This window comes from Peromyscus californicus, unplaced genomic scaffold (genome assembly GCF_007827085.1).
Source record: "Peromyscus californicus insignis strain IS unplaced genomic scaffold, ASM782708v3 Scaffold_14__1_contigs__length_90479793_seg_1, whole genome shotgun sequence".
Classification (NCBI taxonomy): domain Eukaryota; kingdom Metazoa; phylum Chordata; class Mammalia; order Rodentia; family Cricetidae; genus Peromyscus; species Peromyscus californicus.
In genome coordinates, this window is record NW_026294435.1 from 2,706,554 (window position 1) to 2,994,911 (window position 288,358).

The 288,358-nt window shown below is 36.6% G+C and overlaps 1 protein-coding gene across 5 annotated transcripts; it reads right to left on the reverse strand.

Annotated features, from left to right (window-relative positions):
- Window positions 1-52,218: 52,218 nt before the first annotated feature.
- On the reverse strand, window positions 52,219-206,036 carry Cdh7 (cadherin 7). 5 transcript variants are annotated; one of them, XM_052736454.1, is made up of 12 exons: window positions 205,725-206,036; window positions 194,349-194,753; window positions 151,472-151,766; window positions 147,508-147,627; window positions 136,472-136,639; window positions 133,361-133,548; window positions 113,683-113,936; window positions 82,080-82,216; window positions 81,131-81,252; window positions 80,184-80,301; window positions 77,096-77,347; window positions 52,219-54,483 (listed from the first exon to the last, which is right to left on the reverse strand). In XM_052736454.1, the coding sequence occupies exons 2-12, from the start codon at window positions 194,556-194,558 to the stop codon at window positions 53,990-53,992; spliced, it is 2,358 nt and encodes a 785-aa protein (XP_052592414.1). In that variant the 5' UTR covers window positions 194,559-194,753; window positions 205,725-206,036; the 3' UTR covers window positions 52,219-53,989. The 5 variants fall into 5 exon arrangements, with proteins under 5 accessions (XP_052592414.1, XP_052592415.1, XP_052592412.1 ...); XM_052736455.1 differs by having other exon boundaries at window positions 205,896-206,034; XM_052736452.1 differs by lacking the exon at window positions 205,725-206,036 and adding an exon at window positions 205,293-205,701.
- Window positions 206,037-288,358: the final 82,322 nt, after the last annotated feature.

A 288,358-nucleotide genomic window follows, 5' to 3' on the forward strand; every position in this document is an offset into this window, starting at 1 on the left:
TTCTAAATACAAACACATTTTGCTTTAGTGTGTGAAAATCTCCTTCCAAACAGCTGCTGATTGGTAGTATTTTTCATTCTGTCCTATTAAAGAGAAGGCTTTAATTTTATATAACCTCTGTTTCTATGGTTCCCACATCCTACACTTAACCAAGAAATTAATAAAAGTGTTTTTAAATAATATGCTGTATATGTATAGACATTTCTGACTGTACTGAACTTGTACAGACTTCTCTTGACCATATGATCTCAAAATTACTCCATAACAAATATTTACAAAGAGTACTGTCTGATTTTTATTGTCAAATTTCACAAACTATAATAACACAGGAAGAACAAACCTCAGTTGAGGATTGTCTCCACCAGATTGGCCTATGAGCACGTCCATAAGGTGTGGTGGTATTTTACTTATACTGAAATGTGATTTTAATTGTATGTTAATAAATAAAGAAAGCCAAGAGGTCAGAGCTAAGAGTCTCACCCTTCCTGATTCAGCGATCCTCTTCAGCCAAGAGAGCTCTCCAAAAAGGGACCTACTTCCTGTCTGTATGTCTTTATATAGTCTAGCTGTTCTGCATTCTCATTGGTTGTAAACCCAAACACGTGACTGCCTCGTCACTGCCTGTATGTACCGCCCTCCAGGTCCTTAATGGCGTACGCCACCGCCGCCACGCACTTGCTATGGCTCTAATAGCTCTGACCCCCAGGCAACTTTATTTATTAACATACAATTAAAATCACATTTCAGTATAAGTAAAATACCACTACATTTCCCCTTTTCTATTTTTAATGTTTGGTAACTGATGTATGGTAGCCCAGCTCAGTGGGAGTAGTGTCAGCCCTGGGCAAGTCGGCCTGAACTCAACCCTGGAAACAAGATGCTGAGCTACCTTCTTCTGCTTCAGTGCCTACTTGAATCCCTCCTGCCCTGACTTCCCTCAGTGATGGACTGCTACCATTAAATGTACACCAAATAAACTTCTTCCTGTCCATATTGGTTCTGGTTAGAGTGTTTTATCATAGAAAGAGAAAGAAAACTAAAACACAAAGAGCTATATATTATCAATCTAGAGGTGGTTTAAAATTTAAGGGTGTTGTGTATAAGTCACATGCCAATATTACATTGTTTAGTAAATAGAGTGATAGTGTCCTTGAACCAAGTCTCTCTTGTATCTTGAGGAATGTTGTGTATTCATATTTTAACTTTATGACTGGACTCCTGTTAGTTTGTTTTTGCATCCTGTTTATAGCACTCTTTTCTCACTCTACAGGTGATACTGAAAGTATAGTAATATTTTACATAATTAGGCTTTTAATCCAGATGGTGTCAAAAGTAAAGCATATGTTTCATTTTCTCCCTTAAACAAATCAGTTTTCTCTGCACACTCCATAGCTCATTCTTTACTTTTGATTTAGGAATCACTTTGTTATAAAGATTTTATAAAGTTGTATTTCCCAACTCATCAGTCTTCTGATAGAAACCGGAAATGATTTTATATACTTTAAATTGCAAATTCTTTAAAGTGAGTTTATATTTTTATTTATTCCTAAGATATCTTTTGAGTTTTTACCACATGAAAGCCTGAATCTTTGTTTCAATAACTCATTCACTGTTAGTGAACAGATGATTACAAAAGGTAGGAAGTTCAAGGAATGGATGTTGCTAACCAGGTTGCCTAAGTGCCTGCTGACATATAGGGATCAGGATGACATTTCACTTGTACAAGTGAGTAGAATGTAGCCTTATGAGCAATAAAACACTATTTTTAATTTAATGAAACACTATTTTGAAGGTATTGGAGTGTATGAAAATTACTACTTTAGATACAAAAATACTGTTTCAGTATATTGGAGCTAAGAAAATGGAAGAAAGCTTCTTGCAATGAGATGTTCAGAATAAAATCAGGAGGTCTTTGTAAGCATCCGAAGACTAAGCCCTTAGGCTCCAGCTGCAGGTGAGCTTCATTTTCCTTACTCCACATTGTTGCTACTTTTAAAACAGTGTATAATCACACCTTGCTTTTTTCTGACTGTTTTAATTCCCCTCATTTATTTCCCTATGTCCTATAAAATCCCAACAACCACATGTTATTATACTGTTAAACTGGGGATGTTCTTCATTATCTAAATGACATCATTAAACACATAGATATTAGATTTATTACTATTAGATTCCTAAATCGAGATTTCCAACTTTCTTATGATCTATCCTTACACTATATTCTACACAAATAAAATTTCACATCTTTCAGAAATTATTTAATAAAGCATGGGATGGTTTTGATAATAAAGTAACTTCTATGAATTAAAGAATTTCAAATCTTGCCACTATTACTTATTATTATTATTCAGACATTTAATCATTTGCTTAGATTTTTCAGTTTTCTTTCTTGTACTGTAAACATATCCAACAAACATAATCTTTATGCACAATTCTTTTTTTAACTAAAAGTGTTTATATTCTTACATATTTCTAACATTTCTTTTTTATGCCATGAGATACAATAACTTTTAGATGTACATTTAGTATCTCATTTAAAAAAATCTAAATCTAAGTTACATATTATAGCATGATGTAATAAATTGTTATTGCCTGTATACATATTGCTTTACATAGATAAGACAGTCAAAAACCTTCTTGATCTAACACAACTGTGCTTTTGGTTTTGAATGAGTACAAGCAGCAAATAGAGAGAAGCAGTGGATAAAGAGCAATATCTCATCAGACCAATGTTTTCAACATCTAGCAGAAATCAGATAAGGAAGCCCTGTTACAATTGTGATGGTGCACTCATTGACCAAGGGGTTTTCGACAGAACATTGTCTCCACAGACAGGTTTTCCATTAGCCATTCACCTAAAAGCATTTCACATCCTGGGATAAAGCTTATTAGCCTTTGTGGGAAATAGTGCACCTTTCAGGTGTCCTCAAAGGCACACTGCTTTCACTACAGGCATTTGTTTTGTTCTATTTTCTTTCTCTTACAACATCAGGGAACAACCTGACCTAGGACAGAGAGTTTGAAGGAAATATTGACAGTAAATTTACTTGTTGTGAAGATGGAGGGTTAAATTTCACAATCTAAGCCATTTCATCAGTGAGCTTAAACATCACATGAAAATCAACCAAGAAAATATACATAGAAAAGACATCTGTTTCCCTGTATCCCTGAAGAAAGCAAACACGTAATGTCCTAAAGAATCACAGGAGAATGAAGAAGTGATTATAGGATGGGTAGGAGACTCACTGTCAAGTCCTGTGAAGGGCTCAAAGTATTTAGCAGAGCAGATAAAAAATATAGGTCAAGAGGAAAAGATTCTGTAGGAATCAACTGTGCAGGTCTGATATCTAATTAGTCTGATAAATGAAATGTATTTACCTTATCACATGGAAGTAGAGACACTCAGAAGACATTATACTCATTAAGCATTACATAAACAAGACAGCCTAGGAAGGAATCCTTGGATAGACAAGACTGTAGTGCCCACTGGGAAGGGTGTTTTTGTTTGGTAAGTCAAGTTAGTCCAGAAAAGGGAAAGAGAGAAGACAGACATCTTTGTGAGCCTCAATTTACCTTTTGGAAATGGATTACTGAACAGAAAACAGAGGTTAAGAAGAACTCAAAAGTTTATAACAGTGAATGAATGAGGAAAAGATGTTATAGTAAGAGCACAAACAAGGAAAAGAGGGTTGGGGGAGACCCCTGTAGTAAAGAGGCAAAGAGGAAAGACATCAGAACTCTGGAAGTAAGGCAAAAGCTCATGAAGGTCAAAAGAACATGGAGAGTAGGGAATAATCTCAGAGGGTCCTTCATAACCTCAATATTGTGGCAAAGCATGGGGGGAATCACCAGGAACCCCCCACCAAAGAAAAATGAAAGGTAGGTAAGAGAAAATGGAACACATGAGGGTTGGAAGAGACAAGTGTAGATGGTCCTGACTTGAGTAGTTCTTAGTGGAGATGGTAAATAGAAGAGTTAAGGAAAGAACAAACACTAGATGAGGGAGTGTCTGTAAAGTAAAGGGTTTTTTGTTCGTTTATTTCATTTTGTTTTCAAAGGATGGTGAAGCAAAGTCAGAAGAATAAATATAAGATTTCATAGAATTGTTAAGAGATTTCTTACATTTAATACACTTAAACAATATTTGTGTTTTAGACTCCAAATTTAGTCTTAAACATAAGAAGGTAATATATTGACAAGGGTAAGCTAGTCCAAGATGATTTTAATTTTGTTCCTGTAATATTTTAACTCCCTATACTTATCATTGAAATGTTAACAATACAGAAGCTTGACTGCACAGCTATAGATTAGTATGTTTTAATAGACATATAAAAGAATATATTTAACAGTAAAGTAATAGAAATAGTATGTTTTAAAGAAACAAAGAGAGTAGATTAAGGATATGGGCAATCCAGCTAATATTAGAAGAGTTTAACAATATGAACTCTTAAAAGAGCTTAACTAAGGTCGTCCATCTTGGCAAAGAGTCACAGCAGAAGGATTTAATGTTGTCTTTACCTGTAGCCTTACCAGAATCATGAGTGGTTATTTTTATCATGGGGCAATGGGTCTGCACTAGTTCTGAAGCAAATATGTTTTGGTTGTTAGCTTGGTGTTCTTGTGCGACTCTTAACAGTGGGAGCGGGGGTGTCTCTGACTCTTCATGCATGCTTGGGACCCTTTCTTCCTGCTGGGTTGCCTTGCTTGCCTAGTCTAATAGTAACGTTTTATGCTATCTTAGCTTGTTATCCCTGAAAGGCCCACTCTTTTCTGAGGGGAAACAGTTGTAGATCTGGGTGAGAAAGAAGGTAGAGAAGGCTACTGGAAGGAGTAAAAGGGTGGGGGGAAACTGTGGTCAGGATCTTTAGAGAAGATTAAAAAATGCTAAAAATATTAAATATAGTAGGATTTAATGCATTTAAAGCAACAAGTCTTTACATTTATACTGAATAAAGTTCTAATTTATTACTGACAGCTTTTTATTTAATTATTAATATAGAAGGATCAAGATTATAGGCTCAATAAAATTTTGATTTTATCTAGTAAAATTGGCTCTATTATCACTATGTAGTTTAGTAGTAATTTCTCAATTAGTAATAGAATTACTATTAAGGCAGCATCCAGCAAGTAAAAGCTTTATCTAGTGGGAAAAATCATGAATCATATTGAAAAACTATAATGACAAGCTATAGATGTCTCATTTAGTAAAGAATTAAAAAGAAAAACCTATTGTTTCTGTAAACACTACTGTGATTTGGTAGACACTACCAAAAGCTGATCATGACATAAGAAAATGTTGTTGTAAATAGAGGATCAGGCAGCAGTTTTATCTGGATGTAAGAGAATTTTTACCTTAATAGTTACAGTAAATTTAGAGCCATATTATAACCATCATATAACTATCTACATCAACATCATGTTATAAATTTTTTTTCTTTCTTTAAACTTTTCACCCACTATACACTTTGGATTTCATCTTTTTATTTTAATGGCCTTAATTTTTACAACTGAAACACTGAGAAATGGGTATGCTCTATTCCAAATATTTAATGATTGTACATACAGGCAGAACATGTTAATCATTTAAATCTACTGAGAAATAGCACTTCACACTCAGCTTTTCAAAGTTAAATCATCTTTGATTCCTTGGGAACCTGCTGGCCATTCTTACCAGGGAAGCAGACTTTTCCACCAGAGGTGTCTTGAGTAATTAAAGATAAAGTAATGGAGAATGCTATTAGACACTATGGAAAACATCTCCATTTTTTTTCAATAAGATTAACGTGATAATCATAGAAATTAGGGGATTGGAGCAAAATTTTTTTATTTCCTTATTTTTTTCCACTTCCCAAAACCCATTTATAAACATTCTCACAATTGATTTCAGACTGCATGAATAAACAGAAGTCTTTTGAATGGGAATAAAGAGGTTGAAAGAGCGTGTAATTCGGTTATGATTTTCCAGTATCACTATAAATGCTATCTTTTTTTCCAGGGAATATTTTCCTTTTTGGTAAAATAAAGATATTCCATAAGACATTAACAAAAGTAAATCACTTTTGAATTATATAATATATATATATATATATACCCATATAGACATATATGCCTGATCATGTGCATACACACACATACAAACATGTTAAAGCCAGGAATATAAGTATAACACAATCTTAACAGTGTCCATGCATCTTATTGCACACATAAAACTATTTACATACATGTAATATTTAGCTGCAGGATCTAAACACACTGAACACATTAAAACAAAAGAATTAGATTTAACAGCTAAGAGGGTGAAGGACAGTGTAAAACTTTTGTAGCCAAGACTTCTCACATATTCAGTTAGTTTAGCTAATTTTTTTCTACAGAACACCTCATATTTTGCAAGATGGCTGAGAACTGGATTGCTGCTGGGGGGATGGTGTAGGCAGGAAGTTCAAGGGTAAGGTCAGAAAGAGAAAGGTCAGAAAGGTGATTGAAACCACCCTTCAGGCTGGAGAAGCAGTTTGCAATTCTGCATATTGAATTAGATTATCTTTTAAAATAATAGGTATCTTGGAAGTCAGCAATGAAGTGAAGCTCCTGGGCACTTGTGATGGAAGCTAAACGGGTGAAGAGGAATTTCCGGGGGAGGCCTTTGAGTTTCTCAGTGGGAGTATAAGAGGCAGGTTTCAAGCCAGAGCAAAGTGGAAGAGAAGTACTTTGCCAGTGCTGGCACCTGCTGAGGGAAAGGTATTGAAAACAGAAATGGGAGGTTTAGGCAGGGAAACTCCCAATGCAAGGAGGGCAGCAGCCAAGAGCTGCCTGTGTGTGTGTGTGTGTGTGTGTGTGTGTGTGTGTGTGTGTGTGTGTGTGTGTGTGTGTGTGTGTGAAAGAAATCAAAACACAAAAATAGAAGAAAGAAAGAAAGTCGGAAATTTTGGGTAGGACACTGGTAGAAAGGAATACACCATAAGGAAACAATTGTTGTTTAAACAACTACAGGAAGAAGGTTGTCTAGAGAAGTAGATCTTTAGCAGCAGGTTTCAGAAAGAAGCTAAAATTGGGAAAGTAAGCAGTATTCATTCATGAACAAGGCAACTTAGGAGGGGGATCAGTTTTAGGAGACTGGCAGTGGGGGAAGTCATCCCCTTTGATGCAGGAGAACCTGAAAGTCAGAAGCAGAGAGAGCAGACAGAAAGACTAAGCAGAGACAAAATCCTGAATGCAAAAATCCTCGACCACCTTCCATTGTATCAGTGTATGGCCATCAGATATAAGGTCCTTGGAATATGGAAGTTAAATACATTGCCCTCTTGCCAGGGTAGCTGTTATCAGGCAGTACTGTGGCCAGATCATGTTACCGTAGAAAAAATGTGATGAGTCTCTAGGTAGTCATGCTTGTGTGTTGGGGGAGGTGGGGGTGGTTCTTAAAGGAAAGCATGCTTACAGGAAGTTCTATCCCAACCTAATGTTCTATTCAATAAGAGGGCTCTGTCAAGATGTTAAGATGTATCTTACTCATCCAGGAAGACTGATTGGTTTGGTTTGGAGGAAACTCTTCACTCAGCACCCAGGTATTTGAAAAGTCCACCTGATTGACAGAAAGAAAGTATTTTCAGAAAAATGGAGTAGAAATAAAAAGTCTCTACTCACCCAACATTGTATTACCAATGGTGGGTGTGAGAGTTCAGTGGTGAGATGGTTTCTATCAAAGTTGCTTGAGTGAAAATGTGATTGGTGGTTTAAATGGGTAATTTAAGTCATCCATAAATTGTTTTGTTCTTGGTGTTTTATCACATCAACAGAAAAAGACAGAGTATATGAGGAATTGGAGGGGGAAAGCATCAGAAAATGGAGCAAAGAGTCATGCAGGTCACCAAGTAGAAACTTAGGCAGGTCAAAAGATAGTCAAGGGACAAGTTGTTCGTTACACTGAGGACATTATGTGAGAGGGAACCTTGTAGAGGTGGTGTCTGCAGGAAGCAAAGTCTACCATCTGCTTGGATAATTATAGATCAAAAGGTGAAGAGAAAAGGGGTTGAAATTTTCCTGTTTTGTCCACAGTGTGCCATTGCTCAGGGTGAATAACCAGGGAGCAGACTGTTTAAAATGTTAGGTTATTAGCAAACATGTTTCCTGGCTGGCCTTAGAGGGGCTTCCTTGGGTAGGGCAGCCAAGAATTTCCATAAACAAGTTACATTAGTTCTAGAAATCAAATTGTTAATATAAATGTTACAATTCAACCAAAATGAAGCTTTACAAAATAGTGTGGCCCTTGCAAGCAGTTACCTTCCAAGCCCAAAGACCTGAAGTTGTTCTTCAGAATTAACATTTAAAAAAGCCAGGTGTAATGGTGAATATAATCACAGAATTAGGAAGGAAGAGACACAGACACCTGGGGTTCCATGCACAAACTCCTGCTCACAAAACAAGATGGACGGAACCTGAAAAATGACACCGAATATTGTCCACTGGCTGCAATGTACACACGTGCACACATATCTGCCACACAAATGTGGACACAACCACAAAAGCAACCCTGAGCAAAAGGATGTCTTCTCCTAAGAACCCTTGTCTTATGGTTTTGGGTGAAATTTAGAGCTGTGGGCACCATGGTTCATGAACTGTTAAACTTTCTAGTTTTAAGCATAAGATCATCAAAACTGAGGCAAAACATTTACACTATGCTGAGTGTTAACTTAATATTCTATTAAAATGTGAAATTCATGTTTGTTTTGACATCTGATATATAGAACAGCTGAAAATGTTAATTTTAAATGCTGAATTATAGAAACCTATGAGATTATAAAAATAAATTCATGACAAACAGATTGTAATGTTGACTCATTTTAGAAATAAGCATTGCACGATTGATATTTACCCTTAATAAATTGGTGTGGCAATGATAAATACAAGTGAAGCAATATAATTCTGAGGTCATGAGTGCATGTAATGTTAGAAAATAATTTTCATCATATGTCATGAAGTACATTTGACAGATGTAAATAATCATTGTTCAGTTTGATGCATGACACTTTTATAGCTTGGTTTCAAAAGAAGTAAATCTAGGTAAGAGGAGAACATGTGCCTCATTTTAACACATTCCTTACTTTTTTCCGTCTTGATTTTCTCTGCTTAGTGATAAATGAATTGCTGAGATTCAGCTCAGACAAAGAGTTGAGCATCAGGGGACATGATCTACAGAGTGAAGAGAGAACGTCAGCATGAGTCACAACAGCTAATATATAGAGGCTACAGAAGAAAAAAAGATGAGACAACAACCAGTTTTTATATTGTGTCATAGTTAAAATTAACAAATATGGGCAAATAATAGATGTTTTACTTTCACAATTATCTTTCCAAACCTTGAAAGTTAATCCAAGCATACAACTTTATATCCCTCTTGCAGAATTCTAAGAGCATAACAAAAATGTGCTGCCAAGTCATTTACAAGAGAATTAAGAGAATTGAACATGTCTTTATTTTTTTCAAGGAATTTTTAAAAATTCATTTTACATACCAATCACAGATCCCCTCTCCTCCCTCCTTCTGCCCCTCCTGCCTCCCCCCCCCACCAACCCACCCTCTATTCCCTTCTATGAGGAGTCAATAGAGCTTGGTACATTCAGTAGAGGCAAGTCCAAGTCCTTCACCCTGCATCAAGGCTGTGTAAGGTGTCCCACCATAGGTAGTGGGCTCCAAAAATCCAGCTCATGCACCAGGGATGGATCCTGATCGTATTGCCAGGCAACCTCTTAGCAGATCAAGCTACACAACTGTCTCGCTTATGCAGAGGCCTAGTCCAGTCCAATGGAGGTTCCACAGCAGTTGGTCTAAAGTTCATGAGTTCCCACTAGTTTGGTTTGGTTCCCCATCATGATCTTGATGCCACTTGCTCATAGAATCCCTCTTCTCTTTCTTCTACTGGACTCCTGGAGCTCAGCCTGGTGCTTGGCTGTAGATCTCTGTATCTGTTTCCATCAGTTACTGGATGAAGGCTCTATGATGACAGTTAGGGTACTCATTGATCTGATTACTGGGGTAAGCCAATTCAGGCACCCTCTCCACTATTGCTAGTAGTTGAAGCTGGGCTAATCCTATGGATTCCTGGGAACCTCCCCAGCACCTGGCCTTTCCCCATCCCCATGATGTCTCCCTCCATCATGGTATCTTCCTCACTGCTCTCCCACTCTGTCCCTGATCCAGCTTGACCATCCTGTTCATTCATGTTCTCATCCTCCATCTTCCACCCTCCATTGCCTCCCCTCATCCCCAGTTTACTCATGGAGATCTCATCTATTTCCCCTTGCCAGGGTGATACATTCATCCCTCTTAGGGTCCTCCCTTTTTAACTAGCTTCCCTAGAGCTGTGTGTTGCAGTCTGCTTATCCTTTGCTTTACATTTAGTATCCACTTATGAGTGAGTACACACTATGTTTGTCCTTCCAAGTCTGGATTACCCCAATCAGGATGATATTTTCTAGTTCCATCCACTTGCCTGCAAATTTCATGATGTCATTTTTTTTTTTTTTTTTACAGCTGAGTAATATTCCATTGTTTATAAGTACCACATTTTCCTTATCCATTCTTTGGCTGAGAGGCATCTAGGTTGTTTCCAGGTTCTGGCTATTATGAATAATGCTGCTATGAACATAGTTGATCATGTGTCTTTGAGGTATGATTGAGCATTCCTTGGGTATATGCCTAAGAGTGGTATAGCTGGGTCTTAAGGAAGATTGTGAACTTGTATCTTTAAAAGAGGAGGAGGTATGACATTTAGCACTGATATGAGTTAGATGTGTTTGTGTAGAAGAATTTCTAAACAGTCTTATTAAATAAGAAACACAGAGCCAAATACAGGGGTAAAAGTCACAGAGATCAGAGAAATAGTGAGAGCCACCAGCTAACCTTAGCTCACCATGCCATTATAGCTTCCCAAGTGAACCAACCTCTTCCTGTCTAACCTGCACCTTTAGTACCTTGCTGTTCTGCCTTCTCATTGGCTCTTAGCCCAGCCAAATCACTGACTGTAGAGACCTCCAGGTCTCTATGGTTGGTACTGGGATTAAAGGCATGTGTCACCACACTTGGCTGTGTCCTTGAACAAACAGAGACTTTGCTTGCCATGTGATTGGACTAAAGGCATGTGCTACCACCGCCTGACTTTTATTTATGGCTACGTATGGCTAGCTACGTATGTCCTCTGATCCCCAGGCAAACTTTATTTATTAACATACAAATAAAATATCACCACATTTCAGTCCAAATAAAATATAACCACATTTCCCTTTTTTCTAATAAAAATAAAAAGTTATAGCTAATATAAGAAAAGCTGTATACAATAAGTACAATAACTATATACAATATATACAAGCAATAAATACATAACAATGTCTAGTTCATTTGCACTTGACAAACTCAGAGAAAATGTTCCATTATCTATCCTATTTTGGTAATTCCAAAATGTACCTGTTTCACTTTCTATCCTAACTTGTATTACCAACAGAAAACTATCTTATGTTTTTCAAACTTATGCACTTTACCCATCTTTAGTGAGTTTCTTTTTTGAAATTCTTAACAAGGAAAACTATAACTATCTAATCTTCAACTCCCTCAGTGACCCAAGTAGGAAATAAACTGTTTTGTTATATGTAACTTTATTATGTTAAAGTTAAACCTTTCCTTTTTGATTAGACAGAAAAGGGGAGGTGCTGTGGGATGTTCTGTATGCTGTGAATGTGTTGTTCTGATTGGCTGATAAATAAAAAGCTGATTGGCCAGTAGCCAGGCAGGAAGTGTGGGCAGGATAAGCAGACAAGGTGAATTCTGTGAGCAGGAAGGCTGAGTCAGGAAAAGCCAGCCGGCTGTTTAGGGAGCTGCATGTAATGGCACACAGGTAAAGCCACAGATAATGTGGCAACATATAGATTAACAGACATGGGTTAGTTTAAATGTAAGAGTTAGTCAGTGGTAGGCCTGAGCTAATGGCTGAGCAGTTTTAATTAATATAAGTTTCTGAGTGATTATTTTATAAATAGCTGTGGGGTCCATGAGGCTGGATAGGACTGGAGAAAACTTCAGCTACACGTTTGTGCAAAAAGTTTCTATGAATTACAAAAAAATGGTACTAGATGCATAAGCATTCACCAAAACTTAGGAAAGGTATTTCTCTTCTGTATTTTCATGTCTGTGATATATGAGTTGGTATGCTTAATCTGAGCTGTGTGTGAAGACAGGGTAACAATGTGCATCTTCCCAGTCAGCTCTCTATCTTATTTTAAAGCAGACTCACTAACCTGAAACTTGGTCTTCTAACTATGCTAAATGCTCAGCTATGTTTGGAACCTGTGTCTGCCACCCAGAACTGGAATTATAGGGGTGTACTGCTATGCCAGACTTTTTAGATAGATGCTAGATATCCAATTCTGATTTTTATGCTTGCAAAAAGAGGACTTTACCTACTAAGCCATCTCCTAAGCCCTAATAATATTGAGTTTTAAAGTAAGAGGAAAAAAGAAAAAATCCATTATACTGATATTATTTAGTTATTGCAATTAGAGATATAGATATTGTTTAGTAATTAAATGGATATTTGAGCCAAGGTCAAATATGAAAGCTGGACAGCATGCACCAAAAATAGGATGAGCACCCAGAGAGTATAAATACTTCTCTTTCAGAACAGGAGCAGTCACCCTGCAAAGCAAACGTCTAGGAGGAGCGATCAGCATACAGGGTTTCCAAATGTTCTTAAATAATCATATAACTTGAAAGAGTCATAAAGGCCCTGTCATTTTAAGGATCACAGAGGGGACTAACATATTTTCAGTACACTTTATGATAATTAACCAGTAATTAACAGAATAACTTTCTCACTCTAGGGAAAAACTGACAATATATTATTTGTCCTCCTTATCAAATAAAATTTCTCATGCAACTTACAGTGGATTTGATGAATTCTTTGTTTCCTTTCGTATCTGTCAGTGATCTATGTCTATGATTTACACTAGGATATTTACAGAGTGATTTAAAAACCTCCTTAAGAAGTTAGTATTCAAGCAACATTAAATATTTAATACTGAAAGGATATTTGAATTTCGATTCTGGTCTATGAGGAGAGCATTGGAGAATACAACTAAACTTACTAAAACTGATGAAATGTAGGAAAAGCAAAATAAAAACATATGAAATTAAAATCATTGTCTTAAATAAAAGTATAACTAAAGAAAATGTACCAATAATCATTGCCTTGAAACTTGTTAATCCCACCAGGTGAGAATAAGACCACTACCACAATGTTTTAAGCCAAATTGAACCTAGCTTTATTAAATACTTGCCAGTTCCATACCTGGGATTCCCAGAGAATGGCTATGAATTATATTAGTCAAGTGCCTAAAAGCAAAACCCACAGGGCTATGTACTTCCTTCTTTTCCACAATCAGGGACAAGAATACATCCTGATATACTTCCTACCTACATACCTCTCACCTTTCTGTGATCAAGCATATCCTGTGCAGTTGGGGCAACCAACTTATGAAAGTGAAAATACAGGGCTTTTTGTCTTACGTGGACAGCCCCAGCATTCCAGGAAGTTATCTGCCCTTGGGCAAGTGAGGCTTACAGGTAAGAGGCATTTTTGTTTTATAGATCTCTTAAGCACAATAATTTAAACTTAAAATATAACTTTAGTTCTCACAATGTAAACTATTTTGATTGATTAAGACATAAAATCACCAAGGGAGGTACTAAAAATTATCCAATTCAGGGGAGAGACATGGACATTAAACCCCATGGAGCCATCGAAAGAAGTTGATGAAATTACAGATGAAGAAGCTGACACTAATCCAAAAAAATAGAGCACCAAGGAACAGTCACCTCCTTAACCCCATAAATTTATTGTAGAATATTATTTCAAGGTGTGCTGCTTTCGTTTATTCTCTGGAATGTTTAACGATGCAAACATGTGTTTGTGTAAATCAAATTCACCTCTGGTCAGGAGGCTGAGTCAGCAGTTAGCTGACAGGAAGTGGTAGGGAGGAGCCAGGTGAAAAAGCGTTTATAAGGAGGGGTGAGGAGAAGCATAGGGCTTTTTGGAGGATTCCATCAAGGAGAGGAGGTGAGCTACTTGCTGCTCAGCCTCTGTGAAGAGCAGAATTCCACCTTAACCTTTGAATCTTGAGTTCTTTAGAGGGGCAGAGGTTTCGTGAGTTTCATTTGTAGCTTTGCAAGAGTTAGAACCTAAGGGAACAGATTTCCCCGGCTATGGCCCTTGCAGCCTAACTGCTGCTGGCCTAACCACTGCTGGCCTAACCACTGCTGGCCTCACCACTGCTGGCCTAACCACTGCTGGCCTAACCACTGCTGGCCTGACCACTGCTGGCCTAACCACTGCTGACCTAACCACTGCTGGTAGCAGAGGAGTTGCAGTTGCTGATTCAGACAGCTGTGGCTTAGAAGGCAGCAACAATCTAAAACAGGATAACATAAACTTGTTTCAAAAAGTCTCTTTTCCCCCTTTCTTTCCATTGTGTTGTTTCTATCACCTCAATGCATACAGGAACAGTGTTTGATCCAAGGTCTTATTATAAGAATTCCATCCACAAAGGCATTAGCATAAAGCCGAATTCTAGACTGTGAACTTCAACTCTACTGTTACCTAAAGTTTCTGGGATAATAGGACAAATAAGAAGGAGGAGTTCCATTACATTGAAAGTGTTTCTGGGGAAAATACAGAGTGATATAGAGGCACCTGGAGCTAGAAAACTGGAAAATTTTAAGATGCTTTGAAAATGACTAAGCAGATTCCATGAGTAATTCACATCCATTAATTGCTAAAGTTCCTCAAATATAATCTACATTCTTATGATCATCAACCTCTGATCATCAAGGGAGACTCTAATACATGGTTCCAAGTTCTAACACAGCCCTCACTTTTCAGTCCATTGAAAGTTTCTGAAGTTGGAAGCAGCTCTACTTATCTAACCATTTTATTTTAGTACATTGGCTAGGATACCAGCTAGACTATTTTCTGGCTTAGTTTTTAAAGTCTCATTCAAATTAGTAAACATTTTAGGAGATAAACATTTAAACTTATGATGCAAAGAGAAATATTTTACTGTCTTTAAGCACCTAGCCTAAATTTAACTTCCTGTAGTTACACATGCATAATTGTATCTTTCAAACATACCAATAAATCGGCTTGATACAAGAAATTTTGTGTCACTTGAGCAAAGTTCCAGGATTAATATAGAAAAAAAGTTGCCCTGTGGGCTTTACTCTGGGGCAACTTCAGTCAGTCTAAATAACAAAGTAAGGTCATTTATGTCTGTAGTTCTCAAACTTTGGTATGCTTGTAGTTACTTGAAAGTGACTCACAAAAAGATTGCTAGGTCACACCCACAGTTTCTGAGCAGGTTTAGGATAATGAACATAGGAGCATGATTTACAGTTGTGACAAGTTCCCATGCAGTTCTGAGTACTTTCTCTGAGATCATGGGAACCACCAACTAAAATAAAAATGAAAGCAATAAAACAAACACAAGAACAAAACCTAAATAAATAAATAAATAGATAAATAGATAAATAAATAAAACAAATCTTTGTTTTTCCATTGGGAAAAAATGACACAGCCAGGAGCAAAACAAAAAATACTATAAAGCAATGAGGAAAATTTCCCAGAGACTGAAAACAGATTAGAAGTAAACCACTGAAGACATTTTCCCTAAGATACTAGGTACACTACTGCTGTGGAATAATCATCTTGTACACTGTGAAGATGTGTCACTCTGAATGGTCTAATTAAAAACTGAATGGTCAATAGCTTTAAAGGTTTTCTAAGCACAGAGGACATCAGGAAGACGAATGGAAGAGAGGCCAGGAGACAAGGAGGAAGGTTTACTTATCAAAGCATAAGTAAGGGTTTTACTAAAAGGAACACAGGTGAATGAACCAGCCCGTATGGTCAATGGCTCACAATGCTTCTATTCAATTTTCAAGCAGCTAGTTTTATTACTGAAGCTATGTTACTGAAAAATGTTTTGTCCTTCAGCAATAGTTTGCGTTTTTGCTGCATAAGTACATTTTCAGAAAGACCTTATGAGTTTATTAGCCTCCTCATTCCCTACAGGAGAGAATGTTACAATACAGAGAAAGCTTCACACAATACTATATGAACAACTATTTCACATGTGCAAAATGCTGTAGGCCTATAGAGCTCAGGTAAATTCAAGACAAAATGATCAACAGATATCAGATATATCTATACCCATTTAAACTTCCGAAACTACAGACAAAAACAAAAACAAAAAAACCCAGGTGTATGAAGTGTGGGTGTGAGATTTGTAGTCCTGCAATGTTCTAGTGGTAGTTATGTTAATCTGTTTGTGCTACTTTAAAAAATGTCACAGATCTTTGTACAAACTTACTGAATCATGGCTCTGGAGCCTTGAAAGACCAAGTTTAAGAGACTGATATCTGACAAGGGCTTTCCTGCTGTATTAATACATGAAATAATCCCCAAAAGTGAATAAAAGAACAAGAATGAGCAAGTTCATTCTTTTAAAAGGATGTCCCTATAATGAAGGTTTCGATTAGTTCATGAATCATGAGAGACAGAGCTCTCATGATCTAGTAACCTGTTAAATCTCTCACCTTGGGAAAGAATTAGGAACAACCCAGACATTAATGAGAACAGAATCCAGTGTTTCCCCTTCAGTTGATTGGTATGGCATGTTATATAGTCCAGTGGTGTGGAAAGGAGGGAAATATATCTGGGAATTGCAATGTTCAACTGTAAAACTGACCAGCATCTGTTTTCATTGCCTATTTCAAGCTAATTTACAGTCTGTGTAACTGTTGAAATTGACAGTGGCCTTTAGTATCAATACTGAGTCACAGTGAGCTTGACTTGTTGGATCAGGTTGGGAGTCCTAGAACAAAGTTCTGTCAAAGATTTGTAAATGAATACATCCTTATTCTTAGGGACATTAGTTGAGTACTGAATTATGGGAAAAATAAAAAATTACTACTTGTTTTTTTCTTTTTAAATTACTTGAGAAGTATCTGTGAGGATCATAAGCTACAAGGCCACTTAGAACAATTCAATTATTAACAAAGAGTCACAGGTGTTTTACAGGCATTCTTCCTTTTTACTGTACAATTTAGCACATTTGAAGGATAAAAAAAATCTATTTGAAACTAAAATGATGATTAAATGTGGGACATATGATCCTGACCCCACTGCCAGGGGCCTCTCAAACAGATCAAGCTACACAACTGTCTCACATATGCAGAGGGCCTAGTCTGGTACCATGCAGGCTTTACAGCAGTTGCTCAGCCTTAATGCAGGAGGGAGGGTCTTGGTCCTGCCTCCACTGAATGTACCAAGCTTTGCTGACTCCCCATGGGAGGCCTTACCCTTTTGCAGGAGGGGATGTGGAGTGGGTGGGGGAGGGAACCTGGGGAAAGTGGGAGGAGAGAAGAGAGGGGATCTGTGGTTGGTATGTAAAATGAATAAAAGAATTTAATAAATAAAAAAGAAAAGAAAAAAATATGGGACATATGGAGTTTATAATTCAAGGTAAATTGGTTCAAATGACTGGTAAATCACACATTAAGGCTGAGACCATGGAGCTGGAAGATATACAAATCTCAGGAAAATATATTAAATTGACAATAGTTTTAGAGGTTCTTCTGAAGTGAAAACCGTCCGTTATGCTTGGTCATCATAGGCTGTGATGAGAGAAGATGTTTGTATTTCAGCAGCTCCATTCTCTTAATTCAGCCCATTGCTTAATTTGTTGCAAAGAAAAGTTTATTCAAAGATATATATAATTCATGATGGAGTGTATAGAATAAATTTGAAACAAAGACCAGAATCTTTTAACTTTCTATATTATTGCTATGATTGTCAGAGAACCATATTGTTAAAAGATGAAAAAATATGCATCTTAACAAAAAATATTATCCTTCTTGGAGAAATTATGGTGATATGTTTTTTTGTGTGTGTGATGCAGTGACATCATTGCCAATGTATCTGTGTTTATTTCTTTACTGTTTATTTTAAAAGTTCTCTAAAGAAAGTTGAGTCATTAGCAACCACTGAAACACCAGTAGCATTGTACCAGTTGTAGGACAGTGATATGATTTTAAAGTACTTGTTTTACAGTAATAAAGAAAACAACTTCAGAATACAACAAAAATGGAAGCTATAATCATCACCTTACAGAGGAGGCAGCCCAGGTGTGTAAGTCTGAATCCCTGAGGTATAGCTACAACCCAGGCCCTGTCTATTTGATTTCTCTAGAGAAAGACTCCTAAAATAAAATCATCTCTAGTGTACTTCAGTACATCTTATTCCTCTGGCTTTAGTAATGAAGAAAGCTCAATCAGTACAGCATGTGATAGGCAAGCATGAAGATCTGACTTTGATCCCCAGTACCAACTCCCATAAAAATCTGGGTATTGTGTTATTGGTGGCATGTGTTTGCAATACCAATACTGGAGAGTCAGGGATAGACAGACCCTGTGGGTTTACTGGACAGGTAGCCTAGCTTAATTTTCCAGCCCCCACTCCCAAGCAAACACTCCATGCCAAAAAGGAAAAAAAAAATGGATGGATGGCTTCTGGCTACCAAGGAATGATACCTAAGCTGTTAAATTTGGTCTGGTTCCCACACTCTTGGGCACACATGCATGGTTACCAGTATACACAGAGCTACATGAACACACACACATATACACACACAGACACACAAACAAACAATTTGTAAAAGATAATGTTAAAAGAATTCCAAGTCCTTTTTGTGCAATACAGTAATGAAGATCAAACCCTGGGCCTTACATATGGACCTTTACTAATGCTCTACATCACTATCCCTTACTTCCTGGAGTCAAGTTTTTTTTTTGTGGGTTTTGTGTGTGTGTGTGTGTGTGTGTGTGTGTGTGTGTGTGTGTGTGTGTGTGTGTTTGTGTGTGTGTGTGTGTGTGTTTTGTGGATCTTGTGTACTGGAACTATAGTATGTGCTAGAACTATTCCTCACTATACCATACTCTTTGTTATTGTCCTGGCTAGCTTTTATGTCAATTTGATAAAGGCTACAGTCATCTGAGAGAAGGGAACCTCAACTGAGAAATGCCTCCATAAGATACAGTTGTAGGCAAACCTGTAGGGCATTTTCTTCATTAGTGATTTTTGTGGGAAGACCCAGGCCATTGTGGGTGGGATCACCTCTGGGATGGTGTATAAGAAATCAGGCTGAGAAAGCCATGAGGAGCAAGCCAATAAGCAGCACTTCTCCACACCTTCTGCATCATCTCCTGCCTCCACGTTACTGGCCCATTTCAGTTCCTGTCCTGACTTCCTTTGATGATAAACAGTGAAATAGAATGTAAGAAAAATAAATCCTTCTTCAAGTTGCCTTCAGTCATGGTCATGGTGCCTCATCACAACAATAGTAACCCTAGAACATTTAATGTTTTTTTGTTTGTTTGTTTAAATTTTTTATTAAGAGCATTTTTTCATTCATTTTACACACCAACCAAAGAGCCCCCTCTTCCCTCCTAATGCTCCCTGAGCCTATCACCCCAACCCACCCTGACCCCCCTACACAAGAAGGCAAGGCCTCCCATGGAGAGACACATTCAGTAGAGGCAAGCCCAAGCCCTCCCCCTGCCTCACAGCTGCATGAGGTGTCCCATCATAGGTAGTGGGCTCCAAAAAGCCCCTTCACGCACTAGGGATGGATTCTGATTCTACTGCCAGGATTCTGATTCATGCTACACAATTGTCTTGTCATGCAGAGAGCCTAGTCCAGTCCCATGCAGGTTCCACAGCCATTGATCCAACTTTCATGAGTTCCCATTATTCCCACTAGTTTGGTTTGGTCATCTCTGCAGGTTTCCCCATCAAGATCCTGATGCACTTGCTCATAGAATCCCTCCTCTACCTCTCTGACTGGACTTCTGGAGCTCTGCCTGGTGTTTGGCTGTGGATCTCTGAGTCTGCCTCCATCAGTCACTGGAGAAAAGCTCTGTGATGACAGTTAGTGTGATGACAGTTAGGGTATTCACTGATCTGATCACTGGGGCAAGCCAGTTCAGTTCAGGCACCCACCTTTTCCACTATTTCTAGTAGCCCAGTACTTGGGGATTCCTGGCAACTTCCCTAGCACTGGGTTTCTCTCAAACCCCACGATATCTCCCTCCATTATGGTATCTCTCTCATTGCTTTCCCACTAAATCTGTGCTCCAGCTTGACCATTCCATCCCCTTATGTTCTCATCCCCCATCTCCTACCCTCCATTGCCCACCCCTCATGCCCAGTTCATTCATGGAGATCTCATCTATTTCCCTTTCCCAGGGCAATCCATGTGTCCCTCTTTGGGTCTTCCTTGTTAGCTAGCTTCTCTGGAATTGTGGGTTGTTGTCTGGTTATCCTTTGCTTTACATCTATTATCCACTTATGAGTGAATACATACCATGCTTGTCCTTCTGAGTCTAGGTTACCTCACTCAGGATGATATTTTCTAGTTCCATCCATTTGCCTACAAATTTCATAATGTCATTGTTTTTCTCTGCTGAGTAGTGCTCCATTGTGTATATGTGCCACATTTTCTTAATCCATTCTTCAGTTGAGGGGCATTTAGGTTGTTTCCAGGTTCTGGCTCTTACAAATAATGCTGCTGTGGGTGTAGTTGAGCATGTGTCCCTGTGGTATGATTGAGCATTCCTTGGGTATATGCCCAAGAATGGTATAGCTGGATCTTGTGGGAGATTGATTCCCAATTTTCTGAGAAACTGCCATACTGATTTCCAAAGTGACTGTACAATTTTGCACTCCCTCCAACTGTGTAGAAGTGTTCCCCTTGCTCCACATCCTCTCCAACATAAGCTGTCTGCATTGCTTTTGATCTTAGCCATTCTGACAGGTGTAAGATGGTATCGATTTGCATCTCCCTGATGACTAAGGATGTCTAGCAATTCCTTAAATGTCTTTTGGCCATTTGAAAGTCTTCCTTTGAGAATTCTGTTTAGCTCTGTAGCCCATTTTTAAATTAGATTGTGTAGTATTTTTGCTGTCTAGTTTCTTGAGTTCTTTATATATTTTGGAGATCAAACCTCTGTCAGATGTGGGGTTGGTGAAAATCTTTTCCCATTATGTAGACTGCTGTTTTGTCTTATTTACTGTGTCCTTTGCCTTATAGAAGCTTTTCAGTTTCAAAAGGTCCCATTTATTAATTGTTGCTCTCATTGTCTGTGCTATTGGTGTTATATTTAGGAAGTGGTCTCCTGTGCCAATGTGTTCCCACACAAGTCTTCACAGACCTGGAAAGAACAATACCCAACTTCGTTTGGAAAAATAGAAAACCCAGGATAGCTAAAAGAATCCTATACAACAAAGACTGTTCTGGAGGCATCACCCTCCCTGACTTCAAGCTCTACTATAGAACTATAGTAATAAAAACAGCTTGGTATTGGCATAAAAACTGACATGAAAATCAATGGAATTGAATTGAAGACCCTGACATTAACCCACACACCTGTGAACACCTGGTTTTTGACAAAGAAGCCAAAACTGTACCATGGGAAAAAGAAAGCATCTTCAACAAATGGTGCTGGCATAACTGGACATCAACATGTAGAAGATTGCAAATAGATCCATATCTGTCACTGTGCAGAAAACTTAAGTCCAAGTGGATCAAAGACCTCAATATAAAACCAGTTACACTGAACCTGATAAAAGAGAAAGTAGGAAGTAATCTTTTGTTTTTGTTTTTTAATATTAATTCTAAATCTTAATGTATATTTTATCAAATATTGAATCATACCCAATAAGTTACAAAAATAGAAAGCCCATATTGGTCTTGATGAACTAATCCTTTTCATATTTCTTTTCAAGTAAATATATTTTACCTCTTAAGACTAAATCTCCTATTACAAAGGACCAAAGAACAGTCAATGGCCAATGTTATTATATATTGCATTTAAAATTTCCAGTAGTTCTTTTCATTTTGGATTTTTCTAATGTAGTATTTTGAATGAGAAAGTACCCCATAGGCTCATATTATTTAAATGATTAGTTTCTGGTTGGTGAAACTGTTTAGGAAGGGTTAAGGGTTGTGACCTTGTTGAAAGAGGTGTGGAATTTGGGGTAGGCTTTGAGGTTTCAAAAGCTCATACCATTCCCAATTAGCACTGTATCTCTCTGCGGATCAGATTTAAGCTCTCAGCTACTGTTCAAACACCATACTGCCTGCTTTCTGCTGTGCTCCTAGCCACAATGGTCTTGGAATGACCTCTTGAAACTGAAAACTCAAACTCTTTCTTCTGTATGTTGTCTAGGATGTGGTGTATCTTCATAGCAATAAAGAAAAAAAATAATTAAAACATGTAGGTAGCATCATTGTTGGTTTCTAAAAATTTGTTTCAATAAACTCAGATCAACAACTATGTAGGAGCCAGAATAGCCATGGGCATTACAGGAATCTGGAAAGGAGATAGACACAGGACTCTGGATTTACTTCAAGATTGAACAATTTTTTTTTCCCACTACTGCTTATCTGTTGTTTAGCTAGCTACTAGAGATAGCAATGCAATCAGGGCTTGATCCAACAGATTCTCTGACTCTTCATCTGAATGCTTCCTTCCACGCTTCCCTGCAAACATTTCGCTCTTAACTGAGCTACTCCTATTGAACTCTCATGTGCTTATGGCCTTCTTTTGTCCCAGAGGACATTACTTCTGGGCTTTATGTTGTGCCTGCTGTTTTCTGAAGTCAGGGGCCACATCTGGGTCAGTGCTTGTGAATGAGGAAGGAATTACAGGACATCTGTTCCCCAGCACAATAATAAGAATTATCTTTTAAAAAAATGACAGTGCCCTTCCTGAACCTCCCCTATATTAATCGTAAGTATTCTTTCCAGTCTGTGTCTTGGTTCATTAAAGACAACATAAACTGACACCTAACATAAGAATTTTACAGTTTAGAACATGGGGAATCCAGGTTCTACATGAACATGGTTTCATCCAGGTGGTAAAAATAAACATCCTATTTTATTAAACTGGAGTTCTTTTGTTTTTCAGTGTGGTTTGATACAAACACAATGTGACACTCCAGTAGAACCCTTTGATAACCAATCCTGCCTAAACCCTATTACTGCAGGCTTACAAGTTTCTCAGAGGTAATATTCCTTGCTTTCATCCTGGATGCAAGGCATACCAGGTTGAATTATGTGTTTGTAATAATGTAATTTTCTAAATTTTGATTTTTGTTAATTCCATGAAGGAGAGTTTCTTAAAGTTATATTATCACTTTGCTGACTCTGGTTAATTTTCGTTTTAAATTGCATACTTCTGTGGAAAATAGAGTTCTATCAATGCAAAGACAAAAAAATGTTTGTCATTAATAGAATTTCAGACATTTTTATTTCTTTAATGATATCAATATGAAACAGCACTCTATTGAATTGCTTCTCCCAGAATATACTTTATGGGCACTATGACTTAATTGTGTTTATTAATAGCATAATTTTAAATATGAGTCATTTTGTTACTAAAATCACTGCATTTACAATACAATAAGACTTTTTCCCCACTATTCCTGTTGGTAACTTGATAATTTCATATAATAAAATAATAATTATAGAAATGTAAATTTGACACAGAAGAAAATGGCAATAGCATAAAATTTTACTTAAATCTAGGCTCTGTCTTGAATATCAGCCAAAACAAGCTCAACCTGACAGGCCACACAGCAAAAAATTATTAATGTGAACATAGTGATATTTTCATGAAAGTTATGATAGTTTTGATTTTTAGTTTTGACATGGGATGTGAAATTTAGTTTCAAACTATTTCCTCTTTAACATCATGAAGCTTGCCAAGGACCGACACGACTTGAGAAGTCTTGCCTTGGGATTTATTGCCTTAATATAAGTTTTGTTCTCTAAAGAAACAATTACAATTACTTTTAAAATTTAGTTTAGGGGAAAGATGAACTTCTGCCTGCACCACTGAGCTGAGCTGATCTTACACTCAAATGCTTTCTGCTTTTCATATTAGTAGACTATTTTTAGGAGATTCATTGTGTTTTTTTGTTATGTATTTATAAGGGTCTCTGTTTGTGTATTTGTGTATGGGCTCATATGAGAGCAGGTGCCTGTATGTATATTCCAGGTAAGTGTATAGGATACCATGGAACTAGAGCTACATATGACTGTGAGATGCCTGACATGTACGGTGGTATCTAAACCTAGGCTCCCACAAGAGTAATATGTCTTCTTAAAGACTAATTCATCTCTGCAGCACATACATGCAAGTTTTTATATTTCAATTATTGTTTCAATTATTGTTCTGAAGTAAGTTCTATCAGATAGATTATCTCTTATAGTTAGATGGAGATAGTAACAGAGTAGAATAACATAGAAGGGAAGTCATGAAACATAATGGACAGTCATAATTAATTCATCATAAATGCATATATTTATGTATAGATAAAGCTAAAATGGAACTTCTAATTATAAGTGAATAATGGTTTGTCCTCTCTGATGTTTCTAGGGCATACTTTGCCTGGTCTTTGACTTATCTTGTTTTGTTTCCTTTTCTAAAGGCCAGTTTCACATGAATAAAGTTTAAAATTTTGATGATATTAGTAGCTGGTAACTTAGTCAATTAAATTAGAGGGGTATAGATCACATTAATTAACTATTACTAGTAGAATAGAATGACTTCAATTGGACTCAAGAGTGGAAAACTAGAATAACAATACGAATAAAAATAAATGCTAACGTTGCCTACAAAGTACATCTCTGTGTATATGGAATGAAGACATGATACACGTTTGCTTACATGTGTTCATTAAGAGCAGTGTACAGAGAACCTTTGACAAAAGGAATTTAGAGTGAAGTGATTTTACACAATCTTTACATTCCTATTAGACCCAACAGAGGAGTATAATGAGAAAAGAAATGTGTGTTCATAGTTTTTAGACAAAGACAAACCTGTATTGGCAGCTGACTGAGGAGAATGAAGGCATATTTCAAAAAATGTATAAATACTGTGGGGGAAAAGAGAATGAGAATTTGCTTCAAAATTGGTTGATTTTTATTGAATCCTATCGATTGCTTTCTAAGAGATAACAGCATCCACAGTAAATTTTCTTTGGATAATGTCTAAATCATTAATTAAGCCAGAATCTTTTTAATCATATAACTTTTCAGAATAGTAATTATTAAGAGTTTCTCAATACTGATTGAAAGACGGAACGTTAAGGAAATACAGATAGACAAATGAACATCTTGCCCTAGGTAATTAAAAACTCTAGACAGCTTCAAGTCAAGAATGCCAGAACAGTTAATATTTGCTGTGAAGCATGAATACATAGAGACATTTATTTATATGCAGTCAAAATAAGAAGGTTAAAGTAGTTTTTAGAGGGTCAGGCAAATATCTTGACAGCCTGCCCTAATAACTCAGTTGAGAATTAGGCCTTGGTTCCTGCTTTTTAGAAATGAGCAAGCAGTTTCTGAGGAATAGTCATGAACAAAGAACAATGCATCTCCAATACCCCTGAGGAAGCCTGGCAGCCCAAGCCATAAACAGCTCAAGGAGATAACCAAATAAGGACAAAGCCTGGGACTTGTCCAGGCCTGCCCCAAATGGAAAACTATAGCCCTGATCTGTCCGTGACTAGCCCCAGCCAATTAGAACATACTAATATGACTGTCACTTGCTTAAGCCAGTCATATCTAAAATGACCTAACTGCTTTAGGATCTCCCCTCGGCTATGCTTAAACTCTTTCAGGGTTTTCACCATTTTGCCTTTGTGTAGGATTCCCAGCATGCTGGAATAAAAACTCCCATGTTGATTGCATATGTGAATGGTGGTCTTTTGTGGGACTTCTCCAGGACCCTAACAGTTGAATCATGACAAAGGGCAGATGTGGTCTTTCTCATTTCCTTCCACTTGATCTACATTTTTTTTAGAAAATTCACGAGGATCCCTGTGTAGAGTAAAAGACATGTTTTAGCTCCCTTGTGCAAACTTTGTGATCCATGGTGCTGTCTTATCACCAAAGCATATCTGGGACCACTCAAATCTTATTTATCAAAAAAATGAATAAAAAGATTGGCCACCCACTGAGTTGTAAGTTGAGAGCCACTATATATAAAATATGTGTGCAGCAAATATAAGCACAGCTCCGCTTTGAGACATCCACATCCACTGTTTTAGGATGTTCTAGTCTATTCTTGAACACAGGTACTCTCCCTCAACCATCCATGCTTAAAAATTCAGACCATGTTTTATTGGATAACCAATGAGGGCACTCATTCCTGAGAAAAGCTAATTCTCCATCTTTCAGCAGTTAGCAGTTACCTGTAAAGGGGAAATGGTTGGAGGAAAGGAAAAAGAGAAATAGTGTAATTATAATTGTAATCTCAAAAAGGTAAAGGAATGTTTTTTATTGTAAAGAAAAAATACATTAAAAGCAATCCCAGTTACACTTAGCATGACCCTTGCTCTGCCACCACAGTTTCTCTCTACAACAGGTTTTTCCTTTCTCACATACATCCACTTTTAAAACAGTAGTTTTAATGTATATGTCTCCATGTATATGTGTATGAGTGCACAAATGCCAAAGTGTGTGTATAGAGAGGCCAGAGGACAACAATCAGTTCTTTCCCTTCACTATATGGGTTTCTTGGGATCAAACTCCGGTCATCAGGCTTGGTTCCAAGCCTACATACTTCCATTTTTAAGTAAATCCTTTCCTTTTTGGTCTTGAGTCCATCTGTAAGTATTTTATAGATAAGAATAGAATATGGACAGTAAATGTTTGAATATCCCATTGAATAACGTTTATATCAATATTATGATCATTGCAATGCTGAAGTCTTCCTTTTGCTGCCCTCAGATAAATCCATTAGTGAAAAAAAATCCACATATTGTCCTGGCAAAAGATAATTAAAAACTTTGAGTAATATTCTGTGTCAAAAGTTATAGTACACCCCTACCCAAATCAGTATAGTAAACCATGTTTATTAAGAATTTAACTAAGGAGAATTAAGACACATAGACTGTTCCCCCCTTAGGAATTTGTAATAATTTCATCATAAAATTGCAAACATATAAAGCTAAGAAATCACATTATACTTACTATCTACAGTTAGCAATTTTTTAAAAGTAGAATCTATGATTTAAAAACAATTTTAATTAAATTATAGCTTCACAATGAAAAACAACTAAATATTTTAGGTATAATTTTTAAGAACTATAGTTTACTTTTGTTTGTAGATAAAATTCCTTACATTTTACTTTGTAGTTAATGATGGTGATATTTAGATCTGAAATTTTTTGTTAATATATAAGAGAAATTGACATATGCATAGGTTTCTAATTGATGAATTCATTTGCTGGGGGATGCCTTTCAGTAGCTGTAAATATATTTTGCTATGATTGGTTAGTATCAAAGCTGCTCTGGCCTATGGCAAGTCAGGTTATAGCCAGGAAGGAAATCCAAGAGACAGGAAGAAGAAAGGCAGAGGTGGAGGAGATGCCAGCTTGCCACTCAAGGAGCAACATGCCAGCACACTGGTAAAGCCATGGAACATGCGGCAAAACATAAATTAATAAAAATGGGTTAATTTAAGATATAAGAACTAGCTAGCAAGAGGCCTGCCTGCCGTAGGCCATACACTTTACAAATAATACAAGCTTCTGTGTGTTTCCTGTGTCCTGAGTGGCTGCGGGACCAGGCGGGACACAGGAAAACTTCGATTACATGCATTATATAAAATTTAAAAATAAAAACAAATATTTAGAATTGATAGAACTGATTTCATTTGTATAAAAATATAAATCCATATATATTATTTTAGTAAGAATTTTTTCTCTTGATACTTATAAAAAAGCTTGAAATAAAATTTCACCCCCACCCCAAAACAGTCTTCTGCCAAGGAATAGCTAACCACAGCAAGAAAATTCCATATAACCACTCAGAAACCACAGCAATTTACAAATATTCTCAGTTTAGTGAACACTACTCCCAGAGTTAGATCACAATTTAAATGCTAAAATGACATTTCCTTCCTCCCTGTAGTATACAAGTTGTCGATTTTCATGGTATTCTAAGGGTATATTTAGTAGCCAGCAAAGACAATTGAAAAAAATTCTTCAAAAATATACGATAAATTAGTAGCTGCTTATCTCTGTTTCTAAAGTACATAGTTTCATTAATTGTTTGACCAGTGTCAACCTTACTGAGTTTATTTCCACCACTATGTAGATCAAAGTTTGAACTACTGAATTTTTAACTGTAAAACTGTATTGCTTTCTTAGTATAATTATCTTTAATCTATGATCATGTTTTCTTTTTTTGGTTTTTCGAGACAACGTATCTTTGTGTAGCTTTGCGCCTTTCCTGGAACTCACTTGGTAGCCCAGGCTGGCCTCGAACTCACAGAGATCCGCCTTGCTCTGCCTCCCGAGTTCTGGGATTAAAGGCGTGCGCCACCACCGCCCAGCTTTTTTTTTTTTTTTTTTTTTGGTTAACCATGATTTTTTTAAACGAGATTTTAGTTTGAGATTAAGAAATACAGACTCTCTGTAACTCTCTGCCATGCTGATCTTTCTGCCTGAGATCCTCATAAGCACAAGGCAGGTACATATGCTGGGTCCCAAAAGCCATTTCTACTGTAATTCATTAGTTTTAAGAGCCAAAAGCAGGTACCTAAAAACAGTTTGCACACAGTGCAGATGGGGAAAGAGAAAGTTAAGAATAAAATAATCACAACATCAAAAACAACCCTAATGGCTATGCAGCACTGTTAATGTATCAATGGTGGACTATTAGCAGTACAAATGTATGAATGTATTAATTGTAATCACAATACAAGATAATTCAATATAAGCATTTGATCTTTAAGAGTATCTGGCAGCAAAGATATCTCTCATTTATGATACTATTTGAGTTTTAACACATCATCTTTTTTGACTAATTTAATTATTTATATATTATTAATTTATTTTAGTTATTATATCTCTATGTATATGATAAAAAACTATCATTTGAACAGCTTATGTATGATCAGGGAAGTTCTTTGAAATGGATTGCCACTCAAGTGTTATTTTGCTTGCCAAATAATATGAAGAAATTATGGCTGCCTGGGTCTCTTTCTTATTAATCCTGTAAACTTTAAACTTGCTGTATATTAAGTCACCCAGTTCTATATCCATTCCAGGTAGAACAGTGAGCTGCTTCTGCAGGAGAATCAGTGCTTTTATGGAGCCATTGTCTAGCTTTTGGCAGGGGGGTGAACTGTGAAGTTTTTTTTGGGAAAGCATAGACATCTTTTCACATATCTGTTGTTGGAGACCGACTCTGGACAGCTATGTCCTGGACTTTGTCAAGCCTTGACAAGAACTTCCTGACCTAACTGCAGGAGATGTGACTAGATAAGACCTTCCTGGCCTAACTGCAGGAGATGGCGATTAGGTAAACTTTCTGGAGCCTGTCAACTGCAGGGGGCCCGGGATCAAAGCGACCTCGCCCCTGACCCCTCCCTTAGGAATTTTCTCTATCCCTGCTTCCCCTGCTCCCCCTCCCTGCCTGAAGCCCTGCTTATAAGCCTCAACACCCAGTCAATAAACGAGACCTTGACGCGACTCAGACTGACTCTGTCTTCCCTTATTGCACCTGGTCTCCTTTCTCTCTCGCCCCCATTGATCTTTCAGGAGGTGCCTCCTCGGGTCTCCCCAATAACCTGGCCCGCGGGACGGGCAAGTGGCGCCCGAACGTGGGGCCCGAGGCACGGTGACCTGCCGGATGACGGACAACAGAAGGGGCCCCGGAGAGGATCAGGGTAGAGACGCCCGGACCGCATCACTCGTGCAACGCGGGAGAGTCTTGAGGTAAGTATGTCGTCCCATCGATCAAGGGCAAAAATTTGTCTAAAGAGGCTGTTTTTCTAAAGGAGATGAAAGGTAATCTTAGGGAGAGAGAAATAAGAGTTAAAAAAAAAAAAAAAAAGAGGATTTAATAAAATTCTTCCAACATGTGGAGGAGAAATGTCCCTGGTTAGTGATTAATGGCCCAGGAATTCACCCTCTGACTTGGAACAAGGTTGGAAAAGATACTAACAAATTAATCAGAGATGGGAAAATGTCCCCGACGCCTTTTTTAGTTTTTTTTTTTTTTTTTTTTTTTTTTTTTTTTTAACAAAAAATTTTTTATTGCCTCCAAAATGGACCAACCAAAATTCTTGAAGTTAAAGACCTTCCTTAGGACATAGTTCATGAAAGATTTTTTTTTTTTTTTTTTTTTGTTTTTTGTTTTTTGTTTTTTTTTTTTTTTTTTTTCCCTTTTCTATTTTAATAAAAAGGAAAAAAAAGAAAAAGGTTATAACTAACAAAAGAAAAACTATATACAAAAGTACAATGACTATATACAATATATACAAGTAATAAATGTCTAAACAATGTCTAGTCCATTTGTATTTGACAAATTCAGAGAAAATAATTTCATTATCTATCCTATTTTGTTAAGTCCAAAATGTATCTAATTCACTTTCTATCCTAATTAATCTTCAACTATAACTAACTAACCTTCAACTATAACTAACTAATCTTCAACTCCCTCAGAGACCCAAGAAGGAAATAATATTAGCTAACAAAAATAAAAACAGAAAGTGCATGCAAGCAACTTCCAAAAAATTTGTGAGTTGACAGAAACAGCCAGCTGCCTGGACAGTCACCTGAGGTTTCTCCACAGTGTTGGGGCATCATCTTCAGCCTATAGGCTTAGCATATCTGACAGACTCATTTGTGAAGTAGGATGTACACAAGGTCGACAGTTCAACCTCACATTGGGTGAGAGCAGTCCATGTACCAGAAACACCTGAATTCCACTAGTGTCATGTCATGATTCAGGATTTTAAATTCTGGAAATTGTTGTTGATTTTTTAATTCAGCTGTCCATTCTTGGCTGTGTATATATGGCTTCATCTTAACATCCCGTTCTTCTCCACATCCCTCTGTCAAATGCCAGTTTACTATTGCGAGGCGTGAGCTTAGTTACTCTTCAAGAATAACTGTTTCAGCTGCTGTTCCATTGCACATCAGAAGCCATCGGCCCACTGCCTATTCAGCTGCCTTCGAAGAAAAGGGCACTGTACCTTTTCCAAATTGCGAAGGCCACTTCAGGGATGGTGCCATATTGTCCTGGCCTCAGAAGATGCCTTTTGATAAAGCCATAACCACACTCGTTTTGGCAAGAATCAGTAGTCCTTTGTTTCATGTCCTGTCTGTCCATTTTGTCAGCAGTTGATTCAAGGATACTTTGTTGTCCAGTGGCTAACTTTTGCCACAATGAAAGTTAACTCCATATGCAGTTTCTTCAATGCCCATATTTTCTCTGAAGTAGATTGGTACTGCCAGGAGCCGACATGTCTCATAATCATAACAAAAAAGAAAAATTTTCTAAGTTATTAAAACATTTTAAATGCCATATTCTGTAGATCTCCGAAGGGTTTGAAGATGACCTGTCTAAAATATATCTGCTCAATTTTTAAAACATATCTAATATGACTACAACTTCTATTGTAATGTCTAACTACTAACTTTCATTTCTTTTTTTTTTTTTTTTTTAATTTATTTTGCAATACAATTCAGTTCTACATATCAGCCACGGATTCCCTTGTTCTCCCCCCTCCCGTCCCCCTCACCTTCCCCTCAACACCCCCCCCCCATTCCCATCTCCTCCAGGGCAAAGCCTTCCCCACAGACTGAGGTCAACCTGGTAGACTCAGTCCAGGTAGGTCTAGTCCCCTCCTCCCAGGCCGAGCCAAACAATCCTGCATAGGCCCCAGGTTTCAAACAGCCAACTCATGCAATGAGCACAAGATCTGGTCCCACTGCCTGGGTGCCTCCCAAACAGATCAAGCCAATCAACTGTCTCATCCATTCAGAGGGCCTGATCCAGTGGGGACCCCTCAGCCATTGGTTCATAGTTCATGTGTTTCCATTCATTTGGCTATTTGTCCCTGTGCTTTATCCAACCTTGGTCTCAACAATTCTCGCTCATATAAACCCTCCTCATTCTCGCTAATTGGACTCCCAGAGATCCACCCGGGGCCTAGTCATGGATCTCTGCATCCAGATCCCTCAGTAGTTGGATGGGGTTTCTAGCACAACAATTAGGGTGTTTGGCCATCCCATCACCAGAGTAGGTCAGTTCAGGCTGTCTCTCGACCTCTGCCAGCAGTCTGTTGTGTGGGTATCTTTGTGGATTTCTGTGGGCCTCTCTAGCACTTTGCTTCTTCCTATTCTCATGTGGTCTTTATTTACCATGGTCTCCTATTCCTTGTTCTCCCTCTCTGTTGTTGATCCAGCTGGGATCTCCCGCTCCCCCAAGCTCTCTTTCCCTCAACCCTCGCCTTTCATTACCCCCATTCATGTCCAGGCTGTTCATGTAGATCTCATTCCATTTCTCTGTCATTGGGTGATCCCTGTGTCTTTCTTGGGGTCCTGTTTTCCAGGTAGCCTCCCTGGTGATGTGAGTAGCAGACAAGTCATCCTTGTTTCATGTCTAGTATCCTGCTATGAGTGAGTACATACCATGTTTGTCTTTCTGAGTCTGGGTTACCTCACTCAGGATGATTTTTTCTAGATCCATCCATTTGTCTGCAAACCTCATGATGCCATTGTTTTTCTCTGCTGAGTAGTATTCCATTGTGTATATGTACCACATTTTGTTTATCCATTCTTCAGTTGAAGGGCATCTGGGTTGTTTCCATGTTCTGGCTATTACAAACAATGCTGATATGAACATAACTGAACAAGTGCTCTTATGGTGTGGTTGAGCATTTCTTGGGTATATGCCCAAGAGTGGTATAGCTGGATCTTGGGGGAGATTGATTCCCAATTTTCTAAGAAAGCGCCATATTGATTTCCAAAGTGGTTGTACAAGCTTGCGTTCCCACCAGCAGTGGAGGAGAGTTCCCCTAGCTCCACATCCTCTCCAGCATAAGGTGTCTTCAGTGTTTTGATCTTAGCCATTCTGACAGGCGTAAGGTGGTATCTCAGAGTTGTTTTGATTTGCATTTCCCTGATGATTAGGGATGTTGAGCAGTTCCTTAAATGTCTTTCGGCCATTTGAGTTTCCTCTGTTGAGAATTCTCTGTTTAGTTCTATAGCCCATTTCTTAATTGGACTGTTGGGCATTTTGATGTCTAATTTCTTGAGTTCCCTATATATTCTGGATATTAGTCCTCTGTCAGATGTGGGGTTGGTGAAGATCTTTTCCCATTCTGTAGGCTGTCGCTTTGCCTTGTTGACCGTATCCTTTGCTCTACAAAAGCTTCTCAGTTTCAAGAGGTCCCATTGATTGATTGTTTGTCTCAGAGTCTGTGCTACTGGTGTTCTATTTAGGAAGTAGTCTCCTATGCCAATGCGTTCAAGACTACTTCCTACTTTCTCTTCTAGCAGGTTCAGAGTAGCTGGATTTATGTTGAGGTCCTTGATCCACTTGGACTTAAGTTTTGTGCACGGTGATAGATATGGATCTATTTGCAGCCTTCTACATGTTGATATCCAGTTTTGCCAGCACCATTTGTTGAAGATGCTTTCTTTTTTCCATTGTGCGCTTTTGGCTTCTTTGTCAAAAATTATATGTTCATAGGTGTGCGGATTAATGTCAGGGTCTTCAATTCGATTCCATTGGTCCACATGTCGGTTTTTATGCCAGTACCAAGCTGTTTTTATTACTGTAGCTCTATAGTAGAGCTTGAAGTCAGGGATCGTGATGCCTCCAGAAGTTGTGTTATTGTACAGGATTCCTTTGGCTATCCTGGGTTTTTTGTTTTTCCATATGAAGTTGAGTATTATTCTTTCCAGGTCTGTGAAGAATTGTGTTGGTATTTTGATGGGGATTGCATTGAATCTGTAGATTGCTTTTGGTAAGATTGCCATTTTTACTATGTTAGTCCTGCCTATCCATGAGCATGGGAGATCTTTCCATTTTCTGACATCTTCTTCAATTTCTTTTTTCAGGGACTTAAAGTTCTTGTCATATAGGTCCTTCACTTGCTTGGTTAGTGTTACCCCAAGGTATTTTATGTCGTTTGTGGCTATAGTAAAGGGTGATGTATCTCTGATTTCCTTCTCCGCTTCTTTGTCCATTGTATATAGGAGGGCTACTGATTTTTTTGAGTTGATCTTGTATCCTGCTATGTTGCTGAAGGTGTTTATAAGCTGTATCAGTTCCTTGGTGGAATCTTTGGGGTCGCTCAAGTATACTATCATGTCATCTGCAAATAGGGAAAGCTTGACTTCTTCCTTTCCAATTTGTATCCCCTTAATCTCCTTATGTTGTCTTATTGCTCTGGCTAGAACTTCAAGTACTATATGGAATAAGTATGGGGAGAGTGGACAGCCTTGCCTCGTTCCTGATTTTAGTGGAATTGCTTTGAGTTTCTCTCCATTTAATTTGATGTTGGCTGTTGGCTTGCTGTAAATTGCCTTTATTATGTTTAGGTATGTTCCCTGTATTCCTGATCGCTCCAATACCTTTATCATGAAGGGGTGTTGGATTTTGTCAAATGCCTTTTCTGCATCCAGTGAGATGATCATATGGTTTTTTTCTTTGAGTTTGTTTATATGGTGTATTACATTGACGGACTTTCGTATGTTGAACCACCCTTGCATCCCTGGAATGAATCCTACTTGATCATGGTGGATAATTGCTTTGATGTGTTCCTGGAGTCTGTTTGCCAGTATTTTATTGAGTATTTTTGCATCAATGTTCATGAGGGAGATCGGTCTGTAGTTCTCTTTCTTTGTTGTATCCTTGTTTGGTTTAGGAATTAGGGTAATTGTAGCCTCGTAGAAGGAGTTTGGTAATGTTCCTTCTGTTTCTATTGTGTGGAACAATTTAGAGAGTATTGGTATTAACTCTTCTTTGAAGATCTGGTAGAATTCTGCGCTGAAACCATCTGGTCCTGGGCTTTTTTTGGTTGGGAGACTTTTAATGACTGTTTCTATTTCGTTAGGGGTTATTGGACTATTTAAATAGTTTATCTGGTCTTGATTTAACTTAGGTATGTGGTACCTATCCAGAAAGTTATCCATTTCTTTTAGGTTTTCCAGTTTTGTCGAATAGAGGTTTTTGAAGTATGACCTGATGATTCTCTGGATTTCCTCAATGTCTGTTGTTATGTCCCCCTTTTCATTTCTGATTTTGTTGATTTGGATGCTCTCTCTCTGTCTTTTGGTTAGTTTGGATAAGGGCTTGTCTATCTTGTTGATTTTCTCAAAGAACCAACTCTTTGTTTCATTAATTTTTTGTATTGTTCTCTTTGTTTCTATTTTATTGATTTCAGCTCTCACTTTGATAATTTCCTGGCGTCTATTTTTCCTGGGAGACTGTGCTTCTTCTTGTTCTAGAGCTTTCAGGTATGCTGTTAAGTCTCTAGTGTGAGATTTCTCCAACTTATTTATGTGGGCATTTAGTGCTATGAATTTCCCTCTTAGTACTGCTTTCATAGTGTCCCATAAATTTGGATATGTGGTGTCTTCATTTTCATTGATCTCTAGGAAGTCTTTAATTTCTTTCTTTATTTCTTCCTTAACCCATTGGTGATTCAGTTGGGTATTATTCAGTTTCCATGAGATTGCAGGTTTTCTGTAGTTTTTGTTGTTGTTGAAATCCAACTTTAGACCATGGTGGTCTGATAGAACACAGGAGGTTATTCCAATTGTTTTGTATCTGTTTAGATTTGTTTTGTGGCCAAGTATGTGGTCAATTTTAGAGAAGGTTCCATGGGGTGCTGAGAAGAAGGTATATTCTTTTTTGTTAGGATGGAATGTTCTGTATATATCGATTAAGTCCATTTGAGTCATGACATCAGTTAAGTCCTTTATTTCTCTGTTAAGTTTCAATTTGGGAGATCTGTCCAGTGGTGAAAGTGGGGTGTTGAGGTCTCCCACTATTAACGTGTGGGGTTTTATATGTGATTTAAGCTTTAGTAATGTTTCTTTTACATATGTGGGTGCCCTTGTGTTTGGGGCATAAATATTCAGAATTGAGACTTCATCTTGGTGGATCTTTCCTGTGATGAGTATGTAATGCCCTTCTTGATCTCTTTTGATTGATTTTAGTTTGAAGTCTATTTTGCTGGATATCAGGATGGCTACACCCGCTTGTTTCTTAAGACCGTTTGATTGGAAAGTCTTTTCCCAGCCTTTTATTTTTAGGTAGTGTCTATCTTCGAATTTGAGATGTGTTTCTTGTATGCAGCAGAAAGATGGGTCCTGCTTTCGTATCCATTCTGTAAGCCTATGTCTTTTTATAGGTGAATTAAGTCCATTGATATTGAGGGAAATTAATGACCAGTGATTGTTCATTCCTGTTATTTTTTGGTGGTGATGTGTGGGTACTTCTATACGTTGGGGTTTACTGCTGTGGCTTTATCTGTTGCCTGTGTTTTCGAGAGTGTATCTGACTTCCTTAGGTTGGAATTTTCCTTCTAGTGCTTTCTGTAGGGCTGGGTTTGTGGATAAGTATTGTTTAAATCTGGCTTTGTCATGGAATGTCTTGTTTACTCCATCTATGGTGATTGAAAGTTTTGCTGGGTATATTAGTCTAGGTTGACATCCATGGTCTCTTAGTGTCTGCATTACATCTGTCCAGGTTCTTCTGGCTTTCAAAGTCTCCATTGAGAAAATCGGGTGTTATTCTGATGGGTTTGCCTTTATATGTCACTTGGCCTTTTTCCTTTGCTGCTCTTAATATTCTTTCTTTATTCTGTACGTTTAGTTGTTTAACTATTATGTGGCGAGGGGACTTTTTTTGGGGGTCTAGTCTGTTTGGTGTTCTATAAGCTTCTTGTATCTTCATAGGCATTTCCTTCTTTAAGTTGGGAAAGTTTTCTTCTATGATCTTGTTGAATATATTTTCTGTGCCCTTGAGTTGGTATTCTTCTCCTTCTTCGACCCCTATTATTCTTAGGTTTGGTCTTTTCATGGTGTCCCAAATTTCTTGGACATTTTGGTTCATGACTTTGTTGGTTTTAGTGTTTTCTTTGACTGATGAATGTATTTCTTCTACTGTATCTTCAACGCTAGAGATCCTCTCTTCCATCTCTTGCATTCTGTTGATTATACTTGCATCTGAAGTTCCCAATCGTTTTCTCAGATTTTCTATTTCCAGCATTCCCTCTGTTTGTGTCTTCTTCATTTTTTCTATTTCCCTTTTCAGGTCTTGGACTGTTTCCTTCATTTGTTTCATTGATTTTTCTTGATTTTCTCTCAGTATTTTATTGTTTTCTTCCAGGACTTTATTGATTTCTTCTAATTTGTTTGCCCTTTCCTCTAGTTGTTTACAGCGTTCTTCACATTTTTTTGTCTTTTCCTCTACGCAAGCCTCTAGCTTCTTCATGATGTCATTCATAAGGCTGTTTTCTTCTGCTTCTTCCAATTTCTGATGTTCAGGTCTAGGTGTTGGAGGAGGGCTAGGGCCTGGTGATGCTGTATTGCTATTCATTTTGTTGTATATGTTTCTGCCTTGACGTCTGCCCATCTCCTTGTGGTTCGTTCTTGGCCTTATCCGCACACTTGGTTCAGACAGACCAGTGTTCCAAAAGGGAAGTCAGTGTTCCAAAAGGGAAGTCTGGAGCAAGATGGGAGCTGGGGGCCGGCCTCTAAGTCTCAGGAAGAGGCTTGGGGCTCAGGCGGATGGGCGTGGTGGCAGGGCGTGGAGACTGCAGGGTCTGCCAGGGGTCTTGGAGAAGGGGATCCTTCCCGGTGGGGCTAGCAGGGAACCTGCCCGGTGGCCAGAACCTGGGGCCGAGTTGGGCAGGTCTTCCCTGGAGTGGCTGGTGCCCAGGGATGGGGTCTGGGGCAAGGAAGGGTACTCACGATTGTTCCAAAAGGGACGTCCGGAGCAAGATGGGAGCTGGGGGCCGGCCTCTAAGTCTCAGGAAGAGGCTTGGGGCTCAGGCGGATGGGCGTGGGGGCAGGGCGTGGAGACTGCAGGGTCTGCCCGGGGTCTTGGAGAAGGGGATCCTTCCCGGTGCGGCTAGCAGGGAACCTGCCCGGTGGCCAGAACCTGGGGCCAAGTTGGGCAGGTCTTCCCTGGAGTGGCTGGTGCCCAGGGATGGGGTCTGGGGCAAGGAAGGGTACTCACCAGTATTCCAAAAGGGACGTCCGGAGCAAGATGGGAGCTGGGGGCCGGCCTCTGAGTCTCAGGAAAAGGCTTGGGGCTCAGGCGGATGGGCGTGGGGGCAGGGCGTGGAGACTGCAGGGTCTGCCAGGGGTCTTGGAGAAGGGGATCCTTCCCGGTGGGGCTAGCAGGGAACCTGCCCGGTGGCCAGAACCTGGGGCCGAGTTGGGCAGGTCTTCCCTGGACTGGCTGGTGCCCAGGGATGGGGTCTGGGGCAAGGAAGGGTACTCACCAGTATTCCAAAAGGGACGTCCGGAGCAAGATGGGAGCTGGGGGCCAGCCTCTAAGTCTCAGGAAGAGGCTTGGGGCTCAGGCGGATGGGCGTGGGGGCAGGGCGTGGAGACTGCAGGGTCTGCCAGGGGTCTTGGAGAAGGGGATCCTTCCCGGTGGGGCTAGCAGGGAACCTGCCCGGTGGCCAGAACCTGGGGCCGAGTTGGGCAGGTCTTTCCTGGAGTGGCTGGTGCCCAGGGATGGGGCCTGGGGCAAGGACGGGCACTCACCAGTGTTGTAAAAGGGCGCCTTTTTTAGTTTTTATGGTGTGATTAGAGATGTTTTACCGGTAAGAGCGCTCTCTGTCTTGTCTGTGTCTCTCTGTCTTGTTACTTTTGTTTTGTACTTTGCAGGCTTGATTTGTACTTTGCAGGCTCTCACTGGGACAGACGTGTCCGGACAGTGAACCTGGCGGCAAAGGAAGACGTCCCAGAGCCCTAAGGCCACCTCAGAGGTGACCATTTGGTTTAGGAGCATCTTTGGGTATCTTCCCCCACGGTGGGAGGAAGTGCCACTTTGTATTTTGTCCCGGGAATTTGTCAGAGCCATTTTGTGGGTTTCTTGTGTGTGTTTTGTTGTGATCATTGTTACTTTACTCTCTCCTTCTCTTCCAAAAAAAGAAAAGGTGCATGTCTGACAGGGATGTGGAAGCCCCTGATGTCTGTTTGATTAAGGATAGAGATCCTCCAGTCTGGATTGTTTTTGGTGTGATTGAGCCTGGAGGGTTGCCCTCCCCCCACCCAGAGCACATCAGGCTGTCATTGTTCTTGGAACTTTGTTGGTTGTTTTGTTGGGGCAAAGTTTTTTCATGTGCCCTTGGTCTTGTGTGTAATGTATTAACTGTTCTCATTGTTGACTTGACCATGACGGACGCTATGGGACAGTTCCCTTCTTCTCCACTAGACCTTTGCCTAGCCCACTGGAAGGATATGTGAGCCACAATAGAGGGAACTGGGTCCCCCACCCCCACTCCCCGATTGAACTGAGATAAACAGGTAGCTCCTGCCAGGTGTGGCTTGCATACTGTAAGAGGGACTTGCTGGCTGTGAATGAGGCCGTTGTCTCAGTGCTGATGCCCCGGTTCTTGGATTGTCTCTGTAAATGTTATTTGTTTCTGTCTACTAACCTCCCTTATTTTCCTAAAGGAAGAGGAGGAAAGAGAGGCATAACAAAGGCCACCTCCGTCCCTCCTTAGCTCTCTTGCTATCAGGACTGCAGCCAGCAGGCCGCTCTCACGAGGGTGGGGGGTGCGCGCTCTTCTTACAGGCGGGCAAAGACAGGAGCTCTGGACAGAGCAATGGGGACTGCCTGCAATTGACAAAAACTGTGTGAACACTGAACAGATAATCTGACTTTAGTCAGAGGAGTTAACAAAAACTTTTTTTCAGGAACACTGGCAGCCAAGGACATGCTCTATGCCCACTGCTCCCCTTCCCTTCCTTTACTGTGATAACTTCAAGGTCTCTTCTGCCGGCCAGCAGCTTCTCTTGTTAACCCTTCTCTGTCCTGGTATTGCTTAAAAAGAAATGTTAAATTATCAGTTCAAGATACTGGGATAATTATGCTTTTGTTTCCACAGGAAAAATAAAAATTTACATGGTGTGAAACCTCAATAACCCCCCTTCCTCTATCCCCTACAGACAAAGAGGAGCCTAAACCAAGATTCCTAAGTGTAGATAAGAAGTTAGACCCCTTTTTTCCCCAGGTGGCTTTATCAGCTACAGAAACTTAAAAAAACACAGAGTCCGAATATATGACCATCTGACAGAGGCTAAGTGGTCATAAAACATCCCAAACTTCTCGAACCCCGGAGACAGCTCGTAAAACTCCTAGACACGGTTGTTTAACAAACAAGAAATAAAGATAACATACTGATATGAACCAGAAAGAATGGAGGCAGGCTGTGAGAGATGAATTATGTGGTCTGTGCCTTTAAGAACTAGCCTCACAAAGAAAGGGCGTGCTCCTTCCAATCTCCCTGCTGTGCGTGAGAGATTTGGAACGAACCCCCTGCCGTGGCTTGTAAACTTTGACTTCATTTGAATGAACCTTGCTTTTTGCATTCTGTACCTAAGTCTCTAGGTGGCTTCTTTGGGGCGATCTGGGTATAACAATGGGTTTTGGTCATTTGAGTTCAGTGGGTTACAAATACTTGCCATCATTTAAGAGAATTGGTTTCAAATTATTGTTGGTTAAGATAAAATATAATGCTTTTATAAAAATACGAAGGCTTGAGATATGAGGATAAAAGTTTAAATAAATGATTTTTTTTGGTTTGAAAAAGCAGTTTAAGATATAAAAATTTAAAGGCTTAAGCGTGTCATGAGGTTTTAAATATATGATATTTTGGGTCTAAATAAATAGTTTGAGATATAAGAATATAGAACTTTAAAGTTTAACTTTAAAGTTTAAATTATAAGATTTAAATAAAATTTATATAGGATATAAGATATAAAGGTTTTAGATATAAAAATAAAGAAATGTTTTAAAAACTATGTAACATGCAAGTTATTAGAATACGTAAAAGCAAGGTATAAAGGTCTGAGGATGAAAAGGTTTAAATAATGATTTAAAAAAAATGACTTGAGATATAAAAAAAAAAAAGATGAAACATGTTTCAGATTTCTTTGTCTTGCTATTCTGCTGTTACATTGAGACTCCAAAGGGTCATAGTTGTAAAAATGTCTGTCTACTCTACAGGTATGAATGAAAAATATGGCCACATGTATGTTTGGTTTTGAATGTCTGAGTTTGCATGTCCTTTATGTTAAGGAATACAAGTTAATACTAGTCATCTGGCTATTCAGATACTAGTTTAAAGCATAAACTGTTCTATTTTGAAAAAAAAAAACTGAGAGGTATATTTAACTAATATATCTATAGGTGAACAAATTGACCTGGCTATTGTTACCAAACTTAGAGATATTTTCAAGATTGGGCCTAGATTTGTTTGGCTCAGATACATTTAATAGATAATGGTCCTCAAACTTGTCAAGATCTGATAAATATGGCATTTACATTATTTGGATAAAAAGCTTACTATAGCAAACAGAGACTCCAAGCTCCCCAGCTCCTAGCAATGACTCCCAAGGTCTCCAAAGAAGATATGGAGCAATGACAAAAAGATGCCACCTGAATTGCAGACAACACCGACCACTGGGCAAGATGCTCTGACTCAACACCTGCTGCCAGGGATTTGGCCTATGAGACACTGACAAGATAAGGTCAGTTTTTACCAAGTTGCTCCTCAACAGGGAAAATTTAACATTATGGGCCCAGCAGCCAAGACTGATGCTGTCCTGACACCTGTCCTGCCAACACTATGAAGACTATAGGAGCCTGGGATGATGGCAGTCTGGGTAATAGATAGTCTCTGTTGTTGTTGTTGTTGTTGTTTTTAATTAGATTTAAAAGTCTGCACTCAGGTAAAGTTTATTCTTCTCAGATCTTTGATGACATTGATGACTGGACTAGCCATAGCTTTCTCAGCTTAGTAATTGATTGATCAATGGATTAATTAATTAAAGCTAATAAGTCTCTTCAAAAAAGATAAACAGGTTCTAAATATAGACTTACAGATGCTTTTTATTGGGCCAAGGAAAATTCAGTCCAATCTATTCTTGGCTCTCTAGATAGAAAAGACACTATGGATTTCAGGGCAAATTGATAATACTACAATTGCTAAGACTATGGGTCTAAAAGTTCCAAATAAGTTCGTAAGTTTTAACTCCTGTTCCTAGTTTATATCTATCTCAACAGGTTTCCACTTGGCTGACAGATACATCCAAGCATCATTTGCTGGTGACAACCTACTGCAAATGACTGAGCCCTGAACTTGCTGAAAGCTGATATGGACCAATTCAGCCTATATGCATACCATCTCTTCAGCTGGTCAATAAAACGTTCCCTCTTGTCTTTGACTAACATTCTGGCTTTCCAGGGCCTTGACAACAACGTCCCAATGTCAGCAGGAAGTAATTATAGAAGAGAAAACATCGCCCTTGTTTCCCGCCCCCCCAGAATGTTAGATCAAAAGGGAATTTCTTGTCATAGGGAACCTGAGATAAAGTTCCAGGTTCCTTGAGGATAAGGAACTCTGTCAGCCATCATAAGGCTTTTGGTCCATGTGCTTCTGCTAATTACTGTTGGCTCTTATATCACTGATGTCTTAACTAAATGATGATTCATGTCTGGGTACCACTAAACTGAGGATGCTAGAATTCCAATATCCACCTCTGAACCCATGACACACTTGCAGATGGCAAAAACTGAATAAGGGGAAGCTCGCTTTGCCATTGATAATGGGAAAGCTCTTATGTTCTGGTCCAATTAGTCCCTGATATGGAATTCTTTGAGCAGAGAGGCAGATACACTCGAGAACCTGTGTCTATGACTATTGCCCTATTGTTAGGTATTGGGGGTATCACTGCAGGAATTGGTACAGGAACTACTGCCCTCGTGCAGAGCAACCACCTTATGCAGTTACAAATGGCTATGACTACTGACCTAGAGGCCATAGAAAGATCCATTTCTGCTCTGGAGAAATCTTTAACCTCGCTCTCTGAAGTTGTGTTACAAAACATAAGAGGTCTGGATTTACTATTTTTAAAGGAGGGGGGATTATGTGCAGCCTTAAAGAAAGAATGCTGCTTTTATGCTGACCATACTGGTATTGTCAGGGAATTGATGGAAAAATTAAGGAAAAGGCTAGCCCAAAGAAAAAGGGAGTTTGAAAACCAGCACGGGTGGTTTAAAAATTGGCTGCAAGGGTCCCCCTGGCTCTCCACCTTGCTACCTACCATTCTAGCCCCCTTAGTTGTTTTTCTCCTTCTCATTACCTTTGGTCCCTGGGCCTTTCAGCAGTTGACTCAGTTTATCAAAAATCAGATTGATTCGGCCTCACCGCAACACATCTCGATTCATTATCATAGAGTAGATTCCGAGGAGGCTGGCCAGGAGCCCCATCAAGGACTCAGATTCAGTGTCCTAAGGCCCTAGCGTCCCCACGGTCTTGCTAGAGGGTACCCAATGACGGGAATAGTACAGGGCTCACGCCGGAGACAACAGCGTACAGAGGTCGTCGAGACCGGCTCAACATGGCACGCTGCCGAGCGTGGGAAGCCCCCTGTGTAGCCTAAGACAGGGACTCTCTCGGACCCTAGCCACCCCGATCACAATGGACTTGGCCCATTTTTGAGAAAAGGGGAGGAACTGTTGGAGACTGACTCCGGACAGCTATGTCCTGGACTTTGTCAAGCCTTGACAAGAACTTCCTGACCTAACTGCAGGAGATGTGACTAGATAAGACCTTCCTGGCCTAACTGCAGGAGATGGCGATTAGGTAAACTTTCTGGAGCCTATCAACTGCAGGGGGCCCGGGATCAAAGCGACCTCGCCCCTGACCCCTCCCTTAGGAATTTTCTCTATCCCTGCTTCCCCTGCTCCCCCTCCCTGCCTGAAGCCCTGCTTATAAGCCTCAACACCCAGTCAATAAAGGAGACCTTGACGCGACTCAGACTGACTCTGTCTTCCCTTATTGCACCTGGTCTCCTTTCTCTCTCGCCCCCATTGATCTTTCAGGAGGTGCCTCCTCAGGTCTCCCCAATAACCTGGCCCGCGGGACGGGTCAATCTGTAATATTAAAGAGAACAGGTCAGTATAGTTTGGGCAGTGTTCTTTCAAGGATGGATAATATAAAATGAAAAATTACAACTGCTGCACAAATCACTCTAGAGAAAGAACATTTTAACACATCAAATTAGGAAGGATGTTATCTGAGAGGTAGGACAGTCCTCTAATTTGTTTAAATCTAAATTCATGAAAGTGACAATCTCATTTTTATAATTTCATTTACAAGCCATTCATTGAGTGTATATAGTAATATATAAACTTTAGAATGAGAATCAAAAAAAATATAGAAAAGACAAAAAAGGAAGGCATGGATAAAATGTAGAAGCATGTGTTTCAAACCTCAAGATCCAGCAACAGTGCCCTGCCATGTGACTTTTGGGACTGAAGTTGTTTCAATGCATAGGTAGTATGCTTGCCCAAGCCACTTTGAACTTTTAACTAATTATAGTAAGTGGCATCCTCTCAGAAGAGTTAACAACTATGATATAAAATCATTCTTGTATACAGAAAGTCACAAGAGTTTCATAGCAAACAAAAACTGAAAATGAATCCAATACCCCTCAAGACATGAGTGGACAAACAAACATTAATGTATCTGTATGCAGCTCATTAAGTACATACAGTAAGAACAAACCAGTGACTCATCAGCATTGAGAAATGGGCATAAAACTGTGTGGAATGCAATAAAATGGGTGATTAAAGATGATGTGTGCCATAATTTTCCTTATTAAAATTCTTTAACTATAAGTTAATTTATATTGATGGAAGACCAGGGGCTTCTTGAAGCAGTTATAGATAAGGACGTAAAATTCGACAGCCTGCACTTGGCTGGATCTAGAACTAACCAGAGACAAGCAGTCTGACACACCCTGGAGGCCGTTCTTTTTTTTTTTTTTTTTTTTTTTTTCATTTTTTGAGACAGGGTTTCTCTGTGCAGCTTTGGAGACTGTCCTGAAACTCACTCTGTAGCTCAGGCTGGCCTTGAACTCACACAGATCCGCCTGGCTCTGCCTCCCGAGTGCTGGGATTAAAGGCGTGCACCACCAATGCCTGGCAGGCTGTTCTTAATTAGGTTAAGGGAAGCTAAATTCTAGATATGGGGTTTCCCAGCAGTGACAGCCCGAATGAGACAAGGACTGAGGATAACATTTCCTCTTTGATGTTTGTTTTCACATCTCACTGGAAAGTTTATCCAGGTTGTGGCTGCTACCCCTGCTCCTGTTCCTGCTTCTAAAATCCTTCCCTGAAATCATAGCCCAACTTCTTCAGCTTTCCAATGTGCACTGAAGAAGTGGAATTGACTTGCAACAGTTTGGGACTGCTGAGACATCAACATCCTGGATTGAGCAAGTACAGAGTTCTCAGCGCATCCAACATAAAGAGAGCTATTGTTGGACTATCCATATCTTATTGGGTAAACAAATCCAATAAATTCCCCTTTTATAGATTTTCATCCTATTGGTTGCTTCCTCTAGAGAGCCCTGACTAATATAAACCGTAAGTATTAATATCTAAACAAGCATAATTTCTCTGTAGATCATTCTACCTGTACCTTATATATCTTGAAGTTTTATTTGCTGTGTTCCACCTTAGAACACTCTCTAATTTAACTTGTGATTTTATTTAAATTTTAATGTACTTGGCAGTATTTCTAATGTTTTCTATATGCCTTCTCTTTCTCTTTGTCCTAACAATCTTATTGTAATCAAACAGCACATTCTGTAAGTTTTCACAGTTTCAAAACACACTGGGCTTTATTTAATGAGTAATCATGACCTCAGTCTTACTGAACATAAAATGTGAACTTGAAAAGTAATGCTTATCTTTTATTTATCCTTTTTACTCATGGTCTTGCAGAGTATAGGACACTAAAATGACAATTTCATCCAACCTGACCTTAAGCCAAATTATCTCTCTTGCAGTAATCTAATATATTAAATATTATTTTCACTGTATTTTTAAATTTAATTAACGTAGCATACAAATAAAATGTTTTGTTAAGTTTTGGGGTTTTTGTTTGTTTGTTTTTGTTTTTAAGACACAGCTATTTCATGGTACATTCCTGGCTTCCCTAGAACTCACTTTCTTGTACAGGCTGAGTGCATAGAAAAACACTGACCTATGTCTCTAGGGAGTGTGCGGAGCCCAGCTGTGTCAGTGTCCTTATATGTATTTAGTTTGGATGATCCTCCTTTCAATCCTCCTTTCCCCTATGCCCTTCTCCACCCCCAGCTGTTACCAAATAAGTTTTTACTTTTCCACTCCCATCCACACCACTTTTAATTCTCATGGAATCTATTTCCAATATTTAGCTTCAAATGTTAATTTGTTTCAGTTATATTAATTTGTTTCCTTTAAGAAAAAAAAAACCCATGGCTAAATATGGTTATTATCTTCACACTTTAATCAACTGTTCATTTTTATAATATTGAACTTATTACATACATTTTTATGTTTCTGATAGTAATAGTTTAAGTTCTCGAGAATTTCTTCATACCATCTTCATGGTAATTTGTCTTGTGTGTTTGGCAGTTTTCTTTGTTTTTTTCAGTCAAATTGAAAAGAATGCAGGGACTGGAGACCTAACTATCTTTTCTTGAATTTGGAATCTCCTTAGGTTTTGACAGGTCCTCTGGCTATTCACAAAGTTCCATCCACAGACTGGCAGCAGACCGAGAGCACCCAGACACCTACAGGTCTTATTTATTGAAACTACAGCTTTTTAGATTCACCCCTCCTAGTTGTTTTTTTCCTGATTTTTGTTTTTGTTTTTTGCTTGTTTTAACTTTTGTATTCTTTTACAAATCTTCTGAACCAAGGTCTCAAATTAAATGAATCATCAGAAAAGCAGCTCTTCTGCTTTGATATTGTCAACTTTGTCTGCATTTAGTGTACCAACTCAAACAGATAACAGGAAAGAGAATAGCAATAATGTGATAGTTGTTTTCATTAAAATTATTCTATTTTCTCATTATTTTTAAACAAAATTTAACATCATTTTTCTGATTAAGATATTTTAGTAGAAGAATAAATAAAAATCTAATCAACTTTGAAAGAACTGAAGCTTATTTAAATTTCAAGTCATACTTTGAAAATAAATCTCAAGACTTTCTTTTCTTATCTTTCTGAACTAGAATGCCATCCCTTCAATGTTAGTGATGTTACAAATGATGATGGACAAAATAACTCTGGATTATTTTTCATTTTCCATCTCTACCATTTACCTTCTGTGTTTTCTGAGATAAATTACAAAAGTTCTGAACTTCTGAGTTTTCTCCTTTAAAAGAGGGATGCCTGCTCTGCAGAAGTGGTGCACGAACCTAACAATTCTGCTCATAAGGAAAGAATCTCACACAATTCATGAGGATTTTTCTGGAACTTAAAATTGCATTTCCATAGAAAAAATTTATTATGATAATTTCATATAAAATTAATTGCTTACAAAGAAACATCAGAGATTAATAACAATAATACCCATTGTAACAAGTTGTGAGGCAGAAAAAATTGTAGCGAGAATGATGACCGAGAAAGTAGGAATTGGGGAAAATACTTCTAGAGTTTTTTATTTTCTGTCAAATTTTCATTATTTTACTCTTTGCTTTTCTGAGATAGGATCTTGGTATAGCCCATGCTGGCTTCAAAACTGAAGTCTTCCTACCTCAATATCTCCAGTATTAGAGTTACAGGTGTAACTAACATCTCTGGATAAGTTTTCCATTGTTTTTCTTAATACAACAAAATACACATTAAAAAAAACTAAGAAAACAAATACACACACATAAAAACTTTGAAACAATCTTAGCTCCTACAGTATTCCCACATTTTCTTCTACACCTGACCCATTAGTTTACTGTACACTTTATATACATCTCTTTATCACTGAGGTTTGGGAATTGTATATTGTTTCCCTCATCTATACTAAAATGTTCTAAGCTTATTTCACTGCAAGGTAGTACTTATCCTGATTGGAAAGTGCCTTTGGAGTTTCTGCCACATATTGAAACCAAAACTTTAGCTTTTTATTAGTCTCACTTTGAAAGGCAAATGTAATTGGATTTTTGGGATTGAATCTATAGTCAGTGGAATTAGCATTTGTGTACTCTATGGTATCTTTTTAGATAAATGATTCTCAAGTAAGCAAAGGAATCTATAGAAGGGATTTCAATTATTTTTAAGAGAGCTACCCTAGAATCACATTAATCCTCAGTTATAAGTCCAGTGCAAGATATGCTGCAGTAATTACCTATATGAAATGTTCATTATCTATACATTTTGAGAATTGTGAAATTTATAGTAGTGAGAAACTTCAGCATTGTGGTCTTTTATCAAATGTGTTAACATAACATTGTAGAGATTAGATGTGGTGGGTATAATTAATTTAAAAATGTAAAGAAAATATCAAAAGCCACTTTTTAAATTAACCTTTAACCTACACTTGTATAAATGTGTGAAAATACTGAATATATATGGTGTGTGTGTATGCAATATCAATGTGTCTTTATAAATACAAAATTTTAAGTTGTATATGTTTCACAATTTTAAACTACATATGTATGCAAATTTGAAGACATTTGAATCTATATATGTACCTGTGTGTGTGTGTGTGTGTGTGTGTGTGTGTGTGTGTGTGTGTGTGTGTGTGTTTGGCAAAGTTACTGAATTTTCAAGAATCTGATTTTTTTTTTCTGTTCTGGGTGCCTACATACCAACTGACTTCTGAGTATCATTGCTTCAAGAATCTCGAACATTTGGGCATATGTTTTGCTCTGTAGTAGTACTGGAATCATCTAAAAGCCTTGATTTCCCACCCAGCCGTGATATGAGTGAGAAAAATTTTACTGTATTTGTCACTTGTTATATAAATTGATAGCTCTAACTTTTAGAAATGACTAATTAGACTGAGGTCAGATGTGTGAAAATGCTCTAGTAGGTTTTTTTAGTCTATTTTTTATTAATTACACCAATTACCTGTTTCAACATTCAAAAATTGTCTGAATTTAATATATAAAGCAAATACAATCAATCATTTAAAAGAATTTCCATCTTATTTCATTAAAAACTTGACAATTTACTCTGCATTACACCTTGCAAAATACTTTCAGTTAATCTCAAGAGTATCTTAAATAAATAATATAGTCAATGACTCTGTTTAAATAATAAAGATATAAAAGTGTAAAGAATCACCCTTGTGCCTATGGGTCAGATGTGTGTGCTTACATTTGATTCCTGGAATAGGTTTGTTGACCTTGGACAGCTAATATTATAGAAGAAAAGCCTGATAACATCACAAAAACAATTCACATTTCAGATCCTGAGTGAAAAATGAGATTACATCTACATGGCAAGGGAAACGTGACAATATCCATGGTTCATCTAGGCGTTCTTCCTTTAGCCACCAAGATCTTTATCTAAATAAAAATTGCATTTTTTACAGCATACTTAAATTTGGCACTAGACATCTTTAATTAGTTGACATTGTACTAATTTATTTTCAGTTGCTTCAGACAAGTTTCCCAGTGATGCCAATCTCACACATGTATGGATGTATGGATACTCAGATGACTGTCAGTTTCAGGTAAACTCCAAGTGTGTAGACGTCAGCACTGCAATTTAAATGTGTGGGACTTTGATGCAAATTCATTGCTGCTTGCAGTTTATACTGGGAATTTTCTCTTTCTAATTGTTTTTAAATCGTAGCATTAGTTATCTCACATGTTCTTAAGGATTTATCATATTTCTTTGTAAAATAATCCAATTAAATGCAAAATTCAGGTTGTAAATTCTTTTGTATTCTTTATTATATTCAAGGCATTGGAGTTTGAGTATCTATCTTTTTAAATTATATTTAGTTACCACACATGACTGTATTGGGCTTCCCTGACAAAGTTTTATATGCGATTGTATCTATGCACACTATTTATTATGAATAATTAAGACTGCCTCTTTAAGATCAAAATAAATATAGACTAACAGAAAGTAGATGAACTCATATATTAATTATCACATCTTTTACTTGCCTCCAGCTATCTCCGATCTGAAAGAGTTAAGATGAAGATTTAATCAACTATAATTAAATTAGATTAAGTATGAATAAACTTCTAAATGGTGATTAAATAAAGCAATTAGGGCAATTAAAACAGTGTGTAAGTCAACAGATGTCGGGTTAAAATTGAAAATGTGGTGATTAATACTTCTTGTTAGTGCTTAGAAAATTTAAACTGAATTGTTTTCCTTATACCATGTACTTACCAGCTTATTTTCAACTCCTTCCAGGTTGACACTTGAATAGTAGTGTTAACACTGTGTTGGTGTTCCCATTGCTGCTTGTGAGTCATATGATGGATGTTGCTCATTCCTGTACGGCTCTCCGGATGGTGAAGAACAGTTGTCTATTCCTGTTCATTACCAAGGCAAGTATAGATGGAATGTGTTCAGAGTTAAGGTAATTGAACATGTTTATGGATGGTAGAACCATGGGATCACTATCATAACATAATGTTTGTATACCCTGCACATTCTATACCCAGACACAACTGCACTCTGCCCCAGCAGAGGTTTATAGCAATGGAACAGAGCCAGGTCCATTGAGCAAATTAATGGTACAACAATCACATGTCAATTTTTTTTTCTTGATTTCGTTCTTGATTGTTGTTTGCCACTGGAAAAGGGTGTATTGTCTGGGGAATAGTTTATATTTTTATGATGATTTAAAATTACACAAAAATAATAATTCAGAAAAGGTACTTGGGTGTATTTCCTCAATTTACATAGTAATAAATGTTCCTATTAGACTTTAAAGAACTTAACCGTTCAAAGTAAAAATTACTTTGCACATGAAGAATCGCTGTTTTGTAGAAATGAAAACTATTTAAATGTGTGGGTTACGTCCCTGGTTTTCTGCACTAGACTTTGTTAAGACACTGATTATCACAATAAAGTATAGGGTCCCTTTTGTCCACAGTTTACTTCCATAGGTACATCTGTGTTTAGGGATATAATTCAGTAAATCTTTTAGGATCATTATTTGATATTACATTTATTGATAATATACCTATAATAATGAGTTAAGGCTTTATAAAATAGTTCAGGATTTAAAAGTCAGGTGTGGTCACTTAAAACTTTAATTCAGGTAGACCAGAGATTGAGGAGAGTGGATTGCTATGAGGCAACCATAGGCTATTGGATAGGATCCTGCCCCCAAAATAAAAAGAAAACCAACAGATCAAACTCACATCAAAATCATATCAATGTAAGTGAAGTTGAAGAATGAGACACATGTTACTTCTTGAGCAACTTCTTACTGCTTAAAGTACAATGACAAATTTAAACCACTAAGTGATAGATACATATATTTAAATAAACTTTGAAAAAAGCTCAAAATATATGTAATAATTCATCTCTTCAGCCAACTGATGCAATCTCTTAACTCTGAAGTATCATGCCAGTTATAGCATTAGATTTTAGAACATAAAAAAGCTAAAAGAATAAATAATAACAAATTTACCTCACTGCTGTTAAGTTTGAAGTGTCATAAAAATTCTACTGATAGTAAGGACTTTTGTCTATCTATCCTCATCAATGTCAAAAACTACCACAGAAACAAGTCAGTAGTGTGATAGACACAAACAATTTCAAACCAGTAGTTAAAGGAGAACCATTATTCTTTTCTCAAGCTACCACTAGCAAAAGCTGGATAGAATTTAAAGGGTAAAATCCATTCACTTTTCAAGGTGAGAAAATATGCATGACAATGATAGCTTCCTTTTGCAAAAATCAACCACACTATCATTTTGTGATATGTGTGAAAATCAGAAGTTTTGATGCCACTATTCCCTGGAGTAACTATTTCATTTTCTCCCAGACTTTAGGGGGTTTGTAATAAATTGTTTTCTTAGCACTTTTACAGATTCAGCTTCTATATAATTCTAACACCACAATCTGATTTTTTTGAACTAGGTAAGTATGAAGTCTGTTTTAATTGGAAAAACTTTCATATATGTCTAAGAGGACAACAGGACATTTTACTCTGTTGTAAAATTTTATGTGTATGTCTATGAATACAGCAAGAAGTGTAGTCTCTCTAGTCAAGGACCAGCATCTAAATAAATTATTCAACTAAAGGTCTGTTTGCAGATAATCAAATTTATTGAATTACTGATAATATGAAGCTGAAGGCCTCTTTCACATACTCCATTTCTAATGATGGACTGCAAGTTACAGCATCCTACATAACTTCTCCTCACTTAATCAACATAATATTCTAGTTCTGAATTCTGCTTCTCAGAAGGAGGATTTTTAGAACACAATTCTTACACAGTGTTCACCTGTAGGTTTACTCAGAACCCAACAATGAATTAATTTTGAAAGAAAAAAGTAAGGAAAAAAATAAATCATTCTTACTTGATTATATGCACAATAAACTAGTATTAATCTAGGAAAATAAGTAGAAATATTATTGTTTATAAAAGTCATCTTATGCTGAGACATCCATCTCAATCTTAAGCACATATAATTACTTGATATTTCTCCCTTCCCTTTGGCACATCTAAACTGTAGAGAAATTACATGTCTTTCAGTCCTTGGGGGACACAATGGGTTGAAAATGTATACCATCATACTTTTTAAAATATATTTAAAAACTCAACCTTTCAGTCAATGTTTAGAGCAAAAGAAGTTGGGAAACAGGTCCTTGAACAGTCTTTGGAGCACTTAGAGCTCATGATTTTGGAAAATAATTCCTGCATCAATGAAAAATCTCTACTCTCCCCAAAGTCTTAATGAAATACAAATATTTTATTCCCACAGTTTTGCTCTCTCTAGTGGCTCAGAGGAAAATTTTGTACATCCTTGGAGCTTGGCTCCTCTTTGAGATATGGACGGCAATGAGGCTCAGTTGTTGTGCAGTTATTTCGCTATTTCCATGTTTCATCTCCTTCCTGTAATCCAAACTGCAGAAAAGCCAGTACGTGCTGATGAGCTGAACACCATGAGGCAGTAAGATGAACCTGAACAGAGTGGAGGCTGGAGCTCCAGATAAACACACCACTATGTGTCAAATAAAATATATTCTCCTGTATAAATCGGGAGAGATTATAAAAATTAACAAATAGACAGCAACTATTGTTTTAAATCATACCTACACAAGCATTTCAAAACTACTTGAACCTTGAAGAATTATTTACCTTTTCCTTATTGAGAACACTTCCTATAATTTATTGGCAAAACAGTGATTTATGTTGCCTTAAATTCAATTTTATTGGTTTTTATTGAGAGTTTCACTTAGTAAAGTTATGAGGATTTATATATTGATAAATAAAGTAAAACATTTCTGAGCACCAGCATAAATAAAATTGTGTTGAACTCTATCATATAGCAAGCCTAAAAGCTTCAGTAGAAATCAAAATCTCCCAAGATTTGATAAGCAAGAAGTTCTGGGATTTTTCAATGGCACACCATGCTCTATTCTTCTCAGAGAGGGTACCATGAATGTTTAGGCAGGCTGTCCTTGGCTCACTGAAAACATAGGACATGACTTTATCAGGCAGCTTAGGTGCCTTTGCAAGTATACAAAAGTTGCTATCTATTCACAAACTACTAAGTATTTCTTTTTATCAAATAAATAAACAATTAAAATTTAAAAAGAAAGAAAAGAAAAAAAAACTTTAAATGCTCAGAGTCTGGTCAGTGAAATCCCTTGGATAATCTAGTGAATGTTTCATCAAGGCAGAAACCGTAATAGTTAAAAATGGACACATATTTACAACCTCTTTTGGCCCACAAGTGAAAGTTCTTGTTTACTGCATGTAATACTTCCCCCTTTTCCTTCTCTTTGCTTTCATTTTTTCTCTTTTTGCTGCTGCCTTTTTATTCAGTACATTTCAAGTGAACTGAGGCTATGAGTAAAAACTCTCTGGGCCGTTTCCATACATGTCAGCCAGCCGTTTAAAGCGGGGACCCCAGTCACTTAGGTAGTCATAATTCTGATCAGAGTTTGAGCTGATGGAATCTAAGGAACTGAGAGATTCAGCAACTGAGCCATTTCCTTCAAAAGCATAGGTCTGCAGAGAGTCATATGGAGGAGCCCCTGGATCCACGTCAGCTTCTTTCAGTCTTTCCCAAATAAATTCCCTAAAAATTACATTATCTGGGATGCTTTTAAAAGTCGGTCGACTCAAGAACTGAATTTCAGGAGTCACATCTCTGCGGGTTTTGGTGTCTCGTACGACGTTGAGGTTTCTCAGAGCGGCCATGTCAAAGGCTTCAGTATCTTCTTCTCCTCCACCTTCGTCATCGTACCTGACAATGTTTTCTCTAATATCCCTCTCCTCGTCAAAAATAAGAGGCTCTTTTTTCCGTCTTCTCATAGTGACGATGAGCAGGATCAGCACTGAAATGTGAAAGGGCAGAGAGAAAATGTCAGCAAGTGGAGGAATGCCCCTAATGTGTGGTAAGACTCACACGTTCTATCACCTAGTTAGCAAAGGGCTGGCTTCCCTGTTTCAAGGGAATTCAATCAGCAGATGTGCTAAAACTGCAAACGATGGCTGTAAAATGGAATGCTTTTGTACATCAAAAAAGTCTTTCCACACCTGTTCACAATCGATGTCTTGCTCTAACCTCCAAAATATTTGATAGAACAAATTGAAGGGCCAGTTCAGAATAAATATAATACTTTCAAAGCCACACAACACAAAGGGAACCTTTGAACTGCTTAATTGGTGGGAAGGAAAAATGTCATTTATAAGTGTTTTGTGTCTAATTTAACAAGTGCAAGGCCAAATGGAAATGGATTACAAAATTTGATCAGGTTCTTTGAAGAAACGTCTGGTCCTTGTTATGAAATTCAGCTGTTTAATGAAATCCTGCATGCCCTGTCATGTAGAAAGATTAAACGCTTCTATAATAAAGTGAGTCCCTCTTTCAAGTGTGAAATACTGAACCTGGACTGTGCATTCCACCTGAAGGCAGAAAGCAGGCTGCCAGGCTTTCACAATGGCATAGTGAGTGAGTATTGAAATGCTCAGTGCCTCTGGTAAGCAAGAGAGAGCAACAAGATAGCCTTTAGTATAACAAATTAAATGCATTCTGCACTGTTAATACAAACAACTTCATTAGCTACAGTGACCCCAAGACTGAGAACAGGTTACCTGTCAAGGCTTCCAGACTTGAACTAAAATGGGGTAAAATGGCAATTTTTGAATTTTGTGATTCAAAATGTATTTAAAACAACACAAAAGGATAAATGGCCTTTTTAATGAAAATTATTTATTTTTATTGTGTGTGTGCGGATATTTTTCCTGTAGGCATACCTGTACACCTTGTATATGTCTGTTGCCCATGAAGACTAGATGAGTCTTTCAGGCCACAAGAGTATATTGTAGAGATTCAGTTGTGTATTAAAGCTATACTTTGACTGGCCAAGGGTCTGTCAAAAAGCAAGTCATTATTATGAATATTTGGTGTTACAGAGTTTTTAATATTTCAGCTGTCTTCTGCTATGAAATTCTTGTGTGCCCAAATATTTCCAAACCATTTTGGCAAACAGCTAAGCTTCTCAGACACTGTTCCACTAGGTACTAACTCCACTGCTGAGCCTAGGAGACTAACAGGCTACCATATGCATAGCTTTGTTTACTGTGCAAATCAAGTTCAGACCTTCCACTGTCCCAGAGCAACTTCTTAGATCCAAGGGGTTTCTCTCACCAGGTGCTTCAAGCTGTGATGCAGATTGACTAGCTACCAGAACTCCTCCTACCCTGTCGGAAAACTGGTAGCAAAAAACAGTGGCAGTTTTACTTTTAGTGACATAGATTTCTTTACCCTATCACCTGTAGGTTTATAGTTTGAGCACATTTGTGATAGATCCATAATGTTTTCACCTAACCCCAGTAAGGATATATTCTTAGCACATAAATTTCCTTCTCTGATTTATTCCAGCTCCTATCTAACTTCGCCTTTAGTCTCTTCCTCTTTTTGGGTTGCAAATGAAGTTGTCAGGAAGCTTCTGGTGAGGATCTTGCAATTCTTATGTTGTATTGTAAACATGAAGGTGTTGCTGTCTTGGAAAAGATATAGACAAGTCCTGAGAGAAGAGGACAGAGAATTTTGGACAGAATGATGGTGGTGGATGAATAAGAGGAGTTGGATGAAAGAGTTCCATGTATCTAGATTCATTCCCACGCTGCTGCTGGTGGCATTACTTCTGGGCACCCTGGGGTAGTATAATATTAAGGCTGGACATAGAATATTATACAAAAGATGAGGACATTAGATTCCCATGGAATTGCAGTTACAGAGTGTGGTTAATAACTATGTGGGTGCTGGTAATCAAGCCTATGTCCTCTGGAAGTCAACCAGTGCTTTTAACCACTGAGCTGTCTCTCCAGTCAAAAAAAGGGTGAATTATATTTTATTGCCTGCTAAAAACCAAAATGCTTTTTAAAATAATTTTTATTACATTTGCTTGAATTTTTCTGGAAGTTTTAGAAGACTGAAAATACACACATCACTATATTATTGTTTGGGTTATATTATTCTTAGCCTATTTTTAAGTGTGTAAATGGGGGAGACAGAGAGAGAGAGAGACAGAGAGAGAGAGAGAGAGAGAGAGAGAGAGAGAGAGAGAGAGAGAGAGAGAGAGAGAAAGAGAGAGAGAGAGAGGACATGAGCTTTCAAAAGTGTGCATGCAGAAGTCAGAGGACTGTGCCAGGTCACTTCCTCCTTATTTGAGTTATGTTTCATTTTTTCACTCCTGTGTAATAAAGACTACCTGACCCATAGACATCTGGGGACTTTCTTGTCTCTTCCATCCACATCACTAAAAGAGTGCTGTGTTACCAGGCTCGGTTTTTATGTGCTTTCTGGGGATTCACACTCAGGTCCTCACATTGTGCAGAAGCATGTTACCTTTTGAGCTAGATCCCCAGCAGTCAGCATATTTTTTAAAAAGGTGCTTAATGGGCAAGAAGGTGTAGCACAATTATAGAGTACTTGTCCCGTATGTGCAATGCATTCTGTCTGCATTGCACTACACTACAAAACCTAAAAACAAATAAGGGGCTTGGACTAATTATAAAGTGTCATTGCTGTTAATGTCTGAAGGAAAAATAGAAGAGATTTCGTGAGTGGACTGACTGAGAGCTGGTGAGGATGGGAACAAGAGCAATTAGACTGAGGGAACAGGACTGAAGGGGTGGAGCTGGGGAATAGTTGAATGTGAAAAACATAAGCCTGAGGTCTTGAGTTAAAATCACTAGCAGCTAGGTTAAAACACAGGCATGGCAGCATGTCAACAACCCAAGTGTGAGAGACAGAGACAGGTAGAACCCAGAATCTCACCGACCAGCATTCTATACAAGATAATGAGACCCAGGTTTCAGTGACTTGAGTGTCTCAAAAAATGAATAATTGAGGAAGACATTCCAACGTCACCCTCTCGCTTCCATATGCATCTACATAAGTGAGTACACACAAAACACATTCAAATACACTATACTCACACAGATACACCATCAATTAAGGAAAGTCCCACTCATAGGAGATAACTCATGGCTGGTACTATCAATCTATCCAAGTAAATTTTCGGTGTAGAGATCTGAGATGTGAAGGGAAAACCTACTACTCCCAGTTCATAAGATTATAACATCAACTGTTTTCTAAATGACTAAACCTATAAGCACATAAAAATATTGCTCACATGCCATATGAACAAAGTTTATTTTTGCAACTGATGGAGAATACTATAAAAATGCACATCTGCTCAGAAATGCAGAGAATAAGTTAATTGTAGTGAGCTCAATCCCAAAGGGTAATCTGCATCACTGTCAGGGAAATCATGTAAGAGGCAGTGTAAAGATTGTAAGAACCAGAAGTCCAGGACACCTGCCGTTAGAGTGGGTTTCTTAGACACAGCTGATAAAATGCACCAATGAACTATCAACAATATGGCTGCCTAAATATGACAAGTATAATGACAATTACAGTTGATATGATGGGAAATTCCACACGCTCCCACCTCAGATGAAGAACTATAGAGGGCAGTGACTGTTGTGAGAGGAAGAACCAGTTGCCTTCAGGGATGAGCTTACACATACATAGTCCAATTCCAAGAGGTCATCTCTGGACATATGCACATACGAGTAAAGCCTAAGGGACTTAGTAGGTTTTATATTCATTGTACATACGTAAATAACAATAATAAAAATTATATCATAAATGTGGAGAGAAGAGAAAGAGGTTGGAGGGAAGGAAGGAAGATCTAGAGTTCTTGTAAGATATTTTAAAAAATAAAGCTATTATAAAACAAAGCTAATTATTGGAAATTTATAGATCAGGTTCATTTCAGCAGCTTTTCATGATCTCCTCAGAATGAAAGCAATGACAACCAACGGCCTAATGAGAATTCTAACAGAGAAAACAAAAGGATAGCATACTGAAGGGGTGAAGAGGAAAGTATGAGAATGAAGAGTATGATGATCAGTGGACAGGTAACAGCAGGTGGACATGGCACATGAGAGCAAATGACAAGAAGATTTCCATGAATACATGAGCTTAAGTGTGCAAAGTGAAGAAAGCATGTGCTATATGACTATTAGACTTTCTTTAAATTTAAATTAATTTTTTTTTTTTTTTTTTAAATTAATGCTTAAGTAAAAAAAGTTTCAAAATTATCAGTCTTTTATACTATTGATAGCATATTTTATACAAACCAATCATACTCTTACATTTGTCAAAATAGTTCTTATGTCACATTAAAATGCATTTCATTCTGCTATTAAACTTGCTGTTGCCACTCAAGTTTTCATAGACATGAACTCTGAGGTCAGCTAGTTTGGATCAGCCTCAGGTACAATATGAACAAGAAGTCTTTCAGTCTTGCTTGAAGATAAGAAAAATACTAGTTGTTTTGGGAGGCTGTATAATTTAACATTTCAATGACTAGGGAGAGAATTATTAGATGTGGGAAATAATTCAAACATTGTAGGCAATGTGTACTCAGTGAAGAAATCAAAATACCTTCCTTTTTATATGATCCAAAGTATAAAAAAGCTTGCAGTCCACAAGAGTGTCATTCTCACCAAATTGGAAGATGATAGGAAAAGAAGCAGTGAAATGTACAAAAGTGTCAAAGATGTACCATCCCTAAATTATTGTGTCCCTTTATTTTGTACTACTGATTTCTATTCTGACCTATTACATGTTGGTCTATGGCAGATAATCATGTAGACATTTGAAATTAAACACAACTTTTTAGTAGCTATCATCAAAGTGCTTCCGTCCTTTGGTCTTCTTCCACCTGCTCTTTGTGGAGATTATATTCCTTTAAATGTTTACACAGATACAGATAGCTCTTTCAAATGATTTTTAATATTTATGTATTAAAAATCAATTATCCAGTAGTCTGAGAGATGGCACATCAGATAAGAGCACTTAGTTTTAATTCCTAGAATCCACATGGTGACTTACAACTGTCTGCAACTCAGTTCTAGGGCATTCAACCCCCTCTGTTGATTTCCAGGGGCACTTCCCTGCATGCATGGGGTATACATACATGCATGCAGGCAAAACATTTATACACATTAAAAAATTAAACAATCTTTTGCAAAATTAAGAATCAAATAGCTATATAGGATGAGTGAGGTTATATAATAATATAAAGCATACTATGAATACTTTATGAGAAAATTGATTATTTCTTTCCAGAATATTGTTGTGATGTGAACAGAAGAGTGACCTGGGAGTTTACTTGGTGACCAGTTAGCATCCATAAGGCACTTTTCTCTCTGTCTTGTATGAACAAACACTTCCTTAGTAGATGGAAAAGACATCTAAATTTTAACTTGTATTTCAATTGTGTTTTACTTCTGAAACAAATAAGTCATTGATTTAATTGTTTTAATAATTAAATATTGGATCTGTAATATTTTGGATTGTACTAGAGGATAATTTATATATATTTTATGAAAATATAATTCATTCTTAGCATCTATTTTACTTTTTTGTATTTTATTTAAAAAAAACCCTACTTTAAATTTGTTAGTTATATATGTGGTATACATCAGTGACTCACAATAGACTTATTTTGGATGGCTTATCTAAACTTATGATTCAGAAATCCCAGGAAATCTTGATTTTATTAGTCCTAAATTATTATTTACTAAATTTTCATTTCAAAGTTAAAAATTGACAATAGAAATAGATATTATCATTATAATTATTCCTGTATCCCAAACATTTGTATTTGACAAAATGAACAACTCTAGCTTAAAAATCTATATGTGAATTGAAGAATTTCTTAGGAAAAGTTCTAGATATTGTTGTACTACTTAGGCTTTTAATATCTTTCTATATTTTACTTATGGTATCTTCTTTGTTTCTTTCATTTATGATATAACATTAAACATTTGTCACATTGTATCTGTGAGATATTAATTAAATAGTCCTAATTTGTATGACAAGAACTTCATGTCTTGAACAAAAAAAAAATGGAGAAGATATCAGAAGATAGAAAGATCTCCCACAGTCATGGATCAGTAGAATTAACATAATAAAAATGGCCATCTTATCAAATTCAATCTATGTATTTAATTTGATCCCCATCAAAATCCCAACACAATTCTTTAGAGACATTGAAAAGGCTAATACTCAACTTCATATGGAAAAACAAATATACCAGGATAGCTAAAACAATCCTGTACAATAAAATAATTTCCAGATGTATCACATCTCTAATTTCAAGCTCTACTACAGAGCTATAGTAATAAAAACTGCTTTGGATAGGCATAAAAACAGTCAAGTTGATCAATGGAATTGAATAAAAGGCCCAGAAGACCCAAAGAACCAAAGACCCAAATCCACACACCTATGAACACTTTACTTTTGACAAAAAAGACAAAATTGCACAATGGAAAAAAATAAAGCATCTTCAACAAAAGGTGTTGGTCTAACTAATGTTAGCATGTAGAAGAATGCAAACAGATCAGTATCTATACCCTGTACAAAACTCAAGTCCAAGTGGATCAAAGTCCTAAACATAAAACCAGATATACTGAACCTGATAGAAGAGAAAGTGCAGGATAGCCTTGAAAGCACTGGAATAGGAGACAACTTCTTGAACAGAATACCAATTGCACAGACACTAAGATTAACAATTATTAAATGGGACCTTATGGAAACTAAAAAAGCTTCTGTAAGGCAAAGAACACTGTCAACAGGAAAAAAAAAACCACAGTCTACAGAATGGAAAAAGATCTTCACTAACCTCATATCTGAGAGACAGCTGATCTCCAAAATATATAAAGAAATCAAAAAAATTAGATATCAACAAAACAAATAACCCAATTAAAAATGGTGTACAGATCTAAAGAGAGAATTCTCAACAGAGGAATCTCAAATGATTGAGAAACACTTAAAGAAATGTTCAACATCCTTAGTCATCAGGGAAAGGCAAATCAAAATGACAGATTCCATCATACACATAACAGATTGGCTAAGATAAGAAAACACAAGTGACAGGTCACGCTGGCATGAATGTGGGACAAGGCAATCACTCCTTCATGGCTGATGGGAGCGAAAACTTGTATGATCACTTTTGAAATCAACATGTTGGTTTATCAGAAAATTGGGAAGTAATCTACCTCAAAACCTAGCTAAACCAGGGTATATATTCAAAGATTTCTTCATCATACCACAAGGATACTTGTTCACCTATGTTCACAGTAACTTTATTTGTAATGGACAGAAACTGGAATGAATCTAGATATTCCAAAAAAATGGATAAAGAAAATGTGGTACATTTAGGCAATAGAGTATTACTTATCTGTTAACAATGAATTCGTGATGTTTGCAGGCAAATGGATAGAACTAAAAAAAAAAGAATCTTCCTAAGTGAGGTGATTCAGACCCAGAAAGAAAAACATGGTATCTATTCACTAATAAGTAGATATTTGCTGTAAAGTAAATGATAATCATGCTATAATCCACAGACCATGAAGGGCACAATTTCTGTGCCACCCTTACCCCAGCATATCTTGTCTGCAGGACAAATCGTAGGTTCAATATTTTGTGACTGGGTTGGTTTCTCAGTCCCTACACTGGGAGCCTTGCCTGGTTATAGAAGATGGCTGGCTCAGGTTCTGTATCCAATATTGCTAGAAATCTTAGCTGGGATCACCCTTGTAGATTCCTGGGAGTTTCCATTGCACTAGGGTTCTACCTACCCCAAAACACCCCCCCCTTTCCAGCTGTCTCTTCTAATACTCTCATCCTCCACCTCACCCCGATCCTTTACGTTCCCATCCCCACCTGCCCACAATCACCCATGAGATATATTCTGTTTTTTCTTCTGGGAGATCTATATGTCTCCCATTGAGCCCTATATTTAAGCACAATAGTTTTTCCTTCCAGATAAAAGATACCTGAATCCAAAGGTATTCCATCTGAAATTGTGATTGCTCTTAAATTAGAGAAACACCAGGCTTTTGTGTTATATTTCAGAGACCAAGGAGACCAATGAGTGGATTTTTTGTTTGCTGAAACTACTGTGGGACTTCTACCCTTTTTGTGCATGGTGCATCTGTTCTATGAAACTATGTGGAAACATAGTTTCAACCACTAGAAACTTAACATGAGTCAACTATCTGTACTCTTGACAGGATATGATGGGGTTCTCCATAGCAAGTTTAAAAGAGAGTAGGAGCAGGAGAGTGGAAAGGTTAAAGGCTTTGTACTTGCTTTGTCGCTGATGTTAAGAAACAATTAGGGCCGGGCGGTGGTGGCGCATGCCTTTAATCCCAGCACTCGGGAGGCAGAGCCAGGCGGATCTCTGTGAGTTTGAGGCCAGCCTGGACTACCAAGTGAGTTCCAGGAAAAGACGCAAAGCTACACAGAGAAACCCTGTCTCGAAAAAACCAAAAAAGAAACAATTAGGGGAAATAGTCCTCAAATTCTTTAATTGGTTTCTTTCCTCTTTCCCCCTCATTTTTCCTTGGTGAGTCTAATGCACTCATGCTTTTTCTAATCTTTAGAACAGAGAAACCTGGTATCCCCACATCCAAATACCCTTTCTGCTTTTCTGGATGAACAGACCCTGTTTTAGAAAGATTGCTGACAAGTTCACTGAAATGAGAACATATTAACAAAGCAGAACATAATAAAGCATCCAGAACTGTAATAGTTTTTTGTATTATTTTATCACTAACTCTCTTTCTTTTTTTTTCCCCCCTCGGAGCTGAGGACCGAACCCAGGGCCTTGCGCTTGCTAGGCAAGTGCTCTACCATTGATCTAAATCTCCAACACCCTAACTCTCTTTCTACCAACACTGTTTGTATTCATGTTACTTTAACTCACAGCATTTAAGAAATGTAGATTTAATATCACTATGTTTCATGTAATTTGTATCATATGATTTTTTTCAAATAGGAAAACACTTAGGACAGAAACTTCCAGTTCATCTTTGATTCTAACGTCAATTCCCTTCTTGTTTTTATCTAATGTATACATTTTTACTTCAATCAACCATAATTTGGGAATGTAATGGAGAGATGTGAGACTCTTAACATTTATTTACTAGATAGGTAGTTCTAAGCATAATTTACTTCCTCTATCTCCATTTCATCAAATACAAAAACAAAGATAATATTAGTGTTTTATCATATAAGCTCTAATTCATAGTAATTTTGTAAAGAATGGGTGAATTTGTATTTATAAAGAAATACATAATAAACATTTTCTGGTCCTATTAAATACTAATACATATCTAAGTAACTCACACAGTCAAGCCTTATACAAACTAGTTCCTATTTCTTCCAACATTGTAGCCAGTAGACAAAAAAGAATTATGGATTGTGTTTTGGTCCACATGATCATAATTATTATAATGATCACCAAAAATATATCTAATGAATCTGATATTAATCATTGTATCTTCTGAATGATGAACAATAAATAATCGGTACTGGGGCTTTTCTTGAGTGTGTTAAATATATAGCAAAGCTTATAAAAACTACATATAGTGAAATGATATTTATGGATTCATTAAAAACCATTTTGTTCCTGTGTGATTTATTGTATATTGTAATAATATACTAGATAAAAGAGAGGGTGTGAATGAGAGTGAGACATGAGTAACAGAGAGAAGGAGAAGAAGGAAGGGGAAGGAAGAGGGGCGATCTCATCAGTCTCACAGGGCTTTTAGGCTTCAGCAAATTGTATATACATATAATTTATACATGGTACCTGAAAGTTAAGTAAATAGATGATAGAAAGGTTTAGTGAATGCTAAAAACATAGTAAGTAGATATTGTGATATTGAGGACAATGAGTGTGAAGTTTGTTTATGATTATTCACAGTAGTGAGAACATGCTCCTAGAACGGCAAACATAAATGTAGGGTATTACGTGAACCTGAAAGGATGTAGGAAGAGTATTTCAGGAAAGTAGTAATTTTAAAAATGATGGAAACAAAGTTTCCCACAGCACTTCCTCAGGGATGATAAAGGATCACACAGGCAGATACCTTTCTAGTGGTGACCTACAAAAGAATATGTCCTGCTCTGAGGAAAACTGTTGGCTTCTTTAAACATATTCATTCCTTCTAAATTTTTTCAAGAAGATAAATATAACAACTTGTTTTACAGTTACATTCTAAGAAGAACACAGGGATACTACTGGAGATCAGAAAAATAATGTCATCTGAAGTAAGACCTAAGGTCAGGTCTAAAGGGCAACTAGAGGACAAGGCTTTCAGTTTGGATCTATGGGCTGTAGAATCAGAAATACACACATATTCCCAGAAACAAAGGGGCAACAATTTAACTTGCACTTTTAAACCAACTTGACATGTCCTTTAAAAGGAATTAATTATAGTTGATGTAGCCCAAGTGAGTCATTGAGACAAATATAAAAAAAGTACAAAATTTTCAACTGATGACAAGATATCTGGCATTTTTACTGGAATGTGTCCTTTATTTATTAGTGATTCATTTCTGCTTTTTTTCTACACACACACACACACACACACACACACACACACACACACACACACAGCTACTAATTGGACCATAAAACAGTCTTCCAAATGTTCATCCTTAGGACAAAGAGGAAAATTATATTCCAATAGATATATCATTCATGCATAATGATAAAAAAATCAAATGTTCTTTTTTGTTACTGAATGAGCACATTCAGTTCATTTGGGTTATTCATTGTAAACATATGGAATTCCTTCTCTGTCAGATAATCAATTCATGAGGTACTACATAAAATGACAAAATAATCTTTAGCCCCTGCCTTTGGAAGTAGCAGTTCATAAGAAGAGACACACAGAGAAATAAAATTATAGATTCAAGCATTTGTGGCAGGTAGATATTTCTCAGCTAGTATGTATGCAATAACACTACTATAACCACAGTGTTAAAGGGCCCTTGGTGAGAGCACGTGACTTGGATCCAGAAGTCAATAGTGTCTGGAAAACAAAGCAAAAAGGTCCTCTTATAGGCTAGCTAGAGCATGCAAGACAAGAAAAATAATCCTACAAAAAGCAATGTGTACAATTTTTTAGAGTGTATAAGACAAGAAAAATAAACCCACAAAAAGTAATGTGCACAATTTGGCCTAAGCATACTGTGAGAGAAGAAACAAATAAGATAGACCTGAGAGTTAAACTCTGGACTCTAAATCTGAGTTCAGTCTGTAGACAAAAAGGAGACATGGAAATATATTTTAAAGTAGGCATATTTCACACAAGTACGTTTGGAATTTAAAAACTTATGCTGCAATTCTTTTTTCATGGCATTCCTGAGGATGTGACTGAGAGGGTCTGTTTCTTGTGCCTTCCCTTGAGTACTTTTCCTTCTGGTTGTTGATTTGTTCAGTTTTGATATGATAGTTTTGTTTTATCTTTATATTACATTATAATTATTCCCTAGATGCCTATTTGTTTTCTAGGGAGAAACAAGAAGGAAGTGGATCTGGATGGGAAGGGAAGTGGAGAGGGACTGGGTGGAGTAGAGAAAGGGGAAACCATAATCAAGATGTATTTTGTGAGAAAAAAATCTATTTTCAATAAAAGGAAAAAAATGTAGAGCAGTTTCCAAAATTTAGGAGTAAGAAGATGGACCCTTGTCAAAATCCAGGGCAGTACCAAGGGAATAAATGAACAACCTAAGAACTGACAATGTGAAATTGGGGCTAATTCATTATGGAAGATGAAATAGAGGGAAAGCTGACTCAGAAAAACAGTAAAATGGGAATCTAGAGGAAGAAAAGAACAGGATGTAGGAATATAGTTCAAGATTTGATACTTCTATTGGGATTTCTAATTTCAGCTATTTAACAGAACATGAAATATACATAGTGAGACCTGCTTTAAAATTATACCAACTAGAGATTTGCAAATGACATGAAAAATAGATAATTATTACCATGTCTCAAGACAGAGAAATGTTTAATTACTACTGAAATTCATCCTTCTTTACTGAAAATCCCAAGGCACCTCTTATTTAAATGTGATCATAATAATGATTTCATTTGAACCTGAATTAACACAGAGCAAAACTGTTCAAAGTATAATGAATATTTGTGTGCTATATTCTGTACCAAAATATATTCTTGAAATTAAAATGTATAATTGAAAATGTGTTTTCTAAAGGTCAGAATTAACTAGAGTATACCACAAATTAAACACTCTGAATTAACTCAAGATCTAGAAACTCACACCATGAAACAGTAAACATTTCTGCTATCAGGCTTGCAATACTCAGAGATATTTAGCCACTTCCCATGGCATCTTGTTATTTCATGTTGGAAGACACATTTTGAAGAACAGATTTTCAAGAATATTTAGAGGGCACCTGTTTCCTCCCTTCTGCTGCTTCTGTTAGGGTTCTGAGTATGATCGGCATTCACCCTGTGACTCTGTGACTATTTCCCTAATGTTTTGTTTGCTCTAAGAAAAGGGACATACAATAATAGTTGCCTAGGAAACAGTTTATGAACATTAAATCACACAATGTTAAAAAATAGCAAAGTACTTGGGTCAATGCCAAGCTCATTGCATTAGCTTATGAAAGCAATATATTTATCCTTCTTTCTGTTTTATGCATCCTTTAAGTAGGAACATATTTGCTATCATGAATTAGCAACTGAGAGGCTGAACATTATCACAGATGTGAAAGACTGTCCATTGTTATAGATCATGTCTTTTCTTCTGTCATCATTATTCTAAGCGACTTGGTATATGTTTTTGTACATTAGTAAAATCCTGACTATACTTAAAAAAAAATACATGAAATCATTTTCCAGGTGAACAAAATCATAAGCAGCCTCAGTAACAGGAGGCTAAATCTAGTTTAGTTTTGTAAGGTCGCCGAAGCACAAAGAAATGATGTATGACAGTGGAATGTCAAGCTGCCCATTTTAGACATGTTGAAATTCTAGCTAGAATTCTGTGTGGTGAATGATGAGTTTCTATAAACACCCTATTGAGCCAAGGCTTATGGAGTGGTGCCACTCTGTATGACGAGTGAAGAACAGGAAGGGAGACTACATCACTTCAAACACAAGTGGGAAAATAAATAGAACCTAATATAGCAAATGTAGCATCAGAAGAAGAAATAGACATCCGTGAGCAGAATAAGGTACTCCAGCTGTAATGTCCCCAAAATACTTGTGCAACTGTTAATGAGAAATATTTTAGACCAAAGCAGGTGAAATTCTTCCTCTGAATTTCTGAAAGATTTACTTCAATAATGACTGAATATGTCAATTGTACACACTTTTCTTTAATTAGTGTTTTTATTCTGATAGAAAAACATCTGCATTTGATACAATATGAATTTGAACTTAATAACACATGGGAGCAAATCGGTATTGTTATTAGTTGTGGGGCATAGTTTTTATTCTTTTCTTAGAATACTAAAATGCTTTCCATATATCGATTAAAACCTTTCTACAAAAAAGTATTTAAGGTGGCTGTTTAACTTCCATCTGATGAAATCTGAAGCTGAAGATTCTGACTTCATTCATGATGTATTCAGTTGTAATAAAAGAAACCTCATACTCTGAGTTTTGGGTTATTGCTTTCATTTAGAGTATTGAGGTGTAAATGTGCTTCAAACAAAGGTCAGAGCAAGCAGAAGAAATAAAAATCACTCAAAAGATTAGAAAAATACAGATGGATGTGGAGATTGACGTTTCCAAATTTCCACATCATGAAATTTAAGCTTAAGGAGGAAAAGTTGTCAAGTGAATGGTAAGATCACTTTCTTTCCTGTTCAATCAAGAAGCAGTAACTGGGTTCTGGATAGATGGCTCAGAGGTTCAGCAACCTGACTGCTCTTCCAGAGCACCTATGTTTAATTCCTACCACCCAAATGGAGTCTCACAACTGTAACTTCAGGGAATCTGATGTCCTTTCCTGGCCTCTGTTTGCACACACATACTACATATATGCATGCAGACAAAACATACATAGCATAAAATAAAAATAATCATATATATTAAAATATATTGCTATAAAAAGCAACATGAAACCAGGTGTAATGAGTCTAATAGAACATAAAGTGGGGAATAACCTTGAACTCATTGGCACAGGAAATGATTTTCTGAATAGAACACCAATAGTACAAGCACTAAGATCAAAAATTGATTAATAGAACCTAATGAAACTGAAAACCTTCTGCAAGGCAAAGAACACCATCAATTGGACAAAGAAACAGCCTACAGAATGGGAAAAGAACCTTAGCAACTCCATGTATGGTAGAGGGCTAATATCTAAAATATATGATGAACTCAAAAACTCAATATCAAAAAAAAAAAAACAACTAATCCAATCAAAAATTGGTTACACAGAATTCTCAATAGAAGAATTTCAAATAAACACTTAGAGAAATGTTTAACATTCTTAGTCATCTGGGAGATGAAAATCAAAACTCATTTCAGATTCTATCTTATACCTGTCAGAATGGCTAAGAACAAGAACACAAGAGTTAACTCATGCTAGTAAGGATGTAGAGTAAGGGGAACACTCTTCCATTCCTGGTGGGAATGAAAACTTGTACAGTCACTATGGAAATCAGTATAATGATTCCTCAGAAAGTTGGGAATTGATCTACTTCAAGTCCCAGGAATACCACTCTTGTGTTTATACCCAAAGGACATTCCATCCTATTACAAGGAAACTTGCTCAACCATGTTCATTGAAGCTTTATTCATAATAGCCAGAAACTGGAAAAAAAAACAAGATGTCTCTCATCAGAAGAATGGTTAAAGAAAATATGTTTCATTTATACAATGGAGTACTATTCAGCTGTTTAAAAAATGACATCATGAAATTTGCAGGCTAATGAATGGAATTAGAAAAAAAAACTCATACTGAGTGGGGTAACCCAGACTCAGAAAGACAAATATGGTATGTACTCACTTATAAGGGGATATTAACCACTAAGTAAATGATAATCAAGCTACAATCTGTAGACCCAGACAGGTTAGGCAAAGAGTATGAGTTTAGAGGGGATGTAGCATCTCCCTGAGAGGGGAAGATAGAATAGATTTTATAGGCAGAATAGGGGCAAGTAATAATGGGGGTGGATCAGGTGAAGGATGATGGGGTCAAAGAACAGAGTACAGAGATGATAAATGGAATCGTGGGGGAAGCACTTGACAGTGTTGTGTTGAAACCTAGTGCAGTGGGAATTTAATACAAAATATGCTAGAGCAATGATAGTACAGAATTTGTTGGAGTAGCCAATCAATGTCCGGTTTGATGTAAGGTCTTCTCCATAAGAAGGAACCCATACCCAACATTGCTTGGGTAATCAAGAACCAGAGACTAGATAGTTCAGAGACCTAGATAACACCAACACTACTGGTCTAAAAATCAATAATTTATTCCTTATGATAATATACTATACTCTTAGATGAATGCCTTATATAGTCATCATTAGAGATGCATCTTCTAGCAGCAGATAGGAACAAAGCCAAAGACCCACAGCCGTACATTACAAGAAGAGTGTCTAAATGGTATACCTCCATTAAATCCCTTGCCTCAGAGCTCAGGGAATCCCATGAAAGAGAAGGCAGAAAGAGTGTAAGAGCCAGAGGGAATAGAAAACATCAGGAGAACAAGGCCCTCTGAATCAACTAAGCAAGGAACAAATTATCTCACAGAGACTGAAGCAACCCACACAGGGCTACATGAGTCTGCAGCAGTTCCTCTGCAAATATATTATAGTTACTAGCTTAGTATTTTTATGGAACTCCTGACTGTGAGAACAAGTGGCTTTCTGACTCTTTTGCCTGCTCTTGGGACTCTTCTCCTGTAGGGGTGCCATGTCCAACTTCCATATGATCATTTTTGCTTCATCTTATAATATATTATGTGGCTACATTTTGTTGTTATTTCTTAGAAGCCTGTTCTTTTCTTTTTGTTTTGTTTTTTGTTTGTTTTCTGTTCACTTATTTTTTTTTATTTTATGTTACAAGCAAAGTTTCCCCTCTCTCCCCTGTTCCAAGACCTTCCTCCCAGCCCCCACCCCATCCACCCCTTCACTGATTCTCTTCAGCTACAGACATCCCATGGATGTCAGCAAACCATGGTATATCAAGTTGCAGTGCAACTAGGATTCTCCTTTTTTCTTAAGGCTGGATGAGTTAAATTGTAGGAGGAATGGGTCTCAAAAGCAGGCAACATAGTGAGAGACAGCCCCTGCTCCACTGTTAGGAGTCCCACAAGAAGACCAAGCTACACAAATGTAACATTTATGCAGAGGGTCTAGGTCAGTCCCAGCTCCCTGGTTATTGGTTCAGTTTCTGTCAGTCCCCATGAGCCCAGGTTAGTTGGTTCTGTGGGTTTCCTTTTGGTGTCCTTTACATCACTAGGTCCTATAATCCTTCCTTCCCCTCTTCCAAATGATTCCCTGAGCTCTGCTTAATGTTTAGCTGTGGGTCTCTTCTTATGTTTCTATCAGGTGCTGGGTGATTGGTAAGAGTTTGGCTGGGCATCAGTCTGTGAGTACAACACAATATCATTAGGAATGATTACACTGAATTTTTTTGTCATTCCTCTTTGGACATTGCCTGTGGAGAGACCTGGAAAGGGGAATGGGGATAGAAATAGGAGGGATCAAGTGGAGGGAGGGAGTACTGGGAAAGTCAATTGGAATCTGGGGCATCTCTGGGATGAGCTAGAAACCCAGTGCAATGGAATCTCCCAGGAATCTATGAGGATGATTCTAGCTAAGACTCCAAGCAATAGGAGATATAGAGCCTGAGCTGACTGACCATCTCCTATAAGCAGGCAAGACTTCCAGTGGAGTGACTGGAATATCAACCTAGCCACAAACCCTTCAATGTACAATTTGTCCTGCCTATAAGATGAGCTGGGTAAAGGTGGTGTAGAAATTGTGGGAGTGACCATCTAGTGACTTGTCCAGCTGGAAACTCATACCCTGAGCGGGAGCTCACCTCTGAGGGCTGGGACCCACAAGCAGAATACCCCAGAGAAGTCGTTTTTTTTCTAATTAGAGAGAGAGGTAAGGAGTGGATCAGAGAAGAGGGGAGGTAGAGAGGAACTGGGAAGGAAACTGTAATTAGGATATATTGTATGAGAAAATAATCCATTTTCAACTTAAAAATTTTAAACAAACAAAAGCAATAATTGAGAATAAGGAAACCTTGCTTCTTAACCTAGTATAGACTCAAGGTTAGGAATGATTTATGGGATACTGTCCAGTGTTATTCTAACAACTTCAGTATATCATGTTTTGTCAAGTTACAAGTCACTTTGATCTGTCACATCACAGAAGAAGAATGTTGACACTCAGAAAAGTATTTCCCTTTATTAGAATTCCAAGCCTAGAGGCTTCTATAGTTTTCTCCTTTATGAACATCAGTCTCAAGTTCTTTGTTACCAAGGGCAATTCCTTTCCTTCATTTTAATATAAAACATTTGTTAATAAGTTTGGAAGGTGCAGAAAATCTGGGCATCTAACATCCAGATTCTGGATTCACTTCACTTTTTGATAAGATGTAAAAATGAGCCACTTATATACTTGAATCAGGCACTTTTCAAGATATGTACTCCAAGTTCATGCCCGTGAAATCTGAATTTCATTGGCTTCAAAACTGACCATGTCAAATACCAGTTAATAATAGTGAAGGCAGAAGGAAAGACTACAAAATTTCTACTAAACTGTTGCCATCAACTCAGGAAATAAAATTTGAAGATTATAGTAATAATCTGAATGGCTGATTTTGGAAGATTCTGCTATTGTATAGTTTCACTGTAGATATGAATTTTTGTAGGCAGAAGCCCCTGTTTCAAAACTTCAAGTCATTGTGAAAACATCCTACTTTCACTGAGACTTGGGTAAAGCCATAGAAACTTCAAAAAATAAATAAAATGCATGCACAGAAATTTGATACTTAGAAATAGAAGTAGCTTTTCTAATTCTCAGGTGACAAATTTGAAATTAGTAGAAAGATGCTTACACTTACAGTCTCCAAAATCAGAACACACACACACACACACACACACACACACACACACACATATATATATACACACACACAAACCACACACACACACACACACACTCACACTCACACACACACATACATGGCACACACATATATGTACATGCAAACAAACAAACAAAAAACACTCCACACATGCATACAAACACATCACACACATCTCAAACCACACATACACAGACAGACATATACCACACACACAGCCACAATACATGCACATACACAGATACACTATACACATACCATAAACACACATACACACTCATACACACAGACATACAGCACACACAAATACATATACATGAAGACAACACCACAGAGACAACACATATACAAAACACTACAGGCACCCCCACACTTCCCACACATGCACACACACACATAAACATACACCACACCCCCCACCACACACACATACTCACACACACACATATACCACACACATAGTCACTTCACACACACACACACACACACACACACACACACACATACACACACATACACACACACATATAGCAAATCCCTCACACCACATACTAATACACACACACTCACATACACACACATACAGAGAGAGAGAGAGAGAGAGAGAGAGAGAGAGAGAGAGAGAGAGAGAGAAAGAACTAAAGAATAGATACTAATAAAACTGTTTCCTCTCTCTCTGGTTTTTCGAGAAAGGAGAAAGGCTTTCTCTGTGCAGCCCAGGGTGACCTGGAACTCACTCTGTAGATGAGGCTGGTCTTGAACTCAGAGATTTACCTGCCTCTGCCTCCCTAGTGCTGAGATTTGCTGTGGATATGCTCTGTATAAATAAAATGCTGATTGGCCAGTAGCAAGGCAGGAAGTAGAGGTGGGACAAGCAGAGAAGTGAATTCTGGGAACAGGAAGGCTGAGTCAGGAGACACTACCGGCTACTGCCATGAGTACCAATATGTAAGATACTGGTAAGCCATGTGGCAAGGTATAGATTTATAGAAATGGGTTAATTTAAGATGTAAGAACTAGATAGCTAGAAGCCTGAGCCATTAGGCCAAACAATTTAAATAATGTAAGAGTCTGTGTGTTTATTTTATAAGTGGGCTGCAGGACTGCTGGGGCTTGGTGGGAGCTGAAGAGAAACTCTCCAGCTATAGAGATTAAAGGAGTGGGACACCTGTTTTACTTTCAATAATAGTTTAGTGATTATATACTGTAGAAGAATCAAGCAACCTTGATTGGAAAGAAGCTAAATGTCACATAAGACATTATATATTGGAAGTGAAACAATCTTCGTAAGACAGTCTTTTAAAATCCAGAAGTTAAATCACTATCAGAGATAATCAAATTTGAGAGAGTACAGTTATCTGTAACTTGTTCCTGGAAGCACAGTATAATGGAGTGTGTGTGTGTGTGTGTGTGTGTGTGTGTGTGTGTGTGTGTGTGTATGTGTGTGTGTGTGTGTGAGAGAGAGAGAGATAAATATTCAAAGTTTAAAGTGTCCCACACATTGTCTACCTCTCTTTTTCGATTCCCATGATTTGGTTGTTTCAAAGTGAAGGCATTATATTTTTAAATGGAACGGAGGTTTTATATCTTATGTCTGTAATTATTCTTTTATAAAGTAAAAGTAAATATTAGATTTTTGTGTTTATTATTATGCATTGGAAACCAAGTAGGTAAATAAACATTTATTCACAATGCCTCCAAATTTCTTTCATATTTACTCTTAGTCCTTATATTATAATCATGTTTTAATTGTGAATTACTGGTCATTTCTAATGAATTTCAGGAAGTTCCTGACTCCTGTTTACAGTTTTGTTTGTTTGTTTGTTTTTTTTTAGAAAGAATAGTATAATTATTTTCTTCTAGATTTATTTGAATAGCTAAAGTTATTGAAGAAAATAACTTCTATTTTATGAGACTCTTTACATTGTATTAGCAGCTAAATCTTAGCTTGGTTAATAGAGTGAGGACTGTCGTTCCACCAATTACACTGAATGTTCACTATGTAGTAGGTATGCAGTTTTGTGCATGAATCATCTCATTTAATTCTCATATCATTATGAGACTAGTTACATGAATTCACCAATGAGATTATGAAGCTATTCCATAGAGAAGCCAGCACTCCCCTCATGAAGAACTAATGAACAACCCAGGCAAAGAGTAAGACACAGGTACACACTTCCCCAAACCTATCTCAAACAGCAGGCCATGCTGACCTCCATGCCTGATGCTGCCTTTATAAACCTATACTGTAAATGCATTTACTAATTCTATAACTGCTTCCCCCACAAAAAAAAAATAAATAAATAACCCACGGTACATGGTGCAGCCAAAAGTGCAAAATTAAGTGCTTACCCTCTCTGTAGAACTTACACTGTAAATGAGAACACTGCTTTTGAATAAACCCACTCATTATCCTTGTGGCCATGTTGGATAAATTCTAATATTAAAAAGGATGTTGTAACTCTGAGATACCACCTTACGCCTGTCAGAATGGCTAAGATCAAAAACACTGAAGACATCTTATGCTGGAGAGGATGTGGAGCAAGGGGAACTCTCCTCCACTGCTGGTGGGAATGCAAGCTTGTACAACCACTTTGGAAATCAATATGGCACTTTCTTAGAAAATTGGGAATCCATCTCCCCCAAGATCCAGCTATACCACTCTTGGGCATATACCCAAGGAATGCTCAACCACACCATAAGAGCACTTGTTCAGCTATGTTCATATCAGCATTGTTTGTAATAGCCAGAACATGGAAACAACCTAGATGCCCTTCACTGAAGAATGGATAAACAAAATGTGATACATATACACAATGGAATACTACTCAGCAGAGAAAAACAAGGACATCATGAGGTTTGCAGACAAATGGATGGATCTAGAAAAAATCATCTTGAGTGAGGTAACCCAGACTCAGAAAGACAAACATGGTATGTACTCACTCATAGCAGGATACTAGATGTGGAACAAGGATGACTGGACTGCTACTCACATCATCAGGGAGGCTACCTGGAAAACAGGACCCCAAGAAAGACACGGGGATCGCCCAATGACAGAGAAATGGAATGAGATCTACATGAACAGCCTGGACATGAGTGGGGGTAGTGAAAGGCGAGGGTCGAGGGAAAGAGAGCTTGGGGGAGCAGGAGATCCCAGCTGGATGAAGAACAGAGATGGAGAACAAGGAATAAGAGACCATGGTAAATGAAGACCACATGAGAATAGGAAGAAGCAAAGTGCTAGAGAGGCCCACAGAAATCCACAAAGATACCCACACAACAGACTGCTGGCAATGGTCGAGAGACAGCCCGAACTGACCTACTCTGATGATGGGATGGCCAAACACCCTAATTGTTGTGCTAGAAACCTCATCCAACTACTGAGGGATCTGGATGCAGAGATCCATGACTAGGCCCTGGGTGGATCTCTGGGAGTCCAATTAGCGAGAATGAGGAGGGTTTATATGAGCAAGAATTGTTGAGACCAAGGTTGGATAAAGCACAGGGACAAATAGCCAAACGAATGGAAACACATGAACTATGAACCAATGGCTGAGGGGTCACCAACTGGATCAGGCCCTCTGAGTGGGTGAGACAGTTGATTGGCTTGATCTGTTTGGGAGGCATCCAGGCAGTGGGACCGGGTCCTGTGCTCATTGCATGAGTTCGTTGTTTGAAACCTGGGGCCTATGCAGGGTCGCTTGGCTCGGCCTGGGAGGAGGGGACTGGACCTACCTGGACTGAATCTACCAGGTTGATCTCAGTCTGTGGGGAAGGCTTTGCCCTGGAGGAGATGGGAATGGGGGAGGGTTGGGGGGAAGGTGAGGGGGGCGGGAGGGGAGAGAACAAGGGAATCCGTGGCTGATATGTAGAACTGAATTGTATTGCAAAATAAAAATAAAAAAAAAGAAATTAAAAAAAAGGATGTTGTATAATCTTCTATGCAAATTTAAGTAAATGTAGTTCAGCCAAATAATAAGTTAGTCTTTGAAAAGTAGAATTAAATTAGGCAATGATTCTCAAGAAATTATAATGTTTGTGTAGCCACAACTTCATTCCCTTAAAAGTCAAAATACTTTATGCCATAATTTCTCAAATAAGCATACTATTAAAGCAATATGAAAAATCCTCCTTCTAATCTAATATAGTGCTCAGGTTGATAATTCTCACACAAAGAAACAGGATGAAATATATTTAAAACTAAATGTTCGAAAAGCACTCATAATAAGTTCAGATAATTTATCCTGTGTTTTTTTTTTTTTTTGTTGAAAATGAAGTTCATGTTCTTTTATTATGTGTTGTCCTTTAAAGCATACTGCTAGATAGAAAAGATAAGTAGCAAGTGTTACCATAACTGGTAAATTATTTACATGTCCTTGAAAAGATACTCAAAGAAACAAAAATGAAGTAAGAAAATTTGTGGTGTTAGGTTGTTTTGGTAACTGCTCCTACAAAGCAAGAACAGAAAAACAGCACCTACCCAATAGCGTCAAGACGCAGGCCAGGATTGCTATCAGGGCCCCGGTGCTAAGGCCGGCAGGCAGAACATAGGCCTCAGCGTTGCAGGTCTGCGCGATGCCGTCAGCATCGCAGTCACAGACACGGATGGTAAGTGTGTTGGTACTACTCAGTGAAGGAGATCCACTGTCCACAATGAAAATTGGCAGATAGTAAACTGACTGTTCCTGTCTGCGGAAGCCATTTCTCCTGGTGAGTATTGAAGCTGTGTTGTCTAGGATGAAGAACAAAAACATATAATAAGCCTTCTAACAAACTTTGTCTTACCAAACTTAAAGTCATTCTTTTCCTTTTGCTCCTTAATTGTGAAACAGATGTGGCATATTTTTTTCAACATCCCACAAGAAATCTTTTTAGACAGAGAGGCATATCTTCTATGGAATTCATCTTAAAGTGTTTCTGTCCTCTAAAGATAGCAAAGAAACAGTCATAATGTAAAATTAAATGTTTTATTAAACAGAGTTTTTATATTTATGCATACCTAAAATTTCAAACCATATACTTGGAGAGATTGGTAAAAGTCACCAGTTAGTAGATGCTCTTTTAAGCATCATTTCAAATCCATCCCTTGTTTGGCAGGTTTCTAGATCAATAAAGAAAAAGTAAAGTAGGATACCAAAGTTTTATTTAATTGATTATGTAGTCAAGTATCTTTGAACTAGGGCATATGCTCTGTGAAACAAGCCAGGACACTTCCTATGTTCACATCATAGTTTACTGGCACAAACTAACTAAGATGTTTTGATTTCATTAGTTGATGTAATCTTATGGGACTATCATCACAGACATGGTTCATCAATAACTGAAAAAAAAATCAAAAGCAGCACATTGTCAAACATAGATATTCACAAAGGGAATTATTGAATAAGTTTTATAAATCGTATTATTATTCACACCTTCTAAAGCAACATGATTTAAAATATTTTATTAATATCACAGAATTTAATTTATATTTTATATTCTATCTGACCTAAGAAAGTTACAGTAACTATGATTTGAAAGGTGATTAATATGTTTATATAACTACAACTTATATTACCAAAATAAATTTAATTTGAGGGTATTTCTCTGTGTATTTTCTCTTAATAAGCTAATTATAATTTATAGGATTCTACAAACTGAAACTAACTAGTAGGAGAAAAGAAAAGAAAAGAAGTCAGGGTCATACTGTCATCCAGTACGTAATTCCCTAATAGTTTAAAACTTGCTTATCTAATATTGACATGAAAAATTTAATAAAACTTTAAAGAAATCAAGCTGACATCATTTCTGTCTTAAGCAGCACAAAGCAAAAAGTTTATAACCAACATTAAGCAAAGAATTTACCATGATTTTAGATTACATAAAATAAAAAATTAGTATCATTTTGTATTTTGTCTGTTTTCATATATGCAGATTTTGAAATGTTACTAAAATCTTACTGTTTGAAAATATTTAATTGTAAAATATGGATTTGCAAAATTCATTAGGTGATTAATTAATTAATCATGGAATTGTCTAGGAATATTCCTTATGTTTCTGTACACTTAATAATATGCAGGCTGATGTTTGATTCACACCAATGTTGATATTAACCATCATTGTGAATTTAGAGAATATATTCATACAGTTGTTTATTGGTAGTCTAACATGACTGATATAAAAATCTTTCACACATAGACACAGAATCATGTACACAGACACAATAAACACACACACACACACACACACACACACACACACATATTAAATTGAGAAGCACAGGCCAAATGCTCAGCATATAAAAATGAATGCTATGATCAAGAAAGAGTTGTATTGCTCCCCGAATGTGGAAGACAACATGAATGATTTTTCCCTATTCTTTTGATGCCCTTCTAGGTATAGCCTGGGGAACTTTGGGCTTGTTGTATGTGACATAGGGACATTTCCAGCTATGTGGCAGTATGGATGCTTCATAAAACCAGATATTTTCTTGTGCATTCAGTACAGAAATCTTGATGCTATTGGACTGTGGCACATGAGGGATATATTCACCGTCTTCTTGTGAAGGTCACATATTCCCTGGCCTAATCTTGCTCAATGACTCCAAGAATTGAGAATAAACCTTTCCAACAATGATTAAGTCAGAGAGTTTGGGATTACACACCCAGAGAATGCTCTTCTTTTATATTACTAATGGGACAATAGAGTGTTCTCATTAGGTCACCAATGGGATCAGGAAAAAAATTATTACTTTCAGATTGAATTTTCCTGGCCGAGATCATAGTTTTTGCACTAAAGCTATGGCCTTAGGCAAAAGACTTTGTAAATTTCATCTGAAAGCAAGTCTGTTCTGGTAAGCCATTTCAATTCTTTATTTTAAAACTAAAACTTGAATCACATAAAAACCTGTATAATATGTAAGTAAATTTTAATGCTTTCTTTAGAAGGTCTTATGATTATTAATAAGTATTAAGAAAAACAGGAATCTGCTTACAGGTACTTGTAAAGTGCCCCTACAATTAAACTTATGACTTGGTAGGAGCAGCTAACTAAAAAGCAAGGAAATGAAATTTGACATGAGAAGGAGTATTTTTTCTTATTATTTACTATTTTACTTTAGTTTATAATGATTTTTATTATTAGAGTTTTCACATAACATTTATTTTCATATAAAAATAAAATGGTGTTATTGATAATATTATGTGAATGTTGATTTAAGTTGAAACGAATATAATGATACAATCATTTTCTAAGGTCTCAAGTAGTGTTAAAATAGCACAGTTACTAAGGTCCTTAACAGGCATTTGATTTTTGAGATCACTTAGATAAAGAGCATGGTATATTAATGGGAGGCAAACATTCAGGAGACAGACAAGAGAAATACAGGTAACTTTTTGCATTTCGCTTTATGCCTAAAATGATTTAAACAGTGGCTTCTCCTCTATGACAGCAAATTCATGGATAAAATTGCTCAGAAAGCAAATGCCTTTTAATTACTGTCCTTGCTGTTTTTTCCCCATAATAAGCATCCCTAAGGGAGAAATGGGCTTATTTAGGAGTCAGTGCTTCCAAAGGCATAGCTTCCTTACCTTTGTTATCTTTCAATGAAAAGTTGTGGTTATTTGTTGCATCTGTTGTTAAGCTGAAGTAAAACTGGTGTCCATTAGATGGCTCATCTTTATCTACAGCACTGATTTTCTGGATAACCTAGAGAGAATGTAAAAGAGAAAGCCTACTGGTGCAGTCTGCTGAGATTCCTACCTACAGCAGGACACAGTGATTTTATACCTCATCATAAATGTCATTCCTGAGAATGAGTTCAGAGAATGTATCAGGTGTACAAACTTGAACTCAATCTAAAATAGGCTTTGGAAAACAAATCAGGTCCTTTTCTTGTTTTGTTTTCTGAGACAGGGTTTCTCTGTGTAGTTTTGCTGCCTGTCCTGGAGCTCGCTCTGTAGACCAGGCTGGCCTTGAACTCACAGAGATCCACCTGTCTCTGCCTCCAAGTGCTAGGATTAAAGGCGTGAGCCACGAGCGCCCGGAGTAAATCATGTTCTTTTCAAAGTGCATGTTTAAACTTTCTTTTGTGAACCTCCGAAACAAGTTGCAACAATTGATTAGACATCCCAATCATCACACAACTCTGAGCAATATAGATAGACAAGCCAAAGCCACTTTGAACAGCACTTAATTCTTAGAAGTCGAGGTATTTAAATCCTGCTATGTAATATAATGTGGGAAAACAGCCCAAACAAGCTTGATATGTTTTATTTCTTCTTTAAGGAATCCAAGCCTTTAAACATATAACAGGGATTTTTACAATGTTTATATTCTCTTCCTGAGGAATTTTCATCACCCAATTAAACTAGAATTTGAAAGTTCTTTTAATATTAGTTTGTGCTAGCTACACATCAATGTGCTAGCTTTGCTGAAACATGCAGATTGTGAGTTATCTTAAAATTGGGAGGTTTCAGGGACACCACTGCTGGATGCTTCTAAAGAAATTCCAAAGAAGTTGATTCAAGCTTCTCACCTGTCCAGGCTGAGCGTTTTCACAGACAGTGGTTTCATAGTCCATGGCAAACTCGGGTGCATTGTCATTAATGTCCAGTATAGTGATGGCCACATAGCCTCTCCCAACCTGAGATGGATTCTCTGGTAGATAAGAAAATATTTTCTAATTAACTTAGAATACTCACAACACTTTTGCTATTTTATTCAATAAACATGAAAATCAATGAAAAAATTGAAAATTCCTTTTCTAAAGTATAATCTCAAATGAAAAATATACTTATAATACTATACTATCTAAACAGAACCACAGATAATCTTACCTATATGAACTTATTAATTTAAACATGTATATATTCAAACATATATTTTATGTTTGTATATAATGCATGATTGTATCTGTATTTATTCATTCCATATAAATATATATATATACATGTATATATATATGCATGTGTTTCTTGTCCCTGATAAGAAAAGTGCTGAATGAGTGAACCATGAAATTCAACTCTATTTATATCAGTATTAGCATATTATATATACATGAATTTTCTATATATTTTTATAAAATGCTATATATTTTAGTAATATAGATATAATTATATTTTCTCTTAAATTATTTCTATTAGTTCAATATTAGAATATTCATATGTTTTATTTCTATGTTTATTGGTAGAGATCAAATAAATTCCTAGCAAGATAAAGGCAATATCTAGGATGTAAAAGAAAGCAAGCTTCAGAAGGTAATTCACAACTATCAGGTTTTGCAGTTCTATATTTTGAATTAACTATGTAAATATCAGCACAGGGAGCCAGTAAATCTATAAATATTTTACAGTTTAGTGATTTGGGACTTTCTGGGGTTTGTCCAACTTAATCAAGCAACTATTACAGCTTAAACTGACCTCATCTCATAAGAACCCATTCTCTATTTTCACCTTGCTTAATCCATTTTAAACCTTTCGACTTACGACTTTCCATTGCGAGGACTGTAATGTTATGAACAGCATTTGTCTCTCGATCCAATGATTTAGCAGTAGTGATAACTCCACTGTTGGCATCGATATTGAAATATCTCTCCAAATCTGTGTTTCTGTCAATTGAATATCTAGTTGAAAATTAAAAAAAAATATTTCACATTCGTGTTTGGTTAGAATATTCTTATTTTTTCATTGATTTCTTAGATGACCACTAAATCCTGCATACTAATACCACTAATATATGTCATGTTTAAAACTCCTTCTGTTTAGCTATATGCCCATAGGTTGTGTGTTAGTAATCTCTTTCCTTATGTGTCAAGGTTTTGAAATGATCATCATAGAACACATTACTTCAGCATGGCTTTAAACATTCCATTGCATCTCTACATGTATCGCTATTACTATTTACAATTGGTCCTAGCACCAATCCTATACATAGGTCCCTGTAAAAATCTTTTAGTTTTATGGGCCTATAACCTTTTGTTTTGATAGTATCAATCTTAATAACTTTTTTTTTTGTTGTTGTTGTTTTGGTTTTTTTACTGGAATCATTACGCAAAAGTCTTAACTGGTTTTCCAAAGACATGAAAGAAAGTTGAACACCTAAAATCAAATGTTATTTTAGGTTGTAAAATTCCAAACTAATCATCCTGAGTGAGGTAACCCAGACTCAGAAAGACAAACATGGTATGTACTCACTCATAGCAGGATACTAGACATGAAACAAGGATGACTTGTCTGCTACTCACATCACCAGGGAGGCTACCTGGAAAACAGGACCCCAAGAAAGACACAGGGATCGCCCAATGACAGAGAAATGGAATGAGATCTACATGAACAGCCTGGACATGAGTGGGGGTAGTGAAAGGCGAGGGTTGAGGGAAAGAGAGCTTGGGGGAGCAGGAGATCCCAGCTGGATCAACAACAGAGAGGGAGAACAAGGAATAGGAGACCATGGTAAATGAAGACCACATGAGAATAGGAAGAAGCAAAGTGCTAGAGAGGCCCACAGAAATCCACAAAGATACCCACACAACAGACTGCTGGCAATGGTCGAGAGACAGCCCGAACTGACCTACTCTGGTGATGGGATGGCCAAACACCCTAATTGTTGTGCTAGAAACCTCATCCAACTACTGAGGGATCTGGATGCAGAGATCCATGACTAGGCCCTGGGTGGATCTCTGGGAGTCCAATTAGCGAGAATGAGGAGGGTTTATATGAGCGAGAATTGTTGAGACCAAGGTTGGATAAAGCACAGGGACAAATAGCCAAATGAATGGAAACACATGAACTATGAACCAATGGCTGAGGGGTCCCCACTGGATCAGGCCCTCTGAATGGGTGAGACAGTTGATTGGCTTGATCTGTTTGGGAGGCATCCAGGCAGTGGGACCAGATCTTGTGCTCATTGCATGAGTTGGCTGTTTGAAACCTGGGGCCTATGCAGGATTGTTTGGCTCGGCCTGGGAGGAGGGGACTAGACCTACCTGGACTGAGTCTACCAGGTTGACCTCAGTCTGTGGGGAAGGCTTTGCCCTGGAGGAGATGGGAATGGGGGGGGGGTTGGGGGGAAGGTGAGGGGGACGGGAGGGGGGAGAACAAGGGAATCCGTGGCTGATATGTAGAACTGAATTGTATTGCAAAATAAATTAAAAAAAAAATTCCAAACTCAGAATATCTTTATTTGTGTCTCACCTAACTTTGCTCACAGTACAGCATTTTAATTATTGCACCTGTAGGTCCTGAAATTTGATAAAGATTTCCAAATCTTTAATCATACTTTTCAGAATTATTTAGACATTTGAAGTCCTCTATATTTTATACAAATTTTATATTATATAAATTAAATCTATATGAAGCATGACTCCTAGAAATTCATCAGTCCAATGAATTAACTTGTAAATAACTGACAATTTTACTTCTTAGTATGTTGAGCCATTTAAATGGTGAATACTATTTTTATAACTGGCCAGATTTCTGTGCTGTGGATTATGCTCAGTGTTAATAATAAAGTCAATTGATTGATAGCCAGGTAGGAAGTATGGGTGTGATAAACAAACTAAGGAAGGGAAGAGAAAGGTGGAGTAAGGGAGATGCCAGCCAACCACTGAGAAATAAAGATGTGTGAAAAATGAGGTAACAAGCCACAAACCACATGGCAAAGCATAGATAAGAAATATGTGCTAATTGCCCAGCTTGCGCCCCCCCAGCTCCCATCTGGACAAGAGGTGAGTGCCTGGGGTAATACTCAGAGAGGCCTGCCCCTAGGTCCCATCCCTAGACACCAGCCATTCCAGGAAGCCCTACCCAACTTGGCCCCAGGTTCTGGCCATAGGGCAGGACCACCCCCACTGGGAAGGTTCCCCTTTTCCAAGACCCCAGGCAGACCCTGCAATCTCCACACGCTGCCCCCAAACCCATCCGCCCAAGACTACAGCCACTTCCTGAGACTTAGAGACCAGCCCCCAGCTCCCATCCTGCCCAGAGTTCCCATCTGGACCAGAGGTGAGTGCCTGGCGTCATACCCAGAAAGGCCTGCCCCTAGGTCCTATCCCTGGGCACCAGCCATTCTGGGGAAGACCTGCCCAACTTGCCCCAGGTTCTGGCCATTGGGAAGTGACCCCCCCAAGGTTCCCCTTCTCCAAGACCCCCGCCCCCTGGCAGATTCTGCAATCTACACACCCTGCCCCCTCACCCATCTGCCGGAGACCCCAGCCACTGCCTAAGACTCAGAGACCAGCCCCTAGCTACCATCTGGCCAAGAGCTTCCATCTGGACCAGAGAGAGGCTTCCTGAATCTGTCAGCTCTGTCTGGACCAAGAGCATTGATAAGATCAAGAACGAATCCACAAGGAGATGGGCAGACATCAAGGCAGAAGTACATACAACAAAATGAAGAGCAATACAGCATCACCAGAACCTAGCCTTTCTCCAACAGCTAGACCTGAACATCACAAAATGGAAGAAGCAGAAGAAAGCAACCTTATGAATAACATCATGAAGTGGCTAGAGGCTTATAAAGAAGAAATCTAAAATGAAATTGAGGAACAAACAAAAAAGGGAAGAATGCTATAAAAAACTAGAGGAAAAGACAAATACAGCAGAAGAAAACAATAAATCCCTGAAAGAAAATCATGAAAAAGCAATGAAACAGATGAAGGAAACAGTCCAAGACCTGAAAAGGGAAATAGAAAAAATGAAGAAGACACAAACAGAGGAATGCTGGAAATAGAAAACCTGAGTAAATGAACAGGAACTTCAGATGTAATTATAACCAACAGGATGCAAGAGATGGAAGAGAGGATCTCTTCATTCATCAGTCAAAGAAAACACTAAAGCCAACAAAGTCATGACCCAAAATGTCCAAGAAATTTGGGACACCATGAAAAGACCAAACCTACGAATAATAGGGATAGAGGAAGGAGAAGAATACCAACTCAAAGGCACAGAAAATATATTCAACAAGATCATAGAAGAAAACTTTCCTAACTTAAAGAAGGAAATGCCTATGAAGATACAAGAAGCTTATAGAATACCAAACAAAGTAGACCCCCTAAAAAGTCCCCTCACCAAATAATAATTAAACAACTAAATGTACAGAATAAAGAAAGAATATTAAGAGAAGCAAAGGAAAAAGGCCAAGTGACTTATAAAGGCAAACCCATCAGAATAACACCCGATTTCTCAATGGAAACTTTGAAAGCCAGAGGACTTGGACAGATGTAATGCAGACACTAAGAGACCATGGATTCCAGCCTAGACTAATATACCCAGCAAAACTTTCAATCATCATAGACAGAGTGAACAAGACATTCCAAGACAAAGGCAGATTTAAACAATACATATCTACAAACCTAACCCTATAGAAGGTACTAGAAGGAAAATTGCAACCTAAGGAAATCAGATACACCCTTGAAAACACAGGCAATAGATAACACCAGAGCAGTAAACCCCAAAGAAGAGCAGTACACACACACTACCACCAAAAAAATAACAGGAATGAACAATCACTGGTCATTAATATCCCTTAATATCAATGGACTTAATTCACCTATAAAAAAACACAGGCTAACAGAATGGATACGAAAGCAGGACCCATCTGTCTGCTGCATACAAGAAACACACCTCAAATTCAAAGATAGACACTTCCTAAGAATAAAAGGCTGTGAAGAGACTTTCTAATCAAATAGTCTTAAGAAGCAAGCAGGTGTAGCCATCCTAATATCCAGCAAAATAGAATTCAAACTAAAATCAATCAAAAGAGATCAAGAAGGGCATTACATGCTCATCACAGGAAAGATCCACCAAGATGAAGTTTCAATTCTCAACATTTATGCCCCAAACACAAGGGCACCCAAATTTGTAAAAGAAACATTACTAAAGCTTAAATCACATATAAAACCCCACACATTAATAGTGGGAGACTTCAACACCCCACTTTTACCACTGGACAGATCTCCCAAATCAAAACTTAACAGAGAAATAAAGGACTTAACTGATGTTATGACTCAAATGAACTTAACCGATATCTACATAACATTCCATCCTAACAAAAAAGAATATACCTTCTTCTCAGCACCCCATGGAACCTTCTCTAAACTCGACCAAATACTTGGTCGCAAAGCAAATCTTAACAGATACAAAAGAATTGGAATAACCTCCTGCATTCTATTAGACCACCAAAGTTTAAAGTTAGATTTCAACAACAACAAAAAAATCTACAGAAAACCTGCAATCTCATGGAAACTGAAAAATGCTCAACTGAATCACCAATTGGTCAAGGAAGAAATAAAGAAAGAAATTAAAGACTTCGTAGAGATCAATGAAAATGACTCCACCACATACCCAAACTTATGGGACACTATGAAAGCAGTGCTAAGAGGGAAATTCATAGCACTAAATGCCCACATAAAGAAGTTGGAGAAATCTCACACTAGTGATGTAACAGCACACCTGAAAGATCTAGAACAAGAAGAAGCAAAGTCTCCCAGGAAGAATAGACACCAGGAAATTATCAAATTGAGAGCTGAAATCAATAAAATAGAAACAAAGAGAACAATACAAAAAATCAATGAAACAAAAAGTTGGTTCTTTGAGAAAATCAACAAGATAGACAAGCCCTTATCCAAACTAACCAAAAGACAGAGAGAGAGCATCCAAATTAGCAAAATCAGAAATGAAAAGGGGGACATAACAACAGACAATGAGGAAAACCAGAGAATCATCAGGTCATACTTCAAAAACCTCTACTCCACAAAACTGGAAAATCTAAAAGAAACAGATAATTTACTGAATAGGTACCACATACCTACGTTAAATCAAGACCAGATAAACTATTTAAATAGTCCAATAACCCCTAAGGAAATAGAATCAGTCATTAAAAGTCTCCCAACAAAAAAAGCCCAGGACCAGATGGTTTCAGGGCAGAATTCTACCAGATCTTCAAAGAAGAGTTAATACCAATACTCTTTAAATTGTTCCACACAATAGAAACAGAAGGAACATTACCAAACCCTTCTATGAAGCTACAATTACCCCGATTCCTAAACCAAATGAAGATCTAACAAAGAAAGAGAACTACAGATTGATCTCCCTCATGAACATTGATGTAAAAATACTCAATAACTTGGGAGGCAGATGCAGGCAGATCTCTGTGAGTTCGAGGCCAGCCTGGTCTCCAAAGCGAGTTCCAGGAAAGGAGCAAAGATACACAGAGAAACCCTGTCTCGAAAAAACAACAAAAAAAATACTCAATAAAATATTGGCAAACAGACTCCAAGAACACATCAAAACAATTATCCACCATGACCAAGTAGGCTTCATCCCAGGGATGCAAGGGCTGTTCAACATATGAAAGTCCGTCAATGTAATACATCATATAGCCAAACTCAAAGAAAAAAAAACACATGATCATTTCACTAGATGCAGAAAAGGCATTTGACAAAATCCAACACCCCTTCATGATAAAGGTCTTGGAGCGATTAGGAAGATAAGGAACATACCTAAACATAATAAAGGCAATTTACAGCAAGCCAACAGACAATATCAAATTAAATCGCGAGAAACTCAAAGCGATTCCACTAAAATCAGGAATGAGGCAAGGCTGTCCTCTCTCCCCATACTTATTCAATATAGTACTTGAAGTTCTAGCCAGAGCAATAAGACAACATAAGGAGATCAAGGGGATACAAACTGGAAAGGAAGAAGTCAAGCTTTCCCTATTTGCAGATGACATGATAGTATACTTGAGCGACCCCAAAGATTCCACCAAGGAACTGATACAGCTTATAAACACCTTCAGCAACATAGCAGGATACAAGTTCAACTCAAAAAATCAGTAGCCCTCCTATATACAATTGACAAACAGGCTGAGAAGGAAATCAGAGAAACATCACCCTTTACAATAGCCACAAATGATATAAAATACCTTGGGGTAACTCTAATTAAGCAAGTGAAGGACCTATATGACAAGAACTTTAAGTCCCTGAAAAAAGAAATTGAAGAACATGTCAGAAAATGGAAACATCTCCCATGCTCATGGATAGGCAGGATTAACATAGTAAAAATGGCAAACTTATCAAAAGCAATCTACAGATTCAACACAATCCCCATCAAAATACCAACACAATTCTTCACAGACCTGGAAAAACAAAAAACCCAGGATAGTCAAAAGAATCCTGTACAAAAGAATCCCTGACTTCAAGCTCTACTATAGAGCTACAGCAATAAAAACAACTTGGTACTGGCATAAAAACTGACATGTGGACCAATGGAATTGAATTGAAGACCATGACATTAATCCACACACCTATGAACATATAATTTTTGACAAAGAAGCCAAAACTGTACCATGGAAAAAAGAAAGCATCTTCAAAAAATGGTGCTGGCATAACTAGATGTCAATGTGTAGAAGGTTGCAAATAGATCCATATTTTTCACCGTGCACAAAACTTAAGTCCAAGTGGATCAAAGACCTCAACATAAATCCAGTTACTCTGAACCTGATAGAAGTGAAAGTAGGAAGTAGTCTTGAACACCTTGGCACAGATCACTTCCTAAATATAACACCAGTAGAACAGACACTGAGAGAAACAATCAATTAACGAGACCTCTTGAAACTGAGAAGCTTTTGTAGAGCAAAGGACATGGTAAACAAGACAAAGTGACAGCCTACAGAATGGGAAAAGATCTTCACCAACCCCACATCTGACAGAGAACTGATATCCAGAATATAAAAAGAACTCAAGAAATTAGACATCAAAATGCCCAACAGTCCAATTAAGAAATGGGCTATAGAACTAAACAGAGAATTCTCAACAGAGGAAGTTCAAATGGCTGAAAGACACTTAAGGAATTGCTCAACATCCCTAATCATCAAGGAAATGCAAATCAAAATGACTCTGAGATACCACCTTACACCTGTCAGAATGGTTAAGATCAAAAACACTGAAGACAGCTTATGCTGGAGAGGATGTGGAGCAAGGGGAACTCTCCTCCACTGCTGGTGGGACTGCAAGCTTGTACAACCACTTTGGAAATCAATATGGCACTTTCTTAGAAAATTGGGAATTAATCTCCCCCAAGACCCAGCTATACCACTCTTGGGAATATACCCAATGAATGCTCAATCATACCACAAGGGCACTTGCTCAGCTATGTTTGTATCAGCATTGTTTGTAATAGCCAGAACCTGGAAATAACCTAGATGCCTTTCAACTGAAGAATGGATAAATAAAATGTAGTACATATACACAATGGAGTACTACTTAGCAGAGAAAAACAATGACATCATGAGGTTTGTAGGCAAATGGATGGATCTAGATAAAATAATCCTGAGTGAGGTAACCCAGACTCAGAAAGACAAGCATGGTATGTACTCACTCATAGGAAGATACTAGATGTAAAGCAAAGGATGACTAGACTGCTACTCACAACTCCAGGGAGGCTTTCTAGAAAACAGGACCCTAAGAAAGACACAGGGATTGTCCAATGACAGAGAAATGGATGAGATCTACATGAACAACCTGAATGTGAGTGGGGGTAATGAAGGGCAAGATTCGAGGGAAAGAGAGCTTAGGGGAGTGGGAGATCCCAGCTGGATCAAGAACAGAGAGGGAGAACAAGGAATAGGAGACCATGATAAATGAAGGCCACATGAGAATAAGAAGAAGCAAAGTGCTAGGGAGGTCCCCAGAAATCCACAAAGATACCGCCACAATAGACTACTGGCAATGAGTGAGAGAAAGCCTGAGCTGACCTACTCTGGTGATAGGATGGCCAAACACCCTAACTGTCATGCGAGGAATCTCATCCAATGACTGAGGGAAGTGGATGCAGAGATCCATGGCCAGGCCCCAGGTGGAGCTCCAGGAGTCCAATTGGCGAGAAAGAGGAGGGATTGTATGAGCAAAAATTGTTGAGACCAAGATTGGAGACAAATAGCAGAGATTTGGAGACAAAGCACAGAGACAAATAGCCAAATGAATGGAAACACATGAAGTATGAACCAATAGCTGAGGAGCCCCCAACTGGATCAGGCCCTCTGGATAAGTGAGACAGTTGATTAACTTGAAGTGTTTTGGAGGCACCCAGGCAATGGGACCAGGACCTGTCCTTAGTACATGAGCTGGCTGTTTAGAACGTGGGGTTTATGCAGGGACACTTCACTCAGCCTGAGAGGATAGGACTGGACCTGCCTGGTCAGAAACTACCAGTTTGAGCTGACTCCTCAGGGGAGTCTTTGCCCTGGAGGAGATGGGAATGGGAGGTGGGAGGACAGGGGAATCCATGGCTGATATGTAAAATTAAATTAAATTATAAAATAAAAAAAAGTTCAGCCGGGCGGTGGTGGCGCACGCCTTTAATCCCAGCACTCGGGAGGCAGAGCCAGGCGGATCTCTGTGAGTTCGAGGCCAGCCTGGACTACCAAGTGAGTTCCAGGAAAGGCGCAAAGCTACACAGAGAAACCCTGTCTCGAAAAACCAAAAAAAAAAAAAAAAAAAAGTTCAAAAAAAAGTAATAATAAAAAAAAATTTTAAAAAGAAATATGTGCTAATTTCCATGTAAGACCTAGTCAGTAATAAGCCTGAGCTACCAGCAAAATATTTATAATTAATATAAGCTTCTGTATGGTAATTTGGGAAGCAACTGTTGGGTATTTGGGAGTTGCTGGCAGGACAGAAACTTCAACCTACACATGTTGCACTTCAAGGCTACTGGCTGAGATGATCCAGACTTACAGAACACAACAGTTAGGATTTGACCATTCTTCTAAATTTTCTCAGAGTTCCCCATAAGATTTCCAGCATACTCAATCAGCAGGAAGTAGTTTCGAGAACTATGCCCAAATTCCCAAAATATTTTTTGTGAATATTTGTTTTCATTTAAGGGGGGTTGGTTATAAATTATTAGTGGTCATAGTCAATCTTTTTCTAAAAAGAAAGTGGGGATAAGCATGATATGATCAAAAGGTAGATTATTAGTTTTAAATAATTTACATTGGCATGGATTCTTATATATTGATACAAATTCAAAGTTATTTTTGTTATAATGTATATATGTTTCTATTTCTAAGATATTTTTGTGTATTCATAAAGTTCAAAATTATTTTGGTTATATTATATATGGGTTCCTTCTTCATTTAAGTTGTTTTTATATGTTGATACAAATGCAAAATTATTTTTGTTATACTCTCTATATATTTCTATTTCTGTTTAGGATATTTTTGTATATTGACACAAATTGAGGCTATTTTTGTCATATTGCATTATACATTTCTACCCCAGGTAAGATATTTTTGCATATTGTCCCTATTTCAAGGTTACTGTCCTTACACTGCACATCTGTTTCTATTTTGCATAATATATTATCTCCACAGCTTGTTTATTTTTATAATGTGAAGCTTAGTCCTTAAGGTATACAGGTTAATAAGAATTACAGGTCAATAGTCAGTCATTCTATCTTGTCAAACTTAGTGTCATTTTATTTAGCATTTCTAGGAGTGCAGAGATATGTCCTAAACAGACATGCAATCTTAAAATACTTCAAATATCTACAGAGCATGGCATTTAAAATGTTTTAATAACTTAGAATTCTTTTGAAATGAGACCCTCTGCTCCTGGCATCACTGTTCTACTCCCAAGAGGATGTATTTCTTTTAGAAAAACTGGCCTACTGGGCAGGAAACTGACCTTATCTTGACTGCTGACTGTAGCATGCTGTCCAATCTGGACAGGCAGGACACAAAGAAAAGCAACTCCTGAAATTTGCCAAGACAGGGTAGGACAGTCCTTCAAATTTTTCTGCTTATGAAAAAGGTCTGTCAGATATTCTAGGTCTATAAGCCCAAGTTGGATACCCCAACGTTACAGAGAAACTTTGCATGAGTATCCAGGCAGCCAGATGTCTCTGTCACATCTAGAGATTTGGAAGTTGCTTGCAATTCACTTCCTGGTTACTAAGGTAATATTTCCTTCTTTGGTCTTTGATGAAGTTAAAGACTATATAGTTATAGTTTTCCTTAGTTATGATAAAAATTAAGTTAGATATGAAACTTTAGATTCACAAAGACAGGATAGATGATAGAGCATTTTCTTTAATTCTGCAAAATACAAATAGACTAGATATTGTAACTCTAATTCTTTTTTTTCCCCTTTGGTTTTTTGAGACAAGGTTTTTCTGTTTAGCTTTGCACCTTTCCTGGAACTCACTCTGTAGCCCAGGCTGGCCTCGAACTCACAGAGATCCGCCTGCCTCTGCCTCCTGAGTGCTGGGATTAAAGGCGTGTGCCACCATTGCCTGGCCGTAACTCTAATTCTTGCTTGATAATTGTTTTGCTATATGTAATTTTAGTATGTTAAAGTTAAAACCTTCTTTTTTGATTAAACAAAAGGGGGAGATGATGTAGATTATGCTCATTGGTAGTAATAAAGTTGATTGACTCATAGCCAGCAGAAACTATTGGCAGGACAACCAAAATAAGAAGAGAAGAGAAAGGCAGAGTGAGAGAGATGCCAGACAGCCAAGGAGAAGGCAAGAAGTGAAAAATGAGGTAACAAGTCACAAACCACATGGCAAGGCACAGATAAGTATGGTGGTATTTTATTTGTACTGAAATGTGATTTTAATTGTATGTTAATAAATAAAGTTGCCCGGGGGTCAGAGCTATTAGAGTCATGGCAAAAGCTGGGCAGTGGTGGTGGTGCACGCCTTTAATCCCAGCACTTGGTAGGCAGAGCTAGGTAGATCTCTGTGTGTTCAAGGATACAGCCAACATTGGAGACACACACCTTTAATCTCAATACCATAGAAGACCTGGAGGGCTGTACAACAGACAGTGACAAGGCAGTCACGTGGTTGGTTTTACAACCAATGAGAAGGCAGAACAGAAAGTCTATATAAAGACAAACAGACAGGAAGTAGGTCTCTTTCAGAGAGGTCTCTTGGCTTAAGAGGCTAGCTGCAGCAAGCAGGTAAGGCTCTTAGCTCTGAACTCTTGGCTTTCTTCTTTGCATTGGTTCTGTGTTTCTTATTTAATAAGACAGTTGGTTACATCTACATTTGGCACCCAATGTGACAAGAATCCATTAAAAACCACTTGACTTGGCTTGGCGTCAGGTCCTGTTTCCTGCCTGGGCGTCCGGCTCCCTAGCCCGGGCCCAGGTTGGCTTGGCCTCAGGCTGGACTGACCGTAGCCCCAAGCGGTTAGCTTAAGGCCGGTGCTACAAACAACTCAGGCCTGCCCTGCTGAACAGGGCCCCTGCCTGTAAAGCCAATGCACGTGGTTGGAGCTTCAGGAAGCCAGAGCCAAGCCTTGACTCGGCTCAAGTGGGAACACGTGGCTGGATTCAAGCTCTTAGGCAGAACTTGTGGCTACCCTTTCTCTCTCTCTCTCTCTCTCTCTCTCTCTCTCTCTCTCTCTCTCTCTCTCTCTCTCTCTTTCTCTCTCTCTCTCTGGATTCACACCTTGGACAGTAGGTGGCTGTTTTGAAATTCTCTCGGATTTCTACTGTTATACGCAGACTTGGTAAGTCACTTAACATATCAGATATTTTAAAGGAAACTATTTAAAAGAGAAATTTTCTCCACATTAAAAAAATAAATAATGGGTTTTATGTGTACATTGGAAGAAAATTGGGCTTTGTTTGAAATTGTAGGCAGTCTGACAATGGAACAACTATATGAAAAGATTAATGTTGATCAAATTACGCAGTCTATTAATATACTTATCCTCATTTTACTATTTAAAAAGATAATCAATTTAAGTGCTATGATAACAGTTTTAGAAAAACTTGTTAAACCTGTGAAAATGAATCACAGAGAAATTCAAATTCAGACAGAAGAAATTAACAGTGAAGTTGTTTCAAGATTGGATCATAAGGTTACAGAAAGAAAGCCTGTTTTCACACAGTCACCCTTAATTTATCCGGTAAGCGTACAGCAGTTGCCTAATCAAATGACTACACAAAATATTTGGGCTCCAATTGAAATGTTAGATTTATGAAGGTTTAAGGAGGCAATAATATCTTATGGCATGCATTCCCCATATGTAAAGCAAATGTTAAACTCTTGGTCAACATATAATAGGATTATACCACAGAACTGGTGGGAAGTGGCACAAACTGTTCTGGAACCCAGTCAAAGGCTCCAGTGGCTAACTTGGTTCAAGGATGAGGCTAAAAACATAGAAAAACAATGGAGGGATAAAGGAATACAAGTCTTCCCGGATCAGTTTATTGGAGAAGGCCAATATGCTTCATACAAACACAATGTTTATATGATGTCCAAACCCTAATTTTATGTCGAATGGCAGCCATGAATGCATGGGACAGAGTTGAGGAACCAGGAAAAAAAAAGCTGAGTCATTTACAAAGGTTATACAAGGTCCAAAAGAATCTTTCACAGATTTTTTTCACAAAGACTGGCTTCAGCAGTAAAGAGAATGGTCCCGGATTCAGAAGATAGTCAGATAATAATTGAATCTTTGGCCTTTGAGAATGTGAATGCAGCATGCAAAAGAATAATCAGGCCATTAAAGGCAAGATCTGCACCTTTGGAAGATTGTATTAGAGATACGGTTAATGTTGAGGCTCATGACCATGATGATATGTGGGTAGGAGAAGCAATTTCGAAAGGTTTGAGGAATGTTAGAAGTTTTGGATGTGGAAAGCAAGGACATTTGAAAAGGGGACTGTAAACAGGTCATTCCTAGAAACAATGTTTCTTCAAGGAACAATGGCAACAGAATGCCCGTCCTTCTGGAGTATGTAGAAGGTGTGGTAAGGGAAAACACTGGACCAATGAATGTAGATCAACAAGGGACAGGCAAGGTAATCCTTAGCCTCAGTCTTCAGGAGTCTCCCAGAGGGGCCTCATGCAGGCCCCCATAGCAAATCCAGTTCAAACCTTTCCTGTAGTCGTAGAGGAAACCCCTACTCAGAGCAATTAAATAACCAAATGCCTAATGGAATAAATCATGTTGGTCGGGATGATGAAACTGAGAGAAAAGAAAATTCAGGAGAAAACATAAAGAAAATTTTTTGGCAAACTTCTATTAATGAACAAAGACCAAAATTAACAATAAAAATAAATGGTGTTTTGTTGTCTGGTCTGGTAGACACAGGTGCGGACATTACCATAACTGCACCAGAATTTTGGCACCCAACTTGGCCTCTTCAGGAGGTAAACGTTCAACTGTTAGGAATTGGGACATTATTTCAAGTGAAACAGAGTGCAAGATGGCTCGAATGTATAGGTCCAGAAGGACAGAGAGGAAAATTAAAACCATATGTGGCTAACAGCTATGAACCTAAGGTGTCGAGACTTGTTGCAACAATGGAATACTCAGATTACCATCCCTCCAATCTCAGAAACAAATCATAAACTAACACATGTTTCTGAGAGAAATATTAGAAGATATTCTAATGAGTGTTCACCAGCCATCCATATTATACAAGAACAGGGCAAAACAACTGATAATCTTCCAAAGACACCAACAGCTCTACCTTTAAAATGGTTAACAGACAAGCCTGTATGGGTTCAGCAATGGCCTTTAACAACAGAGAAGCTCCAGGCTTTAGAAGAGCTGGTAGAAGAACAGTTAAATGCTCAGCATATTGAAGAATCAGCCAGCCCTTGGAATTCTCTTGTATTTGTTATTAAAAAGAAATCTGGTAAATGGAGAATGGTAACAGACCTTAGAGCAATTAACAAAGTAATTCAGCCAATGGGCTCTCTACAATCTGGAATTCCTTTGCCTACTCTGTTACCAAAAGGATGGCCTCTCATAGTTATTGATTTAAAAGACTGTTTCTTTTCAATACCCTTACAAGAAAAAGACAGAGAAAGATTTGCTTTCACAGTGCCTACTTATAATAATTCTCAACTGGTTAAAAGATTTCAATGGAGGGTCCTCCCACAGGGAATGTGGAATAGCCCAACTCTGTGCCAATATTTTGTACAACAGCCATTAGAAATGGTATGTAAAAAATTTCCTAAATCTATAATTCATCATTATATGGATGATATTTTACTAGCTGACTCAAATGCAGATACTTTAGAAAGAATGTTTGAAGAAGTAAAGAAAATTTTGCCTTGCTGGGGATTACAAATTGCTCCTGAAAAGATACAAAGAGGAGATTGTATTAATTATTTAGGATATAAAATAGAGCTACAAAAAATTAGACCCCAAAAGGTGCAAATTAGGAGAGATAGACTACAGACTCTTAATGACTTTCAAAGATTATTTGGAGATATTTCTCATCTATGAACTATTGTTGGGGTAAAAAATGATGAACTGAATAAATTGTTCAAAACCTTAGAAGGTGACAAGGACTTAAATAGAGAATTTATCACCAGAAGCTGAGAAAGAATTGGCCTTGGTAGAAAAGAAAGTACATGAAGGGCACGTGGATCGTATTGATCCAAAGCTGGATTGCATTTTGGTTATTTTACCTTCTAGACATTCTCCTACAGGAATATTAATGCAGAGGGAAGATATTATATTAGAATGGATATTTTTACCAAATAAACCAAATAAAAAATTAAAAACTTATGTGGAAAAAATCTCTGACTTGATTTGGAAAGGAAAATTGAGACTTCATCAATTAGCAGGAACAGATCCCGCAGAAATTGTCGTACCTTTAACTAAGGAGGACATTGAAAAATTATGGACAGAAAGTGAACCTTGGCAAAGAGCTTGCAGTAATTTTTTTGGGAGAAATTAACAGCAAATATCCCAAAAGCGATAGAATTGATCTTATAAAGAGAGCTGATTGGATCTTACCTCGAATTGTATGGGAAAAACCCATATCTGGAGTTCGTACATTTTATACATATGCCAACAAACAAGGAAAGGCAGGTTACAAATCAGAAAATTTAAGTAAAGTGGTTCAAAGTCCTTATAATTCAATTCAAAAGTCAGAATTGTATGCTATTCTGTTGGTACTAATGGATTTTTCAGAACCTCTCAACATAGTAGCTGACTCTCAGTATGCTGAAAGAGTAGTATTACATATTGAGACTGCAGACTTTATCCCTAATGCTTCAGATTTAACTTCACTATTTATTCAATTACAAGATACAATCAGGAAAAGGAGTCATCCTTTATATATAACTCACATTTGATCCCATACTGGTCTGCCAGGCCCTCTAGCACAAGGCAATGATGAGATTGATAAATTATTGATAGGAAATGTGCTGGAGGCCTCAGAATTTCATAAAAAAATTATGTCAAGAGTAAAGGTTTAAAAAAGTATTTTTCCATAACCTGGCAACAAGCCAAAGAAATAGTAAAGAAATGTCCTACTTGTTCCTTCTACAATCAAACTCCATTACCAGCAGGATGTAACCCAAAGGGTACTCAGAGGAATGAAATCTGTCAGATGGCCATGTTTCACTTTGCAGAATTTGGAAAATTGAAATATGTACACCATACCATCGATACTTATTCAGGATTTCAATGGGCAACTGCTTTGAGTTCTCAAAAAGCTCATTTTGTAATCACTCATTTGCTAGATGTTATGGCCATCATGGGTATACCTGCACAAATCAAAACTGACAATGCTCCATCATATGTCTCTGTTAAAATGAAACAGTTTTTTGCTTATTACAATATAAAACATATTACAGGTATACCACATAATCCCACAGGTCAAGCAGTTATAGAAAGATGAAACAGAACTCTAAAGGATATACTAAACACACAGAGAGGGGTAACAAAAACCCCCAGAAATAGACTGCATAATGCTCTATTAACTTTGAATTTTCTTAATGCCAATGAGAAAGGAACAACAGCTGCAGAGAGACATTGGATAATAGAAAAAACTACAGAATTAAATCAGCGTATATCCTTTAAGGATGTGCTGTCTTCAGAATGGAAACCAGGTTATGTGTAAGATTGGGGACGAGGTTTTGCTTTTGTTTCTACAGGAGAAGATAAATTGTGGGTACCATCAAAATTGATGAAGGTTCGATTTGAACAAGAGAGAACTCTTAATTAGAGGAGGTGATAGTTCACCAACCAGCATGAACATCCAATTTAAACTAACTTAAAACAGTAACACATGCCTTTTCATTTAATCAGATAATAATTTGCCAAAAAGGAACATCCCCAAAATTAGTCTTGGGGAAAGGTTTTTGTTTTTGTCTTTTAGGAGAATGAAGGTTAAGGAATCTGAAGAACACTGGACAAATGAGACAACTGAAGAAAAGGGACAAATCATCTATCCCAGGAAACAGAGTGAAATGGCATATGGGTATATCATCTAAAAATTTTTATGTCTTCCTAAATGTTTGTTTCTGCTTTTCTCTAAAGAAATTTAACACTATTGGTCTTCTTGTAGTCCCAGTTCAATTAAAATTTAAAGCTGACTTTGGAGTTGGAGAATGGCTCTCTCCTTCTTTAAACTCAAGCATGTTGTTAAAAGGAAAATGCAAACTCCCTGTGTCATGCCAGAATAAAAGAGCCATCTTCTGCTATGGGACAGGAGAAAAACCAAATTAATTAAGGGACTATTCTATTACTAATCTCAACTCTTTGATTCTATTTTGACTCTTTAAACTTTTCTTAAAGTCTAAATTTTATATCAAAATTACAAGATTTATATAAATTATATATATATACATTTTAAACGTTGTTAAGATATGAATGGTCATATAGAGTACTAACTAATTCTAGAAAAAAGGCTTCAATAAGCTGTATATGTATGTCTTTGTGTTCAAGTCTTATCAGTTTTCTGCAGGAAATCACGGCCAGGCCTAATATCAACTGAAGTCTCCAGGAAGAAGATGGGGCCCCACAACAACAACAATTTCACATGGACAATAATAATATCATTAAGCTGACAAACATCATCTACAGATCAGCTTTGGACTACAAAGTGCTCAGAGCAATTTTGAGATGGCTAGCTGAGATGATCCAGTTTCAAAGACTACTTGAATAAGGACTTGAGATAAACCCTGAACTTTGGCATTATACACAAACTGGATAATGAAGGATATAGTTACCCTTCCTAGAATTTGACAATTAACCTAAATTTTTTCTTTAAGGATAAAGATAACTTCTCCCATACCCAGCAGGAAGCAATTTTAAGAATACGACGCCCACATTTCCAAAGAGGTGGTGTGGGGCACGTGGTTTTTTGGTCTTTTTAATGGTTTTTGAGTCTGGGATAATTTTCATTGTTTAAGGGGGTTGGTTACAATTTGTTGTCAAGGGTTAAGAAAAAGACTAAGCAAAGGAGATTAGATTTAATGTTCTTGTTTTTTAAAAAAAAGAAGAAAAGAAAAGAAAAAGACAATTACTAGTTTTAAATACTTTACATTGGATTGGATTGTTTTATATTGTATACAAATTTGAAATTGATATTGTTAGAAAATACTATATTTATATTTCTAATTGTACTTATACCATTCATTTAACAATGTAATGCAATTTTCTGATCCTTGAATGTTATTATTATCAACTATTAGGATATACAGAAATGAAAGTTAGTAGTTAGACATTACAATAGTAGTTGTAGTCATATTAGATAGGTTTTAAAAATTGAGCAGATATATTTTAGACAGGTCATCTTCAAACCCTTCAGAGATCTACAGAATATGGCATTTAAAGTGTTTTAATAACTTAGAAAATTTTTCTTTTTTGTTATGACTATGAGACATGTCGGCTCCTGGCAGTACCAATCTACTTCAGAGAAAATATGGGCATTGAAGAAACTGCATATGGAATTAACTTTCATTGTAGCAAAAGTTAGCCACTGGACAACAAAGTATCCTTGAATCAACCATTGACAAACAGGACAGACAGGACAGGAAACAAAAGAGAACTGATTCTTGCCAAAACAAGTGTGGTTATGGCTTTATCCAAAGGCATCTTCTGAGGCCAGGACAATATGGCACCATCCGTGAAGTGGCCTTTGCAATTTGGAAAAGGTACAGTGCCTTTTTCTTCAAAGGCAGCGGAACAGGCAGTGGGCCGATGGCTTGTGATGTGCAATGGAACAGCAACTGAAACAGTTATTCTTGAAGAGTAACTAAGCTCAAGCCTCTCAATAGTAGACTGGCATGTAATAGAGGGATGTGGAGAAGAATGGGATGCTGAGATGAAGCCACATATACACAGCCAAGAAGAATGGAAAGCTGAATTAAAAAAAATCAATAATTTCCAGAATTTAAAATCCTGAATCATAACAGGACACTAGTGGAATTCAGGTGTTTCTGGTATATGGACTGCTCTCACCCAATGTGAGGTTGAACTGTTGACCTTGTGTGCATCCTACTTCACAAATGAGTCTGTCAGATACGCTAAGCCTATAGGCTGAAGATGATGCCCCAGCACTGCACACTGTGGAGAAACCTCAAGTGACTGTCCAGGCAGGTGGCTGTTTCTGTCAACTCATAAATTTTTTGGAAGGTGCTTGCATGCACTTCCTGTTTTTATTTTTGTTAGGTAATATTATTTCCTTCTTGGGTCTCTGAGGGAGTTGAAGACTAGTTAGGTATAACTAAAGTTTAGTTAGTTATAGTTGAAGATCAATTAGGATAGAAAGTGAATTAAATACATTTTGGATTTACCAAAATAGGAAAGACAATGAAATTATTTTCTCTGAATTTGTCAAATACAAATGGACCAGACATTGTTTAGGTATTTATTACTTGTATATATTGTATATAGTTATTGTACTTTTGTATATAGTTTTTCTTATGTTAGTTATAACCTTTTTCCTTTTTTCTTTTTATTAAAATAGAAAAGGGGAGATATGGTGGTATTTTATTCATACTGAAATGTGATTTTAATTGTATGTTAATAAATAAAGTTGCCCGGGGGTCAGAGCTATTAGAGCCATGGCAAAAGCTGGGCAGTGGTGGTGCATGCCTTTAATTCCACCACTTGGCAGAGCTATGTAGATCTCTGTGTGTTCAAGGATACAGCCAGCATTGGAGACACACACCTTTAATCTCAATACCATAGAAGACCTGGAGGGTTGTACAACAGACTGTGACAAGGCAGTCACTTGTTTGGTTTTACAACCAATGAGAAGGCAGAAAAGAAAGTCTATATAAAGACAAACAGACAGGAAGTAGCTCTCTTTCGGAGAGGTCTCTTGGCTTAAGAGGCTAGCTGCAGCAGGCAGGTAAGGCTCTTAGCTCTGATCTCTTGGCTTTCTTCTTTGCATTGGTTCTGTGTTTCTTATTTAATAAGACAGTTGGTTACATCTACAGATAAGAAATAGGGGTTAAGAGCTAGTCAGTAATAAGCCTGAGCTACCAGCTGAGTATTTATAATTAATATAAGCCTCTGTATGGTAATTTGGGAAGCAGCTGCTGGGTATTTGGAAGCTGCTCGAAGGACAGAAACTTCCACCTATTTTACTGTGATATTTTCTATCACTAATTTTTCTTTCTACCTATCTAGTAATTCTATACAGGTTTGACTAAACATAAATATGTATTTATATTTTATAATTATTGTAAATTTCAAGTTTCTTTATTTCTTTGGTTGTTTCAGGCTAATATATGAATGTAGAATTTGCTTATAGAGTCAATATTCTTGATCATAGTTAAAGTGTTTACAATTCTAGGAGAGTTTATTCATTGGGGATTTCCTACCATCATATAGTAGTAGTCGATTAATACCAACAGCATGTTCCTTTCTTGCTAGCATATATGGGCTTCCTTTATTTTTCATGCTTTCATGTCTCACATGTTAAAAATAACTTAACTTAATTATATACATTTTAATTAAAACATAATTGCACCCTTCCTTTTCTTTTCCTCTTTCTAACTTTTCCTTTTCCCCAAATCTCAAATTGACAGCCTCTTTGATTATTATTATTAAACACACACACACACACACACACACACACACACACACACACACACACACACACGCAAATATAAAATCCAATATGCTTAGTCAATATTGTTGTTTGTGTGTATATGGTTTCAAGTATCAGGGCTTGAACAATGATAATGTCAATAGACATGCTAGTGTGTAAGGGATAAAGTCTTATGGTATTTCACCCTAGGGAAAGAACTGTAGTCAACTGATGACTGAAGAGAAGAAGAGTTAGCCTCCCTCATGTGAGAGCACCATGATTAATTATTGGACTCTCTTTCATTTTTCCTCTTTCTTTCTTTCTTTTTTTTTGAGACACAGGTTTAGCAAGGGCTAGACCAGAACTCAGTTAGAATTCTGGTTGATCTTAAATTTTATTCAATCCTACAGCCTCTGCTGAGACTATAGGTACAAGCCACAATGCCCAGCTTTTTTTTTTATTATTTTTTTCAATTACAGGAAGAAGTGCTAATTCATTTACCATTTATAATAAGATTAGCTATAAGTTTAGATGCTTCTTATTTGGATGAAAGAATTATATTTTTAATTACCATTGGTTTATTTACAATCAGAAGTAAATGACAAATTTCCCTTAAAATTTTTCATCTATAGTTGATATGACCATGTGATTTTCTTTGTATATTGACATAGAATACTGTGTATTGAAAAAACTTTTAAATGTTTCTGAAACCTTACTTTTTTGGGGTGAATTTTATGGTAACTTGGTGAATTATTATTTTGCATATGGATGGAATTTTTCAATTATTTAGTTGAAAATAGTTTCATACTGATTTTCTTTTATTATGTTTACCTACATTTGTGAGTAAACTGCTGAACTGTATGACCTGTATTTACTACTTTAGTGTTGATAGTTGTTAGTATTCAAATAACAAGCTTCTGATTTCATTGATTTCTATATTTCATTAATATTCAAGTACATTTATTTAATGATGTCTTTTTTAAAAGTATTTTTTGAAAATTTAATGCCCACCAAATTATTGTACAGGGAAAATAATGGTAAACTAATCAAAATTTGGGAGATACTATGAAGAAGAATAATGGTCTTTATTTAAAGACACTACAGTTTGCTTTCTAGAAACTTCAATATCTGCCTCCTACCCAAAATTTACAGCTGCATTCTGTGTGATAAGGTTGGCTCTATTTCGCAGGAACAGGATTATTTATGTATGTGTATATCTATTCTTCATGTATAAACATATAGAAACATGCCAGGAGGTGGTGGTACACACTTTTAATCCCAGCACTTGAGAGGCAGAGCCAGGCAGATCTCTCTGAGTTTGAGGCCAGCCTGGTCTACAGAGTGAGATCCAGGACAGGCACCAAATATAGACAGAGAAACCCTGTCTCGAACTGACCCCTCCCCCAAAAAAATATTGAGACATTGAAATACACCAACATGTATAGACATACTACAAATAATATGCACTTTTATGGATACCTTATCCAACAGCAACAGTATAATTGATATCAATTATATTAAGATGATTATAACAACATCCATGCAATCAGGTGAAGCCAATATTATAAATATTGCTCATTCATTTTCTTAACCCTCTACCTAATCAAAAGATAATGTCAGCACATTCTTTTTTTTTTTTTTTTTCCGAGACAGGGTTTCTCTGTGTAGCTTTGCGCCTCTCCTGGAACTCACTTGGTAGCCCAGGCTGGCCTCGAACTCACAGAGATCCACCTGGCTCTGCCTCCCTAGTGCTGGGATTAAAGGCGTGCGCCACCACCGCCCGGCTGCACATTCTTAAAATTTTGCATGCTAATGAGTGTGTGATATACTTCGATGAATATGTACATGTATGTACATAAATGTGGATAACAGAATTTTACACAGAGTGTCTTCTTCAATCACATTGCACTTTATTGTTTGAGGCAGACCTCTAGCTGGGACCCACCAGTTCCTCTCATCTAGCTAAACAGTTGTTCCAGGGAATCCATAGTTTCTTTCCTAAAGTACTAATATTAAAGGTGAATAATTATTCCCACTCTGCTTTTTCTCTTTTCATGTAGATTCTGGGAATCTGGACTTCAGTCTTCATATTTCATGGCAAGCACTTTATCCACTGAGCTATTTCTTCAGCCCTATCAGGATATTTTTAATAAAATAGATTTATAGAATTTTCTGATAAATTACATTATACATAGTGAAGGGTTTTGTAAAGACATTTTCATTCAAGTATATTGTAAACTTTGGCTTGTAAATTAATAAAAGAAGAATGGGTACAGATTTGAGAAGTATTTATTTAATTCCTCACTGAGTTAAAGCTAATGACTAAATATTTGCCTCTATTCTTTATAGTCTCAATGATTCCAGAATTAGATTAAAGGGCATATAAGTCAAGAGTTCATTTATTATGATGTTTTCAGACAGTATTCATTTCAAGAATTGAAAATAATTGAGGATCTTGAAGTTAACAGGAAACCAAAGATTCAATCATTCAAAAGTTATCATTCTCAATTATGAACTCTATCGATTTAATTTAATGTGTATCTAAGCAGCTGTGATCTTTACATAGATCTGTAATGCTGATATGTATGTGTATAAGTGTGTAGGTAATGTGTTTAAATGGTTAAAATTTCCTCATTTCTTCTTGTTATTCAGTCATACATTAGGTAACTATTTTAGCACATTCAATTGACACTCCTTTTCTGGAAACCACACATAGAGAAGTAATAGCATTGATTATAAGTAGAGGAATACAATATGTTTAATTGGTAGTGTTAAACAGAGAAAATAAAGCTATGAAGAAAGAACTATGTATTATCTCAAGAAGAGATGGGAGACTAACAATGCACCTTAGTAGACAGGTACATTGTCCAGGGAATTCTGTGCTCTTTATGTTCCTTAACGACAGGATTGGGACAACCAAATACTAAAACAGTATGTTACTCTTTATCTACTCATTAGACACAAGTCCTTATGGACATACCAATGAATTGCAGATGAATTATAAATCAAATGTCCAATTACTTTGTGAAAATACAAGCTGAAATTTAACCCTTTCAATAAAAAAATCAAAGAAAGTGAGTGTTTTTTTTTTCTTTTTAGTATGCGAAGTGTAATCTTTCTTCACCTTATGATATAGAAAAGTAGACTGAACAAAATGTAAAGGAGGAGCCTCAGAGAAGCTTGGAGTCACACATTGTCTGTAACTGCACCAGTTAATTATTGTCAACCAGACACAAACTAGAGTCATCTGGATAGTGGTGATGTCAATTGAGGAAGTAACTCCATCATACAGGCTTTTGGGCATGACTGTGGGGCATTTTATTAATTGTTATATATAAGCCCAGCCCACTATGGGAGATGCTATCCCTAAACTGATGGTCCTGGGCTGTATAAAAAAGTAGCTGAGCAAGACTGTGGAAGCACAATAGGAAGTAAGCAGTTTCCCTTTCTCTGTTTTCATTTTGCCACTGGGTTCTTAACTTGAGTTCCTGTCCTACCTTCCCTCAATGATGGACTTAAACCTATAATTCAAATAAATCATTCCTTCCCCAAAATGAATTTGGCCAACTCTTTATCATAGCAACAGAGAGCCAAACTTAGTATCTCAGAACTGCCAGGTTAATTTAAGGCAAAATGAGAAGTGAGAGGAGAGTCGCTTTCTTGGTCAGGAGCCACCTATTAGTGCAGTTTCTGATGCTGCTAGTATGAGGGTTCAGAATGACTGTTCTAGCTTCTTCCAAACAGCAGCCTGATTACTAGGCTTCCATCAGTGTATGCTGGAGAGAGACTGGTTTCAGAGATGGCTCACATGTTACTAACAGCCTGGTTACTCTGCTTCCAGTAGGGTATGCTGGAGTGACTGGTTTTAGAGATGACTTACATGTTATTGTAGCAATGACACTAGAGCTGCCTTGTCCTTTTACAGATATGCATTTATCAATATATCCAAACATCTACCCCCAAATTCGTTTCGGAGACTTTGTAGAGGGCCGTATAGAGCTTCTATTATTCTTGCACAATATATTCTAAAAAACATCCATCAGCCACTCCACCACAATGAACCCCAACAAAACAAACAAAGAATATTTACCTTGTATGTTACTATTCTCATTTTCAGAATACATTGATATTTAAAACATAGGCTACCATTTTCCCTGATTTTTCATTGATACATAATGTTAGATGTAGGAGAGGCTTCTATTTGAGCATCTAAATTCTATTTACCTAAATTATTCCTAATTTCACTTTGCTTTCATTAGAGAAAATGATGTGTTCATAAAAATGTGCAATTGCTAACTTTTTTTGCAAATGTTTAGATGTTGTAGTACATAGCATTTGGGTATAATGATGCATATAATATAAATTTTTATATAGATCACACAAATCTGAGGCCTAGAACACTCTAATTCTGTGACCAAGCCACATTTATATGTTATCTAAAAATTATAGTGATAATAATAATGATTTTTATACTGATTTACTGAGAATATACTTCAAAATAAACCACTGAGTGCTGTACATAATGATAGAAGACACTCTGTTTGAGCCCTCATTCACCTCTCCTGGTATCAGCAACTCAATATTCCCTTTGGTGATTTAAACCTTCTCAAACTTACATAATTTGACAGTACAATCAAGGTACCCAGAACATTCTGGTTTGGTGACAGCATATAAATCAAGAAATGATAAAATGCTCTCCAAGATATCTGAATCTCAAGCAGGAGAGATGTAAACAGACTCATCCTTGTTGTTGTATCCAGAGACTATTCATCATTGCTAATCATTTTTTACAGGGAATCTTACTCTTTTATTTATCTCATAAACTAGAATTTCACAATTTTACTTTCTGTGAGGTTTGTTAATTTGTGCTATAGGTTCCCTTTTTCCCCCAAGTTAGTCATTTATTTTCTACTGATTACAATTAAACATGTTAGCAAAACAATAGAAGATAAATCAGATTGAGCTCTGGAAACTTTCAAACTCATGGACAATTCCACCTCACACACACACACACATACACACACAAACACAAACAAAAAATGTAGATTTTTGTGTTCTTCAACTAATCTGATGCTTTAATTGGTATTTTAGAAGTGAGAAATACTGGTGAGGGATAAGTATGGCAACATGTAATTTTCAATAAATTCGTTTTATCTCTAGCTTGAATAAAGCTAATTCAGAAGGTCTTGGCAAAGAATTTAATTCCAGGACAATATCTTGCAAAATTAAAAGACAAAAATGGCTCTAATAAATTAGTCATTTTCTGTTTTACATGCCTTTAAAATTATATCTGCATAGAAAGAACACTAGTCTAACAAAACACTTTGCTGGTTTCTAATGTATCGGGATGTACATTTTCAAAAGCATTTTCAGTAGCAATCATGTTAAAATGAACAACAGTTTGAGATGGAGCATACTCCTAATTTCCTCACTGAACTGGTTTCTGCTCTTTTCAGATTACCATCTGTACTGCTGACACGACCTCTGCATAGCACTGGTTCACTTTGTGCAGTATAAAAATGAAAAATTCATAAACTATGTAGAAGAATGTTCACAGATATATGCATGCATGGCACACACTAAATTATTCAAACACCCCAATGTGTTCACACTAGCCATACTACATGGTATTTCTGACATAATTTTGTCTTTTATCTGTGAACATGCAACACAAGGAATGTTAATGTCTGTAGTGAATACAGTGCAAGCATACTGTAACATTGACATGTAATTTTTGACAGAAATAGTAAGAAATCATGAAAACGTTGCTTAATTTTTTTTTATACAGCCATCTTCACAATGAATCTTATTTGTACTAATATCATACTTCAACACATAGCTACTTTTAGCATTCTGTCTTTTAGTCTGTTCTGGTCCTTTAGTAATCAATCTTCTCATAATTTAGCACCAGGTTCTTAGAATATAACTAAATGAAACATCACCATTCTCTGCATTGTATTTGTTATTAGCTTGTCCAAAGACGGTAATACCCAAAGCTCTATTGATGCTATCATTCCTCTGAGTGAAGCCTCTTGTCCAGTGATCTGAGTTTCTCTGATTTGTCTCACATTTTCCACATTACATCAAAGGCATTTTTTCCTTGTAATTCTTATTTTTAATGAGATTTTGGTACTTCCTCTAGATTGTGAGTTCCTAGTTGTTGGAGGAAATGTTTTATTCATCTTTATTTCTTATCAGCATTTTCCCAAGAGTTTTTCACAGAACAGGTTCTTAATAAATGTATGTTGAGCCATTGATCAGCCTGCCAATGCTGACGTGAAGAATGAGTTGAAGTTCTCTAATCCCTAGGGTCCTTTATGGTTCTTACAATCTTGGACAAGAACTACAAAATGAAATTACTACTGTTTTAAAAGACAATGAGATAGAATGGGCTGCAGCCTGTCCTTCCTTTTTTAGTAGATATACCTACATGTTAAGCATTCAGTCCTGAAATGACATAAAATACTATACAAATATTTTGAAACAAGATGGAGACATGCTTACTCTATTATCTACAATTGCTTAGAGAAGAACAAATAGTCACTATTTTTTTTCCTGAGTAATTTTAAGTATCACCTAGTTTTCACCTTTGTATTTCACTGAAGATTTGTTTGTTCACATGTGGAAAATGGAAAGCAACTTAAATGTAGTATGGTACACTTTAAATAAGCTCTCTGGATGAGAGTAAGGCCACAGAGAGACCTAATATTTCCTAATGGTGTTATACTGTAGACAATCACACAGGGGTGGGTTCCTATAACCTTTTCATTTGTACCAATTACATCTATAACAGTCAAAATGACAATGCTATGATAGTGATGCGATCACGCAATTTCTTCTCAGCAGAGGACAGATGCACACAGAAAAGTTAAATGTAGGCTGTGTTTAATGCATTAGCAAACTGAGTTTTCCTTTGAATATGAATACATATGGATGTAACATGATCCACATCACATGAGAAGAGTATCTTATCTTATTTTTGCTTTACTGGAAATTTGTACTTATATTTCTACTTAGAATCACCCCATGTAAGAGTAAATTTCCTAAACATGAATGGCATATGTCAGTCTTCCATCTGGTATCATAATTTGTTAACATTATTATGTTAACTGATGATTCAATGTCTGCACTATTTAGCACTTCCAATAAAACTGTCTTCCCTTTAAATAGCTACAGTAAATCAAATACTTCTTGTTTATGACAATAGGGTTAGCAATCAGAACCCACATGGTGAGAAGGGAGAGCAAGATTCAAAAACTAACTTCTGATCTGTACACTGTATAGCCACTTTGTGCAAGTATACATGGACTTGTATGTGCACAAATATGCACAAGTGTAAACACAAACACACGCTAAATAAATGTGAAACAAAATGAACAACATTTGTGAAGTCATAGAATCAAGATCATAATTATGAAGACTCATCACATTCTACAACCATCTGGAAGTTCTTGTTCCCTACTTCCTTAGAAGACTGTTGTTTCTCTGTAGATACAAGCTGAAGGAGTGTTTACAGTCTGAAAATTAACTGATCTCTTAATAAAAATACAATTTTTCTTCCACAAAGCCATTGTCCATGAGTTTGAAAGTTTCCAGAGCTCAATCTGATTTATCTTCTATTGTTTTGCTAACATGTTTAATTGTAATCAATAGAAAATAAATGACTAACTTCGGGAAAAAAGGGAAACTATGGCACAAATAAACAAACCTCACAGAAAGTAAAATTATAAAATTCTAGTTTATGAGATAAATAAAAGAGTAAGATTCCTTGTAAAAAATGATTAGCAATGATGAATAGTTTCTGGATACAACAACAAGGATGAGTCTGTTTATATCTCTCCTGCTTAAGACAACATAGAGGGAGAACAAGGAATAGGAGACCATGGTAAATGAAGACCACATGAGAATAGGAAGAAGCAAAGTGCTAGAGAGGCCCACAGAAATCCACAAAGATACCCACACAACAGACTGCTGGCAATGGTCGAGATTCAGCCCGAACTGACCTACTCTGGTGATGGGATGGCCAAACACCCTAATTGTCGTGCTAGAAACCCCATCCAACTACTGAGGGATCTGGATGCAGAGATCCATGGCTAGGCCCCGGGTGGAGCTCTGGGAGTCCAATTAGCGAGAAAGAGGAGGGTTTATATGAGTGAGAATTGTTGAAATCAAGGTTGGATAAAGCACAGGGACAAATAGCCAAATGAATGGAAACACATGAACTATGAACCAATGGCTGTGGGGTCCCCAACTGGATCAGGCCCTCTGGATGGGTGAGACAGTTGATTGGCTTGATCTGTTTGGGAGGCATCCAGGCAGTGGGACTGGGTCCTGTGCTCATTGCATGAGTTGTCTGTTTGAAACCTGGCTGTTTGGGGCCTATGCAGGGTCGCTTGGCTCGGCATGGGAGGAGGGGACTGGACCTACCTGGACTGAGTCTATCAGGTTGATCTCAGTCCTCGGGGGAGGCTTTGCCCTGGAGGAGGTGGGAATGGGAGGTGGGCTGGGGGGAAGGCAAGGGGGGCAGGAGGGGGGAGAACAGGGGAATCCATGGCTGATATGTAGAACTGAATTGTATTGCAAAATAATAAAAAAAAAAAGATTCAGATATCTTGAAGAGCATTTTGTCATTTCTTGCTTTATATGCTGTCACCAAACCAGAATGTTCTGGGTACCTTGATTTTACTGTCAAATTATGTTGAACCAAGTTCAGGCATGAAGCAATTTTAGTGCCAGTACTTTGCTTGCAAAACTCTAGCTAATACCATTAAATACATAACTCCCTATATAAATTCTGTCTTCATGAACTCCTAATCTTAGTTTTATGATGTAAGACTCAAGGATCAGCCAATTAACTGTTTATGTTTAGGTCCTGTGATGCTTTAAGGTCATTGTCCCTTGAGAAAGTGAGGGGCATTCAAGCACTATGTGCCTCCTACCTGTTTACTAGGGAGCATGGCTGACAGCCAAGCATTGGTTTCAGTTAATTAGCGCAACATTCCAAGTCTGAGAGAAACCCTGTGATACCATGTATGTAATCAGAATGACTCTGCTTCTTATTGTTTACTCAAGAAATGTAATGTGACCCTCAAAATGTAACTCATATATTGTCTAGAGTTTTCTGAGAGGAAAAGAGTTTTCAAGATTCAGTAATAAAGAACGTGTGTGCTCCTTTCCTACACCTCAGATAGAAAAAGTTTATTTCTCACTAATATTGTGGATTTTTTTCCTACACTGTAGCAGGCTCTCCAAAGACTCAAACAGATAAAGGTGAAGACACAGGCAATCATACCAAATTAGTCATTTTAAACTGCTTGAGACAAGCCTATCTCTCTGTGAGAAAACAACGTAAGATTGCTGTTAACTTCCAACTCATCTTCCATACATTTTAGAAAAGGAAACAGGTGAAAAACAGTGGACAGGCATGTCCTTTCACTGGTAAAAGTCATATGACCTTGACCTACATAGCCTTTGGCATGGCTATCCCTTTTGGAGATCAACCTTGGAACATATTTCGTCTATCCTAATACCCGTGACTATCCATTTAGTCATGGATAATACCAGTCATTATCCATTTTGCCTTCTCTTTCTTTTAATTATATCATTACTATTGCCTCATTTCACATAAAAATTTTTGAAAAATGCAATGGTTTCTCAGGAAAATTTCAACAATATAATCTATAAGGAATTAGTAGTGAAAATAAAATTAAGATAAAAAATACCAATCGACTCTTTAGATGTTCATAAATACCCTCGTTCATTGTGGCACCAAATAATGGTAAGTGTTAGTATGATTTCATTGCTTTTAATACTCTCAGCCACTGGAAAAGACTACGATCCCCCTCATTAAATTAAATAATTTAAGTAGAAGTACAATTATCATCAATATCTGATCTATGCTTACTGTGAGCATGAACGTGAGGGTTTGTCTTAATTAAATTGATTAATGTGGAAAGACTCAGATCTCTAGGTCTATGGAGGAACTCCTAAATTGTGTAAGAGTGGAGAAACATTTCCTATCCATATTCTACAATTTTAGGAAATTGCACAAGGTTACACCTCTAGATGAATAGTTACAAGCACTTAATGGCTACTGAAAGAGAAAATTAGTCTTCTCTAGGGACAAGCATTTTGATAGATTACCTAATCACACATCATCAACCCTAAATACATGTACATATGAGAAACACTAAATAAACACAGCAGGCTGTATTTGTAAATTTATATGTGTGTATATGATATATATCACAATTAATTGTGAATGAGAGGCATAAAAGAGTGAAGAATCCAAGCCAAGCACTGATAAGAAGCAATTGAGCATGTATACGTTTGTTCTCTTTTTTTTTTTTTTTTTTTTTTTGGTTTTTCGAGACAGGGTTTCTCTGTGTAGCTTTGCGCCTTTCCTGGAACTCACTTGGTAGCCCAGGCTGGCCTCGAACTCACAGAGATCCGCCTGGCTCTGCCTCCCGAGTGCTGGGATTAAAGGCGTGCGCCACCACCGCCCGGCCGTTTGTTCTCTTTTTATGTTTGACTATTAATATGACATGGTCAACTGTTTATGTTCCCACTGCCATGATGGACTGTAACATGGAACTGTGAGAAAAATAAACCCTTGTCTTTAAGTTGATTGTTGTAAGGATATTTTATCACAGAAAAAGAAATTAAACTAGAACAGCCATTGAATGAGGAAATATATTACATACTTAAAATTAAACACAATGTCCATAATTTCTCAAGCATATTTTGCCTACTATGTTCATCCAAAGCTACACAGATCATTCATCACATTCACACAAACACATGCATACATGCTAACACACAAGCAGATCTCAGATGGGAGGGTGTAGATAGTTTGAATTGCTTACATATCATAATTGTATTATATTTCATGAGATTATTTTATAGCAATGTGTTTATTCTAATTTTAAGAATGGTAATTTAAATTAACTGCATGCATACATAAGGTATTGTTTTATTTTTACAACTAGAAACAATAAATTTAATAAGAACAAGCTGTCCACAGAGATCAATTTGAAAGATTACTTATTTAATTAATATGCAATTAAATTAATTAATTAATTAATCCCTACACTGAATTAGTAGAGATGCTGTGTTATTCTTATCCTGTTGAGAGTTTTATACTATGGCCTTGCTTAGAAAGAAAGTAGCAGTTTACTTGTTACAAATCAGAAAAGACCATTATACAGAAGTATGAGTGTGAACACAAGAATACTGATGAGAATAGTAGGAAAGGGGGAGCAACAATCCTTTACCTTACAGGGCTGTTAGAAGAATCCGGGTCATGAGCTGCTACAGTGCCAATGATATTTCCCACCTGTGTTGCTTCTGACACCTCCATTGGGTACAAGGGTGAGGAAAACTCAGGGGGCTCATCCACATCTTCCACGATTATCTTTACGGTTGTTGTGTCACTGAAGGGACCCAAACTTAGGAAGCGGGGATCGGCATCACGATTTGCAGCTTCTATGCGCAGCGTATAACTTGTCTTGGATTCAAAATCGAGTTCCTGTAAAGGAAGTTATTGGGGAAATTAAATTGCCAATTAGATAGTCAGCAAAGCAAGCCTTTTCATTTATGAGTGTCAATAACTGTAGAGGAGACTCTGTCATGAAAATGCACCGTCAGCATTCAAACACAATAAGAGTTTATGCCAATCAGAGTCCATGTTAGTTTTCTGGCTCAGATTATGGTAGTGCTTTTGAGCTGACTTAATCCACTCTACTGCCGTGGACATCTGGGGCAGACACAAGTCTTCATAACATTATCTGAAAGAATATGGTCTGATTTAAAATATTTTCCAACAGGGCATTAGTTCAATATTCTTAACTCATACAATCCATCTACCTTACTTAGAAATATATGCTAAAATTTAAAGGAAAACCTTGTGTCCACTCAATCTCTCATTTAAAAAATAAGTGGCTTAGGAGCTGTGCTCATATTTAGAGTACTCATTAAATGTAGATTTAATGGGAGTGGAAGCATATCGATGTTTCTCAGATTCATTCTACAGCCTTTATGTAAAGCACTGCTCCTTTCTATAAAGCACTCACCAACGCTGCTTTCTTTAACAGCTCATTGCTAAACAATAAAGCTCTCTATGTAGATGTCTGATACTTATATTTCAGAATTTTAAATTTGTATGTGATTTCCTAAGAAGACTAATGATGTTAAAATGTTATTTAAAAGCATTCACTGGAAGTTTGCTTACAAAAATTGAATATTGCACTAAAAAAAGCAACATCTGTTCAAATAAAGAACTATATATGTGGTATGAAGATGATTGAAACAATAGCTCGTGAAGAGTGATCGCTTTTCATAGGTTCTGTTCTCAGTCTCTTCACTGAAAAAAATCACAAATCCTCTGCATATAATGATGCAAAACAGAAAGACTTTAATAATAAAGAACACGATAGATATATGGCCAATTCCAAGGGACATTTTACTTAGTAGAAGTATTTAACAAGAAATACATTGAAAATTTAATAGTGGTATTTGGAATGCAAATTAACCTAATATTCTTACAGGCATATGTATGCACATATGTGGGTATTAAGATAATCCAATTCATCTCAAAAAGGATATAAAATCAACTAAAATGTATTCTAAATAATTTACATAGTATAGACTACATTAGCATATATTAGATGTAAAAACATATACTATATCCTATATATCCTATATAATATATAATAACTATGTATATAGTACCTATAGTATAAACTATATTTTATGTATACTATAAATGAAATAATATATATTATTATTATAGAATATATATGGTATAATGTTATATTATTTTATTCTATGAATATAAAATACATATATATTTATATGTATATTATGTATACTCTAGTAGCTGTAGTATAAACAATATTTTACATATATGTACCAGCACTCTTATACACATATTCATATCACATATACACACTATACAACATTTATTGCCCAATGAGATTTTGCTGTTCCTCTTTTGCTAATAAAAAAGAAAAAATATATAAATTGACACACAAAATTAGTTCATTTCCTAACCTAGACAAATCTTACTGACACACTTATATATGTCTCATGTGATGGTTGCTACCCAGATTGTTTGGTCCCATACTCTTATTCTCAGTACTCATTTTGCTTTAAGTTTAGAAAAGAAGCCCAACTAATTCTCACCAAATTGGAGCAACAATAACAAATTAAAACATTGATATTGCACACAAACCACCTAAAAATCTAATTAGACCTTTGACTCAGATGATCCTTATAATCCAAATGGAACACAAGGAAAAAAACACAATGACGTATATTTTGTTCTTGATCACAAGCAAAGCAAAACAAAACTAACTGTGTTAACAGCTCCATGGAGGAGATTTAATAGTGTGAATCAAATTGGAGTTTCCATACAAATTGCAGGATAAATAGTGACACATATCTTGGTAGAAACTCTGCAGTATTTTAATGAGATAATTTCATGCTTAAGTTTTTCATTATTATTTTATTGTGGGCACTATATATGTTTCTAAACTCATACAAAGGTATACCTGTGGAAATGAGAGGACAATTCTGTGGAGTCAGTTATCTCGCTCCACCTTTACGTGGGATCCTGAGATCAACCAAATATTCCATGCTTGCTATGAAAGGACTATCAAAGAACTGAGGCATCTCCTGAGACCCTGCATATTTGTCTATAATTTACGAGCATATACAGAGACTCATGATTTTCTTGCTCCTACTATGAGGATTTGATTTACAATATTCAGGATATGTACAAGCACATGTCTTTTTAGGAAGTCCATCAGGTAATTCTGACATAAATTCTCATTTAGAAACTTCACAAAGGTACTGAAATCTTCCTGAACTTACACTTACAATCCAATGATTGTTAGTAGCGGTGCCAAGAAGAGAGCAGAGAATCTGTATTCACCTGAAAGCATTTTCACACAGACCTTGACAGACAATGAACATTTTGTATATAACCCAAACCATAAGAGAAAGGTTCTTATCCAATATTATGTTTATATGAAACAGGGAAGGTTACAATTGCATTTCTAATCTCTTTGCAAACTAGCGCAAACTTTAAACTACCTTCAAGATATTCAATCAGGCTTTCAACATTACCAAAAGTTAAAACAAGTACTTCTGTGTTCAAGAAAAAGTTTGTCTCATGTAAAAAAAATTAATTTAAAATTAATTATGAAAGTGAATGCAATTATTTTGTACTAACATATTGTAAACATATCTTGAAGGCAGCAACAAGAATTATAGATTCTGGATGTTATAAATTAATATAAAAACAGCAGTATGTATGAAGATAATCTGTCTAGAAGCATTATGAAAATAAAATCATCAAAGAATTTATGCAAAATACTATAAATCAAGACTCAAAGAATTGGTACATAAAAGATAGTTGCAGAATATGTCAAAATAAGTCATGCCATTGTTCAAAAGAGGAAGTGTATTATAAAATTCTATAGTATTATGTAACAACTTGAACATATTTTAGAAATGACATTTTAATTGATTTTTCTTCCTCATTGTTATGCTATGCAGGAAATACATTTAAAACTATTATATTTGTTTATCAGAATAATCCTTTACAAAGTGGTAATGATAACTGAAAAAGGCTCAGGAGAAAAAGGATGGACATAGAGACAGAGGGACAGAGTCTGACCTTGTTCTCTTTAATGTCTGAGACACACAAGAATGGGAATCATATAACAAACCAGTATCACATAGATGCTTCAAATACATAAGTGTACAAGTAAGATTAACGAGGCTGGGATTCCCTGAATCATGAAGATCACAATTAGTGAAGTCACAAAGCCATCATGGGAACTATAGCTGCCACTTCATCACCTGTAAACGGATTCTGACGTCAGAAGCAGAAACAAAGGCAGAAGCAGCTGGTTTGATAAAATTTGTTCACTGACTGTAAATGACATTTTTTCAACTTTACTATCAGCAAGGATGAAAAAATTAGCATTAAAATAAAGTTTTATATATACATATATATGGCCAGAGTCAGCTGGTTTCCAGACAATAAACCTCAGACTTTGCAGGCTGTGTGTTCCCGCCACATGTGAAGGGACAGGCATCATCTCACATCAGCGATTCCACAAAGATGAACACTGGTTCAAAGTCTGTGTAATTTCTATGTATCCCAATGTATCCTTGTTTCCCAATGACTTAAAATCCTAAAATATTGTGACCCATGATTTTATGAAAAACAAGTACAGTGGTTTTCAAACCACTGAATAAAAAATCCACAAATGACAAGACTAACATTCAAGGCTGTCCACAACAACCACATGTATACTCTTTTTATACTAACTGATCACTTCTCTTCCTTCCAAACATTTCACTATAATTAAAATGAACTGAGCAGGAGCAGGGGAAGGAGGGGGAACTGTGGTTGGTATATAAAATGGAAAATAAAAGAACCTTTAAATAAAATGAAAAAAGAAAAAAATGAGCTGTGCACATAGAAAGCACACATGCCAACTGCTGGTCCTTTTTCTCCTGTAACTTCATTTTTTACATTTATGGAAATTGTTTTGGAGACCATTATCTTCTGTATGGACATGCCTATAATCTCCTTGCATAAGAAATAATAGACTTTTATATCAAGAAACATTCATGGCCAAATAATTTTGTTCATATTTTTCTTCAAGATGTATTAGAATTTTTGAAATCATGTGTATGCATGTGTATCTGTGTGGGGGTATGTGCATTTGAATGCAGTCATCCAAGGAGGCTAGAAGAGAACCTCAGATTTTCTGAAGCTGGAATTACAGGCAGGTGTGAGTGACCCAGTCCTCTCCTACAGAAGTGCATGCTCTGAACCTCTGTGTCATCTCTCAAGCCTCTTTGTTCATATCTTTAAAACACATTTAAGTAAATGTGAAGCTAGCATTTGTTTTGGGTTGATTATTTATGTTCCTTCAAATTGTCATGTTGATGTCTTAACTACCTCTATGGCATTGGAAGGTTAGCATTGATGGGGTTTTGAGGGGGGCAGCCTTTCCTCAACTTGCCTGTAAGAAGGAGCTTCCACATACTCCATGCTCTATCTGCCATATGAAGGCACTCTGAGCAGAATCATCTCAGAGCTAGGAAGAAGGTCATCAACAGTAATTGATTCTGCATTGACTTTGGACTGCCTAGGTTCTAATTTCATACTAGATTTTTATTGCTTAAACAGAATCCTTTGTTATTTCATTATAGAAGCTTTAATGAGAATGTATAGTCTTTTTAAGAGTTGTGAATACTAAATAGTAAAGAGTTTTAGAGAAAGTTCCAAAAGCCCATATTTAAAAGGAAGAAATACTCTATGAACTCATGGCCACGTAGGCTCCCCATCAATTCCCTTTCTGCTGTAACAGACAGGATTTCTTCAAAATTTCAGAATAACCTTGTATTGTATATTATCATGTCTAGGACACCTGCACACTTCACTAACAATAAAGATTTTTTTAAATTTGGAAGACTACAAAAGTTATCAATAGAGGATGGGGCAGCATTTACACATTTATTAGTTCCTGTCCTTTCTGTGAAATAACAGATGCATCACAGATGAACAAGATCACCATTGCCTCAATGACATATACAATTAAATCACAGCTGAGATGAAGTTTTAGTAAATACATGTTTAAAAAGGAAAGAAAGGTAATAAATATCAGTTCCACAGCTTTTCATTTCTGCTTCTTCTCATATTTAAGTTCATGTAGGACAAAGATATGTTCTATTCATTCACAAAACAATAAAAGTAATGGAGCCAAGCATGCTTTTTGCCATTTTATCAACATATGCTTTTAAAGTATTTCATAAAGTAATTACACCACATTTTTCTGTTCGCTCCACCTTGGCTCCTTTTCTATAACCAAGCACATTCTCATTCTGCTCAGTGATCTCCTTTAGGTCTTGCACCTTTGGCCAAAGCATTTGGTGATAAATTAGGAATGTATCCAAGTTAAGTCTTTCACTCTGTTCTATTAATATAACACCATGGTGCCAATAGGGCAGACTAATATGTGTATGATGTGTGTATGTGTGTGTGTGTTATTTTATGTTTAATATTGATTTGCTATAAAATATGTCTGGTTCCTTGCCTTTAAAAACATTCCACTGAAGGGCTGGAGAGATGGCACAGTGTTTTAAAGCAATTTCTGTTCTTCCAGAAGTCCCAAGTTTAATTCTGAGCACACACAGCAGATAGCTCACAACCATCTATAACTCCAGTTCCCAGTGATCTGGCATGTCTTCTGGCAGATACATGCATATATCATACAAAGACATGCCGTAGAAATAGACACATACACATAAATATAAAATAAAATTTAAAAAGAACTCTACTCTGACTTGATCTGTTTTGTAGCAGACATAAATCTTGTCTTCCACTACCTTTCCTTCTTGATTTGATGCTTATCAAACTTATTATTTCTAAGTTAGTGTCTGTGATTAAGACAATGTCAATAGGCAAAATAGCCTGTAATAAAACTCTCCTTTAAAGATAATTTTACTCTAAATATACTGACTTCCTTGAATCTTCAAGGTGATCTACAACCATGGAGAAAGCATGCCTGCATAAAATAATTCTGTACATATCATATAATAATTAAGCTATTTCCCCAGTAGATTCTAAAAGCCAAACACAACCTATTTATTATGCACAACTGCACTCCTGCCATTTCTTGTTGTTTCCTGGGTTGTGACCAAGAAGGTCTTAATGTTGTCTTCAGCTTTAGTAAATTTAGACAGTCTGCTTTTGGCCTCTTTTTCCTAAGAACATTTTCTTTAGAAATCATTTCATGTAAATTGTTTCTCTGTTCCTTTGAGATTTAAACCTTTTTAAAAGCTTTTAGCCATTTTTTCACAACCCAGGGTTATCTCCTTCTATGACCAAAGAGCAAACACAAAGAAATGCAGCCACTGAGATAAGACAACCTCTTACATCCAGTCAAGGGAGGGGCTGGTGACTAGATTTAAGGGTCCCTTTCATAGTGTAAAGCTATCTGTTGTCATAAAGAAGCAAGAATGGCTGGCTATAAGCAAACACTAATGAGCCATGATTTCTCATTTTCAAATTCAGTTTATAAAAAAGTTTGTGTTAATAAAGTTGTATTCAGATCCCAGTTTTATATAGCAACTTTGATTTTTCTCTCTCTTATAGCAATTGTCTTGAATTAAAGCCCACCTTGTCTGATTAATTTTGTTCAGTGTTATTTTTTTGTGTGACAACTACAAGTAATTTTGGAAAAATGAGGGTTTGTCTTGATATTATTTTGAATCATGAAACCTACACTAAGCTATGAACAGAAGTAATTCATTATAGGAAGGTAGTGAGGATAATATATAGGAAATACATTCTGGTTTTATTTTGATGTACACTCTTGATGATGTCACAGAGGTTCATAAGTTGAGGATGACAAGAGGTGTCTGGTACAGTCTGCTTTGTGAGAGGATCGACTTTTTCATGCCCATCTTAGTAGTTTTAAGACAGGATAATAAAATAGTAACCATAGATATCTACAGTAGATGACCACTATCTTGGATACCATAGAGATATTTTGATTCCTAAATAAATGAAAATATCTAAGGTAAAACAACTTATGGGAAATATACCAAAATAAAGTTTAAGTATTTAAGAGTGAGTCAGAAGCAAAACATACACACACACACACACACACACACACACACACACACACACACACACACATACACACATTGACAGAGAGAGAGAGAGAGAGAGAGAGAGAGAGAGAGAGAGAGAGAGAGAGAGAGAGAGAGAGAGAGAGAGAGAGAGAATCTCAGAAGGTATAAAAAAGTTGAATAAGCACTATAAACTTAATAGAGACAAAATGATACTCCTTTTCACCAATGCCCACTGACATTATATGTCAACTTTAAGTACAGAATGCTTGGCTAAGTCTACAAAGGTTTTAATGAATGTGTCTCCTTCTCCTTTATATTTTTTTCATCTAGATTGGTTTTCATTTCCATAGAAATGCTCAACGTTGGCTACTCCATTATTTTCCTACAGATATGAAAACAAAAATAAACAAATTTCATGTTTAAAAAAATATAAATTTGTTAATTAATAGTTTTGGTACCAGGAGTTGAAATTCAAGTTCCTAACTGAGTTGTATTCCTTCATAGAGGCTGTAGTTTCCATTAAATAAAAGAGGAGTTGCAGGGGTAAACCATAATCAGAATAATTTGTATGAAAAAGTCTATTTTTTATAAAAGAAACCAAACCAAACAAATAAAAGATAAAATGAGTTTGCTTTCTGTTACTGTAAGAAAATACTTGAGAAAATAACATAAGTAAGGATTTATTTTTTCCAGGATTTCAGAAATATGAATTCATGTTTACAAGGTTCCATTGCTGTGGGCCTGTAGTGAAGCAGACAATCATATCAGAGAGAAATGCAGAGTAGTGTGTAGCTGCTCACCTCATGACAATGGAAGGGGCAGGAGATAGAGAGCCTAAGAGGAAGAAGAAAGCGGGAAAGGGAAGGAAATACTTACATCAAAAACCAATATAGTTGAAGAATCCACACTTTTACTAGTTATGACCTTAACAATGTATTGGTAATTAACCAATATTACTTGGGATGTGAGTGTGAGGAGACCTCAGTAATGTCTGTTCTTAGTGTTCCTGGCATAAGTTAAGGATAATGGCTATCTAATAAGAAGCATACACCCAGCCCCTCTTTGCTGTGAATATCTGTTGCTCTGATTGGTTGATAAATAAAGCTGTTTGGCCAATTGTGAAGCAGAATAAGGTTAGGCAGTACATTCCAACTGGAGAGAAAGGAGAAGAAAGGAGAGTGGGGTAGACACCAGCCTGCTGTCCAAGGAGCAACAAGATGCCAGCAGACCATTAAATCCACAATCATGTGGCAATATATAGATCAATAGAAGTGGATTAAGTTATAAGAGGTATCTGATAAGAGGCCTGACCCATAGGCCATATAGTTTGTAAATAATATAAGCCTATGTGTGTTTACTTGGTACTATGTGGCTGTGGGATGCAGGTGGGAGAGATTCATCCTTACTGCGGGCCTGGCAGGACAAGAGAAACTTCTGGCTACAACTCTCTTCTTCCCAGTCACAAGCCTGCTCCACAGAGGCAGAACTAACTTACTTCACCTCATGTGGCTGCTGCTGAGTCTTTGAGTTCATCTAAGACAAGCAGGAAAATCATTTAAATGTCTCCATTCTGGAAGAATAAAACAATTTGCCTTCTCTGAGTCTTTTTCTGATCTCTTAATGGTTTTCTTGTTGTTGCTGTTTTAACAAGCAATGTCTAACATCCTTGTATCCTTAGCATACATTCACAGTTTGCAAGTGTACTCAACCACACTGTAAATTTATTGCATGTACAGGGACACAGTTTGTTCCTTTAAACGTCTATCTTGCTTTATGTTCTTGAGCGTCAAACCTTGCTCATAACCCAATAATACTTACTGGTATACTACAAGCATGTCATAAAGGACATTCCTAGGTACATGGCTAGTTTGTATAACCCAATCCTAAAGGAACAACAAAAATATCCATACATTAGTCACTGTTGTTGCTTTTAAATGTTCCCTTTGACCATTGTGCATATCATATAATGATTTAATCCTTTGGAATCTATTTTAAAATGGCTTTATTGGAATTTGCCAGTAAAACTAATTTAGAAATCAACATGTCATCTTAAAAGACAGAAAGTAAGGAAACATTTGCATTTTTATGATTAATATTTTTGCCTTATAAATTTCATGACTTATTGGAAAATATTTCTCTCTCTCTCTCTCTCTCTCTCTCTCTCTCTCTCTCTCTCTCTCTCTCTCTCTCTCTACACACACACACACACACACACACACACATTCTGAAATAACTGTGGTAGTAACTGTCAAAACAAAAGGAAAAAACATCTAAGGAAAGAGTCTTAGTGTCTTTCACAAATTTACCATCTGTTGGCATCTAGAGTAATATCAACTTTCATCAAAGAATGCTGGTTCCTTATTGATGGAGTAGATGTTACATCTGCATATGTACATGTATATATTGTTTGAGATCCATCTATACAACCAATCATAGGGTTTATATTGGTTCATCATATCTTGTTGTCATAAAAACCCCGAATATATCCTTTATTCACAGCCTAAAATAAAGAACTACTTTTTACTACAACATGAGAAAACTTCTTCACAACTTAGATAATTAAATAAAATCTATGAAGAAAAATTTGAGTGAGAAAAAAAAAACCACCTGAAACTCTACTGTGTTCTCCATGCAGCCTCAGCAAGAATCTAAGAAGTAATGAAACACAAACTTGCCTTTGGGAATGAGTACCTCACTGTTTCATGTATTAGGCAACATACACATTTGCACACAGGAAAGTAAACTCTAGATATTACAGTTCTGTGCATATGAGCCAAAGGTTGAAAGAACAGCACACATTCTATCTCTTTCTTCCTCACAGAAAAGAGAAGACAGCACAATTACCAAAAATTCTACAGTTATGCTCTACAATTTTGGCTTCATTCCCTCCCTTTAAGTTGTGGATATGAGGAGACTGTGTAGATAGTGTCGTCCTGATGCAACATGAGCATATTGTCTGGACACTGTGACAAGCCATTTGTGGGGCAGAGGCTGGAAATAGTTAGCCTTCAAAGGAAATACAGTTTGAAAATGCACAGTTTTTACTTCCTTATAACTATAATAATACATTTTATAAAAGAAATTCCATATCTAATCCCAGCTGAGCTGTATATTGAAAACTGAAGCACACATCTCTAAGGAAATTTATAAAAGACTGAAGTTCCTACATTGTAAATTAAGGTATAGAAATGTACTCTAGGTAGAGTGAAAAATTCAGTTTCACTCAGATGGGATAATCTTTATCTTGATACTGTGTGAATCTCAAATCCTTATCTGACTCATTATAAATAGCATCATGAAAGTGTTCATTATTGACCACAGATTAGCCTATGCATTGCTCTAAATGTCTAACACTGTTATTTTATCACCATTTTCATCTTATTACAACATAATCATTCCATTCATTATTCACAGAAGCTGTGCTTAAATTTTGGAAATAGCATAAGTACTTAAGCACACACCAAGTCTTATGGATATTGTACTGCTGATCTCTTAAGCATTTTCTGTGAAGACATTCATGCAATAATTTCATAATTGAAAGTAGTCTTTCACAATTCTCTCTCACAGTTTGTAAAGGTTTAACTTTCCTGTTTCTCCTTGTTCCTGAGTTCACTCCATCTTAACTCTAAAATATGCAAATGTTAGAACATGTGACAACAAATTACTCAAATTGCAATAAACAATGTGAGACTATATAGATAATGAAAAGGACATGAAGTTAAGTTCAATTATGCTATGAATCAGAGAAGAATACCTTCAGATGGTCATAAAGAATACACTCCAGATAAAATTTATAATCAAACTACAATAACTAATTGGACACTGGAGCACTTATCAAAATGTGAGAGACTATTTGCAAATTTGGAATGAGTAGAAGAAATAAATAAACTTATGTCTTTATCTGAAATCTTGCCAGTGAATTGACAATCTGGTTGTAAACATTTTCTTGTATCTAGGAAGAAATGGAAAATTTACTCACAAATGGAATTTTTTTGTGAACTGCCCATAGTGTTTTATTGTTTGTCTTAGGAATTTTTTAAGTATGCACAGCAAGAATAAAGGAGAGCTCAATGCTTTTATTTCAGGATTGCTCAGTTATACTTAGAATATGAATAAGAAAAGGCCCTTCAGATTTCACAAAAAATGCCACAAGGTTTGGCACAAGAAAGCATGGAAATCAGATGTGCCATTCAGAGTCCAGAAAATTCCATAGGTTTTGCAGGGTCTCTGGAAATGTTTATATGGGCCTTGGCTCACTGAGGTCTTGGCAACATAATGAAAATGAAAATCTTTCATTTTGATTACACAATTAGATATTAGCCAGATACATGAAATCTCAAGAATAGAAATTTGAATTTTGCAGTTACTCCAGCACAACTTCAGGTACAAAATATCAGCCAAGAATCTCTTCTGAAGTAAAGAATATAGATTTCATTGGCTTCAAAAACCTGGGTTTAAAGGTCATTCCAAGATGACCACAGGTACCATGGCACTTGTTTGGAAATGTGAAAGAGAGGAACTGAGAGGCTATACCCAATTCTCATAAATTTGCCTTTCAGGTAAGCATGATGGCTAGAAGATCACACAAGCATTCTGATAATGTGAGTATAGCAATGCTATTGACTTTAGTGTAATTTTGTAGCTGTCACTAATGGAAATCTCATTACTTCTAAGTGATGCTACTAAATGAATAATTTTTTTAGAAGTATAAAGTATAAAAATGTAAGGTATCTGATTCCCACACTCCATCATAATGAGCATTCACTATTTCTATTAAATTAGTTATTAAAATGCCTTATTAAACAAGTACAAATTAAACTATTTCAAAACTAGTTGAAACCATAGAGACAACTTTTATTGATTTTGGAACAACAATTATTTTAAAAGGAATGATTTAGGATTTGAGCAGGTACAAAATGTTCTTGGTCTGATCAACCACTAAAATCATTTAGGACTAAAGCCATGATCATCAAGCTGTTCTGGATCAGCAAAGGTCAAAAACAAGAAAAGAAAAAACTTAAATGAATGCAAGTCTATAAACTTGAAAAAGTAAGAATATAAGAATAACAGACAAGAAAGCAAAGAAGTAAAAAAGAAAAAGTATATAATCCATTGACAGAAAGAGACAATATCAAAGACATAGATCTTCATTATAAGTAGTATTTGGAAAAGAATGAGTGTTTGCAATGAATTAGAATCATTACACTAATATAAGCCTCAGATGAAAGCAGCAAAGATTTACATTCTTTGTCCACAATCTATTCTGTTGAAGCTGGAAGAAAAGTAACTTATAATATTCACTATTTGAATCCCATTGTTTCTTTATGCCAATGAGCACATTTGTCTATGTTCACCAAGTGCAGACCACTGAAGGGAACATTAGCAGCCTATCTTTCATCTCTCTCAGCCTCTACCATAGTCTACACTACTTCCCACATTTTATCCAAGTAAATATCCTGATTCTTGATCCCTGAATATGACATATCATTTCCTATAGAGAAATCTTTGAATAATAACTGTTGCAAGGAGGTCCTGCTTTTACAATTCTACCTGAGGAAAAGAGCAATTCATTCACCGTCCAAGTATTGAATTTTAGTTTGTGGTAGTGGTGATCTTTTATTTTTCACATTGAGGAAAGTGTGATTGTTTGTATCAATGACCATCTAGATTGGATCCTCAATCACTTTAGAGAAAAGTCTCTGTACTGTGTGTGAGGGAATTTTCATATGCATTGATTGAATGGGGTATGTCCATCACAACTGTGGGTGACACCATTCAATGGGCTTGGAATTCCGGATTATATAAAAAAGAAAATGAGCTTAGCACCAGCTCTCTACCTCTGATATTCATCTACCTCCTGATTGAGGACAACTGTGAGAAGCAGTCCCAAGTCCTGCCTCTATGACTTTCTTTCATAGTAGACCACACTCAGACTGGGGGCAAAGTCTTCTTTCTTGAATTGTTTTTGTAGGTTGTTTTCTATCAGTAAGGAGGAAAAGAGCCAGCACAGCAGGTTCCTACCACAAAGTGGGAGGCATGAAGAAGCATTAGGAAATTTGGGCTAGAAATTTTATAAAATGTAAACAGAGCTTAATGGGCTATTTTAATGGAGTATACTGAAACCAGAATGTCAAGAGATATGTGGACTGTAGGTTCTTCAGGGGAAAGAGAACTCGAGAGAAAAATGGTTTAGAGACTATTAAGAGTTTAGCTACATTCTTTCTTTTCTCTGAGAATGTCAGTGAGTTCAAATTGTAAAGTATATTTGTCTGAGGAAATACAAAGGCAGCAAAGTGTTCATTCTGTAGCACTGCTGTTACTGACCACTCTTACCAGGTTCTACAGGGAAAAGAGCAAAAAAAGGGAAAACAAAAAAGTTTGTAACTTTTAGAGGCAGACCTCCTGTTCTACATAGGGTAGTAGGACAGGTGTCCAGAGGAAAAAAACTCTCTCATCTAAAGCTCTAATTTGTGAAAACACAAGTACATTTGAATGGGAAGAGCCTAAACTGTGAATGCCAAAAGGGTACCTACTTTATGGGGAGCAACTTTTTAGGTAAGGATACCCCAAAGAGTAGCAAGGAAGTTGCAGCCATCTAGTCTAATATCCAGGATCCATCCCTAACTGACATTGTTGACCATGTGGTACTGGTTTTTCAGGCATGGAACATTCAAGATTTAGAGGGTCATGGAGTATATGGGCCAGGGAATTTACTATAAGGTCAGTAACTTGACAAGGAAGCATTTAAAGGGCACATAGTGAATGTGGAGACACATAAGTTGCAATGGAGACCTCAGTGTATTAGGAATTCCACGAACACTACAAACACGAATTGGATTTAGATGAAGAGATAGGCAGTGTGCTGTGGGCAGCTGTGATTCAAAGATGTGGCTATCCAAACCATTTAGATCATATATTAGTCTAAATCAAGTCCTAGATACCTTACATGGAGCTTCAGGATTTAGCATTTTCCCTGATGGATTTAATTATTGCTACGATTGGTTCTTTCCTTGTTATATTTCCATTCCTTCTTTTTAATTTTTTTTTATTCTTATGCCTTTGGATAGCATAAGAATGACTGCTAGTACTTATGAGAAATGCATGGAGTCTGCTTATAGGGTAAAGGAATATACTAAGAAGGCTAACTACAGAACAGATTTATTTGTAGGGTCCTGGAAAGCTGAGTTACAGTGCCACGCTGTTCTTCCACCTGAGTCCGTCCCAGCATCCAAGCCCACGAGGGAGAGAAGAGAGAGGCATATGTGCATCTCAGGTCTTAAGGCTAGCCCTAAGGCCATGCCCAAGGGGCAGGTACTTCAATGTCATAGGTAGATAGGACAGTTACCTGCTACATCTCTAGGGATGGTGCTTCAAGGTCATAGATAGGACAGATATCCACTACAAGTACTCTTTGTCACAATCTGAGACACCAGCTGATGGAACAATGCCACCCAGAGTTAAGGTGGGTTTTCCAATTCAATGGTCCCAATCCTCATAGGCATTTCATAGGCTAATTTATCTAGCTCACCCCTCACAGGCATACTCATAATCTTATCTCATATAATTCTAGATTTTGTCGGGTTGGCAATTAACCATCCCTTATCAACTTGACACTCTAACATGTCATATTTAAGTCATAACTATCTGTTTTAATAGGCTCATGGCTATTTCATGTTACAAAATACATTCAGTTCAACATCAATACTTTCCATAGTCTTTTAGATTTCCAAGATAGTTTAAATAAAGTCCAGTTCACTTCTCAGACTAAAGGCAATTCCAAAATGTGAGCTCCTATATAATAAAACAACAATAATAATTAATTACATAGTTCCAATGCTTTCTGTATTCTATGTGACCAAATTCCTCAAGCTCCTGCTACCATGATGGACCACACCCTATGAAGAAAAATAAACTCCCTTTTTCTTAATTTGTTTTTACCAGGGTATTTTTTATTACAGAAAAGGGAAATGTAACTATTACAGAGAAATTGGGGTGGGGACTAGCTATGCAGCCCATGTTGGCCTCAAATTCATGAACATTTCATTTCAGTTTCAAGAATGTTTGAACAATGGGTTTTTTTAAAAACATATTATGGAGTCCAGCTGCTTCTTTAGACTTCGTTCAAAATTTATGTTAGCTTTGCTCAAAGTAAGCAATTGAGTACCATCTTGAGTATTCTTAGACCTTCTCCCAAGCTTTGGATAATGACCACAATCTTTTAGGTCAATACAATTTAGAACTTGGAATATTTACTAAATTGCAGCATCTGAATTTGTAAATTAATTTCCTTCATCTGGGAGACATGAGTATACACACCAATGTTCATTTCCTTGTAAAGAAATTAGATATATAAGAAAATTTGCCTCCTTTTGTTAATGTTTAAAGAAGGAAAAAAGAAATGAGGCCACTTTATGGACCACTGTATTAATCAGTTTGACCAAAAAAATGTAATTAGGTAATTTTCAGTAATTTAATGAATTTTTATTTAAATCATAAATTATTTTAAGTGAGTTAGTACGTTCAAAATTATTATTTTAAATATGGTAATTGTTCACCTTGTTTAACTAAGTTAGTCATAATTTTAGAAAGGTGTTTCAGAGTGAAGAATTTTAGAAATAATAATTAGATCGATATACAACAATAAAATCCCTCAGTGTCTCTTAGTAAACAACATGAAGGGTAGAAACTAAGTAAGTTGAAGCAGCATTTTTTTTAATGCTTGAGATACTTACCTTTCACAAAAAACCTTAGATTGTGCTTTTAATTGGTTTTGTGTAGATATTTATATAATTTATAGATACCATTGGTTCTTTAAAAATTACTATTTCAAGTGGCAAAGATTCTGGTATCCTGTCTTAGTAAGAATTTTTCTATGATTATAGGCTAATAACATCAACATTTGGCAGAGACACCCTGTGTGGGTCATGCTATTTGTTGACCTAGACTGGTGAACTTTTAGAATTTAATGGCTCTGATCACTGTGTTGACTATATCTTCTAAATTAAGATAAAATATAGAAAGCATATCAATCTGTCTTTTTAATGAAGTTAAAGTAAATTTAGGAAGCATGATTAAGACTAATTTACTATTGTTGACTCCTCAGTTAAGACTTCTGTTGAAATAAAAATTTAACTTAGTAGGTTTAGATCAGTACAGAAAATCATGTTAGGATTCCACAGCCGAGTGTTCTTGGTATATTTTTTATTTATATTTTTATTTTTAATTTTTATTTATTTTTTTTTGATTTTTCGAGATAGGGTTTCTCTATGTAGCTTTGCGCCTTCCTGGAACTCACTTTGGAGACCAGGCTGGCCTTGAACTCACAAAGATCCGCCTGCCTCTGCCTCCTGAGTGCTGGGATTAAAAGCGTGTGCCACCACTGCCCGGCCTGGTATATTTTTTAATTTAAGTATATTATATTGATATTTGATAAGCACAATTTGATTTTCCATACATAAGATGTCAAACTAAATAATTTTTTATTACACAGTAAAGTTTTCTGACTAGTTATGCTATGGCATTACAATAATGAAATGGCTTATTTTCATTGTACTTTTCTTTTTCCTTCAGTCATTATTTTTTGCCATACTAAAGACTCAATATTTGGGACATTAAAGACATTGTTTTGTATGGTAATTTTGTATACTATGTGTGTTTAGCAGTTTCAAAAATAGTTGTTGACATTATATAAGAATGATTATTATATATTATTCATACATTAGAAACTGCTAGAGAAAAAATTTGATTTTAATTATCAATAACTATAATCTCATATTTATCCAGATACAAATATAAGATATTTAGGTAGCTTTTCATACAATGTTAAATTGATATTTGCATTAATAAATTATTGAATAATAATTAGATGAAGGTGATCTTTCAGATTCATTTGCCTGAGTAGAGAATTTCTCCATCATCATAAATTAAAACATATTAGTGTAAATTTAGAAGGAACTGAAACATTTTAGAATTTTGATTAGACAGAAGAATATACCTTTTTAATACTTATTAGTGCTCTATCAACAAAATAAGATTAAACCCATTAAACATAATTTTCATGAGTTATTTCTGCACCTGTATCAGTTTTTTCTAAGCAAAAGAGTTGAATATTAAGTGCATGAATATATTTCAGAATTTTTTTACTAGAGTAAAAATGTATAGTATGCATGAATTATTTGACAATTATTTCATAAGATTTCATTCCATATAAATATAATTGTCATAAAATTACAGCAAGGCTCGGAAAAATTTAAATAATACTTTTGTTTTCAGTTGTTTTTTCTTTAAGGATTTCCAAACTGCTTAATACGATAAAGAAATGTCATAATGTCACTTTTTGAAATTTTCTAGAATATGTTACATAACCATTTCATCCATTGTGAGACATTTAATAATTTTCTCATATTTTAGCTGAAATAAATAATAGCTTCACAATGTTGATGGAAAGATCTAGGATTATGCAACTAAGTATATTTATATTGTTCTGACAGATATTGATAGCCACATACAATGGAAGTTTGTGTGCTGTTTATATATGTCTAAGTTAGAGCTCTGTTTCCCTTTGAAGTTAATTTCACTGGCCCAGTTCATTAATGGTTTCCTCTAGTTCTTCTATGAACTTTTAATATTTTTTATTATAGAAATTATTTTAATATTTAAAAATTGAGAATTGTGGTGAGTAAGATTGCTCAGAGGGTACAGGCTTCTACTACCAACCTGAGGAATTGAGTTTGATTCCACATAGTGGAAAGAGAAAACTAATCTTGAAAGTTGTTTTTTAATCTCCACATATCACCACGTAAGGCCCACACACATGCCCCCACACAATGTTACTCCACACCAGCACAAACACATACTTAGTAAAATAAATAAAAACTAAGTATAACCTTTAAGTTTTCTATTATTGATTTCAATATCTTGTACTAAATATAATTTCAATTATTTAAAGCTTGTCCATTAACAGCTATAAAAGATATTCATTGTTAATGAGTGAGGAATAAAAATATTTTCAGTATGTTTTCAAATTTTTTAATATGAAACCTCTGTGCAGATGTGTACCTTAATGCATTCCTTTTATTTTAGACAACAAAGCAAAACATTTTACTAATAGTTAGCCTACCCTACTTATTAAAACTATTGCACAAAGATTGTTACATGGAGAGCTAAAACAGCATCTGTCCACTGGAAATAATTACAGAAATGTTTTGCCCATTGGCCTGAAATCAAACATATGTCTTAATATAACAATTAAACTATAAATTTTTTATTGCTGTGTTAATTATCACTAAATATTAATTACAGAGTTATGCACCTGGATTTTTAGCCTTATAGACATCTCAATTTGGGGAAGATTGGGAGTCCATAAACTTTTAACATTTCATGAATTTGATATTTTACTATTTTCTTATTTTGCAATCAACTCTGTTAATTTTCTTTTAGCTAAAATTTTCAAGATCAACACTGAAGAGAGGATAAGGTTACAAGTACCCATACTTAATCAATGATGGATGGGGGCAATTTAAATATGCTAAAGTAAAGAAATAATATTTTTTATTATACTAGTATTTGTTTTGTGATTTTTTTGAGACAGGGTTTCTGTGTGTGGCTTTGGAGCCTTTTCTGGAACTCACTCTGGAGCCCAGGCTGGCCTCAAACTCACAGAGATCTGCCTGCCTTCTAAGTACTGAGATTAAAGGCATGTGCCACCACCGCCAGGCTATACTGCTCTTTTATCTACCTTTTTGTGTAAAAGATTACAATAGAATTTAAAGATAGCCATGCTCTTTTACTATAAATTCCTCAAGTCATAATTATTATATATTTTTAAACAGAGTAATTGCTAATGCAGCAAGACTTCCTCACTTTGCTTCTTCTAATTGTATGTATATTGTTTTCATATGTGAAGAATATAATGTTTGTCTTGCATAAAATGACTTTGGGTTGAATTTAAGGCCCCATTACTGTAATATTCAAGAAAGAAGCATTTCTCTCTTTGTGAGTATTCAAATGTACACACTAGACAGTGGTCTAATTGTTACAGGGCCTTGGATAATGGAAATGATTTTACTAGGTGGATAGAATTGAGAGGTAATATTGAAAATGTTATTCAAATTCCTACAAGAATTTGAGAAATAAATATAAATACATAGCTTATCCTGTAATAAATTTAAATAGCAATGGTTCTCTATGACATTGAGTGTGTCTGGCACATTCTTCCATCAAAGCAGACCCTGTAGTATGATAGTCTATGACATCACCCTTATAGAATAAAAATAACCATGGAAATATTACCTTTTGTATTGTAATGATTCCTTCCTGTGTGTCTTTGTCAGCAGATATTTTGAAAATACCCAATCCATCACCATCCACTATTTTGTATTTCATTTCTGCATTAACTCCTATATCTGCATCAGCAGCTTTAATTCTGGCCACGACTGATGCCACAGGCAAAGATTCTGGAACATTATACTGGTAAGATCCTGTGAAATGTCAAAATAAACAATGAACAGAAACTTCTAATCACCTACTTATAAGAACTACTGATTTTTTCATAATATATTATTGTTCTGTTTTCCAAATAAGGAAAAGCTAAGACAACATAAAATGAATGATAAGTTTCCTGAAGCCTCAAGAAATTTGAGATTGATGTTTCAGCAATGACAAGTGACAGAAACAGATTACCGAAGGAATTCAGAGTAGATGTATATCTAGTAATGATAAATATGCTTCCTAAAGCAATGAAACTAAACTAATAATTAAAGTATAATTATTAAACTTATGATGCCATTTAGATATAATTAACCACCACAATAATATTAAACAACAAAACACCTCATGCTTCAAATGTCCAAAGGCATGACTAATATTTCTATAAGTTAACGCTGGAATTTACTTACTATCTTTTACAAAGAAACTTCCACAAAACTGGACAAGCAGCTGTGGGGATGGTAATATAAGTCTGTTTGTAAAATGTTAATATTATTTTAGAAAGAAGAGGTGAATTTGTGATTTCTATAGCCACGATTTTGGATATAACTGTGCAAATGAATAAGTAATATTATATTTAAAGGGCTGAAGAAAAGAAAAAGAGAAACGACCTATACAACCTTTATTTCACTGCTTTATTAATCCCTTTCACCCTTTTCCAGATAAAAAAGTATATTGAGGAGCTGATGTGGAAGTTGGTTGAGGAATATGATCCTTGACAATTTTCTTTTAATCATTTATTTTTCTTGCCCCTTGACCTTATTTCATACTCCATTAATTGTAAAGCCATGGTGCATTTGGAGTTTGGCATGTAAAAGGGACAGACTGTCTTTAAGAGGAATGTAGAAAAGTAAGGGTGCACTGTCATTTTGGACTGTAATTTTTGAACACTAAATACTACAATTTTATAATGATTGTGACATATCTGTATCATTTTCAATGGGTTCCTCACACACACAGATGTGTCCTTAGTAAAATTAAAATATTTCAAGAATACAGTAGTTAAATAATTTGTAGAGAAATGGAAAAAAAATGAAAAGTATTTGGGTTTCTTCACTTTAGAATCCTGGAAAGGCTCTGAGACTGGAAAACCTGGACTCCATGTGAGGAAAGTGGGAAAAGCACAGATCCTGAAAGCGACAATATCATCCCTTCACCAGCTTTAGAGAAAGCAGCCTTTTCACAAGGAATCTAAGATAACAATAGCATTAGTTTCTAAAACTCTTTCCATCTTCCCATGGTAAGCCAGAAAAACCACGAAGGGAAGGATTTGTGTGTGTGTGTGTGTGTGTGTGTGTGTGTGTGTGTGTGTGTGTGTGTGTTTAACTAAAAACGTGTCTTTTTATGTTTTCTGGAAGTACCATTATGATTCTTGTAAAATAAAACAAGTATTGAAATATACAAAATATCCAAACAATTAATTGATTGAAAAAAAGAATAAGACTTTGCACAGTAGCTCACAATGGTTGTTTTATATTGTTTATTTCTCTCTCAGTACAGAATTGAGTTTCTTGCTTCTACTGGACAACCATTTTAGAGATACTGCAGACAGACCTCCTAACCTGTGAGTTTTAAGACAATGGTGGTTTATGGACTCTGGAGAAAAGGAGCCCCTTTCTTTAAAGTGGTCAAGTTCAAGATGACCTTGTATTAGTTATGATCTGCCCATTTGCCCAAGCTCATTTAGGCAATGCAAAGTAAACACAGTGGGCCACAAACAAACAAAATGTGGAGGACTCTTTGGGAAGAAGGAGGTTCTGAGGAAGAGAGAAGGGAATAAGAGTTGGTGATGATGGAGAATATCATCAAGGTGAATTATATATGGGATGCAGTTATCAAAGAAAGAAAGGAGGGAGGGAGGGAAGGAAGGGAGAAAGAAAGAAGAAAAGAAAGAAATTTTCTTTAACATTTTAACGGAATCTCACATGTTACAAAGTAAGAACATAGGGCAAAATGATTTTGTAAACAAGACACAGCTATCTTGACAACACAGGTTTTTATTTTTATTTTTCTCCTTATTTCTGGATAAGCCAAAAAAAACACTTAGGACAGAAGCTCATCTGAGGGTATATTTCTGATGTTTTAGATTGCATTATTTTTAGACATTTAATTCTGCATGAGAGGAATATGGTATAACTGTGAAAGGAATGCTCAGTGTATATGATCCGCTCAAAAAGCTTAAAACGAACATATGATTATAGTATGATGTATCTCATTAATTTGTGAACTTAAAATGTTAATAGTTATAATGAAACTTACTTTAAACATAAAGCACTACTATTTTAAAACCTTAAAAGCAAAGCAAAACTTTTGTGTTTAGAACAGAGAAGTGATGTTTGTAATTGACAGCAACTGTAGAAACATAGTATGAATTAAAAAAAAAAAACCTTGGTACGTATAAATATACAATTATAATTAACACTTATACACAATTTAAAGTATAAATTCAAGGCAGATTGTGTTGTATTTAGAGAGAAATATGAAGATGTGATACCATCTCCCTATTAGCCTTGTTATGACATAGTCTGAGCTCAAATTAGGCCTTTGATAAAATACAAATTTGGGAGAAAGTCATCTGAGTCTTTTGCCTGCTCTTGGGACTCTTTTCCTACTACTGGGTTGCCTTGCCCAGTCTTAATATGAGGGTTTGTCCCTAGTCTGATTGTAACTTCACATGCCGTGTTTGATTGATATCCCTTAGAGGGCCTCCGTTTTCTACAAGGGAAAGGAGGAGGAGTGGATCTGCCGGAGAGGGGAGGTGGCAGGGGACAGACTAGGAGGAGAGGAAGGAGGCAAAACTGGGGTTGATGCAATATATTAGTGAAGAATAAATAAGAAAGAAAAGTAATATTTGAAAGGAATTGTAAAGATTGTAAAGAAGTTTCCTACAGGCAGTAATCACATTGAATAACTTACTTCGTGGAAAGCGAGGTGGGTTATCATTGACGTCAGTTAGGGTCACGGTAACTGAAGTGGTTCCAGATAGTCCGCCATTTTGACCAACCATATCCTTTGCCTGAATGACAAGCAAATACTGGTCTTTAGCCTCTCTATCCATGTTTGGAAGGGCAGTCTTGATGACTCCTGTAAGATTTTAAATCTCAGTAAATAGCACCATGATTCACTGCATTATAGTAGCAACACACATCTATAAAGGAGCAAAATGTCACTCTTCAGTTGTGGTCTTTTGACTTTTTTGGCCTGTTTTCGTTTTTTTGATCATAGATTAGAGACATTCACCTGCACATCATACTAAAAATATATATGTTTATGCTTAAGCAGTATAGTAAACAGCAGAGAAAATACTATAATATAGTCTTATCAGTATTTATTTGAGGAAATTATTCTTAGGTTTTGTTACCCTGATTAGTGCCTGTATGACATGGCTAAACTTCTACTCAGCTCTAATGTTGCATATCTCTTATGTCTGTAGACCTGAATTTTTTCTTCTGGTTATTTAACTTGCAGTATCTAAGATAGCTGTCAGAGGGACTGGCAGAGAACCTCTAACTTCATTATAACTTCCTCTGCATGTTAAATAGTACACCTTCAAGTGTTTGAGTAGTTAGCAGTTGCCATAGTGATAACTAGTAGAAACCACACAAGTAAAAAAGAGATGGCACTTCGAATTCTCAGAAAAGGAAGATGTGAACATTCTTCCCATTTGTCAGCCTATCCTTTCTCATTTCTTCTCTTCCATATCTTTTACCTCTTCACCTCAAAACAGTTGAGAAGTTGATTGGCCAGTTTAATCTGCTACCTTGCCTATACTTAGGCAAGTCAGCTACACAGTGACTTCCATGCCAGCTTGGCTGCAGAGTGAAACCTGGTATCTAAAAATCAAAACCACATGGCCAGGTGGAGGAAGTCTGCAGTCCCAGCATTTCAGAAGTAGGGAACAAATGGTCAGGTGCTCAAGGCAATCAGTCCTCAATGGAAGTGAGCAGCAGAACAGCCTGGATTACTCTGTCTCAGAAATCATCATCATCATCAACAAGAACAACATCCAAAACTCTCTTCTGCTGCTCAGCAGATGCTCAGTCTTAGTTTTGGTCACACAATGCAAAGTGGCAAAAAGATCATCGTGGAAGCAAGAGCTACTAAAAGTTCTGAACAAAAATAGTGAAATCGATAGCACTTTAAAAATGAACAAGGTAGTCTTCTTATTTCTAAAAATGAGAACACACAAGACAAAGGATATGGCAATTAATTTATCCTTTCTTTTTCTCCCACTTCAAATACTTATAATAATTCATTATCAAGTACCAAGACTCCAAGTTGAATGGCATTCGTACCTTATATAACCATATATTTATGCTTATTTCTACCACTGTCTCTCAAACATAAGCACACCTACAAATACACACATGCACACATCACATCAGCAACACATCTACATCTATACATTTGAGTAACACATACTCACATGGGCCAAATTTTATTTCTTGACATCACTTACTTTTTCTAAGCACTCTGTATAACTGGGAGCAACAGGTACTTGCATAGCATCACAAACTAACATTTTCGGTGGCTTTTTGCTGTCTGAATACTACTTCTTTATTTTTGAAATGTTACCGTAAATGAAAAAAGTGTTATATACTCAACAGTTTTATATGTGGAGTGTCTGATACAAAAGTATCCTTTGTGAACTGCAGTGTTTTTAGGAATATTTCTTGCTTCTTCATTATTTCTAACTCTATAGCAAAACAAGCATATGGGCTTCACTCAGCATAGCTATTTACAAACAGACTTTCTTGTGCTATAGATTCTTGGACTTAGGTATTTATGTCTTTTTCTTTTTTCTTGTTTTTAATTGTCATTAATAAGTATAGTGTGTTTTTTTAATTAATGACTGAAAATCTTGAAAATTTGGGGAATAAACACATTTCATCTTCATGAAAAAAGACTTATTTTACAAAAAATGTTCTAGTCATAGTTTAAAGCTTTTATTTCAATGCGTTCTTACATCTTTCTTCCGACATCAACGTGTGTTTGTTATCACCTTTGCAAAAGCCACCGAAAATGTTAGTTTGTGATGCTATGCAAGTACCTGTTGCTCCCAGTATGTTAGACAGACATTTAAGGTGTTAAGAAAGAAATGCTGGGAGGTAAATGTGGTTGTTCGGTGAATAAAGCACTCCTTTTGCAAGAGTGAAGACCAGCTTGAATGCTCAGAGCCTATGGATAAGTCCAGCAGGTGTGGTGGCCCTCATTAATCCTAGCTTTCTGAGGCAGAGCCAGTGGATCACTGGGGCAAGCTGACCAGCTACAATAATAGAAATAGCTGGCATGCTCCAAGATCAGTGAGAGACCTTCCTTAATAAATAAAATAGGGGGAGTTTGAGGAAGACTCCATTGTCAACCTGTCACCTCCACATGTCTTTATGAATACATACATGCTCACTGTGACATAGAAATGGTTTCACACACATGAGGAAATGCATAACGCACACACACACACACACACACACACACACACACACACACACATGCACACATGCACACACACACACACACACACACACACACACACACACACACATAAAAAGGAAAGGAATCTGATGCCTCTGAATTCCTAGATTTACTTAGTGACATTATTTTTGAAGGAATTATAACATCATTAGAATATAAGTCGGGATACCAAAGTTACCTACTTACTTTTCAAACCTCTAACTGTCTCTTTTTAAAAGATCTTACAAATAACATTTCATCACCACTAAAACAATCAAAAAGCTTACAAGTGAATGCAGGTGGCAGAAGCAAATTCCAAATCCCTTAGCTACTACACAGAAATGAAATAATAGGTAACACAAGTTTAGATACAAATACTTGGCAATATTTCATTTCTAGTTATTTAAATTTTGTTTGCTTTTAGTTACAAACTAACATTTCAAAAAGAATCCTTAGATCTTATATTTTCATTTTGTCAATAATTATATAGTCACAGGCTCATGCATGTACACACTTAGCAATTTTTAAATATAATCTTCTATAAACTGGCAGAAGGTAGTTTAATATAACTTAATCCCTATAATCTGTGGTAGCATTATGAAATTGAAAATTTTTCAGTAATCAATAATTTATGTCATATATGGTGAAAAAATAAATAGGCCATTAAGTATTGAGAAAATATTTAGCCTTCTTTTCAGCTTTCTATGCCTTCTTATTTTAAACTAATACATAAAATCTGAATTTTATGCTTGGTAGAATATTTTTATAACTAAGAAACTTTTATTTAGAATTCACATTCAGAGAAAGCCTTCTAATACACACACACACACACACACACACACACACACACACACACACACACACACACATGAGGCATGAATATATTTTGCTTAATTCAACAATTGTTTGTTATGTAGTCTGAGGGAAACCACTGATGATTTTCTAACGTGCCACGAACTATGATGGCTTTTTAAGACATATTCTGTTGGGAAGATTAATTTTGTACTGTGATCATGTGTAACAGGTAAGAATTTGTTTCCTGCAATCACTCACAGTGTAGGTAACTGCTTGGTGCTTGCAATTTTTCTGCACACTCTACTTTGATTTAACTGTCTTGGAAAATACATGCTCTTGGGGAACACAGGTATATTTATGTTGTGAATGGTCAACTCATTGGCATTTAACTTATTACAACTAAATCAGCATTTAAAATCATAAAAGTATGTGAGTAGATTAGTAATAAAATTTGCATCTCAGTGTTGAGATATCTGCTTTCTCAGGTGTTTCATTATTTGAGAAGACTTTCTTCAGGAAAGACAAAGAACCCGTGCTCACTTCCTTGGGAAACCGCTAATGTCATGACAACCTTTATTTTACATAGTCATTCTGACAGCTCCAAGAACCTAAAATAAATATTAGCCATATCCAGCTTCCTTGTGAATTTTGAGGAGTTAATAATACATGTGAGAGGTGAGGGCCATAAAGATTCTGGACACAAACCTTTGAAAAATTCGAAGAGCCCATCTTGGGAAGAATGCTGCTAGCATTAGCCAGGACTGTATGTGTAAATATAGTATATCAGAAAATCATGTCATCTGCCCCCTTCCTTTGTTTTTAATTGGTTTTCAAGTCAGCAACCTTGGTAGCTACTTCAAAGATAATAGATTTATGGAAATATACACCTGTGAATAAGGACAATATATGTGACTATGAACTGAATATGTACACGTGCTCTATACTCAGTTTTTGTCAACATACCTTAAAATGTTAAAATTACTACCAGCATGAGCTTCTTTGGTTTTATATAGATGAAAGTTATGTTACATAATGTTTAGAAACAGTGCACATCTAGGAAAGATCTCCAACACAATGCTTTGCTAGTTGTCTTAGTTAGGGTTTCTAGTGCTGCTACAAAACATCATGACCAAAAAGCAAAGAATTGGTTTGTTTGGCTTACACTTCAGCATTGCTGTTCATCACTGAAGGAAGTCAGGACTGGAACTCAAACAGGGCAGGATCCCGGAGGCAGGAGCTGATACAGAGGCCATGGAGGAGTGCTGCTTAATAGATTACTTCCCCTGGTCCACTCAGCCCACCGTCCTATAGAACCCAGGACTAGCAGCCCAAGGATGGCACCACCCATCAATGATGACTAAATGAGAAAATACCTTACAGCTGGATCTCACCCAGGCATTTCCTCAACTGAGGCTCTTTCCTTTCTGATGACTCTAGCTTGTGTCGAGTTGACACACAAAGCCAGTCAGTACACTAGTCAAGATCTAACTACATGTTTTAACACAGTATAATGAGATGCTGAGTTACAGGTGAGAATTAGACAGTACTCCATAGGTATTGAGATTGGGTAGCAAGAGTGGCCTCTGTAATCTCGGTCCTAATATCACATTCCTTCTTCGTAACAGTTGTCACTTTCTAAGCAGAATAAACCCAGTAACTCATTTGTGATGAAACCTAGAAACTGGTGAAAACCAAATGAATTTCAAGTAACTGAGGCTGTAGTAAGTCAGGAAATAATTAGGAAATAAAATTAGACATCAAGCAGAATGCAGAAAAGGGACACTCTTAGGAGTGTTTACCTGTGAGGCTTACACTGCCTCGGAAAATAAATGCACAGAATTCTATAATAGAAGCTATTGGGTCTAAATGTTCTGATTTATAGTGTAATATATCCATAGATTTACAGAAATAATGCAAACTAGGGTAAACCAATAGCCTTTGTATAATTCTGAAACAGGGCCACGATGAAATAAGTCTTTGATAAAGCACCCTTCAATTTTACAGATCTTGAAAATAAGATTTCAAAGGGATTTAGAAATTAAATTACTAAAACATTTAAATCTTGCTGCTTTAATCAAATATCTCTTATTAGAGTTAATTTAATGGTAATTGTGTTAATTCCAAAAAGGAGCAATAAGCTCAAATTTGGTACATTTCTTACTGATATTCATTAGCAATCTTCCTCAGACATCCATGATTACACCAAAGTATGTCTTTTGCATGAGAATGCTACCCCTTTGCCTGAAAAAATTCTTAGGAGCAGAAATAATTTCAAAAAGAAATTTTAAATATAATTATATAGTAACTAGTATTTGGTATATAAAAATATTAATGCTTCCTAAACTCTGTATTTCTCCTTTAATTTTAACCTAATTTTCATATTTTTTAAAGTGATTATTTGAATGTAAAATGTGAATTGAAGGCTCAGATGTTCTAGCACTTTGTCCCTGCCTGGTGATATTGGTTCTGGAGGCTGTTCAATCTTTAGAAGCATGAGCCCAGCTAAAGGAAGTTAGTCCCTGGGGATTGTATCTTGAAGGTTACTACCCACTGCAGTTTTTGTTGAGTTCTCTGGTTCTTGGATGATGCCATGCTGCAAGACCTGCATTTGTGGTGAGGGTCACTCCAGCTGCTATATTGGATTATTTTGCCATACTTAAGGAGCCAAATCAGTTTCTAATTCCTAATTCATTTCAGACATAAGCTATGGAGATAATGGTGGCCCTGAAAGCATCAGCACCTGAGTTTGATTACCAGAACCCAACTGAAAGAGCTAGACATTGTAGTGTGCACTGAGGATGTGGAGACAAGCGAATCTTTGGGTTCCCTGGCCAGCCAGCCTACCTGACTTGAGGAGGTCTAGGTCAATGATGAGAGAGCTTGTCTTTAAAACACTGCATGAATCACTTCAGAAAATGCAGACTAATGGAAGGCATATGGGGGTAGATGTTTCAGATGTTATAACGAAATTACTAACAAAATTTACTTTAAAGCAAGTCTTCAGATAATATGGCAAGAATTAAGTGATCACAACTAGTGAACTCAAGAAAGAACTCCTCAATGCGAGCTGGAGAGATGGCTCAGAAGTTATTTCTAATACTTGCATGATGGATCACAAACATCTGTACTTCCTGTCCCAGGGAATCCTGTAGTCTCTGGTGGCAACATGCACTAATACAGTGCACAGACATGCATGTAGAAAAACCAATCATACACATTCAAACCAAAACAATGATCTTTATATAGTATATTATCAACATCTTTTTGTGTCAAAATTCCACTTTCTTCTACAAAATCCTTAAATTTGAAGAAATGGAAAACAATACTATTCTTCTCATAGATAAAAGTTACAGGGACACCTGTAAGGGAAATGTTAAAATTTGATTCCTGCTCTCTAGGCCCAGATGATTGAAAAATTTTCCATTTTTCCACAATTATATTTTAAAAGTATATTCTAAATAGTATAAATATTTTAATAAACCAAGATGCACAAAATTTGTCTGAGCTAATGATTGTAGGGAGAGATGCCCCAATAGTTGCCATGATTATAGTATTAAAAATAATTTATTTCAATTTCTGCCAAATAGGATGTATTATATCTTGAAATGAAAAATCAAGTTTACTTTCTTCAATACTAACAATATAATCCTATGGCACATACAACTGGCCAAGTGACTAATTAGTGCAATTTCAGACCTACATGTTGAAGGAAAATTCCACAATTTGCATCAAGACTAACAGTCACAAGGCAAGCATTGGGAGTGAAATATTTATCCTTTGGTATCACCAAGTGCCATTTGGAGTAGGTTACATAACACAAGAACATATAATTTGTAAGCAAATCCTCAGTGGTCCACAATCATTCCAGGCTGAAGACTCCCATTCATAAGGAGGGTTGCTTGAATTTAGTTTCTCTAATCTGACTTTCAGTTAAACACACACACACCTTCTACACTGACATGACTCATATAATAAGTCAAATGCTTTCATTTTTCACCTTCAACACTCACTTGCTTAATTATAACAATTTCTTTTCTATTCGATTTCCATGTATTTTCCAAAGTAATCATTGATTTGATGTACATCAGGCCACATCATATATTGCTGACTGTACTGAACTTCTAAAGACTGAGTAGGATTTTACTTACGTCTTATGCACATAACCACTATTTTTTACAAGAGCATTCAGAATATTTGCCCTTGCTTTAAGAATGAAATAATATTGCTCCCTTGGGAAATATGAACAATGCAATTGTTGCCTTTAAAATATTCAATTAGAATCATACTTGTAATCTAATATCTTTAAGAATGCATTCACTTGGCCAGGCAGTGGTGGTGCACGCCATTCATTACAGCACTTGGGAGGCAGAGCCAGGTGGATCTCTGAGTTCAAGGCCAGCCTGATCTACAGAGAGAGATCCAGGACAGGCACTAAAACTATAATGAGAAACCCTATCTTGACTCCCCCGCCCAAAAAAAAAAGAATGCATTCACTTTAGGAATTCTGCAACTTAAAAAGCTAAATTTTTAATTTTTTTTGTGATTTAATGGGAAAAAATATTCAATAAGGCATATTTAAAATAGTGAGACAAGCCAGCTCTCCATACAATGACAGAGAGTAAAGAAGCCAATATTATATAATCATTTTGTAGCAAAAATAATGCTTCAAGTATAATATCACTCAATTTAAACTTTTGTTTGTTTGTTTGTTTTTCAAGACTGGGTTTCTCTGCGTAGCCCTGACTGTTGTAGAACCCACTCTGTAGATCAGGCTGGCCTTGAAGTCACAGAGATCCACTAGCTTCTCCTACCCAGCTGCTGTAATTAAAGTGTATGCCTCTACTGCCAGACAATTCAATCTGTAGACGGATTTCTAAATGGTCTGAGTGGCTGTGGACTGGGCAGGACACAGGAAAACTTCCAGCCACATCAATCCATACTATACTTTTTACTTAAAATTATTTCTAAGCCAACTCTATAAATATTCTATTAATAGAACTTTGCATCTTATAAAAATTTAATATAAAATGAAAAAAACTTATTTTGTTTTATATTTAGTATTTAACAAACTTCATAGTTTCTTCTATTTTTCCTACAAATTGACATCTGGAAGTATGAATTAGACATACTTCATATCGTAGGCTTCACGAGAAAATATTTTGCTTGTTTTAAATTATGAATTTTCTAATTTTCCACATGGGTTGATTAAAGAAAATAAAAATGAAACATGCAAGCAGGTAAACAAAATATCCTAATAAGTTCAGGAGTCACATCTGAAATAATTGTGAATAGCATTGGATTTAGTATTTTCATGGATACAGGTAAATGGAATAAAGTAAGGTGAACTCCTTCCTAATATAGTTATTTTTGGTAATTTTGACATATTGAGAAGAGCAAAATAAAAAATACCCATTATTATTATAATAATAGAAAATAAATATTAATGTAAGCTAATATGGGCTAGATGAAAAACTAAAGTTAAGGACCTATTACTATTACTACTAAACTCATGATCCTTGGTTTTATTTTGACTCCTTGAAGCTTTTCTTTGCTTTTTCTGTTCTTTTTTTTTTTTTGAGAAGGGGTTTCTCTGAGTAGCTTTGTGCCTTTCCTGGAACTCACTCTGTAGCCCAGGCTGGCCTAGAACTCACAGAGATCCACCTGCCTCTGCCTCCCGAGTGCTGGGATTAAAGGCATGCACCTCCACCGCCCAGCTGAAGCTTTTCTTAAGGTATGAATATTATCTCAAAATTTATAAGATCACTATATATATATATATATATATATATATACTGATAAATATATGTGCAATATATATATTAAACTTTTTGTCATGATATTAATGTTCATATAGAGTACTAATTATTTCTAGAAAAAAAGACTTCATCTAGCTTCCTGTACTTGATTTTGGGTTTGAATCTTTATCAGTTTTCTGCAGTGAATCATTACCTTTGAAGTCTCTAAAAGGATAATGGGACCCCACAATGATGATTCTACAGGGACTATGATAACTCTACTAAGTTGAAAAACACTACCTAAAGATCAGCTTTGGACTACAAATTGCTCAGGACAATGTCAAGCTGTCTAGCTGAGATGATCCAGCCTCAGACTACTCTATCCAGGACTTGAGACAAGCCCTGCACTTTCCCATTACACAGAGACTAAACAGCAAATGATATAGCTACCTATCTCAGGACTTGACAATTAACCCAAATTTCTCTTTTTAGGATCCCCTAAAGATGCCATCACCCCCAGACAGCAGAAAATAAATTTAAGAACACAATGCCCACATTCCCAAGAGGTAGAGTGGTGGGTTTTGGTCATTCAGTGGGTTATGGATATTTGTTATTGTTTAGGGGGGTTGGTTACAAGTTGTTATTGGTAATGGTCAGGAAAAAAGCTGAACAAAGGAGTTGAGATTCAGGGTTCTTGTTTTGAAAAGAAAAAAAGGGGGATATACATATGATAGGACAAAAGGGTAGGTTATTGAATCTACTTTTAAACCAAAAAAGCAACTACTAATTTACAATATTTTACATTGATATTGATCTTTGTATATTGATACAAAGTTAAGATTATTTATGTTAAAACATACTGTACATACATTTCTAATCTTGTTCAAGGCATTGTACCAGTACATCTCATTTAACAATGTAATGTAAATTACTAGTCCTTGAAAGTTAATATTACCAACTATTTAGGATAATAAAGAAATGTAGGTTAGTAGTTAGTCACCTATTACAATCACAATTGTAGTCATATTAAGTACATTTTAAGGGTCAAACATGTATATTCTAGGTAGACAGGAGTCTTGAAACACTTCAGAGATCTACAGAATATGGCATTTAAAATATTTAACAACTTAGGTTCTTTTTTTTTATGACAATGAGACACGTCTGCTCCTGGCAGCACCAATCTATTTCAGAGCGGACAATGGGCATTGGAGTTTACTTTCTTTGTGGCAAAAGTTAGTCACTGGGCAAGAAAGTGCCCTTGCCCCAACTGCTGACAGTATGTTAGAATTAAACATGTGTGCCACCAATGTTTGGCCTCTATGGCCTAACTAATGCCTTAGCTCCATACTCTAATCTTCAGGCAAGCTTTATTTGTTAGATCACAAACAAAATATCACCACATTTCCCCTTTTAGTCTAAAATAAAAAAAAGGTTATAACTAATATAAAAGAAACTATATACAATAAGTACAATAACTATATACAATATATACAGGCAATAAATACATCAATAATGTCTAGTCTATTAATATTTGACAAATTCAGAAAAATACTATATTATTTTTCCTATCTTGGTGAAGATCTCTGTGAATTCAAAGCCACCATGGGCTACACAAGATTAATCCAGTCTAAAAGAGAAACAGAGCCAGACAGTGGTGGCACACACCTTTGATCCCAGCATTTGGGATCTCATGACTTTAATCTCAGCACTAGAGAGGTAGAGACAGGAAGTGATATGGCTGGGTGGACAGAGGAATACAAGGTGAGAGGAGACAGGAGCTCATTTCTTTCAGGCTGAGGAGTTGACAAGATAAGAGATGGTGGCTGTGGTTTGCTCTTTGTCTCTCTAATCTTTCAGCATTTACCATTATATCCGACTCCAGGTTTTTATTATTTAGACCAATTAGGATTTGTGCTACAATAAAGCAGGATATAAATGATAACTACAGTAAGTGCAAATTTTATTTCCTACCTGTCTTTGGTTCCACAGAAAAATATGGCTGTCCTTGCAAAATACTGTAGACCACCCGAGCACTGTTGCCATAGGTAGGATCATCAGCATCTGTGGCTGTCACTTGTACCACTGAAGTCCCTAGGTGACAACCAAAAAGTCTTTGGATTAAATTTCCCAAGTATGAGGGCACTAAAAGCTCACAAACTGTCACAAATTCTAGGCTTCATTTTTTTGTTAGTTTTAAGTTATCTTCATCAAAGCACATGAGTTATCAATCTAGTGTATTTTTTTTAAACCAAATAAAGGAAATAAATGTTAATAAAATTCTTGATAGGTGATATGAAAGTGTAGTGGGTAGCTGTTAACTTTCTTTTTTAGACAAAAGGGGGAGATGTAGTGGGTAGCTGTTCCAGTTTTGTCCTGGAAGTACTACCCCTATTGAGGCTTCCAGTAACTGTCAGGCCTACAAGGTGGGGCCGAGACAGAAACGCTTAAGACCTGAGATCCTGAAGTGCTGGCTCTCTTGGTTCCTGGATCCTGGACGCTGGAGGTAGACCCAGCAGAGTTCTCCAGAGAACACTGCTAGACTGTGCTTCACCTTTCCCAGACCCTGTAACCTTTCTCTTCACTTGTGAGTTACCCCACAAAATAAACCTCCCTTTTAACTACGTGGAGTTGCCTTAATATTTCAACCAATATGGAAGTATGTAGGCAAAGACACTACAGAATGATGAATATTAAAGCCAAATGAGGTTAGATAATAGGTGTCTCATGCATCATGCTCTGACTGATGCATAAGGAAAGGTACCAGTTTGGTACTTTGAGTATGAGTTTGGTTACAATTGCTTCTAAATATGGAACTTTAAATCTACTATCATCTTTACTTGTACTTTGCATAGATTTTTTTCTTAATGATTATTTCACTCAAACCTTTTTTTTCAGAATTCCACTCAATTTTCATATTTTAATATTCATTACTAATTCTATTTCCCTTATAGTTGAATAGAAATTACAAAGTTAAGTTATAAAAATTGTTTGTGCTTTGTACCTTTTTTGGTAAACTTCATTGACTATGTCTCACAGAACCAATATGGTGAACGATATGTATTCCTAAATCAACCTAAAAGTTACATTTTAAAGATTTGTAAATGTGAAAATTAAGTAAATTTTTAGTTTATCATCACATTTAAATTATTTAATAAGTACATATACAGGCATATTTGTAAATAAAGTTTGAGAGTGTATATCAATGGCTGTGTATGTGTGTGTAGATGGTGTACTTGTCTGGAGGCTAGAGGTCCACCATGTGCATCATACTAAAACACCATTTTTTTTCAACTTAATATATCCAGAGGCAGGATGTTTTTAATTGAATTCTGTATGTTAGAATTAGTTCCAACACTGAAAGTAAATAATCTTTTCGAATAAATTTGCAATACAAGAAAACATCTATTCTAACTCAAATTCTGGGATAACTCTCATAGTTCTTGTTAGCACTGTATATTTTTTCTATTGTAAAACTTCTTAATGATAAGAAACATAATAATGAATAGATCACAACTTTTACTCAGGCTTCTTATTCATATACAAAATAAAAATCAGTAAAATATCCTCTAATTTATCCTCTTATATGTGTGATTGAGTTTTATTTGGATACTATCGAGATATGTGTAAAACAGTCACATATGGAATAGAAAAAACATTGGAAAAGTGAATTTGAGATGAGACTTGTTCTCTGTGAACAATAAGAAATGGTATGCCTCTCATGATAAACTAAGAAACATTAATTTTGATACATCTTATGGTAACATGGGAGATTTTAGTTGAGGAGTAGCATGAACTCTTCCTACTTACCTTTGGAGTAGGTACAGGCTGTCCTTATCTGGACCTCACTGAGTAGACAAGGCTAAATAGTAAGCAAACCCAGGAATCTCCCTGTCTCAGCCTCCCAGTGTTGGGATTATAAGTGTGCACTGCCAGCTTTTAATATGGGTCATGGGATTGAGCTCAGAGCCTCATGCTTTCATGGCAAATACTTTACTGACTGAGCTTTCTTCCTAGTCTATGCTTTTCTAAGCTCTGTAGCAATTTAGAAATTATACAATAGCCTTATTATCATTTATAAAACATGTCCGACTGAAAATTTAAAAAGAACTCTAGTATTAGAAACTGAATGCTTATGAGCTATTCACCGTATCATCAATGCTATTATAACTATTTTGTGAGAATTAAACACTTTAGTAAGCTTTAATATATTGTTACTAAATTTCAGTTTTTATTGATATTCAGTGTTCAAAGTTTGAAAATTTTATTAATCAAGTGGTTTAAATAAGTGTTCAATAAATTCTAAAGGTATATAAAAACAATTTTCTTAAATGTTTTAACTCATTCAAATCAATTAATTTAATAAAATAATTTGCATGTGTGTATGATAATCATACTTCTTGATACTGGAGTAGAGTCCTCCAAATCAAATCAGTGGTTCTTTAGGTAATCTCTAAAATATAATTTGGAATACAACTAATTAGATTCAATGCTAAACTTACTAGTTAATGAAAAATACCACAAATACCATTAGACAGAAGTTTTACCAAACATTATTAATTGGGGGAGGAAATTGCCAACTTCTCACAAGCCCCCACCCAAATCTCATTGTCACTGAATTGCTACTGTTATTCTTGTCAAACAGCAGGTGCAAGAAACACTTTGAAGGGATGGCCAGAATTAAGAAAAAGGGAATACATTTGCTTTGTAACAGACATGCACATCTATGTATTATCGCTAGAACCTCCCCACTAAGGTTTAGAACATTTAATGACTACAAGTCCTGATGGTTCTCTGTTTTCAGATTGAATTTCTCCAGCAGCTAGAGCCACATGTCCCCAGCAGACTGGGTTCTGAATCGTGATGCCCTGTGTGGAGTGCATACCTGTGCAATCCCCACCCCCCGGGGTTATAGCATGAGACAAAGGACTGAATGAGTAAAACAAGACAAAGCATGGTGGTTAAAATGTCCATGTGCTATAAATTTTAGTAATATCTTAAATGAGCTTCCTCCTTCAATAATAAAACCAACAACGATTAGATTTCCTATTTTACAGTCCCATTAAAAATAATTTATATACATGAATTACATACCAGCTTAAAAAATGCTGTTGGAGAAATACTCTAAACACTGAAATTTAAAGCAGAATTTATAATATTTGACATAAAGTAAAATGAGTAATTTGCATATTTTTGTAATGGAGAATTGCTGAAAGACCTTAGAGTAAGAGGCTTTTTATTGTTTTCTCTTTCTCAACTATTTCTTTACTTTTATGAAAAACAACTCAATATTTAATTTATATGTGAAGAGATTACAAAAGGATTAGTGGTGGTGAGCATTGGATACGAAATACAGGTAGTGGAGCAGCAGCCCTGTACTGACCTGGATTGCCACCAGCAACCTTCTTGTAACAACAGAAAGGACAAGATAAGGGGATCATTGCCCGATTAGTCAGAGAAGAGTTTGTTAGTTTGCTTTCTTTTTTTTTTTTTTTGGAGTCTCTAGATCAATCTGCCACTAAAAAGGGAGAAGGATAAAGAAGAAGGAGAAAAAGGAGGAGGAGAAGGAGGAGGAAGAGGAGGAGGAGGAGGGATGAAAGAACATACAGTGAAAGATACTTTTTAAAAAATAATTTGTCAAACATGATTGTAATCATATTTCTAAACAATAATTATTTGATAGAAAGGAAAATGCACAAGCCATTTCTTAAAGACATGAGAGTTGGGCCAAAGGAACAGTGTAAAATTAATTATAAAGTGTAAAAATAAAAAACACAAGAATAAACTATCTCCTGATCTTCCAAACGGTAGATGAGGATTTGAATGAATGTGTCTTGGCTGCTAGCGTGGCACCAGTTTTCTTCCATTCTGACCGTCACTGCATGTACCAGTGTATTTTTCACATACTTATTACAAAAACAGCATGCTTTTTACTTACCCACAGGAGACATTTCAGGAACTCCTGCTGTGTATGGGCCATCCAGAAATTTGGGCTCATTGTCATTGATATCCTGGATTTTGATAACAAACTCGGATTCGGGCTCCACAGGCTTGTTGGTGAGTCTGTCCAGAGCTTGGGCTCTGAGTGTGTAATAGGCCTGCTCCTCCCGGTCCAGTCTCTTGGTGGCATGAATATCCCCAGTGTTCTCATCAATAATGAAAATGGAACTCGCCCCTTCGCCTGACAAGATGTATTTGATGGAACCATCTCCTTTATCAACATCAGAGTGAAGCTGGTGAAAAATTCATGTAAGATGAGATTAACTTACAAGACAGTCAGCAATATGGAGATATGTAAAAGTCATTCATGTCAGACAGCTGTGTGAGATTTCATTGTTCTTGGTAAGATAAGCTGATTGTGCACAGAAGCCAGGATGTTACAATTTGATATTCTGTGCTGTGAACAAGTTGATTTCTTTTCTTTCTGTAAATAGTCTCATTTCTAAACATATCTCCATCCCATTCCCAAATTTAGGAATTTGTGACATGTATAGATGGAAATATGTATGGGTTTAAATATATAAATATTTAGATATATACTTAAATCCATATCTATTTATCTATATACATATATAATATAACTATAAATATAGATAAACATTTTTTAAAATTTGTATTCCAAGGCCAGCTTTTTGCCATTTTCTAAGTGAGCAGACATCGAGTACATATGCATATATACTTGATTTGACTTTCGTTCTTTGAGATTTTCTGTACAATATTTGTAAATTTGGTTATGACATACTCATTAATTTTCATATATATATATATATATATATAATTCTATCTTAGGAACTCTATCTCCTGTCTCCCCAGCCTGTTCCCATTTACAGTTCACTTGATGATTAACCAGCATAGATTTTACAGTTCACTTGATGATTAACCAGCATAGAAGAATATCCAGTCTTCAAATCTGTCTCCAAAGCTTATTCAGTTTAATGTTGAAGCTGAGGAATTATTGCTCTGGAGAGTAGTGATTTTGAATCAATACATGCATGGGACTTCACCTCAGCAGTTCCTGAAATACCAAGAACTGTATTAGATTTGCATGATTAACCCTGGCATCAACAGCAGGGCAGCACCTTTTGATTTGAATTTCATATCTGAAACTGACCCTGCTGTATTTCATAGCATAATGTTGAACAGACCAACCTTGGGAAACATAGACATAATTACATATTTTCCTGAACTTCATAACCTTAGAAACATGGTACTCAATCCATTATTTCAACAATCGTTCATCACCTTGACTGCTGTCATCTTGGACTTTGGTTAATATGAATATAAAAACCCAATTTAACAAATAACAGAAGTTTTCATTGCCCTATAGAACTACATTTATAATTTTCAAGGGATCAGTTTCTAAAACTATGAAAATTGGGAAACCAATTAAGACATTGTGGGCACACAATTTTCATCCTTCTGTGATATGAAGGATATAGCATCTGTCTTCTGCAATTCTGCAAGTGATTTTCCCTCACTCATACAGCTGTGTTTATACTCTGCTTCAGGTTTTATGCTTTGGTTTCTTAATAAACAGCACAAAATGGCATTGTCACATGAGTTATATATTTATATATTTTTTTGTGAGTGTGTGGGTGTGTGTATACTTGAATCATGTGTGTTACCACTTGATGAAGAAAGTGAATCTCTTAATTATATCAAATAATTCTGAGAATTACATATATACTAGTAATTTATGTAATAATATATATTATAATATGCATATATGTGTGTATGTCTCCCTGTAACTTAAGAAGTTAGAAATGTAAGAATTCTATGGTTGAATAGATTAGACCCTCATAAGTATCACTTTCTTAATGTTATCAACATGGTATCTTATTTAATATTTATGAATTATTTACTAAATCCATCAACAGGTGAAGGAGTTGGTGAAGGGAAAAACTAAGTACCTGCCTGACAAGACACAAACTGCTCTCTGAAGCAACAGAATGTTGAAAACTAACTAGTTCGTGTAAGTATTGTCTACACTATTTACAAATGGATCATTTCTCTTGGGTAAGAGCTACTGTCTTCTTGGGATGCAGCTACCATCTTGTGCAGGAGGAACATACGGAAAAGGAAATTTGGGGAAAAAGAAGTACAGCTGACTTCCACCTGTGCACTGGCCACAACTGAAGTTCAAAGCTTCAAGTTTGTCTTCAGGAATCATTCCCTGACTCATAAAACAGTCATCTCTTCCTACGTTATGAGACTAATAAATACCACATTCAGCAACACAAATCAAAATACTTCATTCTGAGACAAAGGCACATAGAATAAGCTGTTGTTAAGTAGCTACTTCTTAACCCTGCCTTCATCTTGATACCTTAGGAGCAGCACCTGTGAAGTGGTCCTCATGGTTCCTATGAAAGTCCTGTGGAGCATCAGGGAACTTCTGGGGATTCATGAGACACAGTAGACACACAGATTGCGTTTCTTGAGAACTTTTGTGTAAATTACATCCCGTATTCACAGTTTCATATCCAATCCATATGACACATTTAACTAATTCCAATCAACTGATCATTATTTTAATGGCATGGTTGCAGAGTGGCCTTTCATATGATAGGTATAGGAAAGATAATATACATTCAGTCATAAAAGTGAGATTCAGCCTGAGCTTTGATGCTACATTTTGCATTATCATGTTGATTGTTCTCCATGAGCAATATCACGAGTTTAAAGACAGATAATTAATACCGTTTGTTTCCCCATTATTCCAAGAATCTCGATCCTTCTTGTCTTCCCCTCTCCTTCCTGACACACTTATACACATATAATTCCTGAAGTACCAGAACATTAACTCCTCCTTATCACTAACAACTTCCTCTCAGCTGATATGATCACTGGGTTGTGATCATTGCCACACTGAACAACGAATTTTACTTGGAATCTATTTTCTGTTCTTGCAAGCTGCTTTGATTAAAAACAGTGACCAACCTTGAATATTAAGACAAGTACAATATAAATCTGGGTGTATTATCATAATCTTAAGAGGCAGAAAAATTTGTTGTTTACTCTTCCTAGTGAAAAAGAATACTCGGCAAAGAAGAAAATGTTTCATTAAAAATATCAAACAGCATTGTTAATTTTTTATTTTTTTAGTTTTAATTATGCCTCTGTGTGTGTGTGTGTGTGTGTGTGTGTGTGTGTGTGTGTGTGTGTGTGTACATGACTGCAAATGCCTGTGGAGCCCGGGAAAATGTTTTGGGTCCCCAGGTGCTGTATATAAAGGAAGTTTTGCACCACCTAATAACTGCTCTTGAAACCAAACCTGAGTCCTCTGTAAGAGCAGCAACTGCTTTTCACTTCAATCTAATCCAGCTGAGTAAATGACATTCTGATATTCTTAATTTGACCAGTACCTATATAGTCATGCACACACATGGTAATTTTCTCTGTGTGTATGTGTTTATATGTGTGTGTTTCTTTGTGAATAGCTATTATAATTTAAAACATTTTTTTCTATTTTAAATTTCATACATTTTTTGTTCCATGTTCATATAAGAAACTTTAATTGGACTCAGAATTTATTAATAGTAAAAAAAAAAAAGGAGAGAAAAAGACAAGCAGCTGGGAGAGAGAAGGGATGGTGGTACCAGGAGGGGAGGGAAGCAGTGGTGTGTGGATATGATCAATAAACAAGTGCTAAAGTGTGTTCCTTTACAATCCACTGCTAGCTCTTAAATTTACTCCTCACTTTCTCTACAGTATCTTATTTGTATTTGTTATTTTTCTGCCCGTTTTCCCTGGAATAAACTCCCATTCTATATTTTAAACACTATTTATCTTATTTTTGAGATTATGATTTAATTAAATCATTTTCTCCTTCCCTTTACTCTCTCCTACACCTTTCCATCTATGTAACTATGTCCTCTTTCAAATTTATGACCTTTTTTCATTAATTGTCATTACATACATATATTTATATATCTATAGCTTCATAAATACAGCCTGCTCAGTCTGTGTAATGTTACATATAAGTAACAATTAAATATTTGTAAGTTCCAATATTTTCATTCAATACTTAAAATTTGTACTTAATCTACTATAAAAGTTCTCATTCATCCCTTGATTTAATACTATCACACATTTAATACTATCTTACTATCTATATTATTATAATTGTCAGATGTAATTTTCCTTAGAAAAGTACTAATTATGTTATTCCCCTTGGTAAATGCACATATTGCTGTTAAGAGTACCTGAAATGATGACCAAAATTCACTGCTGATATATTGACCCACCTCACCTTTTATCAAAAAGGTTGATTTTTATAGACTTCAGGGATGGGTAAACACAGACACCTGACAGAGGTTGCCTATGGTCCCTCAGGTGGTGGCTACCGTTTCATGGAGTTTCAGTTGAAGTATTTAGGTTCTATTAAGATCCTGTGGAAATAGTATCTTTGCTGAGAATCCAACTTTAGATGTATCAATTCAAACTGAATATAACATTGCTGTTATATTGACTTTCTTCATCACATTTTTGTTCTTTTCTACATGTTCATCAAATATGATTATTTATCATCAATGTGTTTTCACATTTTCTAAACATGGGGTCAGTCTATCTCTGTTCTATCTATCCAGCCTTACCTTTCATTCACTATCACAAAGTGTGTTCTTTCACAAAAGAAAGGTGAAATAGCCTCTGTTGCATGAACGTAACTAGTACTGTACTTCCATTCAGAACATGCCCTTCAGTGAACTGTAACCAACTCATGTCCAATTCTGATGCACAAATGCTCATTTTTACTGAACTCCCATAGTTCTGCCAATGTAAAATCTCTATATTAACTACATATACAACATACTCCACTTTCAATAAATAGGATGTTAGCACTAAACAGGTAAATTCATAATCCACTTTATAAAATGGGAGTATTTGTTTAATTTCTCAACTGGTCATTTTAAGTTTTAATGATACCAGGGAATGCAAGGAGCTTCAAATCTAAAGGAGATAAAAATATTTGAATGACTTGTATGTCTTTGAATGACAGAATCTCTATATCTTTCATCGATTTCTTTATTAATTATTTATTTTGCAATTTGTGATGGTGAAGCCAAATTAAGATTTTTGTGCATATCTTTTAACCACAGACATCCTGGTAAGCATTACCAAACCAACCATGTTTAATTGGTTTCCTTAAAATATCAACTACAAATGATAAACATTACTCAAAGAAGACTGAGGTTAAAAAGAAGATCCATATATTGGTCAACTTTTCTTGTCTACATATTATCCTTAAACTGAAAATTTGTGATTTTCCTTAAAAGCTTGTCTTTATTGATGACTTGTATCCCAGCCCTATGTAAAGATGAGATAAAGAAATCTGAAGTTCAATGAGGAGTATTATTTGAAATATTGCATGGAGCATAATTCATAAAGGTAAATTAGTTTACCACTAGCATTGTGCTTCTTAATGTATTCATACTAAAATTTTGTATCATATAAAATACAAACCTACACATAGTAAAACCATTGGAGGAATTAGTATTTATCATGACAATTTTGATACTCAAAGTAACATTAAATTATAGACTCACCTATACACACTGATTCAGTTATAAGAAGACTAGTCATTACTCTACCTCTATAAGAGTTGTTTTTCCTTGTAAGTAGCCCTGATAAGAAAAAATGCAGATGAACTATTAAATACAATCTTATAAGTCCTTTGGAGTTGTGCATAAGAAAATAGAATGATGATGTTGGGATAAAACAAGTAAATTCTTTTCATCTAAGGATGATGGTAGACACCTCTGAGACTAGGACTCAGAAAACTATGCATGATTAAGACCAACATGGGAGCTACAGTGTGACTTTCATCAAAAGTAAAGACATATTCTTTTGAACAACATGGAGTGACTTATATTAAATATTAACAAATTCATCTAAAATGAATGTTCTACCAGTGATTTATTTAATATAGATTACTGGCTTTTAATGTTTAAGATAGTGTATTTTGGATTGTTCCAAGCTGTGCAAGTTACTTTTACAATGTTAACATCCTAAAAAGAGTGTAGATTTTACAATGTTAACATCCTATACAGAGGGTAGATTTACATAATATTTGGTAGAAATGAAGTTACTGTGGTGTACACACTACCTCCAGATTTTCTTTTCTCATTCTGACTTTTAATAAATATTAACATCCTATACAGAGGGTAGATTTACACAATATTTGGTAGAAATGAAGTTACTGTGGTGTACATACTACCTCCAGATTTTCTTTTCTCGTGACTTTTAATAAATATTTTCCATGTGTCACAAGACACCTTGTAATTATTGAGCTGTTGAAGAAATATTGAAGATGGAAACAAGTGAGTGAGTCATTTCTTTCTGGTTGAAGTATTCCTAATTCATAATTATCATGTGGTCCAGGATAATGGAACACAATTTACTTGTGAAGCGTCTTTGATTAAGACATGTGGTTTAAGACATTTAGATACTAATTACCATACATAACGAAGCAAGAAACAGCGACAAGATTCAGGAAGTGCAGAGGCAGTGACAAAACTGCCAAGACAACTTCGTTTAATTTTTAGCCAACAATAAATAAAAAAGATTGGGTTTCTCGTGTTGTACACACAATCACAAAGATTTCTCAGTAATCCACTTGTGGTCTGTGTTCAAATTGGAATCTTCGTTCATTTACTGAAGGGAATGGTGCCCCCTCAGGGTCAGTGCAAGGAGCCACAGGTGTGGATAGTGACTCCTGTCTGCTCTTTGTTGTGCTATCTTCATCAACCTTAATCCTCAGTTTACTCATCTGCTATAGACCAGGTTGTAAATTATCACTTGGACTTGAATGTTTAAGAGCAGATAAAATGAAATAATGCCTATGGATGTAATACTACAAAGCAAAAATGTGTACCCATATTTATAAACGTTATCCAATGGTAGAACACAATAATCTGTGCTCCTTGGAGAAAACAGCCTTGCTTTTGTTTGAGAAGTATGTATATTGGGGCCTACACTGTACTTACTCAGAGCTGGATAGTCATAGCTATGGCTTTTTGATGAGGGGACAGGAGACAGCAACTCACAGAGAAAGCAGCCTGTCTTTCACACAGTAGTGATAAGTCCCTGACAAAAACTCCACAAACTCACTGTAGCTCCTACTGGTTACCCAGGCCAGCTGAAAAACATTTACGCCACTAAAGATATCTTTCCCGAATCATCTTTGCTTACTGCAAATGGGAACACTTCACATTCTAGGGAGGACCGCACCTTCGTCTGTCAGATATCAGCTCCAAGAATAAACCAGAAGCAGTTAAAAGCAAATTCTTGAAAGACCTGACATGTTTTATTTCAAGGAAAAATGGCTTATTTTACTATTTAAACTGGATCTAGTTTAAGAGTTGAGTTAAACAACACCATTGAAAGTATTATGTGAAGCCTGTACCACCTTACCTAAGAAGAGGTAAGGAAAGAAATGGATAATAAAATGCTTAGCAATTGTTATATTGATGTATGCCATAAAGTTGCTACACAAAAATAAGAAATAAACATTAGGGGTGGATTTTAATGTAAGTAATTCATCTTGTAGAATTTTAAAAATTACTAGAAAGTCATCCTATGTTATTAAGAAACTCTGTATTCTCTGTTATTAACAAATAAAAAGTAAGTAAAAAATTCTACCATCTATACCAAATTAGCCCTTCCTCACAGATCATAGTGAAGATCTCAGCCAGTGAGTAGGATTTTACTTGAAAAATCTTAACCTGACACCCTCTTTCTTGCCCTAACTTCAATGATGGCATTTGGCACAAAAAAGACAGAGGGCAAATAGAGATCATCCGTCAGACTTTCATTTGACATTTTGGAAAAAGCATCAACACACATTGTAGAGTACATTGCTATAATGGTCCTGCAATACACTTCCTGAAATTTTCCAAATTGTGATGTCTTGCTTTGTGGATTAGAAAATGGAAACATTACTACTTGATGGAGTGGAAATACAATGTCAGAATATGAATTGAAGGGAAAGAGATCAACACTTGTGTAATCTAAAGAGAAAATAGTTTAATAGCTTCAGTTCAAATAGAAGATTAACATGTGTCCAATGTTAACCAATATTGTCAGTGGTTGGAAAAAGACAGTGATGACTACAATGTTATAAATAACACTGAGCAACAAAGGTAAGGAGGCAGGCAGAACTGGAGAAAGCCCAATAAGAATTCAGGCAGTGAGTGCATTAACCATTCAATAATTAAGCTTCTTAATTATTTTTTAGTAAGCAAGTTTGAAAAGCCTTCGCTCTTCCACAACTACTGACAATTATCAGCCACTATAAAAATCATGTAGTTCTGGTCAGCTTGTCCAACTCTTTGCAGTGCTGAATCCCACTTACTCCTTTTCCATTCACAAACACTTATGCCATACCTCCAGAGGTAACTCCTATCTCAAAGTGCATTTCCTGAGGAACCTGACAAGCTAGTTCATACATTGACTCCCTCAGTGAATGAGGAAGAGCACCTCTCCTGTACACAAGTCAATGCTGGCACTCAAATACACCATTTCTTCTTCTGAGAACAACCGTAGAGTCATAATGACACAATTTGATGAGAGATTTATAGATCTAAGCAGCAATAGCTGAAAGAGGCATTGCAGTATAACAAACTTGATAGAAGTCATAACCTATAGTAGAGTACTCCACTGGAAACTCCTGTTTTACACATGCTCACAAATGTATTTGTTGTATCAAACTTCATTAATAGTATATCATTTAGGTGTTTTTATTTGACAAAAGCAAAATTGCCTAGGCTTGATAAACCTACCTACTTCCTTCATCAGTAATAAAGCTTCAGGCCACTAAAAACTAACAGAACCAGAATGTTTATCTGTGGGTCGGAGTTTTTCATTTGTCTGAATCAAACTATTATACATGCAAGATATTAACCAATAATCTAAAAGGAAGAAAGAATGACACAGTGCATCTGAGAAAAACACTCTATTATGTTTGAAAGACAGGGGAGAAATAGGTTAATTAACTAAATGTCAAAAGGAAAAATAAATGTATCTACAGAATTTTGACAATAATGTGGTAAAACTATAAAAAAAAATTAAAGAATTCCTCAAAAAAAATCTCTGGGGTAGCTTTAATAAACTCTAAAACTTCCTACACAACAACACCAACAAAATAAGCCAAGATTCTAGGATGGAATCTTCTATGAGACTGGAAAACGTCTCATCCAAAATACAGCAGATATGAGCATGGATAGACTCATGGTCCAACTTTGTTGACATAAGCCCCGAAGGGCATTTTATCCTGTAAACAACAGCACATAGAGCTAAATGGCAATCCCTTCTGAAAACTCTGCTCCCTTTCCACATGTCTGTAGCTGTACTGACCTTCATTTCCTGAATTTCTACACTTACCATTTTGACTACAGTGTTTAATGACCTAAGGATAAAGTTCTTCACAAACCATTGTGATGAACATGTTAAAGAAATAGAAAGAAGGCAGAAGAGTACAAAGAGTACTTAGCGGCCACCAGAGGACAGTAAGTAATTAGATGAGACATGGTGAAGCATCTTTAAGAATATATCTAGATTTTCTTGAAGAGACTGGCTATTGCTTTTCTGTCTTTTCATACGTAAGATTTTCTAATGCTAGCAGGAGAACACTACCAGGAAAACTACAAGCAAGGGGCTAGCATACATCACAGTGTAAACACAAGGAAAGGGAAGAGGATAAGTGAGGTTGAATAACACTGTTGATGAATTTCTAAACAGTCTTATTAAATAAGAGACACAGAGCCAAATACAGGGGTGAAAGCCATAGAGATCAGAAAAATAGTGAGAGTCACCAGCTAATCTTAGCTCACCATGCCACTGTAGCTTCCTAAAAGAACCAAATTCTTCCTGTCTAACCTGTGCCTTTATTGCCTTGCTGTTCTGCTTTTTCATTGGCTCTTAGCCCAGCCACCTCACTTCCTCATCACTGCCTGTCTGTACAGACCTCCAGGTCTCTATGGTTGGTACTGGGATTAAAGGAGTGTGCCACCATGCTTGGCTGTGTCCTTGAACACACAGAGACTCTGTCTGCCATGTGATCTGACTAAGGGCATGTGCTATCACTGCCTGACTTCTATATTTACTTAAAATTGGCTGGCTATGTCCTCTGATCTCCAGGCAAACTTTATTTATTAACATACAAATAAAGTATCATCACATTTCAGCACAAATAAAATATCACCACATTTCCCCTTTATTCCTAATAAAAATAAAAAAGAATAAAAAAGTTATAATTAATATAAGAAAAACAATATACAATAAGTACAATAACTATATACAATATATACAAGCTTAACAGGCTCTAGTTCCTGGTCCTCATGTCTTATATACCTTTCTGCTTCCTGCCATCACTTCCTGGGATTAAAGGCGTGTGTCACCATGCCTGTCTCCAGTGTGGCTTTGAACTCACAGAGATCCGGATGGATCACTGCCTCCAGAATACTAGGATTAAAGGCGTGTGTGCCACCATTTTCTGGTCTCTATGTTTATCTAGTGGCTGTTCTGTCCTCTGACCCCAGATAAGTTTACTAAGATGCACAATATATTTTGTCCCTGAATATATCACCACATAACACTGTAGCTTGATTAAGGCTGGGCTTCACAAAATTATATTCAGCCTTCTAACTGATGAAATGTTGTTAGACTTTGAAAATGTAGTAAGTTATCTGATGATTTTTAACAACTACATTTATTTTATCATCAGATATTTTTTACCTTCTTTTCCAATGTGAATCAAATATAAGGACTCTATTCTATTATCCATAATTTCACAGAAGTGGGATTCAAATACTTTACATCAAATACTTTAGCAACATGGTAGCAATCATCCAAGATATTCAGAATAACTTAAATCAATTTGTATTCCTATTTTATAACAAGAAATATAAAAAGACCTATAGGGCCAAGGGTCTAGTGTCCTAATGTTATCTAAAGTTGGACAACCTAAGACTCAGTACAAATCTCAGGGAAACTATCATTTGTGTAGTCAGTAAGTATATAACCAAGTATGTCACCACCCTATGAACACTTTTGATTCCAAACACTGCACAGACTGACGAAGAGTATGCCATTTTACCTAACTTTAAAATAATTTTAAAAATTAAAATGCAGGATTACCACCAGCAGGTAAAATTAGGAATTTCTAAAACATATTCAAATCTTCTATCCTTAAGTAATGCCACAGATATATTTGTGCAAGATTTCATCCTATAATTTAGCAATGTCTGCTTAACAATGATATGCATAAAAAAATTTATAGCAATGACATGCAAAAAAAAGTAAGGCCTTAATTTCTGAGTACTTGGAAATGATGGCTAATGTTCGCTTCTATATGCCAGTTTGCAGTTTGATCAAGATGGTTCAACAGAAGACACAAGCTTTTGATTTAAAACTGTATGTCAAGAACACAGACAAAATATTCTTAAGGGTATGTCAATACAATATGTGACCTGCAATACAACTCTGACAGCTTTATTAAATGTGAAAATATTAAAAATGCACATTATGAACAGAATTTGTAATTTATTTAAAATCTAATTCACAATTCTACTTAGGATCACATAAATGGCTAAGAAAAGCCATTTGCTCTTTTGTCTTCTGAGAGTTACAATATGTATTTTTTTCTGTACTCTGTAGAGTATATATTTTTAATGTAATCTGTCACATTATGGTTACAAGCTTTAGTTTTGTTTTTTTTTTTTTTTTACTGCAGCAATAAAATGCTATCACGAAGATAACTAATAAAAAAAAGGGATTTATTTGGGTTTACAGTTGTAGAAGGCTAACGGTCCATGATGTCAGAGCAGAGGAATGGTGCCTGGATCAGGAGGCTGAAAGCACATATCTTAAAAATTAATGAATGAAGCTGAGAGCTCAATCTCAAACTGGAATAAGTCTTCAAACTCTCAAAGGCTCCTTCCATTGGGTCATGTTTCCTTAGCCTCTCAAACAGTTTCTCAGCCAAGGGATCAAGTATTCAAATGCAGAGTCTATGCCAGACATCTAATTAAAACAATTTCAACTTAAGCTACCAGAACTCCTCGAAGGAGTGTGTGGATAACATCATCCTGGGATGATTTGCTGTTGGGGAAACTAATAAACAGAAATGGCTCTGGAGGGCGTGGTTTGCGACGGATGTTTACATCATTATTACAAATGCTGTTTCCATTTGTTAAAATACCATCTAAAAAACAAAAGAGAGTTCCAAATGAGTTCCCTTTATAATTGAAGATGAATCAAAAAGAAAAAAAGGGGAAATTATACCTCCATGCCTATGTGTGTATATGCCAAATATAAACTATCAGTAAACACTGAACTGGTTGACACATTACTCAGTGAAATGGAACCATTTTTGCACCAAATTATGACAGAATATTTTATAACAATTGACCAGAACTAATTTGAAGTTTCATCCCTCCCATCAAAGCAATTCTTCTCTTATTTTTGTAACTTATTTCATATTAATAACCCCAGCATCTACCCACTCTGCTTGAAGGTGGCGTTAAGTCTATTTCATTCAAGTGGCAAGGGGATAATAACTTGTGCCAAACACTCTGGAAAAGAGGCCTTTAATTTTTCCAAGAAAGTATTATGATAGGGATTATACTGTAATTTTATACATGAGAAAATTATGAGTTAGAAAGTTTAGTGTTTTTTTTTCTTATCTCATGTAATACTTGCCCATATTTGAATGTAGGTCTTTCTGAAGATAAAGTTTGCCTTCTCACTAGCTGGGTATGTCTACTGCCAATGATACTTCCTCCCTCTTTCTAAGAGATGGTCTGGATATCTTTGGATTACTTCTGTCCCATGTGAAAAATCCAACCATTCCATAGGGAAATATGAATTTATAGCTATTGAATTGTCAAGTATTTGTCTCTGTCCCCTCTTCACTCTTTGACCTTCACCCTCAACTCTATCTCCGCTTCATTCCTGACTAGCCTAGACTGGGATTTCTTTATTTCTGCCATTGACTAACACTATAGCCATGTATACTGTGTAGGGATTTCCTCTGGATTAAAATGTTTTCTCCAGGAGACAGGACAGAAATCACCAGACTCATAGCAAAGTTATCAGGATGAAAAAGGAAGTTTCTAGACTCATGAGGTTCTAGAGTCAGTAACAATTCCCTGGGTGGGAAGTTTATCCTGTTATATCTGGCTGACTTGCAATTGGCCCCTCACTGATGCATCTGTAAGTAATTCCAGAAAATCCACTGGTCCAAGAATCTATGCTAGGGTTGAGCCAATTCTTAGACCTGTCATTGTTGTCCTATGAGGAAACACTGAGAGGAGGGAATAAAGACATTTGTTCACATCTCCCAGAAAAAGTAAGACAAAAAGTAACACGAAACAGGGAAAAAAGCCTAGAACTCACCAATCTTTACTTGGCCTCCCATAACCTAATGCCTGTAGCACATAGTGCTCTGTGATTTCCCTATGATTCTGACTAAAACACAACAATATTAGTTAGCCTTCAGACAGTCCCTTAGAGTGTTGCATGCCAAAGATTAGATTGGTAGTCAATATGTTAACTCTCTGATTTCTCTGGTTGTAATATGCAAGATAGTTTACAATTATATTTAAATGGGGAAATAACACCATAAGAGAACATTTTATCATGCCATTTATTAGAACATACACCACTGTTATGGAAATTAAAGTATGGTAAAATGCTGCAGCTTATCATTGATACTATATGCTTTGCTTTTTGATTCCTGTATTTCACTTCCTAACTCTAATTTTTTCCAATTTTTTCTACATTTCCCTTCATGCCTCAGCTTCACAAAGTTACACTTTAATGCTGAGGGCCTTTGGACAAACAAATCCATCAGATTCCACGCTGCAATTACACATGTGTTGCATATACCTAAAATAAAAATCAATAAATAGCAAATAGCATGAAGTAATGATCATTATACGTTACTCAAAGTAAGAGTTTTGAAAAATGCTAGCGTTCTGTTAAGTGCTGTTACTGCCTATGTATTTTTTTCACAACAGATTTTCTAATTCTATTTTTCTTTCAAAATCAAATTTCCATTGCAGTCAGACTGAGTGACATGTTTCAGGCCATTTACTGTTACCACCATTGGCAAAATATCTTATTTAATTCTTGAAGTGATCTACAAACTATGTTGTGATAACATTGTTGCTTTAGAAGCTTTTAATGCAGCTCTGCTTAACAAAATAGAAATAAGTATGTTCACTGAAACTCCTCATATTTATAGTTCCGTAGAGAAAATGTCTCAAGACTTGCAGGATGGAGAGCAATACCCTGATACCCTGAACAGGAATGCTGAACTTATAAGGGATAGTGGATAAATTCTTAGGTATAAGTAAAGATAAGAGGAACGAACATGGAAGGAGAGGAGAAGTAAGGTGAGTTGAGAAGGGAGAAAGTGAAAGCTTCCTTTTTACAGCTGACAGTCTTATAGAGAAACATGTTGAACTCAAAAACCTTCAATGCAGCATGCTGGAAGTGGAAGAGCCAAGGACAAAAACATCAGATAATGACTTTCTAATAGAAGTGGTATGACTCATTTATATTTAATAATTATTTTTTAAATACTGAAAAATACACATTTTAATTGGATTTTTTATAGCTACTGGCCAAGAGTTTCATTCTGATGCACAAAGAAGAGAGCCAGGCTGCAGAGATGAGACAACTTTTGAAAAGGGGCAGTAATGAAGAGAATGAGGGGAGCATGGTCTGACTGATACCTAGGGAACAGAGGGTTAAGCCTCAGAATGCCACACTGAATATGTAAAGGAAAGCTATAAATCAAATACTAGGTATAGCATTATCCATACAGTAACTTTCTTAGAGAGCTGATACTCATGTCCTTCCATGTGCACCGTCTGCTTTGGCTAGTTCAATATAAGGTGAAAATTTAAAGTATATGATAGCTAAACCTTCTACAGAGATGGACAGGGCTTGCTGTTCCACCCACAGTCTTTTTTATCGTGGGTGGAACAGAGGAGGCTTTCCAAAGTTCAAGTGTGTCACACTGTACAAGTAGTACAAAGACACAGTTGACTGCTTGTTCTTTATAGTGGACTTGCCGAATCCCTGTTATATAGTATGGGAATCATAAAGTTTTTCATTTACCTTTGTTATCCTCTAAATACCCTAATATATTTTCCCTGTTTTGCACCTTTTGAGTAAACACCAGTTGCAACAGCATTTCTCAGGCACCACTGGGTGCATTAAGAAAGTCTAAAGAACATTTGAAAAGCACTGACTCTCAGTCTCAGGAGCCCTTAAAGAGGGTATCTAGCATGTCATTACAGAATAAGTAGCTAATGCTGTCTTAAAACCTAATATCCAAGCATGATGTAAACAAATAAGTATACTAGCATGAGTAAATTTACTCAGTCAAATGAAATTTAATTAAAGACAAAGGCAGCAATTTAAAACAGTGTCCAAAGAGAAGCAGAAGAAGGATTAGAAATAACAGAGAAAACGTGCAACCATTAGGGCAAAAGGAATGAAACTAATCAAGTTGTGTTGTTTTCTAACCATTCTGTAATGTTCAATGAATTATTATGAACCTAGTGGCGTATATAATCCCAAAATGGTCATTAAATGATTACAAATACTGTATGACATAATATAGCTCTAATGAATCTTTAAGATATTGTCCTTATTTCTGAAGAATGGAAAACAAGTCTCCACATACCTCTGCTAATTGTAATATCACTGGATTCATTCCCACAGTGACACTGAGATGTTTGGCAAATGAATAAATATGCATTGCCACCACAAAAGAAGTGTTTCGCAATCAGAGAGGTGAAGCCATGGTTTGGGTTTACTCCTTCTGTTAAAGTATCAAACTTTCTTTCAGCTTTATGCCTTCCCAGTTATAGAGATAACATCGAGTCACAGTGTGGGATCCAACTTCAAAAACTGTGAGACTCTAATGACATATTGCAAAGGAGACTTGATTATACAGCCCACTCCACTAGAAAAGGTCTGTTTTCACTATGCTAGTTTAAACATACTCATGTAAAGATGATACCCATATTGAAGCACTTTACTGATTTGTATACACAAATGAGCTCATAGGATTGGTTGATTATTCTTATATTTAAATTCAGTTTGCATATATGTACACAAAAATTGTTAAAATAATGATAAACAGTCTGAAATAGAAAAGTGCCATTGATAAGAATCTAGTTGGAATGTTATTTTTAACCTTAAACTTGTCTAGAAGAATTATTTATAAGAATGTTAGTCCTATTTCTTATAACAGAAGTTCAATATTATTTCCCAAATTGTTTTCCTTTGGTGATGTTCAATTTATTGTTACATGAACAGTCTCTAAAAATGTATGCTTCATACTATTTTTGGTGTATTTGAAGCTAATTCAAGGCCTTATATTTCCCAGTCCTCAACAATGAGTTTTAGACAGACTCAAAAGGCTATAAGATGGAAATATTTGATTATTTGAGTGATCAAATAAGGTGAATGAAGACAGAGAAAATGTAAAAAAATTAAAAATTAAAAGGTATATTGCAGACTGTGTATCCCACATCTTTATTACAAAGAGGTCCTTTTATGAAAATCTTAAAAAGCAAATTGTGGATTGAAAGGCACTTAATATCAGATGCTTTGCCTCCAATTGAATACAATTAACAATTTCCTAGGTACTGCCTATGGATAGAAACATGAGTATTTCATTCACCTATCCATATGGATATCCCTCAAGCAACATCATTCAACATGATTGATCAAGCCACAGCTTATATTGGTATTTCTTGTTTTGAAGCCAGAAACATTAAGTTTATTACTCTGTCTTCAGCATTAGCCTTCAGGAATCTCAAACCTATAGACACTGTTATTACAACACTGTTATTATAACACTGTTATTGTTGTATGTTGATGAGGTTCCAACCTAAGAACACAGCAACTGAGTTACAAAGCAAAAACATTGTAAAATCTCATGACCTTTTGAGAATGTTCATATTTTTGTCTTAGGCCACATTCATAGTCGTTATCCTTAGCTGCATGTGGTCCATTGGTTGTAGATTGAACATACTTTTGAAATGCAGAAACCATGGCAGATGCTGTAAACACAAGCATGAATAAGAGACAATATCCCTTCACAGACTCTAAGGTCCCTCTTCAATAATCAACTGAAGTTAATTGTTAAGCTTCTCACAACTGCTCCATTTTCTTAGTAATACTTATTCATCCAATTCCTCTACTGTATATCATTACCTTCTCTGGATTACACAGATATCTGGCAAAAGGCAGCACCAATAATGTCATCTAGTCAGAATTCGTAATTTGAGGGGGTTGTGAGACAGAAGAGAACCAGTATCTCTGTGCTAGTTAAACAAACTAACAGATGGTCCTAATCTCTACACTAGAAGTGATCATCTAGGAACATACAATATGATATTACAATTATGATATTACAATTATGATATTACATAAGATACAACAAATTATTTCCATCTTTCCTTACTGCGTTCATCCTCCCCTGCCTCTACTGCTCATTCTTCATCTATCTTCTTTCTTTCTTGGATTTCAGTGCTTTGTTTGTGATTTAAGATAAGCAGAAAAGATTGTAAAATGCCAATTCCTTTAGAAATGGGGCTACAAAGGAATTTAAGCTTTTATCTGTCCATAAATGGCATTGATCACTTCAGAAGGTAGTATAGAATTTGATTCAAAGTATAGTTGGAATTCATCTAAGAGCATTAACTGGGTTTAAAGACCTTTGAGAATATAGTACTCCTAGATTCACTCTGGACATACAGTGCAACTCATGCTCCCCGTATAACTACCCTGTGTCCAGTCAAATTTTAATAAATTATTCACACAATCAACATAGTTGTATTTATGATTTTACATGCTTGTTTTCAGAGAATGTTCTAACAAACTTCAAAGTGTAATAAATGTATTGAAAGAAGTAGAAGTTATTATGGTTAAATTCTCTTTTATTGCTTCTTTCCTTATATACTAAAGCAAGGTTTTATAGCTTTTATTTTACTAAGGTGCCTTTTGCTGAATGGCAATGCAATTACTTTTTTCTATTCCTCACAATACTGGTTCCTTGTTATGTCTTAAATTTCACCAAACTTTTTAGAAAATATATTACCTATACATCTTGTGAATGCACATCACAATTAGTCTTAGTCTGCTTTGAAACTAGTTTCATGTCTCTGTTTTGTATATTAAAAATAATTAGGTCATTTGCCAGTTACTGAGAATGTATTATTTGAGGATGGGTCTTCCAATCAGTCATGAATGCATGGGGCTCTGTGTCCCGGGGTAAAGACTAAGCAATATAATTATAATTTTGGATAATTTTAAAAATTTAATTTTTAGATTTATGAAATCATAGAATACACATATTTTATTTTGTATTAACTTCTGCCACACCATCTCATATTTATCTCTGGTTAACTTTAGGGGTTAGATATAATTCTGATTCATGTATTAAATATGACATATATTTATATGAAAACATATTTCATCATTGATCACCACAATACAACCAAGCACACTGATGTCAGAAATATGGGTTAAAATATGTGAAAAATGCCCTATTCAAAATGTAAACACTCACATTCTAGGTACATTATTGAGTAGCATTAACTTAGAGAAACTGCTATCATATGTTTTAGTACAAAGAACATGGGAATTTGGAGAAAGAAAGACTCTGAGTGCCTATGTCAATGATGCATGGGTGCAATGATGCCAAAGCAATTGTAATCTAAATCATTTAATGTATTTAGAGTAGTAGGATAATACATGCTCAGAATATTCTTTCACTCTTTATATGATTCTACATTGCATCTCCTGTGTTGAAAAGCTCAATTCTGTCAATGACTTTGTTTTATTTTAATATGCAGAAGGATAATGTTTGTAAAATAGAAAATATTGTGTCACCAAAATATTTAAGCATTTTTTCAACAATATAAAATGCAGATAACAATTATTAAAAGTGAATATTCCCTCCAGGATGATCCTATGAACCATAAACTAGTACTATGAAGGAAATGAAACATGATTTACAAACACTATTTGATGTTTCCAATGTCTTGTTCACTTTTCCTACTGAACCATGTTTAAGTTTTTCTACTCCATGGAGAAAAGTTATCTTGAAATGCTGGCTAAGAATTCACTTTCTATGTGTTATCTACTAATAACTTGTTTTTATGTACAGAATGTGGTTGATAAATGAATAGTATTCACCTTGACAAGAGCACAATGCTATGCTACCATTTTCAAAAGGTATAGTTTCACTGAAACAACATTTATATGAAATATAATGTCCAAAACATTTTAGCATTTTCCAAGGAAAGAGTATTATGTTTGTTTCCTTGATCTCAGAAATATTTTGAAAATATATTTTATAAGCCATAAACTTGTCATGTATAATTATGTTATACACAGCTATTTTATTGGCTATTTTCAGAGCTGCAAACAAATACCTGCAAAGCCAACTTAACGAAGGACAGGTTTATTTGGGTTTCCTGTTCTGAGGCATCCCACCCATAATGACTGAGAGGCATACTGGAAGGAACCACATGGACCACGACTCTGATTAGGAAAATGAAAAGGGGAAAAGCCAATACCCAGATTTTACTTAGTCTCAGACTCTAGCCTTGGGGTAGTGCTACTTACATTCATGGCAGGCGTTTCACTGAGTAAATTCTCCTTCAAAACACACACACACACAACACACACACAACACACACACACCACACACACACAACACACACACACACACACACACACACACACACACACACACACACACATACACCACACACACACATACCCAAATGCACACACACACACACACACACACACACACACACACACACACACACACACAAACACAAACACAAACACACACAAACACATCCAAAGGCATATCTCATTAATCTCAGTATTCTAGCAGAGTTGACTATATAAACTAATATAACATCAATGCAGACATTTCATAACCAATTTCATAGAAAAATTACTTTAGATGTTACATAATCTGTTTAACTATGTCATAGTTGGAACACATAACAATAAAAAGATTAAAATATGACACAAAGAACTTTTGGACTCATTCATGTCACTTGCAATGAAGTAAGTTCTACAGATTCTAATTTTTTTTAAAGGAGGGAGCTTACAGCTTTAAAGATCGAGCCTCAAGAATAAGCACACTTTTTTGACGTTATAATAACTTACTGAATTTTCCCCAGAAAATGATAAAATCACTTCTGTGGAATAGAGTTAATGGGGGTCATGAGTGATGTCTGTACATTAAGCACAAAGATGTATTACCTAGTACTTTGCTTTGTTATGGCGTATTTTAACTGCAGGCCAACCTTGAACTATCTAAGAGAACTGTAACAGGAATGATGTGATGGGACAGAAAACGTGCCTTCCTAGTGATGAGCTGGTCCCACTTCCCTTTCCTCTTGTGTGATATTCAACACAAACTAACCATGTGATTACTATTTGCTTACCTTACAATAACTAAGGACAGCTGAGAGGTTCTGTTTCTGATGCTCTGACTTCCCTTGCTTAATAGCCATTTCTGTGCCTTCATTTACACTATAAAATACTGTCTTCAAGTGTGGCTCACAACTCTGATAAAAAGAATTATTACTTCTCTCTATTTTTTTTTTTGGTTTTTCAAGACAGGATTTCTCTGTGCAGTTTTGGTTCTATCCTGGAACTTGCTCTGTAGACCAGGCTAGCCTCAAACTCACAGAGATCCACCTGGCTCTGCCTCCCGAGTGCTGAGATTAAAGGCGTGCGCCACTGCTGCCCAGCGAACTATTACTTCTCTATTGGTATATTATCCATTCTCATGTATGTTTTCTTTCTTTTTTTTTTAATTCTGGCGTATCAGGCACTGAATGACTTAGGAATTGAACCGGGATCCTCTGGAACATTAGTCAGTGCTCTTAATCACTGAGTCACCTCCCTCCTCCTCATGTCCATTTTCTGTACATGTTTATAAACATGCATGAATTTCTACATTTTACTTATTTATTTTGCTTGTAATTCTCAACTCCCATAGTATGAACTCCATTACCTTCATGGTGTCTTTCCTTGACATTAGTTTCAGTCATGACTGCATTGATGACAAAGTCAAGATCCTCATCATAAAGGCTAGACTAATAAGGAGTGATACGAGGCACTTGTAAAGACTCCACTTTCACCAAAGACTCCTTCTTCAGCCTATGTGGGGACTCAAGCTTTCCATAGAATTGTTTGTTTTGCTGCTGGATTTTCTGTAGGCAGCCTCTGTGTCACTCAGAGATTAGTCAGTATAAGATCCTGACTAAATTAGCTATTCATAACTGGCTGGGTTATGGTGATCACTTAGAAGTAACAGAGTTGCCATGAAGCCTTGCATTACTTTACCAATCTCCTGTGACATATTTGAACACAATGAAATAAAAATCTGCTTTGCATTTTAATAGAGGACCATAGTTGTTCAGTGATGTTTTTGATGTTTTCACAATTTTCATTCATGTTTTACTCCTCTTCTGCCGTCGTCATATTTAGTTACCTATGGATTTACTATTGATTTATTTGACAGAACCAACTTCCTGAGAACTGAATGTTTAAGTGTTTGTGGGCCACATGGGTTTTCTTTCTTCTATGCCAAATAGAAGCACTTCAACTTCACTATTTTGGGGCTTTGTTTTTAATAATTAATTTATGAAACAGTGAGGTGACCTGTGGTCATTTGTTAATACTAAAAAAGAAGTATAAAACTGTTGTCCTGCTTCACATAACTGCCTCAAAGCTAAAGAAAGGCAGTACTGCTCTCTTATTTAAGATTTCACACTGTAAACAGTTGTCAGCCTAGCAGCACATATTTTTGTCTACATGGGGCTTATTTATGATTTGGCAGTTTGAAATGGCCCCAGTGCTGAAGTGTTCACTGACTGTGAGTTATCATAGAGGGTCCAGCATGTATACATTGAATCAACTTGTTAAAGCATGAGTTGAGTTTTGTTTGTAAGTTAAATGTTAACAGATCCACATTCTGTATCAAATATGGTGTCTTTAAGCAGATATAGACATAAAACAGATTAAGAGTTGGATAACTGATGCAAATTACAAAAATGAGAGTTTCCTATGATACAGCATTAGTCACTCTAGTTTTCAGAGTAGCTATACTGGAGAAGCACCATAAAAAAGCAGTCAGTTACACCTTCATACTCTCCCATACAACAAAATAAGTGTTCCAAATTTCCTACCAATATTACCCCAAAATTCAATAACTATCTATAAATAGAACTCAATATTAGAAAGCAAGAATAATTCACTATTTTAAAAAATCTACTCCCCTGTTAAATGTAGTTTAGTTACTAAAATGAGAAGCAACAATAGTTAGGAAAAAAAAGATAGTGGAAGGAGAAGAAAATAGGGAAAAGAGAAAGGAAATGTTTGAAGTGGGGACTTGCAAGGTGGCTCAGCTGGTAAACACTCTTATTTCCAGGCATAAGGATCTGAGTTTGATCTCTGGGATACAGAAGATGGAAAGGAAAAACTCCTTACTGTAGGAGCTGTAGCTGTAAGTTTTCCTGTGTCCCGCCCAGTCCTGCAGCTGCTCAGACCCAGAGGCTTATATTATTTTCAAACTATATGGCCTAATGCCTCAGGCTTCTTGCTAGCTAGCTCTTACATGTTAAATTAACCCATTTATATAAATGTATACTTTGCCATGTGGCTTGTGGTTTACCGGTACTTCACATCTTGCTTCTTCTGGCAGCGTCCAGCAGTGTCTCGTCTGCTCTGTCTTTCTCCTTCATCCTCTCTAGTTGGAATGTCCCATCTAACGTTATTCTGCCTCACCATTGGCCAAACAACTTTATTTATCAACCAATCAGAGTAACACATTCACAGAATACAGAAAGACATTCCACAGCAGACCCCCCACTTCTGCTCTGTGACACATGCCTCCTCGTCCCCACAATAAATAAATTTTAAAAAGTAAGTTTGCATTTTATATATAGAGATCATCCTCAAAGGTCCAAAATTTTTATTTAATTGTCATTTCTCTTAAGTACAGTAAGTCTAGATGGACAGTATTGGATAGAATTATCTAAATTCTAAGGGAACTCATAGCTACATTACAAATGTTTGTATAAGATTTCATATATTCACATGTATTTCCTAACTTTGTTAACTCTTGAGTGCAAGTATTAGTGAGGACCAAGAGAAGATGGGAGTTCAGTGAAGATAGACATATGGCTAATACAGGAGGGTCACTGTCAAAGATCTGTGAAGGAAAATTCTCTTATTTGAATCTTGATTTAAGGGCTGGGATGTAGGAGAGACAAACATGGCAATCAGACCTGTAACATTTAAGGAAGACATCTGTCTCAATTTGGGTAACTGTAATTCTGCCCTTGTATTTTCATACAAGTTAGAACTTTCTCTTTGTTGTTGTTTTGTTTTTCAAGACAGGGTTTCTCTGTGTAGTCCTAATTGTCTTGGAATTTACTCTAGACCAGGCTGGTCTCAAACTCAGAGATTTACCTGCTTCTCTGCTTCCTGAGTGCGAGGATTAAAGGTTTGTACCACCACCTCCACCAAAGAACTTTCTAATATTGAGTCTCGTATAGCATAAAATCTAATCAAGAAGTCATTCTAAGAATTACACCAATTCTGAAAGTAGAATAGGAAAAAAAAATGAAAGATGGTGTGTGTCATAGCGTTGGCAGTCAACTTGACACAGTATAGAATTACCCGAAAAGAACCCAAATGTTATTGGTTTGTGGGCATGTCAGTGGTAGAATGTCTTGAGGGCCACCCTCCTGTAGATAGCACCATTCTCAGGAAGTTGTTACTAGGCTGTACAAAAAGATAGCTAACCAAGATGGAGAGATGGCTCAGCCACTAAAATGTAAACTTTCCTTGCAGAAGGAAGACCCAACCAAGTTTCATTCTCAGTAGCCTTGCCAGGGGACTCACAGCTATGTGTATATCTAGCTCTAGGGCATCTAACACCCTCTTGTGGCATATATGGGCAATTGTACTTAGGTGTCCCATATCCCCTACACAGACATATATGTATAAACATAATTTTAAAAAGTTAAAATAAAAAAAAACTAGCTAAATGTGATCCTTAGAGTGAGCCATCAAGCAGCCATCCTTCGTAATTTCTACTTCAGATCCCTGCTTGTGTCTCTGCTCTGCTTTCCCTTGATAATCTGAAGCTGACACAAACCTTTTTATTTGTATTTTTATTTTTTAACATTAAGTTACTTTGGGTTTGATTGTTTCATCACCGCAACATATATGAAGATAGAAGAGTATATTTACCTTAAAATAAAAATAAGAGGTTCCCTCTGAAATCCTTCACATTTTGGTTTTGATACTAGCACATTTCATAAAACACAGATGAATACATTGTAATGTGCTTGTGAAATAGTAGTGGGACACTGGTACTTGACAACAATGACAGCGATAGTCGTTTAGGCATGCTTATTATTTTACTTTGCAAACTTACTGACTCTGTGAAATATATTCACTAAAATAATTCAATGGCTGATGACTTCTCTCAATGATATATTACAAATGCTGAAACAAATCATCCAAAAATTGTCTTAGATTGTCTAAGCTGACACCATTGAAAAGTTGACAAAAGTAATGCTTTGAATTATTATATCCTACAGATGCTTGGGAAGTTATTCTTTGCTGGATATTAGGTAAACTCATGTAGTACATAGAGGAGGGTTTTGCATTCTCACTAGAACTTTTTACTTTATGAATGGCAGAGAGAATGGGAAAAGTACATCATCTCAAGTTGTCTTGTGAATAGTCTGTGGTACTGGTAAGTTCATTCTCTTCTCAGATGCTTCTATATGTTGTTCTAAAACAATTTATCCACATCCATGGATATCCTTATTATAGAGTTGCAGTGCTGCCTTCCTTCTGTTAACTAATCAATTGCAAAAGACATATACCAAGTATCACGTACGGTTTTGTATAGGGTTAATAATCATTTCCTCTGGCATTGTCCTAACACTCATGCACTTTACATCTTATGTGTGATCATCAGGGATATTGTTTCTTCAAGAAAAACATAACACCATTTTCATCTTCAACTTTGCCATCATTAGCTCAGCTGCCAACTTCACACAAACCTAGAGTCACATGGAGGAGGGAACAGTGATGAGAATTGCCTGGATCAGATGCATCTTTCGGCATGTCTCTGAGGTATGCTACTTGATTCTGTGGGGGATGCCATCAGTAGGTTGTCTTGACTATATAAGAAAGTTAAGTTGAGCAAGCCAGAGGGAGCAAGCAAGCCAGTAAGCAGCATTCCTTCGAAATGTCTGCCTTAAGGTTCTGCCTTGAGTCCTGCCGTAGCTCTCCTAAGTGTTTCAGTATAACCTGAACTATGCAAGCATCCTTTCCTCCCCAAGTTGTTTTGGTTGAGGTGTTTTATCATAGCAATAGAAAAGCAAACTAGAAGTTCCCTATATCTCCAGCAGCCCCTGCCCCTCCTCTAACAAACTTGTCCTCTGGATGATTTATTTCAGCTTCATGATTTTCACTTTATTTGAATTAAGAAAAAAGGGAAAATAACTCATTTATCATTTTTCCTGTGTTTGATTATTTATATTGTGAAACATCTGCCTATATAAATCACTGTCTTTGAGTGACACTTCTCAGTAGCCCTGTAATATTTTCCCTTATAGACAATGTGTACTACTTCTCTATGTCAGTAAGGTCATCACAGTAGAAAATCACTTAGATTCTACTCATACACCTCTTTTAAAGAATACAGGAAATGAATCTTGCTTATGTGAGTACTTAAATTACATGAAGATATTTCAAATTTTATTCTCCTTGAAATATAAGAATGTCACTGCTCTCTAGAAATGTGATGTTATATTAATTCTTAAGGTGGAAATGTTTAATGTTACCAATTGCCCAACTGATTTTTGATTTAGTCAAACACAGTTTCTGAATTCAGAACTTAATGATTTATAACATCTTTAAGCCCTAGCAATATGTCAGATTTAAATTTCAGAATAAATGAAGCTCTGACCTATGACATGGTCTTAGGAATAGAAAGATTATCAAGCCCCTTTATCTGGTTCCACAAACATTAAAGTAACATTCTAATGATTCTGGAAACTCTTGCATTCTGGCAAACTCTCAAAGATTTCATTGTCTTCCAAAATTTAAAATGTATTTGTAAATGAAACTTTCTTATGTATGCATGTATGAGGTGTTCAATCTTTTTAAAAAAATTTTGTGATCATATGTAATTATATTTTTCTTTTCCCTCCCTACAAACCTTCCCATATTCCCCTTCCAATTCTTCTTCAAATTTTTGGCATTTGTTACATTTAGTGTAAGGAATGCATGTAACATAAATATGTATATGTATGTACATGTATATATATATGTATCTATATATGTGTATGCACACAGTAACACTAATATCTTTTCATCATTTATGTTGTTTGTATTACACATTTATTGTTTGAAAAACTGTTTTAAGTAAGTCAAATCTGGTTTTACTCTGGGAGTAAATTGTTAAAACAAAAGACCAATTTAGGGTATATTTTTTATCATAATCAACAAAAGATCTTGTCCAAGTATCATTCATGCTTATTTTCTAAAAATATTGGCACTACAAACACCATTCCTATCCTAGCATTTTAACAGTGTAACCAGTTTACAATGTTTCCATTTTAAGCCTTTCATTTAATACTTGATACTTTGAACATCGAGAAGCTTCTATGACATTTGATCAAAATTTGATTTTCTTTTTTTGGGAAGGGAGAGATGACATTACTGTCCTAGTGTGATAGAGGAGAAAGAAGTAAAACTTAGTTTAGAGATCCTGTCTATCAGGAAATGTGCCAGTCTGATGAAGCATGGACCCATCCTTGTTTTCCCTAGAGATTTTGATCATCCTTAAATATGCTTAAAAAGAAAATATCTTAGTCTAGTGATGTATAGAAAGTAGCAAATGTGGAGCAAATTTTTTTTTTACTATTTAAGCAACAGCAGCACACAAAGTATAAATGTTTTTGACTTAGCAAATATGAAGTGTTTTTGCATCGAACACCTTACTTAGTTCAAATAAGAACTGCCTTATATAGTGTATACTATTAAACCCATTTGACACAGATGAAGCTGAGAGAAGTGGATCATGTGGGACATTGGTACTCAGATCTCGTTGGCTCATGAACTTGAATTCACTCTGAAATTAGTGTTTCTACAATTCCTGTACTTTCTAATAAATGAACCAAAGGATTCTCATTCACTCATTGACAACACAGAACAGTGAAAATGTATTTTAAAACCTCAAGTGGTTCTAATATTTAAAATATATGCTAATCTAAATTGTTTACAGTTTCTGGCTATTATGAATAAAGCCACAATGAACATAATTGAACAAGGGTCTTTGTGGTAAGATGGAGCATCCTTTCGGTATATACCCACTAGATGTCTCTCTATTGGAGAATGGATAAAGAAAATGTGGTACATTTGCATAATGGAGTATAACCCAGTGCTGAAAGAAAGTGACACCATGAAATTTGCAGGTAAATGAATGCAACTAGAAGAAAAAAATCATTCTGAGGTAACCCAGACCCAGAAAGACAAATATCACATGTAGGTGGGTGTTAGCTGTTAAATAAATTATAAATCAAGCTGCAGTCCATAGACACAGAGAAGTTAGGTAAATAGTAGGGTTATAGGTGGAAAGCTTGGAAGGGGTAAATAGAATAGATTCTGTAGGTGGACTGAGGACAGGTGGGATGGAGAGCTTGAGGGGTCAGGTGGAGAGGGAGAGGAAGAGAAAGAAAAAAATTAATTAAATAAAAAAATCCAACTATACTAATCATATTATTTGTCTTTTATGAATAGCTAAAGAAAGGTACAGTCCGTATCAATATTCTGGAGTAGTCTAGGAATTAATTACTATATATAGTTTCTTAGTTACATAACGCATTCAATAATGGGTATACAAAATACAGATTGTCCAATTCCACAAAGAAAACAATAAATAACAAACTCTCAAAGTTCTCCAGGTACAACTCATACTTTCTATTCTCTGCTACACTGACCAGACAACGAGCTGAAGTCTTCTTTTTATGTTCCTCAGTCAGGCAGAAGGATGGATAAAGACTGAATTATTTGTACAGCAACTGATGCATCCAAATCTCTCCGTGACTCGCATTTTCACTTTATTTCCTTCTATTTGAGTGTTAAAAATTTTAAAATAGAGTGAGGACTCTTGTGAGAATTATATAATTATATAAAAATTATATAAAATAACTTGATGATCATATATGCTTAGATGATATAGCCACAACCCAGTCTAGATCTCCCTGTATCCTGGGCTACACATTAGAAAAATACAGTCCTTATATCTGTGAGCCATAAATTGCTCAGGGTCATGGTAGTGCTTTAAATACTGCAATGCCAGAAATGAACAAATTTTTCCACTTGCATCATTTTCAGCAACATGGGAAAGACAGAATCCGACACCGACAGCATAACATATTAACAATGTAAGATAATAAAAACATTTTGTACATGGAGGATAGAGCATATGCCCCTCAACTGAAAAATAAAGAAAATGTGGTAGATTTAGACAAGGGAGTATTACTCAGATATTACAAATAATGATGTCAGGAAATTTGAAGGCAAATGGATGGAACCGAGTGAGGTAACCCAGTCTCAGAAAGACGAACATAGTATGTACTTACTCATAAGTGGATATTAGCTGTAATTAAAGGATAACCATGAAATAATCCACATCCCCAGAGAGGCAAGGTAACAAGGAGGCCCCAAAGGAGGACAGAGATACATGGATTTCCATAGGGAGGGAAAATAGAAAAGATCTCTTAGGTAGACTCAGGGATGGGAACATGAGGAATTGGGTTGGGGAAATGGATGGAGGGGGAGATAAATGAAAGAGACATTGCATTTTGGATCAGATAGAAACCTGGTACAAGGGAAGCTCCCACAAATCTACAAGAATGGCCCCATCTAAGACTTCCAGCAATAGGTCGCCTGAACTGGCCATCTGCTGTAATCAGATTGGTGACTACCCCAATGGTCATCAGAGAGCCTTCATCCAGTGATTGATGGAAATAGATTCAGAGGTCCACAACCAAGTACTGGGCTGAGATAAGGGAATCCTGTTGAAGAGAGAGAGGAAGGATTGTACTAGCCATAGGGTCAAGGTCATCATAAGGGAGCCCACAGAAACAATTAGCCTGGAGTTATAGTAGTTCACAGAATCTGGACCAATAGCTAGGGAGCCTGTATGGGACTGACCTAGCACCTCTACATATGAGTGACAGTTGTGCAGCTTATTCTACTTGTAGGGCTCCCAGTGGCAGAGCCTGTCTTTAATGTTTGGCTGACTTCCAGGAACCTATTTCTCATAATGGATTGCCTGGCTCAACCTTACTATAAGGGGAAGAGTTTAGTCCTACCTCAACTTGATATGCCATGCTTTGTCAACACTGATGGAAGGCTTACCCCTTTCTGAACAGAAATAGGGGAGGAGTGGATTGGGGGTGCAGTGGGGAGATGAAGGGAGAGAATGGGAGGAGATGAGGGAGGAGAATATAAAAATAAGCAAATAAATTTAATTGATAATAATGAAGAAAAGGTTATTTTAGATTATTACACAGAAGAAGGCAGAAAGACCCGAGAGATGTGGGGGGGATAAGCAAATAGAATCTTGGGTGTAGTTTTCAGAGTCTATAATAGATGAGGAAACACTAAAGTCTTATTAAAATGATTAATATTTCTGAGGAAAGTTTTTTGGAGAGATTCATTTTGGCTTTTACAGTTAGAATTTAATTTTTATATAGATTCCTCTTAGCATATTCCTTGGGTATGTTTCAGTATATAAAGACTCCATAATTTATCATTGCTTATGTTATTGTCCTTTTGAAAGGACCATTATAATGAAGTCAATAACAATTAAAAGACTAAGACAATCACAGCTTATGGTATTACTACAAGCAGATAATTCACACTAAGTATCAATGCCAGTAAGGGTTTTGGTGCCTGTATTTGAACCGGACATAGAATATAAAATACTGTGTGGACCTTGGTCCAGTTTGTCATATTTTTCAGTGGTCTGGAAACAAGCACAGCTAAGTTTGAAGACAGTTCTCAAAACCATATCACATAAAATGCTTGAGACTAATTATTTCCTTTGAATATTTTAATTCAAATTTCTACAACCAACAGTTTGCATAAAGCTCAGTCTTCGCTTCCAGCAGCACTCACAGAACCTTGGGCTTTTGCAAGCTACAGTGCAATTCCATGCTGCTGCAGAGGACGAACAGCTCCTAGACTTGGGTCATACACAATCTCCTCATGAAACTTGCTGATTTATAGAAATACACTTTCTCCTTTGGAGGCTTCATTGTATGATTTAACGTTCATTAATAGTCCTATGAAGTTTGCATTATTGTACTTATTTTCATAAATGACAATGAAAGGGGAACCAGGCTACTCACTTGAAATCACATTCGGAAGTGGCAGAGCAAATGCACAAACACAGACTATATACCTCTGAAATATTGCTCTCATAATTCCTATACATTCTAAAAAAAGAGGCACAGACTGCTCAGTCACTCATTAGGAATACATCATGAAGAGTTCTTGGTTGAGGAAAGAAGGGCTAATGAATTTTAATTCCCATGCAGCTCTAACATTTAATCAATGTGTGTGTATGTGTGTGTGTGTTCAGAATATAAGTTATTCACATACAGCTTTTGATCAGACACATACACTGTAAAATAATTATTTTGTCTGATGCATAGTGAACATTATCTTCTTACCAAAGCCCTGAAGCCTTACTTATATATACTTTCTATCATCTATTGTTCTCATCTTTACCACAAATGACCCAGTCAATGGGACAATAGTCTTGTTTTGGACCATTATACTGTAAAACTCATCTACAAAATTCACTGATCATAGCTGCTCCATCACAGGTAAATGTCTACTTTCAGGTGTTACAATGGTCAAGCATATTGAAAATTATCCTCTGTAATAAATTCTGAGGTTTACAGTGAAAATCAAGCCTTAAACTGTACTTTGGTACTATCCTTAGAACAATTACAATTTTAAGTTCATATATACAAGCCTCCTTTTTATTTTAGTATAAATATTTCCTTATCACCTCTATGTATGGCTTTAGTTATTTAAAGGAACCCACTTCAATGTCATAATATATAGTGCTTGATGATGTTTTTAATACTATATTTTTATGAGAATTGTAGCTCTTTGTAGAATTCATGTTCTGGTATATAATTAAATTTAATCTTAGTGCATGGAGCTTGCTAATCTCTGCTTTTCTTGAATAAGCAAGATGTAGCAACTCTGTTGTGATTCAATTCAGAATATTATGTAAACTATGTCAGAAATAAGGAAGAAGCGCAACTCAGAACTGAGATTCTTGGATGTTATGGGAAAGAAAATGCCAGTTCTTATCCTATTTATTCTTCATTCGAGAGAGCCAAATGCAGAATATATAATCTTTCCATACATATTCGGCTCCAATGTGGACCCTTAAATGACTCACAAATCAGAAAAATCTAATTTGAGCATGGTTTGACTAATTCCACTAGTGATCATCACAAATTTTTCAAACACACATCTGTTGAACATTATGTATATGTGGGCCAAATTTTGTTTGTGTGTTTCCAGCTAAGTACCTTAAAACACATCAGCATTTTAACTAAGGAAACATTCCAAGAAAAGATTTGAAAGAAAGCATTCTTATCAGATAATTGTAGAGTGTTTATATACAAAACTTGCTAGAATGATGTTAATCACTTTGTTTCTGGTACTTTAATTACAATTCATGTAAGACAACCACATCTTGAAAACTTGCCCTTCTGCATTTATCTTTTAGAAGACAGGAAACATAGTCAAACTAGAAATGAGGATTGCCTCGCCACACTGCTTCATCACACATGAATCTGAATCTGTCTTTTGTTTTTATTTGTCAGTGGGTCTGAAGATGCCTCTCTAGCTCATAGCCAGACACCAGCTCTGTCTGAAACGAGCCTGATGAATTCCAATTGCTCAATGAAACAATTTAATCTATACATTTCAAAAATGCTCGGAAAGAATGGCTAAGATAAAAAACACTGAAGACAGCTTATGTTGGAGAGGATGTGGAACAAGGGGAACATTCCTCCACTGTTGATGGGAGTGCAAACTTATACAGCTACTTTGGAAATCAGTATGGCAGTTTCTCAGAAAACTAGGAATCAATCTTCCTCAAGACCTAGCTATAACACTCTTGGGTATATACCCAAGGAATGCTCAATCATGCCACCAGGACACTTGTTCAATTATGTTCCTAGCAACATTATTCATAATAGCCAGTACCTGGAAGCAACCTAAATGCCTCTCAACCAAAGAATAGATAAAGAAAATAATATGGTACATATACACAATGGAGTATTACTCAGCTGTAGAAAAAAAAGACATCATGAAATTTTTAGGCAAATGGATGGAACTAGAAAAAATCATCCCGAGTGAGGTAACCCAGACTCAGAAATATAAACATGGTATGTACTCACTCATAAGTGGATACTAGGTGTAAAGCAAAGAATAAGCAGACTACAACACACAGCTCCAGAGAAACTAGGAAACAAGGAGGACCCTAAAAGGGAATATGGATCACCTTAGAAAGGGGAAACATAGATCTCCATGAGTAAACTGTGGATGCGGGGGCATTAGAGGATAGGGGATGGGGGATGAAAACATGAGGGAATGGGATGCTCCAACTAGGGGAGGGACAGAGTAGGAGATCAATGAAAGAGATATCTTGATAGAGACATTATGGGGTAAGGGAGAAACCTGGTGCTAGGGAAATTCCCAGGAATCCACAAGGGCAACCCCAGATTAAACTATCAGCAACAGTAGTGAGAGTGCCTGAACTGGTCTACCCTAGTTATCAGATTGGTGAATACCCTAACTGTCATTATAGTGTCTTCATCCAGTAACTGATGGAAACAGATGCAGAGATTCACAACCAAACAGCAGGCCGGGCTCCGGGAAGGCAGTCGAAGAGAGGGAAGAGGGATTACATGAGCAAGGCAAGGGTGTGTGTGTGTGTGTGTGTGTGTGTGTGTGTGTGTGTGTGTGTGTGTGTGTGTGTGAAGATTATGATGGGGAAATCTAGAGACAACTGAACCAACCTTGTAGGAACTCACAAACATTAGACCACCAACAGCTGCTGTGGAACCTGCATGAGGCCGGACTAGACCCTCTGCATACTGGAGAGAGAAGTGTGGCTGGGTCTGTTTGAGGGGCACTTGGCAGTATGATCAGGATCTATCCCCAGTGCATGAGCAGACTTTCTGGATCCTATTACCTATGGTCAGACACTTTGCTTACTCTTGATGCAGCGGGGAGGGACTGAGTTCTGCCTCACCTGAATGTACCAGCTGTCCCCCCATGGGAGATCTTACACTTTTGGAGGAGGAGATGAGGGGTTGGTCAGGAAGGGAAGGCGGGGTGGGGGGTTTGGAGCAGGAAGAGGGATGAGAGGGTTTTCTGTGGTTGGTATGTAAAAATGAATAAATAAAAAAGAGACATTAAAAAAAGAAAATTTACTATTAAAAAATGCTCTGAGTACTTCCAATTACCACAGCCAAAACCAAACTATAGAATATGTAGTTGGCCTTATAATATATAAAATAATTGTATTTTAATTAAATGATATTAAAAAAGAATTTGATAGATTTTTCCATAGATACCAAAATCCACAGATGCTTATGTCCCCCTATATTGGCATATGACTTGCAAATGTCCTCCATACAGTCTAAGAATTCTCTAGATTATTATGATTACTATCATAACTCAGTTGCTATGTAAATAGTTGTAAGATATATTGTTTATGAGATAATGACATATATATAGTGCTTGTGTTCACTGAAAAGCTAATGGGCTTTATAAAAAATATTATGTCCAATGAATGGCTCAAGCTATGAATGTTGTACTTGTAAGCATAAAGGGCCAAATTAGTGGACTATTGTTAAATATTATTAACAATTTTGTATTTTTAGTTAAAATATATTTAAAATATTTGAATTGTGACTTCTTTCAAAAATTCTTATGCTTAATGCTGCACTCTCAAAGGACTGCATTGTGCATATGCCTTATGTACAATATACTATATATAATTCCTTATCTCTAGAAATGATGGGTGAAGTAGTTAGGACTAAATGAGATCATAAGATTGAAGCCCCACCCTGTAGCCTCACAAGAATCAGTAGGTCCCTCTTTTGCCTTGTGAGATGCCGACAGAAGGTGACTGCATATCAGGACATGAATCGTCTCCAGACAACAGCTCTGTAAGTGCTTTGACCTTAAACTTTCTGCCTCCAGAATTATATGGATTATACAAACACCTTTCACTGTTGTTCAAACAATCTAGTCTAATATTTTCTTTTGGCAAATTAAAGAAACTAAAATGACATTGAAAGTTTTAAAGTACAACTTTTGTTACCTCAAACTGCTTGAAAAAAAAGTAAAAATAAGGACATTATTTAATGTAGGCATAAGGTAATTTTTCTAATTCTAAATATAGCCCCAATTTCTATTCCCATTTGTTTTAATCCCTATGTGTCTATTATCTATTTTAACTTTTCAATATAATTTTGACACAACTCAAAGCTTTTTGAAGGTGTACTTCTTATTGACAGTGAACCCAGTTATATCTCTATAAGGTTAGAAGGAACTGTTAGTAATTAGTCTTTTTAACATTGATATAATTCTATAAAAATTATATATTAAAATACGTTATGAGATTATATTTTCCAGTGTTTCTTTGTCATATAGAAATCTAAAGACTTATTATTTTCTGAAACAGTGTTTATTTACAATTATAATGGCCATATATTTGTAAATCAATCTTATTATGTGAAAGTTCTTTACATTTTTTCTATGTAACAAAATGGAAGCAGATATTTTAATTTTAGATAATCCTAAATGTTCTTGGAATTCCAGATAATAAATGATGTTATTTTACAGAATTTATTTTCCCCGGATGTCCTAAACTAAAGTACCTTTAAGAAAAACACTATTTCTACAAAGTTTGTGACTTTAGTCACAGCATTGTGGATTTAAATTAGACTCACATTTTAGATGAACACACTGTGCACCCTAAAAATGGGTGTGAAAAAACATATCAAATAACATTTTGTGTCTTCACCAAACTGACTGCATTGTTGATTCTTATCTATATATTGTTATTAAAGAACTATCTCAGTTCAGAAAATTTCATACTTTTTTAGATTTTAAAATTTCAATAAATGAATTTTTATATTCCTTTCCAATAAAGGAAACCGTCAGATAACCCCATACACAAGCAGTCAAGTCAGCTTCACTATTAATGAATCAGATAACCATGCAGTAGCTCTTGACATGGTAAATGGTATCATTGCCTAAAGTACATCCCCCTCCCCTGTATTCATTTCAAAGAGACACAAGGCAGGTTAGTACTGTGTGATATTCTAACAGGTTACTGTAAAGATTTACAACACAGGGCATGTTCAAGCCAGGCAGTGTTTCAGCCTTGATATGGCAAAGTGTATATGAGCTGTGATTCCTAACCAAGAAGCTATGTCCAATTGGCATCTACTTGCAAATGAAAAAGTACATTTCTTTATTGGATTCTCACTGGGTATAACAAGCACAAATCCAAGTGGATGGCCAACACAAAATGAACTCAATGGTCTTTTTGTAGACGTTTTGTTTCATTTGGGGCCTTTTTTTGTCTTACAGATCTTTTGCTTGTATATTGTGGTTTCTGATTTTGTGCCTTTACTATATTATGGGTTTTGGATCTCTCTCTCTCTCTCTCTCTCTCTCTCTCTCTCTCTCTCTCTCTCTCTCTCTCTCTCTCTCTCTCTTTCCCTCCCTGTGTGTGTATGAGTATGGTTTCTTGTGTGTGTTTTTTTCTTATTTGTTTGTTTTTCTGTTTTCTAAAGATGGAGAGAATGAAGGATGGATTTGATGAGTAGGGTCGAGATAATCTGGGATGAGTTGGAGGAGTGGATACTGACCAGAATATATTTTATGAAAAAAATTCAATTAAATATATATGTATATATGAATTACAACAATGACTAGCTAGATGGCTCACCCTGTCAGTGTTAGCTGTAGAAACACAAGTACCTGAGTTTGAATCCCCATAATCCCCGTAATAGGAAATCCACACATCGTGGCACAAGCCTGTAATCCCAGCACAAGAGACAGAAGCATCCTTAAAGCTCATCAAGAGCAAGTAAGCTAGACAAACTGGTGAGCTTCAGATTCGGGGACAGAAACTGTCCTAAAAACTGTGGTGGAAAACAATTGAGGATGGCACAGACACATACCTCTGGCCTCTGTGTGGACCCACATTGACACATACACACACATACAAACAACGCATACACAAAAATACAAAAACAACATGAACTCCAAATGCCTTTCAGCTATAAATTACATCAGGTTGGAAAAGTTTAAGGAGATAGGGCAAAATAAAATCATGATACTGGGTTGATTTCTACAAAGAAACTCACTATGACAAAATTTGAACAGAACTTGATTAGTAAATGTGTTATTTACAATACTTAGGCTACTAATATTTGATGGAACTTAATTTTGGAAGAGTAGTTTGCAATTCACTTCTAAGCTTAAAATAACTTAAAATTTTTTAAAATATGTATCTTCATTTGACAGATAAAGAAATTAAACTTAATTGTTTCAATGACTTACTCAAAATAATGAGAAAAATCACAGCTGTAATTTGTTTCTGCTTACTGATTTTCCTGCTTGATAATGATCACCCAGTAAAATTTAAGAAGGCTTTGCTCCACTTCCTAGTCACTTACCCCTTTTTACCTTGTTTTGAAGAGTGTAGGTAAAATATAAAACAATTTACAGAGAGGTGTGGACGCTCGTGCAAGCCTTTGCTCATGATTTCCTAAGTCAACACTTCTGTTCTTCCCTTCTCCAGAGATAAGGTTTAATCTTGAATTTCACTAAACTCCTTTGTCAGCTGATAACATGTTTTACTTATGAATCAGAGTGGACATTCTATCAAAACAAATCTTTAGTCTTAGCTCTTCCATCAAGCTCTATAGCACAGTGTCTCTTAGAGTAGTGCTGTCATATAGACTTGAGAAAGAAATGATAAAAGCAAGAAAAAAAAGAATGCAAAGGTCAGGCTTAACAACTCCTGAAAGAGACTTAATGGAACACAATATTAAACCTGTTCTAACTAAGACTTACAGTAATATGCTAATTCATGAAAACCGTTAGGACAAAAGTTATCCTTATAGGACATATCTCTATATTCTTAAATCAGAACACCTGTGTTTGCTTTATTTTTATTTAATTCCTAATTATCTTAGTGAGCCAGAGAAACTACAGTAACATCAATGGCTCTATGTCAATAGGATAACCACTTAGAACATGTCAAAAGAATGACAGTGCACTTTATGTAGAGACCTAATCAATATTTCAGTTTATGTCATGTCTTCTATACTTAAAACACAGTATAAAAACAAAGCCAGTGTAGACCATATTATATTCTTCATTTTCGCTGCTTCTGTTACAAAACGGGTGGCAAAAAGAATGTCAATAAGTACAAACAGACATCAAGGTGAGCAAGACAATTCAGTCATTCTGATCAGCATAGATTGAATAGGGAATTTTCATCCAAAACTATGTGGTTGTCTGAAATCCAATCCACATCTGCAAGTTCTCCAATCCTCCAACTTTTAGTTTTATAATTCTCCAATAGTCTTTGGGATTTGTCATTTTCATTTATAAATTAATAAAACAGTAAAGATGGAAATATACACTTAAATAATTGTGAGTTTCTGCATTTTAATATCACATTAGGATATATTCTATGTTCAATATTGTGAAAAACATACCAAACACAAATTTTGAATTATTGATTTTATGTGGAGAAAATTTATTTAATTTTTTATCTGGTACTGGATTGTTATGAGCTAAAAATAACTGCCTGGAAATATTTCTTTCAAAACATGAATTTATTTGTATCTCACAGAGCTGATCAATGTCTAAATTCTTTTGAAACCAACAGGAATTCCAGGCTTCTATTAGCAAGCTAAGAAAGTAAGGATAAGGGTCTTTACCAACTAATTGGTTATAGGGATATTTTGGAAACTATTTCCTATCTGTTCCTATTAAAACAACAAGAACAAAAACACCACCCCTTTCTCTTATATTTTGATCTGACTAAACACAACATATATGTTTAGAGGATGAACAATTTTCTGTTTGATATTTTTTTTTACGCTGCGGTATATATAATATATATTCAACCATAGAGATATGCTTTTCCTAAGTAGTTAGTACTTTGGATTTGTTATTTTCCTTTTGTGTGTTTTAGTTTTAAGACATCCCAAAGGAATATGATTTACAATTCATCTCATTAATGCTATTTACTTTGTGGTGAAATTTCCTTTCTGCGGCAGTGAGTGCAGCCACAATATTGGGAGATATTGAAGCTTGTGGAGAAAGGTGAGCTTGTGTGTACTGAAGGACATGAGTGGGGGATGTTCACCAACACTTTCAATTTAAAGGAATGTGAGTCAGGAATACTACATTTCTATGAATTTGATTTCTACTGGGTAATAGGTATAAATTCTCCCTGAATGGGTGAGGAAGAAGGGGGAGTAGAATAAAAAGCCAAGAGTGATGTTAGCAATGAGAGAAGCCGACTGTGGAAGTTGCAGGAAGAACATATTTCTGTGAATGTAATGGCCTAGGTGCAGCCATTGGTTGGCAGTCCATTACGGTTAACAAAGACAAAAAACACTTAATACCAGGGACAGAGTCTTAGTAGTCTTGTAAACAGATTTTTTTGGGGGGTAAGGTCAGGCAATTGGGGCACGTTAAGTGAGAAATACCAAGGTGAGAGGAAAATTGTACTGAAAAACTACATCAGTGTCAGTCAGGTGGTGGGTGGGAAATGTGGCCTCCTGTGTACAGCAAACAGATCCACTCTGACATGCCCACCAGAAGCAGAAAGGCTTCTTCACTCCATTTCCTCCCACAAGAAATGATAAGAAATGCTGAACAGCAGTAATTAAGCCCGAGGAAAGTACACTGTTACACTAAACAGAACTCAACCATGGTAACATAGGAGCTTTTTCTTTAATTCTGTGTGTATTTTCAATCAATAATTTATTAATTTATATTTTACAAAAGCAAAGATAATGATTATTACATTTAATACCCAATACAAATATATTTTGTATATTTTTAATATTTAAGTGATGTGTTTGTGTGTATATTTGTGGAAGGTTGTTCACATGAGTATAGAGTCATGGAAACAAGAAATCTGTGAACTGCCCTACTTGGGTACAAGGAACTGTACTTGGGCCCTCTGCAAGAGCATTACTTATTCTTAACCTTTAAGACATCTCACCTGCTCCCCAATATCTTATATCAATATTAAGTAATAAAAATAAATAATAGATGTCAGTATTTCTGTTTTAGATGTGAGGAAACAAAAATTTAACGACACTAGGTGACTTACCTTACATTATACACACCCATAAGTAGTGTCGGAAACAGCAACACAACCTGTCAATATGATATTCTCTGTACTTAAATTTTGTGACCCAATAAAGCCATGAAACTTATGACAGTCATCTGTGACTTCTTCTAATATCTGTAATTCTAGTTATTTAGCATGTGGCCAACTCCTTAGCATTAAAATGGTTTCACATTATCAGATGTCTTTGACAAGCATTTACGCTGTCACTTTGTCTCTCTTTCTGATCACCTGTTTAGGTATTTAGGTATACTCCATATCTTTGTCTACAGTATTTACTTCTCTGTCCTACATGCACATCTGATCACAGTCATTGCATACCTTAACTAAGCAAAAAAATACATTAATTTTTATTGTCCTACGAAATGTAATGGGTACAAAGCTATTTTCATTTTTCTGCTTCTTCAGATCCCTAACGCCCCCCCCCAATTCAAATTGTTAGCTTATCTTTACAAGATATATATGCTCTGTGTTAAATACAAATTGTTACTATGAGGTCTAATACTTGTTGCTCTGGAATATAAGTCCCTCTCTCCATCTCAAGTTCTTATAGCTTTTTACTTTTGTATTATAGTCATAGGTGGCTTTATTGTACTCATTTATGACTTGTGCTCTTCATTGGGAACACTTACACTAACACCTTTCAATACACATCATGCAAGAAAAAACACACTTACTTGCATGTCCAATTATATCTGTCAGCAGTTCTGATTGTGTAACACACACACAACTTTTTCTGTGATACAGACTATTACACAGCACAGTCTGGCCTTCAGTTGCTGTGTAGCCAAGAATAAGGATGACCTTGAAGTCCCTATTCTTCTGTCTCTATTTCCCAAATGGGATTGAAGACATGCACAATCATGCCTACAAATCTTGTAATACTTGCCATAGGAAGTAAACATACTATTGCTTAATAACCTAATCTACATTTGTAATTGAAGCAACTTACAGCATGATTTTTTTTTTATAATTTTAACTTGATATTTAGAGTTACATCTATTCTGAATTATTATATGATACATAAAGAGGGATATATTACGTATTTTATAATTTTGTAGATTTTAAAAATGTCAATTTGACCCTAATTATTCAGTTTTAAATACAGCGATTCAAATCAAGTGATTAGGAATATTTTGGCTGTGTCTAAAAGTATCTATACATGGTCACAAAAATATACTTTTGTGCAAAACATTCTCTTTGTGAATTATTTGAATATCATGATCTATCTAAGAAAAACTAAAGAAAGCTTAATTCATATATTACATAGCATAAAATGTTAGATTCTCGGCCAAAACCTTGGATTATAATTATTGTTTTCATTATTTTTTAACATTAATTTTTTTTATTTATCAGTTAGGGACCCATGTTAGGGATGCATGAGTGGTATTCAGAGCGCAACTTTCAGGGTTTAGTTTCTTTTTCCACTATGTGAGTCCTGGGGATAAAATTCACATCATTGCTTGGTGTCATTGCTTGGTGGCAAATGGCTTTTCCAGTATTATTTTTTTGTGCAAGGAAACAAATTAAGATGGAGTGAGAGAAATTTTGGCACATATATCTTAATAGTTGCATAAGGGAATTACTGTAATATATATTATAATTCCTTGATATTTAAGTGTGCTTTTTTTAACTTAAGGAAAATGCAATCACTGGTCCAAACTGAGTCCTGATCCACAGGCCTAAGACATATTAACAGTTTATATCTTTCTGCTTCCCATAAAAAGCCAATTGGTATCTTAAACATTACAAAGAAACAATAAATATTAAAAAATTAACTTGAACTATGTAGGTATTCATTCACTTTTTTTTCAAAATTTTAACCCATTCATGTGAAAAAAACCACCAATATAAAACATCTAATTTTTTTTGATCTTTCAAACAAAAAAATCCTGATTTCTCAGCAACTGTTTCAGTAAACTATGCTACATTTTATGAGGAATATACAGTTAAGATTAGTGAGATGGAAGAAAAATATATAGCGGTATAGTTCACTTACTGATCTATCCTATTCAGAACTCTCTTTTACCAGTACTGAGTGCCACACTGAGGAATTTGGGACATCTTAACACTTTGAAAAGCCTATCCCCTGGGAATAAGGTCTAAGCAAAGTGAGCATCAGGCCATGTTCTCTTAACACGCCCTTTAGGTCACAGAGTTTTCAAAGGAATGTTTCCAATCCAAGTATTTAGACAAAAAAATTAAAAAAGTTAAAAAAAAACTCCATCTGGCTGCCAAATGCCACCAATACATACACCATAAACTGTTCATCATTTGCCTAATAGCATCTCAAATTGAGATCTACTCATGCTCATATGTAACAGAAAGGACATTTTCCAAAAAAAAATAATAACAGTTCTATGAAGATAACCAAGAAATTGAATTTAAACTGACTGTAATTGAAGCCATGAGATCAAAGAATTTCATGTTGCAATTTGTAATGCTAAGTATGGGGAAAGATACTTAAGTATGGATGTAGACATAATTGATAAGGTATAGATATAATTGACAAGGTATCACATAACTGTCTACTGGAGAATCAACTGTAATGTTTTGAGAAAGGAGCAGATTGTTTCTTCTATGGCATAGACACTGGTAAGTTGAGGATATTCCTGTAAATAACTCTACAACTTATCACCCATAATCTTATAAATAACCCTGATGAAACTTAGTGGATCACAGAAATGAAACAAAACAAAAAAACACAGCAAAGAAAAATCATGAAAGCTGATGATGGGGGACTAGCTAGGGAGGCAAAAGATATCAGTGGAAGTAGGAGGAAGGAATTTCTTGAGAATATTAGGTATGGCTTTGAATATGGTCAAGATTAATTATATACATGTATGAAATTGTCATAATGAGACTCATCATGTCCAGTTATTATATACTGACGAAAACCTTTCAATATCAACTTGTGGAAGAACCATATCACTTCAGTTTTTAGTGGGTCATCTTGTTCTAATTGGGGTAATAAGAGCTTAGCAGCACGTTCCAATAGTGGTAAACCAGGCCTCTAAGATTTAAGACAAGAGCACCACTCCTTAACCTATGGCTTTACTATTTCACCTGACACAGTAGTTAATGACAGAAACATCATAAGCTCTTTCAAAAAGGAACAATTTCTGCTTTTATCACTAAATAAAAAGGTAGCAGCTCTTCATCCAACCACAGAAATTGACAGTAGCCATTTGAAACTTTGAAAGGCCAAATGCCTTACCTTGCCTACATAGAGGGGTTCTGAACCCATGTATTCTTCCAGCACGAAGAACTGATTCCACACCCAACTGCGCTTGGTTCGGGATCTTCCTGACTGAAAATACGGCTTGGATCTGGACCTTGGCAGCTCAGCTTGACTTGTCCCAGAGAAGCACAAGAAGAGAGCTATAAGCTGTAGAAAATGGCACAACTCTACTTTGCCCAGCTTCATCTTTTTTTTTCTTCCTTTTCCCTGTATAAGAAAAAAACCTTGACAAGAGGATAGGCACAGTTCTAGCTGGCTTGGTGGCTTGTGGCTCCGGCAGTGTGTCAGCTGGGAGTCCAGAGATAATAATTTGTAGAGTGCTGCACTGGAAGAGGTCACCAGTGCTGAGCAGCCCTTGCCAAGGAATGGTGTAATAGGTACCTAGAACAAAGACAAGAGCTGGTGTCAGAAACGAGAACATGCAATTGGGCTAAGAGTTCAGTCGTGAGCAATACTGAATTTCCAAAAATAGTGTTTGGATAATCATTAAAATATTAATATGTACACTTAGAAAATTACAATAATAGTAGACACATTTATAAATTACATAATTACTGCCATTTGCAGAATTATCTTTTTTTCTACAGCGCAATTTCCAAGTTTCTTCTAGGGCATAGCATTTAATCATATGATTTCCTCTACACAAATGTAGAACATTATTTTAAAACATTATTTTAAAGTTAGCCTCTTTATAGATCTTAATGTCAGTTGCAGTCATTGGTATTAGGATGTGAAAACTAAATATCTCAAAGCAGGGATTTAAGCAACTGGGAAGGATATATGCTGGTTTAAATCTCTTCAGTGAAACTGTAAAGAAAAATAAAGTACATAGTGATTCACAACTGACTGATTGATTCTGAGTCACAGAACACCAGCTGTTTTGAAGTGTTCTGATTTGATTGTGATCATCCAAAAAGCGGAGTGGCTTCCATTTTCTACCCTTCAAACTTATTGTCATGTTCACTGTGCAGCATGGTCGCTGTGCTAGTTCACCTAGTCATTTGTTATTCCACGAATCTTTATTAAATGCTTTATAACACGACTTCTGCGTAGTGGCCTTCCTCCATAAGCAGTTACAGAAGTGACCCATAAAGCGCCATAGGTAGGCAAGGAAACAACTGTATTTGCTGAATCTTATTGATTTTTGGCTTGCAACCAGGTGGTGCTTCAGGGACAGCATAAGAAAAAATCCTTTCTCTGGTGTCGACTTACTGCAGGCACAGAATCCTGATTATGCAAGAGATATAAAATCAGTTACAAAACAAACTTCCTTCTACACCCCCAAAACACAGAGGAATAAGAATTTACTACAAGATTCTCACTTAAATCACTATGTTACACTCTGTGAATTCATTTTACAATAGGATAAATATAGAGGCTCTCCCCACCCCCCCTCTCTCTCTATCTCTCTGGGTGTGTGGTGTGTGTGTGTATGTGTGTGTGTGTGTGTGTGTGTGTGTGTGTGTGTGTGTGTGTGTGTGTGTGTGTGTGAGTGAGTGTTTTGAGAGCAGATAAAATATCAATAACATAAAGCCAAACGTTCCCTACCTATTAAAACAGAAAAAGTATTATCCTTAGAAGTTCTTATATCTTTCATATTTTTACTATCTACTCTGAAAAAAAACGTGTACCAATCAATAGATAAGTTCTTTAGACAGTTAAAAATTTAAGAAAATAGCACGTAAATAGAAGAAAAATGAACATAGAATTATCTAAATTTCTTGAGAATGTAAACCAGTTTACAACTGGAAGAAGAAACAAATCCAACTGACCTTTAGTTCTGTAAAAACTATCATATAACTTTAAAAAACTATCTGTATAACATTTTGGTATTCCATAGAGGATTTCAGTAAGATCCAACATTCAGAAAATAATATACTCTTCTAACCACCAGAATGAGGGACTTCCATTAAACTATAGGAACTATAGCCTGCGGTGAATTCAAGGTCCCCAAATCCAGTGACCAAAGGCAAAGTGAAACAGATACCAGGAGGGGACAGAGAGGATGGGCGAATTAAGCTACAAAAATACAAAGGGATAGGAAGCTAATGTGCAACAGAGTAGATTAAAACTGCTCTGTGATCTATTATGTGTTTCAAGCACAGCAGCTTAGCAGGGAGAGTCAAGCAAGACCAAGGGTGCAGTGAGTGTGGGTAAGGAGGGGGAAAGCAGTCTGCATTTCCTGCATCTAACAACAGAGTGGAAAAAGATGCTGTGGTCAAAGTAGTCAGATAGCACACAGCAAGGAGGAGCTACAGTTTCGCAGCTCTCATTTCTTCAGAGAAAGTACTTTTTTAAAATTAAAACTGGATTTTTCCTTAGGACAAAAAATAAATAAATACAAGGCAAGCAAATTATATTACATAGGTTATGGAATGCCTGAGAGGACTTCGTGCCATTGTTTCAGCATGAAAACATATCAAATTTTTAAAATGAATAAACATTAACAGCAAATTATTTTTGGAATTCAAAACTTGGGGGGTTAGTCCAAATACATGTTGGAAAAGAATATGGGTGTTTCCATCTGATACATCAATATTAAACTTAACAATGCATAATTAAGTTTATGAATCTAAAATCCATGATGTTTGATAACAAAAAATTAGAAGAAACTAAGTAAACTTCAAGATAAGGTCTCAAGCACCTTAACCTACCTGATGAAAGTGATTGCAGTGACAGCAGCATTAGCAATAGTATCTTGGTAGAAATAGGCAAGAAATTATAAAATGCCAAGAATAGTTCTTGGAATATGTAAAGGCCATTAAAAATAGCTGTTATAGTTATTATTATCATAATAATTTTCTGTGTTTGAAACATTATAAGAAAATTGTAGGTTGTTAGTGAACTAATGTTACTTTTCATTTCAATATTACCAATAGTAAAATCATTTAGATACTTGTTACCCTAAAAGAAAACATTCTAAAAAGGGAGATTTGATGCGATGGAACTACACACTCATGAATCAAAAATAGTCACATGGATGGGAGGCTCCAAAATGCTTGTTGATGGAAATTTTTAACTATTTTCAAAAGACGTTTTGGTAAACAAAACACTGGATTAAAACAGAACTTAATTTAAGTTAATCAAGGATATCCACTTACGTTGGAGAAAGAGACCATAATACTAATGGGGTCAGATGACTAGGGTTTTGATATACAAACTTAGGTCCCTCTGTAATTTCATTTTCTGTATGTAAAAAAATTAAAAGCCTAGAGTAAATATCACTACAAAGTCCGAGGTATTTTCCCAAGTCCTACTTTTAGGATTTTAATAATTGCTTAGGAGTAATATTGCCAGCTGTAAAAATGTGATGAAGAGCCTATTGTTAATAATTAAAGATGAAGAATTTGAGAAGTTTAAAATGGAATCAGATTGTAATAGAAGCACTTGGTCTTCTGAAGCACAGTGTGCTGTGTAACAAACCTTGTTCAATTTATTTTTATTGTCTCTTGAAGATTATTTCTCATCTATACAAAAACGTCGGAGGTTGGTCAAAGCAACTAGAACACAAAGACAAGTCTAATCACTGAACACATCATGACTCTTGAGAAAATATAAAGAAAGGAAGATACCTGAGAATTGTATGCTCTCTTGTTTAATAAAGGATTTTAAAAGTAGCTGAAATGAGAGCTAACCTTGATGCACAGGTATGTACACATTGTCATTATAGCTGTGGAATCTAGAACAGGGTAGAAATTCAGAAACATCTTCAGAGAATGTCTGTATTTATTCTAATCTATTTAATCTGCAGTGTGGAAAAGTAACCACATAACAAGTCAATATATGAATTCTTTGGCAATTCTAGAATGTTAATGAATATCAATCATTTTGTAAACAATTGTAATGTATTTTGCTCTAGCATTTGAATTATTTGTTATACTCTTAACCAATCATCTTTATTTTTCTTTTAGCCTGAATTATTACACCAGAATAATTTCATTGGTTTTGTGTACAAGATAGTATAGGGGATTTCTGTTATGCGATGCAGATAGACGTCACTGTAATACTCTTTATAGAATTATTTTAAAAACCAGAAAATAGTATTTATATAACTGTGATCTGAACTTAGTGTGCTTGTGTCATATTCACCAATATGTCTTTCAAGGTCAACATTCTCTAAATCTTTGCTTCCTTTGCAGACCAATGTGATTCTCAAGATAAAATGACTATATAGCATTTCAGCAAACTCACTGTGCTCTGAGTTGGTATATTATGTAAGAAAAAAAGAACTCCAACTTTTATTTCAATAAAGATAAACAAAAATATAACAACAACCCTGGAGTTATTTCTGTATATATCAAACAAAAATAACTAAAATTTGAAATTTCATCATGCATTGTGCAACTTCTCCAGATAGTTTTCCTTTGTTCTCATGATATGTGTAATGGTGTCATAGTACTGCTTATGCATGTGAATGATTTTAAGCACTGAACAAAGCACATTTGTCAATATTTCATAATAAACTCAATATTATCTCCTAAATCTGTGTCCTAAAGCAAGAATGCTACTTCACTGTTTTTCCTGCTGCCTTCCCACATATCTGAGTTTTACACGCACATGTTAACACAGAACTTATGTCAGAAATAAGCAGAGACAGCAGTGTCCATACTCTAAGCTGGGTATCCTGTCCTCGTGGAAAAACTAAGTTAGGTGGTCAACTCTCTGGGGTTTTGAACAACTGATCTCTTTTCTACTGATGGCTCAGAAAATGTATAAACAAACGTACTGATATAAAATGGAGATAATTTCTACAAATTGTGATCACTTTTGGGATGATGACAGATTTGGAGCACTGCAACTGAGAAAAAAAGTAATTCCTTATATCTGAGAAGAGGACTAAAAGCGGGTCAGAGAAAACTGTTTACGAGGGGACTGCACTAGCTGGAAATGTGAAAGCAAAATATTGAAAGAGATTTTAAAATACTTTTGTTTGTTATTTATACTTTAAAGGAAAGATTTATATTTTATTTATAATAATTTTTTCTGAAGTTGCTTATATAAATTTCACTACAAGTATTACTATAATAAGTGTAATATACTTACTAATCAATCAGATTAAATATCAGTGCCTTGGAAAGGAAATGTTAAATGTATTGAAGCACAGAGAAAAAGGGAAACGCTGAGCATCAATCAATCTGACAGTACTTACCTAACCAACACCAGTTATTTGAACTAAAATAACTGCATTAGCAACCACTTTGTTCCATATATTAGCTTCACCAGAGTTGCAAAGAATTATTTCCGAGTAGATTGTTTATTATATATTTAGGCTTACTAGAGAATATTATTTTATCAAGATGAGTTCATTGTTATAAATTTTTGACTATTTTCATTTCTTGTAATTTCTGTCAAACCACTTTTAAAATCTAAACAAGTATCTGCTATTCTCTCAATGAAATGTTTTATTTGTAGTTAGAAGCAATGATTGAGGGTCCCTCCCTAACCAAAAAAATAGTAAAAGATTTTATGCTTCAGCATATCATCAATCAGCAGAAGTGCAAATCGCCTAGAACCTGCGCCATCTGAATTAAAGTTAGCTCATGAGGAACATGATGAGCAGTGTAAAGTAGCTCATATTCAGGCCCTGCATGTTAGCAGATAGCTGTAAGAGTTTTTAAAGCATACCTAAGAATGCATTAAGGGCTAGAAAGATGGCTCAGCCTTTAAAAGGCAGGTTTACAGCTAAAATGCACTGAGATGCTCCCTGTGACTCCAGTACCTGGGAGGCAGAGGATAGTATTCAAGGCTATCCTAGCTTATATACAGACAGCTTGGTTGAAAAACAAATATGAACAGCAACTAAAAGATTTGTCTGACAGTGTAGATGTGTACTATTGTGTTTTGAGAAAAGAACACTGTGTTAAATGCTTTATAGAAACAGATGTGATATGTAATCACGGATAATATGACAGGAAACAGATTACTGGCTTAGATTTTGTAGTAATTGGAATATATTTATTGATGTCCACTATAACTAAGCAACATTTTATTTCAGTTCAAGAACTTTTGTTTTCATAGTTTTGCTAAACTCTAGGCAAGGAACAACTGCTTATGTTGTCTGGAGTCTGTATCAAGTCTAGTTCTGAAACTGCTTTAAGATATAGTTAATGGATCTCATACTAACACATAATTTACTTTCTATTGATAATATTGATTTAAAGCAAGAGGGCCTAGCACTTTAAAATTAGTATAATTCATGATTAAATAAAACAGGACAGTGCAAAGATAAGTGAAACAGTTTGCATTTTTTTAGAAAAGTAGCAGTAGACCATTATATTTGAAGACTGTCAATGCATTTAGTAGAAGGGACCATGAGATCCAGAAACAAATTCATAGCAGTTGGCTGACAAGCAATTCCAGAATCTTAACTGCTATTCGTTTGGGTGCATTGTTGTCTTATCATTAATAATCACTAATACAAAATTATTGCTGTGATAATAACAACTGAAGAATCATTGTGCTGTTGATCTATTTCAAGGAAACTGTCATGTCCAAGATTGTTTTAAAGTTTTAGCACATTTTGAGAAACAGCACATTTTTAATGAATCCTTATGAAAGAAAAACAACACACTTGCTTAAAAGCAGAAATATAAGAACACCAGTAGTTAGAAGGTACTGTACAGAATATACATATAATGTACATATATAAATTATATATATGTAAATTATATATGTATATCCCTTTAAGATCTTCATGCACCCTTGCTTCCCCTGGATAGCAGGCACCTGTAACCAATGAGGTCCTTTCTGTTATTTAAAAAAGTTGGAGTAGTTGGTTTGGCATAACGTATATTACATCTCATAGTTGCTTTTATTTATTTATAAAGTAAAATCATTTAATACATTTTAAATAAAGAGATGCATTATAATATCTTTCAATTAATGGCTGAGCACATCAGAATTCTGCATTTGAGAGAAAAGACTCAGACAAGAAGCCTTTCAGAATATTAGCCACATTTCTTTCCTACTATGTCATTACAAGCCATGCTAGTAAAGGCAATTTCTATGAAAGAGTCAAAGAAAATGTCACTTCAATGCTAAGAATGAAATACTCTGTTTTTTTTTTTTTTTGAGAGTTCATGCTGGAGAAAAACATGAAGAACTCACGAATATTCTGCTCTTGATACTTACTGGAAGGTGTTGATAAAGCTACAGAGGAGTAACATAAGAAAAATGAATTCTACAGAATCCTCATGAAAAGTCCAAGGTCACATAGATCCTTCCTGATGGTAGTGGGGACACGCAGGTGGTGGCAGTATTTTCAGATATTTGCTAAGAATTACTTAGGTAGTCAATCCCTTTGTTATGTACAGTCCTCCAATATCCCATCTTTCTCATGAGCAAAGTATACACAATCATGTTGAAAGTTTTTACTAAACCTTAAACTTGAAATTTTTAATGTAAGAAATAATTTTGATTGTCATTCAGAAGAATGGGGGCGGGCAGGATAATGGTAAAGGGTTAAACGGACCTGTTTTCTAGCAACTTTCTTCAATGTATTAAAAAATAGACAATGCACAGTATACAAAATTAGGATTAGCATCTCACAACTAAAATACCTTGACAATCAGAAGGTAAGTTAATATACTAAAAAGTTAACCGTTTCCACGGGAAAACTGAACAATATTCCACTGGGAATTTTAGAAATAGGGCATAAATTTAGAACAGTATTTTATAATATAAAATGGATAAATGGGACCAATTCGTTTGTCAAAATTACTAATATACCAGTTGTGTCTTATGTGTTGTTACCATAAATCCTACCATTTGAAGATGTCGGCTACTATTATCATTCTAAATTTAATTTTCCATCTTCAGATTCTAGTATGGCAATTCTAACTGGACAATTAGCTGAATGTATATACTATTTAAAGTTTTTCATAACATTCTGTGAATTTAATATTGGTGAAATTCCACCCCTTTGTATTATGAATTACATATATATGTATATATAACTTTATATATATGTGTATATAACTTTATATATATATTTCATTTCAATTAGTGAGCCTTAGGACTTTCTGGGATATGACAATTCTCTGTAATGAAACCATGATGAAATCCATTAGCTCCCTAGGCCATACAACATTATAGCCACAGACCACAATCTCCTACTGATTGATATCTGGCCTCAGTATGCAGGCAGGGGCCCTGGAAATGAATCACATAGCCTGTAGTGTGCATCTGTTTATCAAATGAGGGGGAAAACTTCTCTAAGTGAACTATAGAGTTGATTTCACTGAAGCACAGACAACCACTACTTTGAGAGAAAGAAATAAAAAATGAGAAAGACACATGGTTTATATGGAAGGAGGAGAGAAGCCTGTATAAATTAAGAAGTAAACAAAGTGACAAAGCAAGGCGTTCTGAATTATTTATGTAATAACTGAATGGAGATATTGTACTCACAGGGCTATATCTTTATATTTTATTCTTATAAGAAATCATGGCTTTTCCAGTTTTAAATTTTAATTTGCCCTTGTATTTACCTTGTGCCAGGTGTGATTTCCATGAAAGGCTTCATGTTTCAGTGAACACTATACAAAATAGCAGGAAGTAAAGTCTGGAATAATAAAAAATCTGTGCTATAATAAGAAATGAATGCACGGGCAGGCGTCTGCATATTCGATTGCCCTGGAAATTTTGTCACTAAGGAGTGCTGCAGAATGACAAGGTGGGGGAGGGGCAGTGATCAGAGGGGTTTCTCTGCAGAGCCAGCAAGTTCCCATGGGAGGCACTGTTGCACTGCTGGTCACAGCTAGATCATCTCTGCTTGCTCAGGCAAGGGAGATGGTCACACAGGACTCACTCGTCACATGGTTTAGTAGCTTGTCCTCAGCTCCCCTGTGTCACCCCAGCAAGGAGCATCAGACTTCTTTATTCAAGGTAGAAACACTTGCATTGCACTCCCTTTGAGATTAGCTCATGCATGCTGGTTATTCTGGAAGTTTCTGAAACTCCCAATTTAGGCTATGCCTTTAAAACCTTCCAAGCAAATAAAAACATATTTTTTTCAACCAAGAGGAAGAGTACTAGATGTGATGAAAGCTGTTAAAGCAATAAATGTAAAACATTGTAAAATCCATGAAAATTGAAATCACTCAAAAATAAATATGTACAACAGAGAACAAACTATGGATTTAATACATTATAATACACTTTTGAAAGATCTAATAATGTATTGAACTTGAAACATAGATGTATTCACTTTTTCTTACCACATACAGTCTGAGAAATTTAGACCAGTATTGCCATTTAGAAACCAAAATACTGAATAATAAGAATGCTGGCAAGAAAATGATGCCTGAGACGAGACAGTGGTTTGATTTTTCAGACCAAAGAAGACTGAACAGTGGCCAACAAAATGTGCTCTCCTCTCTCTTCCCCATTGGACACTAAAACCTACAGTCAATTCGAGTTGCAAGAATATAGATGTCTTACAAGTAACCCTTTTTAAAACAAAGAAAGAAAGAAAGAAAAAGAAAGAGTTCTCTGCTATTAAATCAATAAAAGTAGACTTAGGAAGAGTGGTGCGTCTGTCAACCGAGAGTTAACACAATTCTAGTGACCTATCACAGTCCTTAACTACAATAATATCGCACCCTGCGAGTGCACATGCCCTTTAGTTACACCGCAAACTGTAATACCTTCAAGGAGGGGGATGGGTTTGCTGCTTTATTTTTCTTCACACACAGAATTTCAGGAAGCTTTCTCAGACAAAACAATTAAAATTGGATGTCATCTCACAGCTCCCCCCAGTCATTGACAACTAAACAACACACAAGACAGATTTTCATAAAGTTGCTGGCCTGACTAGCACCCACACTTTATCATTTTACATCATACTTTTCAAAATAGGCCCTCAAAATGAAGAAAAACATTTTTAATGCATTTCTCTTTCACATAGAGTAACAAGAAAAAGCATTAGGGTCAACATAATGTCTACCTAGTTCTTTAGAAAATAATCTGTTCTGGTGGGTTTCTAGTAGCTGCAAATATAATTGCTTTTTCCCTTAGTTCTTCCTTCCCATGAACAACTTCTCTTTATAAAGACAGAAAAACTACTTAGATGTTGCTTATATTGCATCAACACAAACTTTCCTTTGTTAAAGCTTGCTGCTCTTTAAAACATACTTTTTTTTGTATGTGTTGGCAATCTGTCTTTACCAATGTATATCGTCAATTTGCAATGTCGATATAGTGACATTAATTTTTACTCTCTGTATAGACACAGATATAAAGTTCTGTCCACCTGCCTCTGTATGTATGTATGTATATATATATATATATATATATATATATATATATATATATATATATATAAAACTTGCTGGGCACTGACATCGTGAAGGGCAAGTCTTACTTTTATAAATATTGAATTTAGTACATGACCTAAAAAGGACAAAATATTTCCTGCAAAGTAAAAAGTGTTCTACAAATAGTCATGGTTTAGTATGCAGTTCTCCAGTCTTGAGATGCTCAACCTATGATTTTTTTTCAACAGCTTATGATTACTCCAGTGGTGGCTTAACTCATTTTGATAATCTTTACTCACCTGAACTATGACATCTAAGAAATCCGAAGGGTTAAGGATATAAAACGTGAAGGCATTCAGAGCAAAGGTCCTTTTGTATTAATCCACGCTAGAAGGCTGAATACCAGCAACTAGCCTTGTGCCAAGTGAACCCAAGAAGAAGTCCAAGCACAGCATACATTCCAGAGAAGCAGGGCGCCCTTTTCCCAGCTCACACCTAAGGTTCAACGAGGAGGAGCCAGAGGCAAACCCTGCAGATGCACCCGATCAGCGGAATACTAATTACAAGGAGGGGAAAGCAACCTTAAGTGATTTCCACATCCACACAAGGCCAAAGAGGTCTAGTGTAGACAGTTCAAAGGATTCCTGCTCCCACAGGCACACACCTTCCAGCCAAGACCTCTGCAGAAGCCGGCGGTACAGGCTGCCCGGAGTTGCGCCAGCATCAGTCCAAGGTTCAGGGAAGGGTCCGCTGGGTACCTCTTTGAGGACAGCGGTGCAAACGGCGGTTGTTTACCTCTGCATCTGGAATGAGCTGAGATTCGCTCTTACCCTACTTGCCTCTCGTTGTGCCTGGTGTCTGTCAACATTGCTTTCCTGGCCAAGCGCATGAGAGCTCGGTCCTCACGCCTGTCCTGCCAGGCAGAAGCACATCTCACGACAGCACGCAGTAACTTGGGAACGCCGCGGGAAACTCCTCACAGATACCCCGCCCGCTCTCTCTGCTCACAAATTTGTCCTGCTCCCCGCGGTGCGCTGCGAAGGCGCGCGTTTGCCTGGGCGCCCTCCCTAGCCCCAAGCCCAGCACACACACTCACCTAGTGCCTCGCTACCCTGCTAGCCGCGTCAGATCCCTGAAACCACAGCGTTTGCATCCGAAAGGATGAGCGCTTGGCGTGGGGGATGGGGGTGGGGGGCCCACGGGTGCCCAGAGACGCAGTGTTCACAGCTATGCGCGCCAGGCGGACATGGAGGCAGGAGATCCGCACCTGCTCGGCCCGCGGCCGTCGCTCTTCCTCCAATCACAGCGCACTCCGCGGGGCGCGGGGACCCTGCGGGGCCTTGAAAGCCAGGGTCCCGCTCCCTGTAGTGTATGGACGGGCCATCGTCCCCCCCACCCCGGACCCCGGACCCCCGACACACACACACACACACACACACACACACACACACACACACACACACACACACACACACGCACACGCACGCACGCACGTTAGCTCCTCAGCATGGTAGTCTCGGGTACTGAGTCGGGAGCCAAGCCGAGCGCGCGTCCCCGGAGAGGTGGAGAGGGTGAAAACGGGTGACAAGGAGAGGGAGCGCTGGGGCCCGCCCGGGATTGAGCGCTAGAGGGTGGGGCGCATCCCAGCGGGTGACCACTGACAGCACCTGGAGGGAGAAGCCACCTGGACTTCAGGACCTCCTTGAGACCCGGGAAGGGCTGCTGGCTGTCCACTCCAAGAGGGAGCCAATTATCCCGCACGCGCGCGCACACACCCACACCCGCGCGCATCCTCCTCCTCCTCCTGACTGATTGATCTGCGCAGATGGATTTTTTCTCAGGGAAATAAGGACGGTTGAAAGCGGGAGGGGTGCAAGCTTCCCGGTCACTCCTCCCTGCCCCCAAAGTATTTGCATCTGAAAGCAAGAAAGTGGGAGACTTTTGAGTTTGGAGAATTCCTTTTTTTTTTCAAGCCCCCGTACCCCCTCCCTCCAATGCCTGTCTAAGAAACCTTTATCAATTAAGCTCTTGAGGCAGGAAGGCAGTCATAAAACTAGCCAGAATGTAAAGTTTTCTTGCTTGATAGTCTTGCCCTTCCATTCTTCTCGGACTGCCCTGCTTTCACTTTCTTTACTTGCAGAAAATGTTCTTCCCAGCTTTGCTCTCTAAAGCAAAACTTCTGAGGTGTGTGATTTCCAAGCTGGGTGGAAACCAAGAGTCGTGAGGTCGGCAAAGGGGCAAGGAGAGAGTAGCTGGGCTTTTATTCACAATGCTCGCAGCGCAATGGAACATGGTTTTTTTTTCCTCTGTTGGGTGCCTGATTTAACCCGGTAACTTGGTGTTTGGTAGCCACGGAAATCAGAGTTGAACAGATCAGTATCCTTGCTTTTCGTTTTACCCGTTCGTCTAATGGACTCCTCCTTCTACCTACTCAACATAAACAGCAGTTCCACAGGAGGAGCAAAGACTTGTCCCCCAGGCTCTGATTCCTTGATTTCTTGTTCACTGGCGCAAACTTCATCTTCACCCAATTCAGTCCGTCCTGATCTTTGAACTTCCACCTCCCTCCCACCCCCACCGCCAGGGTTTAAAGTGGACAGCATTCACGTGACTAAGGAAAATGGATTGGATTGTGAAATTAAAGCTATCTGGGCTACACAGAGACACCTTGTCTCAAATAAATATAAACAAAAAATACATAATATGTAAACGAGTTCTGTGCTAGTAAGCCAGTTTCTGAACTCCTCATTAATCCTGTACTTCCTTATTTGCTATTACTTCACTTCGTGTTAATTTTCCCAAGACTGTACTTCTGTGACCAGAAAAAGGTCATTGTCAGATATCGCTATCTAGACCTTAAGCCCCAGCATTATGGTTTCAGTTCTTTGAGAGGCTCAGTCCTAAGTGTTTCCTGGCTCCTGGCAAGCAGTCTGCACCGCTGTTTGTTAGTTTGTTTCTTTTTCCTGTCTAACCTTGCATACACTCGCTTCCTTCCAGAACAGTAACTTTTCCTATAAGCTGTCTGGACTGAACACTCTAGGAGGGTAAGACAAGGATTCAGTACAAACAATATATGGAGGATGTCTGGCCTTGCAATAAATGTTTTTGTAATGAAGATGTGAATGTCTGCGTATCGGTTGGCATTTAACTATGATCATCTTAGACTAACTGTAAATTGCTTTCTGCATGTCTGGGTCATTCAACTCAGAAAGACGACACTGTGACTGGCGCTCACTGCAGTCGGTCACAATACCATCTTTTCAATTTACTTTTGGGAGAGATGGTCCTTTGTAGCTGCAAACTTCAATTTTTCCATGTAGTCACTGCTAACCTCGAGTTCCAAACCTCTTTTAAAGCAAAGAACATTGTATAAAATAAAAATGTCTATAAACAGTGAAAACAAGTTATTTTAATATTTTAGTTTTTCACTTTCCCCCCCTACATTGAGCCTGTGCATAAAGATTGATTATAAATGTTGGTTGTCATCCCAATCCAGATATTGTCATTTTACCTGACTTCCTTACAAAACTTTCCTTAAAGCGGAACCTGTACAACAATAGTGAAAGTTGTGAAGTGTATTCAGTCAACCTGGTCATCCTGTCCACCAGCAGGTGGTCACCCAGCTTCTCATCCCATAGGAAGGTATAGATTTCTTTCCATAAAAAGACATATCTGAAAGAGAAAGGGTGAGGACTGGCGATGATAAGGCAGAGGCAGAAAGAAACTCATGTCTGATGATCAGGAACTATTTGCTGGTCATATGATTTTAATAATGACAAAATACCTCACAGTATGGGGGAAGACAATTATATTCAGAGCTTCAGAAGGCCCAGTCCATGGTCACTCTCTGTGTCCATGGGGAACGATGACATGATGATGACTGGAGCATAGGCCAAAGAAGCTTCCATACTTCATGGTAAAACGAAAGCACTAGGTAGCTGAAACAGTAAACATGGTAGCATTCAGTCCCAAGACAGATGCCCAGTTACTTCATTTCTCCAACCACTTCCCGTTTTAAACCATTCCCTTGACTCCCAATGGTCTGTTTAAAATTTTAATACATCAACAAAATAAACAATTAATTATATCAGAAGACTCGTGGTCATGGTTGTCTCTGAAAACACCCTCACAGATATACCCAGAAGCATACTTTAATAACATCCTAGGTGTTTCTTTATCAGGTCGACAATCAAGAATAAATATGTCAGTCCCTCTCTGAGCAGATGGCATTTAAGCTGAAGTAGGTTGATAAGAATAGTAGGGTTTGTGGAGGTCTGAGGAGAAATGAATGTGCAGAGAAAACAGGGGGAAGGCTGCAGAAAGGGTGGGTATACGTGAGAAGCATAACTTACTGCAGAAAGCTGGGCAACTGTTATGCCCCGAGTCTCTCAGGGCCTTCTCATTCTTGGAAGATATATTTACACTTTATTCCTAGGAAGAAGCCAAACATTAAGGCCAACAGTAAAAGAAGAGCTATCAGCTTTAAGCTGCAGTCATTAGGACAAAGACATGCTTTATTGGCTTATTACTGCTCTCCTTTCCTCGTGGCTCCTTGCTATTAGGAAATCTAGTTTTCTGAATAGCACAAATAAAATTGCTGTCAGTATATGAACCCAAATGTGCTATCAACAACCTTATGTACATGCATATCAAACATGATAATATACTTTCTTATAAGTTCCACATTTAATTTATAGTATTTTATATTATATACTATATATTATATACTATTCATATGCATATACATATTATATTTATAATATATATCAGACATAGTGGAATATTATTTTAAGATGTGTTAGTTTGTTTATGCTGTGGAACATTTGTTTAATGATGCAAAGTTGTGTTGCATTCTTTTGTTGCATTTGTTTAACTGTGAAGCTGTGCCAATTTGCCTGTGTAAAACACCTGATGGTGTAATAAAGAGCTGAACAGCCAATAGCAAGGCAGGAGAAAGATTGGTGGTGCTGGCAGGCAAAGATTTTGAGATCTTGCCTCATAGAGAATATTTTGACCCTGTGCAAGTCTAGTTCCTTTTGAGTCTATTACTGAGTGTGTGTAATAGTGTGTAATAGTGTGTGTGAATGTATGAGCATGTGTGCATGTCTGAGTGTGTGCATGTGCATGTGTGTGAGTGTGTTGTGTGTGTATGTGATTGTGAAGGAGAGATCTGGGAGGAAAAGAAGAGCAGGAGAACAAAGAGAGGAGGATGCTAGGGGCCAGCCACCCAGCTACCCAGCCAGTCATGGAGGAAGAATCAAAGTAAGATATACAGAAGTAAGAAAAGGAAAAAGCCCAGAGACAAAAAGTAGATGGGATAATTTAAAGTTAAGAAAAGCTGGCAAGATAAGGCTGGGCATTTATAACTAAGAATAAGCCTCCGTGTGTGATTTATTTGGGAGCTGGGTGGCAGGCCCCCTCAAAAAGCCAAAGAGCAAAAAGTGAAAACAACCAATATCATGAGAGAGAGAGAGAGAGAGAGAGAGAGAGAGAGAGAGAGAGAGAGAGAGAGAGAGAGAGAGAGAGAGAGAGATGAGAGAGGAGGGAGAGAGAGATCTGCTCAATCAAAGGCTTTATTTCTTCATGATTATATTAAGGTTATTTGATAAACTATAAATTTCTCTTTTGCATTACTTAGAAAAGCCTTCTTGTCAATTTGAGTAAATTATATATTCAGAACAGAAAAAAATGAATAAGTCTATCATGGCTTCTTTCTGTGTGGAAACTATTTTCTTCCTCTGAAGTAGATTTTATACAAGAAGTTTCTGGTGAGATTGCCACTCACATCAACTTCACATCCAGTTTATTCATATATTTCTTTAAAACCAACTGATGGATGGCTAGATGGCTCAGTATGCATAAATACCCTTGCCACCAAACCTGACACACTGAGGTAGATCCCTGGGACTCACATAGTGGAAGATAAGAACTGAAACCTACTTATTTTCTTCTGACTACCATATGCTCCCAATGTTATATTCATGTGCACATACACACACACTCACAATCACATACACACACTACAAACACACACACACATGTGCACACACTCACACATGCACACATGCTCATATATTCACACACACACTCAGTAATAAACTCACATAAACATACACAAACATGCATGCACACATACACTAAATAAGTAAATAAATAATACAATTCAAAGTGTAATTCAGATAACTAATAGCTATTAATTGCAAGGAGCTTATTTTGGGGGACCCAGTTAAAAACATTCTTGGGTGCTAGAAATCAAAATTAACTAGACATGCACGAGGTCAAAATAGTCTCTTTGAGGCAAGATCTCAAAAGGTTTATACTGTTTATACTTGTTCATTATAAACATAATGTTCATAAAATTTATTTTCATTATATTAGCATTTTTTGAATCTGTACATTTTTAATTTATCGTGCCTAGGAAAACATAATTCTTTTCTTAAAAAGGTAACACTTTAAATGAGAGATTCTGCCTCAGGTAGTCTGTTCAGTTATTTGGTAACCAATACCAGAACTACGCCTTTTTGGTCTCCTAGGCTGAGGAATAGTAACACAGTGATAGATTATATGAACTGTCTTAGATTCAGGACCTTCCAGTCTATTATGAACCAGTGTATGCAAACATTTTCACACAGCACATAGTGAGGAGGACACACAGCCTCAAGTGTGGGAATATAAAGAAGGGCCATATGATGAAAAGTCTGAAAAGAGAAGATAAAATATTTGAGATCCTCCAGGAGGATTAGGAGCATTGTGTTGAAGTGTTTTCTTTGCAGGAAAGGATTATATTTTGTTAGAAGGAATCCATTGGAAGCATTAAACCTCTCTTTGTTTGAAAGTTAGGGAAATATTTGCGAAGTTGCTGAAACACAGGCAAGGAAAGTCTTGGGTTAGACTATCATCATGACATCAGTCATATATGACTATCTTTTGTATATAGTCAACAAATATAAGTATATTTAAAGACTTCTTGAATAGAATTATCAATAGTATATTACACAATATATCTTTAATAGTATCTTATTTATAAACATTGGCTCTACTTAAAATACTAACTTAGAAGGACCTGCTTCATTGATGGGTTCAAGATCCCAAGGTTCCACAGACCAGGATGAAGGAATAGACAAGCCCCAGGGTCATTCTCTGAGGATTCCAACAAGGTGCCGCCTTAGCTCTGGGCTTGAAGTAATGTACTCCAGTGAGTTTGACAGACAAATCCCATATGAATGAAGTGGAGGCAAAATGGAAAGCAGAGGTAAAGTATACACTTAACTTTCTGTTCTGCAAACAAACTCCCCAATTTCCTATGCGTAGTCATGGATCCTCTCTCTCGGCTTGAGAATATCTGAGATACAGACGGTCAGTGGTTAACATTTCAAAGTAGAAATTTAATTTTATGCTGCAACATGTCAAGTTTTTCAATGTTTTCTTACTGAGGAACAAATTCAAATGGATAAACATTTGATTTTGATTCAGTATCAAATGCCAAGGAGAGAGTGAACACTTACTTATTTTAAGGAGCATATGATATTACTGATGTGTCATTATGTCTCTGGATTCAGTATAGTTGGGATAAAAATTACTTTTTAAAATGCAACTCAAATCAAAATTGTCAGAAATAATACAACTAGGTCTGCGCTGTCTCTTGAATTATAGTTTTTCTATAAAAGCCTTCTAAAACCTTGAGAGAAAAAGCAATAATGCAAATTTCCACTGAATACTGGTCTATCTATCACTTTGTGATAAGCTATAGATTCTTTGGGGAAAGTAGGTTTTCACACTAAAATAACTTAGTTCGGAATATATATGGAATATACTCTGTATGGCAGGTTTAATGGCACAAACTGAAGGCCCTACAAAGAAAATAAGGCCAAGCCTCCCAGAGAAGAGTTCGCATGCAAAGCTACGTAAAAGCAATAAAGCTGTATGGATAAGGGAATAACAAACAGTGAGGTATAGGATTCAAACAAAAAACAAAACAAAACATATGTATTTCATAGGATATTTTATCACAGTGTGTGAAGATGTGTTGCTGTTTTACCTTGCGTGTCTAAGGCATCTGATTGGTTTAATAAGAGCTAAATGGCCAATAGCTAGGCAGGAGAGGATAGGCAGGACTTCCAGGCAGATATCAGACTCCGATGTAAAGAGACACATATTTCACCAGTGAGATACAGAGGAAAACAAGCATACATTATGGAGGATAGATAAAGAGCCATATAGCAGGACATAGATTAATAGAAATGGGTTAATTTAAGTTGTAAGAGTTAGGTGGAAACAAGCCTAAACTAAGGCCAAGTTTTTATAATTAACAATAAGTCTCTGTGTCATTATTTGGAGGCTGGAGGTTCAGAGAAAGTCTGACAACATATGCATGCTATATGGAGAGTTCTAATAGCATGTAGTGACCTGATACTTCATGTTGGCAACAAGTGCATAAAATGGAGACAAGAATGATGGAAAAATATTTGGAAAAATTCCATCTCCAAGTAGAAAATTAAAGGGTTAATAAAATTTTAATTAAATTAAAGGAGATTCTCATGAATTTTTGTTGTTGTTGTTAAGCAGAACAGAGCCTCCTTAGGAATGCTCCCAGTTATTCTGTTTGTATTTGTGTACGGCACACAGCTCCTTCCACTCCCCATAGCTGCGGTACTTCTTTAGTAACACTAACCTCACTGCCCTCTGTGTGCGCTTGCTATGAGTTCTGCATGTTTTATAGCTGGTGCTACTCAATTCTATTTAGTGCTCTCTGAACACACATAAAATGTGCAGGCAGGAATGACCCTGCTTGCAGCAGCTGCACAGAGGCAAGAGTGCAACTCCCTTATGTGTGTGACTTTGGGGTTAAACTCATATTCAAAACGAATATCCAGTAAGGGAAAATAGGAAACTATATACCCGAGGAAGGAGGCTTTGATGAAATGAGCCACTTTCTTCAAAGGTAAAATTTTAGGAAGGTAAGAACATTTAATAAAATATTGAAATACCACTGTCCTAGAAGGTACTTACAGAGAGAGCAGCAGTCTTTTTATGTACTTGAACTAGTTCATACACAAAGGTGAGTTCTGAAGAAGTAACTATCTCTCTGTGCATTGTTTCCATTTCCTCCTTTCACATCTTAATGACTTAAAGAAATATAAAATACATCTCTGCGTATACCATACCCATCTGAACCCAAAATTAAGCAAGAGTGGTTCACGATGAAGGATACAGAATACCATGTATTAGGAACAACATAAAAAAATAGATATCAAGAAAAAAATGAAGCATGATGATCCCTAGCTCATCTTCCTGGGGCTAAGTTCTGTTGAACATGAATAAACACTATGTCATAATTATTTGCTTAGGATTTTTCACATTTGACATTGGAAACTGTGTGGTATGTAGTGAAATAGTGGCTTTGAAAGATGGTTGTAGATCTAAAGGGGGGCTTGAAAGAGGTAATTAGCCTCATTAAGCAGCAAAATTGCAAGGGAAACACAGTCACTGAAGGTAATTGGGCTCAATACCTTATGCATGAAATGACCTATATAAAATAGCTTTGAAGACACATAATCATATTCTTTTATTTTACCAGTGATTGAATCGAAATGTAGAAATGCAGAAAGATTAGCTCATAACCTCATGAGAACTTTAGGTATGCAAAACAGAATCAAAACTCAGTCCTAAGCCTGGCTGGTGTATTCTGAACTATTCTAAAAGGGATTCTACAGACCTACATATCCAGACACAATAATTTGATATTTCAAATTACAAATACCAAGAAAATTTTTACTTTATAGTTCCTAAATTATGAAAGAATTAGAACAAATATTTGATTATAACTATTCTCATTTAAAATTTTGTATTTATTTTAACTTGAACTTGATTGGATGTATAATTAGAAAAATTGAATATATCTTCTTTTTTTTATTTATTTTGCATACCAAGCATAGATAACCTTCTCATCCCTCCTCCTGCTCGCCCCCTACCCCTCATCCCCTCCTCCGAAAGTGTAAGTTCTCCCATGAGGGGACAACTAAGCCTGGTACATTCAGTTGAGGCAGGACCAAGCCCCTCCCTTGTAGTGGGCAGCCATTCCAGCTTTGATCTGAAAGTTCCAAGCCCCATTGAGGCTTCAGTAACTGTCACGCCTACAAGGCGGGGCCAAGAGAGGACCGTGGAGACCCGAGATCCGGATGCGCCGGCTCTCTTAGTTCCTGGAGCCTGGACACTGGAGGTAGACTGAACAGAGTTCTCCAGAGAACACCGCTGCCACCGGACTGCGCTACGGATTTCCCAGACCCTGCAACCTACCTATCCCTTCATTTGTAAGTTACACCACTAAATAAACCTCCCTTTTAACTACGTGGAGTGGCCTTAATAATTTCACCAATATTTGAACACTAGAGATAGTTATAATTTCCTCAGTTATGATAAAAGTTGGGTTAGATATACAACCTTAGACTCACAAATAAAAGATAGATAGGATATCTTCTTTAATATTGTAACTGTAATTCTTGCTTGAATTATTGTTTTGTTATATGTAATTTTACTGTGTTGAAGTTAAAACCTTCCTTTTTGAAAAAGAAGAAAAGTGGAAGTGCTGTGGATATTGCTCTGTATAAATAAAACACTGATTGGCCAGTAGACAGGCAGGAAGTATAGGCGGGACTAGCAGAGAGGAGAGAGGAAGAGGAGAGGAAGGCAGAGGGAAGAGACACCAGCTGCCCTTCAGGGAACATCATGTAGAGGCAACAGGTAAAGCCACGGGACACGTGGCAACATATAGATTAACAGAAATGGACTTAGTATAAGAGTAAGAGCTAGACAATGGTAGGCCTGAGGTAATGGCCGAGCAGTTTAAGTAATATAAGCGTCTGAGTGATTATTTTATACGTGGGTTGTGGGACTGCAGGGGCTTGTTGGGACCTGGAGAGAAGCTCTATAGCAACACTCTCTGATTTATCAGGGGTGAGCAAGGTGTCCAAACACAGGTAATGGGATCCAGAAAGCCAGCTCATGCACCAGGAATAGATCCTGATCACATTACCAGGGCTCCTCAAACTGACCCAGCTGCACAACTGTCTCCTGTATGCAGAGGGTCTAGTCAGGTTCCATGCAGGTTCCACAGCTGTTGGTTTAAATTTCATGAGTTCCTTTGAGCTTGGTTCAGTTGTCTCTGTAGATTTCCCCACCGTGATCTTGACCCCCCTTGCTCATGTAATCCCTCTTCCCTCTCTTCGAATGTACTCCCAGAGCTCGGCCAGATGCTTGGTTGTGGATCTCTGCATCTGTTTACATCAGTTCCTGGATGAAGGCACTATGATGACAGTTACAGTATTCACCAATCTGATTACCAGGGTAGGCCAGCTCAGGCACTCTCACTACTGTTGCTAGTAATCTAATCTGGGGTCATCCTTGTGGATCCCTGGGAATTTCCCTAGCACTAAGTTTCTCTCTTACCCCATAATGTCTCTATCAAGATCTCTTTCATTGTTCTCCTACTCTGAACCTCCCCCAGCTCTACCACCCTGTTCCCTCATGTTCTCATCCCCCATTTCCTACCCTCTATTGATCCCCATCAATCCCCAGTTTACTCATGGGGATCTCCTCTGTTTCCCCTTCCTGAGGTGATCCATACATTCCTCTTAGGATCCTCCTTGTTTTTTAACTTCTCTGGAGCTGTGGGTTGCAGTCTGGTTATCCTTTGCTTTACATCTAGTATCCACTTATGAGTGAGTAAATACTATGTTTGTATTTCTGAGTCTGAGTTACCTCGCTCAGGATGATTTTTTCTAGTTCCATCCATTTGCTTACAAATTTCATAATGTCATTATTTTTTACAGTTGAGTAATACTCCATTGTGTATATGTACCATATTTTCTTTATCCATTCTTTGGTTGAGGGGCATCTAGGTTGCTTACAGGTCCTGGCTATTACAAACAATGCTGCTATGAACATAGTTAAGCAAGTGTCATTGTGGTATGCATGAGCATCCATTGGGTATATGCCCAAGAGTGGTATCACTGGGTCTTGAAGTAGATGGATTCCCACTTTTCGAGAAGTTGCCATACTGGTTTCCAAAGTGTCTGTACAAGTTTTCACTTGCACCAACAGTGGAGGAGTGTTCCCATTGTTCCACATCCTCTCCAACATAAGCTGTCATCAGTGTTTTTTATCTTAGCCATTCTGACATGTAGGTGTAAGATGTCACAGAGCCATTTTGATTTCCATTTCCCTAATGACTAAGGGTGTTGAGCAATTCCTTAAAAGTGTCTTTTGGTCATTTTGGATTCTTCTGTTGAGCATTCTGTTTAGCTCTGTAGCCCATTCTTTTTTTAAACTGGATTGTTTGGTGTTTTGCTGTCTAGTTTCTTGAGTTCTTTATATATTTTCATTATCAGCACTCTGTCAGATGTGGGGTTGGTGAAGATCTTTTCCCATTCTGTAGGCTGTCATTTTGTCTTAGTTACCATGTTCTTTGCCTTACAGAAGCTTCTCAATTTCAGTAGGTTCCTTTTATTAATTGTTGCTCTCAGAGTCTTTGCTACTGGTGTTATATTTAGGAGGTGGTCTCCTGTGCCAATGCATTCTAGGCTGCTTCCTAATTTCTCTTCTATCAAGTTCAGTGTAACTGGATTTACGCTAAGGTCTTTGATCCACTTGGATTTGAGTTTTGTGCACGGCAACAGATATGGGTCTATTTGCAGTCTTCTACATGTTGCCATCCAGTTATGCCAGCACCATTTGTTGAAGATGTTTTCTTTTTTTTCTATTGTACAGGTGTTCATAGGTGTGTGGATTAATGTCAGAATCTTTAGTTTGATTCAATTGGTTCAAATGTCCATTTTTATGCCAATATTAAGCTGTTTGAAATCAGGGATCGTGGTGACTCCAGAAGTTGCTTTATTGTAAAGGATTGTTTTAGATATCCTAGGTTTTCTGTTTTTCCATATGAAGTTGAGTATTGTTCTTTCAAGGTCTGTGAAGAATTGTGTTGGGATTTTAATGGGGATTGCACTGATTCTGTAGATTGACATTTTTATTCTGTTTGTTCTACCTATCCACGAGCATGGGAGATCTTCCATTTTCTGATATCTTCTTCAATTTCTTTCTTCAAGGACTTAAATTTCTTATCATACAGTCTTTCACTTGTTTGGTTAGTGCTACCCCAATGTATTTTATATTATTTGTGGCTATTGTGAAGGGTGGTGTTTCTCTGATTTCTTTCTCAGGCCATTTATCATTTGTGTATAGGAGGGCTACTGATTTCTTTTCAGTTAATCTTGTATCCTGCCACATTACTGAAGGTATTTATCAGTTGTAGGAGTTCCCTGGTAGAATTTTTGGCATCACTATGTAGACTATCATCTGCATATAGGGAAATTATGACTTCTTCCTTTCCAATTTTTATCCCCTTGATATTCTTTTGTTGTCTTATTGCTCTAGCTAGAACTTCAAGTACTCTAGTGAATAGATATGGGGAGAGTGGACAGCCTTGTCTTGTTTTTGATATCAGTGGAATCACTTTGAGTTTCTCTCCATTTAATTTGATGTTGGCTGTCGGCTTGCTGTAACTTGCCTTTATTATGTTTATTATGCTTAGGTATATTTCTTGTATTCCTGATCTCTCCAGGACCTTTATCATGAGGGTGTTGGATTTTGTGAAAGGCTTTTTCAGCATTAAATGAGTTGATCATGTAGTTTTTTTTTTCAGTTTGTTTATATGATGGATTAATTGACAGATTTTTTATATGTTGAACCATCCCTGAATCTCTGGGATGAAGACTACTTGGTCATGATGGATGATTTTTTTATGTGTTCTTGGATTTGGTTTTCCAGTATTGTATTGAGTTTTTTGCACCAATGTTCATAAGAGAGATTGGTCTGTGATTCTCTTTGTTTGTTGCATCTTTGTGTGGTTTGGGTATCAGAGTAACTGGAGCTTCATAGAAAGAGTTTGGCAGGGTTCCTTCTGTTTCTATTGTGTGGAACAGTTTGAGGAGTATTGGTATTAGCTCTTCTTTGAAATTCTGGTAGAATTCTGCACTGAAGCAATCTGTCCCCACGCTTTATTTGGTTGGGAGATTTTTAATGACTGGTTCTATTTCCATAGGAGTTATAAATCTATTTAAATTGTTTATCTGTTCTTGATTTAATTTGAGTATATGGTACCTACCCAGAAAATTGTCCATTTCTTTTAGATTTTCCAATTTTGTGGAGTACAGGTTTTTTAAGTATGACCTGATGATTCTCTGGATTTCCTCATCGTCAGTTGTTGTGTCTTTTCATTTCTGATTTTGTTAATTTGTATATTCTTTCTTTGCCTTTTAGTTAGTTTAGTTAGTTAGTTTATCTTGTTGATTTTCTCAAAGAGCCAACTCTTTGTTTCATTGACTCTTTGTACTGTTCTCTGTGTTTCTATTTTATTGATTTCAGCCCTCAATTTGATTATTTTCTGCCATCTACTCCTATTAGGTGAGTTTGCTTCTTTTTATTCTAAAGCTTTCAGGTTTGCTGTTAAGTCACTAGTGTGAGATTTCTCCAACTTCTTTATGTGGACATTCAGAGCTATGAACTTTCCTCTTAGTACTGCTTTCATAGTGTCCCATAAGTTGGGTATCTTATACATTCATTTTCATTGAATTCTAGGAAGTCTTTAATTTCTTTCTTTATTTTTTCATTGACCCAGTGATGTGGTGATATTTTATTTGTGCTGAAATGTGATGATATTTATTTGTATGTTAATAAATAAAGTTTTCCTGGAGATCAGAAGAAATAGCAAGCCATTAACACAAAAGTCAGGCAGTGATAGTACAGTCCCTTAATCCAGTCACTTGGCAGGCAGGGTCTCTGTGTATTCAAGGCCATACTAGGGAACAGAGCCAAACCAAGAGATCTCTAAGGCTTTCACCACTATATTTGGCTCCGTGTTTCTTATATAATAAGACCATTTAGAAAAATGTCAGTGATCATTTAGTTGAACATTGTTGAGTTTCCATGAAAATGTAGGTTTTCTGTAATTTATGTTGTTGTTGAATTCTAACTTTAAGCCATGGTGGTTTGATAAAATACAGGAATTTATTCCAATTTTTTTTGTATCTGTTGATATTTGCTTTGTGACTGATTTTGTGGTCAATATTAGAGAAGGTTCCTTGGGGTGCTGAGAAGAAGGTATATTCTCTTTTGTTTGGGTGGAGTGTTCAGTAGATGTCTATTAAGTCCATTTGAGTCATAATGTCTATTAGTTCCCTTATTTCTCTGTTAAGTTTCTTTCTTGCAGACCCATTCACTAGTGAGAGTGGGAAGTTGATGTCTCCCACTATTAGTGTGTGTGTGGGTTTGATGTGCAATTTTGTTTTTTTGTTTTTTTTTTCGAGACAGGGTTTCTCTGTGTAGCTTTCTGCCTTTCCTGGAACTCACTTGGTAGCCCAGGCTGGCCTCAAACTCACAGAGATCCGCCGGCCTCTGCCTCCCGAGTGCTGGGATTAAAGGTGTGCGCCACCACCGCCCGGCTTTGATGTGCAATTTAAGTTTTAGTAATGTTTGTTTTACATATGTGGGTGCCTTTGTATTTGAGGCATAAATGTTCAGAATTGAGACTTCATCTTGATGGATTTTCCCTGTGATGAATATGTAATGTCCTTGATCTCTTTTGATTAATTTTAGTTTGAAGTATATTTTGTTAAATATTAAAATACTAGCTTTCTTCATAAGTCCATTTGACTGGAAAGACTTTTCCCAACCCTATGCTTTGAGGTACCATCTGTCTTTGAAGTTGAGGTGTGTTTCTTGTATGCAGCAGAAGGATAGATTCTGTTTTTGTATCCATTCTGTTGCCTGTGTCCTTTTTATATGTGAATTGAGGGATATTAACGACCAGTGATTGTTAATTCCTGTTATTTTTGGTGGTAGTGTTGTGTGTTTCCCTTCTTTGGGATTTGTTGGTGTGGGATTATCTCTTGCCTGTGTTTCATGACTGCATCTAACTTTCCTGGTTTGGATTTTTCTTCTATTGCTTTCTGTAGGGCTCGATTTGTGGGTAGGTATTGTTTAAGTCTGGTTTTATCATGCAATATTTTGTTTACTCCATCTATGGCATTTGACAGTCTTGCTGGGTATAGTAGTCTGGGTTGGCATCCATGGTCTCTTAGTGTCTGCATAACATCTGTCTAGGACCTTCATAGTCTCCATTGAGAAGTCAGGTATTATTCTGATGGGTCTGTCTTTATATGTTACTTGGCTTTTTTTCTTTTCAGCCCTTAATATTTTTCCTTTATTCTTCATGTTTAGTAGTTTGATTATTATGTGGTAAGTGGTGTAGTTGAAGTTTTCTCCAGTCTCACCTGTGCCCAGAGCCGCTCAGACCCAAGTAAACATACAGAGGCTTTTATTGATTAAAACTGCTCAGCTATTAGCTCAGGCTTCCTACTGATTAGCTCTTACACTTAAACTTGGCCCATTTCTGTTCATCTATATGTCGCCATGTGTTCTGTGGCTTTACCTGTGTACCATTACATGCTGCTCCCTGAATGGCAGTCTGATATCTCCTGACTCAGTCTTCTTCTTCCCAGAATTCTTCTCTCTGCTTATCCTGCCCATACTATACTTCCTGCCTGGCTACTGGCCATTCAGCATTTTATTTATCAACCAAATCAGAGCAACACACATTCACAGCATACATAATGACATTTCCGTCAGAGGGGACTTCTTTTTTTGGGTCCAGTCTATTTGATGTTCTGTAAGCTTCTTGTACCTTTATAGGCATTTCTTTCTTTAGGTTGGGAAAGTTTTCTTCTATGATTTTATTGAATATATTTTCTGTGCCTTTGAGTTGCTATTCTTCTTCTTCTTCTATCCCTATTATTCTTATCTTTGGCCTTTTCATAGTGTCACAGATTTCCTGGACATTTTGTGTTATGACTTTTTTGGCTTTAGTATTTTCTTTGACTGATGAATCTATTTCCACTATTGTATCCTTCACTCCAGAGATTTTCTCTTCCATTTCTTGTATTCTGTTGGTTATGCTTGCATCTTTAGTTCTTATTTGTAACATGAATTGCTAAACAGTCTTAATTAAAAACCCAGAGCTGAACAATCAGAGAAATAGAAAAAGCCAGGCACAAGTTCTTACCACTAGGAAATCCTTGGCCCAAGAGAGCTACTTTCTATATTTTCACATCTTATATACCTTTATGTGCCCTGCCATCTTCCTCTCTCTGCCCAGCTACATCACTTCCTCTTTCCTCCCAGCTCTATCACTTCCTGTCTGTACAGACCTCCAGATCTCTATGGTTAACTAGTGCTGGAATAAAAGGCATGTGCCACCATGCCTGGCGCTTTTCCCAGTGTGGCCTTGGACTCATAGAGATTGGGATGAATCTCTGTCTCCTAAATGCTAGGATTAAAGACATGTACTACCATTGCCTGACCTGTGTGTTTAATATAGTGGCAGGCTTTGTCCTCTGATCCCCAGGCAAGTTTTATTTATTAGAGCACAAATAAAATATCACCACACCTGTTTGGTTACTCAGATTTTCTATTTCCAGCATTCTTTGGTTTGTGTCTTCTTCATTGTTTCTTTTTCGGTTTTTCAGGTCTTGAACTGTTTCCTTCACCTGTTTAAGTGCTTTTTCTTGGTTTTCTTTAAGTGATTTATTGATTTCTTCCAATTTTTTGTTTGTCTTTTTCTCATATTCTTTAAGGGAATTTTTCATTTCCTTTTTAAAGATCTCTATCATCTTTCTAAAGTCATTTTAAAGATTATTTTCTTCTGCTTCTTCTACGTTGGGATATTCAGGTCTTGCTGATGTAGAACCACTAGGTCCTGTTGGTGTCATATTGTTCTTTATGTTGTTGAATGTAGTCTTGCACTGGTGTCTAACCATCTCTTCCTCCAGTTGGTGCAAATGGTGTCTGTTCACAGGGAGCCACTCTTGGTCCAATCAGAGCTCTTGGTCCAATTGGAGCTGGCAGAGTCTGTGTCTCAGGGAGGAGCAATGATCTCAGAGGATGGGGGAGGATGGGTGGGTTTAGGGGGGTGGATAGGGACTTGTAATTTACAGGGTATGGTGGGGGATGGTGGGAGTCAGGCCTGCCTGCAATCATCTGCTTGCTGGCCTGCAACTGGTTGTGCCCCTTTGCCTAAAGCTTAGAGCAAAAAATTGAATATATTTTCATAAATCTGTAGACATGATTCATCACTCCTTAAAATTATGTTTGAACACTAATTTAAATCTTCAATTCTTAGAAGACTGAAAATCAAATTAGCTATTTTTCAAGAGTAAAGTGCTGATACATTGGAAGACTATAAAAATGAAAAAAAGAATATGTCATAATTAGCCACATCAATTTATAATTCAGTCCCTTCTAGCAGGATATATCAAGGTACTTTCTTCCAGATATTAGACAGTTAAACCCTTTGTAGTAGGTTAAAACATGGTTATAGATTACTTGTTTGAAATGTATTAGATACTTGTAAATATTTAATTATTTCCTTATAGATTGAGAAATCAAGTTATATCTTTGGTAATTACTCCCAAACAGTTCATTAATTAACCATGCAAATTGTCCTAACTGAAGTTTCAGATTCAAATAGGCAATAAAAGGAATTGGTCAAAGTGTTTGCATGTTTTTCCTTTTGGATATAATCAAGGCCTGCCAATAACTCCTTCACTTATATCCAGCCTCAGGTGAGTCTAGACACATCCTGTCACATATTATTGCTGTTTTATTCTTGTTCTCATTTTTTACATATTTTCTAATGTTTTTTTTTGTTTGAGGACTTTGCATAATGTTAAACTTAGTGAAACTGCCTCCTCCTTATCTTTGTTTTCATACTGTAGGATCTGAATTTCAAGGTAGTCTGTACTTGCCTGATGAACGCTTCTCAAGCTCACCATAGTCAAGTCCTTCATCCATTTCAGGTGGAGCCCCCACAGCCAGGTAGGTTTCAGACTCTTCATGTTGATGGTGTGACACATAAGTAAAGTTACTCCAAAGGCGAAGGCTTTGTCTTCGTGGAATCTTTTCCCTCCAAGACCCTGACGGTTGTTTGTAGTGGTCAGCTTTATCCAGTTTTTTGTTTTTGTTTTTCTGCCTTGGCACTTGGAATTGAACCTAATGCATTCTACCACCGAGATGTCCCCAGCTCAACTTTACTTTTTATTTTGAGAGACAAGGCCTCTGGAATTTGACAAGAAAGCTTGTAGTCACTCTATCCAAGGATGTTCTTTGACTTGCAATCCTTCTGCCTCAGCCTGCTGAATATCTAGGTTTACAAGTCCAAGCCTACAGGTCAGGCTTTAGGAGCAGTCAAAATGAATGGAATCATTCAATTTAGTTCAAGTCTGTCTGAATGACTCCATACCTGGGAATTTTTACTTCATCCTCTACACTGAATACACATTATTACAGGACAATTTGAAAATGACACCTGCTGTGTGATTAAAGTCTTTCAGGTTTGGCCCTTTTTTTCAAATGGATATTAGCAGCTAGAGTTGTTGTTGTTTTTTTAAAACGAGGCAAAACGTGATTTATCACATGCTATAAAACCAAGAAATTGTCTGTGATAGTTTTATTTTTAAATGTAATTGGCTCCCATAATCTCATAGGGAGTGGCACTATTAGGGAGAGTGGCTTTGCTGGAGTAGGTATGACCTTTTTGGATGAAGGGTGTTACTGTGTGGGTGGGCATTGAAATTTTCTGTGCTCAGGATGCTGCCCAGTGTTTTAGTTGACCTCCTGTTGCCTTGAAGATGTATGACTGTCAGCTACTTATCTAGCACGACCTCTGCCTGCATGCTGCCATGCTTCCCAACTTATGATAATGGACTGAACCTCTGAAACTTTTTATTTATTTATTTATTTATTTATTTATTTATTTATTTATTTATTTATTTATTTTATTTATTTATTTATTTATGTATTTATGTATTTATTTAAATTTTTCTTTATTAAGAAATTTTCTACTCACTCCACCTACTATCCACAGATCCCCCTCCTCCCTCTCCTACCCCCTAGCCCTCTTTCCCAAACCACTCTGCTTCCCCACATCCCCCAAATCAAAGTCTCCCACGGGGAGTCAGCAGAGCCCAGCACACTGAGCCTAGGCAGATCCAAGCCCCTTCCCACTGCACCAAAGCTGTGCAAGGTGTCACACCACAGGCACTGGGTTCCAGAAGCCTGACCATAGACCAGGACCAGATCCCGATCCTCCTGCCTGAGTGCCCCCCAAAACAGTTTGAGCCAAACAACCGTCTTCTGTATCCAGAGGGCCTAGTCCAGTCCCATTGGGGGTTCCACAGCCATCAGTCCACAGTTCATGGGCTTCCACTAGTGTGGTCTGTCATCTCTGTACGTCCTCCCATCATGATCTCGACGTCCCCCACCTGCAGAAACCCTCCTCTCTCTCATCAATCGGATTTCTGGAACTCAGCCTGGCACCTGGCCATGGATCTCTGCAACTGCCTCCATCAGTCACTGAACAAAGGCTCTATGATGACACCTAGAACCTCTGAAACTTTAAGCGAGCCACCTCAGTTGAGTGTTTTCCTTATAAAAGTTGCTATGTTATGGTGTCTCTTCAATGTTGTTTTTCATTCAATTCTGTAGCTGCTCCTTAAGTAACTGCTGTCCTAATCAGCAACTGCAACTCCTCAGCTACCACCAGCAGATTGGTTTAACCACTAGGGCCAGAGCCAGAAGAATTCTGTTCCCTCAGGCACTGGCCCTCTCAAGGCCACTAAGGGAAAATTTATCTAGAACTCTATCCCTCTAAACAACTCAAGATTCAAAGGTTGAGGTGAAATTCTACTTGCTCAGAGAGGCTGAATAGCAAGTAGCTAACCTCTTCTCCTAGCTCCTATATCTGGAAAAAAAAATACAGCACTCTTCGGCCCCACCCTCATTTAAGAACCCTAGCTACACATGGACCTCCCTACCACTTCCTGTCAGCTAGTTGCTGACTCAGCCTTCTGACCCACAGCTTAATTTTATTTAATCAAACAAATATAACACATCTTTCCATCATTAAATAAATATTTCAGAGCATAAACAAATGTAACACAGCTTAAAATAATATTCTATATCAAGTCATAGCAATAGAAACCCCACATAAGACACTGTCTTAGAGTCTCTCTGTACCAAAAAGATACTCCACATACTAATCAATTCAAATTTCTAAGTGTATCTTTCATTAAAATAGTTACTTCATTCATGCCCAGGCTATTCTAGTACATTTATATTATTAGATTTTATATTCCTCCATTCTAATCATAACTAAATTATTTGATATATTTATTTTTATTGCTAATTAAAAGCATGAAAGCTTGATAACCACAAATAAAAATGAACACATAAATGCCAGAAAACTAATAATGCAGTTAATCTAAGAGGAGTATGTTTAAAGTTTCGAGACATTATGCTTTAGTTTTGAAATAAAAGAAATTAAAACCATTTTTAAAAATTTAATTAATTCTTAAATATATCACACTAGTAAATTATAGGGATGCCAGACCCATTATTATATATTATAAAGACTCAAGTGTAAAATCAAACATTATCAGACGTGGTTATATGTATTTATTCAATATGTTTTATAAACACTGAAATGTTATACAAAACAGTCATTGTCTTTGTAGACTTAAATACATATGTTTACTTTTTTTGCATGTATTTTCAAAAGTGCAGAAAGAATTCCATATATATGTATATATTCACCCATGTGCACATGCACAGTTAATGAAAGCATAGTGAAGTTGATTTTTATTTCCTTCTTTCTCTGTTTTCCCCCTGATTCACACACACACACACACACACACACACACACACACATCATGCTACATAATTTCTTATTTATGGAAAGAAAAAGGTGAAGATCTGAGTCAATGATACTTTTCATGAACAATTTCTTGCAAAACGAAGTGCATGATTTTCCTATACAGAGCAAGATAACATAAATTCATAGGAAAATCCAAGCCACTTATTCTTTTGATGGAAAGAAAACCTATATTGATATAGTATGAAGGAAAACTCCAAAGTGGCAAGAAGGAAATAAAGCAATGCATGTGTTTCTTCACACTGCTAATCTTCTGAGACTGAGATCAAGCTATTGAGGATAAAAGCAAAGAGGAGCGAAATGTAGCGTATCTACAGTTCTTTAAATTCATTAATCACTGATTGGGAAAACTATTTTTTTTCTGGCAGTTTCATCACAAAAAGAAAATGTTCTATTAACCCATTTTGACTAAAGTCATGAAAGTGCTTACTGTGTGCCTGGTAACATGTCCGTTTTCCCTTCCATAGAGATACTTACTTTATCTGTTTCATCAGGATGTTAACTCCTTTTTGAAACGTTATTGTGCTCAGTAAAGACCTTTGTGAAAGGCAACTGTCGTTGCTAAGAATATACCAGCCTGTGGACTATCCTGTTTCATTTTTAAAAGAAGAAGAAAAAATAAGGAGCAAGAGAAAGGGGATTAGAGACCAAGCTTTGCTTTAAATCATTGCACCATTTTACACATCAGCAGATCTGTTTGCACATGCTCTGCTGGCCTGGCTGAAAGGGCTGAGCCTTTTACATTCAGTCTGAGGTCAGTCCTAATGGGATGTGCACCCCTTTCCCACAGAACAGCTGCCTCTGATTGCCAGAACAAATTGAGGTGATTCAAACCACCAGCAGGGAATAAGTATAACTTCCATTTACTGGGAAGGAAGGAATGCTCAGAGCAGACCAACCAGGGTTGCCTACCATAAACCATAGGATTAGATTCAATTTACTCAACATGAAGACACAGTCATATGGGAAAGTAGGAAATGATGACATAAGAGAGTTGGATGAATGACAATGAGGAGAAACCATAATTGAGCATTATTAGGTTATATCTAAACATCAAATGCCCTTGGGTTTAGGTTCCCAATTTCCTGTACTAGAGGATTTCTCAAGGGTATAATTGTATACAGCTTGCTCATGAACTTCTCATGTGAAAGGGCTGGCTGGGGATTTTTATGAATGTGAAACCAACAGTACCCAGGATACAGATATAGTATACAGTACCTAGGACACACAGTGATAGACAAAGCTAGTAAGGCCATCTTCTGATACAAATGTAAAGTTGTATACATAGTTTGAAACAATTAAGTTAGACTTATACAGGAAAAAATGAAAAGGCCGCAGAAGACAGTAATATTCAAATGGTTTCTGAAATTAAACAAATGCAAATTGAGTGACGCTCATTTTTAATTGAAAACTTTGAAATGGTAACAGAAAGAAAATCAGGTGTGCATGCTTCTGTGATCTCTTATTTAGTTTTACATTAAATTTTCAGAATTTCTTAATTTGTATAAGAATATACAGAAATTTTGAATATAGGATTTAGCATCAATCTTACTTTTCTCAGGATGCAAAATTTAACATAAGGTTAAAGTTCAGAGAGTTACTGCCTGACAACCAATCTCAGCTCTCCCATCCAGAGTCAGTGATGAGCCTTCCTGATGTAGAAATATTCCTGCAGTATTTTCTTCATTTTATGCACACTGGAGGTGCTGGCCAAAATGTCCATTGTTCACAGTTAGTAAATGGGACCTCATGAAACTGAAAAGCTTCCACATGGCCAAGGACATCATCATGCAAACAAAGCAGCAGCCTGCAGAATGAGAAAAGATTTTATCAGCTACACATCCGATAGAGGGCTATTATCTAAATACATAAAGCACTCAAAAAACTGGACATCAAGAAAACAAACCAACTAAAAAAATGGATAAGATCTAAAGAGTGTTCTCAAAAGAAGAAGCATAAATGGCTGAGAAACACTTAAATGTCCAACAGCCTTAGTCCTCAGGGAAACACAAATAAAAACTTCTTCGAGATTTCATCTTACACCTGTCAGAATAGTCAAGATCAATAAAACAAAAGACAACGCATGCTGGAGAGGATATGGAGTAAGGGGGATTCTCTTTCGTTGTTGTTTGGAGTGCAAACTTGTCCAACAGCTAGGGAAATCTGTGTGGTGTTTCCTCGGGAAGCAAGAAATGGTTCTACCTCTAGTTAGTTCCAGCTATACCGTTCTTGGACACACACCCAAATGACTCTACTCTAAACCATGTTCATTGCTGTTTTATTCATAATAGCCAGAAACTGGAAACAGATTAAATGCCCCTCAACAGAAGAATAGATAAATAAAATATGATGCATTTACACAACAAACTATTACCCAGCTGTTAAACAAATGAAATCATGAATTTGGAGGTAAATGGATGGAACTAGAAAATGTCCTGAGTGAAGGAATGCAGACCCAAAAAGAAAAAAAAAAGGTATGTTTTAGCTTAGCTTATATGGGCATAACATAACACATCTTTAAAAAGCATCCAAAGAACTACAGAAGTTAGATATAGTGTAAGAAATTGTGGGGAGGTTTGGATCATCTAGGAAGAAGAAATAGAATAGATAATTATTAATGGATATGATGGGGCTGGAATGGAAAGATCGAACAGGGAGAGGGAAGAGAGAAGAGGATGAGAGAGGGATACAAGGAGGGACAGTTAAAACCAAGGGCCCTCTGAAGGACTGTTTGGAAACTTGATATAGTGAAAACTTCCTTACACACACACACACACACACACACACACACACACACACACACACACACACACACACACACGATCCAAATGGAATCTCCAAATGACAGTGAAGACCGAGGATCAGCTGGACATATCTGAAAACCAATTAGACCCCATTAAACCCCAGCTACATGAATGGGCTACATTTAATTGAGTTATTGGACAAAGGGGCCCCGTGGAGACCCCCAAACAGTGCAGGCTGTTGACAAGACTATTGCTTACTCTCCACAAACTGATGGTAAGGCCCTATTGGTGAAGACAACACCTGTACAACTCCTGAACACAGAGGAGTGGAGCTGCTCCCTGTCTGGAACCTCTGCCTATACTGATGTTCAGGGTACAGAAAGGTACTGTCATACTACCAAAGAAGAAAGGTGAACTCCAACCCAGACACAAACTCTTCAACCTATAAGAGTCAGCACCCACATGGCAACGCTGGTGCAACAGTTGCACTAACTTGTGGTGCTAATCCACTAATAGATGCCTGGATTTAAGGCCCTCCATGAGATGGAACCCATCTGTAACACTTCTCAGGTGCCCAAGAACCTAAGGAAGGTAGCAACAAAATGACTCTTAAAGAGATTCTGTGTAGTACCAGCTTAGTGACTGGCAATGGCATCATCAGAGTCACCTTTGTCTATAGTAGACAGGAACATGTGCAGAGACACACACCTGAAAAATGTGAGTGACCTTGGAAAACTCAGTCCTTAAGTGAATTTATTCATCTAATCCCTCTGCTTAGAGCTCAGGGAACTCTGCAGAAGAGAAGACAGCATTCGTGTCAGAGCCACAGGCTATAAAGAACACCAAGGTAACATCAAGGCCTTCTAAACCCACCAGTACAAGTACACATATGACTCACAGGAACTGTGGGAGCATTCAGGGCCTCTGCAGGTCTGAATCTGACAGGGTCCTAGTGCTGATAGTGGAAGTGGACACATGCCCCCCATCCCTTACCATGAAGACATCTCCAATTGATGACCACTTGCAAATGAAAAATTAGTTTTCTTCATTGGAGTCTCACTTGATATATAAATCAGTCTTAAAGTCATACAGCATACCTACCTGTAGATGGCGGGCACCAAACAAACCAAATTCAATGGTGTTTTTAGATGTTTTTTATTTTTTGTTTCATAATGCTTTGCCTGCTCTCTCTCTCTCTCTCTCTCTCTCTCTCTCTCTCTCTCTCTCTCTCTCTCTCTCTCCTTCTTCTATATTTCATACCCTATAGATTTTTACTTACATACTATGATTTTCAATTTTGTGTTTTTATTGGATTTCTGTTTGTGCCTCTGTGTGTGTGTGTGTAGGGGGAACACACATGCCAGAACATGAGTATGGAGGTCAAAGGATAACATTATGAGTTGGTCCTCACCCCCTTCTTCTGTTAAATTGGATCTCTTGTTCAGCACTACAGCATCTGCAAGGATAATCAGTCCGCAAGTTTCCGGGAATTCTACAGTCTCTGCCTCCAGTCTTGTCACATGAGCAGTCAGGTAACACAGAGCCTTAGGACTTAAGTAAGTTTTCAGGATGTGAACCAAAGTCCTCACAGTTCCTCTGAGCCGTTTCCTGAAACTACAAGTACACATGTCATTTAATTCCATAGTCATTTAAATCATACTTGGATACTATTTTTAAAAAGACATTCTAAATTTTCTATAACATTTGAAATGAAGATTTTTCACGTGTGTTCCTCCATGTATCACTCTTTTGTAATTGGGAATTTAAATATGCTGTTATTTCTCCTTCCCTAATTTATTTTAAAACTATTTGGAGGTTAGAAATCATAACTTAATTCTTAGAATTCACAATGACATTGAAAAGTGTCAATATATTTTTTTCTTTTTCTTTTTTTTTTTTTTACTTTTTTTTACTTTTTTTTTTTTTTTTGGTTTTTCAAGACAGGGTTTCTCTGTGTAGCTTTGCGCCTCTCCTGGAACTCACTTGGTAGCCCAGGCTGGCCTCGAACTCACAGAGATCCGCCTGGCTCTGCCTCCCGAGTGCTGGGATTAAAGGCGTGCGCCACCATCGCCCGGCCAATATATTTTTCTTAAGTGTATTCAATATAAATGGGAGTAGATCTTCTAGATATATTCTATTCATAGTAAAGATAGGGAATAATATCTTTGTTTGGAAGTTACTTTCTCTACTAATACCACTGCTAATAGCTCTATGCCACATATAAAGTCAGTGTATTCATTTGTTAGGATGTAATCAAGATGGTGTGTAAGAACAAAACTTCCCATGCAATTTACAGGGAAGTTAGTAGAAGGAAATTTATACATGGCCGCAAATCGGCATGAAAAATGGACACTTGACATGTAAGTGATGCCGAGGATGCAATTTCAGGAAAAAAATAGAGTTTATTAAGGTACTCCTCCAACTATGTAGGGAAACACAAAATGAAAATGGAATTGCTAATTACAAAAAAGAAGTTGGCCTATAACAAAAGAAGACAGAACAATACATTAAACATGCACATACGCTTTTATGTTGAGTAACTCTCAAGATTAACAATCCATTTAGGGGGATCCATGGATCTCCCTGGGAGGGGAACTAGACTAGATTTTGCTAATGAAATGGGGGGTGGGTGAGATCAGGAGCATGAGGGATCAGATGGCAGGGAGAGGAGGGATGAGAGAGTGCAGGAAGAGATAGCTGGAAGAAAAATAAAAGAAAAACAACAAAAATACACAACTCTTAGCCCTTTGTAACTGTGGGCAACAGGATGTGAATGAAAAAATTACCCTAAAATAATTAGACATTCATAAGAAGAAAACTTACATCTGCAGTTACAGTACACTAGCTACGATAAGATTGCAGCAGCTATCAATCTTCATGCTTCAGGGCAGAAGCTGTTCAACAGATGGGTCAGGAAAATATTCAGCCCTGTGGTACAGTATCATGAAATTAAATATATTATGGGAAGTTTATTCCTTTTAGTGAAACATCTGGCCTTGGCCACCAGACAAGACATACCCACTAACTGTTCCAGAATGTTAACGCCTGTTTCTCATAGAATGTTCCCTTACATCAGTGGAAGGCATGCATACCACCCTTACTTATACTTTACATTTCTCTTTCCAGTTCTTAAGGACTTTTCTGGTTTCACTGAACTTCCAAATAGCAAATGGGGAGTTATTTAGAAATAATTTCCATTTACTATGTGATTTTGTTTATATTTATTTAATTAACAGTAATGCATCTGAAGGGAAAATGCCTATAATGACCACTTGTCTAAAATTAGCATCTATATATAAAAATTTTCATTTAGCTTCTTTGAGGGTATAAGAATGGGATATTTTTTTTTTAATCTCTGTTGAGCAGGGAACAGTAAAAAATACACGTTTCCCTATGTAAAATATGAATTAAATGATATAATTTTCACTTCATCTGCTTATGAGGAAATTTGCAACATTGTGTTCTTTGTCCCCTTTTCCTAGTGTTTGGAAGAATTTGTTCACAACAGCCTTGGATTCCATGTGGTCTGTGTGGCAGAAGGACTGTTGTTCCAAGTCTTATGTGATTTTTGTTGTCAAGGAACAGCTTACCCCTCACCCAATATTATCTCCGTTATAAATGGGCATCTCTCAGTCTGGATCATTGCATTTTGGGTTCTCTCCATTATCAGAGTTTACCAACTTCAATTAATCAATGTTTCTCATAATCAACTATTATATTTCTTCTTGATAGCTATTCGTAATCTCTAAATAACTAAGAATACAGTAAGTATAAATATTTTAAATTATTGTACTGAAAATATATTAAATGCATAGATTCTAAATTTAAATCAGTGAAACTTCTTATACAACATTCTAGTACTTGGGCATCTTATTTAATGATGCATGCTATACTGATATTTTGTAATTAACCACCATGCTATATCTTCAGTTGTTTTCAAAATGTGAGGATTCTAGGAACAGATTTCTTTAGTTAGAATTTTGGTTGAGATAACTACTAGCAAAAGTGATGTAAGTCACTGGACCTCAGCTTTTTCATCTCTAAGACGGAAATAAACAGTTACTCCATTGCCAATCTACTAGAAGAGATAAACATATGTATAGTAACTTAAAAGCCTCTAATTCTTTTGTAAGCACTTAATAAATGTTACCAACATATAATTAATAAATCATAATTTTGCTGTCATGACTAAGAATTAATATTTCTATACACACAAAAAACTTTTCCCTTGAAGCAATGTCTTCAAGATGGCTAATTCATTATTACTAGCCTGAAGACATTTAAATGGAAATGTTGAGAAAGATATGTTATTATATTCTAATGTTATGAAAACTGTCATATAGTTTCCAACTGGCTTCACTGAGAGCAAATTCTATGTACCTGACCCCTTTTCTCCTTCAATCATGTCTGTGACAATTGGCCATTTGTCACTGCCTTCTTTTTGAGTGTATTGTGCTCCTGCCTAATTTTGATTTTACTATATAGCAAAGGTTGCTGTTTCCTCTTTGATTTGTTTTTAGTGAGTGCACTAAGAACAACATTATTAATTTATTACAGTTGTTGTTTTGTGTTTGATTGTTTGAAATTTTACTATCTACATGAAAAGACAAGGTGTTGTATGGGAAATTTTTTTTCCCCTTAGATATAATTTCTCTGATTTGCATTGTTATGACCACTTACACTGCAATGTCTCTCTTTAGAGTAAGTTATAATAATATATTTTTTATAACTGTTGGCATTGTAACAGAAAAGAACATCAAGCATGGAGCCTGATTAAATTACTTTAATTCTAGCATGTAGAAAGCAGGAGCAATAGGATCAGCAGTTCAAGGTTATCTTTAGCTAGACTGTGAACTTGAGTCCAGCCTGGCTGTGGACTCAACATGGGTCCTGTCTCACATGGGACAAGACACACACATCAGCAGTGACCTTATAGAAAGGGAACCCATTTTAACCACAGTCCTTGGTTTGATTTTTAGTTCAGAGTCATTTTATTTCTCTATTTATATTTTCTCACTTGTGAAGGTACTCCAGCCAACTCTAGTGTGCAAGCACGGCTCTGACAGGCCTTGCTCTTCTTCCTGCTTCCTCTGCCTTTCTAAACACCATTATATTACATTACTAAAGCTAGCCACCAAGGTCTATTCCCTTCTTTGGCCACTGCCTCCTCCTGAGGCAGATTACCAAGATCCAGCTATAAAGTATTGAAGTCCAGCAATCAAAACCCCCTTTTGTTCACCTAATTCACATGCCCAGGCAAAATACACCACCACATCCTAAAACAGTATAACACATACCTTTCCCTTTTCTCTTCTTAAAAAAGTACACCTGCAAGGTCATTTGCTGCTGTTTGTTTGTTTTGGCTGAGTCAGAAAGCAGTCACTTTAACTTTCTTCCCTGCTTAATAAAAGATTTCTCTGAAAACAGGTGTTTGGGTGTGGTTTGTGTCTAACCTGTGGTCCAGGAGAGAAACTTCACTATGTGAGGGTCTCCTTCAATAGTACATGTTTTAATTTTAAGAAATTGAAATATACAATTAATTTTACCAGAATTACAGCCGCAGACTCCTTCTGCAATGTGTGTTGAAGATTGTTTACAGAAAATGAAATCTGTACTAGATATTCTGCTCTGTATACCATAGAGAGTTTAGTAAGACTTCTCAGTGATTCAACTGAAGATAATTACTGAAGGAATCCGGGAAAGAGAAAACACTGCAAGAAGCAGTTGCCCTGATGATATTGATACATAAACATATAAGATTATTATATTAAATATATAAATTCCCCTTATTTGTACAAGTCCCAGTGATAATCAAAAATTTAATATTTCTTCTCTCTTCAAGTTATGTCATCAACAGGGATCTTCATTGTATGACTACCCAAATGTTTCAAAAATTTGAGAAAAGCAATATTACTTTACTAAAAAGTGTAGAATTTTTTTTAAGTTAAGTGGATGCCAAGAGGTGGTAGTATACTCCTTTAATCCCAGCACTTGGGAGGCAGAGGCAAGCAGATCTCTGTAAGTTCAAGATCAGCCTGGTCTACAGAGTGAGTTCCAAGACAGGCTCCAAAGCTACACAGAAACCCTGTCTCAAAATAAATAAATAAATAAATAAATAAATAAATAAATAAATAAATAAATAAATAAATAAATAAATACATAAATACATAAATAAATAAATAAATAAATAAATAAACAAACAAATGTAAGAAATCCCTAGAGTCTAGAAAACAATAAATAAAATATGTCCTTGGTTAATAAATAACAAACACTGCAATATTGTAGCATAGTTGTATGTACCAGTTATGGATTTCGTCTTGAAGTACACAGTCTGAGCTATAGAAGGCTGTAGAGAGCTGTGCACGGCCACGCCTCAAAGATGGCACCGGCGTCCGGCTTCTGCCTTCCTGATGGCAGGTGTTCTCTGGGATAAACAACTCCTTATTTGGCTTGGGCGTGGAATCTGGCTTGCATATGTCTGACCCTATTGGCATTGTCCATGTGGCACTACGGGGTTGGTTGCCCAGTGGCTATAAAGGGCGTGGGCTGGCTTTCCCCCAGAGTCAGAAGATGGCTTTCCCTGGGTTCAGAAGATTGTTCAAGGTTCCTGAATAAACTGCTTGGAGAAGAGCCTGGTGTTGCGTCTTCCTTGCTGGTCGAGGCGGACGCGACAGAAGGCAGAAAACCTAAAGAGGAGCATCATGTTGCTTTGAAGGATATCTGTATGTTCTCATACAAGAGGCGGGGCTTTATGTACTACTGGATAATAACAAATTCATTGAAAGAAAATAGTCATCAGTAAAATATCCACTTTAATTTCAAGGTTGATGCAACCATCTCATTTTTTAAAGGTGACTATTAGTGGAATAGTCCTTCTTTCCACTAACAGCGGAATAATACCCTCGTCCTTTAATTTCTTTGGTTGTCACATTTCACTCATAAATATGATCTGCCACTAAGCTCTGAATTATAACCTCACCTTGACTCTGTGATAGCATTGGGCCAAACATGCTACTTTATGTTTTATCTTCTCCTGACCTTCACTCTGCCAATAGTGGCAATTACCGTGATGCAATTCATAAAAGGTGCAATCAATGAGAAGTTGGAAAGCTAAAGCAAAGAAATTCTATCTGTCTCCCAAGAAGCTTCTCAGGGTGACACTCTCAAATCCATCATGGTTCAGTCTTGGCTCAAAGACTAGAAAGCTACAAAAGCTGATTTTTCAACATCCTGGAAACAGCAAGCTTCTCCAGTTAACCTAGTTCAAAAAGAATGATGCACACAAGTTTATCAATTTATAATGAGCAATCTAACTGGAGAGGCAACCAGACACTCTACCTGCAGGCATGCCACACAGGAAGCCACAGTGTAATCACACTGATACTTGGTGAGCATGAAATCACAATGAGGATTGTTAGATTTATGATTTAAAAGTATAAAGGCAAGAGGCTCAACTGCTCTTGTATGCCTAGCCAAATGATCTCTTATGCATTTCCATTTCTGATAAACCTCTCTCATTCTTATTAATGCACCTCTAGATATGTTAAAAAGAAATTTTGTTTGCTTGACTGATTGTTGCTCCACACCTTGTCTTGTCTAGGAGTTATTATCCTTACTACTTCACCACTTCATCCCTCATCGCTCCCTCAAGTGACACAGAGACCTCTGTCTATTTCTGAAGTCTTCCTTCTCTGCCAGCTCCCACTGTGCTGGCAGGTTCGTGTGTCAGCATGACACAAGCGAGAGTCATCAGAGAGGACTTGACACAAGCTAGTCATCAGTTTAGGAAATGCCTCCATGAGATCCAGCTCTAAGGCATTTTCTCAATTAGCAATCAATTGTGAATGGTGCCATGCATGGGCTCGTGGTCCTGGGTTCTATAAGAAAACAGTGTGAGCAAGGCAGGGGAAGCAAACCAGTAGGCAGCGCTCCTCTATGGCCCCTGCATCAGCTCCTGCCTCCAGGAATCTGCCCTGTTTTGAGTTCCTGTGCTGACTTCCTTCAGTGGTCAACAGCAATGTGGAAATGTAAGTCAAATAAACCCCTTCCTCCCCACTTGCTTTTTGGTCATGTTGATTTGTCACAGCAACAGAAACTCTAAGACACCCCACCAAAAGCATTGCCAGAATCCCAACAGCAACATTTCCCAGTGGTTAGGTGGTATGATAGCAGACTTATATAAAAGTAGTGTTTTATATAAGAGCCCACTAATTATAGTAGCTTTCTTTATACTATATTAGAATTAGGCTGTCACAGGGAGACAGCCTTTGTGTCTGAGTGAAAAGCACATGAAATTCTTTGGTGAAACAACAGAAAGAATAGAAAAAGAAAATAGCAGCATATAGTGAGAGACATTATGAAAGTATGTTATCCTCAGAGGAGCCAAGAGCAATAGGCTTCTTAGAATTATTTGTGGGAATATTCATGGCTCCAAATATCTGCTCCAACTTCAGCTTACTCTGCATAGCATCATATTAAGTCATGGCCTAGCATATACTAATTCATGTAAGCATCTGGCTTTGTTGGAAGGAAACATTTGTGGTGTATATTTTAAAACCACAGTGTCCATTTGGGAACATTTTGAATATGCTAATGAGATTTTCCTACCATATGAATGGATGTTTTTTGTTATTCCTTTACTTTTTAAAGGCAGGAATGGACCTCCTTTATATTTTGAATGACTTAAACTAACCAATAGTGTTCCATGAAGACAGCTGGTATTTAAAATTAGGATTTTTTAAGTGTTAGGATAGTTTAAATATCTGTATCAACATTATTGGGACAAAGTTTATGGTTAGGATACTCAATATATTCATTCTTTCTCTGCCAGAGCTATAGGATCTCCATTACAGACCCATATCTCTAGTAGAAAGAGGCCAGGACTCATGTTTTCCTCCTTAATGTCTGTAATTCCTACTTTAAGAGATCTGATATTGCTTTGTCTTCTACCTGTCCTCCTCGTTATCATCTCCCTATCAATGCTCAGCCTTAGCCTGTGCTGCCCTTACCTAGCTGGGCAATGGAGGACATTCCTAATGATTTTCAACGCTTCTGCTTTATAGCTTCTGCTTTTTTTTCTTATTTATTTATTTAATTTATTGACTGTATATGGCTGACAGTCAATTCTCTAAACTATTTAGATTATTTCAATAACTTCTGTCACAAACCTGCTGAGCCCCTATTACCTAAAAAGAAGAACTGCCAAAATTCTCCAATACACAGAATCTGCCCCCTGAGGGCCTTAGGACCATATTTGGAAGCACACCTTCATACTTGGATAACAACTTACCATTCCCTGAACACAGAAAATTTTTATGCCAATTAATTTTGCTGATACCGTTTGCTCTTCTACTATAACAAAGTCCATTCAACCTTTACCTCTCCCTTCAAGTGTTATTTCTCTCTCTTAAAGCATCCTCTGATCATGCTTGTTAGAGTGCTCTTTTTCAATTCCCCAGAATGTTGTTTCCTAAAACAAAACCTGTGCTTTCAAGCCTTATGTTCTTATGATTCTTCCTACCATGTCTGTAGTAAGTAGGGCCCCATCAGAATAGTGACAATGTCTTTGTGTGTGTGTGTGTGTGTGTGTGTGTGTGAATGTCTTTTAAGCTGTGTGCTTTGGCCGCTTGATTTTTTATAACACAGGCAGCACATGGTGTCATCTGGACAGCTTATAAGAATGGCTAGAGTGGTACCAGCACTAATGCCATCTTTCTTTCTTTCCTTCTTTCTTTCTTTTTCTCTCTCTTCCTTCCTTTTTTTTGTTTACCATTTGCTTCTAATTCATATGGGGATAAATAATGATCCCATTCTTAACAATTATAATTAATTATGAACATTAAAAAAGCATTAAAACAAAGAGAACCATTGCTTATTCAACTTAGAAAGGAGCCCCTTAATCAAAAATATGTTTAGTTTTATAGCTGTAAGAAAGATCCAATACCCAAGGATTCCGTTCATAGTAAGTATGATATAATTATTCTTTAAAATATTGAAATCGAATTAAAATATAATAAAATAAGCCTTACACTCATAATAACTAAAAGTCTACAAAAATCATGCTCAAAGCATTACTATAATCTCAGCCCTCTAAGGCAAGAAGAAAAGGCTACTAGTTGTAGGCCAGCCAAGGCTCTGTGCACAAACCTTGTATAAATAATTTCTTAAAAATACAAAGGAAAACAGAAATGTAAACTAAGATTATTTGGAGAAAATTATATGTGTGTGGGGTAGCAGTTCTCTTCCAAACACCATCTCATATTCCCACTGTGATTTACATGCCTGGTGGGAAAGACATGTAAGTTTTAGCTTAAGGAATCTAAAAAAACTTAGTACTATTTTTCTGAAATGTAGTCACATGAGACAAAATGACAGAGAATCTGATTCTTCTCCAAGCAGGGTGCACTGTCCTTGTTGTGTCAGGGAGAAAGAAGCAAAGGGAGGTGTACATCACCTGGACAAAGGGGCCGAGTCTTGGAAAATGAGAGACGGAGAGTGAGCACCGAGGCATGAAGCTCAGACACAGGAGAAAAAGCTGTTTCTGGTTATTTTATTGTAATCTAGCCCTAACGTGATCCCACAGAAAATCCTCTACATGGATGTTAGAAAGCAAAGAAGAATCCTTTGATTTTTCCTTTTGTTAGTTTATAACAGTATAACTAAGTTGCACCTGAGTTAATTGCAAAGATAGCAAGTAGAAAAATGTAAGAAATGAATACTTCTGCTGTCACTGGAGTGTGGAGGATTGGGAGGTGGTACAAGGAAAACAGGTAAGACACCTTTCTGAGATTTTCTGTTTCTGGACCTTATGAACATCAGTGTCTTACTGTCTCAGCTTCTTCTCCTGTTTCTGTGAGAAAATTCTCTGACAAAAACAACTGAAGGAAGAAAAAGTTTATTTTGCTCACAATTTTAGATTACAGTCTATCACTACAGGGATGTGAAGACTGCAGCTCTTCACATTATAGCCAAAGTTTAGAGTATAGAGCAATAAATTACTGCCCATACCCTGGTATGTTCAGTTTAAAATCTATTGCCAAAGAATGGTCTCATCTTTAGAGGGCAAGTCTTCCAACCTCTATTAGTGTAATCAAGATAATCCCTCATGATAAACTAGAGGCCTACCTAATCTAGATAATTCTTCATTGAGAGGCCCTTCTGTGATGATTCTAAATTGTGTAAAGTTGACAATTTAAATTAAACTGTTGGTCTACTATATATTTATAATCTTTTAGAGTTGGTAAATTCCAGTAGATAGCATACAAATTGGTTCATTTAATTTTATAAGAGGAGGAAATAATAACCAAGAAGTTAGATGACTCCAGCCTCTCTCAGACCATTAGTATTGAAGCCTGGCCTAGAACTCATGACAGCTGCCTTCCTTCCTGGAGCATTCTTCTCATGATTCATTGCTTCCCATAATTGATGACAGATTTAGATGTTCCTGATCTGTGACAGCACACAGAGCCTTTGTAAGTCACCTTTATTTTCTCAAATATTTGATCTCTTCCTTCTTCTCCACCCCTGGCACATACTTCTTATAATCTGTAGGTCAAGGATAAATATAAAAAGCCCCTATCTTCGTCTGAACTGGCCTTTATGTACATACTCCGCGCCCCCCCTCCCCCGCTCCTGGTTTTTTTCCTTTCAATCGTTTATCACAGCCAGCTCATGTGTTTTGATAGAGCACTGAGCTGGTTTGCTGCTGGAGCTTGTGTCCTTTATCAAATAGATGATTCTTGGTCACTATTCATTTGCAAGACAGTGTTAGTAATAATATATATTATCTCTTAGGGTCTCTGGAAAAGCAAGCCACGGCAAGGCTGTTTGTAGACTTCAGGATGCTGTATTACTTAATCTCTTGTTGCTGTGATAGAATACCATAACCAAGGCAACATATGGAAGAATGAGTTTATTTGAGCCTAAGGTTCCAGAGAGTTAGAGGCTATAATGGTGGGGAAGCACGGCAGTAAGTGGCAGGCATAGCAGCTGGAGCATTAAGCTGAGAATAGCAAGCATGACACACAGAAAGCACACTGGAAGTGACGCTGCTTTACTCTCAAAGCCCACCCCTACTGACCTACTTTCTCCAGCAAGGCTGTACCACTTAAACTTCCTCAGACAACTGTGTACAAAGTTAAACGTCTCAGACTATGGCGGGGGGTGGGGGGTGGGGAGCATGGTGGGATCTCACTCAAACTTCTACAGACCCTGAGCAGTTATAAACTGTGTTTGCCAAACTTCATTTTAACAAGTATAATCAAGATACCTTGAATCTCCCACCCATCTATCTATCAGTCACTAATGTTCTGGCTAATGTCTGGTTAGATGTGTATCTCCCCTTACTGTTTCCTCTTTTCATAATGGGAATTAACTCTGTGTTACTGAACTATGACAAAATATTGAATTTAAAATGTAGAACTTTAGAAATACATACATCTTTACACAGAACTCAGTACTTTATCCAGCATTTAAGATTTTCGTTATTACTGCTAATTATAATCATCTTCATTATTGTTGATGTTTCCCAAACGTTTTACTGTTTAGCTCTTCCTACTGATACTTTAGCATCTTAACATCACTGATTAATCACAGTATTTCTGTAATAGGTTTGAATGGACTAATTTGTACATATTTTAAATTTTCATCATCTTTATTTAGAATTTCTCCTTAAGAGCTCCCTCAGAAAAATCAATGGTCACAGATGAAGGCAGAGGAAGATTCACACTAAGATGTTCCCTTACCCATTCAGTCGCAATCAAGTAGTGGAAACATTGAATACAACAAGTTTTGTTGCTGAATGCAATTTTCAGCTTTTTTCCAACAGTTTTGTAACACACTTAAAATTGGGTTGCATGTAGCAAAGCAGACAATCTTGTGCCTTAACTGCATATATTGTTGTGGACAAATCCTCATATCATTTAAAAAGAAAAAGAGGGGATTTCTTTTTAAAACACTTAGAGCTGATGATAAACAAAGAGGATTTTTTTTTAGCTATAATAAATTTCCTGGCAATGAACAAATTAGAAGGAAATTGAAATGGAAAAGTGTTATCACTCAGCATTGAGTTTCTTTCTTTTTCCAAACTGCTGGTTTCAATATACGTGTAGTGTTTTCACATTTAAAAGCAAGATGAATATTGCCTCTTTGACAAAAAGGAAAACACCACATAAAAAAATAAAAAGCATCAGTAAATGTTTTAATTTAAATGTAATGCTGTTATAATTATGGTATCTTCTTCAGTGAGGGTTTCCATACTTATATAAGAAACATATGAAAAGAAAGAACCTTCCTTGTGTTTAAAATATTTCTTTAAATACTTAATTTTCATGGAATGTATAGATCACCAAAATATGAATGGAACAATCTTTAAACCAAACTTTAAGTGTGTGAGTCCCTTAAAAACAGGACATGATATTATATTACTTCTGAATGTAACAGCTGTATGATATACTTATTTACATTCCTCCTAGAAACACACACTTTTCCCAATCTAAAGAAAATCAGACAAGGCATAAATTCTCCAAGAAATCCGAAGGTAGAAAATGGCTCATCTGTTTTTAAACACCAAAGCTCGCTGTTTCCCTCCTTAAACATTGCAAAGAAGGGCTAATTCCTACTCATTCTCTGCAAGTGATTATAGACACTAAATGGCCACAATTATGTTGCTGCATATGAATGTGGTGTTTGATGAATGTAACTACAACAATCACAAAGCAATAGAACGAAGAAGAAAAATGTGGTAAACTGTCATTTTTAAAATTGCCACACTGAAGCAAAATTATAACATACATACTCTGAAAGACATAAATTACCCACTAGATAAAATCTTTTGGAAAGAAAATTTTATTATAAATAACAATAACTTGATATTTCCTTTCCATTGCATAAAATGATTGTGTTTATTGTGTAGAATGTGTGTATGTGATAGGGACAGAGACCATATTTCCATTAATAGACAAAAATATATGTGTAATTAATAAAATGTTATAAAGGAGATAACCTGTATAGTGAAAATTCACGTATCCATTTAGAATCTGAACTGCAACGTTCAACTTTGGTTCATAAAAATAACTTAGTAAACACATTATTTATTCTTTTTAAATAATTGTCTGTTGGGTCTGAATCCTCTTACAAAGTGCACTTTTGCCCCACCCAGTGGTTGCCTCATAAACAGTCACTGTTACCTGAGTGATAGAATCCTTTCCCTGATGGAACTGGGGTGAGAAGCACAGAAGGGCAGAGGCTGTCCCTGTTGCTCAGATTTGCACATGAGGCCATTGTCTCGATCGGTGACTCTGCCATCTGTAGTCTGCTGAGGGGCAATAGCATAAGTGTGCCAGTAGCTTCAGGGCTACCACCTGCTTCACTGCGAAGGGAGATCTCAAAGTCAACCTACACATTCATCCCAGACATGAAAAGAAAGAAAGAGGCACACAACTAAAATATTAAGATTGGATTAGTGAGAATAAGAGGGAAGGGGTAAACACATGTATCAAAAATAAATAAATCAATAATGAAATAAATGAGCAAATCCAAGAATGTTAACCACGTGTTAACCATCTGAATTTGTGGGTTAGTTTAGCCTGTTTCCTGTATCTTTAAAGCAAGAGGTATTAGATTTTGATTGCTTACACACTACTCTAAAGGTGGAAAATGTTTGTATAACACAGTAATTAAGAGAGGTAAAATCGCTGCTGAACTGCAGGGAAATGTTTACATCTTTGTTATACATATTGTGTGTATGCTTCTCTGTGTTCTCATATGTATAAACATGTTCTTACATTTGTGCTATACAGATTGTGAGTTATGATTCTCTGTGTTCTCATCATACGTAAACTAGTGAAAAAATCTCAAACTTCTGTTAAAAATCACTGAAAGACCACAGACAGGTTAAAAAAATAGACAAAATGTCTCCATAGTATCACCCTGTAAGAAATAAAGGCTATGTGTAAAATATTAGGTGGGTGATTACAAAGATTGATTTCGTTCTTATAGAAGGAGCTGTTGTTCTTATTATTTGGATAATACTATCTTATTTAAGAAGTTGCCTAAGAATAAATGATTTTATCAAAAATATTTTTGAATTTCTGCATACTGATGTACTGGAAAATAAGTGCTACCATCAAATCCATACTATCTAAGTACAAGCATATACACAGCAGAGTGTTGTAGTTTGAAGATCAGCAGTTCAAGGACATTTTCAACTACATAGCAAGTTTGAAGGACAGCATGACTGTTATGAGTACCATCTCAGAAGAGGAGGAACAAGGAGCATGAAGGGGACAGGAAAAGTTAGGGAGAAAGAGGAAGAAAGATGGGAGGGGAAGGGGAGAGAGATGTGAACTGAAGGTATGCCAGGGAGAGGAGGCAAGAGAGAGGTGGAAAAGTATGGGCTTGCTTCTTAGCCAGAAAGGACGGGACCTGAGACAACTTACAGCTAAATCAAGTTCTCTTACATTGGGATGTTTCTATTTCTGTCCAAGTCCGTAGGGATTTAAGATATGCTCTTTTAAAGAGAACTTCAGATATTTTCTCATACATTCATTCAATAATTATTCTGAAGTCTTTTCAACTGTGATTCATTGTTCTTACAACATAGTTTTAAAACTGGAAGACATTCCCATGACTGTGGAAGTCCATGCTTAAGAGGGAAACCACAGAGATTGAAGATTTGTCTAAAGGTTCCAAATTCTCTGTAACATTGACATTGTTCTTTCCTTTACAGTTGCTGCTGCTGTGATAACTGCATGCTGACATTAAATCCATCTAATTATTTCAGTTGTATTTCTGTGTCTCTAATGTTGAGGGTTGTTCCCTACACTTACTGGCTAGTCTCTGCAAAAACTTAATGCTTTCCTCTTATTGTTGAATTTTAGAGTTTCTTTGTATATTATAAACATAAAGTCTATTTGAAGAATTATTTGTGTCTGGATGTTGTGCTGCACACCTTTAATACCAACACTTGGGAGGGGAATGCAAGCAGATCTCTGTGAAGTCAAAGCCAGCTTGGTCTACAATGCCAGACTCAAGCCAACCAAGACTACACAGTGAAACCTGTTGTGGAATGTCCTTCTGTACGCTGTGAATGTGTGTTGCACTGATTGATTGATAAATAAAATGCTGATTGGCAAAATAAAATGCTGATTGGCCAATAGCCTGGCATAAAGTATAGGCGGGATAAGCAGACAAGGAGAATTCTGGGAAGAGGAAGGTTGAATCAGGAATCACATCCACACACAGAGGAAGTTAGATGACAAGGCAGAACTGAGAAAAGGTACCAAGCCACGTGGTTAAACATAGGTAAGAATTATGGATTAATTTAAGTGTAAGAGCTAGTCAGTAATAAGCCTGAGCTAATGGCCAAGCAGTTATAATTAATATAAGCCTCTCTGTGTTTATTTGGATCTGAGCAACTGTGGACCAGGTAGAACCCAGGAAAACTTCCAACTAGAGAAACCTTGTGTTAAAAGAGCAAAACAACAACAAAAAGAAAAAAAAAACATTTGCAAATTTTTTTATTATGTACATGCTCTTTTTTCATCCTTACTATTGTCTACCAATTCCAAGTGTTTTTTTTTTTTTATTCTGTTCAACTCCAATATTTTTAGTGCCATAGCTAAGATTCCATTTGCAATTTCAAGGTCACAAAAATTTCTTTCTAAGATTTTCCCTATAAGCTATGCTTTTTTCTTTGTTTGAGTAATCTATTTGCAGATAGTTTTGTATATACTGATGTACGATCCAATCAATTTTTGTATGTGTAATCCAGTTGGAACATCCTTCTTTTTAAAGACTGATATTTTTTCCCTATTAAGTGAACTTATTGAAATGTAACTAACAAATAGGCTATAACTGGAAGACCATATTTATGGTCTCTCTTTGCTATTGCATAGATATATTTGTGTATACTTATGCCAGCACTATACTATTTTTACAACTACAGTCTTCAGTGAATTTTGAAATTAGAAACTGGGGGTCTTAAACATTTGCTTTTTTCTTTTCCAATCTTGTTTTAACTACTTGAGTTCCTTTCAAATTCCACATAGCAAGGAGATTCAAATGCTCATGTTACGCAGAATTGGTGTTGGGATGTACTTGTGCCTTGATACAGTTTTATTTTCTATGGTTTCAGTTACCTATGGTAAATTATAGTCTGAAAACTTTTAATGGAAAATTCCAGAAATTATGAATGACTGATTTTAACACAATTCTGAGTAGCATGATGAAAACTCACACACCCCATTCTGTGTGCTTGGCTCATGAACCATTTTGTATGTGGAATGTGTATGTTGTATGCTGCTGCTCTCTTCCTGGTCTTACACTGAATTAACCTTTATTTTACTTAGAGAAGAGTGATAAAAATCAAATGTACCAGCTAACATCCACCAGGTGCTTCTTTATAAAATATAAATTCACATCAACACAAGGAGGGTGATCATTGTACAATTTTATATTTTATAAAGACCTTATAACATGACTCTTACTACATTTTTTTTCATTCACTGAGACTTGTTTTAGGGACTAATTTTAAACCTAACTTAGAGAATGTTCCATGTGCATTTAAAAATAATGTTTGCTACTAATGTTAGGTGAAGTGTTTCAGGTATGTCTGTAGTCCTGGCTGATTCATTGTGCTGTACAAGTCATCTATTCCCACATTGATCTTCTGCCTCAATGTTCTATCCATTGTTAAAAGGGATATATTGATATCTCCAACAATTACTATAGAAATGTCATTTCTTCTTTCATTTCTGTCAACGTCCATTTCATGTTTTGGAGAGGAAATTAGTTTTGTTTGATGTATATATTTTAATTTATATGCCTTTGTGAGGAATTAAAAGTGATCAGTATATGACACCCATAATGTCTTTTGCAATCTTTTAAATATAGAGTATATTTTGCCTAATAATCATATGTTTATATTAGCTCTTTTTTGGTTACTATTTGCATACACAATGTAGTTTTCTATTTTTCTACTTTTTATTTTTGCTTTTTAAAATAAAAATGAGACTTCTATGAGCATCATGGAGTAGATCTTTATTTTTTTTATATATCATTGTGCTGATTATTGTCTTTGGACTTGAAAGTTTCAACTATTTCATTTAAAGCTTCCCCCACCTCTCTCATTTTTCCTCATGATTAAGGCTGGCTGTACACTTGTATGACTTTTGCCTCAGCTTCCCTAGTGGATTTACAAGAGAACACTGCCATGCTCAGCACTAAAGCAGTTATTGAGAATGGAAGACTGATTATTTTACCATTAGTTTTCTCTATATATTTTCAAAAAAATTATTTTACATGTGTAGGTATTTTATCTCCAAGCATGTCTCTGTAGCATTTATGGTTGGGCTCAGAGGAGGCCAGAAGAGGGCATTTGATCTCCTGGGACTGGAGATACAGACAGTTGTGGACTGCCATGTGGATGTTGAAAATCAAGCCTGAATCCTCTAGAGTAGTAGCCAGTGTTTTTAACTGCTGAGACATCTCTCCAGTTTCCCGTTTCCTTGTAGGGGTTTTCTTTCTGTCCCTTACATTTTGGGGCAATTTCTTGGTTTGTGGATAATTCATGATTTTAGTAAACTGGAGTCTCTTTGATGTGTATGCATGCATGCGTGCGTGTGTGTGTTTCTGAAATATTTATTTTTAGTTTTCATGGCAATTACATGTCAAATCCTAAATTGATAGCAACTTACCTTTAATAGTGTACACCATTCATACACCGTTGTATGTCCAAATTTGTTTGTTTAGACAAATTATAGCTTTATAGGCTTCAGACAAATCATTTATATTTTTCTATGTTGTACCTCTGTGCTTTTGCATAATTCATTTAATTTAAAAAATACTATTTCTACTTCTGTGAGTATCATCCTGCAATTTCTTATAATCTAATTTTTATAATATTGCTCTCTAATTTGAGAAAGTTCAGTTATTCAGGATTTAACTGTAGACTGAATTTCTAGGACTAAATGCTTTATCATATCCTATATGATAAAGTTTTAAAAAGGAATTTCTCATGAAGTATTTTTCACCAGTTTATTGTCCATTAAAGTAATTTCATGGCCATTTCTAACATCACCTTATTATTTACAGAAAAGTGAACAGAATTATTGAGCATGGTAAATTATTTAAGTAATAACAAAGAAGAATTTTCAATATTTGAAGAACATACTTTCAATTTCTTTATGGACATTCTTAAGTAGAGAGAAGATTAATATGAGATGAATGTTATATTGATAATCATATTATTATCATATTATATATACTATATATACATGTAGTATTATCATATTATAAACTTTATTGATAATCATAGTTTTGACTTTAAAAATAAAAAGTACTTTATTCCTTAGTCTCTGCATATGTGATTCATCGTTATAATAGCTCTCTATTTAAAAGGAAATTTGTGCTCATGTCTAGAGTAAAATATCTTTCAATTCTATAGCTCCTGAATTTTACTTTAAGAACATTTTTAAAAGACTTCATTATCCTGTTAAAATCAGTACCAAATGTTTAACTTATAATCCCTCAAAATCTGAGTCTTTCTTATCAGGTAAGCACCTCTAGGATTTGTTCTAAATAGTAAAGGCCAAATCTAAATGATTTTAAGATTAAAATAATGTTTGAGGGCCGGGCGGTGGTGGCGCATGCCTTTAGTCCCAGCACTTGGGAGGCAGAGGCAGGCGGATCTCTGTGAGTTCAAGGCCAGCCTGGTCTCCAAAGCGAGTTCTGGGAAAGGCACAAAACTACACAGAGAACCCTGTCTCGGAAAACAACAACAAAAAAAAAAAAAAAAAAGAAAAAGAAAAAGATAATGTTTGAATCCGATGGATTCTCAAGAGTTTTATAAATATATAAAACATTTTTTCTTTATCTGTTTTCTTCTGACACATTTGCAATTTTAATGCTGTTATGACTTTATTAGTTCTGACACAACACAACCCTATCTATTTATTGAGGGTATTTTTGTCTTTGTTTATTTTGAGAAGAGTTCATTAGTAATATTTCCATTCGCTACATATGTGCTGGCTAGTTTTAAGTCTACTTGACACAAGGTATTGCCATCTGAGAGGAGGAACCTCAATTGAAAACGCCTACATCAGATTAGGTTGCAGGGCATTTTGTTAATTACTGATTGATGGCAGAGGGCCCAGGCTATTGTGTCTGGGGCACCCTGAGGAGGTGGTCTTGGTTTCTATAAGAGAGCATGACAAGCAAACCATATTGAGCAAGTCAGTAAGCAACATTCGTCCATATCCTCTGCATCAGCTCGTGCATCCAGGTACCTGCCCTGCTTGAGTTTCTGTTCTGACTTCCCTCAGTATTGGACTGTTACCTGGAGGTTAAACTGAAATAAACCTTTTCCTCCTCAAATTGCTTTGGCCATGGGGTTTTTTTTATCAGAGTAATAGTAACCCTAAATATTATATCGTAATTAAAGCAACTTATATGAACAGCCAATTTGTGGTGCTAGCAGTTAACTCCTTAGCTTTGTGTCAGGAAGCACATGAAACAACTATTAGTAATTATAATAATGTTTTGTTATCTGTAAGCATAAACACACACCATCATATCTACTTAAAAGAAGTTAGTCAGATAAAACCTTAGCGTATTTCTCAAAACAAAACTGCCTCAATTTTTGTATATACACATGTAGACTTAAAACTAGAGATCTTATCCAAAGTATCAAGTAGGGACCCATGGCAAGGATCACAGGAATTGGATTGTTTGGTAGTTTGAATTAAAATGGCCCTCATAAACTCATCAGGAGTAGTATTGTTGGAAATGTGGCCTTGTTGGAGTAGGTGTGACCTTATTGGGGGAAGTGTGTCACTGTGAGGCAGGTTTGACATTTCAGAAGCTCAAGTTGGGTTCAGTGTCACTCTCTCTTCCTGTTACCTGTCAATCCAGATGTAGAACTCTCAGCAAATTCTCCAGCACCGTGTTGGCCTGCACCCTGCCATGCTTCTTGCCATAACTAAATCTCTGACATTGTGAGCCAGCCCCAACTAAATGTTTTCCTTCATATAGTTGCCATGGTCATGATGTCTTTTCAGAGAAATGGAAAACCTAAATAAGGTAGAATATTTCATTTTATGTTAAGTAATTTCATTTTTTATTTGTGAACATGATCATTAACGTATTTATATAGCTGTTCATTGGTTTGATAGGTAACAGCTTACGGCAGGTTGCTGTGTTTCTTTTTATAAATGGCCAAGGCCTTAGCTTTAAGAATAAAAGTTCATGCTTCTAGTGTCCTGTTTAGAAAGCTGAAAACATTACCAAATAACACAAGGAATCAGATATAAATATAATCTGAAGACATCAGGGAAAGTTTTGAGGCTTTGACAACTGGCTAGTTTAGCATAGCTCTAATGTGCTCAATACTGTGTTTACCTCGTGGGATAAAGTGACGAATAATAGATGAATGTCTGGAAAGTGATTTGAAATTAATAAAATAAAAATACATCAGTATTTTAAAGTATTAATGTTATTGATAATTTCATTAGTATGTGTTATAAAGAGAAATTTTACTGTTAATATAAATCAATAATCTTGATCTGGTAGATGGTTTATTTGATGATCTGTTAACATTGATGTTCAACCCTTTCTAGAATCAGAACACGCAATAGCTGTCGGCTGCATTTACACTGAATCTTGGCAAACACAGTGAAGTCTGATGACCCAGGTGTGTGACTGGAACCTCATCTTCTCCTATTTATTGCTTCTCACTCTGATGACTGGCTTTCTCCAAATAAAGGCGGGTTAGAGAACAGACCACTAAACTACCTGGAGTAACAGTCATTTGGAAACTGTACAAATGAATATTTGTCTTGTTTTGAATTAATCAATGAATTAATTTTTACCAGCCTAATTACAGTTTGCCCTTCCTCCCTCCTCTCCTTCCAGTCCCTCCCCTCAGTCCCTCCTCTTCCTTCCTTCAGATAAATGTAGGCCTTCCATGTATATCAGCCAGCCATGGGTATCAAGTTGTAGCAAGAATAGGCATCTCCTCTCCTACTAAGGATAGATGAGGTAACTAGCAGAAGAAAAGTGTCCAAAGAGCAGGCAAAATGTCCATCAACCAAAGAATGGATAAAGAAAATGTGGCTAACTTTTCTTTTCTTTTCTTTTCTTTTCTTTTCTTTTCTTTTCTTTTTATTTTAATTAGAACTGTTTGGCCATTAGCTTAGGCCTACCACTGACTAGCTCTTGCATTTAAACTAACCCATAATTCTTACTCATGTTTAGCCACGTGGCTTTGCATCTTTTCTCAGTTTTGCCTTCACATTTTGCCTCCTCTGTGTCTGGCTGGTGACTCCTGACTCAGCCTTCCTGTTCCCAGAACTCTTTTCTCTGCTTGTCCTGTCTGTACTTCCAGTATGGCTACTGGCCAATCAGCACTTTATTTATTAAACAATCAGAGTAACAAATTCACAGCATGCAGAGTGATATCCACAGAACTTCCCCTTTTCTTTTTTCTTTTTCCAAAAGGGAAGGTTTTAACTTTAACATAGTAAAATTACATATAAAAAAACAATTATCAAGTGAGAATTACAGTTACAATATCTATTCTATAATATCTAGTCTATTTGTATTTGGCAAAATTAAAGAAGATATCCCATTTAGCCTATATTTGTGAGTCTAAGGTTTCATATCTAACTTATCTTTTATCATAGCTAAGAAAATTATAACTATCTAGTCTTCAACTACATCAAAGACCTCAGGAGGATATAATATTACCTAAGTAAATAGGAAGTACATATAAGCAACTTTCAAAAATCTAGAATGACAGAGAGTTGTCTATCTGTACAGTCATCCAAAGTTCCTCTGTAAAGTTGGGGCATCTGTCTTCAGCCCACAGGCCTAGAGTCTCTAATATTTTTATTTAAACAGGTTGATTATAAATGTGATATCTTTTTAAAGAAGAAAAGGGGATAGTATAGATATGATATGATCAAAGGGTAGATTAATGAACCTACTTTTAAAGAACAACAACTTGTTTAGAAATATTTTACATTGCTATGGATTTTAGTTTATTGATAGAAATTTGAAGTTAATTTTGTTATACTGTATGTATATTTTTACTCTTGTTTAAGGTATTATGTGTATACAACTCATTTAAAATTGTAATGAATCATTAAGAAGCACAGATTAATAGGTAATCATCTGTAGCTGAAGTTTTCTCCAGTCCTGCCTGCCCAGGTCAGGACCAATCTCGCTCACCCACCAGTCCTGCAGCTGCTCAGACCCAACCGGGTAAACACACAGAGACTTATATTGCTTATAAACTGTATGACCGTGGCAGGCTTCTTGTTATCTAGTTCTTCTATCTTAAATTAACCCATTTCTATAAATCTATACCTCGCCACGTGGCTCGTGGCTTACCAGTATCTTAAATGTTGGTACTCATGGTGGCAGTTGGCAGCGTCTCCTCACTCAGCCTTCCTGTTCCCAGAATTATCTTCTCTGCTTGTCCCGCCTATACTTCCTGCCTGGCTACTGGCCAATCAGCATTTTATTTACACAGAGCAATATCCACAGCAATCACCTATGATAATCAAACTTATAGTCATGTTACTTTAGTTTTCTAGGTATACATAGATATATTTCAGATAGATAGGTAATCTTCAAACAGTTCAAAGACCTACAGAATATGGCATTTAAAGTGTTTTAAAAATGTAGACTTTCTGGACAGTGAGACATATCTGTTCCTAGCAGCACCAATTTACTTGGGAAAGGAGGATGGGCATCGAAGACACTCCATATGGAGTTTATCTTCTTCTTGGCAAGGATAGTCATTTGGACAGAAGACTGCTCTTGCCTGGACTGCTTGACAAAATGTTGCATCAACTGGACATTCAGGACGCATAGGAACTTTGCTTGGCAAAATGGTCCTTCAGGTTACTGCTTCACAGAAGAAATTGCCAGACATTCTACAGGACACAGAAGTGACTGAGAGGCTAACTTTTCTTAAATTAAAAGCCTGCCTTTTGCCTCTGGGTTTTTTAACTTTCTCTATTTCTGGGTATCTTTTCTTTCCTTCTTATTCCATGTCTGGCTATGTGGCTGGATGACTGGCCTCTTCTTTTCTCATTCCTCCTCTTGATCCTCTATGCTTTCCTTCCAGATTTCTCCTATTTATTTTCTTTGTTTGCCAGCCTGCCTATCCTTTCTCCTGCCTTGCTGTTGTCTGTACAGCACTTTATTAGACCAATCAAGTGCTTTAGACAGGCAAAGTAACACAGCTTCACAGAGTGAAATAAATGCAACATAAAACAATGCAGCACACCTTTACAGCACTGAACAAATGTTCCACAGCATAAACAGATGGAACACATCTTAAAATAATATTCCACAACATTTCCCCTTTTTTTCTAAATAAAAATGAAAGATTTTTAACTTTATCACAGTAAAACTACATACCAAACATTTATCAAGTAAGAATTACATTTACAATATTCAGTCCATTTGTATTTAGCAAATTCAGAGAAAGCACTCAATTATATATTCTATGTTAGTGAATCCAAAGTTTATATCTAATTTACTTTCTATCATAACTAAGGAATACTATAACTCTAATTATTTAGCTTTTAAGTCTATCAAAGTCACAGAAGGATGGAATACTGCCTAACAACAGAGACATCTTACTACCTCGACAGTCACCCAAAATTCCTATGCAACATTGGAGCATTCATCTTCAGCCTACAGGCCTAGAGTATCTGGCAGACTCTTCTATGAAGCAGGAATTTTGAAGGACTGCCTTGCTTTGTTTTGGTAAAGTTCAGAAATCACTTTCCTGTGTGTTCTGCAGAATATCTGGCAGACTCTTCTGTAACATAGGGATTTTAAAAGACTGTCCTGCCTTATTTTGACAAAGTTTATCTGTCACTTTCCTGAGGGTCCTGCATGTTCAGTTTATATAGCATATTGTCAAACAGTCAAGACAAAAGCAGTTTCTTGCCCAAATGAATAACCTTGCCTCACTGAAAGCATCCTCTTAAGGTGTTTCTTCAATGCCCATCTTCCTTTTATGAAATGAATTGGTGCTGCCAGAAGCAGATGTGTGTCATTGTCATAAAAACCTTAGGTTATTAAACACCTTAAGTGCCATATTCTGTAGGTCTTTGAAGTGTTTGAAAATCATCTATATCTCTAAAATATATCTGTTTAATCTTGAAAACACACCTAACATATCTACAGATTTGACTGTTAAAGTAATTAATTACTAATCCTTGTTTCTTGATTTTTCTAAGTAGTTCATAATAATAGCTTTCAAAAACTAGAATTATACCTTGCATTTTAAAATTAAGTGCATAGGTACAGTGTCTTAAACAAGAGTAGAAGCTTACATAAAGTGTAACAAAAATAACTTTAAATTTGTGTCAATATACTATATTCCCCTAAATGATAACAAATATCCATAACTCACCAATTAACCAAAGACCATCCATAGCATCTCTTGGGAATGAGGGCATCCTTTTCTTCAGACTGCTTCCTGTTGTCTATGGGCAAAGCATCTTTATGGGTCCCTGAGAAAAACTGAGATAATGGTCAAGTCCTGGGAAGACCAGCTATATCCTTTGTTGATAGATAATACCTGTCAATTTTCAGGAACTCTCTCTTGATCAAACCTGATTCATACTAACCTGGAACAAATCCACAGCCTCTTGTTTCCTATGGAAACAAAAGAAAAACTGCTTCTTAAAAGAAATGCATCTTTTAAGTTCCATTTTAAACATACATTTTGACTTCCATTTTAAAGTTAAGCCATTATTAAAACATCTAGACTGGTTTATTTCATCAGTCCCTCTTTCAGTCCATGTCTCTTAGCAGCTGTAGTTTGTTTATCAATAATCAAAAATTCAAAATCAACACAATATTACATAGGATTCAGACTCCTTGTGTATTTCCATCTTTATGTGGCTTTTTTATATTATTTTTACTGTCTCTTTAAAGACTATTTTTTTAACTTTTTTTCTTTCTTTGACTGTCTATACCCATTGTCTCTTCTTTCTTAAACCTAAGCACATTATAAAACACCTGGAACCTGTTTAGAGGTTTTTCTTGTCTGGATCTCTTTTATCACTAGTCTTTTTTGACCATGTGAGCAAACTTTTTTTTTAAATATATTTTATTTTATTTTTATGTGCATTTGTGTTTTTGCCATGCTTGTCAGGGTCCCCTGAAACTGGAGTTACAGACAGGTGTGAACTGCCATGTGGGTGCTGGGAATTGAACTCAGGTCCTCTGGAAGAAGAGTCAGCACTCTTAACCCCTGAGCCATCTCTCCAGCCCATGAGCAAACTTTAAACTGCTAAGCTATAGCTGAGTTCTCTGGTCGGCTCTATCTTCTGGCTTTGCCCAGTTCTCAGTCCAAGAAAGCCAAGCATAAAGCTCAAGGACAGGTTGGGTGCTTTTGACTAGGAACTGCACACAGTTCCTGAACTATAGAATGCCAGTGACCTGCATTGTGCAGGCATTTTTCACTTAGTTTCTTGTTTGTATTTAACTTTAACATATTGGCTGCTCAGGGGCTCACTGTCTAGCACAAACTGTCAGGAAGAAACTCTTAAAGGAGCTGTGTCCTCTTTTTTATTTTTTTAATCTTTCTCAGGCTCTAGACGGGTATTTAAGAGCCCCAACTTGGTATGCCAAAATGTTGTTGTTATTTTTTTTCTCTTTTACTCTTTGGGGAGCCTGCCACCAAACTCTCCAATAAATACACAGATGAAGGCTTTGTCTATCTTTTGCTTCTGGACTTTTTATGTTTCTCTATTTCTGTATATCTTTTCTTTACTTCTTATTTGGTGCCTGGGCTATTGGCTGGCCACTCCTTTTCTTGCTCCGTCTTCACTTGCTCTTATATGCTTTCCTCCCATTTTTCTCCTATTTAATTTTTCTGCCTGTCACCCTCATCTATCCTCTCTCCTGCCTTGCTATTGGCCAGTCAACTCTTTATTAGACCAATCAAGTGTTTTAGACAGACAAAGAAACACAGCATCACAGATTTAAACAAATGCAACCTAAAATAATGCAACAAATCTGCATCATCAAACAAATGTTCCACAGCATAAACATATGTAACACATTTTAAAATAATATTGCACACAATCCCCATTAAATTCCAACATAATTCTTCACAGATTTCGAAAAAATAATACTCCGTTTCATATGGAAAAATAAAAAACCCAGGATAGCTAAAAGAATCGTGTACAATAATGGAACCTACAGAGGCATCACCATCCCCGATTTCAAGCTGCACTATAGAGTTACAGTAATAAAAATAGCTTGGTTTTGGCATAAAAAACAGACATGTAGGTCAATGCAATCAATTCAAAATCCCTGATATTAATCCAGACATCTATGAACATCTGATTTTTTACAAAGAAGTAAAAAATATACTATGGAATGCAAAAGCATCTTCAACAGATGGTGTTAGCATAACTGGGTGGTAGCATGTAGAAGAATGCAAATAGATCCATATCTATTGCCCAGCACAAAACTCAAGTCCAACTGGAACAAAGACCACAACATAAATCCAGTTACACTGAACCTGATAGAAGGTTGGTATATAAAATGGAAAAAAAACTTTTAAATAAAGTTTTTTATAAGTTAAAAAAATAATACTCCACAAAAGGCATTATGAAATTTTCTGGTAAATGGATGGAACTAGAAAGGATCATCCTGAGTGACCCAGAGAGACAAATATGGTATGTACTCACTTATAAGTGGATATTAGCTGTGAAGTAAAGGATAACCATGCTACAATACACTGACCCAAAGAAGCTAAGTAAGAGGAGGGCTCAAGAGGTAACACATGAGTCTGGGCTTTTAAAAAGGGTAATCAACTATGTTAACAGTCTACTACATGGCACATATTAACTTAATGCTGTTCACAATCTAAAATATTTTTTCTTCTAGTAATGTTTTGAAAAATAGTTAAAATAATTAAGTTACTCTAATCTCACTACATCTGACCAACACTTCTTACCATTTTCAAATGGATTGATAAACTGAATGTGTACATTGTAGTAGGTTATAAAGCCAAACAACTAACTTGGTAAAATTTTCCTGTCAGAATAATGCAGGAGCAAAATATGAAGTGGTTGATCTCACTCTCCTCTGTGAGTAGAGGAGAATAGTCTCGAAAAAGAGTAACTTTGGTGTATTACTTAAGGTTAAGCAATTTCAATAAAACTAAATGCAGCTTGTCAAATTTTGCATATTTTTATAATAATTTTGAAGTTATTATTTGTAATATTCATTTATAGAAATCTTTGCTCCTATGAAAGAGAAACTATGATAGAGGGAAACATCAATGGGGATAAGGAGAAACAGGGAGTTAGGGAACCCACAAGGATGACCCCACCTTAGACTACCAATAGTAGTGGAGAGGGTGCCTGAACCAGCCTACCCCAGTAGTCAGATTGGTGAATATCCTGTCATCATAGAGCCTTCATCGAGTAACTGATGGAAGTCAATGCAGAGATCCACAGCCAAGCACCAGGCCAAACTCAAGGAGTCCAGTCTAAGAGAGTGAAGAGGGATTCTATGAGCAAGGGGCAACAAGATCATGATGGGGAAATGTAAAGAGACAACCAAACTAAACTAGTGGAAACTCATGAATTGTGGACCAATAGCTATGGATCCTCCATGGGACTGGACTAGGACCTCTGCAAAGGTAAGACAGTTGTGTAGTTTTATCTGCTTAAAGGAACCCCTGACAGTGGGATCAGGATCCACCCCTGGTGCTTGAGAGGACTTTCTGTAGCGTACTCCCTATGGCGGAACAACTTATACAGCCTTGGTGCAGGGGGAAGGGCTTGGACCTGTCTCAACTGAGTGTGTGAGGCTCTGCTGACTCCTCACCTTGTCTTGGAGGAGATGGGAGTGGGGGGGTGGGTTGCGGGGGGAAAACTGGGGGTTGGGAGGAGGGAGGGGAGGGGGATCTGTGGTTGGTATGTAAAATGAACAGAAAATTTCTTAATAAAAATATTTTAAAAAATCTTTGTTCCTATTAAACAATGCTTTTCCTTTTAAGAAAGAATTTTTAGGGGAAAAGGAGATGAATTTTTTAAGTCATGGTAAAAGTGATTTCTCTATAAAGGAAATAGGACACTTTGTTCAAATTTATATATTTAGACCATTTTAAAACAAGGTAACATTTGCTTTTTCTAATAGTATGGAAAATCATTCGATACTTATGTCACTTTTCAAGCATGTCATTCTAATTTGGAACCATATTACACTCATCCAAAAGACTGTCTGATTTTATTAGTTTATACAGACATTTGTTTATTTTTGGCAAATTTTAATATAAAATATAATTTTATTTTAATATATTTGTTTATTTTATAAGTATGTTTATGAGCATGAGTGTATATACATGCACCATGTGTGTCTAAGAGGCAGTAGAAGCAAAGAGAGTGTTGCATTCCTGAAACTGTAGTTGCAAGTTATTTTGAGCCATAGTGTGGGTGCTGAGAACTTGGGTACTCCACAAGAAAAGCAAATGATCTTAACAGTGGAACCATCACTCCAGCCCTAATATTTTCAAAACTATGTTTAGTGCATCTACAATAAACTAAAATATATAGTTAAGTCATTGAAACAAATAATTTATTTATTGAGTTCTAGAAATAATTCATTTATTATATAAATATTTTTAAAATAAACATTTTCTGAGGGTACTCAGAGAAACTGTGGGTTATTAAACAAAAATTCTCATTCTACAGTAGATATATCTCCTTAAGTGGCAGATCAGGGATTCACCATAGACCCTCTACCATCAAGCAATAATATAGGCTCTTTCCATTCCCTTTGAGTGCTCACAACTAGGTAACAAAACCCTATTGTTGAACATACCAGAAATTTGAATTAATGATATAGAGAAATCAAGTATGTAATTAACCAAAATTTCCTTTCATCTGACTAGATTTCATAGTTCCAAAAGGTGCGCTGTGGAATATTGGGAGAGAAGAGGTATTAATGGTCTTACCTAGTTGAAAATCCTATGATCTATAAGCCCAGACTGCAAGGCAAGATGTGCCCACTTGTGGAATAGTGATAGTATTGTTATTGCAGTAACCAACTGTTTTTTGTTTGTTTGTTTGTTTATTTGTTTTTTGTTGTTGTTTTTAGATTTGAGACCTGTTTCTCAGGTGGAAATCTGTTCCTGTTGTAAACTTAATAAAAAAAAGAAACAAAAAAACATGGTGGGGATATCATAGTCCTTATGAAGGAAGTAAATACTTCAGTTGGCAAACTGATGTGGCGTCATACATCAAGTTGTTTCTAAATATATATGTTTACTACTATTGATAAAGGATACTTTTATCCTTAGTCAGAGAAGCTTATCCTTCCAGTGAATGGAGGTCAATCAGAGACTCATAGTTGCAAAAGGAACTGAGAATAAATAACAGAAGAGTGCTCAGCCATAACTAAGACATTTATATCAGACCCTCTAAGGTTTAACAGATACTGTAAAATTGGGGACAGAATGAACGTAAGAGCCAACAGGTAGGGGAAATGACCACAAAATATCATCTCCTAGGGAGAGACAGCCATTTCAATCCAGAACTCAAAGCAGCTGAGAATACTTGTACTAGATCTACATAAAAGTGGACCCATCATAAATCAGCCTCTCATATGGAAGGGTTTCAGGGAGCCCTACCCCTCAATGTTTAACTGCTTACCACTGATAGGAACAGGGAGAAAGAGAATCATTGTTTTAAGTTCTATATCCTCTGATTACCTAGCTGGGTCCAATCCAATAATAACACAAGTGATGCTGGTTACACAAAAAGAGCCACACATACCTCAATTAGATAGATGATAGACAGACAGACAGATAGACAGGTAGATAGATGTCATGAATCTGGGAAAGTGACTGATATTGATTAGGGGAGTGAGACTTGATAGGAGTGGGAGGGAGATGAGATATGGTTTAGGAGAGAGGGTAATCAGAATGTCTTACACAAGTACGCATTGTTGCCTGTGGCCATGTTAGAAGAGCAGTGTGTGGCAATTTACTTCAGGAGATCGGCCCACCAGAATGCAAAGCACTGATGGGTGAATCCTGTATAGGCAAGACCTCAAGGGTTTCAGTTCCAGGATGTCTCTTGATATTGCTGTGTCTTTGCATGTTTGTCTCTGTCATTTCTCTCTGGTACCTGGCATGGTGTGAATGGGTGTTGGGGGCATTCCCACTGCCATTGGCTTTGTGTGATTATCCTATGGAAATATCCCATTCTACCTGTGGATTATTATGAAGACGATTTCCTCTTAAGCTGTGCTCTTCAACTGAAGCAATAATTTTATACAATAATTGTATTAGCTTAAATAGAATTTTGATGATTGGGAATTTTAAATAAATATAGTAAGGGATTGTGATAGACGTTAGTTTAATGGGAAAATGAATATAGGTAAAGTTGGGATATTGTGTTGCCCCCCACCCCTGATAAAACAGGGGCTGCAGAGTGTAGAAAATAGAACCAAGGAAGTGTCATGCATTTAGGACTTACTAGTTATTCTTGAGGAACAATATAGACTGTGGCTTAAGATAATGACTAAGGGAAACAAATGTGTTCCAGAAGCTAAGCTAGCTCAAGTTCTTTTAACTTTAATGTTGAGAGATGTTATTGATTTCAGTGTGCATCGTAGCTGAAACAATGCTTTAAATGATAACTTAAGATTAGGTTAAGTTATTTATTTTTACTGGTTTTGAGGTAGATCTTGGGGAAAAATTTAAAGTTTAAGAAGGGAAATAGTTGAGTGAGGAACTCGTTGAGGTCAAGAAACAAAGACTACCTGGTTGTTATTAACTGATATGCCTTTCTTGCTAGGGTGGGTGGATGATCAAGGGTGATGAATAATTCTTTGTACCCATTTCTGTCCTCAGCTTCCTGATATAAAAAAACAAAAAACAAAAAACTGTTGATGAGTGGGTATGCACACTGAGTTCTTAAAATAGAGCTGACTGGGTGTTTTACATATATAAAAGTTTAGATTTGTGATTATTTTAAGATTTTTTTGTAAGATGATCTATTGAGATAAATAAAAAGAGTGACAAATCCTTTCTCTCTCTCTCTCTCTTTTTTTTTTTCAAGGAAGGGTTTCTCTGTGTAGTTTTGGTGCCTGTCCTAGATCTCACTCTGTAGACCAGGCTGGCCTCAAACTCACAGAGATCCACCTGGCTCTGACTCCCAAGTGCTGGGATTAAAGGTGTACACCACCACTACCTGGCCAATCTTTTCTTTGTTAACCACAAAATGCAGCCTTCTGCTGAAAGAACTGGCTGAGAAAAATACCTTGCTTGATTACACTCTGTTAATCTACAAAAAGTTGCTTGGACATGTGGGTTCTTGGAGATGATTTGTTTTTTAATTGTTATACATAAAATGTTTAATCATGTAAGGGATATGGAAAACATGTTGTTTTTTACTTGAATTCATTGTAATCATTCACTTAAAAATAGATTTACCACATTGTAAGTTTTATATCACTTGAAAGATTTTGCAGGAGTATATAATCTGTAAGGGAAAAATAAAGACATTATAGAAGGAAAACACCAGGAAAGATATGGAAGGAAGATATAAAGAGAGAGAGATGGATACATCTGGATAGTGGTAAGAAAGAAAGAAAAAACAAGATGATAGGGAGACCTGAATGGTGTGTGTGTTTTCCCTTTTTCACCATGCACAGAGAATTTTTACTCCCTCAGATAGATACATCAAGTCGAGTGATTAGTTCACTGACTCTGTGGATCCCCTTAATCCCTGAGCTGCTGAAGGCTGGTCATCAGAGCAGTAATACATTGTCTTGTCAAAATTTAATTTTTTTCTTAAATTGCTTTGAATGTGTCAGAAGTGATATATCTTTATGTGCCCTCAACAAATCTGAATTAATTAAATACATGCAAAACAATTAGAATTAAAGAAAAGCTTCCATTAAAATACCCTAAATATATTCTCAGCAATAACCAAAATTACATGTTTATAAAAAGTGCTACTCTTTAATTGATGTATTGTCTTGGAACCACTAATTCTACAATCGCAACTAAAGTATCTACTTAATTTGGTAAAAATAAGTGATTGATAGATCAGATAAATGCCTTGAATTAACCATTGTAATGGAGATTGACCAAAATAGACGAGGCAGTGTGAAAACACACAATTCCTTGAGTTCTTTATTGTTGACAGGGACACTGTGGATTCATTAGACTCAGTCAGGAATTCTGTCAGCTCTGAACAATACAATTTATGAGACACTGCTACCAGTATTCTCACAGAGGTTCTGTCTATTTGGAACTTACTTTTGAGATAACACAATCATATGCCATTTTTTTCTTATATTCTGAAAATGTTTTGCCTAAAGAGACATTATTGCTAGATAAAATAAGCAGTAAAGAACTAAATTAGTTTTGAAAACAGAAAACAAAAACCTTGATTAAAATTAAAGTACTGAAAATAATAAAAGAAGATATCTATATTTAGAAGGATAATAGATAAATTATTAAAACAACTTAAATGCTTAAATTACATATTTTGATTGCACTGTTAGTGCTACAAATTATACATATACATTGTGTTTCTATGTAAAATATAATAATGTGATATGCAATACTTAGGGAAACTATTAAAAGTCTGGAAAATGTTAAACCATTAACTATAAATTGAAGATAATTATATTAAGTTAATTGTTAAGTTGGAGACACTTGGGTAATGGTAAATTATTTAAGAAAATATAGAACAGTTCAGTCAATTGTGTCCATAGCATGTGTTCTCTGGATTTTGAGACACTTAGTTCTGATGCCTGATATTCTATAAATAATTATATTAGTATTATCAGTGATACTAAATAAGTGAAAGTACAGTTCAATTCAGAAAAAAAATAATTTTGGTTTAAACAAATATACTTTGTTTCAGTTCAGATACAAACACATTAACTGCATGATTATCTTAAATATATATATGTATTATACACACACACACACACCACACACACACACTTCCCACACATAGTAAGCCACTAAAATATCTCTATAAATCTCTCACATACATGTATTGTTTGTGGGGTCTATTCATCATGCAAGATGATGGTTTAATTCAGACACTGTCCTGTACATGTATCATGAAGTTTGATCTTACTCATAATCATTTTATCCTCTTCTGTCCTTTTGCATTTTCCCATTGTTTTCTTCCCAGTTTGCCTTCTGCTTTGAAATCTTATTTCTTAAAGATAAAGATTCTTCATATCATGCAAGGTTTTAATTAAAACACTTCTGTTGTAATAAATAAGGACATCATTTACAGGACTCCCCCCCTTTTGGTAGATTATATAATAGACAATTAGCTTTTTTCTATTCCTTCAACAAGGATTCACTTTGAGGAAGTTCTTGCTAAAAAAAATTATCAGTATTGTTTATACTTACATGTTCTATTTATGAATATTTTATTTGGATTTATAAATAGCATTTAATTTAAGAAGCATGGATAATTCCTGAAAAGCTTTTACACTGATTACAAACTGTAATTGATGGGGAAGAAGTAATCTTCTGCCTAGCAGATGGTACTTCTAATTCTTATTTTGAAAACTTCAGAGTGGGGCACACTCTCAATACACACTTCATTGATTAATTCAAAATTCCCATCCCAAATTCTTCCTTTACAAATGTGGGAGTTTTCTGTAGCATCAGTTTTCTCATGCAAAGAAGTATATTGACATTTAAATTATGGGTAGATGTCCATTTATGCTCTACTCAAAACTTACTACAGGGTAATCGCTAAAGCTAGTGGAGGTAACAGTAATATCATTATAAGTGCTTGTTTTCACAGCTTATCTTCAGATGTTGCATTTAATAGATTGAGTGAAATCAAGATACTTCACAATAATATCTAACAATATTAAATAAAAACCATAAAATTAATCTGGAAAATTTAATTATGCCTACAAATTTCCCTCTGTAATTTTAAATGATTTAATTTAACTGAAAATTATGTATAAGATTTGGAATTTTTTGGAAACCTGTTTGGAAGTATTTGAGTTTATGTTTTGTTTTTTCATTATGTATGTGACTGTGTGTGGGTTTGTGTACATGAGTGCAGGTACCTGCAGAATCCAGAAGCTGCTGTCAGATTCTCTAGTGCTGGAGCTACAGATGATTGTGAAACTCCCTGATAGGGGTTCTGAGAATGAATTCAGGTCCTCTGCAAAAGCAGAATATGCTCTTAATTGTGGAGCCATATTTGCAGGTCAGCGTACATCTCTTTAAATCCAGTATCTCTTCACAAAACGTTACTAAGATTTATAATTTATTATTGATTTCTTATTTATTTATAGTTCATTAAATTATTTTGGGTAAACTGTCTAATTCATAATTTTAAACATAGAATTCAATTTATCTTAAAATTTACTATTATATATTTTTCTGTAAATCTTGGATTAAATTATATAGTACTAGAGAAATCACATTGCTTCTGATGAGTGATCTAAATGTGAAGCTGATCTTTGGTTGTTGCATTTTTTTTCTTCTGAGCAATTGATATTTTCACACCATGACCATGAACGAACTGTACAGGAAACAAGTGCTATTTCAGCTATCAACTCTTACACATGAGAGATGTGCATGTGTGTGTTTCTTTCTAGAAGTTCCTCTTTCTTGTATATCTCAGTTAATAAAAAAATCTGTCACCTCCTCCAATGTTGATTCAAAAATTATGCTCCATCAGACATATCTACAGTATACATCACGCTTAAATTTCAATTGCATTTCTTTCTTTCTTTTCTTTTCTTTTTTTCTTGTTTTTGTTTTGGTTTTTTGAAACAGGGTTTCTCTGTGTAACTTTGCGCCTTTCCTGGAACTCGATTTGGAGACCAGGATGGCCTCGAGATCCACCTGCTTCTGCCTCCCGAGTGCTGGGATTAAAGGCGTGCGCCACCACCGAACGGCCTCAGTTGCATTTCTAAGACTACTTATTTTTCTCAGTTTTGTTTATTTTTTCCCTACCTCATGTTATTTTAAAAATTATACTACTTATATGAAAAGGCTATCATCAGCAAATATAAGTTAATGGAAAACTTTGGGATACATTCTGAACAAAATAAACTAAAAAGATCCTTACAGTTTTGCACTAGCTGCATTTCTACAGCTCTCCCTATGTTTAGTGCACACAACATCTCAGTGTAGAGTGCTACATTGCTGCAGTCATAAACACAGTCTGTAGGTATTTAAATGTGAGAGACAGCTAGTGGTTAGATCAAGACAGGAGACAGTCAAGAGGGGCCTCGCTGAACACTGCAGGATGCTGCTCCACTGTTTCCCTCTAACCAGTGACATTCAGGAACCTTTCTTCAGCAACCACAGGAGTTAATGCTCATCCCCCAAAAGGTTCAAGTACTTTGAAACGTGGTGAAATTATTAGTGGGTTTCACTTTTTTTCAGAGAAAGCAGATCTATTTTTTTTCTCCATCATAAGGAGAAATAAAAGCTAGCAACAGTACAGAAACTTTTTATTTCTTGTGATGGAAAAGGGATTATAATCTCATTTTTACTGTTTTTGTGAAGCATGGTCCTGTGCAGAATGAGAAAAGAAACTGAGATAGGTTTAAAGACTCTTAGGAAGATAAGACTATGATAATTAGTGTTAACTGTCCACTTGAGAGAATTTTGAACCACCTGTGAGGAAAGAAACTATCCAGCTGTGCCTGTGGGGATTATCTTGACTACACTGGTTAGTGAAGGAATCCCAAGCTTGATGGTGAGCAGGCTAGTCTCTAGGCATAGGAACCTAACTGCATGAAGTGCTTCAGGTGAGCTGAGCATTAGCAGTCACTCACTTTTCCTTGCTGATTTTAGATGCAAAGCTGCTTCTAGCTCTTTCCTGCCTTGATTTCCCTGCTGAGATGCACTTGTGCCCTTGATTTCTGGGCAAAAATAAGCCCATTCTTCCTTAGGCTGGTTTGGTCAGAGTATTTTATCAGAGCAAAAGGTAAGGAAATGAAGACAATGATCATGCCAAGTTCCTCTATGGAAGAACTGTTAGTATGTACTTCGTCTTTCGAATTATTTGCTGGATTTGTCTGAATGTTTTTTCCCTAGCATAGATAAGTAGAAATCTAATTAGTATAGAGAATACAACTAATTGTGGATTTATTTCAGTCTATAACTTATGAGGACTAGAATTAAAAGTAAACATTTATTATATTCACAAGACTATGATTAAGAAATAGATCATATAATATAAGATGGATACAAAGTGATAATGAAAAGGAGACTGAGATAAATGAAAAAGAGAAAGTTTGAGTTTAGAAGTGTCAATAAGTTAAAAAGCAATAATAAAGCAAAAAGGGTGTAGAATCTTGGCAACTTGGTCGTGGAGGGGATTGGAAATTCTAATTTCAGGGAAAAAAAATTGAAAGAGAATCTTCCTCAAAATTTTACTGTCCCATTTATTTATTTTTAATCTCATATTTTCATTTGTTCAGTTAGTATTGAGACAGGGTCTTACTCTGTGAACCAGGCTCTCAAAGTGATAGTGATTCTCTTCCTTCAGCCTTACACGTGCCCCTTAGCTCTACCACAGTTATGTGAGTAATTGATATTGTTTACTTATTTTGAATGGAGACCTGTCTATAACATTGATTTATTTAAAAAAAATCAAAACAAAAGAAAACCACCACACTCTGTTTTTCCATTGTTCCTGAAGTACACTTTTCAGATTATATCCAAAAAAAAGTTAATGTACTATGAATTGTTTTCACATTCAAGCAAGAGACTGACAGAGTTTTGTAAGGCTCAAGCCAATGTAATAAGGAAGGCCATGTTCACAAGCTCTTTTAGTTTGCTTTTGCTTCCTTGACAGAGCAATTTGAATTCTAGCTTGTTTAGTAGAAACAAAAATAAGCAAGCAAACTCTAAATTGTTGATTTATATTTAGTATATTGATGATAGTGTGTGGACCAACTTCCTAGACCTGGAAATATTTTTTATTTTATTTTTTTAATTTTGAGATTATAATTACAGTATTTCTTCCTTCCAAACCATTCCATATTTCTTTTTTTTTTTTTTTTTTTTTTTTTTTTTTTTTTTTTTAATTTATTTTAATTTATTTTGCAATACAATTCAGTTCTACATATTGGTCACGGATTCCCTTGTTCTCCCCCCTCCCGTCCCCCTCACCTTCCCCCCAACGCCCCCCCCATTTGTGTTGTTTCTTTTTTTTTTTTTTTTTTTTTTTCCCCTTTTCTATTTTAATAAAAAGGAAAAAAAAGAAAAAGGTTATAACTAACAAAAGAAAAACTATATACAAAAGTACAATGACTATATACAATATATACAAGTAATAAATGTCTAAACAATGTCTAGTCCATTTGTATTTGACAAATTCAGAGAAAATAATTTCATTATCTATCCTATTTTGTTAAGTCCAAAATGTATCTAATTCACTTTCTATCCTAATTAATCTTCAACTATAACTAACTAACCTTCAACTATAACTAACTAATCTTCAACTCCCTCAGAGACCCAAGAAGGAAATAATATTAGCTAACAAAAATAAAAACAGAAAGTGCATGCAAGCAACTTCCAAAAAATTTGTGAGTTGACAGAAACAGCCAGCTGCCTGGACAGTCACCTGAGGTTTCTCCACAGTGTTGGGGCATCATCTTCAGCCTATAGGCTTAGCATATCTGACAGACTCATTTGTGAAGTAGGATGTACACAAGGTCGACAGTTCAACCTCACATTGGGTGAGAGCAGTCCATGTACCAGAAACACCTGAATTCCACTAGTGTCATGTCATGATTCAGGATTTTAAATTCTGGAAATTGTTGTTGATTTTTTAATTCAGCTGTCCATTCTTGGCTGTGTATATATGGCTTCATCTTAACATCCCGTTCTTCTCCACATCCCTCTGTCAAATGCCAGTTTACTATTGCGAGGCGTGAGCTTAGTTACTCTTCAAGAATAACTGTTTCAGCTGCTGTTCCATTGCACATCAGAAGCCATCGGCCCACTGCCTATTCAGCTGCCTTCGAAGAAAAGGGCACTGTACCTTTTCCAAATTGCGAAGGCCACTTCAGGGATGGTGCCATATTGTCCTGGCCTCAGAAGATGCCTTTTGATAAAGCCATAACCACACTCGTTTTGGCAAGAATCAGTAGTCCTTTGTTTCATGTCCTGTCTGTCCATTTTGTCAGCAGTTGATTCAAGGATACTTTGTTGTCCAGTGGCTAACTTTTGCCACAATGAAAGTTAACTCCATATGCAGTTTCTTCAATGCCCATATTTTCTCTGAAGTAGATTGGTACTGCCAGGAGCCGACATGTCTCATAATCATAACAAAAAAGAAAAATTTTCTAAGTTATTAAAACATTTTAAATGCCATATTCTGTAGATCTCTGAAGGGTTTGAAGATGACCTGTCTAAAATATATCTGCTCAATTTTTAAAACATATCTAATATGACTACAACTTCTATTGTAATGTCTAACTACTAACTTTCATTTCTTTTTTTTTTTTTTTATTAATTTATTTTGCAATACAATTCAGTTCTACATATCAGCCACGGATTCCCTTGTTCTCCCCCCTCCCGTCCCCCTCACCTTCCCCTCAACACCCCCCCCCCCCATTCCCATCTCCTCCAGGGCAAAGCCTTCCCCACAGACTGAGGTCAACCTGGTAGACTCAGTCCAGGTAGGTCTAGTCCCCTCCTCCCAGGCCGAGCCAAACAATCCTGCATAGGCCCCAGGTTTCAAACAGCCAACTCATGCAATGAGCACAAGATCTGGTCCCACTGCCTGGGTGCCTCCCAAACAGATCAAGCCAATCAACTGTCTCATCCATTCAGAGGGCCTGATCCAGTGGGGACCCCTCAGCCATTGGTTCATAGTTCATGTGTTTCCATTCATTTGGCCATTTGTCCCTGTGCTTTATCCAACCTTGGTCTCAACAACTCTCGCTCATATAAACCCTCCTCATTCTCGCTAATTGGACTCCCAGAGATCCACCCGGGGCCTAGTCATGGATCTCTGCATCCAGATCCCTCAGTAGTTGGATGGGGTTTCTAGCACAACAATTAGGGTGTTTGGCCATCCCATCACCAGAGTAGGTCAGTTCAGGCTGTCTCTCGACCTCTGCCAGCAGTCTGTTGTGTGGGTATCTTTGTGGATTTCTGTGGGCCTCTCTAGCACTTTGCTTCTTCCTATTCTCATGTGGTCTTTATTTACCATGGTCTCCTATTCCTTGTTCTCCCTCTCTGTTGTTGATCCAGCTGGGATCTCCCACTCCCCCAAGCTCTCTTTCCCTCAACCCTCGCCTTTCATTACCCCCACTCATGTCCAGGCTGTTCATGTAGATCTCATTCCATTTCTCTGTCATTGGGTGATCCCTGTGTCTTTCTTGGGGTCCTGTTTTCCAGGTAGCCTCCCTGGTGATGTGAGTAGCAGACAAGTCATCCTTGTTTCATGTCTAGTATCCTGCTATGAGTGAGTACATACCATGTTTGTCTTTCTGAGTCTGGGTTACCTCACTCAGGATGATTTTTTCTAGATCCATCCATTTGTCTGCAAACCTCATGATGCCATTGTTTTTCTCTGCTGAGTAGTATTCCATTGTGTATATGTACCACATTTTGTTTATCCATTCTTCAGTTGAAGGGCATCTGGGTTGTTTCCATGTTCTGGCTATTACAAACAATGCTGATATGAACATAACTGAACAAGTGCTCTTATGGTGTGGTTGAGCATTTCTTGGGTATATGCCCAAGAGTGGTATAGCTGGATCTTGGGGGAGATTGATTCCCAATTTTCTAAGAAAGCGCCATATTGATTTCCAAAGTGGTTGTACAAGCTTGCATTCCCACCAGCAGTGGAGGAGAGTTCCCCTAGCTCCACATCCTCTCCAGCATAAGGTGTCTTCAGTGTTTTTGATCTTAGCCATTCTGACAGGCGTAAGGTGGTATCTCAGAGTTGTTTTGATTTGCATTTCCCTGATGATTAGGGATGTTGAGCAGTTCCTTAAATGTCTTTCGGCCATTTGAGTTTCCTCTGTTGAGAATTCTCTGTTTAGTTCTATAGCCCATTTCTTAATTGGACTGTTGGGCATTTTGATGTCTAATTTCTTGAGTTCCCTATATATTCTGGATATCAGTCCTCTGTCAGATGTGGGGTTGGTGAAGATCTTTTCCCATTCTGTAGGCTGTCGCTTTGCCTTGTTGACCGTATCCTTTGCTCTACAAAAGCTTCTCAGTTTCAAGAGGTCCCATTGATTGATTGTTTGTCTCAGAGTCTGTGCTACTGGTGTTCTATTTAGGAAGTAGTCTCCTATGCCAATGCGTTCAAGACTACTTCCTACTTTCTCTTCTAGCAGGTTCAGAGTAGCTGGATTTATGTTGAGGTCCTTGATCCACTTGGACTTAAGTTTTGTGCACGGTGATAGATATGGATCTATTTGCAGCCTTCTACATGTTGATATCCAGTTTTGCCAGCACCATTTGTTGAAGATGCTTTCTTTTTTCCATTGTGCGCTTTTGGCTTCTTTGTCAAAAATTATATGTTCATAGGTGTGCGGATTAATGTCAGGGTCTTCAATTCGATTCCATTGGTCCACATGTCGGTTTTTATGCCAGTACCAAGCTGTTTTTATTACTGTAGCTCTATAGTAGAGCTTGAAGTCAGGGATCGTGATGCCTCCAGAAGTTGTGTTATTGTACAGGATTCCTTTGGCTATCCTGGGTTTTTTGTTTTTCCATATGAAGTTGAGTATTATTTTTTCCAGGTCTGTGAAGAATTGTGTTGGTATTTTGATGGGGATTGCATTGAATCTGTAGATTGCTTTTGGTAAGATTGCCATTTTTACTATGTTAGTCCTGCCTATCCATGAGCATGGGAGATCTTTCCATTTTCTGACATCTTCTTCAATTTCTTTTTTCAGGGACTTAAAGTTCTTGTCATATAGGTCCTTCACTTGCTTGGTTAGTGTTACCCCAAGGTATTTTATGTCGTTTGTGGCTATAATAAAGGGTGATGTATCTCTGATTTCCTTCTCCGCTTCTTTGTCCATTGTATATAGGAGGGCTACTGATTTTTTTGAGTTGATCTTGTATCCTGCTATGTTGCTGAAGGTGTTTATAAGCTGTATCAGTTCCTTGGTGGAATCTTTGGGGTCGCTCAAGTATACTATCATGTCATCTGCAAATAGGGAAAGCTTGACTTCTTCCTTTCCAATTTGTATCCCCTTAATCTCCTTATGTTGTCTTATTGCTCTGGCTAGAACTTCAAGTACTATATTGAATAAGTATGGGGAGAGTGGACAGCCTTGCCTCGTTCCTGATTTTAGTGGAATTGCTTTGAGTTTCTCTCCATTTAATTTGATGTTGGCTGTTGGCTTGCTGTAAATTGCCTTTATTATGTTTAGGTATGTTCCCTGTATTCCTGATCGCTCCAATACCTTTATCATGAAGGGGTGTTGGATTTTGTCAAATGCCTTTTCTGCATCCAGTGAGATGATCATATGGTTTTTTTCTTTGAGTTTGTTTATATGGTGTATTACATTGACGGACTTTCGTATGTTGAACCACCCTTGCATCCCTGGAATGAATCCTACTTGATCATGGTGGATAATTGCTTTGATGTGTTCTTGGAGTCTGTTTGCCAGTATTTTATTGAGTATTTTTGCATCAATGTTCATGAGGGAGATCGGTCTGTAGTTCTCTTTCTTTGTTGTATCCTTGTTTGGTTTAGGAATTAGGGTAATTGTAGCCTCGTAGAAGGAGTTTGGTAATGTTCCTTCTGTTTCTATTGTGTGGAACAATTTAGAGAGTATTGGTATTAACTCTTCTTTGAAGATCTGGTAGAATTCTGCGCTGAAACCATCTGGTCCTGGGCTTTTTTTGGTTGGGAGACTTTTAATGACTGTTTCTATTTCGTTAGGGGTTATTGGACTATTTAAATAGTTTATCTGGTCTTGATTTAACTTAGGTATGTGGTACCTATCCAGAAAGTTATCCATTTCTTTTAGGTTTTCCAGTTTTGTCGAATAGAGGTTTTTGAAGTATGACCTGATGATTCTCTGGATTTCCTCAATGTCTGTTGTTATGTCCCCCTTTTCATTTCTGATTTTGTTGATTTGGATGCTCTCTCTCTGTCTTTTGGTTAGTTTGGATAAGGGCTTGTCTATCTTGTTGATTTTCTCAAAGAACCAACTCTTTGTTTCATTAATTTTTTGTATTGTTCTCTTTGTTTCTATTTTATTGATTTCAGCTCTCACTTTGATAATTTCCTGGCGTCTATTTTTCCTGGGAGACTGTGCTTCTTCTTGTTCTAGAGCTTTCAGGTATGCTGTTAAGTCTCTAGTGTGAGATTTCTCCAACTTATTTATGTGGGCATTTAGTGCTATGAATTTCCCTCTTAGTACTGCTTTCATAGTGTCCCATAAATTTGGATATGTGGTGTCTTCATTTTCATTGATCTCTAGGAAGTCTTTAATTTCTTTCTTTATTTCTTCCTTAACCCATTGGTGATTCAGTAGGGTATTATTCAGTTTCCATGAGATTGCAGGTTTTCTGTAGTTTTTGTTGTTGTTGAAATCCAACTTTAGACCATGGTGGTCTGATAGAACACAGGAGGTTATTCCAATTGTTTTGTATCTGTTTAGATTTGTTTTGTGGCCAAGTATGTGGTCAATTTTAGAGAAGGTTCCATGGGGTGCTGAGAAGAAGGTATATTCTTTTTTGTTAGGATGGAATGTTCTGTATATATCGATTAAGTCCATTTGAGTCATGACATCAGTTAAGTCCTTTATTTCTCTGTTAAGTTTCAATTTGGGAGATCTGTCCAGTGGTGAAAGTGGGGTGTTGAGGTCTCCCACTATTAACGTGTGGGGTTTTATATGTGATTTAAGCTTTAGTAATGTTTCTTTTACATATGTGGGTGCCCTTGTGTTTGGGGCATAAATATTCAGAATTGAGACTTCATCTTGGTGGATCTTTCCTGTGATGAGTATGTAATGCCCTTCTTGATCTCTTTTGATTGATTTTAGTTTGAAGTCTATTTTGCTGGATATCAGGATGGCTACACCCGCTTGTTTCTTAAGACCGTTTGATTGGAAAGTCTTTTCCCAGCCTTTTATTTTTAGGTAGTGTCTATCTTCGAATTTGAGATGTGTTTCTTGTATGCAGCAGAAAGATGGGTCCTGCTTTCGTATCCATTCTGTAAGCCTATGTCTTTTTATAGGTGAATTAAGTCCATTGATATTGAGGGAAATTAATGACCAGTGATTGTTCATTCCTGTTATTTTTTGGTGGTGATGTGTGGGTACTTCTATACGTTGGGGTTTACTGCTGTGGCTTTATCTGTTGCCTGTGTTTTCGAGGGTGTATCTGACTTCCTTAGGTTGGAATTTTCCTTCTAGTGCTTTCTGTAGGGCTGGGTTTGTGGATAAGTATTGTTTAAATCTGGCTTTGTCATGGAATGTCTTGTTTACTCCATCTATGGTGATTGAAAGTTTTGCTGGGTATATTAGTCTAGGTTGACATCCATGGTCTCTTAGTGTCTGCATTACATCTGTCCAGGTTCTTCTGGCTTTCAAAGTCTCCATTGAGAAATCGGGTGTTATTCTGATGGGTTTGCCTTTATATGTCACTTGGCCTTTTTCCTTTGCTGCTCTTAATATTCTTTCTTTATTCTGTACGTTTAGTTGTTTAACTATTATGTGGCGAGGGGACTTTTTTTGGGGGTCTAGTCTGTTTGGTGTTCTATAAGCTTCTTGTATCTTCATAGGCATTTCCTTCTTTAAGTTGGGAAAGTTTTCTTCTATGATCTTGTTGAATATATTTTCTGTGCCCTTGAGTTGGTATTCTTCTCCTTCTTCGACCCCTATTATTCTTAGGTTTGGTCTTTTCATGGTGTCCCAAATTTCTTGGACATTTTGGTTCATGACTTTGTTGGTTTTAGTGTTTTCTTTGACTGATGAATGTATTTCTTCTACTGTATCTTCAACGCTAGAGATCCTCTCTTCCATCTCTTGCATTCTGTTGATTATACTTGCATCTGAAGTTCCCAATCGTTTTCTCAGATTTTCTATTTCCAGCATTCCCTCTGTTTGTGTCTTCTTCATTTTTTCTATTTCCCTTTTCAGGTCTTGGACTGTTTCCTTCATTTGTTTCATTGATTTTTCTTGATTTTCTCTCAGTATTTTATTGTTTTCTTCCAGGACTTTATTGATTTCTTCTAATTTGTTTGCCCTTTCCTCTAGTTGTTTACAGCGTTCTTCACATTTTTTTGTCTTTTCCTCTACGCAAGCCTCTAGCTTCTTCATGATGTCATTCATAAGGCTGTTTTCTTCTGCTTCTTCCAATTTCTGATGTTCAGGTCTAGGTGTTGGAGGAGGGCTAGGGCCTGGTGATGCTGTATTGCTATTCATTTTGTTGTATATGTTTCTGCCTTGACGTCTGCCCATCTCCTTGTGGTTCGTTCTTGGCCTTATCCGCACACTTGGTTCAGACAGACCAGTGTTCCAAAAGGGAAGTCAGTGTTCCAAAAGGGAAGTCTGGAGCAAGATGGGAGCTGGGGGCCGGCCTCTAAGTCTCAGGAAGAGGCTTGGGGCTCAGGCGGATGGGCGTGGTGGCAGGGCGTGGAGACTGCAGGGTCTGCCAGGGGTCTTGGAGAAGGGGATCCTTCCCGGTGGGGCTAGCAGGGAACCTGCCCGGTGGCCAGAACCTGGGGCCGAGTTGGGCAGGTCTTTCCTGGAGTGGCTGGTGCCCAGGGATGGGGTCTGGGGCAAGGAAGGGTACTCAGGATTGTTCCAAAAGGGACGTCCGGAGCAAGATGGGAGCTGGGGGCCGGCCTCTAAGTCTCAGGAAGAGGCTTGGGGCTCAGGCGGATGGGTGTGGGGGCAGGGCGTGGAGACTGCAGGGTCTGCCAGGGGTCTTGGAGAAGGGGATCCTTCCCGGTGGGGCTAGCAGGGAACCTGCCCGGTGGCCAGAACCTGGGGCCGAGTTGGGCAGGTCTTCCCTGGAGTGGCTGGTGCCCAGGGATGGGGTCTGGGGCAAGGAAGGGTACTCACGACTGTTCCAAAAGGGACGTCCGGAGCAAGATGGGAGCTGGGGGCCAGCCTCTAAGTCTCAGGAAGAGGCTTGGGGCTCAGGCGGATGGGCGTGGGGGCAGGGCGTGGAGACTGCAGGGTCTGCCAGGGGTCTTGGAGAAGGGGATCCTTCCCGGTGGGGCTAGCAGGGAACCTGTCCGGTGGCCAGAACCTGGGGCCGAGTTGGGCAGGTCTTTCCTGGAGTGGCTGGTGCCCAGGGATGGGGCCTGGGGCAAGGACGGGCACTCACCAGTGTTGTAAAAGGGAAGTACGGAGCAAGATGGGAGCTGGGGGCCGGCCTCTAAGTCTCAGGAAGAGGCTTGGGGCTCAGGCGGATGGGCGTGGGGGCAGGGCGTGGAGACTGCAGGGTCTGCCAGGGGTCTTGGAGAAGGGGATCCTTCCCGGTGGGGCTAGCAGGGAACCTGCCCGGTGGCCAGAACCTGGGGCCGAGTTGGGCAGGTCTTCCCTGGAGTGGCTGGTGCCCAGGGATGGGGTCTGGGGCAAGGAAGGGTACTCACGATTGTTCCAAAGGGGACGTCCGGAGCAAGATGGGAGCTGGGGGCCGGCCTCTAAGTCTCAGGAAGAGGCTTGGGGCTCAGGCGGATGGGTGTGGGGGCAGGGCGTGGAGACTGCAGGGTCTGCCAGGGGTCTTGGAGAAGGGGATCCTTCCCGGTGGGGCTAGCAGGGAACCTGCCCGGTGGCCACCATTCCATATTTCTTGATCACTTTCAAATTCCTGAAAGCATTTATAAACTGCAGATGCTTTCTATAAATATGGCTTTTCTTATTCCATTGGCTTTAGCCTTACAAAAAACTCTTTTTTCATTGTTACTATATGCATATATGTATAAGTTTATATATATACATTCTTCAACATAAATATGCAGTGTATATTCTGTTCCTTGCATGAATTTTTTTCAGGGCTGAACAAAGTTTTGTAATGGAATTCTATTTGATTAAACTGTTATCTTTCCTTTGACATTGTGCAAAAAGAATTCTTAAGAAACTCACTTTGAGCAGATGTGAAAAGTGACACTCTTATCAATGGCTTTTTTCAACAAATTATAACATGTTTGAGAAATATTTCTCAGAATATAGTAAATTAAAACCAGTGTCTCTATCCTCCTTCCACCTTTCAAAACCTTACATCATGTAATATGAGAAGTAGCCACAGGAAAATAGCTATCCTTTGTGCCCCCCCAGTTCTTTGATCTACACAGTAGGCAAACAGCTTCCGAGCACTGTTTGGCAGAGATTCTGGTCTCTCAACAGGGGGAGGTGGTGGCACAGAACCAAAGCATATCTACACCATCTGCTCCTGTTGGCAAAGCTCATGTCAGCTGCCAATTTTAACACTCGACTGCCCCAAAGGCCTTGTACTTCCTTTCAGGTTATTATAATATATTAAAGCTTTCAGTGTCCTCATGAAATTTGGTGTTTCTGTATCATCTTAGGAATTTTAAAGAAAAATCAGTAGAAACAGTACATTTCATTTTAAAATTTTTATTCATAAATATTTCACTTAAGAAGTTATATTTCTTGCAAAATTCCTTCAATTGTTCTGGATAACAACTTATATTAGAATTTATATTTCTTGGATATTTCTGAATGTAGTTCAAATATTAATGGTTAAATATTAATGTTCTAGAATATTCTTTCCTTATTTTACTTCTCCTTCTTCTTATACCCCTGAGTAAATTTAAACTTTAGAGAATGAATATCTTATGCTGGTTGAATCTGTACCTTAGTTTTGGTTTCTCATAAACATCTCAATCTACATCTGTCCCATATTAAAGCAATCTAATACACAAACCTATACTCTTCCTCTTATGATTTTTTAAATTTAAATAAAGTTATACCACTTTCTACATTGCTTCTCACTCAACAACTTCCTTATTCACCGTCCCCGCTTCCTGCTTCTTATCAATTTCAGAGCCACTAATACTTTACTTATTATTGTTATATACTCATATAAACATTAGATAAATAGATAGAGAGAAATAGATAGTACCAAGCCTGTTGATTATATAACTATGTATTTATGGCTGTGCTTGGTATTGGATACTTTATGTTGAAGCAGGCCATTGCTGCCAATTTTGATTCTTCTCTCCCCATGCATCCAGTTATAAATGAAATAATCCAACTCTAAGGTCTAAAATTTGACCTAGTCTACTCTCTTTGTTGTGATTTCAGGCCATTCTCACATTTTAGCTAGCTTATTGTAATAATGTAGTCTCGAGTATTCAAGCCTCCAGATTGCACCCCAACGTTCCTTCCCTACATAGCTAAGATTCTGAAAACAGTTTAGTCACATTGTTGAGCTGATTAGACCTGTCAAAGTGCCTACTGCCAAAGCAAGAATGGCTTTGGGAGGTTGTGTAGAATAGACATGTGAAGACAAAATAGTAATATGACTAAGAGAATGGTACTGTTTTTGATAGAAGGTACAGATTTCATTTTTTTCACCTAAGACCATTAAATACATTTCAATGAGAGAAGGAAACCTCTAAAAATTTAAATTATAAAAGATGACAAAATATGTGAATATAGATCAATTAAAAGTACAAGTATAAATTAGCTCTGATGAAAACATAAAAGTAAAAGGTTATTTTAAGTAGGAAACAAATAATTAAAATTCATATTTATAGCATACAGTCCTAAGTACTACTTTGAGGTAGATAGGAACAAAAGTTTTGTGCTCTGGAAAATAATTGTGAAGGGCAAAAAGAAGTTATTTACAATAATTGAAAAAAAGCCACTACTTTATATTTTTAAGAGGAATACCCTACAATACAATTATTAAAGATTATTTTTAAATAAAAACCTTTGTCAATCTCTAAAAGAATGATATGATTTTTATATAATCACATTTAAAAATGAGTACCTCAGCCTGAGAAGATACAGTCTCTCTTTGCATACATACAGTTTTGGTTCCATAACACAAAACTCACATATTCTCAAGTTTGTTTTATCAAATGCAGAGTATTTGCATCTAACTAATACTGTCTCCCATACAATTAATTGTAAACCACTTGCATACATAATACATTATGCATGATGTGGAAATGTCTCTTATTACCTGTTGTTTAGAGAACAATCACATTGTGCTGTGGACATCTTTCTGTATGCTGTGAATATGTGTTGATCTGATTGGTTGATAAATAAAGCCATTTGGCCTATAACAAGGCAGTTTAGAGGCAGGCAGGAAATCCAAACAGATAGACAGGAAGATAAAGGAGAGGCGAGAGAGATACTGCTAGCCACTGCCAGGAGAAGCAAGATGTAAAGTACTGGTAAGCCGAAAGTCACGTGGCAAAGTATAGTTTTATAGAAATGGGTTAATTTAAGATATAAGAGCTACCTAACAAGAAACTTACTATTGCCATACTTTAAAAATAATAAAAGCCTCTGCATGTTTATTTGGGTCTGAGAGATTGTGGGACCGGGCAGGACATAGGAAAACTTCCAACTACAGCACTGATAAAAGTTTTGTTCATGTCCAGTACCAGCATAACCTGTTTTTGTTGTGGAATTTGAGTAGAGAAGGCCACCTGATTGTGGTATAGGAATATGCTAATAAAAATGTCACAATTTATCCTAGAACCATACAATGGAGAAATCACATCCCCATACCAAACTTTGTGCCAAAACTGCATATCCAAATGTAGAAAGTAAAACAGGATCTCTCACCCGCAACCTATGCAAGTAATCAAGATAGACCAAAGCCCATGAAGCAAGACATGGATCATTGGAATTACTTGAAGAAAAAACAGAGAAACACCTTAAGATATAGCAGTAGGCAATTCATTTCTGAACAGGACTAGCAAGAGTAGACAAATGTTTTCTTCCTGGAGACTGAGGCTAATCTTTTACTATATTCAATGGCTGTCAGATATAAGGATACAAAAGTTCACTTGGGGACAAACACAAAAATATTATGCTGCTTTAGATCTCAGGGTAGACCTGAGTGAAGTTTCTGTTCACTCAGCTTCTTACTCCCCCTCCCCCAACCCTCATTCCCCTCATCCTTATCTTTATGCTTCTAAGAGGGCCCTTGAGTAAATATTCTGTATCAAGTTTTGTGTCTTCTGTTGTATCTTCAAGGGCATTTGTATCTAGGACAGTTAGTATCAGGAAACATCTTAGTAAACAAATTCTAAAATGGGATTTAGAGAATGAATCACTTCTGGACAGCTGGCAGTGTCAGCACTCTTGGTGCCGGTAGGTAGACTATGAATAGCTTTTGGCATGCTATACCAGTGTAAGAGTTAAAATATTTACCAGTGATGCTCTGGAATGGAATTCTAATAAAAGAAAATATTCTGGAAGAATCAATGTTCATTTGAACTTAAGTATAAAGAAAAACTAACCTTAGGATTGCTAAGTTGGGTCTCTGTTGTTTATTCATAGCAAACAATGACTCATCAGATCAGAGTGATTAATCACCAGTTCAAAACAAGACATGAAGCCAGACTCATGTGAAGAGATCAGAATCTTCTGCAGCCTGACCATGAGCAGAAACACCTACTATCCTGCCTTAATAAATAGGGAAGAAAGTTTCAGACATATGTGTATGCAATGTCTAGAATATTCACAGGTTCTAGGATAAACTCACAGTCATTGTAGGACATTGTAAGCAGAAAAATGATTAGACTTTGGTATTTGGGATGAAAATATGTAGGCATGTGCCCCAGAGAAATTTAAATTATGCATTTCCCATAATTCACTGAAGTATAGGAAGCACCCTTGGTTGATCAGAGTGTTCTTCTACCTTCCCAGTAGAAAATGTAGGAATGAAGAAGCATATTGAGTGATTTCTTCACAAGTCAATCACAATCATTTCTGAAAATTTAAAGGGAAATGATTAAGTACGAAGGGTCCTTAGATGGCTCCAAATGAGCAGAAAACACCCAATACACAATTGCAGAAAGCAGATTTATTCTTCAGAATAGACCAGCATGCCAGGGTCGCCCAAAATGGATTTGATCCCAGAGGAGGGTAAGGCAGCCCATTTTAAGCCTGCTTAGGGGAATTCCAGCTGTGGTTAAGTATATTTTGAAGTGATTGGGTATAGACCCTTACTGATACAGGAATCATTTTATGATTAGCTCATGACATCTGTTCAGCAACTGTGGTTGTGGTGTCAGGGGTCTGTCTACTGTGTCAAGGGTCTGTCTGAGTGAAATTAGCAAGAAGAGATCCTGCTTGTGGCTGGATAGGACCCTGATTGATTACCAGACTGGACATATTTTCTGAGGGTCTGGTTGAAGCCAGATATGAGTCAACATAGGATGGTGGGGTAATATGGGTAAGCCAACCCCTAGGAGAAAAAACAAAACAAAACTGGCACTGGTCCCTTTAAGTACTAACAAGTGACACTGAGAATGAATAAGAGAGGAGGTAGGTTAAACAAAGAGGTTTCAGGAATTAGCTAATTTCCATCACAAGCTGGAACATGCATCTCTGACTTTAATAATTCTGAGTGCCATGGATCACAGCAAAACTTTGTGTAATGAAAAGTACATTTTGTTGAGATTGCAAAAGAGCTTGAGCTCTTTTGAAGTGCTTGCGAGAAATCAAAATGGTGTCACTCTGTAAACTAGCTGGGATTTCTGAAATAAAAAAAACCAGCACTTATCATATATGTTCATTGCACATCTCTGCAATAACTTAAATGCAATGAAAGTGCACTGTACTATACTTGAGGATGGCTATTAAAATTACCCAAACATTATTGCCTAGAACAGAATATTATTTCTTACAATTTAACGTAATTGTTTTCCTCTACCTAAGTAAGGGAAGCCCAAGTAGAGGTATCTGGTATTTTTCTCCCCACCTCAGTCAATATATTAAATTGAAAATCATCCTGCATTTAAAGAGTAATAGCAATGATTAGATTTATCTCCACTCAGTTTTTATTAATTCAGCTGTAGTAGTATTAGTTACATCCCAAATTAATCCACAGATGTAGCCATTACAGAAAATACAGGAACAGTAGCTGAGAATTGCTACACAGAAGCAAAACTAACCTCAATTGTACCTGCAGTGATGAACATAGTATCTTTATTTTATTAACAGGAAGCTATTTTAACACAAATAAAACCTCAAGCATGTGTCAGCCTTTGGTCTGACAAATGAATACTTACCCTTCCCTAAAAAGAACCATCAAAAGCAGTATGAATATATGAGAAACACACAAGAATTTACAAATTGCAATCTTTCCCAGGTGCCAATCCTGCTCTGCTACTCTAAGAATATTTGATTACCACATCAAATATTATGTATCACTCTAACCAATGAGCATGAATAGGAGGGTATTATACTTGTATTCTAGGGAGGGCATTCCAGTGATACTTCAAAGAATTAAATGATCTGGTAAATTCACTAAGAAAGAAACAGGTTTTTCTTTTTTAAAAAAAAATTATTTATTTTATGTATATGAGTACACCTTTATTTCAGAAGAGGGCATCAGATCCCACTATATATGGCTGTGAGCCTCCATGTGGTTGCTAGGAGTTGAACTCAGGACCTCTGGAAGAGCAGCCGGTGCTCTTAACCTCTGAGCCATCTCTCCAGCCCCAGATTTTTCATAGACCTTTATGAGTTCAAAAGGTATGAAATCTCACATGTGTTGTTTGAACATGTGTTCACAAGTTTAACAAGTCCACAGATTTAAACAAAGTCCTGCCTAATTTTGATGAGATCCCATGAAGAAACCAAGCCAGCAAACAACATTCCTTCATGGTCTCCCCTTCAGTTTTGGCCTCCAAGTTACTTTCCTGAATTCCTTCTGGAGGAATTTATAAGCTGGAATAAACCATTTTCTCCCCACCACCATAAAATCAAAAACTTATGTAGCAGATTCATATCATAGGTGTTGAGGTGTCTGTGGTAACAAAATATGCTGTATAGAATTATTCTTAGGTATTAAGAAGTGTATGTCATTTCCATGATAGAAATATGTATCATTCTAAAAACTGTGGCTTATGGCTGGCTACTTGTTCTGGTGGAAATGGATTATCTAACAAAAGACATAAAAACATTATGAACTGGAACTTGACATTCTGCACAATAATTTCTCACGACTAACCATGGAGAGGAAGAATGACAGTTGCCAATTAACCTACAGAAGAGGAACATTTAAGTAAGTAGGAGCAGGAGTAGACATCACTGTTGGCTGCACAAACATACATCTTGAACCAAACACTGTCCCTCTGGCCACCACTCTAACCACAGTTGGATTTCTCCTGCACCAGCTACCAGAGAAGAGAAAATCTAAGTATTATTCTTAGCTGATATGGCTTAGTGTTCACAAGGAGGACATATATTATTGATGAAATGTAAGTGAGAATCAACCTAGGCAGCATTCCCGAGGGCCCAATTTATGTAGGGCAGAAGTGAAGGGGAATGCAGGTGCTGCCCCATGGATGTAAGGTACCTGTGGAGGTTGGGAGAGTAGCATATCCCTTGGAGCTGAAGTTAAAGGTAGTAGTGAGCTGTCTAACATGAGAGCTGGAAACGGAACTTTTGTCCTCTGGAAGAGAAGCAGGCAAGCATTCTTTCTTAACTGCTGAGTCCTACCCCATGTCTAATTGATATCCATACAGATATATTGATGTCTAGTATTCTAATCTCTCTCAGCACCTGAAAATTTAACAAAGTAATTGTATGCTGTTTAGAGACTGATACTTGCACTGTCATTAACTTCCACCCAACACAAATCTCTGTCTTCCTGACTGAAGATGCAGTGTTGTCAGGTACTATTTGTTCTGCAGCCATGCATTCCCTTCTATTATGGATAGTGTCTTCCAGAGTTGTGGGCCTAAATATGTCCTTTCTCTGTTAATTTCCTTCTGTCCACATGGGTAGTTATGGGTACAACAATGAGAAAAGTCACCAATTTATGCAACAAGCTAAATATAAATACCACTCAACAATATCAGAAATGCATCACAAACTGCATGTGATAATAATCATTTGAAAGAACAAAATTTATGACTGCGCTTAAGATATCAAATAATGCAATTTAAATGAAATATCAACTATAGTAAACAGACTACATCAAACAGAACAAGAAAACTGTTAATTTAAGATTAGTAGTTTAAAATGCAGTTCAATGAGTGGAAAAGAAAAACAATGAAACTTTTAGTTATACACATGTTCTAAGACCAAATGCAGAATATGCATAACTTAGCTAGTTGCATTTTTTTATATATCTGAAACTTTATGAGATTATATCTACAACATATTTCTGCATACAATGTTATTTGAAGTAGAAATTGTGCTCATTATCTTGGCTTAGGATAATTCCTTTATGGTGTGTGTGCGTGTGTGTGTGTGTGTGTGTGTGTGTGTGTGTGTGTGTGTGTATGTGTGTGTGTGTGTGTGTGTGTGTGTGTGTGTGTGTGTGTGTGATCACATATATGTGTTTATGTGAGATTTTAAGTGATGGATACATTCTGAAAAATACATTAAAGTTAATGTGACAACAACATAGTGCAAGTATTTTGGATATAAATCTATTGGTGAAATTATTAAGACCACTCCAGGTAATTAAAAGGAGATTTATTTAATGGCGTAACTTACAAATTAAGGGATAGGTAGGTCGCGGAGTCTGGGGAAGGTGTATCACAGTCCAGCGGTGTTCTCTGGAGCTCTGCTCGGTCCACCTCCACTAACTAGGGTCCCGCAACAGAGAGCAAGCGCGCCCGCCGATCCAGATCTCGGGTCCCCAGGCGCCTCCCTTGGCCCCGCCTTGTAGGCGTGACAGTTGCCGAAGTTTCAATGGGGGTTGGAACTTCCAGATCAAAGCTGGAATGGCTACCCACTACATAAATCTTCCAAATACCAGGTATAAATGAATTACTTTATATAGCTTCTTAATGAAGTAAAAAACATGGTTAAAATGAGATATAAACCTGCTCCTGGTATAACAAAACATTCTTTTTTACATTGAACTTACTTTTTCTAAGTAGGATCATACCTTCAAATCACTAATTAAAAGGTATACCATATTCTATAATAGTTTATGATTTATAGAGCAGAGTCGTGTTTTATCTCTTCCAAGCAATGTATAATACACATAACTATATGTTCTGTGTATGAAAGTTTACACCAATTCTAATCTTGGAAGCCTCTCAAGTCACCATCAGACCAGCACCCCAATGAAGGATTATCTAGATTAGTTGAACTGAATTGGGGAGATATACCTTTACTCTGGGTACAACTATACCATAGGTTACAGTAAAGAGACAAACAACTAATTTGTGATTCTTCATATAACTTGTAAGCACAAAAACATGGATAACATATGATAGCATGTAAGGACACTACATCACAACATTTTTGGTTTATAATTATTAGTGTGTGTATATTATATCTTAAAGTAAATGTCATTAAGGTACACCTCATTTTAAATCCTGTCATTATCTTGTATACTTTAAAATATGTACCACGCTTCCATCATTTTGCATATACTATATTCTTAAAAGGATTTGTAAAATACCATCATTCAGGTCACTAAGTTGGACCTGGAGTCTCCAGATATTTCCCTATGATAACTATTATGATTCCACAGAAATGTTAATCTTGTACAATAATTCTATCTCCAAAACTACAGACATATCTGCAAAAGAAAACTTTTTTGGAGGTTTGATCTCTCTTCATGTAGGAACATTTGCCAGCTAAAATAGGTACTCTTTCCTCTTTGCTTGTGAGAGATCTGTATTGTTTTATATGATGTCTTTTCTCCCCAGATTTTATAGTATGTAATAGTGATATTAAATAATTTAGACTTAAGTAAAGAAAGTTTTTTTAATTAAGTTAAATAAAGAAATAAAGGTAATTATATTTCTTTATTTGTTCCTTTTGTCTTTGTTTTATCATCTTTATTATGTATTTATTACTGTTTTGTCCTGGCATGGATCAGTCATACCTTTGACATTCTACACAAGCAGGTTCTTCCTGAGCTAAATCCACAATCCTATATGTAACTTAAAATTTGAAGGATTTTTTTTGTATGCCAAGTGTCTTACATACTAAGTTATTTTTATTTTGTTGTGATCAAGCAAGGGTAATTTAGTAAAATGAAAATAATTATTTATTCTAGCCAGGAGTCTATAAGTGATAGTTATCCATGTAAATATGTATTTCTGAAGAATAGAAATGAATAATTTATTTTATATATATATATATGCATTTGACTATAAATATGAAAGAGTAAAAGTACTTCTCCTTAAGCCTTGATTCTATGGACAATGTTGTTATAGATTAAGAGAGGAAATGATGAATGAAGTTTCATCCCTCAAGCTTTTACTGATGTGTGTATACAATATAAAATATCAATATGGAGGTAAGTTATCAGTGATAATAATATTTGTCAATGATTTTATATAATTTTGAAAATATAGATCTGTGCATTATATTACTAATAATTCATTCTCATTTATAAACAGTGATACAATATTTTATCATAAAGAAGGTAAAACCTTCACTTGGAGTACCTTTGGATATCCTGTTGTCCTGTGCCATGGAGATTCTGCAACTTAGTTTCTGCAGAATTGGCCCCTTCATGTGCTCCAGCAGATGATAGATGCCATGGCTGTTGGGATGAGCTAAGTCTTAGCTCTGGTTCTGGGCTTGGTCTGTTGCTGCATTGGTCAGCCTGCCAGCTCTCCTTCATCCTCAATACCAGGGTGAGCTCTTCTGCACTGCCCTATCTGGCTCAACCTAAGCCATAAGCAGCTAGGGCTGGGGACCATTTCTACTGCTCTCATTCCTTCTGGTCTGGTTCACCTACATCTATACCACCAGGATCAGTTCTACTGGGTTACCCAGTGAAGTGCAGGGGCCACTCTGCTGAGTGCTGCAACTGATGAGAGGCAGGTCCGGCTCTTTTGATCTTGTGACCTCACGAACAGCTACAGCTCTCCCACCTGCCACAGTCATGTGAGTTGGGACATTCTCTCCCTTCCCAAGTCACCCTATGGCAAATGAAGGGCAGAGCCAGATCTCTCATGCTCATTCATATTCTTGTTGCTGGCTCACCCACATGTCCTGTCAATGGGGTCATTTCTACTGTGCTGTTTATGTGAGGTGCAAGGTCCACCTGCTCTCCTGAGTGCTGAAAACAGTGAGGGAAAAGATCAGCTCTTCCACCTGCCATAGGCTGAAAGGGATAGGGTGCAAGGAGGGGTATCTGTCCTTTGCCCATGCTGCCACTTGACAGAGAAGTAGTGGGGCCAGATCTCCTACCATCACATCCTTGGGGCAGGCTCACCTGTGTCCCCACCAGCAGGCTCAGCTTTCCTGTGTTGCCCAGGTGAAGTGCAGGGCCTGCTCTCCCTATTGCTGCAACTGGTGAGCTGCTAGGCCAGCTCATCAGGTCTCATAATCATGACCTCACGGTCAACTCTTCTATCTGCTGCAGGCAGTGATGGGGAGGGTATCTCTACCTCACTCATGCCACTGTATGGCAGATGAGGGGCAGTGTCATATCTCCCATGCTCACATTCTTAGTGTCAACTCACTGACATTTGTATCAACATGACCAGCTCCAGTGTGCTGCCAAGGCAAGTTGCAGGGCTTTCTCTGCCTAGTGCTGCACTTGGTGAGGGCCTAGGTCAGCTCTTCTGCCATCCACAGATGGTAAGGAGCAAGAGTGAGACAGCATCTTTCCCTTTCCCATGCTACCACATGGAAGATGAGGGGAAGCAGAAACCAGAGTCCAGAATCATTAGCCAATGATTCTTTGCAATGAACGCTTGCAAGTAAGATGTGTGGACTAAAGGGTATACTGTGTGACTCACTGTCACACTACAGCTTCCAGAACAAGATTCTTCTTTTCTTTTCTTTTGTTTTAACTTGGTGGGAAGATATTTCAGGGGCAGAGGGTGAGTGTGAAGAGATGGGGAGATGAGTGGGATTGAGATGCAAGGTATGAAATCCACAAAAAATCAATAAAAAGTTAAATAAAAAAAGAAAATAAGTGTTGAAATACAGATTCAGTATTAAGGTTAGTCATTATCAGAAGTCATACACTGAGCCTGGCACTTATTGCCTATTGGTTGTTAATATCCTACATCGATTGGGAAACTTGCATTATTTAGTACATTTTGGAGAAAATTTATGATATGCCATTGACACATTGCTATCAGTTAAAGTTAAACTAAGAGCACTCAATCAAAAGTTTCTTTTTAATATCTTGTAAAAAGGCTTATTTTGGTCATGTTGTGAATGATTTAAGTTATTTCAATCAGAATATCCAAGAGGATAAATACTTCTTTGCATATGATTAAGGGTTACTGACTACTTACAATAAAAAAAAATAGAAAATTGGCTAATTGATAATCCATCTGTTTGTAAAGATGGCTTACAATTTTCTAGACTCTATTACATTTTTCTTGGATGAAATGGCTGTCAGCGCAAAAGACTCACCAAGGCTAAAGGTTATTGGCTGTCAAATATCAACATTATAACCTGGTGTCTGAACAAATTATTACTTACTTTTTCAACAAAGCCTCTCAAATTATTTATTCTACCTTAAGGATTTTAAAAAATATATTCAATTTCCTTAAATTCAAGGTCAAAATTTTGTGTGTTTATAGATAACACAAGATTTTATTTTTAAAGCTTTCATCATTTGTTATTGTTTTCTGATTATGGTAACCATAGCAGGTGTTTCACACCACACAGAGCACATGTGGTCAGAGGGCAGCATTGTGGAAGCTGTGTGGAATCTGTCCTCACTTTACATGGATTCTGGGGATAGGAGTCAGCACCAAACACCTTTATCCAAATATTAGCAAACACTTTAATCCATTGAGCTACCTTGTCAGCCCCACAACACTCCCAGTGTCTGTGTTGTTGATACCATGCCTTCTCACCCCCTCGCTCAAGGGAGCTAGCTATTAGGATCCAGCCACAAGTTACCATATTTTTTGCCTCATAGAGTAAGCAATGAGAACATTTACCATTTGGTCTGCTGTTTCAAGAGATATCTGGGAATATGTTCATGACTAGAAGTAAATGACTGCACCATACATGCATTGCTTTTCTATGAGTCTGATCAGCAGCACCTGAATT

Bases quoted from the DNA above. Each gene is read 5' to 3' on its own strand.
- Cdh7 (XM_052736452.1), bottom strand. From the start codon at position 205,352: ATGCTGGCGCAACTCCGGGCAGCCTGTACCGCCGGCTTCTGCAGAGGT. The intron at 147,628-151,471 runs GTAAGTAAAAAG...GTTGTCACCTAG, and splicing joins TCCTGAAATGTCTCCTGTGG to GGACTTCAGTGGTACAAGTG. The intron at 80,302-81,130 runs GTGAGAAGCTTG...CATTCTCTCTAG, and splicing joins AAAACGCTCAGCCTGGACAG to GTTATCCAGAAAATCAGTGC.